The sequence below is a fragment of the Taudactylus pleione genome, unplaced genomic scaffold, assembly GCF_031769625.1.
Source record: "Taudactylus pleione unplaced genomic scaffold, aTauple2 ptg000019l, whole genome shotgun sequence".
Classification (NCBI taxonomy): Eukaryota; Metazoa; Chordata; class Amphibia; order Anura; family Myobatrachidae; genus Taudactylus; species Taudactylus pleione.
The window spans coordinates 2,954,708-3,243,065 of NW_028284421.1; the positions used below are offsets into that span (position 1 = coordinate 2,954,708).

At 43.0% G+C, this 288,358-nt stretch overlaps 7 protein-coding genes and 2 pseudogenes across 16 annotated transcripts in view; 2 read left to right on the forward strand and 7 right to left on the reverse strand.

Annotated features, from left to right (window-relative positions):
- Positions 1–4,190: 4,190 nt before the first annotated feature.
- On the reverse strand, positions 4,191–4,309 carry LOC148540282 (5S ribosomal RNA; annotated as a pseudogene).
- A 5,001-nt stretch (positions 4,310–9,310) lies between these two features.
- Positions 9,311–9,429, reverse strand: LOC148540283 (5S ribosomal RNA; annotated as a pseudogene).
- Positions 9,430–10,117: 688 nt separating this feature from the next.
- On the reverse strand, positions 10,118–18,885 carry PIGBOS1 (PIGB opposite strand 1). Of its 5 annotated transcripts, none has more exons than XM_088445012.1 (3): positions 18,656–18,885; positions 13,928–14,008; positions 10,118–12,764 (listed from the first exon to the last, which is right to left on the reverse strand). In XM_088445012.1, the coding sequence occupies exon 3, from the start codon at positions 12,703–12,705 to the stop codon at positions 12,541–12,543; it is 165 nt and encodes a 54-aa protein (XP_088301138.1). In that variant the 5' UTR covers positions 12,706–12,764; positions 13,928–14,008; positions 18,656–18,885; the 3' UTR covers positions 10,118–12,540. The 5 variants fall into 5 exon arrangements, with proteins under 5 accessions (XP_088301138.1, XP_088301105.1, XP_088301113.1 ...); XM_088444979.1 differs by having other exon boundaries at positions 18,292–18,885; XM_088444987.1 differs by lacking the exon at positions 18,656–18,885 and adding an exon at positions 18,039–18,281.
- On the forward strand, positions 18,255–67,008 carry PIGB (phosphatidylinositol glycan anchor biosynthesis class B). Of its 2 annotated transcripts, none has more exons than XM_088444925.1 (12): positions 18,255–18,853; positions 20,739–20,871; positions 25,481–25,601; positions 26,246–26,350; positions 27,304–27,434; positions 27,511–27,651; positions 29,783–29,834; positions 32,276–32,487; positions 52,579–52,643; positions 53,082–53,283; positions 53,745–53,925; positions 65,379–67,008. In XM_088444925.1, the coding sequence occupies exons 1-12, from the start codon at positions 18,727–18,729 to the stop codon at positions 65,496–65,498; spliced, it is 1,590 nt and encodes a 529-aa protein (XP_088301051.1). In that variant the 5' UTR covers positions 18,255–18,726; the 3' UTR covers positions 65,499–67,008. The 2 variants fall into 2 exon arrangements, with proteins under 2 accessions (XP_088301051.1, XP_088301058.1); XM_088444932.1 differs by lacking the exon at positions 18,255–18,853 and adding an exon at positions 19,586–19,716.
- On the reverse strand, positions 67,009–112,175 carry CCPG1 (cell cycle progression 1). 2 transcript variants are annotated; one of them, XM_088444905.1, is made up of 10 exons: positions 111,992–112,175; positions 104,311–104,375; positions 102,951–103,065; positions 102,789–102,868; positions 95,195–95,456; positions 91,408–91,659; positions 90,996–91,117; positions 90,151–90,276; positions 78,848–80,226; positions 67,009–67,594 (listed from the first exon to the last, which is right to left on the reverse strand). In XM_088444905.1, the coding sequence occupies exons 2-10, from the start codon at positions 104,368–104,370 to the stop codon at positions 67,411–67,413; spliced, it is 2,580 nt and encodes an 859-aa protein (XP_088301031.1). In that variant the 5' UTR covers positions 104,371–104,375; positions 111,992–112,175; the 3' UTR covers positions 67,009–67,410. The 2 variants fall into 2 exon arrangements, with proteins under 2 accessions (XP_088301031.1, XP_088301038.1); XM_088444912.1 differs by lacking the exon at positions 90,151–90,276 and having other exon boundaries at positions 111,992–112,174.
- PIERCE2 (piercer of microtubule wall 2) lies at positions 110,783–114,336 on the forward strand. 2 transcript variants are annotated; one of them, XM_088444970.1, is made up of 2 exons: positions 110,783–110,858; positions 113,783–114,336. In XM_088444970.1, exons 1-2 carry the CDS (start codon positions 110,830–110,832, stop codon positions 114,132–114,134), a joined length of 381 nt encoding a protein of 126 aa, XP_088301096.1. In that variant the 5' UTR covers positions 110,783–110,829; the 3' UTR covers positions 114,135–114,336. The 2 variants fall into 2 exon arrangements, with proteins under 2 accessions (XP_088301096.1, XP_088301099.1); XM_088444973.1 differs by lacking the exon at positions 110,783–110,858 and adding an exon at positions 112,271–112,435.
- Positions 114,337–117,227: 2,891 nt separating this feature from the next.
- Positions 117,228–175,521, reverse strand: DNAAF4 (dynein axonemal assembly factor 4). Of its 3 annotated transcripts, none has more exons than XM_088444946.1 (9): positions 175,210–175,521; positions 153,220–153,367; positions 145,310–145,443; positions 143,956–144,133; positions 141,877–142,004; positions 126,448–126,557; positions 122,610–122,763; positions 121,613–121,718; positions 117,228–117,639 (listed from the first exon to the last, which is right to left on the reverse strand). In XM_088444946.1, exons 1-9 carry the CDS (start codon positions 175,330–175,332, stop codon positions 117,527–117,529), a joined length of 1,194 nt encoding a protein of 397 aa, XP_088301072.1. In that variant the 5' UTR covers positions 175,333–175,521; the 3' UTR covers positions 117,228–117,526. The 3 variants fall into 3 exon arrangements, with proteins under 3 accessions (XP_088301072.1, XP_088301081.1, XP_088301090.1); XM_088444955.1 differs by having other exon boundaries at positions 141,877–142,001; positions 175,210–175,519; XM_088444964.1 differs by having other exon boundaries at positions 153,220–153,305; positions 175,210–175,329.
- A 26,309-nt stretch (positions 175,522–201,830) lies between these two features.
- Positions 201,831–212,715, reverse strand: PYGO1 (pygopus family PHD finger 1). The gene is made up of 3 exons (XM_088443064.1): positions 212,225–212,715; positions 208,230–208,315; positions 201,831–204,632 (listed from the first exon to the last, which is right to left on the reverse strand). The coding sequence occupies exons 1-3, from the start codon at positions 212,250–212,252 to the stop codon at positions 203,559–203,561; spliced, it is 1,188 nt and encodes a 395-aa protein (XP_088299190.1). The 5' UTR covers positions 212,253–212,715; the 3' UTR covers positions 201,831–203,558.
- A 14,874-nt stretch (positions 212,716–227,589) lies between these two features.
- The window catches only part of PRTG (protogenin), a 114,972-nt gene continuing 54,203 nt past the window's right edge, over positions 227,590–288,358 (reverse strand). The window contains exons 12-20 of the mRNA XM_088443075.1: positions 245,128–245,223; positions 243,797–243,983; positions 242,404–242,531; positions 240,543–240,713; positions 232,733–232,915; positions 229,628–229,742; positions 229,021–229,186; positions 227,984–228,085; positions 227,590–227,898 (exon numbers count right to left, since the gene is read on the reverse strand). Of these exons, the coding sequence (XP_088299201.1) occupies positions 227,590–227,898; positions 227,984–228,085; positions 229,021–229,186; positions 229,628–229,742; positions 232,733–232,915; positions 240,543–240,713; positions 242,404–242,531; positions 243,797–243,983; positions 245,128–245,223 (1,457 nt within the window). The remainder of the gene's footprint in view (positions 227,899–227,983; positions 228,086–229,020; positions 229,187–229,627; positions 229,743–232,732; positions 232,916–240,542; positions 240,714–242,403; positions 242,532–243,796; positions 243,984–245,127; positions 245,224–288,358) is intronic.

Sequence of the window (288,358 nt, forward strand, 5' to 3'; positions counted from 1 at the left end):
GTAATCGTGCACTTGTTTTGAGGACTGCTAGTGGATGGGCAGCATTAGGAATCCCCTGAAATGATATGATCAAGAAATGGCACAAAAGGCTTTTCAAAAATACACTTTGAAATATTTCCAAAAAGGTGATGGGCTTGAAAACGGGAGACGGTTAGAATGTATGTCCCTTGAAAAAAATCTAAATATCGTCCATACCATTACAGTATGATAAAAAAATATCCCGAAAAATCTCATTCACATTACCCTGAAAGACTGCTGGGGCGTGGCCAAACGGCATCACTATATACTTGAAGTGGCCATCGCGAGTATTGAACGCAGTCCTCCATTTGTCGCCTTCCTATATCCGAATCAGGTTATAGGCCCCTCGAAGATCTAGTTTTGTAAAGATTTTGGCACCACGCACCTTATCAAAGAGTTCAAAAATGAGAGGAAGAGGATACCGATTCTTCACAGTGATCTTGTTTAATCCATGGTAGTCGATACAAGGCCTAAGGCCCCCATCCTTTTTTTCCACAAAGAAAAAAACCTTCTCCGCGGGAGACATAGATGGCTGAATGAACCCTTTGGCTAAGTTTTCTCTGCTATAATCAGACATGGCCGCAGGTTTGGATAAACATGACCACACGGTGGAACCTTTCCAGGCACCAATTCAATGGCACAATCCCATGGGCAAATTCTTGGTAGGGCTCGGGCAGTTGAGGGCCTTGTTTAGAACCCACAGAAACTGGAGCTGAGTGAGAGGAAGAGATCTCAGGAGTAGTTTGATGAGTCCTTAAAGGAACTATTCGAGGAAGACATTTCTGGTGGCAATTGGGTCCCCATGCCAGAATATGCATAGTAGACCAATCAATAGTAGAACTATGAGTCTGGAGCCAAGGTAATCCAAGAACTAGAACATGAGTACACTTGGGTAGCACTAGAAGCTCAATTTCTTCCTGATGCAAAGCACCAACACTGAGCGAAATGGGTAGTGAAACTGAGGTTATGGTACCTACCAGGATAGTACTGCCATTAACAGTGGAGAGGGCCAACAACCGTGGAAGCGGTTTAACCAGAATCTTACGTTCACGCACCAAAGTTTCTGAGATAAAGTTACCTGGAGTTCCAGAGTCAATTAAAGTATCTTGCCACTGTAGAGATCATTGACATCACTGTTGGCTTAGCTGCCTTAAGCCTATCATTAACAACACTTTTAGGTGCCTTAAGCCCATTGGTAGCTTGTTTTGTGGGGGCCCAAACAAACCAGCCACTTCAGGCACAAAAGCGGCAGTCCCTGTCACTAAAGTGATTGGTTTGTTAAACTGTACATGTCCTTTTTACAACATAGGTGGGGGTGGGAGGGCCCAAGGGTAATTCTATCTTGCACCGCTTTTCCTTTAATTATGAGCTGTTTAGGGCCATTGGTGAGGGTCTATTTTGTAGAGTGAGCTAGAGCCTGAATAGACCCAGTGGAGCACTTAAGAGACAAAATAGTGGATTTGCTCCAATTAATCAAAAGGCCAGAGTACAATCCAGATATATCTACCATGCTCAGCAAATTAAGCAGGGAGTCATCAGCATCAACAAAGAGCAGACACATCATCCACGTACAAAGCTATGGTATCCACCGTAACGCCCAATTGATCTAAAATCTTTAATTATTTGCAACACATAAAATAATGTGAAATAAAATGGTGCCTCACACATCTTTTTTTTTAATTAATCAATCTATCAATTAAATTGATCATTCTAGTATTCTACTTAAATGTGGAGACGTGGCAAAGGGCTGGTGCATAAACCCTGCTGCTGTGCAGGCTTGCCACTTGCAACCTCAGACGGACGCATACTAAAACAGGATTACCTCCACTGGGGTCAGTGGATGGTCATTATTGGTATTCTTGGCCTCTGACTGGTTACACCTATGTGCCAAGCACAGGGTGTAACCTGGACAGAAATGCCAGATGGGAAAGTGGTAGGGACGACAATGCCGACAGTCCCCTTGATGGATGGATATTTTATTTAAAATCAGTCAATCATTCTGGTAGTCTTCATTCAGGTAAGGGTGGCTGTATGGCTGTATTTTTTGGGGAGCATTGGTGAATTTTGGAACATTTGCAGCTCAGTAGTGCAGCTATTAATTTTCTTGGCTTTGTTAGCCTTGTCAGGAATCCTAGGCTTTTAAAGTTGGATTATTTTTTTGGGTGAAAAATTTTGCAAATTAGTAATAGATTAGAGCAATAATAACCAATAGAACTGTTGGTCTATGCAAAACAGACCATCCCCAAAGCCCCAAATGATAACTTTAAATTTTTGGAATCAAACAATTAACTTAAATTAACTTACGAATCAATCCTTTCTTTCCCTGCCTTTCACTACACATACTCCACCTCCCGCGGGCCTGTAGTCTAGTTCTTTATTAATGAAAACATTCTTTTTTCAACTTTCTCTGGGGTCATATAGTTTATTAAACTGCCATCCTGTCACTGCAGTGCCACTGTTTCCAAGATGTGCCATGTTTGAAGTTTATCAGCCAGCTTGGTGCAACCTTATGGCCAAAACTGGATGAAAACCACATTGTGAGCTGTGAGGTGGTAAAAATTTACTGGAAATTACTAGAAATCAATTTATTGAGGTTAATAATACTGTAGGAACAAAAACAGTCCCAAATTATGCGATTTTAGCTGTTTTTATGATTTTAGGAAAAAAATACAGATCCAAAACATGCGAGGGTGGCTTTGGCAAAACCAAAAGACGCTGATGAATTAGAACCAAAACTTGGGTTCGGCGCACATCTCGACTTTTTACTAATTTCTTTGTCATTCCACTAACCTTTCACTCTCCTCTCCTCACCCAATTTATTAACCATATAAAAGTTAGTTTATACTAAAATTACTCATTTAGATATATTTGTGTAATCTTGTAACACAAGTATTCCTTTTTTAGTTATGTACTTACATTCACGGAACTGTATACTTTCATAAAGAAACGAAAATATAAATTGAGTTGCGTCATTCATTAAAATAATAATGTATATTAAACAATAGACTTAGGGGCAGCTTCAATTATCCACAGTACTTACTGCGCGACTGCAGCTACCAGGTGTAACGCTCAGTTATTCAATAATTTGCAAATTTCCATGTGTGGTAAGCCCACTGCTAATACATGTTAACTCATAGCTTCCGGGTTCAGTGCCTGGCGCTATGGAATTGTCTCTGCGCTGTAAACCCCAGAGAGTGCACTTAACGCAGATTTTTTCTTGCAGCTCCTGAAGCTTGGGGTTCATCATGCGGGGTAGCGGGCAGTGATTGAATAGCTCAATACAGAGCTGCAGTTGCTCGGTAAGTCTAGCGGCTGAGTCAGCGGCTAAGTACCCCAAATATTTAATTTAGATGTATTCCATTGTTAGGGTCTCAGGGTCACAACAATTAGATGCAAGAACAAACCAGATCAGTATTATAAGGACAAAGAGAATATGACATATCAATGTCATTGCTGGCACCTTGTAGATTTACATGATGATTCCCATTATGGGCCTGAATGTGAGCCGCACGCAGTGACGATCTTCACGTATATTATTTGCAACTGCGCATACACGGAAAATTCTGAAAACCCCTATGACTTATGTGTTACACCCCGTGTATGCACAAAGGTGTTGTTGCCATCAGGGCAGACGATATCAGAAGTGTAACAGAAAAAGGGGGGGATTCCACACAGAACCAGTGTCAAATAAGTACAGACCAACAATATCGTATCTCTCTGTCTAACAGAACATAGATAAACGCTGGCGGTAATCCCAAAGCCCAAGATATAGTATAACCCAAAACAAGAGAAAGTAGGGCTTGTTGGTGGGGCACTCTTAATTAGATCTTTGGTATGAAATATAGAATTAAAATATAACTTTTAATAAACAAAACTAAAATTACAAAGGGACCTGTGCTTACACAAAGAGTTATTATTTACAACAAAATATATTTAAAATTATTCAACGATAATGATTAATTTATGGTGAAAATATTTGAATGGGGGTACCAAACTCCTGTGACGCATAAGAATTATCTATATGTCATATCAAATAGATGTACCCTTGTAACCCTGTTAGTGTATACACAACGTGATTAACTAATTATCTAAACCAGATAGGTATGTGGGAACAAATTTATTTTAATACTTGCTGTGTTACCACTCTTCCCCAATCCACCTCCTTATATATAAATCTACAGTACCTGGTATTCCCAGGTGGTCTCCCATCCAAGTACTAACCAGGCCCAATACTGTACAGCTTCCAAGATCAGACGAGATTGGGCACATCCAGTATGGTATGGCTGTAGGTATATTATCACTCTGGAAAGTGTGAATGCTCAGGTAAGCACAAGGCAAGGTGGTTTGTAGGACTGTACACCTCATTCAGAGGCGGTCGTTAGTTGCAAGTGGTCGCTCTGAATCAGGGCGGCCGCTTGCATCCTGCACGACTGCCTCCTTGTCGATCGCTAAGCTGTGGGTTAACACCCACAGCTCTAGCGACCGACATGGGTGATGGTCGCAATGGTCAAGACCATCGGGGCTTACGACCAGACCCTAAGGTTGGGTCTGGGCACTCGTAAGCCCCAGGGAGCTTCCTGCTCTGATCAAGCAGGAAGCTCCCCACTGACATCAGCAATGATGTCAGTGGGGCCACCCCCAAACGGCAAGCGTTCCAGCAGGAACGCCTCCGTTTGGGCAGGCACGCCCCCTGCCCGCCTCCCAAACGGGGTGAGCTGTCACTCACCATCGACAGCTCGCCCCATCTGCTGCGAGGCCCCTAGCGACGGAGCGTCCGCCGCTAGCCGGGTCTCGCGCATGCGTACGATGGAGCCGGCTCCATCGTGCGCATGCCCAGTGGGGCAACATCGAGTCGGTTGCGAGCACTCAGCACTTGCGACCGACTCTGAAGGACCCCCTGTCTCTCTGAAAGAGTCCACTTTGCTAAAAATTACACAATACAAAGAAAGTATTACATAAGTATACTTTAATTGTTCCACAGAATATAAATCACATTTTATTACCAAAATAATTGTTACATATACAGTATGTCAACACGGTGTATTATGTATATATAAAAAAACAAATTAATGGTGTGAATAAGCCCCACATAAGGCTGTATATTGGATCAGCCGAGCTCTAGTGGGATTTAGAACAATAGTTGGTATTTATAATAATTGTACCATAATGTCTCTGTAGATCAAATTGTTTATATGAAGAGTATTAAATTACAGGAGAACAATTATTTGCGTCAATTATGTAGAGAAACTATGGATACTATGCTCATAACACACCAAATACTACTGCAAATTAAGCAGTTAATCAAGCAGAGTTGATACAGCAAGAACCTATCTGGTTTTGATAATTAATCACGTTGTGTATACACTAATAGGGTTACAAGGGTACCTAATTCTTGATATAAGTCCTACATCTATTTGATATTACATATAGATAATTCTTATGAGTCACAGGAGTTTGGTACCCCCATTCAAATATTTTCGCCATTCATAAATTAATCGTCATCTTTGAATAATTTTAAATATATTTTGTGTGTAAATATCAAAAGTGTGACGGAAAAGTGATGGGCGTTCTTGGCCGGTGACTGGGAGGCGGCTACTCGTGCATGCAAAAATGGTCCGTTCAGTGGGCGTATTATGGGAGTGTCACGGGAATGCCAATGCAAGTGGCTGTGTTCCCAACAGCTGCATAATCAGACATGGCCGCAGGTTTGGATAAACATGACCACACGGTGGAACCTTTCCAGGCACCAATTCAATGGCACAATCCCATGGGCAAATTCTTGGTAGGGCTCGGGCAGTTGAGGGCCTTGTTTAGAACCCACAGAAACTGGAGCTGAGTGAGAGGAAGAGATCTCAGGAGTAGTTTGATGAGTCCTTAAAGGAACTATTCGAGGAAGACATTTCTGGTGGCAATTGGGTCCCCATGCCAGAATATGCATAGTAGACCAATCAATAGTAGAACTATGAGTCTGGAGCCAAGGTAATCCAAGAACTAGAACATGAGTACACTTGGGTAGCACTAGAAGCTCAATTTCTTCCTGATGCAAAGCACCAACACTGAGCGAAATGGGTAGTGAAACTGAGGTTATGGTACCTACCAGGATAGTACTGCCATTAACAGTGGAGAGGGCCAACAACCGTGGAAGCGGTTTAACCAGAATCTTACGTTCACGCACCAAAGTTTCTGAGATAAAGTTACCTGGAGTTCCAGAGTCAATTAAAGTATCTTGCCACTGTAGAGATCATTGACATCACTGTTGGCTTAGCTGCCTTAAGCCTATCATTAACAACACTTTTAGGTGCCTTAAGCCCATTGGTAGCTTGTTTTGTGGGGGCCCAAACAAACCAGCCACTTCAGGCACAAAAGCGGCAGTCCCTGTCACTAAAGTGATTGGTTTGTTAAACTGTACATGTCCTTTTTACAACATAGGTGGGGGTGGGAGGGCCCAAGGGTAATTCTATCTTGCACCGCTTTTCCTTTAATTATGAGCTGTTTAGGGCCATTGGTGAGGGTCTATTTTGTAGAGTGAGCTAGAGCCTGAATAGACCCAGTGGAGCACTTAAGAGACAAAATAGTGGATTTGCTCCAATTAATCAAAAGGCCAGAGTACAATCCAGATATATCTACCATGCTCAGCAAATTAAGCAGGGAGTCATCAGCATCAACAAAGAGCAGACACATCATCCACGTACAAAGCTATGGTATCCACCGTAACGCCCAATTGATCTAAAATCTTTAATTATTTGCAACACATAAAATAATGTGAAATAAAATGGTGCCTCACACATCTTTTTTTTTAATTAATCAATCTATCAATTAAATTGATCATTCTAGTATTCTACTTAAATGTGGAGACGTGGCAAAGGGCTGGTGCATAAACCCTGCTGCTGTGCAGGCTTGCCACTTGCAACCTCAGACGGACGCATACTAAAACAGGATTACCTCCACTGGGGTCAGTGGATGGTCATTATTGGTATTCTTGGCCTCTGACTGGTTACACCTATGTGCCAAGCACAGGGTGTAACCTGGACAGAAATGCCAGATGGGAAAGTGGTAGGGACGACAATGCCGACAGTCCCCTTGATGGATGGATATTTTATTTAAAATCAGTCAATCATTCTGGTAGTCTTCATTCAGGTAAGGGTGGCTGTATGGCTGTATTTTTTGGGGAGCATTGGTGAATTTTGGAACATTTGCAGCTCAGTAGTGCAGCTATTAATTTTCTTGGCTTTGTTAGCCTTGTCAGGAATCCTAGGCTTTTAAAGTTGGATTATTTTTTTGGGTGAAAAATTTTGCAAATTAGTAATAGATTAGAGCAATAATAACCAATAGAACTGTTGGTCTATGCAAAACAGACCATCCCCAAAGCCCCAAATGATAACTTTAAATTTTTGGAATCAAACAATTAACTTAAATTAACTTACGAATCAATCCTTTCTTTCCCTGCCTTTCACTACACATACTCCACCTCCCGCGGGCCTGTAGTCTAGTTCTTTATTAATGAAAACATTCTTTTTTCAACTTTCTCTGGGGTCATATAGTTTATTAAACTGCCATCCTGTCACTGCAGTGCCACTGTTTCCAAGATGTGCCATGTTTGAAGTTTATCAGCCAGCTTGGTGCAACCTTATGGCCAAAACTGGATGAAAACCACATTGTGAGCTGTGAGGTGGTAAAAATTTACTGGAAATTACTAGAAATCAATTTATTGAGGTTAATAATACTGTAGGAACAAAAACAGTCCCAAATTATGCGATTTTAGCTGTTTTTATGATTTTAGGAAAAAAATACAGATCCAAAACATGCGAGGGTGGCTTTGGCAAAACCAAAAGACGCTGATGAATTAGAACCAAAACTTGGGTTCGGCGCACATCTCGACTTTTTACTAATTTCTTTGTCATTCCACTAACCTTTCACTCTCCTCTCCTCACCCAATTTATTAACCATATAAAAGTTAGTTTATACTAAAATTACTCATTTAGATATATTTGTGTAATCTTGTAACACAAGTATTCCTTTTTTAGTTATGTACTTACATTCACGGAACTGTATACTTTCATAAAGAAACGAAAATATAAATTGAGTTGCGTCATTCATTAAAATAATAATGTATATTAAACAATAGACTTAGGGGCAGCTTCAATTATCCACAGTACTTACTGCGCGACTGCAGCTACCAGGTGTAACGCTCAGTTATTCAATAATTTGCAAATTTCCATGTGTGGTAAGCCCACTGCTAATACATGTTAACTCATAGCTTCCGGGTTCAGTGCCTGGCGCTATGGAATTGTCTCTGCGCTGTAAACCCCAGAGAGTGCACTTAACGCAGATTTTTTCTTGCAGCTCCTGAAGCTTGGGGTTCATCATGCGGGGTAGCGGGCAGTGATTGAATAGCTCAATACAGAGCTGCAGTTGCTCGGTAAGTCTAGCGGCTGAGTCAGCGGCTAAGTACCCCAAATATTTAATTTAGATGTATTCCATTGTTAGGGTCTCAGGGTCACAACAATTAGATGCAAGAACAAACCAGATCAGTATTATAAGGACAAAGAGAATATGACATATCAATGTCATTGCTGGCACCTTGTAGATTTACATGATGATTCCCATTATGGGCCTGAATGTGAGCCGCACGCAGTGACGATCTTCACGTATATTATTTGCAACTGCGCATACACGGAAAATTCTGAAAACCCCTATGACTTATGTGTTACACCCCGTGTATGCACAAAGGTGTTGTTGCCATCAGGGCAGACGATATCAGAAGTGTAACAGAAAAAGGGGGGGATTCCACACAGAACCAGTGTCAAATAAGTACAGACCAACAATATCGTATCTCTCTGTCTAACAGAACATAGATAAACGCTGGCGGTAATCCCAAAGCCCAAGATATAGTATAACCCAAAACAAGAGAAAGTAGGGCTTGTTGGTGGGGCACTCTTAATTAGATCTTTGGTATGAAATATAGAATTAAAATATAACTTTTAATAAACAAAACTAAAATTACAAAGGGACCTGTGCTTACACAAAGAGTTATTATTTACAACAAAATATATTTAAAATTATTCAACGATAATGATTAATTTATGGTGAAAATATTTGAATGGGGGTACCAAACTCCTGTGACGCATAAGAATTATCTATATGTCATATCAAATAGATGTACCCTTGTAACCCTGTTAGTGTATACACAACGTGATTAACTAATTATCTAAACCAGATAGGTATGTGGGAACAAATTTATTTTAATACTTGCTGTGTTACCACTCTTCCCCAATCCACCTCCTTATATATAAATCTACAGTACCTGGTATTCCCAGGTGGTCTCCCATCCAAGTACTAACCAGGCCCAATACTGTACAGCTTCCAAGATCAGACGAGATTGGGCACATCCAGTATGGTATGGCTGTAGGTATATTATCACTCTGGAAAGTGTGAATGCTCAGGTAAGCACAAGGCAAGGTGGTTTGTAGGACTGTACACCTCATTCAGAGGCGGTCGTTAGTTGCAAGTGGTCGCTCTGAATCAGGGCGGCCGCTTGCATCCTGCACGACTGCCTCCTTGTCGATCGCTAAGCTGTGGGTTAACACCCACAGCTCTAGCGACCGACATGGGTGATGGTCGCAATGGTCAAGACCATCGGGGCTTACGACCAGACCCTAAGGTTGGGTCTGGGCACTCGTAAGCCCCAGGGAGCTTCCTGCTCTGATCAAGCAGGAAGCTCCCCACTGACATCAGCAATGATGTCAGTGGGGCCACCCCCAAACGGCAAGCGTTCCAGCAGGAACGCCTCCGTTTGGGCAGGCACGCCCCCTGCCCGCCTCCCAAACGGGGTGAGCTGTCACTCACCATCGACAGCTCGCCCCATCTGCTGCGAGGCCCCTAGCGACGGAGCGTCCGCCGCTAGCCGGGTCTCGCGCATGCGTACGATGGAGCCGGCTCCATCGTGCGCATGCCCAGTGGGGCAACATCGAGTCGGTTGCGAGCACTCAGCACTTGCGACCGACTCTGAAGGACCCCCTGTCTCTCTGAAAGAGTCCACTTTGCTAAAAATTACACAATACAAAGAAAGTATTACATAAGTATACTTTAATTGTTCCACAGAATATAAATCACATTTTATTACCAAAATAATTGTTACATATACAGTATGTCAACACGGTGTATTATGTATATATAAAAAAACAAATTAATGGTGTGAATAAGCCCCACATAAGGCTGTATATTGGATCAGCCGAGCTCTAGTGGGATTTAGAACAATAGTTGGTATTTATAATAATTGTACCATAATGTCTCTGTAGATCAAATTGTTTATATGTAGAGTATTAAATTACAGGAGAACAATTATTTGCGTCAATTATGTAGAGAAACTATGGATACTATGCTCATAACACACCAAATACTACTGCAAATTAAGCAGTTAATCAAGCAGAGTTGATACAGCAAGAACCTATCTGGTTTTGATAATTAATCACGTTGTGTATACACTAATAGGGTTACAAGGGTACCTAATTCTTGATATAAGTCCTACATCTATTTGATATTACATATAGATAATTCTTATGAGTCACAGGAGTTTGGTACCCCCATTCAAATATTTTCGCCATTCATAAATTAATCGTCATCTTTGAATAATTTTAAATATATTTTGTGTGTAAATATCAAAAGTGTGACGGAAAAGTGATGGGCGTTCTTGGCCGGTGACTGGGAGGCGGCTACTCGTGCATGCAAAAATGGTCCGTTCAGTGGGCGTATTATGGGAGTGTCACGGGAATGCCAATGCAAGTGGCTGTGTTCCCAACAGCTGCAAGCATCGGAGGCCATGGTCAGACAGAGAAACTGCACCTTACATTGGGCTTTGCAAGTTTTGATGGTGCGACCGATGGTGGTGTATAAGGATGCGCCAATCCGTATTACAGCATTCACAGGCGCTAAAAGTCTCAGTCCTTGCACATTCGGCCGCACAGATGTACACAAAGGAAGGAGTGTGCATTCCATTTGCATAAACTCAGATAGGCTTGTGCCAATACAGGCTGCTGGGTTCATTTTTGTGTGTGACTCAGAATCATGCCCTTTGTGTAAACTTGTGTAAATTGAGGTCGAACACCACTTTGATGGCACAGGGGCCTTCTGTATGAATTAAATAAATGGAAATATAGTGAGCAAGGTGTTGAACAAGGAACTCAGATTCAATGTATTTATTAATTCTATAGAAGCCATAAAAATACTTTAAATGTATTGGGCAATGTGCCCCAGGGCCTAGTCTGAATCCCTCTCATGAAACCACCAAGTGATTGCAGTAAAATGTGTATAAACTTGTGATCCACTACAGGAATAACTTTTTGCTGCTGTACTTGAACAGATATTATTTTGGGACTGCTAACAATTTAATCTCATGATTACCGCAGGAGCTACGCCTCTGTATAGAAACATTACATTCCCATGGTAAAAGTGCATTGAGGGTCGGACACCTGATCAACTTACTGGTGAGCGACTATTGGTAGCATTTGTTTACTTCCTAGGGAGCTATGCTGTTGGGACTGGCTATTAGTTCCTTATTCTACTGTATAGGCCGTTCAATAATATATTACTCTATTAAACTGAACATTTTCTGTTTCATTGAGATATTGGCTTCTGTTTTTATCCAGGTATTATTATAGCAGCAGTATCTACTTAGCATTTGATATCCCATATTTAGTATCGCTTTTTGCGCTATTTATGTTTGCAATCATCATTTAGTGTTCTCTTGCAGCGTTGTCCTTTTTCCTCCTTTTTAGCTTATTACTTTTCCTTAACTATGTTCGCTGTGTTCTGATGTATCCCGGTGCCCTGTAACTGAGATTAGCACCAAGCTATAGGTTAGGGGTCTCATTGAGAGTTAAGATAATATGTCCAATTTAGCACCTAGCTAAACCATGTGGCAATATAGGGGAATCAAATGCATTTTTTATTTTTGCAGAATATTAATACAGTAAAAATACTGCTAGTTTTGCACACAGAGGGCCTGATTCTGAATTGGATGCAAAGCTACTGCACGTGTGGATGTCTGTGGCAGCCAGATTTCCTATCATCTTATGCTAAAGTGAGTATCTGTCCGTCTTCATGTGTATGATAGCACAAGACTTGCAGATTTTGGTTTGAAGCGAGTCCAGGCTCTGAGGGGCGCAAGTTGCAGTTGAATAGACCCCTATGTGTTTCTTGCTGACAGTCTGTGTATGTTTTGTATTTCAAAACTTGCACTCAAATCATACAGTAATGCATATCTAACTTCCATACATTGTCATTCTAATGTTCGGCTCGCTCTAATCTTTTTTTTTTAAGTTAAAATGATTTAATTCTTTTTATTTTTTTTCGGAACTGTAATAAAATTATTCCTTTGGAAAACATACTGTATATTTTTTTGTGTCATTGATGTGATGAGTGCACTTTATATTGACTGTTTATTGGCATTTATTGTATGACTGTTGTGTAACTTTTTTAATTTCACCGTGACAATTTTAAACACAAAACAGTTACAAAACTGCTTTATTCATTATTTTTTTCAACATCATTAATAGTTTTAACATCACTTTGTGACTTTCTCTGTTCATATAGGTACTTTTCAAAAACTGGCCTATAAATATATATACCACCAGTAAATCCTACTAAAACTGCCAAGAAGAGTTGGCCGAAAGGAAGTCGACGATTCATCTTCAGTATAACAATGTTAACTTCTAAATCAAAAAGAATTACTTTCAAATGCAGGGCACCTGTAATGGATTAAGTAAAAATAATATTCAATGTGTTGCAAAAAAGTCAGAAGTCATATTAGTATAATTTTATACAGTGCATTGGGCTGGTACCCCCCCCCCCCCCCCCCAGTTCAGCATGAACTCTCCTTTAGAGTTTGGCACAAGGCTGTGAGTAACAGCCCAGTACTGCATTCCACTACATTACCAACTTGGAAGAATTGGCTTCACAGGTAAGAATCTGTTCCAATGTGTCACAGCTGGTATATAATGTGGGGTTAATTAAAAGTCTTTGAATGCACTCTAGGCTTTCCTAACAGTAGTACTGGCCCTGATTGCAAGAACACATGTAATACTTTTTTTATACAAGGATCTCACAACTTTTAAGATTTCTTCCTTAATTTATTAGATAAATGTACTGTATTTATTATACCCCTTTCACTTTATATATCTATGTAATAATCTGCTAAGGTCTGTGCAGTCTCCAACATGCATGTGTAGTGAGAGCCGGGGCATGTGCTGCTCATCCAACGCACTGTTAGGGAGATGGGGCAGACCCTAGTCTACCAGGAGGACCCTCTGGGCAAGCGATAAGCATGGAAGCAGTACGGAGGGGCAAGATGGAATGATGGGGGGGAACTGGGACAGGACAGAGTGGGGGGCGGAGCATGACAGCAGACAGAGGGGCAGAAAAGCGGATAGAGGTGGGTGGGACAGAATAGCAGACAGAGGGGGTGGGACAGCACAGCAGCCAGTGAGGGAGCAGACAGAGAGAGGGCAGAGCAGCAGTAAGAGAGGGGTTGGAAAGAGTGATGTGTAGTGGGATATAGCAGCAGACATAGGGGCAGAGCAGCGAATAGAGGAGTGGAACAGAGCGTAGGGGCGTGGGAGTCATTAAGGGCAATTGATATATGCCATGTCCCTTTACTAGTATTATAATATTTCAAAATTGGCCAACTATCTTCTGACTCTTTCATTGTACTATATATGATGTACTCTGCAAAGTATCCCTGGAAATCACATTCAAAGTCAAATCATGATTTTCAGACCACTGGAGGGGTGAGGTGTAAACATAGGAGGCACTACTTCAGCACACTGGTGTTTTGGGAGGTCCAGCCAAGCCATGGCCTACATTATGCAGGCCATGGCTTGGCTGGTCCTTATGAGGTTTACCTAGTACTTACTTTCTCTAGATTATTTATTTTCAAATGCTGAGTGTTAAATACGCGGTGCATCTGCCTGTATAGTGGCGTGCCATCTGTGATCTGTAAGAGAGAAGAAATGGATGACAGACACTGAACATACATACACAGCTATTAGACAATACGTTATTTTACTTATCGTGGGCTGATATTGTTGGCAATGACCAATCTCAGGGATAGACACAGGGACGGTTCTAGGGGTGGGCTAACAGGGCCATCGCCCGGAGCGCCTGCCCCTAGAGGGCGTCACTGAGTCCTCAGAAAAAAAAAAAAAAAGCTAGGCCGATCATTGCTAGCCGCCGCAGGGAGGCTCCATTTCTCGGGCACCCGCTGAGATTTGTTACCAGGGGGCACCCGGCTCCTTCCCCGCAGCTGCAGCCAAAAGCTGGAGCTCGCCCCTAAGCTACAGCTTCCGCAGAGAGCACTATGGAAGAGACGTCACTTCTATAGGGGGCATTACTACTGAGGGCACTACTATAGGGGGCAGTGTGTAAGGGGCACCACTGCTGTGGGCATTTTATAAGGGGCACTACTACTGTGGGCATTGTGTATAAGGGGCACTAATGTGGGCATTGTGTTTAAGGGGCACTACTGTGTCATAACATGAATAAGGGACTACTGTGTGGAGTAATTTGATTTGGGGATAATGTATTATAAAGGGTATTACTGTGTGTGGTGCAATGTATTATAAAGGGCATTACTGCGTGTGGCATAATGTATTATACAGGGCATTTGTCAGGACTGCGACTATTTCAGTACATAAAGATAGACTACTTTTGCCAAAGTTCCATTGTGGTCATTGGAGGAGCTATCCTGCTTGCTGGCATGCTTCTCATTCAGGGGATAGAGTGTTAAAGTGATCATCTGTTTCCCAGGTGTCGTCGGATTGTGGGATTCCTAGATTGCTCGTTATTTCAAACCTGATTCAATTTGGGTCACATGTTCTGAAACTTCCTATGGATCACAGACCTCTAGTATAAAGCCTGTTCTAACTGTGTCTCAGTGTCTGTGCAACGTTGCTTTCAGGTCTTTTCTTGGACTCCTGCCAGATCCCCGCTGTGCTTGTGGATTGCTATGGACTTTGTTGTATTCCAGATGAACTTCTGATGTCAGTCACCCGCTGCACTACAGGTCCCAGCATTCCTATTGCCTAAGTATTGCTTATTGCTCCATGACTGCAGTTTAACAATTTTGCTGCACTATTTACTTTGACTGTTGTTTTTCCGTTCCTGTGGATATTGAAACTCATCCTTGTTACAGTTGTCAATTGCACCGTTACAGTGTTGTCTATGCATCACGGGGCTCAACCCTGCTCCGAACCCTAGACCCACCACAGGGCTCAACCCTGCTACAATCTTCTCCGCATCACGGGGCTCAACCCCACTCCAAACCCTAGCTACATTACAGGACTCAACCCTGCTACAATCTTCTCCGCATCACGTGGCTCAACCCCGCTCCAAACCCTAGCTGCACCACAGGGTTCAACCCTGCTATAATCTTCTCCGCATCACGGGACTCAATCCCGCTCCGTACTCTAGCCACGTTGCAGAGCTCAACCCTGTTCTGGAATTTCATCGCCTTACAGGGTTTAACCCTGCTCCGTCTTCATTATACCATAAGGCTTAAGTTTGCTTCATCTCTCACTGCACCGGAACTACATTATTCTGCAGGGCTCGCTCTGCTTCGGATATCCATTACTACAGGGTTCTACCCTGGCCAAGGTCCTCAATGCCATCCTGAGGTGTTACCCTCATACTGGACTTTGGGTTCTCTACCACGTTAGTTCTTATATGTTAAAGACTGCATATATATTTGGGGATTCTCTCCTATACCTATTATTGCATATATGAATGTCTGTATTGTTTGAGACTTTATATGAGACCTTGCTGATTATAATTCTTTTGTGAATAAATTCTATTTTACATTTATCGTGTGCTACTGAGTTTCATGGAAAAGTAATTCCTAAGACCACCCCAGTTTATTGTGCCTAGTAGGCCTGCCTCCCTCCAGGAGTCTCAAGTGTCGGCAGCCGTGATAGCATTACTGTGTGTGGCATAATGTGTTATACAGGGCATTGCTGCGTGTGGCATGTGTTATACAGGGCATTACTGCATGTGGCATAAAGTATTATACAGGGCATTACTGCATGTGGCACAATGTTATATATAGCATTACTGCATGTGACATAATGAATTTTAAAGGGCATTACTGTGTGTGGCATAATGTGTTACATAGGGCATTACTGCGTGTGGCATAATGTACTATAAAGGGCATTTCTGCGTGTGGCATAATGTGTTATATAGGACATTACTGCGTGTGGCATAATGTATTATTAAGGCCATTACTGCGTGTGGCATAATGTGTTATAAAAGGTATTACTGCGTGTGGCATAAAGTGTAATAAAGGGCATTACTATGTAAGACGGGGGTGGCCAGACTTTTGAACTCGGTGATCAACTTTTAAAACTAAAAACCTTTTGTGATCTACCAAGCACGAAAAAGGAGGAGTGGTATGCAAAAAAGGGGGCGTGACCTCACAGCTAGGGACGTCTGTCCTTCCCCAATTCAAATTATTCCACACAGCAGCACAATCTTATTCACGTTACACCACATAGTAGTGCCCCTTATACAAAGACCACTGTAGTAGTGCCCCTTAGGCAAAATCCACTGTAGTAGTACCCCTTTTATTCAATGCCCCTAGTAATGCCCCTTATTCAATGCCTCCAGTAGTAGTACCCATTACGCAATGCCCCTTGTAGCTGTGCCAGTTATGCAGTTCCCACTGTAGTTATGCCCATTATGCAATGTCCCCTGTATTAGAGCCCCTTATGCAGTTCCCCTGTAGTTGTGCCCCTTATGCAGTTCCCCCTGTAGTTGTGCCCCTTATGCAAAGCCCTCTGTATTAGAGCCTCTTATGCAATGCCCCTGTAGTTGTGCCATTATGCAATGCCCCCTGTATTAGAGCTCCTTATGCAGTGTCCCCAGTAGTGCACCTTATGCAATGCCCTTTATGCAGTGCCCCCAGTAATGCCCTTAATGCTGTGTCCCCAGTAATGCCCCTAATATTGCCACAGTAATGCCCTTAATGCTGTGCCCCTAGTAGTGCCCCCAGTACTAGCGCCCCCTACCCTGAGCAGTACTTACCTCTCTTCATGCTGCTCAGCACTCCCGCGCAGATGCTGCCTGCCGCTGACTGGATCTAAGTAGATCCAAGCACGTTGGCTCTTCTCCTCGCGAGAGACGCGGGTGATGTCATGACGTCACCCGCGCACTGCATCACTGGGAACGCTGGCCTCTGAAGTGATCAGTCTCTGATCACTTCAGAGACCAGCGTCCCCAGTTCCTGCAGCAAGTTGGTCACGATCTATCGGCAGGAGCGCCGCGAGCTAACGGTAGATCGCGATCAACGTATTGGCCGGCCCTGGTGAAAGACATACTGTGTAAGGCGCATTACTGCGCATGGCAATTATTCATTATGAAGGGAGAGCTTGGTGGAAGCCCAGGACCTCCATAAGTGCTGCGCACTCCCTGAAGTATGACGAATTGGGGGTGTTCTGCAAGTATACGCCCATCCCCAATCGGCCACACCCCATTTCCGGAAGTGGGCGCACAGAACGCCGTCTGTAATTTTATTTTATTTTTTGGGGGGTGCGCGCAACTGGGAACTTTCGTCCTGACCTCCACAATATCTAGAACCGGCCCTGGATAGGGGAAGCAGTCGGGAAGCCGACGGACGTAATCCCGACCGTCGGCTTCTCAACTGTCTAATCCCGGCAAGTGTCTAATGATAGGCGTCGAAATCGCGATGCCTGTCAATAGACCTACGCTGGGAGCCTGACACTCTGCTTACCGATTGAAGGTAAACCTGGCGCAGACGGCAGCGGGGGGGGGGGATACGGGGGGGAGGGTTAGGGGCTCGCTGGGGGCACTTAGAGTTAGGCTCCCCCCGGGAGGTTAGGGCTGGGCTAGGCTAGGGGAAGGGGGGGAGTTAGGGTTCGGCACTCCCGGGGGGAGGTTAGGTAAATCATACCGATTCCCTGGATAGACAGCTAGAATGGCGGAGGCTGGCACTTACACAGTATGTCACGTGTTACCTGCTTATATCCATTGAAGTTTTCCTCAGGACCCAGAACAGATCATATTTTCCAAGTCCCCTCCCCTGTGGATCTTTTATAATGTGTCAGTAATGAGTACACCTGTGATTCAGCGAGCTGGGAGATCCGGAAAACATGAGCTGTTAGGGGACCTGAGGAGCGAGCCTGTAAAACACACAGGGTGCTGGGCACAGGTCAGGGGTAGAGAGATCTCCTTCCGTAGATGTACGATAACAGGTCACACGGCTCTTACCGGTCAGACAGGAGGCGCATCTGGTGACGTCACGTTTACGACGTCTCACAGGAGACAAACTATCCTAGTTAGCGAACAGGTTGCCCGCGCGACTGCGACACCAGTTTTGTTTCCAAGCAGCTACAAGCGAGAGGGGTGTGCGGGTGCGGCCTGGTGTCCATACATAGCTGGTGGTGATATATAATTGTTTATTACAAAATGACTCCGTCACTCTATGCTGCGCGCCTGGTCTAAGAATTACACTGCTGGAGACACTTATTGGGTGCTAGTTGCAGCAAGGAGCCGTAGTCTTTCGGTCTCCGGGAAAATGGCTGCTCAGTAACTATGGCAGGCGGAGAGCGGCGTATCTGAAGGGGAAACATGCCTTTCCAGTGAGGCTGTGACAGGAGCTGGAAGACAGTGACAGCGGGGCGGGGAGTCGGTAACAGCAGCACTATGGAGGAGATAAGAAGCCGGGCAATGTTCTCATTCAGAAGGCCGAGCTCATCACCGGGCTCCGTGCAGCTGCGGAAGAGAAAGTCCAAACTGTACAGCAAGGAGAGCGGCGGGGGAGCCGGCGGAGGTAACACAGCGGCGCCCCACGGAGGCTGAGCACGTCCTATTACTCCTGTATAACAAGGCTAACAACCAGCTATATATGTTACTGCTATATACACAGACCCTATAAAGGCCCCCATACATCAGCAAGTGATTGCAGCAATCGTGCAATTTGCAATCGATTGTGTATAAAAAAAAAATTCCCTTTTCCAATCGATTGCAAATTGCACAATTGCTAATGTATGGGGGCCTTTAAGAGATTGATTGCAGCAGTTGTGCAATTTGCAATCGATTGTGTATAAAAATCTTTCCCTTTTTCAGTCGATTGTGGCAATTCTGCAATCGATTGAAAAAGGGAAAGATTTTTATACACAATCGATTGCAAATTGCACAATTGCTGCAATCAATCTCTGATGTATGGGGGCCTTTACATGACCTCTACCATTGGGCACCTGGACTCCCCGCCTAATGTATGATTGCACTCACCTGTGTTGAACTAGGTAGTGGATGAGAAGGGTGTTCAACACAGGTGCCTGTAATCATAAATTAGGTGGGAAGTCCAGGTGCAGATCGTTATGTGAACGCTGTAAGGGGTTATTTTGGAGGGTCTTGTTTACAGCTTGCTGGGAGCGCCCTGGGCTACCAGGCTGCACAGTGATCTTACTATATGACGCAGTGGATTTTGTTTAATCTATGCTGCTCACAGGAAGGTGTTGGTGCTCACCTAATGTATGACGTCGGATATATTATATGTAGTAGCTTCCACACTCTGGATAAGTCTTCAGAGACTACAGCGCCATTCAGTTAGCGCCTTGGCCATGTTGTTCCATCCACATCGCGTTTGGCGTCATCGCTGGGAAATTAGCGATGTTGAGCGTATTATAATAGGTAGATGTGTCCACAGCCACACATAGCTGGCACATTGCCGCTAACTGAATCCTCCCCTTCTTTTATTCATCTCTGAAATTGTTTAATTGATTTCTTCCAGTTTCTGTGTTTTATTTACAATATAAGCAAATTAGGCATATTTAGGCTTTCTGTTAATCTACCTGCTCTGTTTTAATGTTATTATTCCCATAAAAAAGGATGCAGCGTTTCTTATAGAAACGCTGTTGTTATGTCTGTATAGGACATATTAGTTCACAATGCCTAGGTGAACATTAATTCTATATACAGCCTGCCCACAGGTCTTAGAAAAATACAATTTCAGCATTTCCTGGGATGTACTAAAAGGATGATCACAGAAAGTGATGAACAATCACCCCGATCGACCCTTTCTGTGATCATTCTTTTAGTACATCCCGCATTCACTCCATTACAGGTTGAGTCTCCCATATCCAAATATTCTGAAATACGGAACTGTTTTTAGCATTACTGAGATAGTGAAACCTTTGCTTTTTGATAGTTCAATGTACACAAACTTTGTTTAAGGCGCAAAATTATTAAAAATAAAGTATAAAATTGCCTTCAGGCTGTGTGTATAAGGTGTATATGAAACATACATGAATTTCATGTATGTACATACACTTTGTTTGAGCCACAAAATTACTGAAAATATTGTATAAAATTATCTGCAGACTGTGTGTATAAGGTGTATATAAAACATAAATGCATTCTGTGTTTAGATTTGGGTCCCATTCCCAAGATATGCAAATATTCCAAAATATGGAATATTCCGATATCCAAAATACCCATGGTCCCAAGCATTTTGGATATGGGAGACTCAACCTGTATATGTATTTTAGATTGTGCAACATAAACATTTAAACTCTCATTATATTATTTATATATCACTAAGGCAAGATGACTCATAAGTCACTATGTTTAGCAATTTGTAAAAATATATATCTTTTTTTTCAAGTTGTTATATTTATTTTCTGTAAATGATCTCTCTTGTTTTGTTTCCATAGGTCTCCTGGGAGAAAATGTTTACCTTGTTTTGCTAACAATTTCTTTTCGTGTCGTGAACTGCATCTTGGTACAAACCAGCTTTGTTCCAGATGAATACTGGCAGTCACTTGAAGTTGCACATAATATGACTTTTAAATATCCTTTTGTTTAATAATAGTATGACATTTTGAATGTTAATGCACCGTTCATAGATCCATGGTTATGGGAAATACATAAGTTTCACTGATACACTATAACAAATCCTTGTTCTAGTGCCTGCATGTTGGCATACTCTGCAATTGCTCTGCATGACGCCGAGCGAAAAATCAAGAAGATTCTTTGCATGTGCAAAGTTCTTTCTACAGGAGCCATAAAACAACCAAGGCTATTGATTTTAAGGGGTATATTTATCACAATCCTGCCCAGGAATCTGTGCTTGGCTCCTTCTGTCTGTGACTCCAGTCAGCTGATCAGTGCTGTAAACTGAAATGCCGGCTGGGAGTTTCACACCATCAGCTGACTGGGGTCACAGGAGCCGGACACAGATACCTGGCTGGAGCAACGTGCATGTGAGTTTCATTTTATTATTTTCTTTAACTTTTTTTTTTCTTCAGTGATCACCCTGTGGTTTATTTAGACACACACATGGCTGATCACAGGTGCCAGAACTGAGCTCTGCTCTGGCTGTTAGGTCAGAGCTGGAGCAGGGAACCAGAAGGGAAACCGTAATGACGCCATTATCACAGGGCTCCCTCCTCTATTTATTTATTTTTTTACAATTTAATTTTAGTAATTTTGGGCAGATCACATTTCCGGTTAGAAGTATGGGAAATGCTAATTTAAGGGCTTGGAGGATAATTTTGCAAATTCTCCTCCAAAAGCCCTCTCATACATTTAGGTGATACTAACATAATGTGAAATGGGTGTGAAAACACGTTTTTCACATTATTTTAGTAAAACTATTATTGATAAATATGCCCCTAAAGCTCTTAAAGAGCCAATACTCCCCAGACCCTAATATTTGACACGGAATTTACATTACACATGCACCTCATTGTAAGTTACTGTATTATTCACTTTTATCAGACATCTCAAACTATCTGACTAGAGAAGAACAAGTTAGAAGTTATTATTGTGTGTTTAAAAGAAAAATAAATGTTTTTAAAGTTTGAGATGATGCATAAAATTTTAGAACTAATCAATGGCGTCACACGGGGGTGCGGGCCGCACCCGGGTGTCACCCGCTGAGGAGTGACACCAAAGTACTGACTTCTCAGTGACAGGAGCTGGATGCTGCACGGTAGCATAACGTGCAGCACGGCTCCTGACACGGTGAGGGAGCCGGTACTGCACACAGAGTGGTCACTGGGGCAGTCCGCACCTCGAAGGACCCCCCCCCTTCCGGAGTGATTACAACAGAGGTGCGGGCTGTGAGGCCAGGTCCCCTTCCCATGAGACCACACTCCTTTCTTGCATCACGCACACCACAGCCCTCTCCACACTGGGTGTTACCGCGAGGAGGTACGCCACTGGAACTAATTCAGAAGTTGCAAGGCATCTGGTTCAAGCAAATTAACTGGCAATATTGGGCAATTGGCATTAAAACACGGGTTCACTAGTAAGTTGGCAAATCAGACCAGTAGTGACCTCTGTGCATTCATTTTCCAAGTGCGCTAACGGGATCCAGTTGAAGCTGAAGCGATTTGTCCAATGTGACCTCCCAGCTCTGTGTTCCAATACGATAGTGAATCTTGGTGCTCAGGCCGGTTTTATGGAGAATGGCTGAAGTACCCTCTCAATATACTTAAATGAGCACTGTCACTAAAACCATAATACAAATATATCTGTTCGGCGTGCCTAGGACAAAAATTTCTCCTTCACCACCTTGGCACCAGTTTTGATTAATTTCCTGATTTTCACATATATATTTGTGAATATTAATCGTTTTATAAAAGCAATTTATATTTTAGCAGGGGAGGGGGGATGGCCATATGCTTTAGAAAAGCACTTAAACTTAGGGTCCAACCAATGGAAATGACTCACTCATTTGAGTGCATCGCTGCTCGGAGTTCTACAGAATTAGGATTCAGAGTACTTCTCATTTACCGTCCCCCTGGAGATGGAAAGATATTTCTACAAGAATTTGCAGATTTTGTTGCTGGACTAGTTCTGGAGCATCAAAGATGGCTGATCCTTGGAGATTTCAATGCATGGGCTCTCACACCTTGGCCAAGATCTCCTGTGCACAATGAGTGCTCTGGGCCTCACACAAGTCATCCCTTCGGCTACTCATATAAGTGGTCACACTCTTGATCTTGTCTTCCAGACTGGATTAGATGTCTCTGACCTAAATATAAACCCAGTCACGTTGTAAGACCACCATTCAATTCACTTCTCAGTTGCAACCCCTCAAAATAGAACTTTACCCATGGAGTTGACAAGGTATCGTCCAAGGAGGGGCATGACTCCCCAGACTCTTGCAGCAAACCTGGATCTTTCTGCGGTAATGGGGGCCTGTGAAGATCCTTGTTCCCTTGTCCATTACTATAACAGGGATGTGACAGCTGCAATGGATATAATTGCCCCTGTGCGTATACGACCCCTCGTACCACACCGTCAAGCCCCTTGGTTTGACAATAGTGTTAGTGAACTCAAGAAAAGGGCGTAGACTTGAAAGACGATGGAGGAAGACGAACCTCGTAGAGGATAAGTTAACACTAATCAAGCATATAAGAGAATATCAATCAACAATCACCCGTAAGAAAACAGAGTTCCTTTCAAATGAGATCAAGGCAGCAAACAATAGGCCGGCTCAGCTTTTCTGTACAGTAGAGATGCTTTGCAAACCAGCATGCCTGCAGCATGATGAAACCCTCTCCCAGTCAAGATGCAATGAATTTTCAAAATTATTTGCAGATAAAGTATCCTCCATCCGTGCTGGAATCCCCACAGTGCCATCAAAGGAGTGCCAAACTACAAAGCCTGCCAAGGTAAGCCACCTGTCTCCCTGGAACAGCTTTGACATAATGGATGCAAAAGACATTGCTAAAATTATCAGAATGTTGCGACCCACCACCTGTGATCTGGACCCTGCCTCAACCAAGCTTCTCATAGGGTGTATAGACATTATTGGGTCTGTAATTGCAAAAATAGTTCAATGCTCTTTGCAAACAGCCATTTTTCCAGAACCACTAAAGGAAGCAATTGTTAGACCACTTCTTAAAAAACCTAATTTAGACCCCGACTGCATGACCAACTATAGACCAGTATCAAACCTTCCTTTTCTAGGAAAGATCATTGAGAAAGTGGTGGCAATGCAACTGGAAACCCACCTGTCTACCCATAGATATTTATGATCCATTCCAGTCAGGATTCAGGAGAAGACATAGCACTGAAACAGCCCTGGTATGTGTGCTTAATGATCTTCTGATGGCAAGAGACAGAGGTGATTGTTCAATCTTAATCCTTCTGGATCTCTCAGCAGCATTTGATACTGTGGACCATGGGATTCTAATTGAGCACCTGAAAAATTTCTGTGGACTGGATGGCACAGTCCTTAGATGGTTCAAATCATTTCTCACTGGCAGGTCACAGAGAGTTTCTTCTGGAGTAAACTCTTCATCACCAGTGTCACTTCCATGCGGTGTCCCACAGGGTTCTATACTATCTCCCATGCTTTTTGCAGTATACATGCTGCCACTGGGTGAAATAATCAGACGTCATGGCCTGGTTTACCACTGCTATGCAGATGATACACAACTGTACCTGTCCTTTGCTCCAGGTACAAATGACCCAATAACAACCCTAAATGGCTGCCTAGCTGACCTTCAGAAGTGGATGAGTGCCAGTTGGCTGCGACTGAACCCTGATAAAACAGAGGTTCTTATGATAGGTCACAGGACAGGGCTACAGCATAGCCAACCAACAGGACTTACGCTTGGGGGTTCAGAATTACATAACACTAAACATGTGCGTAATCTTGGTGTTGTCCTGGATAGTGGCTTGACACTTAAACATCAGGTATCAGCCACAATCAAATCCTCATTCTTTCATCTGAGGAACATAGCCAGAATCAAGCACTTAATTCCCTCAGAAGATCTGCCTAAAGTCATACATGCATTTATATAATCACACCTAGACTACTCTACCTTGGTCTCCCAGCAAAAGAATTACACCGCTTGCAGATGGTACAAAACGCAGCTGCCAGGCTATTAACCAACCAGCCCCGTTCCAGCCACATAATCTACTCCCTTCACTGGCTGCCTGTCAGATGGCGAATTGCTTTCAAGATAGGATTAATAACTTACAAAGCCCTTCATGACCATGGCCCAGGGTACCTGAAGCAGCTTCTGATTCCCTACTGTCCCACTAGATTACTGCGATCCGTTGACGAAGGACTATTAACAGTACCTAGAATCTCACGGAATTCGTCTGGTGGTCGAGCTTTCAGTTTTGTGGCTCCAACCTTATGGAACTCACTTCCCCGCACAGTTCGAGAGGCCTCCACTCTAGAATCCTTCAAAAATAGACTCAAGACTCACCTATTCACCCAATCATTTCACTAATGTCCCTTGTTTAAGCTTGTTTTGTATTTTGTACTGTAAATGTAAAGCCCTTTGAGTCCTTTAGGAGAAAAGCGCTATATAAATAAAATTATTGTTTAAGTTTAGAAGCCTGGTATTTATGGGATAGTAAAATACTTCTGTGTTTGTCTTTGTACTACTAAAAATAACTGATCATCATGATTTAACTTTAACAATAATAATTATGGCTATTTAACATGGGAGTGGACTGAAGGATTGAGGGGCTTCGCATACCCACTGCTGTTTTCTAGTGTTTACAAAGTTTTATATTGGATAGGAAAGGATGAAGTCTTTTTCTTGGTAAGTATACTCCTATAAGACTCATTGATTTCTTGAACGTAAAGATTATAGAGTGATGCGTTAAACTGTGTTATGTAATCAGAGCTTATATATTTGAAAAACATTTTAGAGGTCTATTATCAAAAATTACGACATAGGACTTTATAGATAAATGGATTTCTGTAATTTGGAGCATTGTCCCTAAAACTAAACCCTAGATATAAGTGTTTAGCGTTTTTCCTCGCAGTTACTGCTGTCTCCCTATACCTTTTTTTCCTGGATTTGAATGCAGAGAATATTTACTTATGCTCATTATTTATGTAATTTAGTATGGGACTCCAGCTTTTGGTTATGACTTGTAAAATAGTTACTACAACCTAGGAAACATTACTTTGAGCCATGAGTACAGTAAATAAATTTTTGTATGCACTTTCTATGTTCTGTCATGTGCTTGGAATACCATAAAGGGAGTAGTGTTTTTTTTTTAATAATTGTGTTCATTTATTAGACAATTTTAAAAGTTCTACACAACACATAAGACTATAAACGAATACAGACCGTTAACATACAGCAGACGATGGGAGTTTTCATAATTTAGTAGGTTGCACTGAAGTGTATTAAGGGCTTACTGGTCACATGATTAACTGAGAATGATCTTCCTGCAGATCTGGATTCCACGACTGATGCAGGCTGTGTTCTCCAGCCTAGCCGACCTAAAACTATACAGCCTGTTGAGGCGCATGGAAAATGGAGATGTGGCAAAGTGGGTAGTAAGTAAACACATTTTAATTTACAATCTATGTGTATGATATTTCAGAGCTTTGACAATTGAACATGGCAGGGACTTTCTTTTTACACTAATGTACAGTTGTGCAAATCGTGGCACAGTCAACTGTACAAAAGATTCCTGTAGCCAAAATGACCAAAGGCAGAACTTGCACGAGGATCCTGTAATTTAGAAGGAATCTCCACTTCAATGTACAAGCGTTTCTTGTAATTAATGATTTGCTTGGGTGCGTTGTCCATTATCATCTTTATACATGCAGGACCTGATTCAGAATTTGGCGCAAATAAGGATCTATTTCCTTCTAGAACAAATCATGTTGCAATGCAAAAGATTTATTTATTATTTTTACATTCAGGGAAATTACTGTGTGCTTCTCTATGTAGCAAACAAATATAGGGCAGCTTTGTGTTTACACTGACATTTAGAATTCAGCTAGGACATACCCCTTCCAACTCTAAATCCCTCTGCACATTTTAAATCTGCCCATCCCGCATTGCCACATGGTTTTGCCAAAGTGCAACTTGCTCCTTTTTTGTGTTGCTCCTAACTCTAAACCAGGCCTACAGTGTATATATCATGCCAGTTAACTTCTACTTCAGTCCTGTATAATGAATCGAAAATGATTTGTTTATAAGTATGTTAATGCTATGACAAATACACTTCCATTCATATAGTTTAACATAGAGGTGTTTGACACATCAAAGGCCCATACACACAGTCAATGTTCATCCTGAACTACAGTGTTTGTGCTGTGAACAAAGTAAAAGCTTATAATAAGAATATTAGAAACACACCTATAGTACATACACAATTCATAATGATGGCAGGTGTGCGTGCACAACCCCTTACTATGGGGAATATATTGTTTTTGTTTGTATGAGATTGCCACTCAAATCAGTTTACACAATATTAAGGCTCCTCGTCTGCTCTTTTCAGTACTTCTGTCAGCTGTGCTCCTGGTTTACCTGGTACTGCTCCACGAGAACTCTCACAAACACAATGGAAACTGTACTTGGTACTCTGGCCTTGTATTATTACCCCCTGGAGGGCTCACACACAAAGAACAGGTATAAAACTTGCCAGACGACTTGAAACATTCTTTGTTACAGTACACATTCTAAAGCTCTCTCTCTATTTTTACAGTGTCAGGTATGTGTTGTTTGTTGCACTGGCATTCCTTGTCCGACCTACCGCGGTTATTCTGTGGATTCCGCTGCTTTTCTATCATTTTTTCAAAGAGCAGAAGAAGTTTGACTTGATTGTACAACAGTGTATCCCTGTTGGGTAAGTATTTACACTGACATAAACAAAGGTTTAATTCCTTATTATATGACCTATACCAATGACAATGTTGACACAAGCATAAAATAGCTTTAGTTATTTATAACTCAGAAGTGTTATTGCTGTAGTTTAGCATATTTTCCTGTCTGTTTAATTGTATTGGTTGCCAATTATGGTTGATTTAAAAAAAAAAAAAAAAAAAAAGCTCTACAATGGAATATATAATAATTCCTACTAACTGAAGTTTAATTTTTTTTTTTCTTTAAATGTAAAATACTTACACAAAATCATATAACTTAAAGCAAAGTCAATGAAGACCGCTCTTATGATTCATGTGAGTTCTCAATCATACCTCTTTTACACTAGCAGCAATAACACAAGTTATTGTACATGAACACGCAGCAACCCAGGTTACTGTTCAGTGTGAAAGAGCCAGGTTGAAATTAGCTGGGTCAAGAGACCCAGCTTTTCAACCCTGGGGATGAGAAGGGTTTGAACATGTGTTCAACCCTATAATCAAAAAGAAAAAAGGAGAGCGCTAACCAATCTTAATTAACACAGTTTAATTATGACAATATTATAAATACATTTCTATATAAAAAAATATATTTTTGATTAATATTAAAAATCTAATGAAATAATCAGCTGATCACAATTCCCATAAAAACATAAATGACATACACATTAAACTGAGCACAGTATGAAGCAATAAAAAAAGAGAAGAAATCATATGATCCTAATCATGTGTGCAATATATATATTTGTATTACGCACTAATCCATTGGTGAAGGTTCTCCCAACCAATTAGAATAAATAAGAAATGGAGTATATTTATATTCTGCTGTATATTAATCAATCCTAAATAGATACACACAACCTCAAAATCCTAGTGTCATAACAAAATCTCTCAAATGTAATAGAGTAGTTGTATGCACACAATGTTGTAATCTCAAGGGTTAATTTATCTCCAAATGTATAAACGCATGCAGTATCACTCTTCTCTGCCATGCGGCAGTTATTTAGTAGCAGAATGAATGTGCGGAAACAAAAAAAAACATATTGTTTCCTATTAGTAGCCGAAAATGTTTGCAAAATGTAAATCCTGAGGCTGGTTGATAATTAGCAGTCTATTAGACAACACTAAATGTGGTGAATAGATCTTGAGATGGGTTATATCACCCCGTTAAACATTCAGAGCACTCAGGCACAATCAGGCGTCACTATCAGCCTGTAATCGACAGGATACTAACGGACAGTCACGTAAAACCTCCCTGTCCGTCTTTGTTCCACTGCTTGTGGGAGAGACCATTGTGTACAATTAAGGCTGGCTAGCGCAAGTGAAATACTACTTACTGCTACCATATACGGAACCTCGAATGGTGTTAGTCTCCCGGTGCTCTCTCCGTGTTTCTGACTGCTAAGTTGCGGTGTACACCGTGCCAGATAGCATGCTAGTTGAGTCCCAGCGGCTTGATATGCGATCTGTGGGAGAAAATTTTTCCAGGTACCGTCTTTGACAAAAAAAGGGGTTGGAGCTTGACGTGTTTCTCAGCCACTTACAAGGGGCTGTTTCCTCACAAGTCTGTGTTCAACCCTGCTCATGATGCAGTGTGAACGGTTAATCTGGGTCGATGTAACCCAGGTACCTTTCTCTGCAAAGGAAGAGCCGATGTTTGGAGATGAGAGCATCTCCAAGCTCCGGCTCATCACGTTATGGAGGTAACGTCATAGACCCGGCATTAATGTCGGGTTGGGCTGTCTTTCTGTAAGGGGTCTCAGTCGGGTCGCACCCAGGATGGGTGCGGGAACATAATCTTGGGTGCGACTCACTATTCAGATGGAAAAGAGGTATAAGTCAATCAGTCGTCCTCAGTGTTATTTGCACCACAATATATAGCTATCCTTGTAGTTTGCATGTATTAGTTATTACACAAACACACACTTCGTGCCCCTTCACCTCCTCCAGACACACTAACAGATGCGTACACTCAGATACATGAGGCTTTTTATGTGGGCATGCTCAGGATCTTACACCCTGCAAACTAGTGTAAATCAAGCGCAGCATCCAAATTCAAGCGGTTTTATCTTGTACGTTGATATATTTATAATTTGAAATTATTTGTTTGTTTTTCAGTCTTTTTACCCTTGGAACCTCATTAATAATTGACCGGGTGTTTTTTGGTAAGGTACGTTTAGGTAAACTGCAAGAAATGTCATACTCGCTTACTGAAAGCTAATATTAGGACTATGTTAATTCAAATTAAATACTTTTTAATGTTTCATAATATTCAGCTTTCAATACATAGTTTCAGGATATAACCAATTACATGGTTTTAGTCTGTAAGTTGATATTTGAGGACATGAGGTGGAAGATCGAACAGTATTTGATATTAATATGCATCAAATGCTATGTATTCCTGAGATGAATAATATACATGCTTCACTAACTGAGCAGGGACCATGTTGGCGACCATTTTGCACTCTGTGGATTGGTGCATTTACACATTTGGTCAATGACCTGAAGATGTGGGAGGGGCTTCCGCTGTCTGTAATTGAGTGGGAAGATACCGTAATACTTGACTTTAGACAATCTGTACACCAATGTCCATTTAATGCTAATCCATAATCTTTTACCTTCACAGTTCATATCTAAAAATCTAAATTTCTGGTTATATAAACATGGAGTAAATCAAGTATTGTAAAATTTATAATGAAATGTGTACAGTGTTTTCAATGTATAATTGTATTGATTCTTATTAAATTAATGTCTACATGGTGATTTCCTTTAAAATGTTACATTAATTGTTTGGCATGTGCAAAAAAAATAATAATAATAATTTGCAAACTGGACTATGCAGGAGTAATGTTTGCCTCCGATAACAAAAGCCACATCATGTCCTTGGAGTTCTGACAGTGACGCACCTTACGTAAACATTTTACAGATGCTATACATATCCTTTTCATGATTGCTTATTAGCTCTGTCTTTTAAACACTTAACCAATGAATGTAATTTTCATGATTGGTTTTTAGCCTTGTCTTTTAACCACTTATGAATACTTTTTCAAAAGTATCCAAACTTTTTCTTAACTAATTAAGTTTAGAACATCTATTTAAAAAACATATTTAGTTATTTTAGTGAAAACTGATACGCCAAGGGGGGTGTCTAGGACCACCCTGGGGTGGTCAGATTAATTTATATTCCTATAATTACATACCCTTTACACACTTTTCCCTATACACAGTTTACACTACAGGTCACAAAAACATCACATAACTGAAGCACACTGATCACTGTAGATCGGTTACACCAATATCACACACCTGTTACACACTGATCACGCTGCTGCACTTGTACCATGTAATGTGGTTTAACACTTCACATTTAAAAGGTTTCTATAACATCTGAGTCTACGATGAAACAGGCAAATGTGCATTGGTGCCAACTGTCAGCCAGTTGCCATGCCCACATGTGACTAGTCATAGGTGACACTAGACAGATGTACCTGAGCAATATCGGCGATTATTACTCGGATGATTGATAAAAGGGCAACAGATGTCTGATATGTGTGATCACTTTAATCGTACACCAATCTCATAATGAGCACACATTAGGGTTTATTCTCCCCTTATGCCACCCTGCACTATACTGTACCAGCCTCCTTCAGAAATAAATTATCCTACGTATATACTAGTGTTAATTTAGCTTCTTGATCGGGCAGGGTGCCAATCATGAAAGAGTGCACAGCTGCTCGTGCCTTCAGTGCGTTCACTTGTGTTGGAACTCTCAATAGCCCTGCTTTCTTTTTACACTCTTGACTCATCTTCAGAGGCCACACCCCACAATAGTAACAGACACCCTCACTCCAGTAACATTAACTCCTCCTCATGTAGAGTGCATCAGAGTGTCTATCAGAGGTTACTGTGATAAGACCTCCTGCTGCAGCTGATCTATGCACTCTGAAGTTCCCCACTTTGCAAGTTTGGTAATTGGCATTTGCGCTCCAAAGTGGTGGTCACACAGCATTCTGGAGTGCAGAATCGGCATGGGATGTCGGCATTCAGAGACTGCTACATCATTGCCAGGGCAAGACGAACAGGTAGAAGTTGGATTTCCTTTTAAAAATCAGACAAGCAGAGGAAGGAAGGCACAGTCACATGGAATGTCACCGTGTCAGAGGAGCAGTCACATCCCATTTGACTGCACAATTTGTGGCTAAGAGACCAGCATGAAAATATTGCCATAGATGGTGAAAGCAGTATGGTCATGGTCCGATAGAGTTGTGTATGAGCACGGAACACATATACAGTACATCTAGCTGTCAATATGGAAATATACTAATATTTCTGAAGTATTTGTGGTAGCTCCTTTATTCGCTATAAGCTCCTGAAAACCATAATCCTATATAAAAGGAGTGTGACTGAAGATAATATGAACATTCATGTTGTAATCTATTAGTTTAGACACACAGAAGCCTTAGCCTCATGCACAATGGATGACTGATGTACTGTGTTGTGCAGTAGAGTTTACTCTGTAGTGGCTCATCCCTAGTGAAGGTAGTCATGGTAAGCTTATAATCTGAAGGGTATAATATTTGTATCATAACATGTCTGCTTTTTTTCTTACAGTGGACGGTGGTTCAGTGGAACTTTTTGAAGTTTAATGTGCTGAAAAATATTGGCTCATTCTATGGGTCTCATCCTTGGCACTGGTACATCACTCAGGGATTTCCAGTCATCATTGGTTCTCACCTGCCATTCTTTATACATGGCTGTACAGTGGCACCAAGAAGATATCGAGTTCTACTAGCAGCTGTGGTTTGGACTTTGCTAATCTATAGGTAAGTAGAATGGTATAGATTTCATGGTAGAATGTATAACCGATAGGAAAACTAAAAGTGCGTAATAACTTCCTGAATGTGAAACGAGAGCACGATTACGACATTGTAATCATACTGTCGTTTCACAGTCTGTGATGTGCCTACACTAAATGTTCAGTTTAGGCTCATCCATCATCCCCCGTACATGCTGAACCTGACGTAATCATGTTAACCAGCATGTACAGGCGATGATCGATGTCTAAAATGACCAGCGGGCATGTGCATCGCTGGTTGTTTTTGACATTTACATGGCCGGTTTGCAGAAGATTAGCAAGCGATTGAACGATAACGACATCGTTCAATTGGCCTGTTTAATCGCCTAGTTGATATGCACCTTAAGCAAACCAGGATCTAACTTATAAACATTTTTTTATTGTATAGCTACTAGATTGTTACAATTAAAAATAGTTTATTAATTCTGTTCAAATGCACCTACAGATGTGTCCTGCATCATTGCTGCAGTCGTGGCCAAACTGCTCCTCTCGTTGCGCCAGGTCCCATGCTAATATGCTGGAGCCAGGTGTCTTTTTTTTTTTTTTTTTTTTTTTTTTTTTTTTCCCTTCCCCAAAATATGCCTTATTCGCAATGTTATGTGAATGTGACGCACAAGAAAACTATGCTGATTAATTTGATATGTGACACTTGTACATCTCAGTGCGGCTGAGTCTCTGAATCTATATAGGAAGTTCCACAATGTAGTGCCCGTGGCTTTTTTCCACGCCAAGTTCTGTTGTGCTACATATACAGACTCAGCTGCACACAAATATACAAATATTGCATGTCAAATTAACCAGCACAATTTCCTGGTGCGTTCTAGTACATTGAATTGCGACCAAAATGCATTTTCGGCAAAAAAAAGATGCCCAGCGCTAGCAGAGTTGCATGGGACCTGGTGGCGCTCTTGATTTTGATAGTTTTCACTATTCTATACAGCATTGGTCGAGGAAGGTTTAGATGTATAAACCATTTATTTGTGACAAAAGGGAGCTGAGCAGTGACTATTTTAGTGAAGCAAAGTCACAGAAAAAAATCTTGCACCAAGCTGCTGTATAGGAGCTGGCCAGGGTGCTGAAAACGGCAAGAGACAGTAAGAGCCAATCAGAGATGGCAATGTGCCCTGTTGCTTATCAGCAGCCTAGAGGGGGAGGGAGTCAGGTACTGAGCAGGGTCACATCTGAGTCAGAGAATAAGAGACAGCCTCCATCGAACCCATGAAGATGCCCTGTTGCAGACAAAGTAGCCAGGAAGGAGCCAGGGGAGGCATAGCTATCAGGAATTAAAACAAACAAACCAAAAAAAAACCACCCCAACCATCGGAACACCATCGAATGATTTCCATTTAATGGTGGAAAACATTGGACCGCCACTGTCAAATGATAAAAACACTACCAGTGTAACAAACCTCGATGGTAAGTAACCATCGAATTCCGATGTCCATCCCTACACTGAACCTGCAGGCAGACTCTGGCCACCACCGTGAAGTGTTTCCTCTCCAGCGTGATGTACCCGCTCAACTACATGCCATCTGTGAAAAGGAGGCACCTCCCATGGATGTCATCGATGTTCTCGGAAGAGGGGCACCCCACGAGATAGCACAATGTACCCTGTATTTCCTGGCACTGATTTTTGCCATGCTCGGCAGCTGGGGAGGGGTGCACATGGAGGCTGCGGAAATATGCACAGGTGCCCCTGCCCAGGGGACATGCTGCTGATAATGCTTACAGTAGCTACAATACAAAGCTCTCATCCATGATCCTCCTGCCATTCCCAGCACATCCCAGTGGCCAGGCTTTGGCGAGATGAAATGGCTCCCATGCAAAGCCAGAACGGGTCAATAGTTTTATATATAAGCTAGTGATATAAATGCAAACCCTTTTCATATGCACAAGAACTGGAAAATCATTAGTCTAGCAAATTAAAAGTATATAATTTGTGTATAAACATTGGAAATTTAAAAGGTGCATTGTGATAAAATTACACTAAGATTTATGTTTTAATCTACAAGTTGTAGCAGTCCTATATAACTGATCCCATAAAGAATGAATAGAAACAAAGTATGTGTGTATGTGCTGTAATATACAGATAACCATCAGATTCTATCTGTCCTCTTTCAAGTGCAGTGTATAAATTAGAGCAAACTTCATTTTGGTTGCTATGTATTACAGAAAATCACTTTCTGACCATTATGCAATAAAGAAAACAAACCGTGCAAGGAGATGGTATGGTGATCTGATTTCAGTGTAAGCCAAGGGCACCGGATTACTGCATACATACTGTATTCATTTAATGAGATGTATCCCAGGGTGGACGCAATACCACTGCATTGGGGTTATGCCAGGCCAGAGGAAGCCTATCCAGGTTCATTCTATTGCACTGCATTAATAAATTCCAATATTTGCACATTGCTGACTGGCATGACAGCTAACATTACATCACTATTTGAAGTGATCTGTTGCTGCAGAGATACAGGGAAGAATTGGATTAGGGTTATTTCTGCACAGATTTTGTCTACCCAAAATATAAAAAGTAAAACAGTGAAAAATAACAAAAAGGGACTTCAAAGCGATCTCTTTGGCTATCAAAATTGTATTTCTCATTCTCTGTTACACTAGTGCATTTTGCATGAATGTCAAGGAGAAAGCATGTAGTCCTAAATGTACAAAAACACACAGGCATCATCACCCTAATTTGTGCACTCACATTTGCCCAAGGACTTGAACACAAGGCCGAATTGGATTTCTGTGCATATTGTGATACATTTTCAAGCAAAAAAAGCTTCTTTTTCTTCATTTGCTCTATAACTGTATAACAATGCCAAGTACTTTAGACCTACAGTCAGGTGCATAAATATTGGGACATTGACAGAATTTTCATATTTTGGCCTCTATTCACCACCACAATGGCTTTGAAATGAAACAAACAAACAAGATGTGCTTTAACTGCAGACTTTCAGATTTAATTTGAGGGTAATTACATCCAAATCAGGTGAAAGGTGTAGGAATCACAACGGTTTCTATATGTGCCTCCCACTTTTTAAGGGGCCAAAAGTAATGGGACAAACTAAACAATCCTAAATCTAACTTTCACTTTTTAATACTTTGTTGCAAATCCTTTGCAGGCAATTACAGCCTGAAGTCTGGAACGCATAGACATCACCAGATGCTGGGTTTCATCCCTGGTGATGCTCTGCCAGGCCTTTACTGCAAATGTCTTCAGTTCCTGCTTGTTCTTGGGGCATTTTCCCTTCAGTTTTGTCTTCATCAAGTGAAATGCATGCTCAATCGGATTCAGGTCAGGGGATTGACTTGGCCATTGCATAACATTCCACTTTTTAGCCTTAAAAAACTCTTTGGTTGCTTTTGCAGTATGCTTCGGGTCATTGTCCATCTGCACTGTGAAGCGCCGTCCAATGAGTTCTGAAGCATTTGACTGAATATGAGCATATAATATTGCCCAAAACACTTCAGAATTCATTCTGCTGCTTTTGTCAGCAGTCACATCATCAATAAATACAAGGGAACCAGTTCCATTGGCAGCCATACATGCCCACGCCATGACACTACCACCACCATGCTTCACTGATGAGGTGGTATGTTTTGATCATGAGCAGTTCCTTTCCTTCTCCATACTCTTCTCTTCCCATCACTCTGGTACAAGTTGATCTTTGTCTCATCTGTCCATAGGATGTTGTTCCAGAACTGTAATGGCTTTATTAGATGATGTTTGGCAAACTCTAATCTGGTCTTCCTGTTTTTGAGGCTCACCAATGGTTTACATCTTGTTGTGAACCCTCTTTATTCACTATTGTGAAGTCTTCTCTTGATTGATGACTTTGACACATATACACCTACCTCCTGGAGAGTATTCTTGATTTGGCCAACTGTTGTGAAGGGGTTTTTCTTCACCAGGGAAATAATTCTTCTGTCATCCACCACAGTTATTTTCCGTGGTCTTCCAGGTCTTTTGGTGTTTCTGAGCTCTCCGGTGTGTTCTTTCTTTTTAAGAATGTTCCAAACAGTTGATTTGGCCACACCTAATGTTTTTGCTATCTCTCTGCTGGGTTTGTTTTGATTTTTCAGCCTAATGACGGCTTGCTTCACTGATAGTGACAGCTCTTTGGATCTCATATTGAGAGTCGACAGCAACTGATTCCAAATGCAAATGTCACACCTAGAATCAACTCCAGACCTTTTACCTGCTTAATTGATAATGAAATAACGAGGGAATAGCCCACACTTGTCCATGAAATAGCTTTTGAGTTTATAGTCCCATTACTTTTGGCCCCTTAAAAAGTGGGAGGCACATATAGAAACCGTTGTAATTCCTACACCGTTCACCTTATTTGGATGTAATTACCCTCAAATTAAATCTGAAAGTCTGCAGTTAAAGCACATCTTGTTTGTTTCATTTCAAAGCCATTGTGGTGGTGAATGGAGGCCAAATTCTGTCAATGTCCCAATATTTATGCACCTGACTGTATTTTGTATCTGAATACCCTGAAAAATTAGATTTGGGGGGAAACTTCTGGGTTGGGCTTAATCTCTAAACGTAGCTTTTGTGTAATTATGGAGAAGTATACAGTATTTTATTTTTTTGGCCTACTGTAGCAGTCACCCCAAAATAGAATATATTTTTAAAATTGCATCTCCAAAATATAAAAATTGATTTGGTGATTTTAATTAATATTGATATAGTCTGTTGGGATGGTGGCAGGGCCGGATTAACGGGGGGCGATGGGCGATCATCCCTGGGCCCCCACACGTTAAGGGCCCCCACACCCATCGGGGTTAAAGTGGACGCCTCCTCCGGCCAACCTAACCCCGGCGCCGCAGGGAGGCTCCATTTACCAGGTGCCTGCTGTATACAGCGGGCGCCCGGCTCTCTCCCCGCAGCGGCAGCTGGAGTCGAAAGGTTGAGCTCACGTGAGCTCCATCTTCTGGCTCACACAGTGCGCTATGGCAGAGATGTCATGACGTCTCTGCCATAGTGCAGAGGAGCAGCCGAGCATACTGCAGCGGACGCGAGGCTTAGCTTACGGTAAGTATGAGCTTTTTTTTTTTAAAATATAGTGTAAGCGGCCTACTGGGGGCATTACTGGCGGGGCATTACTACAGGGGACATTACTCGGGGGGAGTGCATTACACCTGGGGCATTACTGGCGGGGGGGCATTACTCAGGGGGGAGCATTACAACTGGGGCTTTACTGACGGGGGGGCATTACTACTGGGGCATTACTCGGGGAGGGGGGGGGGCATTACTATTGGGGGCTCTACTAGAGAGGGAGCATTAGTATTGGGGGCACTAATAGAGGGGCATTACTACTGGGGGCATTTCTACAGAGGGCTCTACTAAAGGGGGAATGACTACTGGGGCATTACTATTGGGGGCACAACTGCATGGGTATTATTACTGGGGGGTTTATACAGGGGGCATTACTATTCTGCATACGCCCAATTACTACTTGGGGGCATTACTATTTGGGGCACAACTACAGGAGTATTACTACTGGGGGCATTTATACAGAAGGCATTACTACAGGGGTCACTACTAATGGGGGAGAATTGCATAGGGGGCACTACTACTGGGTGCACTGCATACAGGGCACTGACACTACTGGGGGCTCTGCATAAGGTCTCCATTGCGCATACCCCCAGTTTGTCACATTTAATAGGGGCCCCCACTGACCTTAATCCGGCCCTGGATGGTGGTCACAATGGGTGTCAGGCGAAATGGGAAAGTGACTGTTAGGCCACACAGAGATGCCTTAACCAGGATGCTTAGTTCATTTAAAACAGGGTTACAGGTAACTGCAGTAACACAGCGCTATGAGCGGTAGGCAGAGGTTAATAGTGGTATTTAGGTGTCTAACCTCAGGAGCTATGTCCTGTGGATCCGCACAGTACTGTGACATTCTACACAGTAAAGATGGTGCCAGCTGTACATGAGCAGTAGGTCATCGGTGACATCATCCGGTCGGAGATCGCTTCTCCTTTGACCCTGGGTCCTAGCACCCAGCATGTATAGTAGAGAGATGAGACCGTGCCGGAGCCCACTGCTCTCTAACACACCTACCTTGCTCTGGGCTGTCTCCGGTTACATAAAAACCTATATCAATAATCATTTGGCAAAGTTCATCCTGTAACCAGAAATATGTGGGTTATGCATAAAAAAAAACAACAATGAAACATATCAAATGTATTTCAGTCCACACCCTTTCAGGAACACGTTCAGGACTTGTGAAGTCAGTCCCTTTTCATCATATCGGCAACGTTCTCTCACCTCTGTCCTGGTTGTGGCTGTCGATAGCGACAGCTGCAGCGAGCAGAACGGTCAGGTGAACTGACTGTTCATACGTAGCCCAGGCCATTGGCGCTGCTATCTTGTAGATAGCAGCGCCAATAATGACAGGGGCGCAGCCCCCCAATCATACATGGGGAGAAGCGGTATCAGCGCGCATAATGAGCGCTGATGGCGCTTCATACATCTCCACTAACTCTTGAGCGAAGTGATGTATGATAGTTATGTACTTAGACTGTCCATGGTGCTTTGTGCTGTAGGATAACTATATTGTCACACACTGTTGATGGTTTCATCCTGTTCCAGAAGACTCATTTCACATAAAGGGCCATATTCAATTCCAGGCGAAAAGTCCTGTACTTTTCACATGGAGTGCTTTTCGACCACTTCGCTGGTTTTCAATGCGAAAAATAAAGTTTCTACTTCAGGGTCCATAGGGGGTCCACAGGGTTGATCTTGGGGGTATAGGTTGGGAACCAATTCCGGGCACCACGCAGTTAAAGCTTTCAGCTCCCAGGATGCACTTGGGTCCACTCTCCCTATAACCCCACCCCCAGCCAGAGGCACCTCAGTTTAAGTTGGTGCCCGGCCGGAATCGGGTCACCGTTTAGTGCAGTGGGGAGCTGATTAGCAGCCCCTAAGCTTTATTTTTTCTGAAGGACAGAGTTTTTTATTTTTCCTTTGGATTCTTCAGAGCGGCAGCGTCAGACTGTCCATAGGACGTCTAAGCTGCCGCTCCGTCACCCCGCTGGCACTGAGACGCCAGTACAGATCTGGGGATCTCAGCGGGACCCCAGAGTCTGTACTAGCCGGACTCTGCGGGCGCCCAGGACTGCTGCCGGATCCACGGGGAGCAGGTAAGGCGCGGGTCACCGCTTGCGGTGATCCACGCATTTGAAATGCAGTCCTGTGCCTCCGGTCTCTGGGGACAGACCGGAGGCGCCGGCAGTGGCGGCGGGCCCCCCATACCCCGTGTGTCCACTAGACCACCAGGGACTGAGTGTTCGGTGCAGGGAGCCGGCGTCCCGGGGGTTAATAGCCGGCCAGGGGAGACAGCCTTCCCTGTTACAGCGGCTCCTCCCCTCAGCTCAGCGCGCCTTTCAGTATCCATAGTCTGGCGTCGCTGAGCTGCTTCCTCCGCGGGCCACGCTTCTTCTGAGGTCTCCAGCGGCCATTTTCTCTGTGGTGCAGCAGAAATCTCTGGAGATGGCAGTTGGTCCTGTCCCCCTGCGTACCTCACCATCAGGTCAGTGTACACAGCGCTGTAGCCTTCCCAGACACTGAATCTGGGTAAGTTGCATGCAGTATAATAGTGCAGTATATTATATGACATGTTTATGTATATATGTGTATATCTGCATGGTATGTGACTTATGCTAGTGCTGACTGTGCTTTATTCTCTCACCTGTCAGTGTATATCTATCCCTTTCCTTATCTGCCCTAATACAACTGTACTTGGGGTGGTTCTGAGACCTCACATTTATATACTTGTTAATATTTGTGAGGTTTGTCACATACTGTTGCGTGCTGCACGTTGCCATATTTTGAGTGGAACTGTGTGTTGCATACGCTGAAAATGGGTCCCTGCAGCTAATTTTTAGTTTCAGTCAGGACCAGTATAGCGCTGCTTGATCACAAGGCTTGGTCAGATATGTCTGACCAGGAGATAGAGCGTTATACTGCACCCATTTTTACTATCCTGCAAGCCATGTGCTGCAGGTGTTAGTGCGGAGGATTTAACTCTTAAAGGGTTCTGTAGGTGGCGTCATCGGGTGCCGGCCCCTTTCACGACCCCCTTGGGCGGTTTGTTTTCTCGGGATCCTCTTAATTGCGGATCGCCGGGCGGGCCCCATTGTTGTACCTCACTTGGGGTTACTTCACCATACTGCCCTTTTTCATCTCAGGGTATCTCGCAGTTTCTTGCACTCTTCCCCTGTGACACAGACTACCGCTCCCTACAGGGGTTTTTTTTTTTTTTTTTCTTTTCGAGTATATGAATTCCCCCTGGTGCCACAATAGTCTGTCATGCCCCTTGCAGGGATTACCACAACAGCCACCCTGGGTGGAAGTCGTTTTTCTATGAAACGCAAATTGGCGTGGTGGACGCCCTGTGCTTACTTCCCACTTGGCTCTACCGTGAACTGGATGCTGTTTTGGGCTCTTTCCCTCTTACACGGGGGGGAAGCCTATCTCAAGTATTTTTATCCCTGTTTTAGGGCTTGTAGCAGGTCCATTCTGGTTAGAGTGAATGTTGACCTGCACCTGTATCATACACCCTCAGTATTACGTGCCTTCTGGGTCCCTGTTGCTGACTAGCGGGTGGATCGCAGGGCGGGACTCTGGCTGTTGCCAGATATGAGGTATTACAACAGTGTTTGGTCTCCTGTCCCAAATTCCCTGAGGGTCATCATGAGCCCCTCCTGGGGTGGATGGGCGTGTTACTCGTCGGATTACAGACGTTACTACGCATCCCATTCCTGCGTGGTCGGATACTTCTGATCCGTAGGTGGTAACTCTGCCTGAAATCAGTATACTCGCTTTCAGGGGTTGTTACCCATCCTACCATGGCGATAGCATGGTTGGTTAATACTATTGCATACTGAGCTGATGCATTTGTAATGTTTTTCCCCTCCAACACGTCTGGGGTTCAAGTGTATTTGGTCGTTCACGTAATATATGCAGTTGTCATAGGTGGACATGCCTATATTGGATACCAGCTCCAAACTTTCAGAGTTCCGGCTGCGACGGTATCCTCCGTAATACTCTATGGCTGCGCTCTGGGAATGCAGAGGTGCAGATACCATCTATAGGGTATATCTGACCTTGACAGTGGCAGTACAAATTTCCCGCCGTCAGCTATGCTCACTACGGGGCCTCAGACTATTAAGTCTTTTTGTCCTCTGGGTCAGCCTAAAGGTCTGTTTCTTCATAGACTGTCGGCCTTTACAAGGGCCGACATATCCAGTTCCGAGCAGGCCTGGACTGCCAGCCGATCCTGCTTCTGAACCAACGGATATATCGTCAGCCTGACGAGACAGGCCTACCACTGGGAGATGGCGATTTCTCAGTTTGCCCGGTACTAGTGTCTAGTTGCCGCGGCTACGTGGGTAGGAGGGTACGCCCTCTCTTTGCTCAGGCGGCCTATTTCCATGTGATGGTACGCAGGCCCTTATTCGGAACAGGGCCTTACAAATCCAGAAAGCTATACAGTTGTTGCGGTAAGCGGAGCTAATTGGGCCATCCCCACTTTCTCAGCGAGGGACTGGTTGTTCTGCTTTCTTTCTGGTGCAGTGGCTGAATGGTCCTCTTTGGCCTATTCTCTGTCTCAATTCCCCGAACCAGTTCCTAAAGCTACCTGGGTTCAGGAAGCAATCCCTATGCTCCATCATACTATGTTTGGAACCCGGGGACTTTATGGTATCACTGGATATACAGGACGCGTGCCTACGGGTACTTACAGAGACCTTACCTCAGCATGGACTGAGGTTTGCTGTATCACAGCACTTACGATTTTTCGGGCTCTGCCTGTTGGGACTGATCTCAGCCCCACAGGGGTTTACCAGCGTTTTGGATTTTCTGACAGTTCTTCTGTTCAGTATATCCCAATGCTCCTGTACCTGGATGGCCTCCTGCTCTTAGCAGGATCACCGGGGTACTTTACAGCCGGGTCTGGTTGACTGTGGGTTCTTCAGGGTGCAGACGTTTAATCAACGGGGAAAAAGTCCTCCCTGCATCCCTCTCTGGGTATTCTTCACCTAGGAGCCCTGCTGGATTCTCAAAATCTGAGAATTCTTCTGGCTTAAGACGGCATCTCCACTCTTCCATTAGGAGTACATGGATGTCTGCGCAGTCGCCATATGTCTTTACACTCGGGGAAGCATGGTCCACTATTCAGTGTCTGCCTTTGGAAGGGTGGAATGGGCTAAGTTCCATTCCAGGCCTTTCCATAATTGGCTTATCTCCAGATGGAACGAGTTTTTTTCTGTCGGATCACTGTTCAAACGATGATGCTCTCCCCGGAGGCAAGTCGGTCCCTTTTCGGGTGACTATGGCCATCTCGTCCAGGGTATTCTTTGCTAAGGACAGTGTCTGGTTCGCATCCATTTCAGTGCAATTGGATGTCTGTCGATTCCACCCTGTCAATTAACTTGTTGGAACTTTAGCCTGTCTTGGGCTTCACTCTGGCATAGCCCTTGTTTCCAGGTGAACCTGAAAAAGTTCAGTCCGACAGGGTCAGAACAGTGGCTTCCTTTTTAGCAATACTGTTCGTTGGGTGGCAATGTCAGGTATGTCATACATTCGGGCATTGTCTGAGGGTCTCCTCCCGACCATCTCGACAGTGTTCATTTCGGGTGCTCTCCATTGGGAAGCGGGAGTCCTCAGCCGTTACGACGTGCATCCCGGGGGCTAGTCTCTTCCCCAAGAGAGGTTTCATCTCCTGGTGAGCAGGGGGGGGGCGCCCTCCTGAGGTGACACTCATGGCCTTCTGACTCTCACACTATGGTGTTACAGTCCAACTCTGGGGATTCTGAAGCAACCTTCAGTGACTCTTTGTCGGTGAAGGGGTTCTTCCAATTTGCGTACCTGTGTTCTCCAGTCTCCATTCTTCCTCGAGGGAAGTGTTTCAATAGAGACAGAGATGCTTTCCTGCTGGTGGCTCCTGATTGCCTCAGATGTCAGGGGTACTTGGTTTTTCGGAGTCTCTCCATCGATACTCCATTCCTGATGCTTCGCTACCCAGACCTGTTGTCTCAGGGTCCTGGGGTTTGCCTTGGACCTGGGTCGTTTGTCTTTGACTACGTCCCTATAGTGGTCTTACGGCTTCCATGGCTTTGTCATCGTTGGAATGATTGGAGCACATGGATCAGCTTTTGCTGGGACCTACCACAATCTGTGGCAGCCATAATTCTTATGGTATTATACCTATCAATACGATCCTCTGGTGTCCAGGATTTCCAGATATTCTGGCATTCCTTCCGGCTGGCTTGGGTTTCTCCCTCGGCCTGGCCTTCCTGACAGTGCAAATCTCTACACTGTCAGTATGATTAGGTTATGGAATTGCTCCGCTCTGATATCCAGTTCATCCTTTGGAGTGTTTTCTGGATTATGCCTCCATTTGTCCTCCCTAGGGTCTCCTTGGGAGTTAGGAGTGGTTCTTCGTTAACTCCGGGGAAAGTTAATGGAACCGCTGGTTGTAATAGCCATTACATGGTCTATTGCTTTGGCTTTCTCTCTTTCTATCAGGGAGTTTATATCAACCAGGTGAGTGTCGGAATTGGGAGCGTTCTCATGTGGCTCCCTCTTCTGGAGGGCATCTTGTTAGGGTGTGAGTTGCTCTCACCCTGTGTTTCTTCTTAGTGATTTTCAGGTTCCATATTATTCTGGAACTTATGGTGCGGCCATTCAGTCCCCAGTCCTCTCGGCTGGTGTGGCCTCATTGACTGTGGTCCGGCCTCTGTGGATTTATGTGATCCATTCAAGTTCCTGACGGAAATCGGACTCCTTATTGGTGGTCTGAGATTTCTGGTTTTAACAGGAAAGGATGGCCGGCCTATGGCCATATGTTGGCTGGACGGCCTCGTATGTCTTCAGGGGCCTACCCATGGGTAGGCCTTTCTGTTGTTGCTGCTTGGTTTTTTGTTTTTTTTCTCGGGCCATGTAACCCTCGTGGGTGGCTCGCGGTGGCGCCTTGGCTGGTTTGCCTTGCTAGGTGGCCACCTGGTCTTCTGTCTACACCTTTTTAAGGTTCTAGGCATTGTTTTCCTTTGCCTCTCAGGATGCTTCCTTTTTGGCGGCGGATTCTCCTCTCAGCACAGGAGCGTCCCCTCCCTTGGTTGAACTGCTTTGGGACATCCCCAAGGTCAACCCTGTGGACCCCCTATGGACCCTGAAGTAGAAAACAAGAGATATGGTAAGAACTTACCTTTGTTATCTCTGTTTCTACGAAGTCCATAGGGTCCACAGGGCGCCCGCCCTGACGCACCTGGCTTCAAATGGGCTGTGTGACTGGTCACCGGTTTTCCGTCTCCCATTTCTGTGAGTATGGTTATCGAGTGTTCCAGTTTTCTCTCTTTTTTTTCTCCTCCTCCGGCCTTTGGCTACTTACAAACTGAGGTGCCTCTGGCTGGGGGTGGGGTTATAGGGAGAGTGGACCCAAGTGCATCCTGGGAGCTAAAAGCTTTAACTGCGTGGTGCCCGGAATTGGTTCCCAACCTATACCCCCAAGGTCAACCCTGTGGACCCTATGGACTTCGTAGAAACAGAGATAACAAAGGTAAGTTCTTACCATATCTCTTGTTATCGCGCGCGCGCTCGCTTTCCGCCGTATTCAATTAGAATTCGGCGAAAACGGGAACCGGCGAAACTGTAATATGCAAAAAGATAGTCTGACATTGCGGATCACTGTAGATACCCCCGCATAGCCCTTCTGAAGGTATTTGGGGTACTTATATGCTCTCAATAGCTTCTATTTCGCATCTTTGCAGAAGTGGGTGAAGAATAGCATTTACAAGTAGTCCCAGCAAAATTGGGGTACGTGAAAATGGGTGCTAGCATATTTTTAAGTTGCTAAAGTGAACTTTTAAAATTCTTAAAGAATCCACCTCCCGCAAGCACCTGCAAACTTAAAAACATCTGGGGCATACTTGGGGACCCCCTGGAGTCTATTTCGCTAGTTTTTAAGTTTGTCCCCCAACATTGAACTTTTTTACCCCCAAAACAAAAGTACTTTTTGGGGGTGATCTAAATACTTAAACTTTTATTGATGTAGATTACTTTCGGGGGACTGTCCCAAGGGTGCAGGGTGGTTCTCGCAGCTTTGCACCCCAAAAAACCCCAATTCTGCACTTTTTTTCGACACCTATTCATAGGCGAATCTTTTTCGCTGGTCCCATTGCATTGAGTTTTTTTGCACCAGCGAAAATAATTTGGAATTGAATACAGAGGCAACTTTTCGCATGGTGACATGACGTCATTCGCTATACTTTTCCGCAGAAAAGAACTTATCCCAGCTAATTGAATACGGCCCAAAGTCTCCTTTAGGTAAAGGGATTCCTTGACTGACTCTTAAGTGCCATATAGTCCAACTCAGTGGTGGATAGAGCAACAGTGGCTTGCTTCCCAGGACTAATGGCAAACTGACTCTCTCTGCTTATGGCATGTGTAATGTCAGGTCGAATTCCAATAATTGCATACATTAAGCCCCCAACAGCGATCTCATGAGGAATCCTGTTCATATCCTCTATTTTTTCTTCGCTTGTTGGAGGCATGGATTTTGTTAATTTTGTGCCTATGTCAATGGGAGCATTGCATACTTGTTAAGTTCTGCCTCTATATATTATTGGTGACCGTGATCGTGCAGAGTGAAAATAATTCCCAGGGACCCCTCGCTTTAAAAAAATTGGGGTCCTATTCCACGATTTCTGGGTCCCATTACATATTATGGGGGTGAGGGCAAGCAGCAGTTGGGACAGTGCTGGGGGCAGGTAGCAGTTGGGGTAGGTGGGATTAAGGGCAGCAGCAGATTGAGTAGAGTTTGGGGGTAAAGACAGGGAGAAGTTGGAGTAGAGCTGGAGGTATAGGGGAGTAAGGGCAAACAGTGGTGGGGTAGGGATGGAGTAACTCCATACAGAAGTTAAAACACTGCTGGGGAGCAAGGAGGGGCTATCATCTAGTGTGTACTGGCCTTTAAGCTTAAGAATCCTACAAAACTTGCCTAAAGGAATGGTCACAGTTGATCACCCAGTAGCTGTAGCGCGTATTTTACCCTATAATGAGGCAGGCAACCCACTTATGCAGAATGGGTGAGTCCCGGGGACATGCTCCGCTGTGGCCAATCCCTGGCTCCTGATCATATGACTCATGTCACCCTGGCCCGGCCAGGGATGAATATAAAAAGTGGAGGTGGAGCCAGCTCTCTTCAGCGCCTTACCTGATGCTGCAGTACCCGGCGGGAGAACAGCCCCAGTATGATGACAGCCGTGGCACCCGACAGGAAGATGGCTCTGGCACGATGTTGGCCCCGGTGGGAGGACAGTCCCAGCATGATGACAGCCATCGCACCCGGCGGGAAGATGGCTTCAACACGAGGGCGGCCCATGAAAGATGGCTCCGGCATGAGGACAGCCCCAGCATGATGACAGCCGTGGCACCGTGGGAAGATGGCTTCGGCACGATGACTGCACCTTGTGGGAGGGTGGCCCCGGAAACCGGCGGGAGGGCGGCCGCGGCACCCAGCGGGATGTCCGCCCCCGGTGGAAGGATGGCCCTGCCAACTGGCGGGAAGACACTGTGCAAGTAAATTTAATAAGCGGCTGGGGGTTGGTTTGGTGCTGCGGGTTAATGGGTGGCTGTGATGTGGCAGGTGGAGGCGGGCTGAGCATAACTTCCTGCGGTTGCTGGCACTGCTGCTGCTAATGGCAGATGGGCAGCCAAAAATAGGAACATCTAGCAAACAATGTATGGGGTGGGGGTCAGTTGATGCTACTACTACTTTAAGCTACCTTTCTATCTACCCTGACCCCCTCCCTACCCCCGGCAATGTCTGCCCTTACCCCCTCCTTGCCCCCAGTACTGCACCAGCTGCTATCTACCGACCCCCTCCCTGCCGCCAGCACTGTCTGCCCTTAACCTACCCTTGCCCTCTCCCAACCCCCAAAACTTTTACATTTTGACCAGTTTGAGTCTCCACCAGATATTTTAGGTTTGCTGTTATGTTCACTACTTCACTCTTGGCTTTGATGAAGTAAATGTGTGTCATTCTTGTTAAATCATCAATGGACGTGAGGAAATATCGGTATCTACTTATCGATTTTACTTCCATAGGGCCACACATCTGTATGCACCAATGCTTATGGTATCTCATCTCTGGTTGCAGACTTTGGGAATGGACAGTAGGTCTGCTTACCCATCAACCAGCTCTCACACACCAGTCTCTCAGTATCACTCATGGCTTTTCCTGTCACCATTCCATCAAGAAGTATTTGGACGTTATCATACCACCGGTGACCTAGCTGCCTGTTGTCTCAAAGGCTGTCATCGCACAACACTCTTCTGTGTCTAGGACATATAGTTACTGTCACAGTTCCTCTTTTATTTTGCACAACATACTTGCCCTTTGTGAACTTGACGCCTTAATTTTCTAGGACGCTTATGGTAATGAGGTTTGTCTCCAAATCTGGTACAAATAAAACCACTTTGATGTCTGTGACTATAGCTTTACCTAGAGGCACCACGTGATTGTTCCAAAATGTGAGGACTTTGGGCCTGATTCTGATTTGGGAATAGAGTAAGAGATCCAGTAACTGTGTACCTGGACAAACCATGTTTCAATGTAAGGGGTGCAAATATAGACCTTTTTTTGCATACAGGCTGCAAACACATACTGCAATACTGGCTGCTTTTGCACATAGGGCCTGATTCAGAGCCGGACGCTCTGACCAGAGCGCTCGCTCTGAATCAGGGCCCTCCTACCTAAAAATGGAGCAGCCTCCTGGCCGCTCGCATAGCTGTGGGTGACCACCCACAGCTATAGCGAGCGGCCAGAAAGATGGTCTTGACCATCGCGACCATCAGGCTTGCGACGAGACCCTGGGTAGGGTCTCGCTGCCGCAAGCCCAGGAGAGCCAAAAGCACTCCCACTGACATCACTAGTGATGTCAGTGGGGCGGACCCAGACGGTAGGCGTTCCCATGGGAACGCCTCCGTCTGGGCAGCAACGCCACCGGCACGCCCACCAAAGGGGGCGTGCTGTCAGTCACCATCGACAGCACGCCCCCTTTGGTGCGAGACCCATAGCGACACCTTGGCTGTCGCTATGCGGGTCTCGCGCATGCGCACGAAGGAGCTCCCTCCGTCGTGCGCATGCGCATTAGGGCACCATCGACCCGCTTGCGAGCGCTCGGCGCTCGCGAGCGGGTCTGAATTAGGCCCATAGCCCACAAATGCTGGACAGGTTTATTTTTACACTGCAATTTAGATGTCAGTTTGGACACACCCCTCCCAAATCTAAATCTCTCTGCACATTTTAAATCTGCCACACTTGCAGTGCAGCATGGTGTTTCCAAGATGCACAGTTACTTGATCTTTCTTAGTCTATTCCCAAATCTGAATCCAGGCTCTTTTTTTCTCCAATATCTCTGTTATAAAATCACGTGCTCAGTGATGTAAACAATTCTTGTTTGCAACTGAAATGCCTCTTGGCTCCCCAGTCCATGTACCAACAATTTTTCCTGGGACTGTCTGTTACATTTTAAAGCGGACTTGTGTTTTTTTTGTACCACTCCTTTTACTGCGCACCATTTGCATCTTGCAATCTACATTTAGAGGCTTTATGTACCACCTTGAGACAAATGAAACACTTTTAGACTTAGTGGGGAATGCAATTAGCCATGGGATATATCCCCCAGCTAACAGATTTCGCCATGCAAGAAACAGCCTTTTCCCTATGGATAACCCATTGATTCATCGTAAAAGGCAAAATCAATGGATTTCCACGCACGATAAAATGCATTTTTATGTGGATTTTTCCTTGCAGCCTCTGGTAATTAGCACTCATGGTTCCCGCCGCTAATAGAATCGAGCAGCGCAGTCAATTAGCTGTGGGGTAAACCAGATGGCTAATTGACTCCCACCCCTTACTGTCCCTTGTGAGTAATGCAGAACTCTCCGCATTGGCCTCAACTGGTATGCATACTTGGAATTGCAGCAATTTAGACCTCACAATCTCAGTTGACAACTTAGTCACAGTGAATTCTAAAGCCACCACTAAGAAGTCAAATTCAGGCGTAAGCTTCTGCAGCATTACCAATGCAACCTCGTCACCCACAGATGTCAGTTGCTGAGATATTGATAACATCTTGTCAATGTACTCATTCATATGTCTGCATACACTATTTGCTACCATATAATGGTGATAATTCAGATGTGGACTCGTATGCCATTGCTGCTGTGATCTCACAGATTCGCAATTGAGAAAATATGCTAGTAAGCCACTGGCCGTCCAGTGTTAGATACGCCCACTGAAAGCATCTCCCATCCGCCGCTCACATGCAAAACCGGAAACATTGAACGCAGATTAGTTGGCAGTAAGCCTTCTGAATAAGCCTAAACTGTCGCAGACATAGCGGGTCTTCAGACACGCAGAGGGCTTGTCTGCTGTGAGCAAGAATGCAGTGACTTATTTATGGACACACAATCGATCAATCTGCATAGATATCTGCATTGCGTCCACATCGAATCGGACTCGAGGGGAATTTAATTAGCCGCGGTACTTTACCACTGGCTAATTGATTCCCCGCACTAATTCAAGTAGCCCCGACGACTCAGGACTTATCGTGGGCGTGGCATAATTGCAGGAGGCGTGGCTACGCTCCCCTGCAGAAAAAAAAAAGAAAAAAGGGCAGCGCTGAAGGGAGGGGCTCTGAGTCCCTCAGCCCAACGGCAGATCCATGGGGGCTGTGATAAGTTTGATCACGCCCCACCAGAGGACAGGAGACTGCTGCTCAAACAACCCCCGATAGGTATTTTTTTCACGCCCGCAATCGCTGAAACACATGGATCTCGAACTTATCCTGGATTCTCTGTTTTCGCCCAAAACATATGTGGAATAAAAACGGAAGTTAATTGAATTGCCCCGCCCCCCCAAAAAAATTGCTTTTAGGTCCCATTTTTACAGCACAAAAAATAATTGTGGGCAATGGAATGCCTGCCCCCCTAACCCCCCCCCCCTCCCTCAGTGTATACCTCGGATTCTCCTCATGAGAGCCTCAGTTTCATATGCTACCTGCAGGGCTATGCTGACAATTTCCCATGAATTATAGAGGCCCTGTTCTGCTCCAAAGCTAGGTAATATGGATGAAGACTACACTGAACCTGACTGGTCTGTCAGAGATGCTGCCTGCGAGGTTGACAGGGATTCCCCTTCCCTGTATGAAAATCCTTAGAAATTGTGGAACCTCTAGCGCTTCACTCACAGACCATATGTCATTCAAAAACGCAATTCTAATGTATTAATGAGGTATTTATTAAAACACTCCAAAGTGTTTATAACAATGATAGCGAATATCGGTATAGAAACATATAAAAAAAAGATGATAGCGAGGGAAGGGGACACAGTTGATGCTGAATCGCGCCATATACCCCACACTTTTGCCGGCAAACGACTCCTACCCACCCCACCCACGACTGCTGGACCTTTACACCATGCCCATGCAAGGAGAATGGTGAGACCACTTGTTACTGCTTAAAACATTACTCTGCTTACTGGATCTGTATATCGTGAATATATATACTGCAAGCAGGACTATGGCTTCTAATTAGCCACTGCCAAATATGCAGATTGGAGGGTTAGAGTAAAACGTTTAGTTTATATCTCCCTCACACTGGTTTTACTTTTTACTCCAAACTTTTTTTTTTTTTTTTTTTTTAGGGACTGCATTGTTGTGTATGTCTTTGTTTTATATGTTTGTATACCGGTATTAGCTACCATTGTTAATAACATTTCTATTATATATTTGCACTTTGGAATGTTTTAATAAATACCTCATATTTGAATTGCATTTTTGAATGACATAGGGTCTGTGAGTGAAGTGCCAGAGGTACTACAATTTATACTGCTCCAAAGCTAAGCCTATGGTCCCCAAGTTCCTATACACCATCAGGATTTGGATTGTCACCTGGATAATTTGTAATTCGCCACAGTTTCTTCTACTTCAGCTGCATCTCCATAGCGAACCTTCACATGGCATAGTGCTCTGAACCTTTCAGTTTGGTGAAGGTCATGCCTGCAGCTGCACTGTGCATCTTTCTGTATATGCTGACTCAAATACTGGAACTGGCTGTTTACTTCACTTAAGGTGCCTGGGCTTATAACCTATTGATATCGTCTATAGCAGGGGTTCCCAACCACGGTCCTCAAGGCACACTAACAGTCCATGTTTTAGGGATAGCCATACTTGAGCACAAGTGACTTAATTAGTACCTCAGTTATATTGATTTAACCATCTGTGCACAATCATGGATATCACTAAAACCAGGACTGTTAGTGTGCCTTGAGGACCGAGGTTGGGAATCACTGGTGGTTGCAATAGGTGTTAGGTGGAATGTGAAAGTGACTGTTAAGCCACACAGTCACTTTCACAAGCCACACAGAAAGTCCTTATTACCTGGCAGCAGCCTCTCTCCCCAGTCCAGCACATGCTGCTGTGTGCTAGGCTGTGCTGGATCCATTCTCCCCTGCCTGCATGATGTGCGGGGGTAGGCGATCGTACTGATCCCCCTCCTGGATCTGCCACTGGCAGAGAGACGCACGGCGCCCATTGTGCAGCTCACATCATACTGGTTTTTTGTTTTTTTTGTAGGGGGCTTGACCACACCTCCATATTTGGTAAATTATACCCCTTAGAAATAGGCAATGTGAAACCCTGAAAACACGATTAGGCAGTATCTTTTTATTTTTTTTTTGGTGGGGAAAAGAAGTATATTTATTAAAGGCTTGTGTGATTCAGTATTGTTGTAATATGCTGGAAATTCTTGTAGCATTTAGATAGTCCTTGGGAAGATGGTAAAAGGCCATGAGTGCAGGAATTATACTTTAAGTTTCATTGTCCCGCAGAAAATATTCCAGCACATTGTGCGTGTATAACGCCTGTGCATGGTTTTCTGATGGCCACCTTTATCCAGAATACTCTGTAGTTGTCATGGATCTACATGATTTTTTTAACTAATTTTTTATGTTTTGTTTTTTTTTCCTTCTAGCACTCTGAGTCATAAAGAATTTCGCTTTATCTACCCAGTGCTGCCACTCTGCATGGTGTTCTGTGGTAAGAAGAGATTTATCTTGGGTTCTGTTAATAAAGCTTATGGCAATGGGATGACATTCTTATTAAGGAAGAAAGTTTGTACTTTTGTTACCTGTGCTAAAACTCCTACACCCATCTGCTTTGCATGGAATATTTAAATCAGAAGAAACATGTATCTTCTTTGTAATCTAAAAAATGTATTTAATAAAACTCTTAATTTAAACACTCAGGATACATGATCTGGCTCAGATAATTGTGTTGTGCTGTCTCTCATACAGGCAATTATAGTCTACTCTCCTAATGTAGTAACTTTCTGGGACTGAAATGCATAGTAAATCTAAAGAAATGCACAAAAGAGGAAACATTTGGGATGTCTCATTGCCTATGATACATTTGTCCGCTGATTGGTTATTTTTTTTTGAAAATCAATATTGTTTACTATACCATTCTGTTCAATAGGATTCTCATTCTCACATATTAAAAGTTGGAAGAAACCAGCTGTTGGCTTTTTGGTTTTATCAAATCTGGTTCCTGCCCTCTATACCGGGTTAATCCATCAGAGAGGAGCACTTGACATAATGTCCAGCATTCAACATTTATGCAAAATGGAGAAACCCTCCCTATTAGTTCTGATGCCTTGTCACTCCATCCCATACTACAGGTGAGTAGTTTATCAGTAGGTGCAAAGAGTGATATACCTTATGTTTACCTCACAGCATAAAGAGAGGATAGCTTTGTGAAGATAGGCCCGTTTAAAGAGGGGGGAGGGGGACATACCTGGATTCACTGGGGACCCACCAGAACATAAGTAGTTATGCATAACATAGAATTTGATGGCAGATGAGAAGCACTTTGCCCATCTAGTCTGCCCATTTGTAATATTTTGGTAAATTCAAACCTTTATGATCCTTGGCTTTTTGTAAAGATATTTTTATGCCTATCCCAGGCATGTTTAAATTGCTCTACTGTGTGAGGCTATTATTATGCAGTGTAGGATCATATGAACAGTGTCACCTTGACTTGGCTGGCTATATACCAGATGAATAATCAACATTGTTTTAACTTGTTATGCAATTGTTTTATGCAGAATTTTTTGGTTTGGCATAACGTCTTTTTTTCCAGCCATGTTCATTGCCCTATAAAGATGGATTTCCTTGAGTGCCCGCCAGATCTAGAAGACCATGACACGCATGTAGACGAAGCTGATCTGTTTTATGTGAGCCCGTCAGCCTGGCTCAATGCAGAATTTTACAATACATCTTGGCTGCCAACACACTTGGTAATGTTTGACGTTCTAGAAAAGGTGAGTTTAAATGACTTAAAAACACTTTGCTACATGAAGAATGTTTGTGCATTTTCCTACTTTCTAAATGTAAATCATTTATTTAGGGAGATAAATTGTTGAATATCCAACAAAACTGTCCATTCACCACACACACATTCAATATATATAAAATATATTATCTATCTCTACCAAAAAGTTGGTAAATGCAGTTTGGAAAGGACTACTTATTTTCCAGGCAAATGTAGCCTGCCTTGCTAATGCCAGGAGAGATGTAGCTGTATCTCGCCCAATTTAGCCAGCTACATGTGTCGCCAATTTTGAAATTAGTCCCATCACTTGGCCCAAATGATGGGATTGGCTCCAGGCTCATTGTAGTGTGCCAGTGGCTTAACCAATGGGTTCTCCAAAATTATCTGTGGTCTATGCTTCTACAGCTGACTTGTTTCAAACTGACAGTGGTTTCCTCTATCAGATGGAGTACCGCAAGGCTCAGTCTTAGGTCCTCTGCTTTTCTCAATCTATACAATGTCTCTTGGAAAACTTATCAGCTACATTGGATTTCAGTATCATCTGTATGCGGATGATACTCAAATCTGCCTATTCTCCCCAGATTTCTCACCACCTGTATTGGTCCGTATTACTTAATATCTTTCTGCCAGAACATCTAAGATGTTATCTCGCCACCTCAGACTTATTATTAATTCTGTTTTAGAAATATTATTTCCACTAAAAGTACTTACCAACCTGATAACTCTTGCTGCCTATGTGTCATTCTTGACTCTGAACTGTCCTTTGTTTCCCATATTCAACCTGTTTCCAAATCCTGTTACATACATTTAAAAAACATATCCAGAATATGCCCATATCTTACACAAGACTCTGCAAAAACTCTCATTCATGCACTTCTTATCCCTGCACTGATTATTGCAATAGTATATACTGGTCTTCCCCAAAACAGACTTTTCACCACTACAATCCATTTTGACTGCAGCTGCAAGGCTAAATGTTCATCTGCTGCTCCGCTCTGTCAGTCCCTCCATTGATTACCTGTATTCTACCAAATTCAATATATAACACATTTACTTACACATAAGACTATTAACCAAACTACACCAACATACATCTGCAACATACAGCTCTTCACTTATCGCAAAATTTCTCCCAACCCAACTTCTCCGCTGTGCACTAGATCACCTGTTCCCATTCACCGTTACAGGACTTTTTTCGAGCTGCACCCAATTCCTTCCCATACACACGTAGAGATTTTCTGTGCAACCATCCAACTAGTTGATTGGTTGGAATGAAAATCTATAAAGGTATGAAAGCAAATAACAATCAGCAATTTGCTCCCAAACGCTGGAACATGGACAAAAACTTGTTTGAACAAATTGTTTAGCTCAAACATTTAACAAACTTGTCTGACGACCATTTTCATCTGTTTTCTGGCATTTAGGAGAAAATTGTTGATCATCAGTTACTCCCATATATTACTAGATTTTCATTCCAACCAATCAACTAGTTGGATGGTTGGACAAAAAAAATCTTTACGTGTGTATGCGCACCTTATGACTTTCCTCTAGTCCAGCGGTCTTCAACCTTTGGCCCTCCAGCTGCTATGGAACTACACATCCCAGAATACCTTGCCACCGTTTTGATAGAACGGCATGCTAAAACTGTGGCAGGGCATCCTGGGATCTGTAGTTTCACAGCAGCTGTAGGGCCAAAGGTTGAAGACCCCATTGGTTCTCAAACTCGGTCCTCAGGACCCCAAACAGTGCACGTTTTGCAGGTCTCTTCACAGAATCACCAGTGAAATAATTAGCTCCATCTGTGGATCTTTTAAATTCTGTCAGTGAGTAATGAATACACCTGTGCATCTGCTGGGTTTCCTGGAAAATGTGACCTGTGTGGGGGGACCTGAGGACCGAGTTTGAGAACCACTGCTCTAGTCTCTAAACCAGGGGTCTTCAATCTTGGCCCTCCAGCTGCTGTGGAACTACACTTCCCAGCATGCACTGCCATAGTTTTAGCATGCTGTTATATCAAAAAGGTAGCATTGCATGCTGGCATGTGTAGTTACACAGCAGCTGGAGGGCCAAGGTTGAAGACCCCTGCTCTAAACCTTCAAGTGTTCGCTGACAATTCAGCTGTTCAGGCAAGCTTTATCAAATTCCATAACCTCCATAAGCTTTACTACCCAATTACATCCCCACTATACAGTCCATACAGAACCTCACATTTTCTTCATTTTCACATCCCCCTGACCATTGGCCAACATTCCTGTGCGACTGGATCATACAGCCCACCAAGAACCTCTGCAATCTGGCTGTATACGAGTATGTAATAGGTTGCACCTATCCTTATGTATCAATGCCTATTTCCCTATAGATTGCAAGCAGGCGCCCTCTCACCTCTTTGTATGTTATTACCAGTCTTGTTTTAATATTTTGTTCACAATTGCAAAGCGCAATGAAATATGCTGGAGCTATATAAGTAACTGTTAATAAAATAAAGTCCCTCCACTATGAAATTTTTATTCTTATGTACTAAGATTTTAGCAAGGGAGGGATACTGACTTCTTGAGTAAATTTCCTATTTATGTCTCAGATTCATACACAAATGCTAATACAATATGGCTTGGAAGCCATGTGTTGTCTCATCAGGTGGCTATTAACAGTGACCTCAGCAGTCAAGTTAGGAATTGTATATTCTTTGTGTACAACCAAAAGTGAGTGACAGTTTACCGACCAAATTTAAGACTAGCACATTTTTTTTACTCTTTTATATTGAGATTAAATAACTTTAAGCAGGGTCAAAGTAAAATGAGCAGAATATAATGAATTTGTATAGGGTACTGGTTTTAAGCTGCCTTTAATACAGAGTTATTCTCTAGCAATGATGTGTGATCACGAGAATATCGCTGTACTTCAGGAACCACTATGAAATTCAGGGATGAGTGAATATCTGCCCCATCCTGGCTTTAATAAACTCCAGGTAACTCTCATTAGAAAGAGGATAGTCTTTAGTCCCTTAGTGGTTACTGGCATTTACCAGACAATATCAACATGTGCTGCAGAAGTAGTAGTAGATGGTGGTGAATGGGGACTAACAGAGCCAGCGGATCTCTCCCGTCTTGGCACCTACACACCATTGTTTGAAATATGAGAGTTCCCCCTTTCAAACAATATGCACCCGACATAGCAATATATACAATAACACAATGAGCTACAGAAAGTGTTATAAAGTCCAGAGATGGAAAGGTTCTAATGCCCAGATTTCCCCCATCCTGGGATCAATAAATACAGGGGTCCCCTCATTTGATGCAAGAGGATGTCTACTTTATAAAATTGTATGGTCAGTATTCAATTAGCTGCGGCTAGTTACCTCGCCTGGGGCTATCACAATAGCCCGGATGCCAGCACTTTTCTGCGACTTTTCGCAGATCCTATGTGTTTTCATGAGAAAAACAGAACATTTGCGGATGTAAAAAAACAGGTTTTAATTGGATACCACGAAAAAGACCAGAAAATCTGTTTTTTTGCATCCGAAAACTTTTCACTGCTAGTTGGATACCAGTCTATGGGCCATATTCAATTAAGTGCGAAAAGCCCGTTTCTGCGGAAAAGTATCGCTGGTGATGTCATTTCGCCAGGTGAAAACTTATCCCCGTATTTAATTCCAAAGACTTTGTTTTGCCGATGCGGAAAGTAAATGCATTGGAATAGGCAAAAAAGATTTGGATATGAAAGCTATCGGAAAAAGTGCAGAATTGGGGTTTTGGTGTGCAAACTTGCAGGAACCACCCTGCACCCTTGGAACAGGCCCCCCAAAGGTAAAATTTGTTTAAAAAAAAAAAAAAAACTTAACACCCCAAAAAATTACTGTGAAAACGGGGGCGAAAAAGTTAAGTTGGGGAACAAACTTAAAAACCAGCGAAATAGACTCCAGGGGGGTCCACAAGTATGCCCCAGGTGTTTTTAAGTTTGCAGGTGGTTGCGGCAGGTGGATTTTTAAAGTTTTTTTTTTTTGTTTTTTTTTGTTTTTTTAAACTTCACTTCACCAACTTTAAAATATGCTAGCGCCCATTTTCATGTACCCCAAAATTACTGGGACTAGTTTTCTACTTCAGGGTCCATAGGGTATCCACAGGATACCTTGGGGTATAGGTGTGACGTCAGTCGCAGGGCACCAAAGAGTTAAGCTTTCAGCCTCCCAGGATGCACTGGGTCCCCCTCCTATACCCCGCCCCCGAGCCAAGGCACCTCAGTTTAGTTTGGTGCCCGGCCGGAGTCAGGTGCACCTGTTGGAGTGGGGGCTAGAAGAGCCCCTGAAGCTTTTTCTTCATGCAGCTGTGGCTGCACATCTGGATGAACAGCATGGACAGTCAGTCCTGACGTCCATGCTGTCTTCCCTACACCCCGCCGGTACCAGAACGCCGGTACTGATCCGGGGATGCTGGTGGGCATCTGGAGTCACAGCTAGCAGTGCCCCCAGATGTTCCGGACCATGGCCGGATTCAAGGGGGACAGAGGTAAGTAAGCAGCGGGGTCCCGCGGTGGGTCCCCGCTGATCACATGGTCCTAAGTCCCCAGGCAGGGGGCTCCCTGGGGACTGGCTGCAGCGTGGAGCCAGGCGACCAACCTGCGCTTCCACTACCCCCTGGGACAGCGGACCGCAGCAGAGCGGTAGCGCTGCGGCGTCCCAGGGGTTAAATGCATGCCAGGGGAGCGCGCCTTCCCTGTCTCACAGCCGGCGCCTCCCCCGCTGCACACAGCCCTCTCTGCACTGTGCTGACTGGCCCTGTGTCAGCACTCCTCCCCCAGGCCAGCCTCCTCTCTGCTCCTCGGCGGCCATCTTCTCCAACGCATGGTGAACGCTGCTGGAAGCACTGGACGGAAGCATCGTGGTCTGGGTCCCCCCGCATACCTCTCCTCCGCTGTGGTCAGGTCTGTGTATGCAGCGCTGTGTCCTACCAGGCCCTGTGTCTGTGTAGTTGAGTGATCAGCGCTGTTAGTGCAGGAATTGATTTTCTTTGCATTGTATGTGACTGTGCTAGCGCTGCCTGTAACTTTTCTTCTCTAAACTGTCAGCTTTATTACTGTCCCTGTTCTTTCTGCTAAGCCCTTGCGGTGCGGTGCTGCAGGGTGGTCTCTCGCCTATTTAATATATAATTGGTGAGAGGGGTCACATACGTGGTGCCATCATGTCTGAAAGTGATTTTCCCCTCCGGCTACAGTGTACCACGTGTAAAGTACCGTTAGCGGAGGGGGAGGGTAGCGCGGAGAGCCTTTGCCGGCAGTGTTTGTCCATGGCGCGGCCTCTTACAGTTACAGCACCGGTACAGGAGCCGCCCTGGGCTTGTTTCGCTCAGGCGCTAACAGCTTTAGTGGGCCAGTTAGCTCCGCAGCCCGCGTTTACTCCGATGGGTTTGTCCCAGCAGTCTGTGGTGTCGTCACCCATGCAGGGTTTCCCACGACAATTGGTGGTACCCCACAGTCTCCCTATTTCCCCGCTCCCGGTTTCTCAGGAGCCAGCGTGGGTTAACTCCCTGACGAGTTCTGTACAGCACTTGTCGGATGTATTGCAAGGGGAGTCTGTGATGCGGCCACATAAACGGCCGGTGGCGTCTCTGTCCGCTCCTTATGAGGATGACGTCTGATGATGGGGAGATTCTGGATCCTTACGATCAGGAACCTCTCCATACTAAGGACGCTGATGCTAAGTCCAAAGTATATATTCCTGGACTTATTCGGGCGGTCCACACAGCCTTGGTGATTGAAAAAGGCATATTTAGACTTAGCCGCTGGGGGAACTTCGTCCTCAAAGATGTGAAGGGCGATGCCACAGTCTTTCCTCTTTCGGGTCAGTTGGTGGACCATTTAGAGGAGGCGTGGAAACAGCCTGGCAAAAGATACCAGCCGCAGAGACGCCTGGCGGTGGCTTATCCGTTCGCGGATAATTATTTTGCTAAGTGGGAATCCCCTCCACAGGTGGATTCTCACGTGACCCGTCTTGTCCGTAGTGCCACATTGCCGATGCCATCCATGTCCTCCCTTAAGGATGCTACGGACCGCAAGCTGGAAATCTGCCTGAAGTCCGCTTATTCCCTTGCGGGGGGGGGGCAGCACAGCCGGCTATGGCCATTTGCTGGGTTGCCAGAGCGATGGAGCGCTGGGCGGATTCATTAGAGGCTTCTTTTGATTCCGACTGTCCGGCCGAACAGGCGGAGTTGATTGGCAATCTCCGTGATTCGGCCACTTACATCAACGAGGCGGCTCTAGACATTAGTACTCTGGTGTCTAGAATTTCTTCAGCAGCGGTAGCTGCTCGTCGCACCTTGTGGCTGCGATCCTGGAAGGCGGACGCAGATTCCAAGAAGGGTCTGGAAGCCTTGCCATTCACCGGAGAAGTTCTCTTCGGTCCGGATCTGGATAAGATTGTGGCCACGCTGGCGGCAGCCAAATCGGCTTGTCTCCCGTCGGCCGCTGCTCCTTCTGGTTCAGGACCATCGCCCTTTCGGTCATCTAGGGCCCAAGGCAGGCCCAAACCACAGTCGTTTCCTCGTCAGGCTGGCCCTAGGAAACCGGTCAAGCCCCGGAAGCAGGCATGGAGTACCAGACGTCCGGCCCCCAAGCCAGATGACAATCCTGCGGCCTGACGGTCCGGGCCTCCCTTTGGGGGATCCCAGGGTGGGAGGCCGCCTGCTGCAGTTCGCCCAGTGTTGGTCGGTCACTACGACAGACACTTGGGTTCTGGAGGTGGTCTCCCACGGGTACGTCCTCTCCTTCCGGCACAGACCCCCGGCTCGATTCTTCACCACGGGTCTACCATCAGACCGGAACAAGGCTACGGAGCTGCGGAAGGTATTGCACACTATGCTCCAGGCTGGAGTTATAGTGCCTGTTCCATTCTCCCAGAGGGGCCAGGGTTTCTATTCGAATCTTTTTTTGGTACAGAAACCCAATGGGTCGTATCGTCCAATTCTCAACCTCAAAGCACTCAACAAGTCTTTGCGGGTACCAAAGTTTCGGATGGAGACCCTACGGTCCATCATTCTGGCGCTGGAACCGGGGGACTACATGGTGTCATTGGACATACAGGACGCTTACCTGCATGTCCCTATTCTTTTGCGCCATCAACAGTTCCTCAGGTTTGCAATCCGCAGCGACCACTTCCAGTTTCGGGCGTTACCTTTTGGCCTGGCGACAGCACCACGTGTCTTCACCAAGGTGATGGCGGTCATGGCGGCTTCTCTGCGGCTGCAGGGAGTCCGCATGTTGCCGTACTTGGACGACCTGTTATTGGTGGCGGGATCTCCAGAGCTCCTGTTACGCCACTTAGACCTGACCATTGCCCTGCTGCAACGGCACGGCTGGCTAATCAACTGGCAGAAGTCCACTCTAATCGTGTCTCGGAGGATTCTGCATCTTGGAGCCTTATTGGACTCGGGACAGCAAAAGATCTTCGTGACGGAGGAAAAGATCTCTGCTTTGCAGTCAAGGGTGCGCAGTTGTCTGCACAGCCGCCAGGTGTCTCTACACTCGGCGATGAGGTTACTGGGCTCCATGGTGTCGGTGTTCGACATGGTGGAATATGCCCAGTTTCACTCCAGACCTCTGCAGCACCTGATCCTGTCAAAGTGGAACGGGCTGCCTCAGTCTCTGAAGTCCCAGACGATTGTGTTCACCCCGGAGGTTCGCCTGTCCCTTGCTTGGTGGTTACAGACGACCCACCTCAGCGAGGGACGTCCATTCTGGATTCCAAATTGGATCCTGTTGACTACGGACGCCAGTCTTCGGGGCTGGGGAGCAGTTTCAGGTCCACATCTGTTCCAGGGCAGGTGGACTCCGACAGAAGCGGAGCTTCCAATCAATATTTTGGAACTCCGTGCGGTCTTCAATGCTCTCCAGCAGGCACATCGGTTTCTCCAGGGTCACCCGGTACAGGTCCAGTCGGACAACGCTACCACTGTGGCCTACATAAACAGGCAAGGAGGAACCCGAAGCCGGGCGGCTCTCGTGGAGGTGTCTCGGATCCAGCGCAATCTTCCGGCCATATCAGCGGTCTTCATCCCGGGAGTGCTCAATTGGGAGGTTGGCTTTCTAAGTCGCCAGGACGTTCATCCGGGGGAATGGTCCCTGCACCCGGACGTTTTTCAACTACTGGTGGACAGATGGGGTCTTCCAGAGATCGACCTAATGGCGTCCCGGCACAACAACAAGTTGCCGGTGTACGGGTCTCGCACAAGAGACGAAGGGGCGTCTCTGGTGGATGCTCTGTCCGTCCGGTGGACGTTCCGGTTCGCATATCTGTTCCCTCCGGTATCCCTTCTTCCACGGGTAATCCGGAAATTCAAACAGGAAGGAGGGACGCTCCTGTTGATAGCTCCCGCGTGGCCCAGACGGCACTGGTTCTCAGACCTTCAGGGTCTGTCCGTGGACAGTCCTCTGCGGTTGCCGCTACGACCGGACCTCTTGTCTCAGGGTCCTTGTCGTCACCCGGACCTGACTCGGCTGTCTTTGACGGCGTGGCTGTTGAGACGGCCATGCTGAGGTCCCGGGGGTTTTCCAGCTCTGTGGTGCGTACCATGTTGCGAGCTCGGAAACCGTCTTCCGCGAGGATATACCATCGCGTGTGGCATACGTTCTTCCAGTGGTGTCGACCGAGAGGTTATGCACCGCGGGAGTTTCGTCTGTCTCGGATTCTCGCCTTCCTGCAAGCGGAACTAGATCATGGGCTTCGCCTTGCTTCTTTGAAGGTACAGGTTTCGGCCCTGTCTGTCTGGTTTCACCGTAGGATTGCTACAATCCCGGATGTGCGCACCTTTATGCAAGGTGTTGTCCGCATTCAGCCGCCCTTTGTTCCACCTGTGGCGCCTTGGGATTTGGCTGTGGTCCTGAGGGCTCTCCAAGGACCGCCGTTTGAACCACTGGGCTCAGTGGATCTTAAATGGCTAACAGCTAAGACTGTTTTCCTTCTGGCCATTGCTTCGGCCAGACGTGTTTCTGAGTTAGGGGCTCTTTCTTGTAGACCCCCTTTCTTGGTTTTTCATGGGAACAGGGCAGTGCTCCGCACTCGGCCCGAGTTTCTTCCCAAAGTTGTTTCCCAGTTTCATGTTAACGAGGAAATCGTTGTTCCGGCCTTTAACTCACCGGGTCTTTCCGTGGGTGAAGCCTCTTTGGATGTTGTGCGGGCCTTAAGGACTTATGTTGACCGCACTTCTTCGTTTAGGAAGTCGGACGCTTTGTTTGTCCTCTATGGCTTCCGTAAAAAGGGTTGGCCTGCTTCAAAGCAAACTTTGGCAGCCTGGATCCGTATGGCTATTTCTGAAGCTTATCTTCATGAAGGCCTGCCGGTTCCTCCTTCTGTGAAGGCTCATTCCACTAGGTCTGTGGGTCCTTCGTGGGCAGCTCGACGTGGTGCCTCTGCAGTCCAGATCTGCAAGGCTGCTACGTGGTCCTCTGTCCATACCTTCGTGAGGTATTACAGGTTTGACACCTTCGCCTCTCAGGATGCTTCCTTCGGGCGGCGGATTCTCCTTTCAGCACAGGAGCGTCCCCACCCTTAAAGGATACTGCTTTGGGACATCCCCAAGGTATCCTGTGGATACCCTATGGACCCTGAAGTAGAAAATATGAGATATGGTAAGAACTTACCCTTGTTATCTCTATTTCTACGAAGTCCATAGGGTTCCACATGACTCCCGCCCTGTCGCACCTGTGCTGCAGATGGGCTTTGCTCTGGTCACCGGTTTTCCGTCTCCATCTGGTGAGAATGTGATTCTTGTATGTGTCCAGATCTTTGTTCTCTCTCTTCCTTCTCCTCCTCCGGCCTATGGCTTGGTAACTAACTGAGGTGCCTTGGCTCGGGGGCGGGGTATAGGAGGGGGACCCAGTGCATCCTGGGAGGCTGAAAGCTTAACTCTTTGGTGCCCTGCGACTGACGTCACACCTATACCCCAAGGTATCCTGTGGAACCCTATGGACTTCGTAGAAATAGAGATAACAAGGGTAAGTTACCATATCTCATATTATTTTCACACAAACTGCAAAACGCTATTCTTCACCACTTGTGCAAAGACGCTAATTAGCAGCTATTGAGAGCATTTAAGTACCCCAAATACCTTCAGCAGGCCTATTCGGGGGTATCTATAGTGATCCCCAAAGTCAGTGCATCTTTTGGGGGGTGTCAGGCGGATTTCCCCAAATCTGACGACACTTTTCGCCAGGTATGAATTCGCTGGGTCCAGTTTTCGAAGATTTCTAATTGAATACGCGGGGGCGAACACAATAGTTTTCTGCATGGAAAACCAGCGATGTTGGCGAAAAGTCCGGCATGCGAAAACTACGGGACTTTTTGCACCTAATTGAATATTCCCCTATGTCTTGTTGGGCATTTATTTCTTTCATTTAAACACCTAATGTATTTTTTTTTTTTTATTATCAAGGGCAGGTTTGATTCTGGGCAAAAAAAAAACAAAACCTTTTTCTGCTATTTTCGATAGATTGCCTATTTCTCGCCACACAGCAAAGGCAAGCTAATGCTATTGTCTGTAAATTCAAAGTCATCTAAAAAAAAAAAAAAAAAAAAATTATAATTAAAAAAAAAAAAAAAAAATGGGTACAATATATGTGTGTCTACTGCATAAATAATTGGACTGTGATCAGTCAAAGTGCTAAACTAGGCTCTTGTGCAAATGGGTTAAAAAAAGGTTTTGGAGTCTCTCAGAGCAATGTTGGAGATTCAATTCTGCAACTAAAACTACATTTACAATACAGCATAAAAGTAATTCTGCATTAAGGGGTTAATTGTTATCCCAATACAATGTGACTAGACTTTCTTTAGATTTCTATAATTGCAAAGCTGTAAAAAAAAAAAAAAAAACACATTTGCATTAACTTTTTTTTTTGTAAATTTACTGTGATTAGTGGTACAAGAGATTGGTTAGTTAATGGCCATTAATCAATTTAATTAGTACTTCCACTAGCGACCAGCCCCAGCATCGCACATGAGCAATTTTGAATTTACGGCAATTGTCTTCTTTAATCGAGACCTTTTGCCTTGTAGATGACATTATTCGGGTTTAATTAAAGAATCGTTTTTTCACATGAATGAAATAGGAACGGTGAAAAAAAAAAAAAGGAACAACAAATTTTGTATCAGTAAACAGGGCTTACAGATTATCTGGTTTCTCTACATCAAAAGACATCAAAACTACGAAAGAACACATATGGAATTATGTTGTAAACAAAAAAAGTGTTAAACAAATCAAAATATGTTTTATAGTTTAGATTCCTCAAAGTAGTTCATACGTACGGACTATTGCTATAAATATACAGCCCGTGGCAGTTCCTACACTGGCGCCTCTGAAATGTATGAGATGTTATGCAAAGCATGAAAATACTGAAACCACAACTTTAGTTTGAGCTGGACTTGCATACTTACACAACAACATTTTGTCTTGTTTATAGGAAATAAGTTCATTTCTAACAACGAACAGTTATGTAAGGACAGCATCCATATTCCATTCTCATCTGCCAGAAGGTCGGACTGGAAGCCAGATATATATGTATGAACGGAAACCAAAATGAAGGTCTTCATCTTTTGCACTACTAGGTATGACCAATTAATGACTTGATAGTCCTGTGAAGAGCCACACGGAGAAGATGGAACACTCAGTGATTACACTACAAGTGGCAAAGTTGTGAGAATAAAACAAAGCCATTCCTCCAGAGTTATGCAGATCTGTTGCTGTAAATTTTGCTCAATTGAGTCATGCTTGCTTAATTCCCCGCTTAGGGCTGTATATATACAAGCAGAATGCTCTAATGATCAGAGGCACAACTGCTTAGTGCAGCCTAGGTGTACATATGTATGATACAGTCACTGGACCTAGGGGGAGATTTATCAAAGCTTGGAAAGAGATAAAGTACCAACCAATCAACTTCTAACGGTCACTTTACAGGCTGTGTTTGAAAAATAACAGTTATGAGCTGATTGGTTGGTTGGTACTTTATATTTCTCCACGCTTTAGAAAATCTCCCCACCTAGTTCATTAACAGCACTATAAATAATATTTGTTCATTTGGCATATTCTGATGAATGTGCAGTTTATATGCTAAGTCAGTTATATCAAACCACCATATTATGCAAAGCTATACAACTGGCCCATTGGAACTTATGGTGCATACACATGGGACTGTGATCGATATCAATCATCCAGCACACCACCAACCCGCCAGCGACCTGCGATCAACGATCGCGGGTCCCTATGTAACCTGGTCGTTAATGACCAGCTTGGCCTGCATGCATGGGTGATGGACGATATCATTATCATTCATACGTTCCCGCGCATCGCAGGTTGTTGGAGGGTTGGAAGGCACCAAAAAAAAATGCACAATATGAACAATATCGTTAATATCGTGCATCTTTATCGTACCGTGTGTACGCACCATTAGTCTAAATTCTGTAACACAAATCAATACAGTAAATACATGTATTAGGGTAGGTAAACAGGATGCTGACAAAAGGGGACCCTATGTTTTGGACTGAGGGTAATCATAAACACAACAGTACAAACACTTCACAAATGAGGCTCCAGTTGGAACTGAACCCATGACCCCACCACTGTGAGGCACAATGCCAAACACTATACCAATGGTCTTATTTTTTCCATATGTGATGGAAGTTGAAGACCCCCCCTACTCCAATTATGGCCATAGCAGATCCCAAGTCCAAGAATGCTACATGTAAAAAGAAACAGTCGCATTATTGTATGCTGCCTCCTCTGACACCATTATTGCTGCCATCCTGGCAGAGAATGGCACCAACAGCTTTGGATTGGTCCAACACATTAGAATAGAAAGGACCTCTGTCAAATTGTCAGTGTATATGTGTTAAGGAACAGATTTGTCATTATAGCTTGTGTGTTCTAGGTCTAGGAATAACTAGTTCATATTGTAATTGACTCTAGGTATCATTATGGATCGTTTCATTTGTATATGAGCACTTGTTCTGCTTTTTATATGGTCCTGTTAGTTACAGTATGAAGTTAACCCAGTTTCAAAATAGACAATCTTAGAACAATGACCATGATTGAAATCATTGTATCCAGTCTCTTTATTATTATCTTACCAACAATGGTAGAACAACTTTTTAAAATCTCAAGGAAGAACTCAGGTAAGAAAGGGCTTAAAAATGTAATAGCCAGTATTCCAGTCTTAGAAAAAGGAGCTGAGCGATGCATGCCTAATAGGACAGACATGGTTACTTCTTGTGATTCAGAGATCATTGATGACATGGAGTCATGCAAACAAACAAAAGTAATCTGTTCATTACTAAAATAAAACATTAGCAAAGCTTTGACAGATTGCACAACAGAGAACACCAAACATTACTAGCATAAGAAACCAGTGATGAGGATGGTGGGACTGCCATTCAACAACAGTTACGGAGACACAGGATGCTGGCTCTAATCTAATATGTCTACATGTTCCATGCTGGTTAATATTTAGGATCGAAGGGCAGCTGTCCTAATTCTATTTCAAAATTTGCCATATGTCTTCCATTGGCACGCCCATGCTTATGCCACTTACATTCCCTTTTATATCGTGGTTGTTGCTTCTCTTCCTGTTTTCTGTGTTTGTTAGTTTCTGGATCCTCGGGAGTAGATGTGCTTTCAGGTTTTCTAGAAGAAAATATTGATTTTAAAATATGTAGAAAGGCTTTACATTGATGAAAACATGTATTTTAATATGTTTTAAAGCTACAAGTACTTGTGATTTTAAGTTCTTGAAATCAAATTTAAACTAAAGGCTTTCTAAGGTAGAGGGCACAGGAGACACACTTATCAACCAACCTTCAGTTTATACTGCAGCGCAAAGAAATACTACAGGCCTTAAAGTCAATGATGCAAGTATAACTTTTACAAGAGGCAAGGATCAAGGGTGTTGCTGCATATAACCATGAACGTGGGCATGTACCCTTGATGTTTTATTGCAGAATACTTGTTTTAAATGAGGCCTGCTGTGTTCATCAATATAGTTGAGTGAGGAATTTACTAAACAAAACTAATAAAGGTTAGCATTTTGTGCAATAGAGATCCATAGATTCAAACTGCTCATGGAAATGGTTCAAACTACCTGTTTAGAAAGCTACAGGTTGTTACGAACTGGTGAGGAAACAAGGTGTGGTTATGAAGCTAAAGATCCAGCATTTTGAGCCTTTTCTTTAAAACAAGGTGAATAATATAAACTGTGCATTTCTTCCTTTGCTATCACATCTGATAAATAAATCTATTTTTGCATCCAGTTCCAGCCTCTTTGTTAAATTTGACAAATTCTCTGACTTACATTTTTTTACACTAATATATATGTGGTATTCAGGACCTATATTGGCATTATTTTTGGACGGTACTTTAACCATTATGGATGTCCTGATTTTAGAGGTATATTGTACACTACGGACACACATATGGTTATTTTGTGTTTATACTTATATAGGTATGTACGTTCGCTCCATTTTGCTATTTTACCAATATATTTGAACATAGTGTAGAACTTTAGATCCTTTGTACAGTAGAATACTGTCACACTCATGCCCTCATCTTATACTCATACGGAATAATTTCATCTTCTATATATTATTAATAGGCATTCTCTAACATACATTTCTAATTAGTATTCTAGAAGTATATGCCCAAAATTAAAATATATAGTAGCGCTATGATGGATGATGTTCCACAATAATCGATAATAAATATCAAGTCAATTTAATATAAGACAAAAATAATATACGACAAGCTGGGTGACCCAGCCTCTACACAAAAGTGACTTTTATTCACTACCTGACTCCCGCAAAAAGCCTGGACCAACTTACGGGACCCACCATAAGGCCTTACGTTGCTTTGGGACATCAACCATCTACTTTCACACTAGAAGTATACACCGTTTATTTTTGAGGACTCCCAAGTGCTAAATATGGAATTCATACTTATGGGAAGACTGCTCTATTGGTAAAAAGGACTTGGTAATTATATACCCAATGGACATTCCCTTCTTTCTTTTTCAATATAAGAGTGGTGTCTATTGTAATTTGACCACAGTTCATTTTTGCATCCGGAAGTATTTATGGGAACAGGCATAATTTGTTTGATTAATCACGAGGGTGAGGCATATATGCTTGTTCATTTATTGTTTTTATACTATTGCTTGTCATATTTTATTTTTGTCTTTATATTAAATTGACTTGATATTTATTATCAATTATTGTGCAACATCATCATCAACTATATCTGTGTTTATTTTTTTGCATGTGTATGTAAGGGTTTGACTACCCCTTTTATTTGTAGCTGCGTGGAACATCATAACATCCCAGCGCCTGTACGATACTCTGACCAATTATAGTAACATGCCCCATAAATATTTGATGCGATTGGTATGTGGGTTAGTGTGTGTACACACACACACACACACACACTCTACTAAACTATGTACAATCTATATTTCCTTCCTGGTCATACTCCTGACACTTTCCCAGTATCCTTACAGCCAAACATTCAGGTATATATAACTGGATTCACTGATTGGCATCCAGAACGAATCCTCCATCTTCCTTACCTTGCCAATTTTGATTGGCTGAGTTTCCCTATAAGGAAGGGATCTCCCAGCCATACTTCACTCTGTGTGAACAAGCCCCGCCCCAGGCGAAATGTACGTCACAGGGAATTCGCTAACGGCCAGGTACCCTCCTGATAGCAGCACGGAGAAGAGATCCCCACTGTTACAGCCGTGCGCTCCTAGCACCGCCTGCATGCACCTACGCACAGAACCCTCAACACAGCCACGAGTGATCAGAGAACCTCCGGATCCAGTGTAGGAAAGAGCCTACTGCGAATGATCGTAGCAGTATCACGACACACAATCACCGTGGAGAGCGCTAACTGGGTTAAAGCCTGCAAATTGATTGAGCTAAGTCTCGCTGATTATTTAACTTTTGATTGGCATTTTCGATAAAACACTCAGAGTGCTTCCAGTGCTATGATAGCGGCATGTAAAATATAAATGCAGTGGAAGTTTGAAGTCTAATAAGGGTAGGTGTTAATTAACAAAGATTATAATACCCTTCCTATTTCATGCTTAAGTAGCATGTATTTTTTTTTACTTTACTTAATTGTTTCTCTCTGTGACATTTCAGTTAATATACAAGTCTAAAGGACATGATATACAAGTGTTACAGAGGAGAATTAATATTTATAATATCCCAGATATTTTAGGAGCTGATCAGAGCAATTCCCATTACCTTGCTGTCTCCCAGTTATAAAGAAAACATACAAACAGTTTTGTTACAAAAATGCGATTTACCATATCCCTTATTTTGTGTGTGCTACTGTGAGCTAATTATTTGACATTATGACTAATATCTCCTATATGTTACAAACTGACTACTGTGTTTCAGAACGGTTTCTGTTTATACCAAATGGCTCTGGGATGTGCATGAGCGATGGATGTGTGCAACTTTGACAATACTGAATCATTGTGATTTTCAACAACCTGTCATTAAGATAAAAAGTCTCTTCATTATCGCAGCAGGGCATTCTCTCGCACTTAGGAGGATCTTGACAAGATTCCCCTTTATTTGTAATAAATGGTGTATGTTTAATGTTTGTCCAACCTTATTTTAAATACTAAGAATAAATGTTAAGTTTTATCTATATTCAGATTACACAAGTAGCTGTGCCCCCAAACAAGAGTCTTCTTTCTCTTTGTTCTATTTGACGCATGTACCTTTTCGACTCTGGGGAGCACCACCAACAAATATCAACTAGCATTTATGGTTAAGGTGAAATCCTTCAAATATGGTCTCATATGTACTTATTTCACCAAAAATCCTGTACGGCTCTCGCCCACCTTTTTTTTTTTTTATTTACAAATCCTCTGACTTTAAGATATTTTTGTCCAACAGTTACCTACCCCCGACTCAGAACATACCGAACACATATAGCTACCTAGTGCTAGCACCCACCTCATATAGCAAATGTAATTATTCCTTCACCATTGAATTCACCATTCAGAATTGTGATGGTTGTATCATGTTTTTATTCAGTTATAATACTACATACAACCAGGGCTATTTTTCAGAAAACATAGGTTCAAAGACTACGGGTGGAGCTACTGGGGGCGGAGCTATAGAAAAACATTTATACTTACATTAAAATATATATATAGTGTACACACACACACACACAGTGCGCAATGAATGCAGGTGCCCTCCGTTTAGGACCAACAGCACAATCCACACAGGCGGCACTCCATCTCAATAAATACAGCACAGGAAATGTGAAAAGATCACCAACTGCCCCTTCATCAAGGTAAAACATCGTACATTATATATATATATATATATATATATATATATACACACTCTTGGGGGCGTGCCCGGCACTTACAGACACGCCGGGCAGCCCCCAAGGCCTGCAGACAGGGAGAATAGATGCCGGGCGCATGCGCCCGGCGTCTATTCTCCGGCGGTGACCGGGTCACCGCATGTTTCTCCACCCGCGGGACACTGCGTCCCGCGGGTGAGAACGGCTCCCGCAGGCTGTGAGGGCAGGGCGCACCCCACTAAAACAGCCTAGCGGGAACGCTATATATATATATATATATATATATATATATATATAATCAGTTCTTTTATACTCGCATATTCCCATGTGAAGTCCGCGCTGTGCAGCGTTCGGGACCGCTGATGACGTCACCTCACACCGGCGCATGCAAATAGCTGCGTCAGTCCTATACATACAGTCCCGAATAGTGGTCAACATATCAGACTGAGTGAGATATGTTGACCAGGAGTGCCGCACTATTGGGAAGCATATTGATATGCATTTGTGAAGGCACCCGGCATATTGTATATATGGAGGAAGGGAGAGAGAGCGATAATATTTTTTATTTTGTTTTTATAGAAAAGACACTCAAAATGGCTTTTAAAATAAAACTTATCTTATGGAAAATACATTTTGGCCTAGGACATTACATCATAGTTAATGAGAGGTTCAGGAACTGAGCTCCTGCTGAAAAAAATATGAGATATGGTAAGAACTTACCCTTGTTATCTCGATTTCTACGAAGTCCATAGGGTTCCACAGGATACCTTGGGGTATAGGTGATGACGTCAGTCTTCAGGCACCACAGAGTTAAAGTTTTCAGCCTCCCAGGATGCATCTGGGTCCCTCTCCTATACCCCGCCCCCGGGCCAAGGCATCTCAGTTACGTCACAAGCCATAGGCCGGAGGAGGAGAAGAAAGAGAGAGAAGAAAAAAAAAAAAAATCTGGACACTCACAGGAATCACATTCTCACCATAGGGAGACGGAAAAACCGGTGACCACAATAAAGCCCATCTGCAGTACAGGTGCGACAGGGCGGGAGTCCTGTGGAACCCTATGGACTTCGTAGAAATAGAGATAACAAGGGTAAGTTCTTACCACATCTCATATTTTCTACTTCAGGGTCCATAGGGTATCCACAGGATACCTTGGGGATGTCCCAAAGCAGTATCCTTTAAGGGTGGGGACGCTCCTGTGCTGAGAGGAGAATCCGCCGCCCGAAGGAAGCATCCTGAGAGGCTAAGATGTCAAAAGCGTAATACCTCACAAAGGTATTGACAGAAGACTAAGTAGCAGCCTTGCAGATCTGAACTGCAGAGGCACCACGTCTAGTTGCAAATGAAGGACCCACAGACCTAGTGGAATGAGCCCTCACCAAGGAGGGAACTGGAAGACCTTCATGAAGATAAGCTTCTGAAATTGCCATACGAATACAGCCTGCCAAAGTCTACTTTGAAGCAGGCCAACCCTTTTTACGGAAGCCATAGAGGACAAACAAGGCGTCCGACTTCCTAAAAGAAGAAGTGCGGTCAACATAAATTCTCAATGCCCGCACAACATCCCAAGTGGCGTCACCCACTGAAAGTCCAGGTGAATTGAAAGCCGGCACAACAATTTCTTCATTGATGTGAAAACTGGATACCACTTCGGGAAGGAATCCCGGACGAGTGCGAAGCACCGCCCTATTCCTAAGAAAAATCAGTAAAGGGGGTCTACAAGAGAGAACCCCGAAATCCGTGTGGCCGAGGCAATGGCCAGAAGGAATATGGTTTCAGCTGTAAGCCATTTAAAGTCCACTGAGTCCAGTGGTTCAAACGGCGGCCCCTAGAGAACTCTCAGGACCACAGCCCAATTCCAAGGCGCCACCGGTGGAACAAAAGGTGGCTGAATGCGAAGAACACCTCGCATAAAGGTGTGCACATCAGAGAGCGCAGCAATCCTACGATGAAACCAGACTGACAGGGCAGACACCTGCACTTTCAGAGAAGCCAGGCGAAGCCCATGATCCAGTCCAGCCTGTAGGAAAGCCAACACCCTAGACAGGCGGAACTCCCTAAGGGAATACCCTCTAGGTCTACACCACCGGAAGAAAGTATGCCACACACGATGGTAGATTCTTGCCGAGGAAGGTTTACGAGCTCTTAGTATGGTTTGCACCACGGAGCTAGAAAAACCCTCTGGACCTTAGCATGACCGTTTCAACAGCCACACCGAGTCAGGTCCGGGTGAAGACCAGGACCCTATGACAGCAGATTCGGTCGTAATGGTAACCTCAGAGGAACGTCTACTGACAGACTCTGGAGGTCGGAGAACCAGTGCAGTCTGGGCCACTCGGAAGCTATCAACAGTAGCGTACCTCCTTCTTGATTTGAATTTCCGTAATACCCGCGGAAGGGAAAACGGAGGGAAAAGGTAGGCAAACTGGAACGTCTACTAGACGGACAGGGCATACACCAGAGACGCCTTTTCGTCTCATGTTCGAGACCCGTACACCGGCAACTTGTTGTTGTGTCGGGACGCCATGAGGTCTATCTCTGGAAGACCCCACTTGTCCACCAGACTCCGAAAGACGTCCTGGTATAAAGACCACTCTCCCGGTTCCTCCTTGCTGGTTTAAATAGGCCACCGTGGTGGCGTTGTCCGACGGGACCTGCACAGGGTGACCCTGGAGAACCGGCTGTGCCAGCTGGAGAGCTCTTGACACCGCATGGAGCTCCAAAATGTTTATTGGAAGCTCCGCTACCGCCCGAGTCCACCTGCCCTGAAACAAGTGTGGACCCGTGACAGCTCCCCAGCACCGGAGACTGGCGTCCGTTGTTAACAGGACCCAGTTCGCCACCCAGAACGGGCAACCCTTGTTGAGGTGGGTCGTCTGCAAACACCAGGTTAGAGACAGGCGAACATCCGGAGTGAGCCCCATCGTCTGGGACTTGAGACACTGAGGCAATCCATTCCATCTGGACCGGATCAATAGCAGCAGAGGTTTGGAGTGACATTGGGCGTACTCCACCATGTCGAATACCGACACCATTGAGCCCAATAACCTCTTTGCCAAGTGTATCGACACTCGACGACACTGCAGACAACAGCGCACCCTCAACTACAAAGCAAGGATCTTTTCCTCCGTCACAAAGATCCACTGCTGCCTGGAGTCCAATAATTGCCCCGAGGTGCAGGATCCTCTGAGACGGGGTGAGAGTGGACCTCTGCCAGTTTGTCAACCAGCCGTGACATTGCAGTACCGCAATCGTCAGATCCAGATGGTGTAAAAGAAGCTCTGGAGACCCCGCTATCAACAGGAGGTCGTCCAGATAAGGCAACAGTCGGACTCCCTGCGTCCGCAGGAGAGCCGCCATGACCTTGGTGAATACCCGTGGAGCAGTCACCAGGCCAAAAGGCAGTGCCCGGAACTGGAAATGTTCGTTGCAGATTGCCAATCTGAGGAACTGCTGATGGCGCAAAAGAATAGGGACATGCAGGTAAGCGTCCTGGATGTCCAATGACACCATGTAGTCCCCAGGTTCCAGTGCCAGAATAATGGACCGCAGGGTCTCCATCCGAAACAGAGGCACCCTCAAGGACTTGCTGAGGGCCTTTAGGTTTAGTATTGAACAGTAAGACCCATTGGGTTTCTGCACCAAAAATAGAATGGAATAGAAACCCAGGCCCCTCTGGGAAATTGGAACATGCACTGCGACCAGCACCGGGCGAACTGAAGCAGGCGCCCCCCACTTTGGGGTCCCCCAAAAGGAGGCCTGGACCGTCAGGCCGCAGGTTTGTTATCTGACCTAGGAGCCGGACGTCTGGTACTCCAGACCTGTTTCTTGGGCTTGGACAATTTCTTGGCCCCAGCCTGCCGTGGAAAGGACTGTACTTTAGGCCTACCTTGGGCCCTGTGAGGCCAAAAGGACGACCCACCAGCACTAGAAGAAATCGTAGCAGTCAGAAGACATGCAGATTTTGCTGCTGCCAACGTAACTACAATTTTGTCCAGATCTGGACCAAATAGTACCTGTCCAGACCTTCTAATCCCTTTTTGGAATCCGCGTACACTTTCCAAGAACGCAACCATAAGGTGCGACGAGCAGCCACAGCTGCAGAGGAGATCCTAGAGGTGAGCATACAAATATCTAAGGCCGCTTCATTAATGTAAGTGGCCGAGTCTCGGAGATTGCCCACCAACTCGGTCTGTTCAGCCAAACAGTCAGAGTCCAAAGACGCCTCCAAATTATCCGCCCAGCGCTCCATAGCTCTGGCTACCCAACACACGGCCAGAGCCGGTCTGGATGCTTCCCTGCAAGGGAATAAACGGATTTGAGGCAGATCTCCACCTTGCGGTCAGTGACATCCTTCAAGGATGACATCGAAGGCATAGGCAACGTGGCACTTTTGACTAGGCGTGTGACATGTGAATCCACTTGCGTAGGGGATTCCCGCTTAGAAAAATAATTGACCGCAAATGGATAAGCCACGGCTAAGCGTCTCTGGGGCTGAAACCGTTTACCTGGATTTTTCCACGCCTCCTCTAAATGATCCACTAATTGATCAGAAAGAGGGAAAACCGTAGCCTCACCCTTAATATCCTTAAAAAGGCATATATGAATGTGGCCACCAAAGGATCAATATCCTCAATAACTAAAGCCGAGCGGACCGCGCGAATAAGACCAGGGATATACACCTTGGACTTAGCGTCCGGCTCTTTGGTACGGAGAGGTTCTTGGTCAGATAGATCCAGAATCTCCCCATGATCTGACGTCTCATTGTCATCCCCATAAGGAGCAGATAAAGACGCCACCGGCCGTTATGAGGCCGCAACACAGACTCCCCCTGTAAAACATCGGACAATTGCTGAACCGATGTAGTTAAGAGTATTAACCCACGCAGGCTCTGGAGAAACCTGGGAAGGGACAGGGAGACTGTGGGGTACCATCAATTGTCTCGGGAACTCCCGCATGGGTGACGACACCACTGACTGCTGGGACAAACCCGTCTGGGTAAACGCAGGTGGCAGAGCTAGCTGGCCCACAAGGGTTGTAAGCGCCTTAGCGAAACAAGCCCAGGGAGGTTCCTGTACCGGGACCGTGACCATAATCGGCCGTGACAGTGCCAGGCACTGGGGGCATAACCCCTCCGCGTTACCCTCCCCCTCCGCTATTGGTACCTTACATTTAGTACACATGAGCTGGAGAGGAAAATCAGTCTCAGACATGATGGTAAGTATGTGACACTCACACCTATACGTATTGGTATAGTGTGAATAACACCCTGCACACCGCCCACCGCAAGGGCTTTGAGCAGAGCAAGATCAGGGACAGTAATAAAGCTGACAGTAGAAAGTGAAAGTACAGACAGCAGGCTAGCAGTTCAGTCACATACAATGCAGAAGAAACAAATCCCTGCACTATTAGCGCTGATTCTCAACTACTCAGACCCTCAGGCTGGTAGGACTCAGCGCTGCATACACTGACCTGTGACAAACAGAGGAGAGGTATGCTGGGGGACCCAGACCGCAATGCCACCGCTCACAGGCTTCCAGCAGTGTTCACCATGCTTTAAAGATGGCCACCGAGGAGCAGAAGATGAAGGAGGCCGGCCTGGGGAGGACAGCTGACACACTGTGGCCAATCAGGCAGAGCAGAGAGGCTGTGTGCAGCAGGGGAGGCGCCGGCTGTGAGACAGGGAAAGCGCGTTCCCCTGGCATGCATTTAACCCCTGGGACGCCGCAGCGCATGCCACTCAGCAGCGGCCCGCTGTCCCAGGGGGTAGTGGAAGCGCAGGTTGGTCGCCTGGCTCCACGCTGCAGCCAGTCCCCAGGGAGCCCCCTGCCTGGGGACTCAGGACCATGTGACCAGCGGGGACCCACCGCGGGACCCCGCTGCTTACCTGCATCCCCTTGGATCCGGCCATGGTCCAAAACATCTGGGGACACCGCTAGCCGTGACCCCAGATGTCTACCAGCATCCCCGGATCAGTACCGGCGTTCTGGTACCGGCGGGGTGTAGGGGAGACGGCATGGACGTCAGTACTGACTGTCCATGCTGTACTCCCAGATGTGCAGCCAGCGCTGCCTTTAAAAGAAACTTCAGGGGCTCTTCATAGCCCCCCTCTGCACAGTGCCTCCGACTCCGGCCAGGCACCGACGAAACTGAGATGCCTTGGCCCGGGGGCGGGGTATAGGAGAGGGACCCAGATGCATCCTGGGAGGCTGAAAACTTTAACTCTGTGGTGCCTGAAGACTGACGTCATCACCTATACCCCAAGGTATCCTGTGGATACCCTATGGACCCTGAAGTAGAAATAGCACTGACTACAACACACACAAAACATTGCTTATAGAAAAACAAAAGTATTGGTGCACAAAACCTCTGCATTCACCACCAGTGATTTTATAGTAGGTGATACAATATGTCATACATTGTAATAGGCATAATCTACTGGTCTCTCTTTATACTCGAGATGTGAATAGAGTTCAGAAGTCTATAAAATCTAAGAAGTCACAGAAGATGCAAATGACTTACAGCAATAGGATGAGGTAGTATAAAGACTTTACTCTGCCTTACTGCACCGTATATTATGGGGTGAGATGGATCAAACATTCTAGAGAGGGCAAGTGAAGTTGCCCATAGCAACCAATCAGCTTCTAACTCATTTACATAGTACATTCTATAGAACAGGTAGAATCTGATTTGTTGGTATGAGCATTTTTTTCCACCTGTCCAGTTTAGAAGATTTGATACATCTCCCCCATTGTATTTAATAAGCTTTTCCACAGAACACCAATACATTTTACAGAGCATCAATGCCTCTTTGCGCTGCAAAGTGAATGCTTGTCAGTGTGTGCACGGGTCCTTTGCTTACAAGATATTTTCCGACTATCGGTGTCAAATCATATTTTACCGGCTTTAAGAACACAAGCTAAATGCCGTATGTCTGTTTTATTATCATAAACCGTTTACAGATGGGACGACAGTATATGTTAAAAAAAAAAAAAGCGCCTAATTTCATGAAAGGTTGTAAGTATTTTGTAAGATTAATAAATCTGATACAATTTGCATTTTGTATCAATCGCTTGTGTAGGTTTTGAATTAAATACATATTAGAGCAATTTCTATTTATACACTGCATATTGTATTTCCTGCAAAAGAATAGTTCTAGCACACTGAAAACTGCACATGGTCAATGTCCTTGTGTTCCTGCAACTTTTACTAAATACATTTCTTTAACTTTCTTGCTTCCCTTTGTGCTTTTCATTAGGAACTTAAGATCAACTCGATAGAGTAACATATTTTGTTGATAATGGATTTGACATACAACTTCTGTTTGAATACAGTTGTATTCAAAGTACAGAGCAGAACTGTGTTGTATCCAAGAGCAACACAAATAAAGATATGCCTGGTATAAATAAAGGCCTTGGTGAAATGTTCCCAGAAACCAATGATACTGACTGAAGGTGCCAATCCCTTAAATGTTTTCAAAAACTATTATAAACTGTAGTCATATATTTTATGCTACATTATATTCAGTTCATTATGACATTTTAAAAAATATAAACCAACCTTGGTCCATATGGTGCAGAATAGGTACTCCCAAAGAAGTGTCTGTACACAAATTCATCTAGGTCTTCAAAGACTCCACCAGTGTTAGTCTGATACTGCTTCATATCTTCAAGGTAATCCTCTACATCCTTCACAAAATCAGTAAAGAGCATCTGATCATGAATGAAAATACCATTAGGGAAAAATCTATTAATAAACGTCTCTAGTTCCTCCCAGTGTTGGAAATTATCTACTTGTTCCTGTAAATATATGTGCATCAAATCATTAAACTCTTCTACTCTCACGGGGTCCACCACCTTGTTGAAGAGGCTAAAGGACTCTTGGTGAGCACAGTCGAAAACACCAGAACAACCCTTTTGGTTAGCAAATTGGTGAATGCTGCTCTTTTTGGCACCGCTAAATTGCCAGGCAGCTGCATCTTCATAGTCCTCACGGTTCTGGTCACTTTTTGAGTCTTCGTATTCCTGTTGATTGGCTGTTGCCTTGTTAACATAATGCTCCCGAGACTCAGGCTTGTAATCACGACGTACTGTGTGTGCTTCCTTGGTTTCTTCCCTCCTCCTTTCTGCATGTTTTCTATAGCGGGTTTTATCAAACATATTTTTGGTGGAATCTTTAAAGTGCCTGAAAGTGGTTTTCACAGAATCCGAAAACTTCTTCAAATTCTCTTTTACAGCTTCTTTTGCTTGTTTGATCTTTTCCTTGTGATGTCTTACAAACTCCTTTGTTGAATTCTTCATTGCATCAAAAGTGTCTTTTACAGAATTAAATAATGTATCCTTAGAATGCTTTTTGGTTTTACCTTTTGAGTTTCTCTCATCAGATTGACTTTGACGAGCATTTCTATTTTCAGCTTCCCGTTTCTCATTTTGTTCCTTTGCTTCGATGTAAAGTCTTTCCCACAAATCTGAACGTTGTTGCTCAAAAGTTAGTTTTCTTTCTAAGTCAGAAAGTCGGTCCTTCAAATGCTCAATTTCTTGGTCACCATCGTAGATGGCATGTGATGCTCTCCTGCTACTTATTTCCTCAAGCTTCACCTTTAAAGAGTCGGTAATCTGTTGTTCTTTGTCCAGTTTACTCCTTAGTAATTGGGCTTCACTTAGAAGAGTCTCTTTCTGTGTGCGGAAGCTGCGTACCTTCTGCCGTTCCTCTTTCAAATGTTCCTTTAGCTTCTGATTTTCTGTCAGCACAACATCATGCTTTCCCTTTGTGTCCAGGTGTCGGATTTGTTCTCTTAACTTCCGCAGCTCTTCTTTCAGTGAAGATAAAGCTTGCTCTTCCTTCTCTAAAGATTCCCTCAGATGCTGGTTTTCCAGTGCAAGGTTTTTATTTTGTACTTCAGTAGTTTTTAAACTGGTTGCAAGGTCGTCCGTCTCTAACTGCAATATTAAATAGGGAAACGCATTTACTATTTGGCTATTTGTATAACAAGTCACTATAAAACAAATATGTATAATAATATTTGAATTTCATTGCTGTCCTATTTAAAATAAATTTTTATTGGTGCTACTCTCCTGTGTAAATAAATTGAAAGTTCAGGGGCGCTAATAGCAAAGGTATGAAATAAGCAGTAGTGTGAGCGAGGAATTGCCAGACAATGAGACTTTAGAGGGGTCTGCAGATTTAAACTAAAAATTTCATTTTGGGTAGAATGCTGCTTCAATTTTTGTAAACTAGCCAATTTAATTTTTAAACCTATTTTTAGCACCCATGAAGACTTCTCTAATTTTTTACTAGAATAAGGTTTTTATTTTTCAATTTATGATTTCCTTGTTTTACTTTTAAAAATAGCTACTGGCAATAGCAAATTTGTGGTAAATTTATTTTCTACTTAACTGTGTGCTTAAAATAACGGCTTTGATCACCCTATCACAGTTTCCTTTGCAAGTGGAATCTTTTTTTCTCTCGTTTATATAGAGTTTGTTTTTTTTTTTTTTTTTAAAAAAAAAAAACACATTCCAGTAGTTTAAAAATAGTATGTGTATTTTTGGTATATCAACCTACAGTTGATGAACTTTTTATTTTACTGTCTGCATTCTAAATAATATAGAGTGCGCAGTTTAAACGCAGTATATTAACTATGAGTATCAACTTCACATGGGGACGTGGGGCTTATTCAAAAGCACGTGGGGTTTCGCTCAAAAGTGTTTAAAACAGGGCAGGGTTTAGGCTGACTGTGGTGGGGCTTATTTTGGGAAGCATGTATAAACATGAATCAGAGGTGGCAATGTCTTGTGTTTTAACACTTTTCACAGAAGCCTACACCACTTTGCAGCCCTTTCTGAAATGACAAGTTTTCCGCTGACCACATAACCATAAAGTAAGGTACATTCTATAATGACATTGTTTGTCAGAGTACAAGGGATATATTTACTAAAGTGCAGGTTTATAGAAGTGGAGGTGTTGGCCATAGCAATCAATTAGATTCCAGCTATTGTCTTCTAGAAACTGCTAGATAAATAAGTAGAATCTGAACAGTTGCTATGGGCAACCCAGACCAGAGGGACAGCGTGGCTGCCTCTCCAGCGTGTCTTGATCACTGCTGGCCACAGGAAAGGGCACCATCAGCAACCCCCTACAATAGAAGCAGCTGCTGCTGTGACCCGATCACCGTGGCCAGCAGCCGTCTCCACCCCCTTCAGTAAAGAGCAGCAGCGGCGGCTCTGGTAGCCACCGCCGCTGCTATGTATCCGGGCCGCTAGCAGGACACCCTCACGCTGCGGCTCCGGAACTACAGTGATCACTGTTATGTACAGGAAGCCGCGACGCTGGCTACTGTTTCCATGTACGGCGCCCAGCAGGACTCCCGCCGTCGCACCTGTGCTGCAGATGGGCTTTATTCTGGTCACCGGTTTTTCCGTCTCCCTATGGTGAGAATGTGATTCTTGTGAGTGTCCAGATTTTTTTTTCTCTCTCTTTCTTCTCCTCCTCCGGCCTATGGCTTGTGACGTAACTGAGATGCCTTGGCCCGGGGGCGGGGTATAGGAGAGGGACCCAGATGCATCCTGGGAGGCTGAAAACTTTAACTCTGTGGTGCCTGAAGACTGACGTCATCACCTATACCCCTAGGTATCCTGTACCTATACCCCAAGGTACTCTATATAAACGAGAGCCACCGCCGCTGCTATGTATCCGGGCCGCTAGCAGGACACCCTCACGCTGCGGCTCCGGAACTACAGTGATCACTGTTATGTACAGGAAGCCGCGACGCTGGCTACTGTTTCCATGTACGGCGCCCAGCACACTCCCTACGGCCTCAGCTCCTCCCCCATGATGCCCGTTTTTATAAGGGCCATAATGAAAATTATATATATTTGGAACCATCGATGGTCTGACTGAACCCAAGTGGTTTTCCATTGCTGGTGGCCATCAATGTTGCATCATCGATGGCAACCCTCAATTGATGTTTAGGAAACATCGGCAGTTGTGGTCTACACAGATTTCGACCAATCGCTAAACAATTGATGGCTTTTAACAATGGTTGAACCATCGATGGGTACAGCTGTCAATGGCCATCACTACAATATAACATAAAAAGTGCTATTTTTATGGTATACTGTGTTTTAAAAAAATATTTTTTTCAAATAAAATAGTGATGGATAAGTTTAAAATTATGTTCTTGACCTAATTCAATCAGAAAAGAAACCGACAATTTTGGAGCGGTTTTTGGAAAAAATATGAGATATGGTAAGAACTTACCCTTGTTATCTCTATTTCTACGAAGTCCATAGGGTTCCACAGGATACCTTGGGGTATAGGTGATGACGTCAGTCTTCAGGCACCACAGAGTTAAAGTTTTCAGCCTCCCAGGATGCATCTGGGTCCCTCTCCTATACCCCGCCCCCGGGCCAAGGCATCTCAGTTACGTCACAAGCCATAGGCCGGAGGAGGAGAAGAAAGAGAGAGAAAAAAAAATCTGGACACTCACAAGAATCACATTCTCACCATAGGGAGACGGAAAAACCGGTGACCAGAATAAAGCCCATCTGCAGCACAGGTGCGACAGGGCGGGAGTCCTGTGGAACCCTATGGACTTCGTAGAAATAGAGATAACAAGGGTAAGTTCTTACCATATCTCATATTTTCTACTTCAGGGTCCATAGGGTATCCACAGGATACCTTGGGGATGTCCCAAAGCAGTATCCTTTAAGGGTGGGGACGCTCCTGTGCTGAGAGGAGAATCCGCCGCCCGAAGGAAGCATCCTGAGAGGCAAAGGTGTCCAAAGCGTAATACCTCACAAAGGTATGGACAGAAGACTACGTAGCAGCCTTGCAGATCTGAACTGCAGAGGCACCACGTCTAGCTGCCCACAAAGGACCCACAGACCTAGTGGAATGAGCCCTCACCAAGGAGGGAACTGGAAGACCTTCATGAAGATAAGCTTCTGAAATTGCCATACGAATCCAGCCTGCCAAAGTCTACTTTGAAGCAGGCCAACCCTTTTTACGGAAGCCATAGAGGACAAACAAGGCGTCCGACTTCCTAAAAGAAGAAGTTCGGTCAACATAAATTCTCAATGCCCGCAGAACATCCCAAGTGGCGTCACCCACTGAAAGTCCAGGTGAATTGAAAGCCGGCACAACAATTTCTTCATTGATGTGAAAACTGGATACCACTTCGGGAAGGAATCCCGGACGAGTGCGAAGCACCGCCCTATTCCTATGAAAAATTAGAAAAGGGGGTCTACAAGAGAGAACCCCTAAATCCGAAACCCTTCTGGCCGAGGCAATGGCCAGAAGGAATATGGTTTTAGCTGTAAAACATTGAAAGTCCACTGAGTCCAGTGGTTCAAACGGCGGTCCCTGGAGAACTCTCAGGACCACAGCCCAATTCCAAGGCGCCACCGGTGGAACAAAAAGGTGGCTGAATGCGAAGAACACACATAAAGGTGTGCACATCAGAGAGCGCAGCAATCCTACGATGAAACCAGACTGACAGGGCAGACACCTGCACTTTCAGAGAAGCCAGGCGAAGCCCATGATCCAGTCCAGCCTGTAGGAAAGCCAACACCCTAGACAGGCGGAACTCCCTAAGGGAATACCCTCTAGGTCTACACCACCGGAAGAAAGTATGCCACACACGATGGTAGATTCTTGCCGAGGAAGGTTTACGAGCTCTTAGTATGGTTTGCACCACGGAGCCAGATAAACCCTCTGGACCTTAGCATGACCGTTTCAACAGCCACACCGAGTCAGGTCCGGTGAAGACAAGGACCCTGTGACAGCAGATTCGGTCGTAATGGTAACCTCAGAGGAACGTCTACTGACAGACTCTGGAGGTCGGAGAACCAGTGCCGTCTTGGCCACTCGGGAGCTATCAACAGTAGCGTACCTCCTTCTTGATTTGAATTTCCGTAATACCCGCGGAAGGGAAAACGGAGGGAAAAGGTAGGCAAACTGGAACGTCTACTAGACGGACAGGGCATACACCAGAGACGCCTTTTCGTCTCATGTTCGAGACCCGTACACCGGCAACTTGTTGTTGTGTCGGGACGCCATGAGGTCTATCTCTGGAAGACCCCACTTGTCCACCAGACTCCGAAAGACGTCCTGGTATAAAGACCACTCTCCCGGTTCCTCCTTGCTGGTTTAAATAGGCCACCGTGGTGGCGTTGTCCGACGGGACCTGCACAGGGTGACCCTGGAGAACCGGCTGTGCCAGCTGGAGAGCTCTTGACACCGCATGGAGCTCCAAAATGTTTATTGGAAGCTCTGCTACCGCCCGAGTCCACCTGCCCTGAAACAAGTGTGGACCCGTGACAGCTCCCCAACCCCGGAGACTGGCGTCCGTTGTTAACAGGACCCAGTTCGCCACCCAGAACGGGCGACCCTTGTTGAGGTGGGTCGTCTGCAAACACCAGGTTAGAGACAAGCGAACGTCCGGAGTGAGCCCCATCGTCTGGGACTTGAGACACTGAGGCAATCCATTCCATCTGGACCGGATCAATAGCAGCAGAGGTTTGGAGTGAAATTGGGCGTACTCCACCATGTTGAATACCGACACCATTGAGCCCAATAACCTCATTGCCAAGTGTATCAACACTCGACGACACTGCAGACAACTGCGCACCCTCAACTACAAAGCAAGGATCTTTTCCTCCGTCACAAAGATACACTGCTGCCTGGAGTCCAATAATGCCCCGAGGTGCAGGATCCTCTGAGACAGGGTGAGAGTGGACCTCTGCCAGTTGGTCAACCAGCCGTGACGTTGCAGTACCGCAATCGTCAGATCCAGATGGTGTAAAAGAAGCTCTGGAGACCCCGCTATCAACAGGAGGTCGTCCAGATAAGGCAACAGTCGGACTCCCTGCGTCCGCAGGAGAGCCGCCATGACCTTGGTGAATACCCGTGGAGCAGTCACCAGGCCAAAAGGCAGTGCCCGGAACTGGAAATGTTCGTTGCAGATTGCCAATCTGAGGAACTGCTGATGGCGCAAAAGAATAGGGACATGCAGGTAAGCGTCCTGGATGTCCAATGACACCATGTAGTCCCCAGGTTCCAGAATAATGGACCGCAGGGTCTCCATCCGAAACAGAGGCACCCTGAAGGACTTGTTGAGGGCCTTTAGGTTTAGTAATGAACGGTAAGACCCACTGGGTTTCTGCACCAAAAATAGAATGGAAAAGAAACCCAGGCCCCTCTGGGAAATTGGAACATGCACTGAAACTCCGGCCTGGAGCATAATGTGCAAAACCTTCCGCAGTTCGGAGGCTTTGCTCCGGTCTAGCGGAAGGCCTGTCCCGAAAGGAGAGGGCATACCCGTGAGAGACCACCTCCTGAACCCAAGTGTCTGTCGTAGTCCTTGACCAGCACTGGGCGAACTGAAGCAGGCGCCCCCCACTTTGGGGTCCCCCAAAAGGAGGCCTGGACCGTCAGGCCGCAGGTTTGTTATCTGACCCAAGAGCCGGACGTCTGGTACTCCAGACCTGTTTCTTGGGCTTGGACAATTTCTTGGTCCCAGCCTGCCGTGGAAAGGACTGTACTTTAGGCCTACCTTGGGCCCTGTGAGGCCGAAAGGACGACCCACCAGCACTAGAAGAAGGAATCGTAGCAGACGGAAGACATGTAGATTTTGCTGCTGCCAACGTAACTACAATTTTGTCCAGATCTGGACCAAATAGTACCTGTCCAGACCTTCTAATCCCTTTTTGGAATCCGCGTCCACTTTCCAAGAACGCAACCATAAGGTGCGACGAGCAGCCACGGCTGCAGAGGAGATCCTAGGGGTGAGCATACAAATATCTAAGGCCGCTTCATTAATGTAAGTGGCCGAGTCTCGGAGATTGCCCACCAACTCGGTCTGTTCAGCCAAACAGTCAGAGTCCAAAGACGCCTCCAAATTATCCGCCCAGCGCTCCATAGCTCTGGCTACCCAACACACGGCCAGAGCCGGTCTGGATGCTTCCCTGCAAGGGAATAAACGGATTTGAGGCAGATCTCCACCTTGCGGTCAGTGACATCCTTCAAGGATGACATCGAAGGCATAGGCAACGTGGCACTTTTGACTAGGCGTGTGACATGTGAATCCACTTGCGTAGGGGATTCCCGCTTAGAAAAATAATTGACCGCAAACTGATAAGCCACGGCTAAGCGCCTCTGGGGCTGAAACCGTTTACCTGGATTTTTCCACGCCTCCTCTAAATGATCCACTAATTGATCAGAAAGAGGGAACACCGTAGCCTTACCCTTAATATCCTTAAAAAGGCATATATGAATGTGGCCACCAAAGGATCAATATCCTCAATAACTAAAGCCGAGCGGACCGCTCGAATAAGACCAGGGATATACACCTTGGACTTAGCGTCCGGCTCTTTGGTACGGAGAGGTTCTTGGTCAGATAGATCCAGAATCTCCCCATCATCTGACGTCTCATCGTCATCCCCATAAGGAGCAGATAAAGACACCACCGGCCGTATGAGGCCACAACACAGACTCCCCCTGTAAAACATCGGACAAATGCTGAACCGATGTAGTTAAGAGTATTAACCCACGCAGGCGCCGGAGAAACCTGGGAAGGGACAGGGAGACTGTGGGGTACCATCAATTGTCTCGGGAACTCCCGCATGGGTGACGACACCACTGACTGCTGGGACAAACCCATCTGGGTAAACGCAGGTGGTGGAGCTAGCTGGCCCACAAGGGTTGTAAGCGCCTAAGCGAAACAAGCCCAGGGAGGTTCCTGTACTGGGACCGTGACCATAATCGGCCGTGATAGTGCCAGGCACTGGGGACATAACTCCGCGTTACCCTCCCCCTCCGCTGTTGGTACCTTACATTTAGTACACATGAGCTGGAGAGGAAAGTCAGTCTCAGACATGATGGTAAGTATGTGACACTCACACCTATACGTATTGGTATAGTGTGATTAACACCCTGCACACCGCGCACCGCAAGGGCTTTGAGCAGAGCAAGATCAGGGACAGTAATAAAGCTGACAGTAGAAAGTGAAAGTACAGACAGCAGGCTAGCAGTTCAGTCACATACAATGCAGAAGAAACAAATCCCTGCACTATTAGCGCTGGTTCTCAACTACTCAGACCCTCAGGCTGGTAGGACTCAGCGCTGCATACACTGACCTGTGACAAACAGAGGAGAGGTATGCTGGGGGACCCAGACCGCAATGCCACCGCTCACAGGCTTCCAGCAGCGTTCACCATGCTTCAAAGATGGCCAAATAGGAGCAGAGGATGAAGGAGGACGGCCTGGGGGAGGAGCGCTGACACACTATGGCCAATCAGACAGAGCAGAGAGGCTGTGTGCAGCAGGGGAGGCGCCGGCTGTGAGACAGGGAAAGCGCGCTCCCCTGGCATGCATTTAACCCCTGGGACGCCGCAGCGCATGCCGTTCAGCAGCGGCCCGCTGTCCCAGGGGGTAGTGGAAGCGCAGGTTGGTTGCCTGGCTCCACGCTGCAGCCAGTCCCCAGGGAGCCCCCTGCCTGGGGACTCAGGACCATGTGACCAGCGGGGACCCACCGCGGGACCCCGCTGCTTACCTGCTATCCCCTGGGATCCGGCCATGGTCCAAGACATCTGGGGGCACCGCTAGCCGTGACCCCAGATGTCTACCAGCATCCCCGGATCAGTACCGGCGGGGTGTAGGGGAGACGGCATGGACGTCAGTACTGACTGTCCATGCTGTACTCCCAGATGTGCAGCCAACGCTGCCTTTAAAAGAAACTTCAGGGGCTCTTCACAGCCCCCCTCTGCACAGTGCCTCCGACTCCGGCCAGGCACCGACGAAACTGAGACGCCTTGGCCCGGGGGCGGGGTATAGGAGAGGGACCCAGATGCATCCTGGGAGGCTGAATACTTTAACTCTGTGGTGCCTGAAGACTGACGTCATCACCTATACCCCAAGGTATCCTGTGGATACCCTATGGACCCTGAAGTAGAAAGAATTCATCAGTTAAGTGGTTAAATGAGGTGCTGAAAAGGGATACTGAAATAATGGCCTGTATGGGACAGTTACAGAAGTAAGCCTTTTCTACTGTCTCATCACAAAACTTCTATATCCAATCAAGACCACAAACAAACATAAATTTGTTTGGGGGAAAGAAAGTATTATGCTAGCTTAAGGTTTGTGGGTGCCATGGGGCAAATAACTTGGGTCCCTACCAATAAAATTGTGAAAATGTTATGCCTGAGATAAAACACAATTTAGTGCCCCCAGTTCTCATTATGCCACACAGAAACCCCAGTTCACACGTGCCACAGTGCACCATCGCTGGTGATGTAGCTATAGATGTGGAGGAGGGCTGCTGTGTGGTGGCCCTGAGCAACTGCCCCAGCTGTCCTGTTGTTAGTCCAGCACTGATGCTTGTTAAAAGTAGGGATGTGCAGGCTCGGATAGGTTCGAGTTTGCACGTGGAGTTCGGATTTTTCCCTCCAAAAAAACGGAACTCAGAACGAGGCAAAACGTCATCTTACATGGACGAACATCATCATTCCTGGTCTTTTGTCCAGGAATGATGATGTTCGTCCATGTAAGATGACGTTTTGCCTCGTTCTGAGTTCCGTTTTTTTGGAGGGAAAAATCCGAACTCCACGTGCAAACTCGAACCTATCCGAGCCTGCACATCCCTAGTTAAAAGGAAATATGGACTCATATCAACAATTCTCGAATCTGAAAAATGCCCTTCAATTGCCAATTAGTGAAAATCTTAGCTGCACACTGAATGCAAGAAGGAATAGGTTTATTTCAGAGCTAGAAACATGAGAAAAACGGCTGTATCAGTAAACACGTAGAAGCTGTAATTCTGCAACAGGAGTTGTTACTAGGGAAGCCTCCAGATGTTTTTCATAATACCCGGGATTACGATCATTAAATTTCGAGTATTTGGGTTGGGTGGATTGGGTCGGGAGCAGTGGGATAATACTTACGTTCTCCAGTCCTCTCAGGCTCTCCCAGCTACCTGTAGAATAGATGTTCCCTGATGCAGTTACTCTCAGTCACTGACAGAGTGTGAGCGCACTGCGCGGTGATATCATCACTGTCTGGCAATGACTGAGAGCAGCCGCACAACAGGACTCCAGCTTTCCTACTGCAGATGAGCCTGGGTGAGGACTGAACAACGTGCCCGCCAACAAGAGAAGCCCCTTTGACCAGCACTGTGTGACAAAGTTAGGGGAGGGGGGCGAAGAGAGGATATGTTTGTACAATTTAATCTCTGGATTGATATTTTTTTTTCAATCCCAAATCGCAGGATTACAAAAATGGGGTGGGATTGGCTTCTCTAGCTGTTACATACTGGCTGACAGATAAAGTTTTGTATGCACAATATTGACTGTTCTAAGGCTGTAAAACATTGCAAACAAATAGTAATTATGCATTAACATTTGCAGATAGAATCAAGGGACCTAACTTTTTCAGTTTTGAATACATGTCAATATTGTGTATCTTTCTTATTAAGTATATATTTTGTCCAGCTGCCTCATATACCATTTAGTTACAGTGATAAAAGGTTCTAATCGTAAATATCAAAGATTAAGGCTGCATTTATAAACTAAGCATAACCGCTTTCTGCATCCTTTCTGTATTTAACAAACAGCGGTAATCTAAGATTAATGTTGGGTACATACTTGGCGATGTATCGATATATCGCTTGTTCTATTGATTGAAGAAACCAGAGCCACTGTACTAGAGAATAAAATGTGACTTGATAGCAACTGTTGTATAGACATTCAACAATAGTTGGCAGGTCACATTTTCTATTAATTAAATGGACTCATCTTTTTATCCAAACATATTTATATTGTGCGTTTATAATGCAAATTCTAGAAAACATAGAATAGTACACATAGTACCTTTAACTCAGTGTGTTTTTGTTTAAGCATTTGATTTTCTTCTGTAATTTTATCCATTAGGCCCTCAAGAGAAAGTACCATATCTTGTTTCTCTTCTAGATCTTCTGTAAGCTGCTCTACAACTTCCTGCAAAAGCAGTAAGTTTACTGACCTCTGAGAAACTAATAGCAACATTCTTATCAATGTTCCCAAATAGAAAGGTTTTGACGTATCAACCATACTATAGATGTCAAGTATCAAAGAAAACACACTTTTACTATTTAAAAAAAAAAAAAAAAATGTATATGTATGTATGTATATATATATATATATATATATATATATATATATATAAACACACACAGTATATATTAGTTTCACAGGAAGCTATTACTGTGTGTTGCTTTAAGCATTTTACTTCAGAGCTGGGTACATCCCCAGTGGCCCGAGGTTGAAAACTGAATACACTAGTGCAGTGGTTCCCAAACTGTGCGCTGTGGCACCCTGGGGTGCCTCGGGACACTTGCAAGGGAGCCTCAGGATGGTGGTCCAACATCAATTCAAATTCTTTATGGTCAATGTAATGTAAATATGTGGACAAACAGAAGCGCAAACCTGTCCACCACCACATAACTAAACATTAGGATGACAGGTAAGCACAATTTAATTAACTTTACTTTTACTAATTTATTTCTGAATTTCTCTATACCAAACTTTTGCCTTAGGGGTGCCGTGAAAACAATGCTGATACTCTAGGGCACCATGATTCCAAAAAGTTTGGGAACCACTGCACTAGTGTGTTCCGGCACAAGTTAATCACTGTGTAAAGCAATTGTTTAGCTAAAATGCACTCACTCTGGACTCACCTTCTGCTCCATTGTAGCTTCTTGGTCCCTCTGACACTGAAACAGATCATCTTTCATATCATTTAGTTCATTTTCATGGATCTTTTCAACATATTTTTGTCGTTCCATTATCTGAACAGTTCCTTTAAAACAATGAAGGAAATCAGCAACAATCCTATGTCAAAATAGCAATAAAAAATATTCCTGTGCCGATATTCTGGAATTTGCTCTTGTTTAATCTGTCTTCAGATTTACAAAATCAAAATGTATCTTTGTAATGTTAGTGCTTATTACCAATGTGACCATAAAGGGGAGATGAGGGAAGCCCACACTGAAATGGATGGCAATAGCTGAAATCATGTTTGGGAAATATCAGCCTGCTGTTTTTCAAAGTCAGGTTCCATATGATGTACTTCCAACAAAGCAAACTTACCATAAAAATGTCCAAACCCCATACTTATTGCTATGAGCAGAGAGAGAATAATACACTTGTTCAGGCTGCTACCCATCCGCAACAATGGTCTAGGCTCAGGAGGAACAGGATGGTCAGCAGGAGGCCTGTTCTCACACTCTGATCCAGACAGGGTTGACCTCTTAGAACGTCGCCGTCGCAGAAGAGGACCAGAAACATCATCACTTGCTTCATCGTTACTGGAGTCATCTGCACTCTGTTGTGATGGATACACTATGGAAAGAGACCAGTTCGTTACTTTCTCCAAGATAAAAACTATCCAGAAATACTATTTTTTTTTTGCATAGTAATGATGTTAGAAAGTTATGTACATGAAAATAAATGGCACGATTGAGTCTGGCAGAAGAATCAGAATTAAGTGAAAATTTAGGAAAACTGAAAATTCTTAGTAAAACAAAAAGGGAATGGCTCACAGCTTATGGCCTGATTTTGAGAGGGACAGAATTGCAGAGCTGCAAACAAGCGGCTGTGCAATTCCGTCCATCTAAAATGTAAATGCAGCAGGTGGTGTCTGTAGGAAACAGACACCTCCTTGCTGCATCTGTGGTCGCAGCCTGGGATCACCAGCACAACCATTGTGACCGATGGTTGCCTCTTTGGCCAGGCTGTGGTAGCTGAAGCCTACCGCAGCTTGGTCGGGTCCTGGCAGCTGCAAGGCCAAAAAATCTGTCCCATTACCTCCAGATCCTGGACTCGTCCCTCCCAGAAAACATGGGTGACACGCCCCAGTTTCCAGAAAAACACAGGCTGTCCCCTCCTGCGCACCGCCTCCTAACATTCCTGCCTGTCAATCAGGTAGAGGCTTGGGGGGACTCCGTGCGGTATCGCAGAACCCATTCTGTCCATTGCATAACGGGTCCTGCACGCGCAGAGTGGAAAGCATCGGAGATGTGTGCTAATCATAGCGTTAGTGTACAGCTCTGAATCAGGCCCTTAGTCCATTAGGAGGTAAGAATACACACCATGCAGCTCAGAAAAAAGGGAAAGATTAGGTAAGAATGAAGCAGGATGAGGCAGTAACTTGACAAATGTATTTGGCCATTTAAAACAATGGAGAAAAAGACTTAACAGAATAATAGTTTTATTTACATTCAATATGATACTTGGATCAGATAAACATAATTGCAGTCCATCCGCAGGGATTCTATTTTGCCACTCATGGGTACAAGTGACAGAAAAGCATTATAAATTGAATAACAGAAGAGTCTAAACATTAAATATAGAAGTACTATTGTATTGCTCCAAAGACTGCGGCTGCACCACATGTATACCTGCCACTTCTCCATCTGATGCCTGAATACAGCACACTTATGGCATTGAGCTTAGGTACTCCAAGAGGAGCACCCTCTCTATTGTGTTGTGCTGGAAAGCATATTTCCCCTATACAGTAACATGACATCTACTTGCTGTGCCTCCACACTCAGATCTCCAAATCACTTTTTACAAAAATAACTTATTCTTATCATAACAGTACTTACCTTTACATAAACCTTGTATAAACTGTGCAAATAACTACTGTAACAGGCACCGAGGTTATCGCCTTTCCCCATATGTGTCATTTCCCAGAACTGAAGCAGTTATACTTTATGTTTGTCCAATGAGTCCAGGTGAGAACATCGCCCCAGGCACCACCATCCATCAGGAAGTCTCACATCATAACCCCAACATGACATTAGCTCTATTAGGACATATGCTCCTCAGTACTGCATGCCAACATGCCTCTTCCCACTCCACAGGTGCTCCATACACTGGGCACTCTACAACCATGGATCACAGAGAGCGCTGACTGAGAAGTTCCCTACACTCCTTATGAAATCACTGCAGTATGGTGACTGACTGCTCTCTTGCCTCTGCTCCATTCACTAAGCCAGTCACTGTGCTCACTCCTGCAGTGAGTGACAGATGGAGGCGTCATGGTGAAGGGTGGAATACCCCCCTTGTACCCTACCAATGATGTTTCACAGTAGACCTGACTGAAGTAAAATCGGGAGAGACCCAGGCAACACTGAGCGTAACTCTTAGTAATTAGATATATTTGCTCCCATTATTGAAAAATTTTAAATTTATCTGATACTAATATTTTTATTATTAATATCTGTATACAAACAAATAAGTCCTACATTTTATGTAATTGGCATTTAAGAGTCCTTTACATTTGTGAATTGCTAGCATGTGGTGTTAAGGAGGTATCCATTTAGCGATATTTGCAGGCGATTGCCGATAACGACGTCATTATCATGCACTCGCTTGCAAATCTTGCATGTATCTGGCACATTTAGGTTGGATACGACCAGCAATGCGCGCGCCCGCTGGTCGTTTCCGACATCTACCATCGCCTGTACATGCTGGTCAACCTGAAGATCACGTCAGCATGTATGGGGATGATGGATGACCCTACACTGAACTTCAGTGTACGCACATCACAGACATAGAAACGACAGCACGAGTACAATGTTGTAGTCGTGCTATCGTTTCTATGTCTGTTAATGGATAGGCACCTTTAGTCTAATGCTAAATCACTAACATGCAACTCACTCAGCTATCTGTGATGCAGGAACAACGCACACACAATAAAAGCCACTAAAGTGCACATGTTGCCTATGCACACCTACTACTTACTGGCCTGAAGTCAATGTGTGTAATATTGGATACACACCTGAACAATGCATCAGCTGGCCGACCGATGTAACGATTTGGCAAGTGTTTTGCACAAACAAATTATGCATATACACTTACTCGGCTGCCCGACATGCCTGGCCACAGAAAACAGTAGTGACATCATTGTGGGAGGTTCCTAAGGCCAGAATATGGGTTGGTCGCCCGTGTACACAAAGCAGATGTACCAATATATATGCATGATATATCGGCATCTGCCGTGCTGCACAGCTAAAGTGATATGTCCGTGAATTATGTTGTTCACAGACATATCGGCTGTACACACGAGCCGATGCACTTAGCGATATATTGTTTGTGGGCTGTATGAACGATATTTTGCATAGTGTGTACCCTGCTTAAGGGACTGGTGCAAAAAAACAAAAATAGCTGGTCGTCAGTGTGCTATTAACATGCATTAAATGAGGCACAGTTGCCCCAGCAAGGTTATTCGTGTTAGTGAGATATGTGCCTTGAGACTTTATTATTATTATTATTATCATCATTATGTCACACCAGCATGTTCTCAAAAACAGACAGGAGCATGCGCTCTGCTCACTGAGCCATGCCCTTACATGTGTCTTTCTCACTGCTCCACCGAATCCCCTTTGTGCACAGAACAAAAAAACTAAGAACATAAGAGAAAATGAGAACTACCATGGAATCTCAAGGAACAAATGTTCACACAATATACCATAATGCAGCAACATAAATTACAATGTTGTACCTAGTATGTATAATCTAATTGTTATGTACCATAGGGAAGCTAACACATTTATGTATTGCCAAGCTATTGTTCCCAGGAAAAATGTAAAAGGATAGTGACCGTACAGTACACAAATATTACTATGTGCCACCCTCACTCCAATTCCGGCCCTTTTTCAGATTTAGTCTACAAACGCAATCTACGACAAGCGAGCTCAAGAGGAAACCTCTCCATTAATAATAAATTAATAATGAATGTTGGGTACTACCTGTGTGGGTCACAGCGCAGCATTAACAGTGCCGAGTCAGTATTACGTAGGCTTTCAGGCTAGAAGTATTCACCAGTCCGTACATGCTGCGGAATCTCATAAGTGTACATAGAGACTCTTACCAGTTTCTGGTTGACTGAATGTGTACTGGCTGCTAGAAGAAAAGCTCATGTTCATCTCTGTGCTTCCAGCCGCATTTTCTAAAATCTCTTCCTCCTCCAAGGACCCAATATCATCAATCTTGGGAGCTTCCAAAGTTGCAATGTCAGAGTCATCACTGACAGCCTCACAATGACCACCATCACCCAGCATGCGGTCCTCATCACCACATTCTCCATGTGCAAGTGAGCTCTCTGGTTTTGTACAACTAAAGGAAGACAAAAGCTGCAACAAAGACAGTAAAGGAAAACTTTAATACATCAATCAAAAGAACAGGGGTCAAAGAAACCTGTGTGTGCTTAATATAAATAGCATACCATAAATAGTGTAAAGGTGAAATCATTCATGGTGAACCAGAAAAATAGTAATGCAAACATGCAAGGCACTATGGACCTCATTCAGAGTCGGTCGAAGCGGCCATACGGTCGTACGGGAAAAGGGGCCGGATATGCAAATGATTCCCTCGCAAGTTGCGTCCCTAAGTTCGGATCGGTAGTTGGCCGACCAAGGGGAGGAAGCGGCCGGAAGACAAAAAAAATACGCCCCCTTCTCGTACGCATTGTACGCCATCTCCGGGCATATAAGGATTAATCGAGACCATCGAGAACCATCGGAACTGGTTGTAGAGCTTAAGGTTGACCATACCCTCTCTTAAGCTCTACGATCATGTCAGTGTAAAAACCTCCCATATCACATGTGCCATGACGCTACTTTCTTAATTATGCACTCCCATAAACCGTATGCACTCCCATAAAACGCTGTTCGCATAATTAGGCACGCCTGCGTTCTGATCTCCACTCCCCCGTTTTCAAGCACCTTCCCGTTACCACCCACAAACGCCTCAATCTGTCACTCAAACTACCGACCTGGCTGTGTTCAAGGAGAGAGAAATTTCTGATCGTAGCTGCTAGTTTGCGCACGCGCATTGCGAACTTTACGCATGCGCAGTATAGCGAACATCGGTGGCGTACGACCGTGCGGCCGCTTCGACCGACTCTGAATGAGGTCCTATGTTCCAAATATACAGACTAAGCAGCTGATTCAGAGTAGCACACAAGCCCAGTTTGCGGAGAGATCTTGTGATCTTTAGTACTGCGCACGCTCTTCCACAGTGCATACACAACTATAAGCAACTTTGTGCAACTCAGTTGTGCGCACGAACTGGATGAACATAATGGGCGGACACAGGGCATTCTATAGGATGAGTGTTATGAGAATTTGCCTTGCTCGTGTAGGTGTTATGCCTAATTAAGAGAATGCATGTATTAGACAGATATATGGTATTACCAAACTTTTGGTGCTTGCTTTGCACCTGCAGCACGTTTAGCCTGATGGATAACTGGGAGGGGAGGGGGAGAGGGGGTCATGGATAGCAGGGAGAAGTAACATGTAGCACTGGGAAAACAGAATATGACAAACCTCTATCCAAATAAAAACCATTACTATTTATCCTCTATATTTATCTATTGGAAAAAAAAATGTTTAACTCTTTTTCTTTTGCTCACAATCCTGGTAATCCTGAGATCCAGGGATTACAAAATTATTTTGGATTAGGAATCCCTAGTAAATGCATTATGGATCACAAACATAAGCAGTACTTATAATGTGTGAGGTGTTTAGGAAAGTGACAGTGTATTGGCATCATGCTCATTTTAGATTGTAAACTACCACTAAAGTAAAATATCACAGCACCAAGAGATAAAATCATACATAAATACAGAACATATACACAAGGGGATGAAGGTGCAGATGAGAGGCAGAGCGTAGAAAGGACCTGTCTGCGAGAGATACAGTATAGGAGGGAGAAAGCAATGTTGAGAGGTGTGCTACAAATGTTGACATGAACATTGTGACTGTCAACAATCAGCATGTCAACATAGCATTTTCAGGTGCTTGTAGCCTTAACACTAAAATGGACTGTGAACAGTCTGTCAACATTCACAATGTTTACATTTTGATCATGTAGACATTGGGCAAAACGTAATAGGGTGAGAATTTAGAAAATGTGAGAGATAGCAGTAAGCTCCCACACTATTACAGCTGGTGTTTCTATGAGACCCCAGTTAGCCTCGGTTTGGATCAACATGGGAGTGGAAAAGAGGTAAGCTTTGGTCTGAATTGGAGATCGTGGTGGATCACTTCCACAAAGTCAAACTGGGGATAGAATTGTAGATTCAATGGTCTTCGCTAACAAAATAAAATAAAATAAAAATTTGAATTTGCTTTTTTTTCAGATAATGTCTTATTCGGTTGAGATGGCAGTTTTCCTATATGCTGTCCTCCACAAGGAACTGAAACTGTCTTGGCTCACTAAGAAGCTGACAGCCTGCATGGTAGGCATCCTGCCCTCCTGGTGGACACTCAACTAGTGGGATCTGTCTGCTAATGTACCAAGATCATTGGTACAGTTCGACTTCAGATTCCTTGGTGAGGGGAGTTGTGGATCAGGGAAACATCATTGATCTCTTAAGAGAACGACAATATTTTCTCTCTACCAGTCTCCCGGTGGACCAGGTAAAATGCCAGGCCATACGACTAGCCATACACACGTTACAAACTTAATGTGATTATTACAGTGGCACTAAAATATAGGGAAAGAAGTTTATAGTCAAACCAGTTTCTGATTTAAAAACCAAATAGGTCCTTTTGGCCCATTTCGCAAAACACTCATGTGTGGGTAAACAGGTTCAAAGTGGGATTCACAGGTGTACGCAGTTTATGAGCGGCTGCGATTTATCACGGATTCTCAAGTGCATAAATAAGCAAGTGTCAGCTTGAGCATTACTATTGTGTCTTTGCATACGTGAGCAATGCTCAACTGCACTGGTGGATCCGTTCTCTCCATCAGTCACAACACCGACTACCCAAGCAGCCACTGCCTGGTGCACTGTCTCCCTTGTAACTTTTTCTAAATATGGCTCCTATGGCTGCGGTGCTGCGAACGCCCATGCCACTCCCATAACACGCCCATGCCACTCCCATAACACGCCCATGCCACTCCCATAACACGCCCATGCCACTCCCATAACACGCCCATGCCAACTCCTCTTTTTGCAATCACATTTGGTCACCTCCCAGTCACCACTCTGAAACGCCCATGGATTGCAGACATCCATCTCAAGTCATAGCGATCAGACATCCATCTCAAGTCATAGCGATGTTGTACAAATGTATACCCATCGCATAAATTGGTTCGTGCGTGTGCAGTAAGGGTTTAAAGACTTTTGTGCAGTAGCAAAACGTCTCTCAATTGTGCAAACAGAACTGCGTCTTTGAACAAGGCCCAATGCCATTTGGCCTGGTGACATTTCTACCACTGTTGACAAAAAGTACTGCAACCATTTGCTCTCTAGAGGGGTGATACTGTGCCCTACAGTTGTGTCTTCATATACAATTGCAGCACTCGTGCTAAATTGCCATTCTCGGGCGCGCCAGGTCCCATGCGACTGCTTGCACCGGGCATTCCTTTCACTTGAATCTGTGTCTTAGTTACAATGTGAGGTGAGAACACCGCTTAACTGGAATGCACTGATTCATTTGTATGAATCTGTGTATAAAGTGCTACGATGCAATGGCTGCTGCTTTTTTCAAGCCAAGTCCCGTTGTGCTTCATCTGCGTCTTTGTAATTCCTGCGTGGTTCAAGTCACAGCCCAGAGTCTCTGGAACAGAATGAGGGTCTCATTCAGACCTGCTCGCGAGCGCAGGACGCTCGCAAGCGGGTCGATGGTACCCAAATGTGCATACGCACGACGGAGGTTGCTCCGTTGTGCGCATGCGCGAGACCCGGCGAGCGACGGGGAAGCCTCGCACCAAAGGGGGCGTGCTGTCGATGGTGAGTGACAGCAGGCCCCCTTTGGTGAGCGTGCCAGGGCGTGGCTGCCCAGACGGAAGCGTTCCCAAGGTAAAGCTGGAAGGGATCCGTGTGCTGTTAGTAGCTCCAGACTGACAAAGACTGTCACGGTACACAGACATTCACAGGGGGCAATTCAATTGTTTGAGCCTGCAGCTGTCAGTGCCGGGCGCTCAAAGGAGCAATTCAATTCAAATTAAGACCTTTAGAGACCCATCGCCAGAGGTTACCAAACACAGTCCTTGAGGCACCCAAACATTTTAGATTTTGGAGATATCAATGGTTGAGCACAGATGGTTAAATCAATGACTGAAATACTGATTAGTCACCTGTGGTCAAGCATGGATATCCTTAAAACCTGGACTGTTAGGGAGCCTTGAGGACTGAGGGCCTGATTCAGACTTAGGAATAGAGAGAGATAGCACTTAACTGTGAACCTGAACAAACCATATTGCAATGCAAGGGGTGTAAATAAATTTTTTTTTTTGCATGTGAGGTAAATACTGGCGGCTTTTGTAAGAGCCCACAAATACTGCACAGCTGTATTATTACTCTACAATTTAGATGGCAGTTTGGACACACTCCTCCCAAATCTAAATCTCTCTGCACATTTAAATCTGCCCCATCTGCAGTGCAGCATGGTTTCTCCAAGATGATCAGTTGAGAGACATATCGCTCTCTATTCCCAAGTCTGAATCGGGCCCTGAGTTTGGGAACCTCTGTCCTAAGCACTTAAAAGATTTTGGTGTCCCATATATATTTTGTTCCCCAAAAGAAATCCAAAAGAATCTACAAAATTCTCGCCAAGGCCAGTTACCAGATTCTAAATTTGTTGTATTCCCAACATTAATGTATATCATTAACCTCTATTATTACTATTTTATTATTATTTTTATTATTGTATATAGTCCATTTTTGTGGAACCTGGTTCAGCTTCACCAATTGCAGTTTTGCAATGCATGGTCCATGGTAAATCCGTCAATGGAAAATTTCCCTTGAAGCCCTAAGCAAGTGCTTATTTTGCTTACAAGTTAATCCAGCCCTGATAAAATATAGCGCTCTTCACTCACTGGTCAGCCTTATGCTTAACAACGCACCTTCTGGTATTTCAACATAGACTAAATGATATACAAACACAACTATATTAACAAAAATGTGATAATACCAAGGGTTCCCAATTCTGCAAATTACACTTCCTGTACGGATGTGTGCTCATGTGTTGTTGGGGTTGGGTACGGGATCCCAGCAGTCAGAATACTGACAGTGGCATCCCGACAGAATCCCAACGCCTGAAGGCAAGTAGCCTAAACCTAACACCGCCCTCTAACCCACCTTTCCCACAGCCTAACCATAACCCCTCCTCCCCAGCAGCCTAACCCTAAACCTCCCCCTAACTCTAACACTTATCATCAGGATGATGGTGGTCGGGATTCTGGCACCAGTATCCTGAGAGCCGGCAACCCGACCACCGGATAGTAACTACATCCCCATTGTTGCTGCAGTCAAGCCAAATAGCACCTCTCGGCCTGTCAAGTCCCGTATGACTGTGATTGCGCTGCGCTTTTTTTTTTGCCCAAAAAAAGCATCTTCGTTGAATGCGACTAAGACACTGATTAATTTGATGTGCAACACTTGTACATCTGTGTGCGACAGAGTCTGAATCTGTATACGAAGTGATATGATGAAGCAGATGTGGCTTTTTTTACACGCCACTTCCGTTGTGCTTCATTTACGGATTCAGTCGCACATAGATATACAAGTGCCGCTTATAAAATGAATTAATCAACACAATCTCCTGGTGGATTTTAGTCACATCTCCTTGTGACTTAGCGCTGTATTCAATTAGCGTCGAAAACATTAAAAAAAAAAATTAACGCCGTAATTTTAGACAAAAAACATGCGAAAATGGCAACAGGCGAAAAAAAAACTGGAGAAAAGTTTTCCCAACCCAGACCAGGAGAAAAAAAAATGCAAAATACCTATTTTTGGCTAAAAATGTGGGTATTTCTTTCAGAACCCTTTGAAAACTCCCCCTAATGATAAATTACCGGAAAAAAATCGTAAGTTGCGTACTTTGGCGAAAAATGAACATGCAAATTTTGGTCGGAAAAAAAGAAAATCTTCGAAGAAAAGATAGAAAGGTATTTTTTTTGCCAGGAAATTACTGTTCCATGTAAATTGGGGGTACGTTAAAATAGGTGCAAGTATATTTTCGTGTCGTAAAAACGCAGTTTTAAAAATCGTTAAAAAACTGCCTGCTGCGACCGCATACGATGATTAAAACACTTGATGCATCCATACCGCCCCCGTAAAATCAGACCCTATACGTTAAGACCATTTTCAACTTTTTTTTTTTTCCGCCCAAAATTTGCGTGGTCGCTTTTCGCCAAAGTACACAATTTCTGCAAAAAAATAAATCGGTAATTTATCATTAGGGGGGTGTCTAAAGGGTTCTGAAAGAAATCCCAACAATTGTAGCCAAAAATATGGATTTTGCTTTTTTTCTCCTGGTTTGGGATGGAAACTTTTCTCCAGTTTTTTTTCGCCTGTTGCCGTTTTCGCCTGGTTTTTTGTCGAAAAATATCCATATTCGCTTTTGGCAAAAAAAACCTGCAGTTTTCGCCACTTATTGAATACGGCCCATAGATGCATTTTCGGGTGAAAAAGATGATCGCCACTTGGCAGCTCACTCACACCAGGCATCTTGCGCCACATAGCATATTGAGGCTACATGTATAAGGACACATCTGTACCTCACCCGTGTCTTTGATGCACTATAATGGATGCTGAGTAACACTTTTCATTCCTCTACACACAATAGGGACTGAGCTCAACGTTGCGCAGTTTTGCCAGGTGCACACTTTAGCAAAACCCATGGAGGCTTCACGATACACCATATTTTAAGCTTGCGAGCAGGGCCCTCTTACCTTTAGGTCTGTCTCTTACAACCCAGTCTTGTTCTATTAGTGTTGTCTCAAATTGTAAAGCGCAACAGAATATGCTGCGCTATATAAGAACCGTTAATAAATAAATACATTTTGCGTATTCAGACTTTACATATGGACTTTTACAAATTATTTTCAAAAACTCCATATGTACATAAGAAATACTGCTATAAGAGCTCCCATTCCAGTGGACTGCCTACAGCAAACATTAGAACCATATTGGTGAACCAAAGAATCTAAGTATAGCTGAACAGAAGACAATATATTCCAGTATAAAGATTTAAGGTGGTCCCCTTTCCAAAAGCAAGGTTCAGCACTGTCCCTATATTGGGCTGGGGACACTACATACTAGGATTCTGGGGGTTTTTTTTGTATTATTTGCAATTGATTCAAACACTATATTTGCCTGCTGTCATCAATTGCAGTGAGCTCTACTAGAAGTATGCCTCAACTGCATATTTGTGCATTATGAATTACTCTTTCCTTCATGCAAATGCCTATTGATCCTGCTCCATGTAGGAACAGGACCAACGCTGATTGGCAGACAGGCAGCCAACTACCTCAGCATACTGTTGCCAACAGTAAAGAGAAAATATAACATGCATATTACAACACCCAGCTTCAACCCTCTGACACCTCAGATGAAAGCCGCTGCTGTGAAATACATTCATATTTGTAATATTGTGTGGCTTGACACCTCTGTCATGATTGTCATATTCTCTTGATATCCAAATTCTAATAAAAATAAATGCATGCAATACCTCGGTAGATAGTGGATGTTCTTCTAAGGTTGAGTGAATATGTTCTGCACTCAATAGAGTAGCCTCATTCCTGCTGCTATCTACAAGAGACGTAATAATGTCAGTTTTCACATAAATTTGAATTGGCTTTCCAATCTTATGAGTAATTGTTACTTCTATTACCTGAAAGTCCGCCTGGTAAATCTGGCTGACAATTCTCTATAATCGTTGTACTCTGTTCTGAAGTATGGTCAGAACCTGGTTCCATTTCAGAGTGTAGGGTCTCTATATCCGAGCCCTAAGGCACATACAAGCAGAATGGCAATATTAGACAAAGTTTGAACGAACACTTAAGAAGGTTCTCCACCTTCAATATTAGTAGTTGTATTTTGGGTGAGGTCCCTGCCCTTGAATTTCATTGTATACAGCCATGGCCAAAAGTTCTGAGAATGACACTTTGTGAAATCCAATACTTGTGTCATTCTCAAAACTTTTGGCCATGGCTGTATACAGAGAGATTTGTCATATTCAAGGGTAATGAAAATAAACGGCTACACCAAATTAATTCTCTAAAATTGCAGTTCCCATTTAAGACGACCAACCACTTTAAACTGTAAATGATGCATCAATTAGGTACTGGGATTCAAGATGGCAAATTAATTAAATTATTAATCTTCTGGCAGCCAAGTGACAGTTCATATATAACTAAACAGTATTTCACAATGCCGCTTACATTCCAGAAGTTAGCAGGTGTCAAGAACTATCAATATTTTGACCCTGTCAACATGTTGGTCGTCGACCTTATGATTGTTGACATTTTAACTGCCTACATCTTGAACCTGTCAACATATTTATTCATTCAATATTGACATTTTGGGCGGAATTCAATTGATTACGCGGTCTGGATCTCCCGTCTAAAGCGGCAGGAGATCAAGGGCCGCTATTCAATTGATGCCGTTTTTCGCGCTGATCACGCCCATAGAGGTCAGGTTTAGCAGCGTAAAGCAACTAAACCCGACCAAAGTGCTGGGCGCGACCGCAAAAAGTGCTGTTTGGGCGCCCAAACAGGTCACTTTTCGCACATTTCAACTCTCATCCCCCCTGGGGCTGCGAGCTGAAATGTAGCGCTGGCAGCTGATCACGCCCGACAGGAGCAAGAATTGAATAGCTCCGTCGGGCGCGATAGGGGCTGGAATCAATTGAATTCTGCCCTTTGACTGTGTCTAAATTTTAACTGTCAAACTTATGACCCTGTCGGCTTTAAGGTTGTCGACATTTTGATTGTTTAAGTTTTGACTACATTCCCTCTAACGCCGGTATTGGGCAATGTGTGACATTATCAATGCTGCATTACTTTCAATGTGTGACATTATCAATGCTGCATTACTTTCATGGTATATATTTATATGCATCACATGTAAGGCACGTGGATTGGTACGGAATATTATACATAATCCATAGTATTTATTTTCTTTCAGAAAATTGTAATATACAGCTTGCCATGGTGGTTGATGTAGAATAGCAGTAGAGGGTAGCTATATACCTCATGGTTGATGATTGTCCATCCACAGGATGACTCACTGTCACTAGAGTTTTCAGACATCGTTGCTATAATACAACAGAAAGGGCTATTAATAATTCATATATAGGCTCCTAGACAACATTGTGAAGGGAAAGAGATGAAAGTGCTCTATTGTTATTGCTTTAACTCCAAGACAGAGGTTATTTTAATAATATTCTGGTCATTATAGATAATCATTTATCAGAGCGTTACATGTATTAACAAATGACTGAGCAGTGAATAGAACATTTTTAAATACAATTAACACAAGACTAAAGAATATATACCATCACGTCAACCTGGTTCCGTGAAGGTCAGAATGCCTCTACCATATAAATATAAAGTTGTCCCACTGCCTCACATTGATAGACTTATCTTTTAGTTATAAGCTGCCATCAAGTTTCTGTGGCGCCAAGCAGGAAAATGACAATTCAGATACAAACAAACAATACAATATTATCAAACAGAACACATTGCGATATCTGAGTGCATATTTATTATCAGGTCCTAGATACGATAATTATAATTTCTTAGTGCCCCATTTCGCGGGAATAAGAAATTATTGATGGCCGGAATGTATTAAACTACATCTGCAGGAACAGGGGCTCCATCTCTGCGTTGTGTTAGAAGTAAAGTGATGGCTAATGCGATCACTTCACTTCTTCAGCACTACGGCGCCCTACTAACCGCGGAAGCACAAATAGAGAGTATCGGGGAAGAATCCTACGAATCCCTCTTCCAGCAACTTCTGCAATATGTAGCTAATAGGCTTCAACAACTAATGGCACCTAAAGATGGCATTAGCTACCAGAGCCAAGCTTCAGGATGCATCGAATTCCGGAGTTTAGTAAATTTGGCAAAAAAAAACAGCCCCCATAGAAACTATGGGAGCTGCTTTTACAACCGGGGACAGCTGTATATATCTGATATCTGCTGCAGCCCCTGTAATACATTTGGGGGCTCTTATTCGCGGGTACCCCTTGAAGATGGGCGTTATCCCACAATTAATAAATAGGCCCCTTAGACAATATTTGATTGACAGTTAATAACATTAGCATTTAATGACCCAGTACTCACGGCGGAAGACAAGAAGACATCCCACTGCCTTCCCTCTTTTTATACATTCTGCAAACTCTGCTGCAATTCACAGTAAGTAGAACCGCATTCCAGCACAAAATATGCCCATTGTTACCACCACTTGGTAGAGAAATTAAAGTATAAAATTGTTTCACCTGTTCAGTTTTGTAAATTATTAGAGCTCGCAATTTCCCATCACTGCTAAAAGGAAACACATTCATTTCTGCACTTGTTGTTACTGAGAACCAAACAAAACAGAAGGGTGTATGTAATGATAAGATGGGAAGTGCACATTCTGTGGTTAAACTTTCTGTGCTTGTGTAACCTGCATAACAGCCTACACAACCCAGCAACAAAACAAAGGGTCCGATTCTGAGGTAGGAGTATAGCAAAAAAAGTAAATTTGCACCTGGACCAACAATGCTGCACTACAAGGGGCGCAAATACATATATATTTGTTTATGCAGGGTAAATACTGGCTGCTTTTGCATGTAGCCCACAAATGCTGGACAGCTTTATTATTACACTGCAATTTAGATTTCAGTTTGGACACACTCCTCTAAATTCAATATCTCTCTGCACATTTTACAACTGCCCCACCTGCAATGCAGAATGGTTTGTCCAGGTGCACAGTTACTTGCTCTGTTTACCTTTACTCCCACCTCAGAATCAGGCCCAAAGTGAGGTTCACAAGTACTATTTGGCTCAATTGTGAATTTTGAAAACAAATTGAATAAAGCTTTTCTCAACCTCTACGAATACAAAAAAAATGAAAATGGTAACATCTATTGACTAGAACAGCTCTCGTGCCCACAGAAAACTGCAATTAATAATCATGACCAGGGCCGTAAGGATGGCGGTGCAGCCAGTGCTGTCGCATAGGGCAGAGCACCCTGGGGGGTGGCACAGTCACGGCCCCTTCACCTGGCTAGCAGGGTGCCGGGAATGGCATCCTGCAGCCAGTATGGGTGTTGCAGTGCCAGCTGGAGCATCCTTCAGAAAAGGGGTGGGTAATAAGGGGCCCTCCAGCTGCAGTTGAACACATCCCAGCAGCTCCTGCCTCAGTTTTAGCATGTCCTGATAGCAAAACTGTGGCAAGGCATGCTGGGATGTGTAATGCCCATCCCTGCTTCAGTAGCTCCAGCCATGCTCTCTACAGCTACTCGGAGCATCCTTAGGATGGCCAGTGTGTACTGCTCTGGTCATGATGTACACTCCCATCCACCCCCCGGGGCACAGCCTTATGACAGCATGCGTTCAGGGGCTGGATCCAGCAGCGACACAGGGCGCACGGAAGCCGTTACGGTGCTGCTTATAACCTGTACAGCAGTTATAGTTACTCACAGTCACACTGCTAATTAATAAATGTTTTTGTAAATGTAAAAAAAATCAAATAAGACAACAGTTGACTCTGGTCACAAGCTAACATAATTTAGCAAAGGCATAATTGATAAAGTAATTTGCATCCTCTAGTAACTACACTTATTAGCTGTACATATTGAATTCTAGGTATATGTCACAATTCATCAGTTTAATTAATTTTTAAATATACTGTACATTAAAACAATGTTTGTCGTGGTGAAAAAATAAATATTTGCATTTTCCCCCTTTTTCAAGCAAACCTCTGATGCTTATTGTCAGAACATAATTGTCAGATAATTATTTGACTAATGCAACGCTGAATAACAATAACCTGTCACGTGCTTGTGATATCCCCCTTAAACTCAGAGCAGGTACCATAAATCCTCTTTAAAAAAAAAAAAAAACACACACACATACATACACTCATGCTGAATATACATTCATTCTGTTTTGCTGTAGCAAATTGTGTGGAGTTTGGCTGACAGTGTGCATATAAAGTCCGTTCTACTTTGGCTTAAGTAACTATGAAATATTTTATATAGTTATTATATTAGTTGCATAAACGTGTGGTTGTAAGGTGCTAAAAGCAGTTAACTGTTAAGATAAGTGAAGATTAGATCTCTGCGGTCTCCAAAATCATGCACATTAAGCCTTTTTTTTTCTCCTATCCTGCCAACCAGTACAATTGCAGGGCTCTGATGTCTTGGAACCCAATGTTTAGGTATATATTATATTAATTTTAATACATATAAATAATATTGTAGCTTTGTTATAATTGTAAACTTTTTAGGCGATTTCAACCTAGACATATAGATTATAGGGGTTGGGTATGAGATGCCGGCGGTCGGGATGCCGCTGGTCAGAATACCGACAGCGGCATCCCGACAGTGGTAGGCAAGTATAGTACAACTAACCCTAACCCCTACCCTAACCCTCCCTGATGCCTAAACCCAACCTCCCTCCTAGTGCCTAAACTTAACCTCCCCCTCCCCGCACCCTAACACTCTCCGTTGCCTAAACCTAACCTCCCCGCACCCTAACCCCCGATACTTCCCTTCAGGATGCCGGCGGTCAGGATACTCCTGTCGGGATTCCAGCGCCGGCATTTAGACCGTCGGCATCCCGCACGCCGGGATGCAGACTACATCCCATTATAGTATACCAAGAACAAACAAGCCAATTTTAATACATTTTGTTGGTCTGTTTTTTACCAAGTTGACTCCAAAAACTCCAGAACCGATTTTAATGAAACCTTCACTATTCATTTTGGTATATATCAAGCAATAGGATAGGTTGTATATCATTGCGACTGTACTCAAGGGTGTTAGGTAATAAACATAATTTTGCATAGGGCCGCATGGCCTCAGTGCAAGCATGGCTGGCGGCAATCTGTGTGCTCCGGGCCACCTGACTCCAAGTGGTGGGTAAAGGAGCAGCCACTGCCAATCTGGTCAAATGAAAAACATAAGAGACTACGTAGGAATAGGCAACAGCTGGCAGCAAATTCAAATGAAAGGGACTAAATAATGCACCACCCAAATTAAAAATCCCTCTTATTACACATTTCTTACTTCCACCATAATGAAAATATAATTTCTTAATTTATACTTAACCCATGCAACAATTCCAGCACCCAGGGTATATATACACAGTGTTTCACTCAACTCCCTGACCCAACACCGGTTTTTTGTTTGCCACCAAGTCCCACTAAACTGCTATATTGTTTATAGCGTGTTATCATGCTAGGTTCTCCTATGATGTGACATCACATAGAGCACATTACAGTGCAACAGAGAAGCAGGGAACTTGCATGGAAACATAGTTCAGCATATACTTTCCATGAAGTCTGGTAGTGATGTGGTGTGCAGTGTCTGCACTATGCTCATTCTACAATGGTATAGCCAGGTATTTGCTGGACAGGTATAAATAAATCCGAACCAGATCTCAGTGTCTATTTTTCACGTTTGGTTATTGGTTATTTTAATCATGTAAGCTAGTAATTAAAAAATTTTTGCTTTGCTTATATAGCAACAAAATAGAGCAGGGTCTTTTTTAAGGGTTGGGTAGGATATCCCATACCGACGCCGGAAGCCCAACTGTTGAAAATCCTGGTAAGTGCCCTAGCCCTAAACGACCTGAGGGGGTGCCTAACCCCAACTTCCCCACAGTGGTACCTAAAAGCCCCCCCTTCCCGCACCCTAAACCTAACCCTCCCAGGGTGGTGCCTAACCCTAACCTTCCCCCAGGGGTGCCTAACCCTAACACCCCCATCCCCGGGTTAACACTAAAGGAAAGTCAGACACTTACCTTCGGGATGCCGGCGGTCAGGATGCCGACGCTGGTATCTTCATCCTCTTCGGGATGCTGGCGTCGGGATCTTCATCCTGTTTGGGATTCCGGTGTTGGGAAATCGGCAGCCTGCATCCTGACTACATACCCTTTTTTAAGTATTCTTGACAAGGGATAAGAGCATACTTACCTACTTTCCCAGAAGTTGTCGGGAGGCTCCCAAATTTTCGGGTAGCTCCCAACACTCCCAGTAGAGTGTCCATATCTCCAGCATCCCACCCACTTCCAAGTAAAGTGGGCAGGATAGGGAGATAATTGCCGAGAATTGTGGGTCAGTATGGAGGCGGGACTAAATGAAAACCCACATCATTTAGCCTCACCCCCTTCTCACAGCAGTTTATCATGGCAGGGGTGAGGCATAATGACATAGGAGTCTGGCCCCATCCCCCAAAGTGGCCTGCTACGTCTACTCTCCGGGCTTCTCCCAGAGAGGAGATATAAAAAGTCAGCAAGTATGGATAAGAGTGTAGACTGTAAGCTCTCATGAGCAGGGCCCTCTTCCCTCATCTGCTTCTCCTTCCCTTACTTATACTGTCATTTACTCCTAACTACCCACAACGATACCAAACTTTAGGTTGCTGAATTATTTAAGTGTTATGATCGCTAATGCAGCAAAGTTTATAAACCGTGTCCTTGTCCTGCATTGTTTGACACCATTAATAACGGTTTTCTTGTGTGCTCATTTGTGTATGTACATTGTAAGGCGCTGCAGAACCCTTGTGGTGCCATATAAATAAAGGATAATAATAACAGAATCCTTTAAAATTGTGTTACATGCGGCAATGCAGTTTATGAATAACCCATCAGAGGAGATGTAGTGAAAAGGTCAACAATCAATGTTGACTCCACCATAATGACAGGTATGATGTAGAAATTCAATGTCAATATGTCAACAGGCAACACGTCGACATGTGAAAAGTCGACATTGTCAAAATGTTGACATTAGGGTTAGGCTGCGGGGTTAGGGGAAAAATACTTACCCAAATGTTGGAGGATCGGAGGTCTGACCCAGAAATAACGGTCACATGACAACCATGACAAGGAAGCCGATGCAGCCGCATGGAGTAGGTAAGTCTGCGCTGGGCCATCAGAAACGATATGTTCTGATTCTAACTTGTTGACATTTCACCACTGTCTACATGATTGTTGACATAGCCAATGTCGACATTATAACCATGTCGACATGGTCAATGTCAACATGGTCAATGTCAAAAATATCACACCCCATCAGAGCTACAGAATGTTAACCACTGCACAGAGTTTTTCTGCTCAATTTCTGCTTGTTCTTTTGTAGGTAAGATAGTAGTGTGCAAGAGTTAGGCCAACATGTAGTTATTTAGAGCATCTAACCATCAATGCTTTGATAATTGGGCAGGCCAACATTTGCTTTTCTTAGTACAGAGAATATTTATTAGATAGTTTATATTTATGGAGGTATTTTTCAAAAAGTGCAAAGGTTTTACAGGTTATTTTAAGTGGGCAGTTCACCTACACACAGTGCAGTCATCAATATGGTTTGCTAAACTAGTATCTACTGTAGGAGAATGCAAGAATCAGCACTTCATGAATATACACCAGTCCTCATCTCATGAATATTAGATAGGCCCTGCCTCAGTGATGTCACTGGCTCCTTGTAAATTAATACTACTTGAGCATATAACATAGTATGTGCACTACAGATCCGCTGAAAGCCTTGCACCTCTCAAATGTGAAATGTTTACTCAGCTCCCTACTGATGTGATGTAAGTATACTTTTCCATGATTTACTAAGCTATAATGCAGACTGTAACTAGGACTGCCACACATATTTAATACACAGAATGTACTGCATTTTGTACAGATACATGTTAATTACAATTACAAGCATGTGTTTGAACTAGTAACCGCAAGCAAGTTTATTCTGTCTGTGTCCAGTCAGAAACGGCTGCATTTTCAAGTTCCCTATATATTATACAGATGGCTTGCCACACCTCTGTAATTTCTGGGCTGTGCCTGAAAGTCACAAGACTACAGTAACAAGCATCTGGGAGGAATCGGTAACATTTTTGTTTCCAACAGTAGACCACTGCCAAACTTCTATAATTATCTTACTAGAGGGCAAAAAAAACATGCAATTGTGCACCTAAAGAGATCGGTCTCCGTAAAGAGGAACAAACTGACAATCTACACATATTTGAATCAGTCTAAATACAATAATCAGATTTTTTTTTAATGTAGATTCATTTAATAAAGCTTATATCACACTATTATATTTCATATTTGCTATATATTAGCACATTAGTCACTGTTTTTCACTTTTTCTTAAAAATAATAAATCTGCATTGAAAACAGACTCATAAATGATGTTGCAAAACTTGTAGACCATAGCAAGATTAGCAGGCACCATTTATTATGGCTCACTTTAGAGGAACAGAAGAGTTGTATATATCTGTTGATTGCAACTACTAAAATAAAAATAAAATATAGGACCTTAAGTTGCATTTTCTATTGCTGTGTATGACAAAATAGCATTATGACAGAACCCTAGGCATGCTGACCCAATTCCAAGTAACTTTCTAAGTGATGCAATACACTGCAATAAGTAGATGGAGAGTCAGCCCGTTGTAGACTGATCACTTGCAGCATTTACTCTGACTACTGTAGGGATCAGTTCCACAAATGACAGAGCTGTGTATTTCTCTGGTGCCCTGCTGTAGCATATGGATAATGACAGCCCCAGCATCACACTCACACACACACTCACTAGACCACTGTCAGATCTATACAACCATCACGTTGCAGTACAGCATGAGGCCAGTGCCGGACATCACCCGCACACATCACCAATGTCATACACCCGCATCTGTATAACAGAAATATCCCACGAGTGATTTACCAGGGTCACGCAGGTAGGCCCTGTGGACCCCCACGCCTCGTGTTTACATATGCCGAGAGCGCAGCTTCCAGCAATCCGCCACCCGCTGGCCGGTTATAACTGTCACCTCCAGTCCCGTCTCCCCAGTGACGTCTCTCGACAAAAACAACTGCGCTGAGCACAGAGCAGAAACAGCTGGTGCAGGAGGTGGGCGGGCGGGGTGAAACAGCGGGGGACGCGGGAGTTGTAGTTGGCATCGGCGCCTCAGCACAGCGTCTGAAGAGGCTACCGCACTACATTTCCCATGAGGCCTAGCGAGCGGGAGGTTTCCGCTGTCAACAGAGGGGCGCGGGTGGTAGGTGGTGACGCCGGTCCCGCACGGTTACTATAGCAACTTATCGCAAACAGGACACCTCTAGGGCTGAGCGGAGCTGAAACGGTGCACGCCAGTACATATCCGTCCAGGTAATAACTACATGTACAAGTATAGGTACAGTATATGGATGATGGTTGTGGGCTCCTTTCTGGTTTCATAGCTGTCCTCTTTTATATGGTTCCTAAAATTGTTTCAATCACAATATAAAATATTGCCACGTTTTGGAGCTTTGCTTTTTTTGTTATTACAATCCTGTATAGTGTGCAGAGTTGCATGAGGGTGCTCATGAATGACTGAGAAGCATTTCTTTCTTGACGTCTATAGCAAATATTAGGGCTCATACCCACAGATAGGTACAGTATGTATAACACTTTTAAAACCTAGGCGAATGCAGGGGAAGGAGGGGGGGTGTTCCGGTTGCCTGGAAACCCCCCCTCCCCAACCAACAATAGAAATAGTAATATAATAGAATTTTACTAGTGCTGCATGTTCTGCTCAGTATCTCAAATGAAGTAATTAGCATCAACTGTGGATATTTTAACATGTGTGAGCCAGTAATAAATACACGTGCACCAACTAGGAGATATGGAAAACTTGCACTGTTAGGGATGCACTGCTATAGCATATCAATAGGTTTAATTTGTAATATTGTATAATAATTCTCTATCCAGTGCATGAGACCATTATGTACATATATGTCGGCTTCTGACACGTTCTAACAGTGTGGCCGCACAGGGGTCGGATATAAATCCCGCCCTCCACCAATATGTTGCAGGTATTAATATAAGGTGAGGATGACGAAACATGGAGCGGGCGGAGGGAAAACATGGAATGGTGCTGGGCGCAAAGACCCCTAGCGCCGGCACTGCTATGATAGATATTTCAGTGAAGCTATCTTTATACAGGCAAATCTTTACAAAATCATGCAAGTTGGCCTGTATGCATGAAAGACAATAGATATCGTTATCATCCATACGGGAACGCATCGTTGGATAAAAATGAACGATATGAACTGCTCCCCCAGATTCCTGGACTTGCTCCAATGCTCTGGTATGGTGCCCACATCTGAAATACAAACATTCAGCTCATGCAGGATGGCCCTACTTCCGCATATAATGGCATACTGTGATTGCTGGTCCTGTATATGCTGGAATTATGACCCACTTTGTATGATGCATATTAAAGCTGGTTAAGTGCTAATTATGTCCTCTTCATGGACTGGCCACACTCACTCTAAAATCCAGCATTTGGTAACCCCCTCTAGAAATCCTGCATATGCCACTGCTATATTAGCCCATTTAATATGCATGTAATTAGGACAGAGAATAGTCTCTACAGGAACTTTTACTTCTGGTGCTTGTTTTTTGCAAACATTTCTACCAAATTATTTTAGTGTTCCCAAGTTTATATTTTAATAGTAATGGTTTGTTTCTCAGGGAAAGAATGTCCGCGTCTAATAGATCATCTCCAGATTTAGGAACAGAGAAAAAACCGACAACACCTACCTGTACAAATCTGGGTAACCCTGTATTTTCCTGTACAATGAATCCGAGACCTGAAACCAGCAGTATATTCCAGGCCAAACAAGAAAGTATCCTGTTTAGAACTACAGCTAGTGAATATGGTGCGCTGCGCCCCTCCTATGAGACGGCACCTTGTTATCACTACCCAATGTCTCAGATGTTTTCGGAACACTTGGCTACTTGTGGGATGTACCGGAATCACTCTTTAAATACTGTGGTTGATAAGAGCAGGGTATGTGACTGTATAGACCTGCACAACACATAATTAACTGGATGTTATTAACGATTTATGGTCGTGGTTTTGCACTGTGTATACTTTATTACACAAGATCCAATGTAAATGTACTAATTGTTACCCTGCAGTGTAAAATCAAATTACTAAGTCATTTGAATCTAATAAATAACCTAATTTAACTGTAATACATTTTTTGTTTTGTCTGAGTTTTTTAATCTTTATATTTATAACAACAGGCAACAAACATAGACAACTTTCAGGTAACAATACATAGTATGCAGATTATATACATAATGAAAATATAAGCTTTAACAGATACATAGTTGAATGTATACGACCCAAGACTGGCCTGCTGTGCTCAAACATGGCTTATAGAATGTCCCATAGAATTAATTATTTGCGTGATGTTGTACAAGAAAGTTCAAAAATAGCTGGATATCTTTTTGTTTATATATAGTACTAGCTGTTGCCTGCGGCTTCGCCCACAATGAAATCGCCTCTGCTAAAAAAAAATTTATTTGGTGTTCTAGTTATATTGCTTTGCATAGGTGCCCCGACGCGCGAGTGGCCCACATGGCCGTCAGCACTATACAGAATGGTGGCAGCTGCGCAGGGGCATATCTATAATGGGTGCAGGGTGTGCGGTGCACATGGGCTCCCGGCATCCAGGAGGGGCCCACATCGCACACCCTGCACCCATATCATCTAAAACTTACCTCTCCGAGGTCCCGCGTCTGGTCTCTCAGCGCTGCTCAAAATGCTGGAAAATAGCCGCTGCTGCCATTTTTTCAGCGTTGTGCACATGCACTGAGAAGAAATCGCTGGGAAAATGGCGGCCGCGCCATTTCCCCAGCGATCTGCACATGCGCAGTAGACCCTGGGCACACTCTAGTGCCCAGGGTTTACTGAGTCTGCGATGGCCGGCCGTGTCAGTAGGCTGCCAGGGGTGAGAGGATGGGGCCTGTGACGGGGGATGCACCCTCCTCTCTAAAGACTCCCCTGCAGCAACGCCTTCACCCACCACTCACAACAATGTCACTGTGTGCACAGACTGCCATGTAGCCTATCCTATGCAAGTGAACGTGAGCCTTAAGCACCTCACCGGCCACACACATGGTACCACACCTAGCTCTTGCATTGATGATAGCAATCATTTTTTTATTTTTATTACTCAGCTGTAACTTGATGGATCGAGATGAAACAAAGTGCAGGTTATTTCTATGAGTCTCCACTGCAAAATTATGGCGTTTTCATGAAAATTGCTTCAGTAGTCATTGCGCTAATTTGGAACTAACAGACACAACATTCTTATTATATTAATATATAATTAATGGGGGGGGGGGGGGGGTGGTACAGTCCACTCCAGGCTGAAAAGCAACCCTCACAGTGGGGAGAACAGAGATAGTAGAGGGGTAAATAAATGCTAGCAGCTACTGGAGTCAACCGGATCATTTAACCCAATAATATACATCTTAGGTTAGTTAAGAGCTTAAGGAAAGATATAAGCCTCTCAAATATACTAAGGTGCAGAGACTGTTACTATTAAAAAGATACTGCTTTACCAAGTACCTGCCTGTCTGGAGTCCTCATTTTAATACCTGGTTTTACAGTAGCTAAGGAGAACCAAATCAAACAAATGAGACAAAACAAATAAGAAATGCTCATTAATTATTTTTTTTTAGAAAAATGATCCGATTGTTTGACTTGGTTCTCTTTATCTACTTTTAGGACTTGTGTGACAATCTGAGGTACTGTAGTTTAAGGCCAAATTTCAGCAGAAATATAGAAAATTCTGAAGGGTTCATAAACTTTCAAGCACCACTGTATATGGAGACATCTGTAATCTACCCTCATACTCACTTTTATCTCTTTCTTTACCTTGGCACTCAGCTACAATGAGGCTGATGCAGAGTGAGCTTATCAGGGTAAATTGGCTGTGTGTGGCCAGAACAGTATGTGTATGTCCATGTTTGTCTGCTCTGCCTGGATGGACAAGACTACAGGTTTCTAACAAAGGCCAAGTACAGAAGTGTGTGTTTGCACAATTTATTTAAAAATAAAACCTATTTACTAAAAGTTTAGACCACCAGTCAACAATAGTAAAACATACACATTTGGAACAAAAGACATGTCAACAGTAGTAGAAAGCCAAAGGCTTAGCGAGCCTACGTCAAAAGCCGCATAGTAGTGGATTGAGTTATGAGTAAGCAGCCACCTTTGCTATGTGCAACACAGGATTCTCAAGTTTTCATAAAGAATTTGTTGGAATGGTTAATGATGGTGGTCATATATTCCATGCAGGACATGTACAAAGTCCTCTGAAGTAAAGTCGCAGGTGACATCAGAAATTAAGTGGTGAATAAGTTTAGCTTGGTGTTTTTGTAGCTCTAGGGGTATTAAAGGAAATAAGTCGTATTGAGGAAGATGAGGGAAAAAGAAATGTAAGGCATCGCATACTAAAATACCCATTGCATGCCAGTGTCCTGATCATTTTAGCAAGACTACCAGATATGTAGAAATGTACATGGAGCTGCACCATCTATCCAAGGCGTCAAGAATGATTTTACACAACTGATTGGAACCTAGTACCAGCGGGACAGAAGTTTATATGCATTTTCCTATATCTTCACACAAATGGAGCTGGAGAACATGCACTCCCAGATTTCAGCCCAGTCCTAACCATCCAAGGACTTCCATACATGTCTGTGTAGGTCAGTAGACGATGGGTCCTGGGACAGAGAGCTCAGCATACAATGTAGAGATTAAACCTTATGGCAGAGCGTTAGCGTAAACAGAGCATTTTAAAAGTAGTAGGTGATCTAGCTGTTAAACAAGGGCCCTGTATCGCATGAAAGCTTCTGATTTGAAGGAATTAGTACTGTAATTGTGTTTTACACCATTTTTTTGAAGACTATTTTATGCCCATTTTGTAAACAACTCTGTATCAGCCCCAAAATATCCCAAATCGTCTCAACAGAATTAGAGTCTCTAATGGAGCTGGGAACACAACTCATTTGTTCCACTCTGAACTATACTCCTCTCTGCAATCTATCCAAGTTGATCATCCCACATGAGAGGCCACGCACTCTTACGCGTCACTTCTGTAATAAAGAAATCTGTATGTATATTCTTTGCTGGATTTAATGTTTTTCACATTATGACCAAGTTGCATTTTACAGATATTGTGAATGTGTCTATAGCGTTATCATTTAAAGGACTTTTCCAGCCTACAAACATGAACGACAGTCACTAAATTTTTCAAATTTATAATAAAAACAATGGAGCAGTAACTGAACATGTATAGACAGGGTTATTCACATAAATGTACATACATTAATAGATACCTGGTAAACATTTACAGACCAAGAAAACAGTTGAGAACCCCTAATGGTACCCTATAGCTTTAGCTAAGGCAATACACATTATTCTGGGACTGAACAGGAGCCTTGGAGGATCTGTCGAATCTTTTCAGCATCAGTTCTCACATTCAGATTGGCAGGGTCAATCCTAAGGGCAGCTTCATAATCTTGTAGACCTATTTGTTAAATACAAAATAATCGGAATTAAGAAAGTGATGAAAGATTCTCAAAGATGGTGCACAGCAGCCTTGTCCGATGTCAAAACCCTAAAATGTCACCACATTTCTTGAAACAAGACAACAGAAATTGGGAATGCCTCAGATACAGGGCGCTACTTCTAACAGCAACAAACAAATATATAGATATGTCATAAAAACATATAAAATCATGTTCTCACACAACACATCCCTTGTTTTGAGATGTAGATTCTAAGTTGTCCTTTTCCCTTTGCACTATTTGCTATTTGGAAAAAGAGACTCATACAGATCTTTGAAACCAGGAGTGGGATACACCCATTGTTGTATGCCTTGCGTCTTATGTGTAGGAGACCGTGCACAATAATGAGTGGGGTACGCCCATATATGGATAGTCTTTTGATACATTGGGGATAAAGAAACAATTTTTAGGATACATAAAGAAACCTTTATAGACCAAATTCACCAATTCCAAGTGCGAGTGGGGTACACTTTCCTGTATACCACGTGTGATTCACAGCTTCCATCCTTTATCACTGTTCCTGCATGACTCACCTTGAGGTGGACTTCTTGTTGTAAGTTAACAAAGAACCTACTAAACATTGGAGTTTTTCTCATCTCCTTTTATTTACACGCGAGAAACAGAGAAAATAAGCGAGAAGTACAAGGAGAAAAGGACAACCAGAATCTATATCCCAAATCGAGGGATGTGTGGTGCGAGATCATGATGATTTTACATGTTTTTAAATGATATATCTATATATTTGTTTGCTTATGTTAGAATTAGCACCCTGTATTTGAGTAATTCCCAATGTTTGTATTGTCTTGTTTCCAAATAATCACCATTATCTACAAAGTAGCAGAGCATGTTATGTGTGGCTAAATGATACAGGTTTCACCATTGAGTAACAAGACCGAGCTCAACTTGACTATGTGGGTAGGTATTTTTTGTTTGCGTTTTTTTCTTTCCTCTTTTCAAATACATATAGCTGATCTTATGGATCATTTACCAAATTTTTATCATGCTTTATTAATGATTTGCAAAGGTTGAAAATTACATGTTTAGTTTGGTGTAGTTGGATGTTCACCTATTTTCCACAAAATAACTTTATATTTAAATGTTCTCCGGACTACTGGGAGATTAGGCACAACAGCTAGTGACCCAGCAAATGATGGGTCTGTAATACTAGCAATAGCTATTAAGCTGTGGTGTGATATTCTTCCAGCCGTATTACCACATCTCAGTGATGACGGAAATGGTTATGCAGCCCTATACAAGCATTGAATCTGATCTATTCAACTAGAACACACTTTGAGAGGAAAAGCTCAATGTTCTTTCACAAAACAACTTGTTCAATAAACAATGTTACATCTACTAATAAAAAAAGCTAAGGCTCATTAATGTGTAAGCGCTAAGTGCTTTAAATTACTATTGATCTACGATTTTATTTCACATAGTTCTGATTCTCCTATGTACATTCCTAAGCAGATCAAATGGTAATTGAAGAGCTCATGTGTAAGTTTTAGAGATTTTTTAACTCCCATTGTGCGACTGACTTCCTGTAACTTTCTCTGTTAATTTTTATTGTAGTGAGAATGGTCCAATGTATAAAGTCATCTCAAACAATACAGAGAAAATTGCTTTATTCAGGAAAACCTTGAATTGTCTTATTATTCTCCTCAATGTCAAAAGCTCAAGAGAAAGCTGTCTGGAGTCTGCACTTTTATAACGAGTAATTGCAGAAGTCAAAGATTAATAAATATGACCTTTGCAAAAGAATGTTGTAGAGTGTGTACAATAAATCTTTCTAGCCCACTCTAAAGGCTTGCCATGCACTCCTAGATTCTCAAGGATTTCCAATTTCAAATTGAACAATTCAAAGATCAAAATATTACGTAATAGGAAAAAATTTAATAAAATTGATCTGGTTTTAAAGAGTAAAATCATTTGCTCATCAGTCCAAAACATCTGTCATTTTACATAGGTAATATGGATAAACTCATAAGAGAAGAACAGGGGTACACTTAATTCTAGAATAAAAACAAGCAGTAGAGATAGATAATATGACTTTACGTAGACTGTAGAAGATGCCTGAAGTACACTCCCAGCAGATGCAGAACTAAACACCAGTAAAAGGACATGAAATGCAGTTGGAACCTGAGACTATTATTATTATCCTTTATTTATATGGTGCCACAAATGTTTTGCAGTGCCTTACATAGTACATAAATAAGTGAACAAGAAACCAGTGACTTACAGTACAGTACAATGCAGGACAAGGTTTATATACATTGCTGCATTAGCGATTAGAACACTCAAATAAGCAGCAGGGTGTTAGCAACCAAGTGATAGGTGCCCAAGTGAAGAGTGGGTAGATGAAGGTATAAGTAAGAAGAAGCACAAGAGGGTAGAGAGCCTTGCTTGTGAGAGCTTAAAATCTAAAGGGATGGGGCAGACAAACAGGCGTGACACAGATGGGGTAGACCGAGAGAAAAGAGCTGGAAGTCTTTGATGGAGTAGTGGGTCTTGAGAGCCCGTTTAAAGATTTGTAGAGAGGTGGAGGAGTCTGATGGGGAGAGGGAGAGCGTTCCAGAGGTAGGGAGCAGCATGGGCAAAATCTTGGAGGCGGGAGTGGGAGGAAGTAATCAGTTGGCAGGAGAGGCAGCGTGTATTTGTTGAGCGAAGAGGGCAGACGGGAGTGTGAAGAGATAGGAGGTCAGAGATGTAAATGGGAGAGGATTGGGTGATGGCTTTGTTGGTGAGTTTAAGAACTGTGAATTGGGTTCTGAAGGGGAAGGGGAGCCAGTGGAGGGCTTGTATGAGAGGGTAGACAGATGTAGAATATGTTTGGAAAGGAAGATGAGCCGAGCAGCAGCATTGAAGACAGATTGGAGTGGAGAGAGGTTGGAGTCAGGGAGGCCAGATAGGAGGAGGTTACAGTAGTCCAATCTTGAGATGACCAGTGAGTGGATGAGGATTTTAGTAGCATCCTGGGTGAGAAAGGGTCTGATCTAGGAAACATTTTTGAGATGGAAACGGCAGGACTGTGAGAGGTGCTGAATGTGTGGTTTATAGGAGAAGAAAGAGTCCAAGATAACTTCAAGACAGTGCACTTTGGGGCTAGAGGAGATAGTTGTGCCATCAATTGATAAAGAAAATGTGGGAAGTGATGTTATTTGGGAGGGTGGGAAGATGATCAGCTCAGTCTTATACACATTAAATTTAAGAAATCGCTGGGACATCCAGGAAGAGGTAGCAGAGAGGCAGTTGGAGATACAAGTGAGGAGAGAGGGTAAGAGGCCAGGGGATGAAGGGGAAAGAGTACCATCCACATAGAGAAGATATTGGAGGTCAAAAGAGCTGATGAGCTCACCTAGAGAGGAAGTATAAAGGGAGAATAGGAGAGGTCCAAGAACAGAACCTTGGGGAACACCTACTTTTTGTTGTTGGGGGGGGGGGGGTTGGGAGTCATGAGAGGATGCAGAGAAAGAACGTCCAGAGAGGTAGGAGGACAGCCAGGAGAGGGCAGTGTCACGTAGACAGAATGAATGAAAGTTTTGCAGGAGAAGAGAGTGGTCTACAGTGCCAAAAACAGCAGAGAGGTCGAGGAGAATGAGCATTTTGCAACAAGCAGGTCATTGCTGACATTCGTGAGGGCAGTTTCAGTGGAGTGGAGAGAACGGAAGCCAGACTGAAATGTAGGGAATGGAAGAAAAGAAAGGCAGTAAGGTGACAATACGCTCAAGGAGTGTGGAGAGAGAAGGGCATGTTTGAATGCAGAAAAATAAACCATTAATAGACAAAGCCGGCAGACTACATGGGTCAACGAGTTTTTACCATAAATAAAAAGCACAACAGTATATGATGGCTTTACATGAATAAAGGTTACTAAATACATTAATGCAACATTTACTACACTGTCCTATTCCCTTAAAAGTAATCAAGAAATGGTACCTTCTATATATAGCTCCAGCTCACAGAAGGCAGAACCTCGTCTTACAAAGGCCTTGAGCCTGGCAGCAGCGTTGCCTGGAACTGGCGGAGTAAGCAGCTCCAGTGCCTACATTGTTTTACACAAATAAGAACGCTCATTAAGAAATGAAGAATGAGAAAGCAGTTCATGCAAGATTTATCTACCATCAATCTAAGAGGACGTGCACGCATAGGTGTACAGGTGTAGGCTGGGCTGCAAACATAGCTGTACATTAAAACAGGTAAAATAACCCAGCTTATCTCCCACTCATTGAATTGCAGTTTAACAGTTTCAAACTAGTAATCAATGAATTGTGGACCTGTGAAGAGATCAGGAAGACAGATCCCAGTCTAGGGATAGCACACAATCAATGACATGTAGCATAAACATCTAATACAATGTTTTTTGCACCCTTATAAGTGAAGGACTTTACAAATGCTTACAATTTAATGTTCCAAAAAGACACTGACACAGGTATATTAAAGTGATTACTTTCCAATGCCTACAGTCTAGAGTCCTTACATCAGTTTGATGCCAGTATAAATCAGCTCTCTGCAATGCCATAAGAATCTGTATCATAAAATATGTTCTTAGACAACTTGTAAACTATGTTGTCCATGTCTTAGGACGTCACAGTATACTGACCTGGAACTCAAACTTACCATAGCTAATTACTACAGGTAATGTATCTAAGCATCTATTACTAATGAATAAGGACTATTTTATAGCTAGTCGTGGTACTCCATGCAGCTATATGTAATGATAAAATCATTAGCAAATAAAACAAGCAAACAGAACACTATTCAGAGATTAAGCTGCAATCTGTAAAGTTGCCCAATTAAATAGATTTTTAGAAGGTCATGAAAACTGAATGTTCTATACACCAATGGATTCTGCGCTGAATCCAGTTTACACATCCTTACCACTGCATGCAATACATTTTAACTGAGAGCTATGCAGTATGGCTTCAATGTATACCTTGGAGGCATCTTCAATGGTTTTATGGAGGTTTCTTAATTTAAGATGGCAGGCTGATCGATTGAGATATAGTGCTGGAATCTTGTCACTCAAACGTATCGCCAGGTTTAAGGCATTCACAGCTGCGAGGTAGTCACCAGCAGCAAACAGTTTACTGTGGCCAAAAAAAACATATAATTAGAGGTAGAATTCTTTAATGGTTTAATTTCATAGGCAGGTCAGAGGTCAGCAAGAAATTAGCTTAGAAAATTATCTAATGCAGAATGCATAGAATTATTCAAGATGAGATATTCAAAGCAAAATGTACATGCAACAATATAACCAGCAGAATAAAAAGAAAATACATTTAAAATCACATCTGTAATTGTGGTCTTTTGTCACCTTTCGTAATACTCTGCATCATCTTACAAAAGATACCAAAAGACAATACAAGGAAGAAAGGAGAGAGCAAAAAGGGGGGCAAACAAAAGGGGTCCGGGGTACAGTGAGTGGTGGTATGTGTCCTCATTCTAATAAGTCCACAAAGCTGCTAAGAGGAGGATCTGACTGAAGTAGTACATGAAAACAAAGGCTCTCAAATTTGATTAGATTTATCATATAAATAGTGGGTAATTTTTTCCATGGCAGCTTTAAATTATATTTTAGATTTAATTCGGTTTGTGGATAAGAGTTCTAATGGGTTTCCAGAATTTAGAGACCATATATTTTGCAGATTTCTAAATAAAAATGCTAATTAACCTAAGCTCTTCTTATGACTGGAAATTGAGAACACAGAAGGGCTGATGAATATTTGCAATATATCCTGCAACAGGGTTTGATTTTCAGTCCAGAACCTCCTCTTTGTCTGCATCCTCATCAACATAGATCAGAGGTTCACAAACTCTGTCCTCAGGACCCCACACAGGTCACGTTTTCCAGGTCACCCAGTAGGTGCAGAGGTGTATTCATTACTCACTGACACATTTTAAAAGATCCACATGTGGTTATAATAATTTCACTTTTGATTCTGTGAAGAGACCTGGAAAACATGCACTGTGTGGGGTCCCGGGACCGAGTTTGAGAACCTGTGGCATCGATTAAAACATTTCATTAAGTATAGCAGGGCCCAAGTGCCATTTGTATATTTTTTAATTAACGGGGATATCAAATGTCTAGCAACTCGCTATACATGTCCCATCTACAAAAGTTATGTCTTGATCTCAACTTTCTCCAAGGAGAATGGGTGCTAGTTAACCCTCGAGGACAATGTGGACCATGCCAGATAGGTGTGAAACTGCACACAAGTCAAAAACATAGGGGTATATTTACTAAAGTGTGGGTTTTTAGAAGTGGAGATGTTGCCAGTAGCAACCAATTACATTATAGCTATTATCTTCTAGAGGGCTAGATAAAGGTTAAGAAGAATCTGAATGGTTGTTATGGGCAACATTTCCACTTCTAAAAACCCACACTTTAGTTTATATACCCCATAGCGTCAAAGCATTAATTTAAATTGTTTATACACCTGTTCCAGAGCAGACAGAAGGATATGGTGTTCAGTATCAGCTAATGTTCTACTCAGTCTCCATCATGAGAAACCCAAAATGGATACATTGTTATTACCTCCTGCACACTAGGGGGTAATTTTACTAAAGGTGCCTATCCACTAGACGATTAGAATGAGCGATTGAACGATAACGATAATGTTCGATAATCGTCCGAAAATTTGGTCTTTTAGACATCTATCATCGTGCAAACATGCTAGTCAACCTGATATCATCGTCAGGTTCAGCATGTTTGCAGATGATTGATTGTGCCTGCACTGAATGACATATCGTTCAGTGTGGGCACCCTGCAGTGTAGTTAACGACTGAACGATAACTATATTGTTATCGTTCAGTCTTTTCACTGTCGGGTAGTGGATACCCGCCTTAAGATTCGTGTTTGGTTGAGATTGCAATCTCGGGTGAGTTTAGACATTTTTTTCAACTCGCAAATTTACTAAAGACAAACTCGGAAGAGATTTCTATATTTACACTGAAAAACTCGGGTGTGAATGCAAACTCGACTGAATACACCATCGACCAAACTCGAAAGTACTTTCAGTGAAAAAGATACAACTCAGGAAATTACCAAGAATCGTGATTACAATCACAGGTGTAATTGTAGCCAACTCTGACCTAAATAGAAGTTTCAAATAGACCACCTCCTGAGCTGCGAGTTTGGCAGAAACATAAACAGATCAGTGTGATTTGTGTATGTTTCTGCCTCTAAACACTACCTAAAGGGTTAATATATATATATATTTTTTTTAAGTGACGTAGGGTCCGCTCCCCCCAAAAGCATAACTAGCCCCGGGCTGCTCAGCCAGTTCTGGTTATTAAAAATATGGGGGGAAAAACAAGTAGAGCTCCCCCCGTATTTTAGGAACCATTAGAGTTCCCCCTATTTTTAAAACCAGCACTGGGCTTAAATCCGGCCGGGGTGTAATGCCACAGCAAGGGGACCCTTTTACCGGGTCACCCTGGCCAAAGCATTATCACCCCAAGTCGGTTAGCCTAAGCCGAGGATCTCAGGGGAGGTGGGGACCCCCAATAAAGGGGTCCCCCCTCTCCCGAGAACCCCAGGCTTAAGCTGAAGCCTGGGGCTCTTCCCTGCACCCCTGGAGCGGTGGGTGCTGAGGTAAGTGTTTACATTATTATTTCAACAATTGTTTTTTTTACAGTGGAACTACAGGTGCCAGCAGGTGGTCGGAACCCATACCCCCGCTGTAAAAAAAAAAAGTTAAAAATCCACAAGACACATACACACACCATAGATTGTATAATTTTATTGCACACACCTACCACACTCACACATACTTACCCACTGCTAGCTCTTCTGTCCCCTTCCCCATATAGAATTCCAATGTGTAACCTGTATTATAAAAAAAAAAAAAAAAGAATCCTATACTCACCTACATCCTGGCATAGATTCGGTCATCTTATCAATGTAGAAATCAAAAGAGTCTTGGCAAAACAAAACAAAAAAAGAAGAGTGTCCCGTACCACCACGGACAAGTATAGGTATATGTGTTATCACATATACCTATACCGAGCGGAAAGACAGAAGACGCTACTCTTCTGAAATTCTCACAGGCCCGCCAGCCAATCAGAGGCAGATCTACATTTAGCGGCCGCTGATTGACTGTGACCCACGTGCTGCAGAGTGACAGGTCGGATTTGAGCCCAGTGCTTGTTTTAAAAATAGGGTGAACCCCACGCAATTTTTTCCCCCTATTTTTAAAACCAGGACAGGCTCAGCAGCCCAGTGCTGGTTACTAAAATATGGGGGAACCCTACTCGTTATCGCCCCTGTATTTTTAGGAACAAGAACTGGCTAAGCAGCTGGGGCTGGTTATGCTTTTTTTTTGTTTTGGGGGGTTGTGGGGGGACGGACTAATTTTTTTTTGTTATATTAACCCTTTTTTCAGAGGTATAACACACAAGCAGCCTTCACATATTTCATTGATATGTGCAGGGTGCTTGTTCGGGAGTGTTTGGTTGCGGTCAGACACGGCAAACTCGGATGAGTAATCTTGATCTGATACACCATTGGAAAACAATCTCAGCAAAACACGAGTTTTGGTAAATTTGAGTGTTTTGAAACTCGGGTGATTTTAAACTTTTTAATCAGCAAAACTCGACCAGACACGATTCTTAGTAACTTTACCCCTAGGTGTCTCAATGTGTGCCCAGTACCTAGTTACTTTTATTATGTTCTATTATCAGAAATACTTATTTATTACCATGTAAAAAGCAACCAATAGAGAATACACAATGTTATTAATTCTTTAGAATGGTGCAAATTAAAAACTCACTTTCCCTTGTCCTTCAGCCATTCTGGGTTTCTTTCTTCTTCCTTTAAATCTTGAAGCTCAAGGTTATCAGTATTAATGGCTCTTCGGGCTGCTGCCTGTTTCTGTAACCACTATAATATAAATCAGAAAACTAGAATGAACATTCTGATACATACAGAACATTCTTATTGATTTTCCCAGTATCATCTTATTTTAATATGTGTCTCTTAACACCAAGCAACTCTTTGGGGGAATCCAATTAGCTGTGATGAAGTAGCGGCGCGAGTAAGTGCAGATGTATGCTGCACTTATGGTACCGTCGGACTTGCAGCCCCAATAAGGCTGCGGAAAAAAATGTGCAAGTCTGGCACAAGAAGGGGACCTGAGTTTGGTTGCTGGCGTTTGTATGGCCTTGCAACAGCATCTCACACCCTTCACAGGTAATTGGATTCCGCCCTTGTAATGTCAATTCTATTGGCTGAGAACAACTGGCTGGTTACCCTTACCTCTCTAGCACACTACAAGTAGCCAAAGGGACACACACATACCTGTCTTTTTAGACATAAGGTACCATATATATTTACGGGAAGGTAACCCCCTCAAAGGGCACACCTACCACCCGGACATTATTGACCCATTTGGGAACATTCCTATTGGCTAACTTTTTTTGCTGCAAGTCGGTGTGGACAAACACTGAGCTGACCCAAAGCATAAGGGTACCGTATATATTTAAGGAAAGGTAACCCCCTCAAAGGGCACACCTGCCACCCAGACAAACCTTGACCCTTTCATACAGGACTTAGTTATCATATATAATTTTATTAGATTATTTACTATCACACTCGTATTACCAGAAAGGAGGTATATAAGTTTCTATAATAGCTATTCATACCACTAGACGCATTGGTACATTGTGTCTATATAAATAAAATATTGTTTTATAACATTCATTAGATCTGTCGTTATCTCCACATTTTTATATTTGTTACATCCTCTATATTATGATATTCAGACAAGGTGAGCGCATGGTACAATATCTATTTTTATCTATATAATTCTGTTGGAGACAGGACATCCCCAGTACTAAGCTGCTCCCTAAAACAATAAATATCTTGTTGAGCGCTGTTCACATTTTCCACTTCTGAACAACTGGCTGTTGCTAAAATTAAAACAAAAACTACACTTGCTGTGCAAACAGTTGTGCCTATAGTAACAATGTAAGCAGAAGTAAAAATGTTCTACTTCTAACCCGATAAATCAAAACTTTGTTGCAGGCCATCGTTCCGCTATGGGACAATTAGTCTAAAAAGGTGCCAACAATCATTTTCATTTGCAATGCCATCATATTCAGGTAAATGTTACAATTATCACCAAGAAACCCTGAATAAAAGATCTAAAACCTTGAGATCTAATGAAAAATATTTAATGGAAGAAGAAAAAGGATGCTATTTTAAGGGCGCAACAAACAGCTGCCAGTAGTCTAATATCTTATTCTTAACAAGAATACAGGTTGAGTCTCCCATATCCAAATATTCCGAAATACGGAATATTCCGAAATACGGAATATTTGTGGCTTGACTGAGAAAATTAAACCTTTGATTTTTGATGGTTCAATGTACACAAACTTTGTCTAAGGCACAAATTATAACAAATATTGTATAAAATTACCTTCAGGCTGTGTGTATAGGATGTATATGAAACATAACTGAATTTCATGTATGTACACAAACTTTGTTTGAGCCACAAAAGTATTGAAAATATTGCATAAAATGACCTGCAGGCTGTGTGTATAAGGTGTATATAACACATAAATGCATTCTGTGTGTATATTTGGGTCCCATTCCCAAGATATTTCATTATGATATGCAAATATTCCAAAATATGGAATATTCCGTTATCCAAAATACCCCTGGCCCCAAGCATTTTGGATATCGGAGACTCAACCTGTATCACCACAATTGTAAAAAACAATCGATGTCAAAAGAACAGAATATGACATGAGCTGTGGCGCTTTATATGATGTTACACAAATTTAACTGTGCAAATGAAATATCTGTATACATAAATATGTCTAAATAACGTCCTAAATGGTAACTTTCATGTTGAAATTTTTCTTTGATGAATTGGCGTACTCCAACTCACTTCTTCTCAAAGGTTGTGTAAACATATAAAGGTATCTTTCCTTATGAACAGCCTTTCAATGTAAACACTTTTTGAAAAGTCGCATACCAAAACTCACACTGTATGGTATGAGTATAATCATATAACGGTTTCTTTCAAATGCCCATCTGGAATTTTCTTATGAAATGTGGGGGTACGTACCCCAACTTACATGGAGTGGTGAAATAATAATCCTATAAAGGTTTCTTTATTCTCCCCGACACTTTAAATCCTCCAAAGATATAAACCCATAAATTCCATAAAAAAAGGGGTTTATTTAAATCAAAGTTCCAAAACAAGTTTCCACAAAAAAGGGTAATAAATAACAATAAAAAACTAAAAGGTGCACATGAGGCACCATAGAAAATACATACAGTCCAAAAAAGTAAAAAAAAAAATAAAAAACATAAAAAGAAAATAAAAATGAAAAAAAATCCTTCTGGTAGGGTTACTCACACCTTCAGTAATATGTCAACGCGTTTCAGTCCTTTGGGACCTTTTTCAAGACATACTGCTGGTGTGGGAAGCCAGATATTTATACAGAGACAGACCAATCAATCAGTTATGCACAGGAAGTGGTCATTTACATAATTGTTCATCGTTAACAGGTGGAAGTAGAAGAAGAAAAAAAAAAACAGAAATAAACAACATTATGTCAATGTTCTAACATCACTAACAATCGTTATCACTTTTTATAGCGATTTTGACAAATATATAATGCACAACTGCCCAGACATACAATTAATGCATCATGGGAAATGTAGTTCTAACACAATTAAAAGTATTTAGGTAATGTGTCTTAATTATACAGTCTTTTTAACCTAAACCGTTACTTAGTTCTTATTCTATATTCTTTATTGTCCAACATCTCATTAAGTAATTGTAATCCAAATATGTTTCGATAATAATATTAGATCTCAAACCGGAAATGACATAACGCTATTGAACTCAGATACTGTGACATTTGGAATTATGGGAAATGTAGTCCGGAAGTGACGCGCCGCCGTTCAACTCCAATGCTATAACATTGAGAATTGTGGGATATGTAGTCCGCTTTTGTAGTTTTTAAGTTATACAAATTGGATTCTTGAATAGCGATTATGTATCCACATAACACCCTTAGTTGTCGCTGATATAAGATCCTCACAAATCCATTGCAAATAAGATTACACACTGGTGATTCACAGTCCTAGTGCGCTTCACTGCCGTTACTCCATCCGACACCGGGAATGACTTGACGCCGTCTCGGACACAGGGGCACCATATTAGGACTCATGGGATATGTAGTTCCCGCTGATAATTCTTTGATGATATGAATAAATTCTCTGAACAGCGTATTAGCGTCACCATAGCAACCGCAGTCACCACCAATGTATAATCCTCATAGATACATCAGAGAACAAATGCATGTAAAAAAATAAACAAATAATTAATAATCAATATCCTATTAGCAACAAATGATGACATATACTCATAAAAAATACAATGAAGTATCTATATATAAAACAAATGCCACTAAAAACAACAGAATGTATATGCACAGAAGTGTTTATACTCAAGGATGCTCCACAATGGAGTCAAACAGATTAACATACCGATTATATTTGCGGATAAAAGATGCAGCAGAAGGGCTATTTATAGATATAACTAGAAGGTGAAGACACAGAAATATCAGTATAAGAAAATGTCCCACAACAAAGTCAGACTAATTGACACACTGTATGTAAAAAGTCAAAACAAAAATCATAAATTGCTATATAAACATATATAGATAGAAACTATTAAATATAGTCAAAGCAGGACGTCTGAAGGGTATATATTGTATAAAGATCGAGCTCAACATCACACTCCCTGTCAGCACATTTTAATAACACTCATAAATGTTCAGTTTGAGAGATCTCAGCGTTTTATGGAATTAGACACATTAAGGGAGATTTAAGATGTAAAAACACGGCTACAAAATTAGCCAGAGCAGAGATGAGTGCAATCTATGAGTACAAGACCCTTTCGCCTCATGGCCTTAATGAGGATTTTGAGCTCAAATGGTTTTTGTAATTTTAAAGTATGTTGAGCTCGATCTTTATACAATATATACCCTTCAGACGTCCTGCTTTGACTATATTTAATAGTTTCTATCTATATGTGTTTATATAGCAATTTATGAATTTTGTTTTGACTTTTTACATAGTGTGTCAATTAGTCTGACTTTGTTGTGGGACATTTTCTTATACTGATATTTCTGTGTCTTCACCTTCTAGTTATATCTATAAATAGCCCTTCTGCTGCATCTTTTATGCGCAAATATAATCGGTATGTTAATCTGTTTGACTCCATTGTGGAGCATCCTTGAGTATAAACACTTCTGTGCATATACATTGTTGTTTTTAGTGGCATTTGTTTTATATATAGATACTTCATTGTATTTTTTATGAGTATATGTCATCATTTGTTGCTAATAGGATATTGATTATTAATTATTTGGTTTTTTTTTACATGCATTTGTTCTCTGATGTGTCTATGAGGAATATACACCGGTGGTGACTGCGGTTGCTATGGTGACGCTAATACGCTGTTCAGAGAATTTATTCATATCATCAAAGAATTATCAGCGGGAACTACATATCCCATGAGTCCTAATATGGTGCCCCTGTGTCCGAGACGGCGTCACGTCATTTCCGGTGTCGGATGGAGTAACGGCAGTGAAGCGCACTAGGACTGTGAATCACCAGTGTGTAATCTTATTTGCAATGGATTTGTGAGGATCTTATATCAGCGACAACTAAGGGTGTTATGTGGATACATAATCGCTATTCAAGAATCCAATTTGTATAACTTAAAAACTACAAAAGCGGACTACATATCCCACAATTCTCAATGTTATAGCATTGGAGTTGAACGGCGGCGCGTCACTTCCGGACTACATTTCCCATAATTCCAAATGTCACAGTATCTGAGTTCAATAGCGTTATGTCATTTCCGGTTTGAGATCTAATATTATTATCGAAACATATTTGGATTACAATTACTTAATGAGATGTTGGACAATAAAGAATATAGAATAAGAACTAAGTAACGGTTTAGGTTAAAAAGACTGTATAATTAAGACACATTACCTAAATACTTTTAATTGTGTTAGAACTACATTTCCCATGATGCATTAATTGTATGTCTGGGCAGTTGTGCATTATATATTTGTCAAAATCGCTATAAAAAGTGATAACGATTGTTAGTGATGTTAGAACATTGACATAATGTTGTTTATTTCTGTTTTTTTTTTTCTTCTTCTACTTCCACCTGTTAACGATGAACAATTATGTAAATGACCACTTCCTGTGCATAACTGATTGATTGGTCTGTCTCTGTATAAATATCTGGCTTCCCACACCAGCAGTATGTCTTGAAAAAGGTCCCAAAGGACTGAAACGCGTTGACATATTACTGAAGGTGTGAGTAACCCTACCAGAAGGATTTTTTTTCATTTTTATTTTCTTATGTTTTTTTTTTTTTTTTTTACTTTTTTGGACTGTATGTATTTTCTATGGTGCCTCATGTGCACCTTTTAGTTTTTTATTGTTATTTATTACCCTTTTTTGTGGAAACTTGTTTTGGAACTTTGATTTAAATAAACCCCTTTTTTTATGGGATTTATGGGTTTATATCTTTGGAGGATTTAAAGTGTCGGGGAGAATAAAGAAACCTTTATAGGATTATTATTTCACCACTCCACGTAAGTTGGGGTATGTACCCCCACATTTCATAAGAAAATTCCAGATGGGCATTTGAAAGAAACCGTTATATGATTATACTCATACCATACAGTGTGAGTTTTGGTACGCGACTTTTCAAAAAGTGTTTACATTGAAAGGCTGTTCATAAGGAAAGATACCTTTATATGTTTACACAACCTTTGAGAAGAAGTGAGTTGGGGTATGCCAATTCATCAAAGAAAAATTTCAACATGAAAGTTACCATTTAGGACGTTATTTAGACATATTTATGTATACAGATATTTCATTTGCACAGTTAAATTTGTGTAACATCATATAAAGCGCCACAGCTCTTGTGTCATATTCTGTTCTTTTGACATCTAATGAAAAATATTGTTCAGAAACATGATCCCCGATATTGGACCATTTCCATTGGAGAGGTAGTTAGCATCCCAGAGTGCAGGATGCCGTCAATCAAAATACCGGCGCCGGAATCCCAGCTTCAGTATCCTGACCACTGGCATCACGAAGTGAAGTATCTTGGGTTAGGGGGAGGGTTAGGTTTAATGTTAAGCACTAGGGGGAGAGAGTTAGGTTTAGGGAGCGTGGAGGGGGAGGTTAGGTTTAGGCAGGGTAGGGGCAAGGGTTAGCGTTGGGGTGCTTACCTGATGATGTCAGGATTCTGACCGGCAGTATCCTAACCACCGGGATCCCATACCCAACCCTTTTGATCAACCAGTACTTGAAACCAATAAAATCACTGCGACTGGGAGCATATTGACCAATCATAATTAATCCATAATTTTTATTGTGCAAGCTGGAAATCTCAATACACAGGTATGAGATCACTTACAATATCTCGTATGTCTGGTAATTAAGGTTTGTCATAAGAAGGTTTTTTTGTGTAATCTTGAGCACTGTGCCTAAAATTCACAACATTTAAAAATGACCTCGGTTTCTGCACACTGCTCCAGCTATTCCCCGTCTAATTAAATGGTTTATGGGCGCCCCTGACATGGATATAAAATGAAATGCGTAGTGAACATGTTGCGCACATGGTATTAGCAAATAGCAACACAATCTTTTTCTTTTCTTTTTTTTTTTTTTGGCTATAAGCCGTGATAGAAAAATTTATTGTATTAATATTTTTATGTATGATAATTGTTACAAATATGATTGGTAATGATGATGTGACAAATTTTATGTATGGTGCTTTTGCTTCCACAAATAAAATAAAATTATAAAAAAAATTTAAAAAAATCAGTTTCTTTCAAACTTTTTGGATAGTGGGTTTTCAAATATGGACTTTACTATCTGTGCATTATATTTACCTGGCCCAATGTGTACAAATTATTTAATGACGAAGAAATAAATTGTACAATTAAAAGACGTAATAATGATTCAGGTCATGTGTAAATGTAGGTACTCAAAATATGGTGGAGGTATCAGGGAAGAGGCATTCATCAAAGTAATGTAATGGGGATAGAGAGATTTTTTTTTATATACTGTGCATCTATCTATCTATCACACATACTCGGAAAACATCCTAATAAATTCTATAAGGGCACAGTGTATGGTACACCTACATAAACAAATGTTATTTTGCATGTATCCCTTTGCTTAACAAACCAAGGATACAGGAGAGGTAGATTTATGGGAAAAAAAATATTGATAATAAAGATTATTGATAATTTTTCTACAATTATAAAATTATAGTCCAACAATAGTTCTTATTGAATCTATAGACTGTATTTATATAATGACACCGCCCATCCATATCTGTGTATGCTAATCCCTCTCCCCTTTAGCTATCACAATGAAAATAATATTATATACTATTTCCCAACAATACTCTTATTATTTGTAATTGGTCTTCTAATCGCAATGCCTGCCATTGCACAAGGTTGCTTATTTCTTAATTTGATGGGGTTAGTATACTTTATTATATAGTACCAATAAATGGCAGTGTTTTACATTGAGACTTCTTATGTAGACATGCCCTTCCATGCCTCAGCGAAGTTTACAATCTAATCTACAGTATCCTATTGAAAAGCACACCTGCAAACACAAGGGTCAATTTATCTACGAGTACATATTAAATCATGAGAGTTTTTTTAGTCTAAAAACATGTGAGTTTGCATGTTCTCCGACTCTATTACATTGGCCGAGTTTAAAAAGTTTAAGAGTTTACTGCTAAACTCACATTTTCTAATCTCTCACCTTATTACATTTAACCCATTAAGTGAAAAAAGGAAACTTATGTTGCTTACCTGTTAAGTCTCTTTCTTCAACTCCATAGGGAGCATAGGGATAGCACTGGGGTATAGCATGGAGAGGAGAGTCTGGGCACCAAATAGTTAATTGAAAATACCCACAAGCCCAGGCTCCCTTTGCTATATATACCCCACCCCCAGCCACTGGCCAGCAGTTTAGTTTGCAAGCCCACGGCAGGAGCGAGGCAGAGGAGAAGGATAAAGAGGTTTGGCACATATACAGAACCATACATACAGGTAAGACTACAGCCGGACAGGTCACCAAGGAAACACAGGTGTGTGCCCTGTGCCCCCTATGGAGTAGAAGACTTAACAGTTAAGCAACACAAGTCTCCTTTTCTTCTTCTTCCTCCACTAAGAGGCACAGAGATAAGACTGGGCTGTCCCAAAGCTGTCCCCCTATGGTCAGGGACACGGCCGCAGTGAGCACAGAACGCCCGAAGGCGGCCTCTGAAGACGCAAAAGTATCAAAGGCATAAAAGCAGCCCCTCTTATGAACATCATATAACAGACGAACAGAGAATCTGACCTGCGAATATCTCTGGTCCTTTTGACAAAGTCTCAAGCTGGCCACACACTAGACCAACTTACATCCAACCAGTCAACTAGTTGATTGGTTGGAATGAAAATCTGGTAAGGTATGGCCAATGACAATCAGCAATTTGCTCCCAAAAAACGGAAAATGGTCAAAAACTTGTTTGAACAAATTGTTTAGATCAAACATTTAACAAACTTGTCTGACGACCATTTTCATCTGTTTTCTGGCATTTAGGAGCAAATTGCCGATCATCATTTACTCCCATACATTACCAGATTTTCATTCCAACCAATCAACTAGTTGGCTGGTTGGACAGATAATCTTTAGATGTGTGGCCAGCTATAGAGCTTCCACACCCAAGGAAGCTGTCCTGCTGAGAGGAATCAGAAATGTGGAAAAGCAGGTACTATTTCTTGATTATTTTTTTTTATTGTTATTTTACATTGAGTATAAACAAGTGTGAAGCAAGGAGAGCAACATATAGCAACTGTAGCATATCCAGCTGGTGTATATAGGAAAATATAGTGCTTTAGAATACAGACTTAATTACAAACTATACTACATGAGAGTTTATATCTGAATAATAACATGACAGAAAACTTCACAAGATTTCTTTGAGTAAACCAGACTGTAAAATTGGTGGCACAAGAACCAGCCTGCTGTACAATACGTTGACTCCCGTTCATCAATTTAAGGAGAAAAAGTAGAGATGTTACATTAGAAAGAACATTTTATTGTAAAATATATTATCGGAATACATACGATTGACCAGCGGTTGGGATGCCGGCGGTCAGAAGACCGACAGCGGCATGACGATGTTCAGGACCCCTCCCGCGGTGGTGCCTAACCCTAGCCTCCCCCCGGTGGTGCCTAACCCTAATCTCCTTTTCCGCACCCTAAACCTAATCCTCCCCGGGTAGTGTCTAACCCTAACCTCCCCCTGGTGGTGCCTAACCCTCCCCTCCCCGCAGCCTAACCCCAACCCTCCCCGATCGGTGCCTAACCTTAACCTATCCTGGAAGGTCCCTAAACCTAACCCCCTAACCCGCATACTTGCCATTGGAATGCCGGCAGTAGGAATGCCTACGTTGGGGATGGCGGCGTCGGCATTCTGACGGGCGGTGGGATTCCGGCGTCAGTATATTGACGTCTAGCATCCCGTCCGCCAGCATCCTGACTGCCTCCCATATTACCAGTGGAAGAGAATGATACTACTAAATCTAACCAGATATAAGGTCTGGGATATTACTGTAGACACCTAAGTAAGTACCAATCAGTTGACTTGAACAAATTGAAGATTTTCTTTTATAAAATGAATAAAAGATCAATACGGCGCTGTCACTAAGCAGCTGGCTCAAATGGAGGGTGTCAGCCTCCTGGTATAAACACATAAGAATGGCTCTGAGCAGCTTGGCTGACTGAAAATGAAAAGTTTATTACTGCAATTTCATATAAATAAAAGATAAATAATAACATGCAATAAAACACAAATAAAAAAGCGACATCTGCATGTTTATCGGGAGGTGAACAACCTACACAAGTCTGGTACAGAACCATAAGCTGGATAATACTCTGGATTGTTCTATTGAGACTAATGACTGAACTTTTACTCCCTGCCGATTGCACATTTGGAACTGAGATTTATTAACAGTTAAAGTTCATTTTAGCTTTTTTATTCGCAATTATTTCATCTGTTTCTACACTGATTCATTGTCTCATTTATGCTTTTTTATTTGTGTTTTATTGCATGTTATTATTTATCTTTTATTTATATAAAATTGCAGTAATAAACATTTAATTTTCATTCATCCAAGCTGCGCAGAGTCATTCTTATGTGTTTTACACCCATCTTTATACCATGTACTAGGAGAAGGGTTTTATTATTTGTATGTTTTATTTAATTTATCTATCATTGTGATTATAATCATTAGTTTTTCAGTGCTGTTCACCTTCCTTTTTCTTTGTGTGTACAATTTGAAGATTTTCACCCACAATTTCTTGATTTATGTGGAAGCGTTTCACCACCTTGGGAAGGTAGCCCAGGTGAGTCCGCAGCACAGCCCTGTCTGAATGGTAAATAAGTAATGGGGAGCGACATGATAGGGCGCTCAAATTCGACAGCCTCCGGGCCGACGCGATGTCCAGAAGAAAAATTGTTTTCCAGGTAAGCAAGCGCAACTGAACCGTCTGTAACGGTTCAAAGTGAGCCGACTGGAGAGCTCAGAGAACCAGGGGCAGATCCCATGGAGCCACGGGAGACACAAATGGTGGCTGAATGTGGAGAACTCCATGGAAAAAGGTTTGCACATCTGCAAACAGTGCTATCTGTCATTGGAAAAGAACAGACAAAGCCAAAACCAGACCTTCAAAGGAAGAGAGCCGGAGGCCCAAATCTAGACCTGTCTGCAGAAAGGAAAGGATACGGGATAGGCGAAAAGACCTGGAGTTACAACCCTTAGTCGCACACCAAGAAAAATAGGTACGCCAAACCCAGTGATAGACACGTGCCGCAGAAGGTTTTCTAGCTTGCAGCATGGTATGAATGACCCTTCTCGAGAATCCCTTCACTCTCAGGACGGATGTCTCAAGAGCCACCCCGTCAAAGTGAGACGGGCCAGATCCGGATGGAAACATGGACCCTGAGACAGAAGATCCGGCTGCAGTCGAAGACGCAGTGGAAGGTCTATGGAGAGACCCAGCAGGTCTGCATACCACACCCTGCGAGGCCAATCCGACGCCACCAGGATCATCGTGCCTCCCTCCAGCTTGAACTTACGGAGAACCCGAGGAATCATCGATGCCATAAGGTCCCCCGGCTCCAAGGCTAGAATGATGCTCCGCAGGGACTCCATGCGGAATCTGGAGGAACTTGTTCAGGTGCTTTAAATTGAGAATGGGTCGAAATGAGCTGTCTGGCTTCTGTACCAGAAACAGATTGGCATAAAAGTCTAACCCTCTCTGAGACGGGGGAACAGGGATAACAACCGCTGAGGCCAGGAGAGAGTGAATAGACTACTCGAGAGCTTCTGCTTTTCCTGGCTGTGTGGGAAGGCCAGTGGAAAAGAACCTGGAAGGCGGACGCTGACGAAAAGTGGGAGCATAACCCTGGGACACGTTGTCTCTAACCCAAGTGTCTGTCATGGTCTGCATCCAAAGTGCCGAAAAGCCAGCCACCACCACCGAGGTCCCCCGGTAGGAGGACCGCCCCATCATGCAGCAGGCTTTTCTGCTGGCTTGGCAGCCGGACATCTAGTGGACCAGTATTGCTTACCTTGGGGTTTGGAGCTTTTGGGGACCGAACCCTGGCTTCTGGGAAATGGCTGACCTCTGGCTTTGCCCTGCAAACAAAAGGAACGAGAGACTGAAGTCCTAGGTCAGAGAGTGGCAACTGACAGTAAGAAAACGGACTTAGACAATGCCAGAGTGGCCACTATCTAGACCAATTCCGGACCGAACAGAACATCTCCTGAATAGGGAAGGGCTTCCAGAACCTTCTTGAATTCTGTGTCGGCCCCCCCAGGTGCGCAACCAGAGCGCTCTTCTGGCTGCAATTGCAGAAGCAGATACCTTAGATGTCAAAATCCCTGAATCTATGGCCGCTTTGGAGAGATAGGAAGCTGCCGCTCTAACATGCCCAACCAAAGACACCAGGTCTCCTCTGTGAGTGCCTAAGGTAAGCATCCGCCCAGCAGCCAATGGCTTTAGCCACCCAAGCCGATGCAAGGGCTGAATAAGCCAGCGCACCCGCATTAGCATAAATGGACTTCAGGAGCCAAATTTTCTAGCTTCCTATCCGTAGGATCTTTAAAATATGCAGTGTTAGGGATAGGAAGGAGGGACGACCTAATAAAACAAGTAATATGGGCATCCACAGGGGGAGGAGATTCCCACTTAGCCCTATCCAGCTGCTGGGAGAGGGTAAAAAGGTAGCAATATGCTTAGAAACTTGAAAGTACTACTAGGGTGAGTCCACGTCTCCGCAAGGAGGTCTTCTAGCTGTGCTGAAGACGGAAATTCTGTTAATGTCTTCTTCTGCCTCTTAAATACAGGTGCCTTGGATCTGGGAGGCTGCTGAGTCCTTAACGTGGAGAATGGATTTTACTGCTCTGATAAGAGCCTCTAACATCTACTGGGGACATAGGCCCTGATTGAGAGCCGCTCGTAAGCGGCCGCTCGTTCGTTCTGACCGATGTTCGCACATCTGCGCATGCATACGGATTTTAATACGCATGCGCGAACCAGTCAGTGCGGCCTTAAATCGTTTGTTCGCTATATAGCGAATGCCTGCTATTTTGAGTGACAGAGGAAGGCGTATGTGGGTGGTAACAGGGGAAGGTGCTTGAAAACGGGGGTGTGGAATTAGATCGCAGGCGTGCTTAAAGGTCAAAACGGACGTTTTAAGGGAGTGCATAATTAATACAGCAGCGTAATTGACCACGTCACTTGGTTTTTTTTTACTCCGAACTGCTCGCAAAATAGCGGTTGAAAAAACCAGCCACAAGAATAGCGAGCAGTTCATACGCTGTTCGATGTACTCGATTAATCTAATAAATAGCGGACATGACGTAGGATGCGAGCGGCCAGGGGGCGTAGTTTTCAAAATTACAACCGCAAGTTTTGCTCGCTCGTTCAGACTTAGAGGCGTGAACAGACCGCAATTAGCGAACGGTTCATTTGAACAGCCACCCCTTGTTTTAGAACGAACGACCGCAAATAGCGAGCGGCTCTGAATCGGGCCCATAGCCTCCTCTGGGACTGAAGACATCGTAACGTCAGAGGTAATGGAAGCACACGCTTCGCCATATAAGTATACTTCTTAGTTTGAACCTTCCCCAGATAAAGGTGTAGAGCTCTCACGTGCAGCAGGCCTGCGTCTGGGAACCCTGTCTTTATCTAGCATCTGCTGAAAAGATGCGGACACCTGAGCTAACCCATGGACTGACTGAGCAAATTATTGCATCCAAGGTGGCTCCGCCATGGGAAGCTGAGGAGTAGGGGCAGGGGGTACTGGGGCTGCCATCTGGTCTACAAACTGTGACATTACCTGTGTTAACCTGGATGCCCTAGCCGGTTACTGACTGGATTCAATGGGCGAAGTCGTCTGTTGCAGGGGGCATAAAGCAACTGACACAAAGGCCATCCTGCTCCAAGTCCTAAGGAGAAATGACATTAATACATTTCTTACAGGTGCGCATTACTGTAGCACCCACCTCCTATTTCTGGACATCCTGAGAGTCGCAGAAATTGACACACACCAAAATAAACAATTGAGGATATGTGTTGGCAAAAAGGGTCTGAAAGTGCTAGTATATATCAGAATAAAGTACTCACCCCTGCAAGGAATGTTCCCTAGGTGACCAGTAACCACAGCAGGTACAAAGACACAGAAAAAAGTACAACTACTTACATGCACACAGACCACTCAGTGCAAGAAATGTGGGCTATTTGTGCTCAACAAGCCAGCCAATATAGCAGGAAGGAGCCATATGTATAACACAGTTGCTGGGAGCATGCTATGAGAGGAGACCAGATCCCAGCTTCTCTCCCCGATGCTGAGGCAGGCTATGAGAGAAAATGGCCGCTCAGCTTTCAGGAGGAGGAGAGAGGGAAGGATCCTGCCTGGGTCTTGCTGGCCGAGGAGGAAAAAGCACACCCCAGGGTTGGGGGAGGGGCTAACAGGGAGCTCCCACCTGGATGGAGCCCAGGGATAATGGCCGCTGATGCGAATAAGCAGCACCCGGCTGCATAAAATTACCCTGGTGGTCTAGTGGGAAGTGCAGGAGACCGGGAGCCCCCAACTGCCAGTACCGCCGGTGGTCACCTACCCCGGCGGTAAAAGCCGCAAACACGCGGCTCCCTGCATGCAGGGAGCCACCTTACCTGATCCCACCGAGTGCCGGCCGTGGCTCCGGATGGTCTGGAGTCAGCGGCCGAAGTCTCAAACACAGACGCTAGTACTGCGGCCATTGGCGCTGGAGCGGAAGTGGGGTCCTCCTATAGAACACCTCACACAGCTCACCCAATGTTAAAAGCACAGCTCCTGCCGGCACCAAACTCAAACTGCTGGCCAGTGGCTGGGGGCGTGGTATAGAGCAGAGGGAGCCTGGGCTTAAGGGTATTTTCAATTAACTATTTGGTGTCCAGACTCTCCTCTCCAGGCTATATCCCAGTGTTATCCATGTGCCTCTTAGTGGAGCAAGACGATACTTTCAGTAGTTTGAAAAAAATCCATCATCAATGCAGTTGGTAAATATTTCTTTAAGAAAAAATATTACACCATACACAAAGATAGTTTCTGCAAATAGCACAAATGACAAAACTGAAGCACTCACTTCATAATAAGATGAAGAAAAACTTGTTTCAGATACTATCTTTGTCAGGGCCGTAACTGGGATGGAGCGACCAGTGCCATGGCACAGGGCACCGCAGGGCAGGGGGCACTGTTTGGGCCTGTCAATTTTCCTGTTTATTATCATTCTCACTTGTAGCTTCCTCTTCTCTTATCCCCAGCATCTCCTGGCTTCCCCTCTCTTCCCTGGCCCTTCCCCATGAGGTCATGGCCCTTTCTCAGGTGCACCATCTTCTGTCCCTAGTTAAAAAATGGGGGGCGCCAATGCTCTCTCTGGCACAGGGCACCAAAAAGTCTAGTTACGGCTCTGATCTTTGTGTATGGTCTAATATTTTTTCCTATATACAGTTGGGTCTCCAATTGTATATTCTTATAGCAAATTTGTACACCACCACCGTACAGTCTCGCCCCAATTTGTCTTACCTCCTCCTCTTCTGCCACCAGAGATTCCCTGATAGCTGTAGGGAAGGCACGAGGAGTAAACTGAATTTGAATACAGCCAGTTTTCCTAGTAGGGGGCACAGTCTTTTCATTGCCATGTTTTTGAGCTGCTGACATACAAAATAATTTGTGAGTGCAAGTTATGTTAAACATTTAGCTAATTCACCATATTTCCAGATTTCTAAAACTGACAAGAGGATGTGAGATGAGGGATAATAGTAGTTAATGGTGTTCTAAAGCAACATTGTACATACTAGCCTGATTATTTTCCAGTCAGTAAACTCGTAGCTCTGTTTTGGAAAGGAAATGCTAATCATTGTATGCAAATGAGGGAGTTATCCAAGATGAACCAAATGTTGCGTGTCTCATGCTGGAATCGGATTCACTCTACTTTGTTATTATCATCATGAATATTCCTGTGCCTGACACTCATGTCACCACCAAAGAAATGGCCAGAGAAGGGAGAACCTATAATTACTTGAAGTGGTTGGTGAGCTGACTGAATGACCGTATCTGCTTGCTGTTATTGTAGACAAGTCACATTATCCCCTTGTTCAACAGGCACTAAAATTAGAGTAGAAATTCAAATTTGGCCAGGCATGTGCGCACCAGTGCAGCGGTTTTGTGTGTGTACTCTTCACACTTCATTAACGTGGTCATGCCCACATCTGACCACAAGAGGGCAAACACAGAACAAAACATAACTATACATGAAAAAAAGACACACTACATTGGTAAATTATCCAATTATACTAGTCAATCTGTCAAACTATTATTCTGAAATTATGCAAGGTTCTAAAAGAGAAGATAAGTAGGTTATAACAGAGATTTGCAATATTAATAATTTCTTATTATTATTATACTATTCACATTTAGGAAAAGACTAAAAGTATTCAATTGACAGAGCTAAAATAAATTTGAGTGCATTCAAAAAAAAAAGTTAATTAATGTTTGATTTTACATCAGATGTTACTGAAATAAAACTCTGAAAGCCCCAGCTCTACTTCAAGTTCTATGGCAGAGGATACCCTATAAGGGCTAATACAGTATTTTCAATTGCTTAAAGCCAGAGACTTGTTTAATAAAGACAAAAGAATGAATACAATGTAGTACAAATGCCAGGATTACCTGTCAATAAACGGGATGTTGTTAAAACTTAGTTACCAAAGAAAAAGTAACTTACACAAATGTTGGTGAATTCAATGTTAGAACAACACTAAAACCACATGAGTTACCGCATAGTGTAACAATGTGCATCACATATATGTCACACTGTATACGCACAGCTCACGCTATAATGTTAGATAAACGCATCTACTAATTGCAGCTTCTTTCAACTGGGGAGGTAGATGCAAGACATTCATGGTACAATCATCAAATTGGTGTGGTTATCTTGCACCTGCATACCTTTACTTTACTATTACTCCAGGTACACTTAGATACATTGCCTGGCAGGTGTATCTTTTCCGTATCCATAAGTCATGTGAAGAAGATGCCACGTTTATACAACAGACTTTAGTCTGCACATATATTAGAATATGTATGATTCAAAATGTAGCCATGGAAACAAAGTATGCATAAATAAACCAGGACTTTATGTTCAACTTTAAGAGAACTGAAAGCTCCAAGTAAACAAAGCTTAATCCCTAGACACATTCATGTAGGTCTCCTTAGTTGAGTCACTGGGGTTGGTGACACCCAGTGTGCTGTACTCAACCTGTTACCCCTCCTATGGTCCTCGCTCGCATTTGCGAAAGGAGCGTGACCTTGTGCCAACAAAGCCATGACCCATGATGTATGATGTTTTGGTGGCATGACCACATGTCACACTCTCGTTTTCATCATGCTGGGGGCTTGCCTAGTGCTCTGGGAATCACTGGGCAGACCCCCTGTCTCTCTCCCGGCACAGTGGATGATGTGCGCTGCTTTCTGCTCGGTAACACCATCCGAGGCGGTGACACCAAAAGAACAGACCAGCTCTACACCGCACCCTTCACTACTGGGTCTCTCTCCTTGCTTAGGTTATACCCAGTATAATCTGGCACCACTTTTAGAACATACCTTTGTTTAAAACATTCTTCTGCTTTTCTTTTTCTATCCTCCTTTGCTTGGTTTTCTCTCTGTTCCTTTGTTCCTCTTCTCTTCTCTGCTGTTCCTTAAACTTCTCTAATTCTTCGCTTGCTTTCCGTCTTTCTTCTTCTTTCACATTTTCTATTTGCTTCCTCTCTTCTTCATTGATCTAAGAAAATAGTTTTAAAATCTGTGTTATTTCACAAAAATCTCCTGTGACAGGTGCCCAAATGGGCTACTTGGCTAAAAGAAGCAGGCTCCATCTGTACACTCCATATTGTCATAGTCCACTTTCTAAGTCCTAACTAGAAGGGAATGCATGTGCAGCAGACTGTAGCTGTCTTCATGATTTTACTGATAAACCATTTATACAAATGGTTACCAACGGCTACAACTACCTTACAGTCTGCTAAATTAATTGGTTTTCAGAATGTAATTTGTGTGCTACAATGTAGGGAACATTCATTATAATTTATAGATCATTGTTAATGAGTTAAGGACCTTAGGGGGAATAATTAGGTCACGGATACCTCTTTCAGATCCCAATTGACAGGTTGCACCCGGGATTTGTGCACGCGTCCATCCTGGGTGTGACCCGCCTGAGACCCCTTTCAGACTGGCGGCCCGACCCAGCAATAATGCCAGGTCGATGACACCACCGCCATTGCTGCTGAGCCGGCGCTTGGAGACAAGATCATCTCCAAGCGCCGGCTCTCCCTATGCAGTGAACAGGCGTCTCGACCCGGGTTACCCGTGCACACCGCACAGCGAGCCGGGTTGCTAGTCTCAGGTTGAAATGCCGGGTCGCTCGACCCGATTATTTCAACTGGGCCCTTTCACACTGCGCAGTAACCTGGGTTATTTGATGGCCGTGTGAAAGGGAATCGGTATGTTATAACGCCGGACGTCAGCCCGGCAGATGAAATACGGACGCCGGAAGGCCGGCATATGGAGATCCCGACAGGGTAAGAATAAAGGCTATCCCTAACCCTCTCCGCCCCCCTAACCCTCCTTTAGGGATGCCTAACCCTAACCTCCCCCCCTAGTGCCTAACCCTAACCTCCCCCCAGGGGTTCCTAAGCCTAAATACCCTTTGTCACAACAATATAAATATATCTTTTCAAACTAAAAAAAGTCACAGGTGATGGGCAATTTTCACTCCTTCCCATCCTCTACACCAGATCTGCTGAAATCTGAATGTAAAACTGAATAAGACACTTCCAATACTGCATTAAGTTCCTCTTTGCGGAGCCGTGTTACTAATACACTTTCTCAGGCTGGATATGTACATACATACTACTTGTGTGCATAAATGTCAGATTTGTAAAGTATAGAAGTGATTTACCTTCATCATGACCTCTAGGGAGTATTTCTCATTTTCTCTTTTTCTGACAGCTCTGGCCTGTATATCCTCCTTTATTTTCTCCTGCACTCTAATAACAGCACTCTCTCTGATCATTTGCATTGCCGCTTTCTCTACTGCAAAACATGACCACCACAGGTGTTTAACTTCTGCTTTAACTGGATGACATATATATTCAGCATCAGATTTGCTTAAATGTGATGCATTATCCAGTAGATATGATGAAAAATATCAGGTCCGATGGAAATGCCAAGACACAATTGCTAGCAAATTGTATAGACCTGACCGCAATAAGGGATGTCTCTCACTGACCTGAACACAGTCGGATCATGACTACTGTTACATTACATATTCTGCCAGCCAACCTCTCATTGACTCCAGTCACATTTATCGGGACTGCTGACCACATGTAGCGATTTGTGGTTAATATGGTGTAAAATGATCAATTAGCTAGGCATAGTGATAACTTCACAGTTTTAGTCATCAACGTAAAGAATTTTTAAACCCTTCATTGGCTGGCACGATCTCTTACAAAAGCCATACTAATGACCTATGAAATGCTAATGAATGGTATGTGGAAGGTACTCTTGCACATTAGGATTATTATATTTTATTTATAATGGCAACACAAGAGTTCCATAGTTATGTAAATAATTACATAGAAAATACAGAGGTTAGAGAGCCCTGCATTCTAGGGTATTGGAGGAAACAGATGGAAAGTGGAGTAGAAAAGGGGATAGAAGTTGGAAGGTTAGGAGAAGTTGTGGAAAGCATGTATGAATGGGCATTCCAGAGGTTGGGAGTGGCACAGAAAAAATACTGAAGGCCTAAGGGGGAGGAGGTCATCAGGGAGGAGAAAGTCATTGGCAGAGTTAAGTGGGCGGGAGAGTGTGTGAATGGAAATAAGGATGGAAATGTAGGGGGAAAAAGTAGTTGAGGGCTGTGTAGGGGACAGAGAGGAGTTTGATTCTGTAGGGACAGGGAGACATTTGAGAAACATTTGAGAAACTGGCACAGGAGAAGATCAAAGGCAGAGCTTAAAAATAGATGAAAGTGTTAAGTGTAGACAGAAGGGCCAAGACAGGAGTTTGGAAAGCTACAGAAGGGTAAATTAGAGCAACGTAGGCAACCCCTTGCCAAGGCAAAAAGGTATAGAGGCAGGAAAGAAGGTAGCCAAGGACAGAAGTTAAAGGGACACCAATGGGAAGGGAGGTGGGGGGAGTGGAGGTACATGTAGAGACAGCGAAGGAGCCATTGGACAAGGAGATGAACAACGAGAGTGCTGTGTCATCGAGGTGGATGGAGTGGTGGATTTGAAGGAGGAAGGGGTGGTATGGTGTCAAATGCACCCGTGAGATTGAGTTGAACAAGAACAGAGAAATGACACTTGGATTTGGCTGTGAGGAGGTTTAACGTACATCCCTTTAAATTCTTAATTAAAACTGCAATCTTAAAGTTAACATTTTTCAGCATGAGTTACAAATACAGCATGCAGGGGTATTACATTATTACAGCTATACATGAGCTATTGGCAGCTAATTAAATGAAGATCCTGGGTTCCAAAAGTATTTCAAATAATCGGATTATATTTCTTTTTAAAGCATGCTGATTACTTTTATATATTGACTGCATTTAGGCTCCCATTAACTATTACACTATTGGAGCCCTCTTGTTGTGTGTTTGTATTGTGTTTACTTTAAGATTTCTAGTAGTGTTCTAACAAGATGAGCAGCGAAGTTGATACACTGCTGATTACTATACACATACACTAAGTAGTCAAATTATTATGGCCACCGGGTAGTACTTTGCTGGGCCACCTTTTGCCCTTAATGAGGCTTCAATTCTTCCAGGCATGTATTCTACTAACTCTCCACACTAATCAAAGGGCCCAGACACTCCCATTAAAACATGCCCCATACCATACTGTTGCCTCCAGAAAAAGTCATGACGCTTCAACAAGGATCCATGATTTTGTGCTATTGTCTCCATATCGTCACCCTACCACCAGCATGGTGATATTTGGAGACTTGCAGGGGGATTCAATATGGGTGCGATAACATCGTTTTTGCGTTAATATCGGAGGTATGACGTCATTATCGCAGGTTTTACTTTTACACCGTATTCAATTTCAAAGACTTATCGCAGTTTTGAAAAGTCTTTGATAAAAAACGGTGATAACTTTTCACCATTGAATAGGTGTCGAAAAAAAGTGCAGAATTGGGGTTTAGGGGTGCAGGCTTAAAAAAAAAAATAGCCTGCACCCCTGGGAATGACATTTAAAAAAAGAACTGTGTCAAAAAAAAAAAATGAATTTAAAAATTGGGGTGAAAAAAAAAAAAATGGGAAAAAAATGATCAACAATAGGGAAATAGGTTCAGGGCTATTCTGCAAGTATGCGGCAGGTGTTTTCTAGAATAGAATTATAGCGGCAGGTGCACAAATGCAGAATTTTTAAAAACTTACTTTAGGGACATCAAAATATGCTAGTACCCATTTTCATGTACCCCAAATTTGATGGGACCACTTAAAAAAATGAAAAAAAACACCTAAGTGCTCTACTGCATCACTTCTTCAATGTCGGGAAAAAACACCTGCTGCGGCTATTTAAATCCCCGACTTTCAATTAAAGGCTAAAATGGGGGTGTTCCCCCATGTTTTTACAACTTTAGGGGGGTCTTACAATTATTTTAAGGAAAAATTCGTAACTTTACGCAAATCCAACTTCGGAGTTTCCCGTTTTCGTTAATTTTATATTGAATATGTGGATAAGCGGGAGCGCGCACCAGACCTTAACGCAGAAAAAAACTCCGATATGAAACGTTAACTTCGACAGTGAAGTTAACGTTTCATATTGAATACCCCTGTTGGTTTGTCAGCTCACATGACCAGTTTCCAATCATTTACCGTTTAGTTCCTGTGTTGCTGAGCAAACTGGAGGCGTTTCACCCTGTTTGAAGCAGATAGCAATGGCGCATGGACAGGTCTTGTGCTTATGTAGCCCATACGATGTAATGTACAGAGGGCTGTTCATTGGGAGGCCATCTGAATTGGACCCGGATTCAGATTATCTGGAATTTGATGTACATCTGTGGGACTGTTGCTCGTCTGTGAGACTGAACAAGTATGCCCACTCTACGTTCCACTCCAGCCAGTAGCCTATTACGACCACAGGGCTTGTGCTAAGACCCAGTTGTCATGTACTGGTCCACTCTGAGTACACTTTAACAACTGCTGCCCTCGAACAATTCACCAGTGTAGCCATCTTGCCAACGCTTGCGCCACTGCTGCAAGTGCCAACAAACATTCCACATTCAGAGTCCATCAGAAAGCATTATTTACCCATTGCATTAGTCTCTGCACACTGTACCTTCATCTTTCCGTTCTCATACAGATTAATACATCAGCGTCATCTGCGGAGTAGCTACTTTGTATAAAATCGCCTGGTGGCCACTCAGTGTATACACACATACACAGGTCATGCATAATCAAGCAGCACATATGCAAAGTAACTCTGTGGTTTGTATACCAGCGGTAGCGCATTATCCATATGGGTATTTTTGCGCTGAGATATTGACACAATTACTATAGTTGTTGAAACTGCATTATTTTCTTTATTTGTATAACATTATTGTATTTATTATTCCATCATTTTCAACTGCCCGACATCCACTGCGCTGGCATCTGTGATTTTGGCATTTTAAATCACCCATTTGTAATCCGCACACCAGGGTGATTCCTGAGGTTTCTGTTGGTTCTCACAGACCTTTCATGCCCCTGATGAAAATCACATAACAGTTGACCTTGACTTTTATCACAACAGTGAGTTTGGGTTCCTCACTTCTTTATGGAAGGGTGAGTGTCAGTTTATATACTGTATATATTATTTGTACACTCACCCATCTGTTTTGGAGACAGGGAGGATCAGCACAACACTTGTATAACTCTAAACAGGTTTGTTTATTGAGAAGTGTAAAGATATCACTTGTTAGGGCCCTACAAACATTTAGCAGCTCACACTAACAGGGTCATGGCAAACTGGAAGCGTGGTTAGGTGACACTTGGAGGCTTGCCTAGTGCATCTCACTGCCTCTATATCCCCTTCCACACATCTATCGACTGTAGTGGAGCGGGGACACAAGTGCCAGCTGTGGAATGGCAGCGGGTGCCACTGTCCCACCTAAATTAGCACAGTTGGGATGTATGAAAAATGGCAACTTCTGAGGTGGAAATGTATCTTGAAGCCACTATTCCAGGTGACTGAGGTTGGCAGACATTGCAGCAAAGCAATGGGGAGGAGAGACAAATGCTTGGTTACATAGAGGATGAATCAGTAGCAGAAAGAGGTGATGTCACTATATAGGTCATTGACTAGACCACACCTAGAATACTGTGTACAGGACATATATAAATAACATTCTGCAAAGAAAGGCTTCTAAAATAATGCATGGTTCAGTTCATATATCACACCAGGCAAGGTCTAATAACTAATATGTATAGAATGGTTTAAAGAAAGTATTGATATGATAATAGAAGGGTAGGAACCTTTATTCTTGCTGGACTGTATGCTAACTGATATCTGACTTAATAGTTTACATTGGTTTGGCATTGTGGATATTCCAGTGACTCCTTGAAACAGACAGTTTTCACTTCCTCCCCTGATGTGTGGCGTTTTTACTCTATTGTATGGATTAATAAATGTTATTTGTTCCTGCACCTGATGTCTCTACTGGTCCATGAGACTGGAGTACAGACCAACCAGATGCAGTGTTTGCAGGGAAATAGCGATACATATATGCCTATTCCTACCCTATAAAGGGTGAGTGCAATATAGAGATTCACTATTTTTTATGCTATACAGTATTATGCTATGTAGGTTTTATTATTTTTATAGTCAGGGGTTAAAGTGGGCCGGAACTGCGTTCCGTCACCTCTATTTGGAAACAAAACCAGTTCTGCCTCCTCCAACCCACCTAACCCCGGCGCCGCATGAAGGCTCCATTTGCTGGGTGCTTGCTGAGATTTTGTTACCAGCAGGCGCCCGGCTCCCTCCCCAAAGCGCCTGCGGCAGCCGGAGGCTTGAGCTCACTCATGAGCTGAAGATTCCAGGTCCCGCTGTGTGCAGTGCACTATGGGAGAGACGTCATGACGTCTCTCCCATAGTTCAGACAGAGAAGCAGCCAGGGGGACCAGATGACAGCGGACGCGGGAGCGGGGCTTAAGTTAAGTATTCATTTTTGGGGGTTTTTTTTTATGTAAGCACTACTACTGGGGGCACTACTATTGGGGGCATTGCATAGAGGGCACTGCCTAAGGGGCACTACCACTTCTGTGGGCACTTCCTAAGGGGCACAACCACTACTGTGGGCACTGCCTAAGGGGCACAACCACTACTGTGGGCACTGCCTAAGGGGCACCACTACAGTGGGCATTATGTGTAAGGGGCACTACTACAGTTGGCAATGTGTGTAAGGGGCAGCACTACTGTGGGAATTGTGTATAAGGGGCACTACTGTCGGCATTGTGCAAAAGGGGCACTACTGTGTGTCATACACGAGAGACACTATTATGTGGTGTAATGTGAATCAAGAATGCGCTACTGTGTGGCGTAATTTGTATCAGGAATACTATTATGTGACCACACCCCTTTTTTCGGCACACGCTGTCCCTTTATTGACATTGCACCAAGGGGGAGCGGTGAGTTCCACCACTTCTCTAGGACCACTTTAAGCACTGTTTATAGTTATCCATTTATTACTTCCATGTAAGTAAAATATATTGATTTATGGTGTTAAACATATGTACCTGGGTTGTCCACCCACAGAAGTATTGTTCACATTGGTGCATAGTGCATGCAGTCACATAAGGTGATAATTGACATTCTGGCAACATGGTTGTAGCCATAATGATGATGATTCTAATCATATTTTGTTTCTCTCTTTTCATTTTACACGCCATAACTGTATGAGAATTAACTGAGTAAGTGAGCACTACGAAGGGATTTATCTTCCCTTTTTGTTATATGATAATAGCGTTAAAATATACAGTAAAAAGGGTAATAACATATTGCAAGAGGAAGCATGCACTAAACGTATACTCCAAATGGGAATTGCAGGGAGTGGGGCTAAGCAATTTGCCAGCGCCTGAGCAGGGGACTAATACGCCCTGGGATAGCCTCGCCACCGTCACCCACGCGACATTATGACGTCACTATGAGGGCGATGGGATCAGAAAGCTAAAGCAGCTCTTTGGCCGCTCTCCAGCCTGCCATTCCAGACACTCCGCAAGCAAACAGGTGCTATTGGGGTAGAGAGGGTGCCACCCCCTCGGTCTTGCGCTTGTGTGACCGCACCATTCGCCCATCCTTAGTTAAGGCACTGCAATGCGTACCCATGGGTCTGCATTTTTATAGTAATGGGAAGACTACATGGGTTATGTGAATCTTATCAGCCAGGAAATTCTAGCAAAAAAAAAAACACACATTAGTAAAACAAAAACTGAAAAGTCCATTCTAGAATCAATAGCTTCTATTCAGGGTATATATTAATAGCATCTTTTAATTAAAATAATATTTCACTTATACTGTAACAGAAAATATATATTTTTTTTAAACTCATCATCTATTCACCTCTAGGCACTATTGGATTTCGCTTTACTCTAGAGCATTATTTTGCTTTAGGGTTAGTAATTTTCTTGCTACTCTTCATGTAAAATGGATCTATATGCTGAACTGGACCCACATTAAAGAGACAGTAGCCTTAAAAATATATATTTATTTACCTACAAACAAAACTGTATATACTAGACACCGGTTAATTACGGTATCCTACTGTACAGTTTATGAACAGATTTAGAGGATTTGTGTACTACACCTTTGCTAATTTTCTGCCATATTTTTGGACAATTATAGCATACCAAGTATATTGTACAGTGAGAGGATTAGCTATTAGATTGACAGAAGTTATCTGGGAGGAGATAATGGTATTTAGAGGAAATGAAAACAAACAATGGAACTGTACTGAATGGTGTGAACTCTGCAAGCATACTTTCTAGCCCTGTATCTATAAAATCATATCACAAGAATGTGTTTATACATTAATATGTTATTAACAATTCACATATTATAAAGTGAAAAAATACAAATCTAGGGTGAGAGCCTTTAAATGTGAATGCAATTCTTATTTTTGTGTATATTGTAACATATGTATGAATAAAAAGTAAACAAACGTATTAACATTACCCAAGCAACAAGCCGCGCCATCTTGAGCATATAAACATAATTGGTATACAAATGGGATGTACTTTAAATCCCAGCTGTCGGGATGGCAATGCTCAGAATGCTGGAGCCGGAATCCCAACGGTAAGTAGTGAGATCAGGTGGAGGGTTAGGGTTTGGCACTAGGGTTAGGCATTGGGGTATGGGGGGCAGCTGAGCATATTACTTGTTAGAATAGAATAGATAGACTTTATCTTCATGTTGTGCTCCTACTGAATGACATAGTAAAACTGTGTTATTTTGATAATTTATTGGGAATATGGAGCATTTGCCACTTTGGGAATGGGGTTAACGGTGCCCTTTAGAGGAGAACTAATTTGTTATGTTCGGTTCTAACATTAAACTCCCGTCCTTGGCATTACACCTGCTTCTGTGTAAATGGGCTACTGAAAGCTGCTCTACATGCCATCCATGGCCTCAGCTGCACAGCTCAGACACAGCCACTAATGCCATCACATGCAGACACTCCACAAGGTTAGGAAGAATCAAATGACACAAAAACATAAACTTAAGTTAAAACTGAATAACAGTGATCATTTATTCATCTTTACATCGCAAAAGCATCAGCGTGACATTTAATCAATGACTCATTTTTAGCATAGTGTAATAACATACTTACTATTAGCCACAGAGAGTGCATCCCAGAGAGAGGGTTCTTGCTTATACAGGGTAAATAGGATGATCCCATTGCCAATCTTCGCACTGCTTTTGTCCACATCAATAGGAGCAAAGAGAAATATTTCAAACAGGAAAGGTGAAAAACTGACCTGCATTTCAGAAGAAAAAACAAAACGGTGTAACCTGCATGCTACGTTCTTGGGTTTTATTGTAGAGGAATCTTACAGAAAGGTGGGGGATATTCTTAGGTCAATTATTTGTCCCAACCATCACCCCTCAAGCAGTGCATTTTTGTAATTGGCATCCACTTACAATGCTGAATTCACAAACCATATGTAATATTTTAGAGCTTCTCCCATTAATTTTCAATGGTAGTTTATCCCTATTGAAATGAATAGGAAAAGCATGATCCTTGGAGTTCTCTGGGCCTGATTCAGATTTGTATGCACATGCTGATGTTCCCGCAGACTGAGCCATTGTTAGCCATTGTGCATGCGTGTACAGTAAGTCGTATTGCGCACGCTCAGCAATTTTATTGCGATTATCCTCGCACAGATGATTTATTTGCAAAGTGAGTGACAGGTAGTCAGCGTTTGGGGGTGGTAAAGGGGGTGACTATAGAAAAGCAGGCGCGTCAGACCGCTTAAACACGGTTTTCTGAGTGTGCATAAATTAGCCGCTGCGTTCTTGCTCGCAGCAGGAGAGCCCTCTGCGTGTCTGAGACCTGCTGTGTCCACGGCAGGTTAGACTTAGAAGGCTGGTGGACGCCTGATCTGTGTTCAATGTTTACGGTTTTGTGCGTGTGCGGTGGATAAGAGATGCTTTCAGTGGGAGTCTCTATGTAGTGGACCGCAGGGGAGTCATTAGCATATTTTCGCAATTGCGCTCCATGAGAGATCGCAACTGCGATTGCATTAGCCTCCACATCTGCATCAGGCCTTTATTCCCAGCCAAATGGGCCAGTTATAGGATAATCTGACATTAGGAAGACTTCTGTGATCGGTATGTAAATTTCAATTTATCTTACTCTCCAAAATCCACCCCCGTGTCCTCAAAGGAAACTTTAATTAAGTGATTCATTTGTAAACACTTTATTATGCAGAATATTGAAAGCTTCATGATTAAAGAAACAGTAGTAAGCTTTCAATAGTGAACACTATCAAAGTGTTAACAGATTAATAGTGTTCACTCTAGCTCCGGCGGCAGGCTGGGCGCCGGAGCTAGAGAGGGCACTTCCGTGCGCGGGCTGAAGGCGCGCGCGCCCGAAAAGAGGGAGTGGACATTGAAAAGGGGACGTGTCTATAAGACTCGTCCCCTTTTCGTCACTCTTGGGGGCGTGCCCGGCACTTACGGACACGCCGGGCAGCCCCCAAGCGCTGCCAACAGTGAGAATAGATGCCGGGCGCATGCACCCGGTGTCTATTCTCCGGCGGTGACCCGCGGGTGAAGACGACACCCACAGACTGTGAAGGCAGGGCGCTTTTTGCCCCGCTAAAACAGCCTAGCGGGAACGCTAGATTAAGAAAGACATCCAATTTGGGAAACTAAACAAAAAAAGTGGAAAAAAAAAAAAAACCTACGGAACACACCTAGCAACTCCAGACAGGTTTCCAAATGTCAGACCATTCTATAACTAGCCCAAATTTATAGTAATGGAAAACTTTCTATATATAGCTTTTCCATTCATTTCAATTGAGTTAATTCCTTTAGAAACATTGAAATTAATAGGCACCAGGTGCAGATTTTTTTGTTTTTCTTTTTTAACAACTTTATTTGAAGCATTGGCTAAAAATACATAAACAATACATATTTATTAATTTGTTAGCATCTGAGCAATAGCGAGGATCTGATACAGATAGCACGTAAACAAACCCTACGGAAATGATTATGCTAGACAAATAATGAAAAATATTTGATATGTTAAAAAAAACAAAATGAGCAGGTCAAGTCGATCAGGTAGGCATGTGCGGGAATGCCTATAGATACAGTGGGAAAGGCTCAATCAGGAGAGCACTATCGGATCATCCAGTACTGTAGAAGAATCCGGGTTTCAAACCATTGTGTTGAATGAAAAATGTTTTCCCTCTATTAGGTCACATTTATTCCAAATATAGATACTGAATCTTTAATTTTCCCCTCTCTCTTTTTATTATTATTTTTTTACACAATGCCGCTCTTTCTGACAGCACTGCCAATTTTGACTTCCGGTTTTTAACTAATTGACTAATAAAGTTATCCTATTTAAGAAGAACCATGGGAACACTCCCATTATCCTTGACAAAGCACCGGCAGTGGCGCAAAATGCGTTGGTACAGTGAGGAGTGCAGAGAAGGAAGATATCTGGAGGAGCCATCCGTTCCCACCACACGAGGTCCGGGCGTCTGACGTCATCAAGCAGCGCCTCAGCAACACACTACTGGGCTGGTGACGATCCCCTGTCTGCAAGGACGGCAGACTCAGAGGTAGGGAAAGTTAGGGCTTCACTCACCAGGCCCAGATCGGGACTTATTGTGTGGATATATGCAAACGGATAACACCGCCCCCCATCTCCTTCAACCTGCTCTGACCACAAACCCCTCAAAAGGGCTGTAAATATTGATGTTTTATTTTATTTATGCATAATTTCTCTTACCTTTCTTAGCGCTTGTATTTATTTACTCCACCCATTCCATTTGGAAAATATAAAACAATTACGCCCTAAATAAAGACATCGTTGGGGGAGAGGCATGTATTCACGTGTGCAACACACTTTTAAGTGCTGCTAAAGATGCAGCGTATACGGATTTTTTAGGGTCTTTTTGGATGCGGTAAGATTCCAAATACAGCCCATTCCAGAGAGAGGGGGAAAGGACTGACTAGATAACGGACAGTAAATTGCCAGACATCAGACCAGAATTTTTTATAGGAGGGCATTGCCAAAGGCAATTAAATAAATCAGCCATAGGAGCCTTACACTTAAGGCAACTATGATCCTCAGACAGACCAATATGAAAAAGTATTTTGGGAGATAAATAGGTTTTGTGAAATAGATTATAAACCATATCCGTTTAAGTTATTGCAGGAATAATACGAGAAGAGTCAGCCAAAGAATGTAAAAATATATCAATTGTTAAATGAGGGAAATGGTCTGACCATTTCATAATGCCCATAGATGTTTTGGAATAATCTAGTGCGGAATGTAACAAGTTGCAATGTATGGAAATAGCCTTCCGAGAGGGGAGTGTTACAAGGCGCGGTCACGACTTATCTCCTGCTAGCATTTTACCTCCTACTGACGCTGTTGTTCCAGAGCCGTTGGTTGCTAGGCGATCCAGATGCCGCAGTATGTCACGTGTTCCCCACAACATGGCGCGATTGGTCCCTTCGCCTATTTGTGCACACTGACCTTTAGTCGCCTCGCCGACTATAGCGTTAATGTAGGTTCTCGGTTCAGCTGCATGGTCACCATTCTGTATTGCCTCGTGGTTTTATATTCTGGTTCTCTAGCCGAATTGCCTTGCCACCGTCTCCCAAGCCTTTCCGTCGGCTCCCTAGCCACACCAGCAGCTTCCGAGTTGCCGCCGGCTCACCAGCCGCTGCATCGGCTTCCTTGCTGCCACCGGCTCACCAGCCTCTGCATCGGCTTTCCAGCAGCACCAACAGCTTCCATGCTGTCACAGGCTCACCTGCTACTGCATCGGCTTCCCAGCCGCACCAGTAGCTTCCGTGCTACCATCAGCACTCAAATCCGCATCTCAAATACATCAACCTGTGTACCGGCTCCCAACCCGCACCATCGGCCCTCAAAGCTGCATCGCAAGCATACCAACTAGTGCACCAGCTCCCAAGCAGCACCATCTGCTCACAAAGTACACCAACTTGTGTACCGGATCCCAAGCCACACAATCAACTTAGAAAGCCACATCTCAAATACACCAACTCCTACTACCGGCTCAAAGCCATACCATTGGCACCTTAGCCTTATCTGCTATCAAAGCCACACCATCAACTCACTTCTGCTACCGGCTTCTGCAGCACCATCATCTCTCAAAGCCACACCACTAGTACACAATTCCTGCTTCTGGCTCTTGCAGCATCATCGGCTCTCAATGCCGCATCACTTGCACACAACTTCTGCTCCCAGCTCTCAGCCGCATCATCGACTCCCAAGTCGCTTCATCGGCTCATAAGCCGCATCATCGGCTCCCAAACTGAAACACTGACTGTACCTACTCCTGCTGTTCCTCTCACCATTGTACATTCGTGTCAAATGCTACTACTCCGAGTATTAAGACCAGATGGCCACTTAAGTACCAGTGATCATTTATAGCTCTTAGGGAACAAAGGGTGGCTGTTAGTGGCGGAAGACCTCGCTGGCCTGTGTTCTAGGAGGTTCACACAGAGCGGACTTTGGGATTCATAACAGGGAGCAGCTGCTGCAGAAATTGGTCCAGAGGACTGGACAGGTCCACCGGTGTTAACAGACAGCAATGAAACTAGCATAATGTTGAGCCTGTAAAAATGCCAGGTCGTGTGAAGTGAGAACTCTGTACAGAGAACTAGCCTGTGCAAAGGAAAGCAGCCTGCCAGTGGATCTGTCTAGAAGATGACCAACACTTTGAATCCCCTCCGAGCACCACAGGGTGATAGGGTAAGCCACCACACCACTCTGGAAATCCAGATTTTGGAATAGGGGATTCACATTAAACCTTTTTTTAGGTAATATTAACCATTACTTTCTGGTGGATAGGAGTATGGGATCATTAAGAATTACAGGGTCAAGTTCTGCATCATGTAAATGTAAAAATGCAACAAGATTAATGTCCACCAAGAATCCCTGTTCTAAAGTTGTGTCCGTATAAACATGTGGAATGTTGAATCCAATCTCTAAGATATCGGAGAAGAACTACCTGGTTATACCACACCACAATGGGGAAATTCATTCCACTATGGGCCTCTCGCTGTTGTAATTTAATCAAGCTGATTCTGAGTTTTTTAGTTTGCCAAATGAAAGTGCTAAAAAGCCTATAAATTTCTTAAATGTCCTCATTAGATAACAACAAAGGAATAGTTTGGAGGGGATAGAGCTTCCAACCCTGCAGTTCAGTTCTGAGGCGACAAATAGCTGCAGAGATATTAAGTGTATAAAAAGGTAAGAGATATCTTTTAGAAGTTGGATACCCAAGTAAGATATTGAATGCTTGGCCGAGCGCAGGTCCATATCATGGGCCCACGAGGGTCGTGTGCAGCCTTTTTTTAAGTAGTAGGGCAGCTGACTTTTCAAAATTTGCTCAAAAACCTGAGGTTAAACCAAATGGCTTAATTTTATGCGTAAGAGGGCCTAAAGAGTCTTTGGGATTAGAGAGATACAATAAAATACCATCGGCGAATGCAGAGATCTAAATGGTCCAATTTCCAATCCGAATCCCTTCAACAGCTATCCATTGGTGAATAACACGCAGCATAGGGTCTAGTACGAAGTTAAAAAGAAGCGGAGGGACAGTCCTGTCTTGTTCCACTAAACATTTCAACCGTTTCTCCACATAACCCGTTAAGGTAACAGGATAAGTAGAAAAGAAGGTAACCAAGGCTCTGAAATCTGCACCAAAACTACGACGAGACAGGACTCCTGGCGGGTAGTGCCAAAAGCCTTTTGAGCATCCAGGCTGAGAAGCAAATTTGAGTTAGTCGAAGGGGAAGTTAGCCGTCACTGCTGCAACTGTGGACCATATACCCTTCATAGAGTGGTTGCCATAATCTTCGCCAATATGTTAAAATCCACATTAAGAAGCGTAGTTGGACGATAAAATGATAACAAGGGGTCTTTCCTCGGTTTCGGGATTAGAGTGGTATAAGTCGCATTAAATGACGGGTACACGTGACGCTGTCTGTGAATCAAATGGTAAAGTTCAAGGAGGGGGGGGGGGGGTGTCATCTCAGCCTGGAGTATTTTATAGTATTCTATTGAAAGGCCATCAGGGCCAGGAGATTTATGAAGAGGCATCTTTAAGATAGCTCGAAAAATCTCCTCATCCATAATGTAAGCCTCCAACAATTCACACTGTGGAAGAGAAAGTTCTGGAAGTCTTGCCTCGTCCAGTAGAGCAGAGACCAAATCAGGGCTACACAGCTGAGCCTTATATATGTCAGTGAAATATGATTGAAATTTTTATTAAAATGTCAGATGAATTTGTCAAAAGGGAGTCAGGGCTGTTACTGCTCATAGCAAGAATATGTTTTTTGCGCCTCACCGGCTTGAACATATTTGTCAGGAGTGGATCTGTACGATTTCCCCATCTAAAGAATTTGTTTCTGCCAATATCCAGGCTTAATTTGGCTTGTGATAGTAAATAGCTTTCTAAGAGTTGACGAGTTTGCTGATATTTTTCTAGTAAATCAGCACAAGGTTGAGCCACATATTCAAGGTAACTGGAAGAAACAGCCCTGTTAAGGGAATTCTATTTCTCCTGGTGGGATTTACGTTGTCTGGCCATATAGGCAATAATCTCTCCACGCATGATCGCCTTGGAAGCTTCCCAAAACAGTACAGGATTATCCCAGTGCGCAATATTTTATCAACATATTTCATTCACTTGGTCCGGAGAAATTGTTGAAAATGGTCAGACCGAGACAAATAGGCCGGAAAACGCCAAAATGTATTATTATCATCATCAATCATTATTTATTTATATGGCGCCACAAGTTTCCGCAGCGCCTTATAAAGTACATAAACAAATTGTTGACAAGCGACTTACAGAACAATACAATACAATACAGGACATGGATAATATATATTGCTACATTAGCGTCCATAACACCCAGATAAGCAACAGAGAATAAGCAACCAAGTGTTAGGTGCCCAAGTGGTGAGTAAGAAGTAGATGAAACTAAAGTAGGGAGAAGCACAAGAGGGTAAAGGGCCCTGCTCGTAAGAGTATACATTCTAAAAAGGGAGAAGAAGACAAACAGGTTTGACACAGATTGGGTAGATGGGGAGGAAGGAACATGTAGCAGGGAGATAGAATAATAGATAGAAGGCTTTCATGAAGTAGTGGGTCTTGAGAGCCCGTTTGAAAGATTGCAAAGAGGTGGAGAGTCTGATGGGGAGTCGGAGAGAGTTCCAGAGGTGAGGAGCAGTGCGTGCAAAATCTTGGAGGCGTGAGTGGGAGGAAGTAATCAGTTGGCATGAAAGGCGGCGTGCATTAGTTGAACGAAGAGAGCGGAGAGGAGAGTGAAGGGAGATGAGATCAGAGATGTATATGGGAGAAGATTGGGTGAGGACTTTGTAAGTGAGCATGAGAAAATGTAGCCCTATTTCCTGAGTGAGGGGGGCGGATGGACATCGAAACCACTGCATGATCAGATATTAAATGTCAGAGATATTACTAGACAAAACATGAGGGACTAAATGATCAGCCAATAAAATCTAATCGATCGTGAAAAGGAGTGGTGAACTCCCGGATGAAATGTGTAAGTCCTTTCCATTATATGAAAGTCTCCAGGGATCCACAACCCCTAATTCCATTGTTAATCGAAGAATAGGGTTCCTGGAGGGTAAACTAGGTGACATCACCAGGTGCAGATTTAAGATTATTATTATATGGGAAGCCAGGGCACATTGGGGCCGACACCAACATAGATACGCTCTCTGTGATGTCATTGAGTTTGCAAATCTTTAGTAAAAAATGTTCTTGTCCAGGTCTGCAAAAGTGGTTATTAAATTGCCTTTAATAGATTTGGCGATTGGGAAATTTGGCTGTACATTACCAAAATACAGATTTGTATCACAATGGGCCCAGATCATCAAAGGACAAAAGCCCTACTGCCAGTGAAAACCAGATTACGTATTCACAGATCTGTGGCTGGAGGGTATGTTGATCCTTGCAGTACCATTTTGGAGGCTCTTGGGGTGTCTCCAGGTAAGTTAACTCTCAATTTAGAAATACATGAATATATGACCTAATGATGGTGCTATTATCAAGTAGCGTAGGGACCACCAGAACAGAGACGCCTTACCGTGGCTGGTGGCTTACCATATATTTGCTAATGTACAGTCAGGTGCATAAATATTGGAACATTGACAGAATTTTCATATTTTGGCCTCTATTCACCACCACAATGGCTTTGAAATGAAACAAACAAGATGTTCTTTAACTGCAGTCTTTCAGATTTAATTTGAGGGTAATTACATCCAAATCAGGTGAACGGTGTAGGAATTAGAACGGTTTCTATATGTGCCTCCCACTTTTTAAGGGGCCAAAAGTAATGGGACTATCAACTCAAAAGCTATTTCATGGACAGGTGTGGGCTATTCCCTCGTTATTGCATTATCAATTAAGCAGGTAAAAGGTCTGGAGTTGATTCTAGGTGTGACATTTGCATTTGGAATCAGCTGCTGTCGACTCTCAATATGAGATCCAAAGAGCTGTCACTATCAGTGAAGCAAGCCATCCTTAGGCTGAAAAATCAAAACAAACCCATCAGAGAGATAGCAAAAACATTAGGTGTGGCGAAATCAACTGTTTGGAACATTCTTAAAAAGAAAGAACGCACCGGAGAGCTCAGCAACACCAAAAGACCCGGAAGACCACGGAAAACAACTGTGGTGGATGACAGAAGAATTATTTCACTGGTGAAGAAAAACCCCTTCACAACAGTTGGCCAAATCAAGAACACTCACCAGGAGGTAGGTGTATATATGTCAAAGTCAATAATCAAGAGAAGATTTCACAAGAGTGAATATAGAGGGTTCACCACAAGATATAAACCATTGGTGAGCCTCAAAAACAGGAAGACCAGATTAGAGTTTAGCAAACAACATCTAAAAAAGCCATTACAGTTCTGGAACAACATCCTATGGACAGATGAGACAAAGAGCAACTTGTACCAGAGTAATGGGAAGAGAAGAGTATGGAGAAGGAAAGGAACTGCTCATGATCCAAAACATACCACCTCATCAGTGAAGCATGGTGGTGGTAGTGTCATGGCGTAGGCATGTATGGCTGCCAATGGAACTGGTTCCCTTGTATTTATTGATGATGTGACTGCTGACAAAAGCAGCAGAATGAATTCTGAAGTGTTTCGGGCAATACTATATGCTCATATTCAGTCAAATGCTTCAGAACTCATTGGACGGCGCTCACAGTGCAGATGGACAGTGACCCGACGCATACTGCAAAAGCAACCAAAGAGTTTTTTAAGGCTAAAAAGTGGAATGTTATGCAATGGTCAAGTCAATCCCCTGACCTGAATCCGATGAGCATGCATTTCACTTGAAGACAAAACTGAAGGGAAAATGCCCCAAGAACAAGCAGGAACTGAAGACATTTGCAGTAGAGGCCTGACAGAGCATCACCAGGGATGAAACCCAGCATCTGGTGATGTCTATGCATTCCAGACTTCAGGCTGTAATTGCCTGCAAAGGATTTGCAACAAAGTATTAGAAAGTGAAGTTAGATTTAGGATTGTTTAGTTTGTCCCATTACTTTTGGCCCCTTAAAAAGTGGGAGGCACATAGAGAACCTGTTGTAATTCCTACACCGTTCACCTGATTTGGATATAATTACCCTCAAATTAAATCTGAAAGTCTGCAGTTAAAGCACAGCTTGTTTGTTTCATTTCAAAGCCATTGTGGTGGTGAATAGAGGCCAAAGTATGAAAATTCTGTCAATGTCCCAATATTTATGCACCTGACTGTATGTAACGGAGATCTCTGCATCACTTTTGCTGGCCTATTTGCAGTGTGCTGGCAGAATCAGTTTATTTTATTTTTTGACTAGTTTTGACCCTCTATTTCATGCACCTTTGATGTGCTTATAAATTGATTTGAGCAACTTCCATTCTGTATATGCACAGATCTGCAAATGGTGGTTTTCCAAAGCAGTAGGTTCACTCTTACCGATTTGGGCAGTATTGTGGGACCAGCTACCCCAGCAATATATTTTTAATAAAAAAACAAAACAGAAGCCACTGGAATGGGTCCCGACAGCTACCGCATGTTAGTTGCAGAAGACAGATACTACTCACAGCCTATGGAGGTGTAATTAGAATCTGCCTACCATAATGCGTCGAATAATGCCGCCAACCGCAGCTCACATCTACTTTAATCTGCCCCCTTGGCTCTTAGATCTTCGTAGATTAGTCCCTACTGAATCTAGGAAGCATTATTCAACAAAGATTCAGCAGATTTAAGCATATGATTTTCAGTAAACAACTATACGGTGAAAGAAATGTAGAAGATGATCTATGAAAAATGATGGTGGTGAAATAAAGAGAGATTAAGGGATCTATTTATTAATTCTCGGGATGTCCCCACACAAAGCAACATTTCATATCACCATATATCGTGCCAATAATACCCCTTTCAGACAGAAAAACATTTCAACCAGGTAATTTGCTGATCAACACTGGTCCTTTTTCTGTCTGAAAGGCTAAACCCAGGTCGACCCAGGAATTTACAAGGGTTGGAGACCCGGAAAGTTCGACCCGGGTTGACCCTTTCAGATAGAAGAAATACCCGTGTAAATCAGTAAATTACTGGGTTGAAATGTTTGAACCATTAATTTGCTCTTCTATCTGAAGGGGGGTACAGGCAGGGACTGGCAAAACAACCTGGCACGCAAATGGCGGGTAAAAGCCAGGACTTTGGCTTTTTCCTGTCTGAAAGTGGTATAAGGAACTTTTTTGGTGGCAAGTTACTGTGTTGCAAGGAGTTAGAGCAATATGCGCGTACATAGTTGGACATGACCCAGAGAGGTTTTTTGAAGTTTCTCCGGCTTTGCAGTGGAGATGGGCATCGATCTCCGATCTTTTAGAAAGATTCTCAGGTCTAATACATCGCAATTTAATTATTATTTTATTTAATAAATTCTGGAGGCAGACACTGATTCACACGATGAGGTTATGTTAGCATCTTTTGCCGTAGTCGTGGCTGTGACTATATGCCAATGCTAGTATCAGCCCTTCCCTTGGTGTACAAGCGTGTGTCTGAATGTGCAGAGACCGAGACGCCCATTTGTTACCACTTTAAAACACCTTCTTCGGTTGCACCATGGAAACTTACACCAGCCCTCTGGTAAGTGCAGATTTTCTTTGAGAGAATGGCCTCCAATGTGAGCGACCGGGCCTCCGAGTTCGTAACCACTTCAGCAAAGTGCCCATTACATTCCCATAAGACATACCATCTCCTTGCATCTGAATAGCCACCTCCCAGTCACCGCCCAGCACATTTCTGATTTTGTGCTTCTGTGTATACACAGACTAATGCATGCACCCTAAGAGGGGTATTCAATATGAAACGTAAACTTTGCGGTCGAAGTTTACGTTTCATATCTGAGTTTTTACCTGCGTTAAAGTAACGGGCGCGCGCCCGCTTATCCCCATATTCAATATGAAATTAACGAAAACGGGAGTCTGCGAAGTTGGATTTGCGTAAAGTTACGAATTTTTCCTTAAAAAAAATTGTGGGACCCCCTAAAGTTGTAAAAACATGGGGGATCACTATGGGTACCCCCGTTTTAGCCTTTAAATGAAAGTCGGGGATTTAAATAGCCGCAGCAGGTGTTTTTTCCCGACATTGAAGAAGTGATGCAGAAGAGCACTTAGGTTATTTTTTTCGTTTTTTTAAGTGGTCCCATCAAATTTGGGGTACATGAAAATGGGTACTAGCATATTAAGTCCCTAAAGTAAGTTTTTAAAAATTCTGCAATTGTGCACCTGCAGCTATAAATCTATTCTAGAAAACACCTGCCGCATACTTGCAGAATAGCCCTGAACCTATTTCCCTATTTTGAAATCATTTTTTCCCTTTTTTTTTTTTGTCACCCCAATTTTAAAATTAATTTTTTGGGGTGTCCCTATTTTTTTTTTTACTTTTTTTGACACAGTTCCTTTTTAAATGTCATTCCCAAGGGTGCAGGCTATTTTTTTTAAGCCTGCACCCCTAAACCCCAATTCTGCACTTTTTTTCGACACCTATTCAATGGTGAAAAGTTATCCCCGTTTTTTATCAAAGACTTTTCGAACCTGCGATAAGTCTTTGAAATTGAATACGGTGTAAAAGTAAAACCTGCAATAATGACGTCATAGGTGTAATATTAACGCAAAAACGATGTTTTCGCTCCCATATTGAATACCCCTATAAGACTTTTAAGTGTCTTTCGTGCACATGGAGTAGCAGAAAATCGCTTAACTCCATGAAAATGAGCATTCGCGTGCAAATCAAACCCATGATGTATTGATAGCATCAATCCCAAAATCACAATGTGGATGCAGCTGTATAATTAGCTGGTCCCTGGCATCTCCCTCTCTACTGCACATGCGTCAGCTTTAATTATTATTATTATTATTTTTTTTAAATGCACATGTATGCTTTTACTGGACCACCTAACCGCACATGTGAATAATTATATAAATCTTGGGAAATATCAATTTTCTCCGAATTAAATACAGACACAGAGATCACGTATAGATCTGAAAAATGGATACAGGACTGCCGATTGGCCATCCCTACTTCGCAGAGCCCTCAGTGAAGGGGACAGGGTAACTTAATCTCAAGATGCAGTTACCTAGAGACGGAAAACAAAACTTTCTCCCGCTTGTTATATTGTGCAGACACCACAGCCCCAATAGCAGGATGACCTGAGAACATACTGTAGATGCTGATTCAGAGTTGGGAGCAATCCAAACAAATAACTTTGCACAAAATTCAAATCTAAATTGCAATGTAAAAATAAATCTGACCAGCATTTGTGGTCTACATGCAAAAGCAGCCAGTATTTACCCTGCATGTGAAGATGAGAAATGTATTTGTACCCCTTGCACTGCTACATGTTTTGTCTGATTCAGAGATGCATGCAATGTCCTTCGCTGCTGCGATCAACTATGTAGTAGACTTGCAAAAATGCGCCGTCTTATGCACAGAGACTGCGTCGTCTTATGTACAGAGACTGCCTGCGTCTCACATCTGCTGCTTATGTACAAAAGTGAACACATCGAACCTCTGAACAAGCCTATGCAGTCTCAAAATGTTTGTCTCATCTAATGCTGGCCATACACCTACGCGATTTCTGCCCGATTCCACGATTTTTGACGCGTTGTATGATCAATCCTGTAGAAATCGTGCATTCTTTAATTCGGATACGATCCGATGCGCGCTCCCGCAGCTCTTAAATTGGATCGTATGATCAAATGTGCAGCACATATTATCCATCGTAATCGTATGCTGATCGTGCCATGTTTTGCAGCATGCCATGCATCGTGCATCCGAACGTCCGTGCCCCGTCACTTGAGTGACAAGTTCCTGTTTACGCCAACTGCAGACAGCGCCCGAGCGGAGAGGATCAGCATCGTGAACAGCAGACACGATTGTGCAGGTATTGTATAATATTTGCAGGCCACTTGTTTCCCATACAAAGGCCACTGGCCACCAATGTTTAGCATATGCATAGTGGGCATTGGTTTGAGCCCTGCACACACTGACCAACTCTGTTTACCCAGCAATGCCCACCCGTTTGCCAAGCAATGCCCATTGACCACCTATTCCCCAACAATGCCCACCGTCTACATATTGTTTACCCAGCAATGCCCACCCGTTTGCCCAGCAATGCCCATTGACCACCGTCCACCTATGTTTTTGAACCAATGCCCATCAGCCACCCCACCCTCCTCCGGTCATGTTTTATCAATGTAATCATGGAAAGCACATTGTGATAATGAATTGGATTTATCCCCCACCCCATAAACAATTATATGCATCTCAAAGAAATTACACTCCAACATTATTAATAACAAAACAACAATTCCAACAAAAGTGTTTAATACAGCATTTTGGGGGCCCCACTTACATAGTTCAATGGTCATACCCACTGTTGGGGTTGGACAGAATATGTCCACTTGGGGGCCCCATTTATACAGGTCAATGGCCACCCCCACTTTTGGTGGTGGGCATATTAAAAACCATCAAATGAATATGTCCTTTTTACTTATGTTTTTTTCCCACATAGGAATGTCTCTGGATCGTGAACCAGAATTCATAACTGGCTTTATCGAGCTATACAGGCACAATGAGTGCTTTGGCGTCTCAAGTCCAAACTGTACAGCAACAGACAGAAGCGTAACCAGGCCTTAAAGGAGTTGTCAGAGTATAGTATGCCATATCACGAAGATGCATCGTCCCTAGTGTGGGTGCGCAATAAGATACAGAATCTGTGTACAACCTTAGTCAAACAGCACAAGAAGGTGGAGGATTCAAAACTTTCGGTAGCATATTCAAACCCAAGCTATGGTATTATGCCCTGATGATGTTCCTGGTGCAGCAGGATCCCGTGAGATCTTCTGTACAGGTGATGGCTGAGTCAGAGGAGTGAAGCCTGCAAGAGGATTTCCTGGAATCTGCAGAGACATCAGCGGTAAGTTCCAACATTTTCAGATCAAATCCTCCTGCCACGGCACTGCACCGTCCCCATTAAAATAGGCCATATATTCCTCTCTGACCTTTTTGGCCAGAGAAGTCCCGGTTTCCCTAACCGCGGGTGGCGCCACTGAGGGGAACGGAGCAACCTCTTCCGGATTTTCGGGGTCTTCAACTGCAGGTGTGCCCAATAACCGTTGCTGGGTGGCTTTCTTGCGCAGGAAGCTGTGCAGGATACAGCAAGTCGTGACCACCCAGTCAATCTTCTCGACCTTTATATTTATAGGGGTATGCAAAATCCGGAATCGGTTGTTCAAGATCCCAAAGGCGTTCTCCACAATACGCCTTGCACAAGATAGGAGGAAATTAAACACCCGCTTTTCATGAGTCAAGGCCCTCTGAGGGAATGGCTTCATTACATTTTCATGAAGGGCGAAAGCCTCGTCAGCCATGAAACAAAATTCAGCCCATGTTTCGTAGACTCTCTGGACGGCAAATGAAGGGTGTTAGTGGTGAGCCTCTTGTAGAATGCAGTCTTCTGAAAGGAGCCACCGTCTGATGCCCCACATCTACAAATAGGTACTCGTAGTTTGCGTTAACCACAGCCATCAGAACAACAAATGAAGTACCCCTTATAGTTATAGTAGTAGGACCCAGTGTTGGCAGGTGGGTTAATCCTAATATGCTTGCCATCGATAGCTCCTCCACAGTTCAGGAACTGCCAACGGCTCTCAAACTCATCCCCAATGGCTATCCACTCTTCCGTGCTTGTAGGGAACAGTGAAATAAAATTAAAACTAAATTAAAAAATATTACATTTTTCATCTATTTACAGACTTCAGATATCCCCAGCAACCCGGACCTACACAGTGGAGAAGATAGTGTTGCGACTAAAAACCCCACGCCACCAATTTAAAAAAAAAACAAAAAGTGGAAAAACAAAAAAAGAAAATGAAGAAGACCCACTTCTTCGCCAGGCCAGAGAGGCCTTATTGAAACCACCGGATGAATGACAACTTTGCAGCCTATGTCAGTGCAGCGATGCGAGGAATGGTCTAGGACCAAAGAATACAATTTTAAAGACTGACGTCTGACCTCATATTTAAAGCAAGGCAATGTCTACTGACATCGGACACTACCATTATTACCCCGCCAGTAGTTCCACCCCCCCCCTACACTTAATACCCACCTACTATTCATCCCAAACATACCATCCACCAACTAGAAACTACCCACACTACCCTCCTGATACCCCACCCACCTCCATATTCCAAACTCAGCTCCCACCCACCACCTCCTACCAACCTCATCCCCCACCCAGCACCACCTACCTTCCTGCTTCCCCAAACACCTCCTCTTTCCAAACAACTCAGCCCCCACCCACCTCCTCCCAACCTCATCACCCACCCACCTATAAATACATAAGTATTTATGTTTTAAAAATTTTATAGGTCATGTTGGCTGCAGAAACTGCACAAAAAAAAACAAAATTAAAAGGGTTTTTTTTACATTTAATATTTCATATAACTATAACAAACTATAGAAAGTTTAAATAAAAATTTCTCTGGTTTGACAATAAAAAAAAAAAAAAAAAAGTGTGGTGTGTGTTATCTTATCTTACCTTACAATAACGGAACTGCGGCACCTTCACTATAGCCTTGCAGGTTTCCGGGATGATGCGTCCCAAAGCTTGAGCAGAGATGCGGGTCCCAAACTTTAGGTCCTCAAAGGAGCGTCCTGTAGCCAGGTACCTCAGCGTAACCAGCAAACAGGAGTGCACAGAGCTGAAAAGGCTGGCATTTTTTATACCCCCAGTGAAGCCCAGCCCTCTATTTAAATTTAAATTTAGGGCCAATCTATCGCATAATTTTGGGTGATGCACATCAACCCTATCACGATCCGTCTTATAGTGACGCGTCATCAAAAGACAGATCGCATGTAAATTGTGTGTGAAAAAAGCACAAAATTGTGTGGCCGGGAGTGCCAGGGAGTTCAAGGGAAATCGTAAGATGAATCTGATCTTATGCTGGTCGTACTAGTGTATGGCCAGCATTAGACACCTGGACCTCTCCAGATGGGAACGAATTCCTACAGGCTGACTAAAGCTGGGTACACACTGAGCGATGTGTACCAGTACGATATGTCCATTAGAACGATGTAATGAACCTGCAATCGAGCCGCATGCGATACCGTCCAGTTGGATATGCAGCACGGCCGACCGGAAGATTACCGCATGCAACCGCGGGAGCGCGCATATTAGCCGTACACACTGGGCGATATCGGAACGACATATCGTGCGGACATCGTCTCAGTGTGTAGCTAGCTTAAGGCATGCCAAGAAAACGGTCCTAACATGCCTGCATTTTTCTAGTCACCCCTGTTACCTCCCCTAAACGCTAACTACCTGCTGCACATGCGTGTTGCAGCTTTGGTGCATGCACAGTACAAAATGCCACTCCTCTGCATTCAGCATAGACATTGCCTGAATCTGGCCCAAAGTTACTTGCTTTTTTTTTTTGGCTTACTCCTAACGCTGTATCAACCCCAGAGTGACCATACAATATACCATCATTTACATGTTACCATCTGGTTTCCATTTGGAGGAATTTTTGATTGGAAAAACATGTTTATCTATTTATAGTAAGCAATTCATTTTCAAAAAATAGCATTACCATGACAAAAGAACAAGTTTCCATTTAATTACATCCTACAATGCAACATTCATCATTTTATTTTCCTTCAACATTTAGGAAATACATTTCTATACTGTTCACTGAAATTCATTAATCATTTATGCAGCTGCCAAATGTTTAAAGGAAAATAATCTAAAGAAAGTTTTGTGCTCTGTGCTAGATAGTGTCAAACTGAACAGAATGTTTTTTTGTTCTGCATGTTGCATGAATTTACTGTCATCTAGTGACAGTCCTATTAACATGATGCATAAATTAGGAATTAACAAGGATAATATTTAAAGTGGATTTTTCACCATCTGCATGACCAAGAATAAAAGTCAGTCCCAATTCATTACTATTTCACCCTTGAAAAATCAAACAGAAATAACAGTGTCTGCATGACCGTAGTATTACTCGTCTTTAGCAACAGCTGAATGCAGAAAATATCAGAAAATGGGACCTGCTATCTTCTCCAAGCATTGTACAGAGCTTGGCCCCTGATGGGAAATGCCATCTTCACAAGGTTTTAGCCATTATGGCCTATAGGATACTTTTCCTTTGCCTATTTTTCATCAGCTCCCTCCCTGGTATCCTAAACATGCACAGCATTGCCACAAACGCGTGTAGGTAAGCCAAGTGCGAACCCAGTAGTAATATGATAGATTACGCCATCACTTTACATTTTACTCTTTGTTTGGCTACATTCTTATCAAAGCTGCTGTCCCGGCAGTTGATAATAAAATACCGAATCTGAAAATCAGTGGTCCCCGGTTACTACCACTGCTGATTCTGCTGCTAATTAGTAGCTGCAGAAATTTACCCGGCAGTGTAAAGCTGGGTACACACCTTAAAGATATATCTGCAAATCGACTGATAATGGTTGTTCATACATACTAAACAACCTTCACTGCCATCTGGCTGAGGGTCGCGCGGTTGTCTCACCACCCATACAGACAGGATGATGTGCAGATATATCTGCCATCAGCCATGCTGCACAGCCGATGCGATATGTCCGTGAACAACATCGTTCACAGATATATTGTCTGCACACACTATATATCGGCCATTCAATTGAACAGCCGATATGTCGGCCAGTGTGTACCCAGTATTAGTTCACATGAGTGAACACTTCCAGCTTTCAGAGTTTACTGAATACAGAGCGGCCACATCAGGACCCTAATAAAGAAAAAGCCCGTTATGTATAACAAACAAAAACTAATGATTCCACACTCATGGGCAGGGCTGTAATTAGGGTGGTGTGGCATGTGCTATGGCACAGGGCAATGCGGAACAGGGGGTGCAGTTCGGGCCCGTCAATTTTCTGTTTATAATCATTCTCACTTGTACTTTTATTCCCTGCGTCTCCTGGACGCCCCTATCTCCTCCCTGGACAACTCCCCCTCCATCTGGCCACCTCCCCGAGCACTTTCAATTACATCCTCTTACTTTACACACACATTTGAAAATACTGTCATACCCAAGACTCAAAGCTAGCACATGGCAGTCAGACACCTTACACATCTATCTGCCCCACAATTTCTGCTGATGAGTTTAGCTGCCGGCACAGGGTACATACATAGATCTCCCTGCCGCTGATATTTGCTGCATATACACTATAAGTAGCACTCTTTCTATACCATCAGCCGGTGATCTACAGTGCGAACTACAGGCTTGTGCATGGCTGTTCTGATGGACAAATTCTGCTGCAGGTGCAGCTTCACCAGTGTTCATCTAGAGCTGATGCGTTACACTGCATAATTATTGTGCATCACTGAAGCCATTGGATTCACACTGTATTTAGCAGTGACACCAGGATAACAGTGGCACAAGGGGGTTGGTACTCCTTTATCATCGTACGGGTCATATTAGATATGCCAATCCCCTTTCCCATGAGGTCACGCCCCTTTTTTTAGTGCGCATCTTATGTCCCTATTTGAAGAGTAGGGGTGGGGGGGTGCCAATGCTCTTTCTGGCACAGGGCACCAAAAAGCCTAGTTACGGCTCTGCTCATGGGCCCCTAAGTGATCATATATAGGTCCCTTAGTGTGCCACTAAAATAACAGCTTATATAGGAAGGGATATATCATAGCAATGATAGACATTTTTTTATAGCAGCTTATTGCAGCAAGATAAAAGTGCCAAATTGAACACGCCAGGACAGGGCTGATAAAAGTGGCTGCCTCTTGATATAACTTTCAACTATCCTTATCACCGTGGCAAAAGTTATCAATTAAATTAACTGCGAATGCTCAGTGACAATTCCTACCATCTACCCCATATGCATGCAAGTCTAACATACTACTAATAATAAATGCTGATTTTTGGGTCTTACATCTGCGTCAGTGTTCGTTTACAGCAGTGATGGACAACAGGTGGCCCTGGTGCTGCATGCGGCCTTCCGAGATGTCACTTGCAGCCCCATGCTCCAACATGCTCATATATGCTGATTGTTCAGCTGCACCTCCAGGAGCACCACAGTGGTCGGTGTGGGGGAGTGGTACAGCCCAATGGGTGGTGAATGGATGGGGCATGGCACAGTGAATGCGCTATTGTGACCTCTCCCCATTATATGTGACTCCCATGAAATGTACAGAAGGGGTGGGGCCACAATAACATGATTCAGAGTGAATCACATCATCATGCCAGGCACCCGGACCCCTGGGTCGAGCGAGGCACTGATTCAGAGAGACTGGTCCAGGACACACGCCGGATAATCAGGAGTATCCCAGACATTACAGGAAAGTAGGCAACTGATTCTGCGCTGTTATATTTATTTGTTATAACCTGTAATGCTAATATAAGAGGCCTGCTGATATGTTATTTTATTTTATTAAATGTCTTCATTTAACTTACTTCTGAGATTTAGGGGCATATTTATAAATTGCTGTTTCCCCCAATAGTAAGGATTCCTTATCACCGCAATTTGCGAAGATGCGCCATTTCTAAGTCGCTGCTGAGGACAGTCCTAGTGATCAGTGAGAGGTGATGAGATGGCAATGCGATCACATTACTTCCTGCTTTGCCCCCTCAGCTCTGCTACTGCACATATGCCATCGTCCACGATCACATTACTTCCTGCTTTGCCCCTTCAGCTCCATCACTGCGCATATGCCATCGTCCACGATCACATTACTTCCTGCTTTGCCCCCTCAGCTCTGCTACTGCACATATGCCATCGTCCACGATCACATTACTTCCTGCTTTGCCCCCTCAGCTCTGCTACTGCACATATGCCATCGTCCACGATCACATTACTTCCTGCTTTGCCCCTTCAGCTCCATCACTGCGCATATGCCATCGTCCACGATCACATTACTTCCTGCTTTGCCCCCTCAGCTCTGCTACTGCACATATGCCATCGTCCACGATCACATTACTTCCTGCTTTGCCCCCTCAGCTCTGCTACTGCACATATGCCATCGTCCACGATCACATTACTTCCTGCTTTGCCCCCTCAGCTCTGCTACTGCACATATGCCATCGTCCACGGTCACATTACTTCCTGCTTTGCCCCTTCAGCTCCATCACTGCGCATATGCCATCGTCCACGATCACATTACTTCCTGCTTTGCCCCTTCAGCTCCATCATTGCGCATGCTCCAAAATACTGGCTACTACAGGCTGACGCTATCTGAAGATGCATTACGGAGCTTGGTAAATCCGGCAGCACAGCAGCCCCCATAGAAACCTGAGGGCTGCGGGTGCTATCTGAAATGGAGGGACAGCAGCAGATATCGCATGTGAAGAATGGGCAGGCCCAAGAGCCGCGGCGGGCCCAGGTAACAGGGGTCGTGGCCTAATCGCGGGAGGTGTGACCACGCCCCCTTCCCGAAGGAAAAAAAGTAAAACTTTGCAGCGCCGCGCGCTGGGGAGGGGGGCGCTCTGAGCCCCCTCAGCCCTGCTTAAAGCTAGGGGGGGGCGCGATCAGTGTGATCGCTCCCCCCCATAGGCATAGGAGACTGGAAGCCCAGGCGCGGGTAATCTGTACCCGCTCCCACCCCCACTCGGCTCCCCTGAGAATGGGTCCTGCATCATCGCACACAGTGCCACCGCTGTTTGATAGAGGGGAAGGGGAGGCCACAAGGTCAGTTTCACAAAACTTTGTTTGTAGGAGTGCTGAGGCCAGGGTCTGCGTCTTGCAACGTAGATTTCCCAGCCCTGACAGAAGACATCAGGTGACCAGTCTGAGTAAGCTTAGGCTTAATCAGATGGCCGATGGTCACAATGATCCAATCCTGCGTCCTTGTATGCAGCACTTAAGCCGCATATTCATTAGGCAATTTTAATGAGCGATTGAACGATTACGACATCGTAATCGCTTATTAATCGTGCACTATAATGTTGGAAACGACAAGCGATGCGCACTACCGCTGGTCGTTTCCGACATCAATCATCGCCTGAACATGCCGGTCAATCTGCTGATAACGACAGATTGACCATGTTCAGGTATGAGGTAGGATGCCTGCACTGACTACAGGGATCAGGAACGACTGTACGATGTCGTAATCGTACTGTCTTTCCATAGTCAGGTAGTGGATATGCACCTTTAGATCTGCGATACCAACAGGAGGCGTATTTTTTCTTCAGACGCCTCCTGCGGCATTACCAAATTTTCACATCGCTGCTGCGTCCAAAGACACAGCAGCAATGCAATCAGCGTACAACTCTGAATTAGGCCCTATGGACTTTAAATAAATGTATCACCCCCACCAAAACCGGTTATAGCATTGTTTTTTTTTTTTTACTAGTTTCATTTGAGAATAGATGATCTGCACAAATCTCAGCTAAACTATAAAAAACACTAATTTATAATAATTTTAAGCAATACTTGGTTAGACACATTTGCAGCTGTGCCTTGTAATAATATCCAGAGGTTGCTATATTATAGCTACAGTGTACAGCTACAGGCGGGGCCGCTCTGGCCAAGTACCTTGATGTATTGCTCCGTGCACAGCACATTGCTCTGTCCGGCTTTCCTGCCCTTTAGCGGGACTGAAACATAAACCTCTGCCTCCGTCTGCTGCCACGTGTGGTCCGTCACTGCGATCGGCATCGTACCGCCGGTTACCGGGCAGGGGAGCGGGTACGCCGGCTGTGGTTGCCACGGACAACAGACAACATCCTGTGTAGACGCGCAGAGGCCCACACGCTTCCTGTGTTATTACTGCTCACTGTGCCCCAGCCGGGGAGATATAGAATAGCCTGAGAGTGGGGATTTATCACCTTGTAGCAAGTGATGTCAGTGCCTGCTGAGCCTTATAGTCCCACAGGCTGCATAAGCCCTCCTATACCTGGAAACAGCAAACTTTACACGCTTATGTACAGCGGACATATTATTTCAGAAGATAATTACATTTTTGTTAATGTTTTCCTGAATTAATGGTAACTTAGTTCGGTGTCCGTCTATGAATGCAGATATACATGTATCCTGCATGTTGTGCTCTTTACAGTGGATGAGCCAGATGAGTTCCTCTCAGGGTTGCCAACTCTGAAATGAAAAACAAGCCTAAAACAATCATCTCGGTTGCCAATCAATCCTAAAAAGACCCAAAAAGCTTAATTTAGGAGGGGTGCCTTTGCTCTCTTCCTGCCTAACTTCCTTTACTCCCCGCTTTCCACTAACCAAAATATTTTAACTCCCCATTCTTGTTACCCATCTCATTTCCCCTCAACACTCTTATTATCTGACTATGGGGCCCATTTATTAATGATCGCATTTTGCAATGCGATCCTATCTGCTGGATGTATTATACGGGACATGCAGGGAGACGGGCTCCGAAAGAGCCCGTCCCTGCAATGTCTCCGGAGGGCGGTCGGGGCTTCTGCGCAGTCCCGTGGACTGCACATGGCTTCTGGCAGATCCCTCCGCCGGCTGATATGCGGTGAGTCCACATAGACTACAGCGGCTAACGCTAACTTTAGATAGCGTTAGCTGCTGGGGCCAATATCGGGAATGCGGATTCATTTTGCAGCATCGCATCCCCCATAGAAACCTATGGGGGATGCGGCTGCCGGCGGCAATGGAGGGATCGTAGCAGGTATCGGAGATAGCTGCTGCGGTCCCTCCTTCATACATCCGGGGGATACTAAGTATTTGAGGTAAACCCCCGAAAACATTTGTTTTCGGGAAATTTACCTCAAATTCACTTTGATAAATGGGCCCCTATATTCCTTTCCTCTTGCCTCTACACCAGCCTCCATATTTTTAACTCCTCCCTCTTTTCATAGCTCATTCCCTTACCTGACTCCTCTCCTCTATTCCTCTCACCCCTCTTTACCTCCCTCATTCATTTCACCTGTCTTATCCCATTATCCCCTCTCTTTGACAGCCTCAGTAGTTTTAACTTCCTCCCCATGTACCTGCCTCATTTCCTTCATCAGTTTTACCTGTCCCTCTTGTCTGCCCCCTCCAACTTTACCCCATCATCTGGCTAATGACCTCTTATTTCCCAGACACAGCCTTCCCCCCTCCCCCAATCACTACCAGTATAATCACACACACTCTCTCTTTCTCTCATACTGCATTTCCATCTAAGTCCTGGGTCTGACCTGAGATTTGGAACACCGTTCCAAAACGGGTTAGACCCAGGACAGACCCCTTTACTACTGCGACACCGATCCGTGTTCACACTGCACATGGGTACAATGGAACATTTCTTCTGGCGCTTGGAGATGACATCACAGACCCTCCAACATGACCAGTTCCATTAGGTACAAAATGCTCTGCTCCTGGACTTTCTTCTTAATTTATGATTGCAGACACCTGTGCTGAAACACCTGTCTCATCAATTACCTAGTTCAGTACAGGTGATGGCAATCATACATTAGGTGGGAAGTCCAGGAGCAGAGTGTTTTGTACCTAATGGAACGGGTCCTGTTGGAGGGTAGGTCATCATCTCCAAGCACCGAGAAACCTAGAAGTCCCCATGCTGTAAGCAGGGGCGCCGGCTCCGTCGTGCGCATGCGCGAGACTCGGCTAATGACGGGTGATCCGTCTCTTAGCAGACGGGGCGAGCTGTCGATGATGAGTGACAGCTCGCTCCGTTTGCTGGGCGGGCCGGGGGCGTCCCCACTGACATAATCAGTGATGTCAGTGGGGAGCTTCCTGCTCTGTTCGTAAGCCCTGATGGTCGCGATGGTCTTGACCATCGCGACCATCACCCTTAGCGGTCGTTAGAGCTGTGGGTGTTAACCCACAGCCTAACGACCGACATAGAGGCGGCCGTTCAGAATGCAAGCGGCCGCCCTGTTTCAGAACGACCGCTTGCATCCTACGACTGCCCTAAATGCTTCCACTTATACAATTCCAATATAGCATATTAGTATAAGTAAGAAATTAGAGCAGATAAGTAAGCATTTGTCTATGAAAGACAAGGGTATGACGTATGTGTATTTCATACTTGCCTACTCTCTCAAGACTGCCGGGAGCCTCCCGAAAATCGGGTGCAGCTCCTGGCACCCCGTAAGAGTAGGTAAGTCCCCCAGAATGGCGGCCGGACCCTCACGATCGCAGCAAAAGTGTGTGTGATGATGCAATTCGCGCAGAATTGAATCATCGTAGTCCCGCCCCCTGCTTTATATCGGCATTATAAAGAGGGGGTCATGGCCGTGATGACGCGATCGCATCAACATGCCCCTGCTCCGCCTGCCTAAACCACCCCCACCCACCCTGTTACACCGACCTGGCCAAATGTCGGTAAGTATGGTGTATATCTTTATTTGTGTCCTTCTGAATATTCATTGTGAGATCCTAAGAACTTGAAATCCATGTGAGGGGATCACAAAGGTGGATAGATTTAAAGCAAATTCTTATTATCATTAAAACAAATAAGAGTTACCTTTTTCTTCGAGGTCCATAGGGTCCACACGATCTACCTTGGGGTATGTAGTTGGAGTGATCCATTGCACCAAACAGTTTACAGCTTTGAAGCTCCCAGCATGCATAGGTCCTCCTCCCTATATACCCCACCCCCAGCCACAGGCATTCAGTCTGTAAACAAGCCTAACGGCAAGAGACGGACAGTGGAGAAGGAAGAACAATGTACACAAGAAACACTCTCAAAACACGAAGAGGGAGTCAGTGATACAAAAAGAAAGGAACAGATCCCAACTGAGGCCAGGTGCGTCAGGGTGGGTGCCCTGTGGACGCTATGGACTTCGAAGAAAAAGAGTTAACTATGGTATGTTATACCATAACTCTTATTTTCTTCTTCAGGGTCCATAGGGTCCACAGGATCTACCTTGGGGACGTCCTAAAGCAGTTCTCTTAAGGGTGGGGAAGCTCCTGAGCAGAGAGGAGAATCCGCCACCCAAAGGAAGCATCCTGGGAGGCAAAAGTATCAAATGCATAGAATTTGATAAAGGTATGGACGGAAGACCAAGTAGCCGCCTTGCACAGCTGTTCAGCCAAGGCCCAATGTCTAACTATCCACGATGGTCCCACAGACTGAGTAGAATGTGCTGTCACCTTGTCCGGGACAGGGAGATCAGCCTGTGTATAGACCTGAGAAATAGTCATACGCAGCCATCGAGCCAAAGTCTGTTAGCTGGCCAGCCTCGTTTGTGAAAACCATATAACACAAACAGTGCATCTGATTTCCTGATGGAGTTTGTATGATCCACGTAGATTTGCAGAGCTCGGATCACATCCAGTGAAGCTTCACCTCTAGAAAGGTCTGAAGACTGAAAGGCAGGTACTACAATCTCCTCGTTCATATGAAAACAGGACACCACCTTTGGAAGATAACCCGCTCTAGTACGGAGGACAGCTCTATTTTGAAGAAAAATCAAATATGGAGAGCGACATGACAGTGATGCCAAATCAGAAACTCTGCAAGCTGAGGAAATAGCGAGAAGAAAAAACGTCTTCGCTGTCTACCATATAAGGTCCACCTTATCCAAGGGTTCTAAAGGAGCAACTTGCAATGCCCTGAGAACCAAAGATAAATCCCACAGTGCCACCATAGGTACAAACAGAGGTTGCAGATGGAGAACCCCCTGCAAATATGTTCTAACATCTGGCAGGGGAGGAATTCTGCGCTGGAACCAAACTGACAATACAGAAACCTGAACTCTCAAGGTAGCTAGGCGAAGATCCAAGTCTAACCCAGCCTGAAGAAAAGCAAGCACTCACGAGACCTTGAAGACCCTAGGGTCATAATTTCTGTGGGAACACCAAAGAAAAAATGAATGCCAAATCCTGTGATAGATGCTGGCAGAAGCAGGCTTCCTTGCCCTTAGCATCATCTGGATCACAGAAGTAGAGAAACCCTTCGTCTTTAAGATGGAAGACTCAAGAGCCATGCCGTTAAAGCCAGCCAGGGTAAATCCAGATATAGGCAGTGACCCTGCACTAACAAATCCAGCCGTAAAGGCAGTGGAAGTGGACTGTCTATGGATAGACATGTCAGATCTGCGAACCAATGTCTCCTGGGCCAGGCAGTAGCTATTAGTATTTTCCTGCCGCCTTACTGCTTGAACTATCTGACCACCCTTGGGAGGAGGGAGATTGGAGGAAACAGGCATGCCAACCTGAAGTCCCACCTCATCGCCATAGCGTCCATGAAGGCGGCTGTGGGGTCCCTTGTTCTGGACCCGTACCTGCGGACCTTGTGGTTGTGAGGTGATGCCATAAGGTCTATGTCCGGTAATCCCCACCTGTCCACCAGGATTTGAAAGACGTCTGGATGAAGAGCCCATTCTCTGGCATGTATGTCCTGGTAACTTAGAAAGTCCGTTTCCCAGTTGAGGACTCTTGGGATGAATATTGCCAAGATTGCTGGAAGATGGCATTCTGCCCACAGCAGAATGTTCACCACTTCCCTCATGGCTGCCGGACTTTGTGTGCCTCCTTGATGGTTGATATAGGCTACTGCTGTCGTGTTGTCAGACTGAATCTGGACAGGCCTGCCGTGAAGGAGGTCCTGTGCCAGAATGTCTGAGCACTGCACGAAGCTCCAAAACATTTATCTGTAGGTGACTTTTTTGAGCCGTCCACCTTCCCAGAAAGGAGTGATGACCTGTCACCACTGCCCATCCTCGCAGACTTGCATCCGTGGTGAGCAGTACCCAATCTGGGACCCATAACAGGCGACCCTTGTCTTGATGATTGTTCTGCAGCCACCAGGCGAGGGAGAGCCGAACCTCTGGTGAAATGCGGATCATCTGAGACTTTATACGATGATACTGACGATCCCAATGAGACAGAATCCATTGCTGCAGGGACCTGTAGTGGAACTGGGCATTAGCCAGCATTTAGAATGTGCATACCATGGTTCCCAGCACCTGCATTGCCAAGTGAACTGACACTTCTTGCTTGCAAAGTAGACTGTGCACACGGAATTGTAGTGCCGCAATCTCGTCCTCTGGTAGAAGAATCCTCTGACCCAGAGAGTCTAGCAACACCCCTAAGTGCACCATTTGCTGAGCTGGAGAAAGAGAAGACTTTTTCCAATTGATTATCCAGCCGTGCTCTTGTTGGCAGACAATAGTCATCTGAAGATGACATTGTAATATCTCCTGAGATGGTGCTAATATCAGGAGGTCGTCCAAATATGGCAGTATCCTGACTCCTTGTCATCTGAGATGAGCTGTCAAGACTGCCATTATCTTGGTAAATACCCAAAGGGCTGTGGCCAGCTCGATGGGTAGAGCCTGAAATTGGTAATGTTGCTGATCTACCACCAGTCTCAGAAATCCTTGGTGAAATTGTGCAATAGGAAATGCAGATATGCATCCTGTATGTCTACGTGGACCATGAAATCTCCAGGCTCCATTGCCAGCATAATCGACCAAGGGAGTTTTTTTGTACGGAATTTGGGCACATGGGTGAATTTGTTGAGAGACTTCAGATTCAAGATAGGGTGATGTGACCCATTTGGTTTTCTGAATCAAAAACCCCTTCCCTGTTGCGTCACAGGAACGAGGATTATGTCTCCTGACCTCAGGAGAGACCCTGTGGGAATTATCCCATTTAGAGAAAGACTGCCCCTTTGCCCTACTTTGTAGGTGAAAGGACCTGTTATGATTCCTGGAAGGAATCAATTATATAAATGTAGAGCCAACTGATGACAGCCTTGAGGGCTGAAATGTATTGTACTAGTTGTGCCGAGGGCAAGAGGTGTGATGCAGCATGTGGGCTGTAGGAGCAGCCTTGGGGGCTGGTTGTGGCCTTTAAAGTCGTGGCCAAGGGACTAATGGTGTGAAGCAGCCTTTGGGCTGTTGCAGCACCCTTGAGGGCTGATTGTGACCGGGGCCCCAGGACCGTTGCAGCCTTTGGGCTGATGACACTCAGGTGAGGTATGCAACAGAACGTGGGCTGCTACCAGTGCTGCCGGCATGACACTGGTGATGGTGTGCTTAATAGTGCACCTGGAATGCAGAGTTGCTACCAGTGCCACCGGGATGACACTGGCGATGGTGTGCTAATTTGTGCACCTGGAATGCAGAGTGGCTACCAGTGTCACCGGGATGACACTGGCGACGGTGTGCTAAGTTGCACACCTGGAACGCAGAGCTGCTACCAGTGTCATAGACACGAAACAAAAAAGACCAGTCGGCGCTAGTTAGCCCAGAGATAAATTGCAGAATGAGGTGTTGCGGTTGATTACTCTGTGGTTCCTCAAAGCATAGACAACAGTAAACAATAAAAAAGGAACTGCGCTATATCAATCACAGCAAATAAAAAATATAAGAAAAAATATATATTTATTATTAATAAAACTGTAAAGCATATATTAATTAATATGCATGAATGCAAATAATAATAAACGTAAATAAAACTGAATGATTGCTATAAAATGTACACAGATCCTTCCTAATAGGAAAGATAATGGATCCTATTAATATGAAGTGATCCAAAAAGAATCAATCCTCCAAGAATAAATATGAATGTTCCATGTGTATTGCAGGGAAGAAAAAAATATTCAATTGATACAATTGTATCTGCTCAGGAATATAGTTTTATACAAATGAAACAATGTCTCCATCAAAATGCAGTTTAGTGGTGATCACAAATGTTCCATAAAAGAGCCACTCTTAAGCTGGCCACACACTAGACCAACTTACATCCAACTATCCAACTAGTTGATTGGTTGGAATGAAAACCTGGTAACGTATGGGAGTAAATGATGATCAGCAATTTGCTCCTAAATGCCAGAAAACAGATGAAAATGGTCGTCAGGCAAGTTTGTTAAATGTTTGATATAAACAATTTGTTCAAACAAGTTTTTGTCCATTTTCCGGCGTTTGGTAGCAAATTGATGATTGTCATTTGCTTTCATACCTTACCAGGTTTTCATTCCAACCAACCAGTTGGCTGGTTGGACAGATAATCTTTAGATGTGTGGCCAGCGTTAAGCTGGCCACACATTAGACCAACTTACATCCAACCAGCCAACTTGTTGATTGGTTGGAATGAAAATCTGGTAATGTATGGGAGTAAATGATGATCAGCAATTTGCTCCTAAATGTCAGAAAAACAGATGAAAATGGTCGTTCAGACAAGTTTGTTAAATGTTTGATCTAAACTAGTTGTTCAAACAACAGTTTTGGTCCATTTTCCAGCGGATGTATGAGCGCAATAGCCGGGTGATGTATCCACAGGCTTCCTGAGCAAGTCCCTGCAATCCTTAGGATATTCAATAAATAATAAGGATGATCAAGCATTCTTCTAACGCGTTTCTTTACTCCAGGTAATTTCATAAGAGCCTGTGAACGTAGCTTCCAGCACGTAGCACAGACCAGCGATCCTCACACTGAATATTTCTGGACAACCCCAGTGCTATTACTACACCGATCTTAAGTGGTAAGCAATCCACTGTCAACACCATTCGTGACAATCAATTATAGTCTATAGCACGGATCAGAAGCTGACGGTTGTTAAGTTCTTCACAGCCCATATTCATATAATCTATACACTGCAGTGTCAACAGCTTGTCTATTCTGTGAGTAAGAGTGGCTCTTTTTATGGAACATTTGTGATCACCACTAAACTGCATTTTTGATGGAGACAGTGTTTAATTTCTATAAACCTATATTCCTGAGCAGATACAATTGTATCAATTGAATATTTTCTCTTCCCTGCAATACACATGGAACATTCATATTTACTCTTGGAGAACTGATTCTTTTTGGATCACTTCATATTAATAGGATCCATTATCTTTCCTCTCAGGAAGGATATGTTTGTACATTTTATTGCAATCATTCAGTTTTATTTACGTTTATTATTATTTGTATTCATGCATATTAATTAATATATGCTTTACAGTTTTATTAATAATAAATATATATTTCTTCTTATATTTTTTTATTTGCTGTGATTGATATAGCGCAGTTCCTTTTTTATTGTTTACTGCTACCAGTGCCGCCAGGATGACACTGGTGACGGTGTGCGAGGTTGCGCACCTGAAATGCAGAGCTGCTACCAGTGCCGCCGGAATGACACTGGCCACAGGAAGCGCTCCATGCTGCCCAGATGGTACAAGCAGCACGTGTGGATGGGATGCAGGTGGAGCCACCTGGATGGAGTAAACGGCACACACGAAACACAACTAGACTGACTCAGGAACTCGACTGACAAGCAGGAGACAGGAACCGGAAGTACAAAAAAACTTCTATCACTGGCATGGAGTGATGGACTGGCTGGAATTTAACAGGAACAAGGCCCAAACAGAGCAAGTCTCCCTTAATGATAGACCAGTGTGCAGCTGTGCACAGACAGGGTAATTAATTAGCATGCACCTGACACTGCACACAGACAGGCAGTAATTAATGCAGTGCTTTAGGCTGGAAGCTGCAGATCCTGAAAGGACCGAGCTGATGACTGCCTATACTTAGGGGTAGTCGTAGATGGCAACCCTGCAGATTTAGATGTCACCAGAGAATACACTATGTCCTCCAGCTCTGGTCCAAACAGGACCTTCCCAACAAAAGGCAAAGACTCCAAGGCCTTCTTGGACCATATATCCACCTTCCAGGTTTTTAGCCAAAGGGTTCTTCGAACTGCAACCGAAGTTGCCGATTCCCAAGAAGCCAAGATACCTGCATCAATGACCGCTTCCCCCATATACATAGCTGCTTCTTGCATCTGACTGAGATAAGACAGCTGTAGCATTCAGCATGCTATCCTCCAGAGATTTCGTCCATTCTTCCATAGCTTTGGCTACCCAAGCTACAGCCATAGCTGGTCTGGTAATAGCTCCAGGTAATGAAAACACTGATTTTAAATAGTTATCAAGTTTTCTATCTGTAACCTCTTTTAATGAGGATGCTGCAGAAATGGGTAATGTAGGAACTTCCCATTTGTTACATTCACCAAGTGCAAATAGGTATAGAGAGGTTAAATTCCTTGTAGCATGAAAATAATAATAATAATAATAATAATATTTATATAGCACTTTCTCCCGCAGGACTCAAAGTTGAAATGCTTATTTGGAGTACACCATGCTTCAGACATGAGATTCGTTAGTTGTTCCTACTGAGGAAAATAATCTCTAGCCACCTTCTGACACCTAAAGACCGGAGTCTTAGATTTCAGAGGAACCTCCTCTTCCTCTATACTGAGGACAGATCTAACTGCTCTTACCAGAGAGGGAACATCCACAGAGGATTGATGGTCTTCTTCCACTGAGTAGGTCCCGATCTCTAGGTATCAGAGTGTGATGAGGAGGTTGAGTCAGAATCCTGAAGCTACGTCTGAAGAGAACCTCTCTTATGCCCCTGTTTTACTGCCACTGGGCTATTCGCCTACACTTGGTGAGGGGCTATAGACGACAGCATACTCTGACTAGAGTGAGCAGAGGAATCAAACCAACAGGGATTCATGGGAGACAAACATAGGATACAAATGCTGTGAGGCAGTATCGCGGCAGGAGCATGCGACGCTGTGCCCTGTCCACCAATCGTGACAAAACCTGAGACCAAGAGGCCACCCAGGGTGGTTCTTGTGCTGGTGCAGGTGTACAAGATAAAAAAGGTGGCTGTTTACAACAGACCCCACACAACCCATCTTGTATAAAATCCTGCTCAGACAGGCCTGCCAAACAGGATTTACATGACTTCAGCACAGGAGGCTCACCCTTCTCACCTTTACCTTTAGACATGGCAATGTGTAACAGGTATAAGGTATAAATGCAATGTGATTTAACCCAAATGAAAATCCCCACACACCTTCAGAGGGATGAGAAGAAACACAGTGATAGCTATATCTGACAGTTTTGAAAACAAAAAAGCAGTATGAATACAGCAGCTAGCATTACAGTCACATACAATAAATATAATCATATGCTAATGAAAATGGACTCTGAATCAACTGACCAGCCCCTCAGGGGTATTGATAGGATATAGAGTGCTATATACCTGACCCAGGGGAGAGGTATACAGGGAGACAGACCTAATCTCTGAGACCAACAGCTTTCAGCAGCGCACCCAAGGTGGACTGTGAGCGTGTCACACACGAGGTGGTCAGAAGTAGCAAACCAGACATGAGAATCTGCAACCGGAAGTTGCATCTGGATTGGGGGAGGAGAGGCCGGCGGAGCCTCTAGCTCCCCTAAGCTGTGATTTTGACGGCACAGGTACTCTGGCCTCACAGTAGTAGATGCTACCTGGTGCGTCTACTACCCATCCCCGGCAACAGACGATATGGTCCCGTCTGCCTTAGTGAGGACACGTTAAACGAGACTTTCACCCGCAGCTGCCTCTGATGTGTCTCCTACACTGGAGGCCTGGACTGCTTCACGCACGATTCAACATGAGGAATCATCTTACCTGCCATCTCCGTGAATCCGATCGCAGTCACGCTGAGGCCCACCGAAATCCCCAGGGCATATAGCGGTACTGGCATTTTGTCATCAGCGGAGGTAGGAGTCGCCGCATATGCATCGTATTCAGCGCCTAATACAGCTAAACTCAGAAGTTCAAAAAACTAAGGTAAATTAAAAAATAATAATAATTGCATGGGACTGCATGGGACTAGGCAGTCCCGCTGTTAAAACAGTGCATCAGGATACTTGCTGCACACCAAACAAAAAAACTGAATGCCTGTGGCGAGGGGCGGGGTATATAAGGAGGAGGACCAGTGCATGCTGGGAGCTTCAAAGCTGTAAGCTGTTTGGTGCAATGGATCACTCCAACTACATACCCCAAGGTAGATCCTGTGGACCCTATGGACCCTGAAGAAGAAAAAGCAGATTACCATAGGAACCCTTATTTCTCTGATCTATTTTCTGCTGCTTACTGTTGTCCCCACAGGCTTCTATGGGGACAATGGCCTGAGTCTATTTAACAAGCTTGCGCTATTCTTTTGCCGCTAGCTAACACCATCTCTGGATGACATTGCCATTCCCAGTAATAGAGAACAGTGATCAAGCTTCGCTTGATCCCAACATGGTAAACTACTATGATCACCTACCACGTTAGGGAGCTTGGTACTGGTGACTCCAGATCAAAATGATCTCCCATTAAAGTACAGTTATAAGATTATTTGACTCCAAAGTCTGTGCCCACAATTAAAGCATATACACACTGCACTGGGAAGGCAGCAATCAGTCACATGGTGTGTGCTGCAGCGGTTAGAGCTATAGGCTACTTCTCTTATGCATTCCCTACAAGGCTAGGCCAGTGATAGGCAACCTTAAGGCCCCCATACACGGGGCGATATAGCAGGCGATCCAACTGATTGGTGCGATTTGTCTGCTATATCGCACCGTGTATGGCCCTGATATCGGGCCGAGCGCGCTCCCGCGGGGTCGTACATCGCAGCCCCTGATCTGTCTGCAGGACCATGAGATCACGGGATGCGATGTGCGATCCCATGGATTGCTATGCGGGTGAGACAGGGGGGAGCCAGCATATCGGGCGGTCGAATCGGGAGGGTAGGCAAGTATGCATAATGCCCTTGGTAAAACATTCAAACAGCCTTTCTTAATCCTGGTTTTCATGGAACCCCAACAGTGCATGTTTTCACGATCATGTAGCCGGAGCACAGGTGTATTTACTAACACAACAGATCTACAGGTGGTACCAATTATTCCTGATGATGCCTTGAAAACACGCATTGGTAGGATTCCATGATGACCGAGTTTGGGAAGCACTGAGTTAAAACAATACATTCAAACAAAGAGACACCTATCTGTAATAACATCAGTAGGAATTTAAATAAGTGTTACCAGCTATGTAAAAAAAAAGCAGAAGAGAGCTGGGGACAGAAGGTGAGCGTTTGGAGGGCTGCAAGGACCAGTCCAAGGTTACCAAAAATGAATATAATTCTAAAGTTTTCAGGTTGTTTTCAGCACAACCTAGCTGCTGAGCTATTCCTGTAATGTAATGGTTTTCTATTATTGATACTGTCAACAGCACCTATATATTCCACAATAGGCTGTATGGTGTTGGGTATGGGAGCCGGTTTTCGGGATGTCGGTTGTCAAAAGACAGACAGTGGCATCCTGATGCTGAGAATCCTGACAGGGCATAGGTAAGTATGCTAACCCTCCACCCTCTAACCCATAGGTTCACAATCACCATCCTCAAGGCTCCTCAACAGTTCAAGTTTTAGAGATATCCAGATATCCATGGTTGAGCACAGGTGATTTAATTAGTACCTCAGTCAATTTGATTTAACCACCTGTGCTTAACCATGGAGATCTCTAAAGCCTGAACTGTTGGGGAACCTTGAGGACCGCGTTTGGGAACCTCTGCACTAACCCTAACCCTCCTTTTCTGCACCCTAACCCTCCCCCTAATCCTCCCGGTTAGTGCCTAAACATAACCCTCCCCCCTTAGTGTCTAACCCTAACCGCCCTCAGATGGTGCCTAACCCATACCCCCTCCCTCAGCCTAACCTTAACCCCCACCCCGGGATGCCTAAACCTATCCTTTCCCCTTTCCACGGCTAAAGGTGCCCATCCTCTAGACGACAGGCAAAAGACTGGACGATTACGACATTGTAATCATGCGGTCATTTGTCAGACTGTGATGTGCCTACACTGAACGAGCCGTCGTTCAGTGCAGGCTCATCAATCGTCTGCAAACATGCTGAACCTGACGTTATCGTCAGGTTGTCCAGCATGTTTGCCCGATGATGGCTGTCTAAACGACCAGCGGGAACGCACATCGCTGGTCGTTTTAGACATTTTTGCAAATGATTTGCAAACAATTTATGATATCGTTATCGTTCAATCGCTCAATTAAATTGTTTAGTGGATGGGAACCTTAACAGCTAAGGGCACCCGCTATACTTACAAATGGGATGCCGGCTTTTCGGAATCCCAGCATTGGCATCTTCACTCATGTCGGGATTTTGGCGCCGGTCTTCTGTCCGTGGTTCGAGATTCCGGCGCCGGGATTTCGTCAGCCGGCATCCAGATGGTAGGTAATGTAACTACATCCCGCTGTAAGGATAGATAGTGCTAAAATAAATTGTTACAACTGTTATTTTGTTTAAATTACAATGTAAAATGAATGACAATACTTTCTATTGATCAAAAAACACACAACACATTAGCAGAAAAAATACCCAGAGAATATATTTATTCAGCCATGGTTTACTCAAGTGAAAGCTAATAACAGTTATCTTATCACCAGGATATCAGTCTCAGGATTCCTAGGCTGCGAAGAGCTTATGTGACTGAGAATGTTATGTTTTTCTATTGCCAACAATAGATAAAAGACAGATGATATGAGTGACAATAATAGATGGACGAGCAGGCAAACTGAATACATACAAATATATTTTTATACATTTCTGTACATGTTTGAGTTTGTGTGTACAGAACTGTTGCATGATCCAACAGAGTACACATACAATATTCTGGTCATAAATGTACTTGTACAGCACTGGACCCTTCTGCAATACTGGATGCCTTAGGCAGTAGTAGACCTTGGTGATGCAGTATAACTACCTTGTGTGTTGTTGCTGTGCTCAGTCTTGCCATGGTGTATGACCTGTGACATAAAACTGGTCTTCCGCAACCTCACTTTTGCAGCTGAGTTTGGCTGTTCCTCACCCAGTTTTAAGCCTCCTACACAGCTGTTTCTGTTTCAAATGATGACTGTGTTTCAACCTACATATGAAAATGATGATCATTATCACCTGTTTGGTATTATTGGTTAATCATACACCTGACTATAATCCTACAAAACCCCTGACTTTGTCAAAGTGTACCTAGAAAATTGATGTTGTTTTGAAGGCAAAGGGTGGTCACACCAAATATTGATTTGATTTAGATTTCTCTTCTGTTCATTCACACCTGCCTAAAACTATTGCACAGTACTGTATATGAAAGAGTACAAGTTACCTAAAGAGGCTAGGAAACTGCCAAAGTGTCCAATGTCTGCATGATTTAGCACAATGTAAGTGCATATATTTTATAGATCTGCTTTCTCCTAGAGCCTTGTTCCCCATTTTAATATGACAGCAAATTCGGCTGTGGGGTATTGATCCTTGATTTCTATTTGGGACAGAACACATGGTTGAATTAAGGTTCTAATACTTGGTTAAGGAAACTTATTTTATTCAACAGAAGTCAGATACTATTACCAAGAGACATAGGGGCCTATTCATCATCACATAATTTTCACAAAAGAAGGTGAAAATGCACATTTTCACCTGAAAATGTGAAAATTAAGTGTTTGGGCCATTCATCAAGAAGGTAAAGCAGGAGATATCACAGATATCTCTTACTTACCTTCCTCTCGCGGAATGGCCCGCTGTCCCCATACACTAGTATGGGGACAGTATTCATCAACCTCCGAAAATATAATATTTTCGGAGCTTGAATCCTCCTGCTCCGGCATCGCAAACCCGCTCCTTCCCTATGGGAAGAAGGTCTGGGTTCCGATGTGGGATCCTTTCGGATCCGTCCGCCCCTGTCCGACTCCTTCCGCCGGACGTCGCGGCTCTTGTGCGCGTGTGACCTGTAGGTCGCACATGCGCACTCCCGCCACTGCTCCGATAGGAGCAGTGAAAGGATTCACTGCTCCGAAAAGGAGAAGTGAAGCCACTCGTGGGGGCAGCTGATATCGCTGAAGCAATGATGAAATTGCTCCTGAAGCCGCAGCGAGTCAGGGTGTTAATTATCGGGGTCCGATTTAACATGATGAATAGGCCCCATAGAATTAATGGCAAACAATATTTTGGACAATACAATTCTTTATTGTGGTTAGCACTGTCTTATTAACACCTTTGGAGGGAATACCCAGGAGACACTAGTCATTTTCAAGTGAGCCCCGTATATTCCATGCAGAATTTAAGTTGAGACATCATTTAATATACTGTAAGGAATGAAATAAATTCGGATGCACCCCATTGCTATCTCAGTTTGTAGTAAGGAAAAAAGATGACAATGTAATGACAAGTAAATAAAAGCATGAAAACATCAATATGAAACAGTCAAATATTTAGGTGTATAGCATAATAGTGTCAAGTGGAGATAAAAAGAAAACAATGGAGATATAAGAGAAATCAGAAGAAAACAGAGGCACCTAAGTAACAATGAGGAATCAGTAATGTTATGGAAACCTGAAGTTAAGAGTTTTGTTCCATCTCAGTCGGCTGTACTAAGCCTCCTCCTTGCAAAGATATTCCCAGGGACATTAGCTGCAGTAGTAAAGTATTTAGGGGTCAATTTACTAAGCAGTGTTAGGAGACAGAGTGAAAAGTGATAAGAAAGTGATAAGGTGCCAGCCAATCAGCTCCCAGCTGCCATCTCACAGGCTGTGTTTGAAAAATGACAGTTGGGAGCTGATTGGCTGGCACCTTATCACTTTTCACTCTGTCTCCTAACACTGCATAGTAAACAGACCCCTTAGTGCCTTGTGGTGTGAAGAGCAGAAGCCTGGCAGGGTACTATACAGGAAGGCAAAACTTTTACCCGCTTGAATTGACTGAGAACAAATAGGTGACATTTCCTTTCGGGCTCACAAGACCTCCACTGTGCAATCCTGGAAAAGATAAATACATTGACCTTACCAATAAAAAGGACCCGTTTCCGGGTGGTTGTCCGTATAGAAAAAGTTTAAGCACTTGAAAATTACGGCATATGGTCAAGAATCATCAGCATCCTGTAAAGGGCCCAGTTGATGCTCCCGTTCTGATTTCCAAGTTACATAGCTCCTCCGATATCCCAAGAAGCGCTAGGTCAGTCAATCAGAATTTTGTAGTATCAGGGTCTTCGACGGATTATTTCATACCCAGGAGTCGTAAATTGTTATACTTGATCTGTTTTCCAAGGTCGGCCACTTTTGATAATAAGTATAGTTGGGTGGATGTAAGTGAGGAAACCTGCCGCTTCAGCTCAGCAACATTGCGGTAATTAGTTCCAATCCTCTATTCATACTCCGAGACTTGATGAGACATAGAAGCTAGTTGTGATTTAAATTCATGGGTGCTGCAGCTGACTTTATCTGCTTGTTTTTGTAGTAGGAATAGTCAAACGTTGGACTGCGCTGTCAGGTATATATATATATATATATATATATATAAAAGGATATAATCATAAATGTAGAATCACTTGACTGAAATAAATTTGTTCAAGGCTTCTCTCCATAACAGTAACTTTATTATAAAACATGTATCACAATTAGACTACACAACAATAAAATGTACACCTAAAAGAATAATTGCACTTAATACAAATGTCACTTATACTTGTAACGCTAGTGATTAAACAGTTTCTTTTTTCTAGGATGTAGTAAATATCCAGAGAATTTTTGTATTTAAGATCAATAGATAGCAGCGATCTTAAATGTTCAAAATGTTTTTTTTTCTCACACTCAGAACTGCTCACCAGCACTTTATAGTAAACGGTTACTTGCTCTTACCCATCCATAAATTTGTATATATTCACAGGAATGCCCTTAGCGCGTAGCTTAATGGCTTTCCTAGCCTGTGGTTTGCACACCGCATTAGTGTCCCAAACCGGCTGGTAAGTATTGCAGTGCACTGCTGTTGAATATTATTACCTCCAGCAAATATGTGACAAGTGTGTCCCCTCCTTATATATATACCTGACAGCGCAGTCCAACATTTAAATATTTTTAGGAGGGTGTATTAATTGGGCCAGCTGGTACTGACTATTTGAATTACCAGCTTTTAGGGTAAAATTAACAATCCAAATCAAGCGCAAGGATACTAGGTGTTGGCAAACTTAAACACTCTATATATTTGTTCTTGTAGTATGTGCTCCACAGTTTCTCTAATGGCCCGGACCACCTCTGTGAAAAACAGGATACAGGTGGTACCATCGGGGTTGAACCAGAGTATGCAGCAATAGTGGTGGTAGAAGAAAAGAGGAGGCGGTCATTTATAGAAGCCACCTCAGATTCTGCACGTCTGTCTCCACATTTTATTCTCTGGGATTTGGGGGCAAATTTATCATTCATATATTTAAATTAGAAAAGGTCCCAATGAAAAACTGTGGTGATGGCGGTCAAAGGCTATTGTAATGAAAGGGCTATGACCACTATGTAGACAAAAAAGAAAGTCGTATTAGGGCAAATAGCATGCCTCCATCAAAATAAAAAAATAAAAAGGGCAGTCTAGAGAGAAGGTGTAAAGGTGCCCATCCACTAGACGATTAAGTTGAGCGATTGAATGATAACAATAATAAAATGTCTAAAACAACCAGTGATGCGCGCTCCCGCTGGTCATTTAGACATCTATCATCGGGCAAACATGCTGGACAACCTGACGATAATGTCAGGTTGAGCATGGTTGCAGATGATTGATGAGCCTGCACTGAACGACTGCACGATTACAATGTCGTAATCGTGCAGTCTTTTGCCTGTCTTCTAGTAGATGGGTACCTTTAGGCAGAGTCCTGTGATGTCAGAAAAGTCAAAGTCTTATGGGATAGATAGCAAGAAAGTAGTAGTTTTAGAAGAGTCCCTGCTGGTAATGGAGGAAAATCACAGCAAGAGCAGGACAGCAGGTGCCCAAAACAGCCCATCCAGCAGTGCTGTCAATGGTGCATAGTAGAAATTACCCCAAATCGAACAGCTGTCCAGTGGGATTCCGCATGGCTGGGAGGGTTAAAGTTGGGGTTACCTGTGGCACAGGCGTGTCCAAGGAACCAGGTACACAACTACAGCACCAGGAGTCTCATGGTACCTCCAGGATATGAAGCGGTAGGCAACCACAGGCACTTGGTGTAGTAATGGGTAAGCTGTATACGGTCACCAGCGGGTAGCTTCCTGACTTCCCGTTAAGATTGTGCCTGCAGCGTCCAAGTTACAGATGGAATTCCTCTCTCGGGGATAGGAGCAAACTGTAGCTTGCAAGATGGGCTCAGCGGGGTCACTTGGCATTGGGGAGGCAAGCGCTGGTATCGGGATCGCCAGCAGGGCTGAGGGTGGTAGTGGGTGGCAAAACAATTGCGGAAAATGGCGATGCTACAGTTGAAACCGTCCACCATATTGGCCTTGGAAGCCACTTTCCAATTTGAACTTTACTTAATATACAATAATTAAAATAGGTTTAAATTCCTGTTTATGTTAGGCTCTTCACTAATTCATTAATACAGTGAGCTAATTCTGAATATGCTAATTAACCCACAAGTGATGCATTATTGTGTCTGATCAGCTCCCTTGTTTCCAGCAGTTGGCTAAGGCCATTATATTAGAAACTATTAAATTCTGTCTCAAATTGTTCACAAATATCATAGGCATAGGCCTGGAATGAACTGTAGGTTACCAGTTATTATGATACAAGGACTTATTTTTGAACCTGAAGGAAAGGTTGGTCTATATTTTCAGCACCCTAGACAGGAGGTAGGTATTGAGGCCCCATAGAAAAAAATAAGCAATGTTTATTGTATTAGTGGCCCAATTCACATTTTTGGCTAGTGCTATTGCCTGATAATGTGACCAGCTGTGGGACTACCCACTGCCCGCCCCTATCCCCCCACCTTTCTAGTGGGTCTGGAAACCAAGAATATGCTCTTTTTTGCCCATATGAATATAGTGAAAGAGGACTTTCACATGGTCGCTTAATTATATTTACTTTACCATTCCAAGTGAAGAGAGGAGATTCCGTCTCCCAAGATCAGTCTCAGATACTTTTACAATTGGGTAAATTGGAGGTGGATAGACTGTCTGGATCACTTGTACTGACATTCTTAAATAGCTAATGTAATATGAAAGCGAATTCTAATGGTATCCACTCTGCACTGTGGGATGTTGACATTAAGTGCCACTGTTTTAGTTGAATTGATTTTGAAATTATCCAGGCAACTGAACCGTTGTCAGCAAATTAGGGAGAGAAACACTAACAAGTCATCTGTCATTTTTGTGATTTAAATCTCCAGCCCATGCATAGTCCTTCATAATTAAACCAGGTTTTCCCGAAAGGAAAAATAGCCAAGCACATCAATATCAAAATATGGATGACTAGGAAAAGGGAACAACCTTATCTGTCCTGGTAGAGGTTCTGAGTGCTTCGAAGGGAGTGCCATTTATATAATCATTCCACATGTTAACAGATCTCCTAGATCAGTGATTCCCAACCTCGGTCCTCAAGGCACACTAACAGTCCTGGTTTTAGTGATATCCATGATTGTGCACAGATGGTTTAATCAAAATAACTGAGGTACTAATTAAGTCACCTGTGCTCAAGTATGGCTATTCCTAAAACCTGGACTGTTAGTGTGCCTTAAGGACCGTGGTTGGGAACCTCTGTCCTAGATCGTTCCCTTGCAAAGTGTACTAAGTGAAAGACCAATCTACCCTCTTGAATGCTAATTCAGGATCACTGGATAAAAAGTCAGCATATTGCCCCAGACATTTTGATGGTCCCCAGGTTCCCTAAACTGGACAAAACATATGTGGTCAGTAAATATTAAAGCTAGGAGAAAACTCTTCAATCTATTCACCAAAATCTGTGTATATAATGTTATGTCTACATTTACCAGGAGAACCAGGCTGTAGTTATCACAATGTAGTGAGTCTTTGGAAGCTTAAATACACCGAAAGGTGCCAAAGTTTAATTTTGGAGCATTTTGTCTCTAACTTAGAATTATTGCAGAATAGGAGTGCTTCCCACAGTGCTTTGCAAGTTTAAATAGAATTGTTTTCATGTCTGGGACTTCTGATCGATCAAGTGGGCTTGATAGCTTAAATGACCTATGTCAGAGAATTGTTCAGCCTTATCAGCTACACCTCTTATACCACTTTTACACCAAAGTGCCTGGTCTGATCCGGGAGTTTGAACACTGTTACAACCCGGATCAGACCCGGCACAGAACCCTTTCATATTCATTACTCCAGTGTAGACTTGGGAATATTCTGGGCTAGTGCTGTTCACACTGGAGCCAGGTCTGCAGGGATCAGGCTCTTCCGGCGTTGCAGAGGACGCTTGGACATGATGTAATCTTTAAGCGCCACTGATACTGGCCAATCGGGCAACATGCAGCATGATCTGGGTCATCGTGACCCTGATCGCGCCATTTACACTGCAGGGTGCCACGAGAACCCATAACCAACCCTGCAAACTACCCCATTTGGATCCCCAGATCCCTGGACCCGGGTGAATCTATTTACATTGAAAAAAATCCCGGGTTGACGCACGTTCACGTGCATCAACCCGGGATTTTTATGTCAGTGTAAAAGGAGTATTACTCTCTTATAAGATGTGAATTGCTCAATATAATGTTTAATATCCTGGTAGAGCATGTATACAGGGAACTTTATTTGCAGGGCTGTTGCTACAAAGCAAAGAGCAATAGGAAATTATAACTGCAGCTGTATTTTGAGTTTTGTATTATTTAGTACATGATTTTTACCATTTTATTACCTGTTTGTATGAAATGAGTTTTGTCATCACTGTGTTGTTGTTGAAACGTTGTGGAGAAGGAGACTTTGTAATATCCTAAATACGGTAAGTACTTTATTAGGAGGGTTCCTACTTTTTTAACTCTGGAACCCAGTAAGGACACAAGTCAGTGCCTCAGTGTCAGCAGGAACATTCCTAGACATGAACTCACCTAATGCTTACTCAATTTGAAATCTACATTCAAGATCAGACAAAAGATTTACTATAGTTCCAAAACCATAATATGTATGCATGACACTCAAAGCTAGTGTTGTATGCATAAGAGTGGTCAGCCCAAAGCAGCTGTCCAAATAGTTTTTATTTAGAGAAATAAAAAAAAAAAAAAATAAATATATATTATTTATATATATATATATATATATATATATATATATATATATATATATATATATATATATATATATTTTGACAGATTCTGGTATACCGGCACACTTTGAGCACTGTATATATACACATGCTAGCTTGTTACACATTTATATGTAATATAAATGTCCCCCATTCCTTCACATATACATCTTTAATGATTGTATACTCCCGTCACTTAAATTATCTTGTGCCCCACCCCTACATACATTTAATGATTTGGTGCCCTCTATACCGATGGCCGTGATGGTGATCTAACGCCGAGTCTCCAGACGCAGCACTCAGATCTGCGATGCATTCAGGAGGCATCTTTTCTCCTCAGAAGCCGAATGCTGCATGAGCATACTTTCACATCGCTGCTGCGCCCAAAGACTGCGTCCATCTCTGAATCAGGCCCTATGTGTTGTCATGCATACACACTACAAAAGTGCAACACATCCTACATCGCATTGTCCCGTCTGACGTGCAGCACATCAAATGGGATGATGTGATTAACTACGCGTGTAAACAATAGATTTGGTGTACACACTTTACGATGGTCGAGCAGAATGGTCGAAACTACCAAGATTGCACGATATATCGTATAGTGCAAAGGTTCCCAAACTTGGTCCTCAAGGTACCCTAACAGTTCAGGTTTTAGAGATATCCATGGTTGAGCACAGATATTTATATCAAATGGACTGAGGTACTAATTAAGTTACCTGTAGTCAAGCATGGATATCCTTAAAACCTGGACTGTCAGGGTGCCTTGAGGACTGAGTCTGAGAACCTTTGGTATAGTGTAAACCCACCTTTAAGATAATATATTAGGTATGTACAATACTACAGGGTACAAACATCTACGTTTATTTATCTTCTGAGGGCACACAGTGACAGATATTATTCTGAAGAGTGAATTAAAAGATTTAATCCAAACACTTGATCACATGCTAATTCATATTTATGTGATCAATACAGTATCCACTGTTTTCTTCCTGCACGGTTGGAATATCATTTTATCTATTTTGAGCATGGGCACCTATTACAAACTGACCATGTAATAAAGCATATGGTAAAATATTGATGCGAGGACCCATTTTCACCCTTACCATGTGATTAAATATACTTTTAGTTAGTGATCACTTAATCACACATCACTAGGGCAGTGTAAAGGTCTTATTCTCTATGACTACAAACAATACAAGGAAAACACTATAATTGCTACCCTCAGTTGCCATCTGCGTTGGAGAATATCAGTACATTGTATTAGCGGCAGTATCTCTCCAGTTAAATATAAGCCACAGGCTGGTGGGATTTTACTATTAATTTCATAATTGTATGCAGAGTTCTGCACAAGACTTTAGGGGCACATAGTCCCTGCCCAATTACCATCCTATTTTGGATACTTAAGATAGATGATGAGGTGAAAAAAACAATCCAGCAGAATTTGAACCATAGTCTCCAATAATTGTCCCTGTTCACAGAAGAATTCATTGACGCAATTGTTACTACTCTGCCAATTACTTGATTATTTTTGCATCAGATAAACAAAAAGTATTCCTTAGAGTGCAACAGGCTCTAAAGAGAATACTCTTAATATCCTATCCCATTATGTTGCATAGCAACAAGCTGTTGTTGGTAAGGAGTTCAGTGTCAAGGGTGGCTGCTGAATGAATTCTATGCAAATGTCTGGCAAGAAAGCTTACATTCAACTGAAGGGGAAAAAAAAAAATCAAACAATGTGGTAATTAGATTGTCAGACATTGCAATATTCAATAAATCATTACGTAGCCTAAAGTTGAGCCATCAGATTCTGAACTGTTCAAGACTTTCTTAGAAAATCTCATATAGGTTAGAAGTAATTCACACTCATTAAATTCAAATTAAATGTTTTATATTTAACTCTGCAACAATTTAGGTTGTCTATGTTTATTATGTTGAGATTTACTATTGTTGCCTGTGTGGCACTGGGCATTAGTAATGCTGTGTACACACAGGCCAACATATCAGCCGTTCACTTGAACCGCCAATATATCGTATGCACATTGGCCAGTGTGTAAAGACGACATGTCTGAACGACATCGTTCAGGCATATTGCATCAGCAGTGCAGCACAGCTGATGGCAGATGGTCAGACGAGCGCCCATACACTTGCTGCACAGGGCGCGGCGCCACCCCAGGCCAGATGGCAGTAATGGTTGCTCAGTGTGTATGAACAACCATGAACTGCAGGAGCTGCAGATATATGTTTCAGGTGTGTACCTAGCTGAAGAAAGATGGGCCTTAGGGCATAGTATAACCCCTAATCATCAAAGATGTGGATAATTATTTAAAAACAAACAAAAAACATTTAAATTAGTCTTTGTAAAATAGTCTTGCCTTGACTAGAAACGCATCAGCCGCTTTGGTTTACTGGATGGTAATACAATTTTTGCAGATTCCTTGCTCAACAAGGTAAAGGGGGGTTCCAAAGCCCACTGGACTTGGTCTGTCACCACCTAAGTGCCCCCCCCCCTCCCCCACCCCCTTTTGCTATGCCTAAAGATGTGTCCTAATACATCTTTGTTGCAGTGGTGCTAAAAAGCCCCTCTCAGCGTTCCAGGTCCAATGAGACTCTGCTAGCACCGGGCGTCTTTTTTTGCCGATGACGCTTATAAACTCGTAGTGTGATGCATCAAGGACACACCAGCAGACTGTGCTGATTAAAGTTATATGTTACATTTGTATATCTGTGTGCTTCTGAGTCTCTGAATCTGTATAAGAAGTGCTCCAATGTACCAGCCTCGGCTTTTTTTCATTCCAGGTTCCGTTGTGGTTCAAGTACAGACTTCGGTACACACAGATATACAAGTGTTGCATAGCAAATTAATCAGCGCAGCCAGTCAGTGCCTCCTAGTCACATCACATCTTATACGTGTTCTCACCACAAAAAGGACACCCGGCACTAGCAGAGTAGCACTGGACCTGGCGGCTCACTCACTCCAGACAAGTCGCGCTGCGTGGCGTCTTGAGGCTAGATGTATGAGGACATCTGTATTTAAGTGTATTTGATGTAAGCTCAGTAACAAAAGTTAATAATCCCTCCTCTTTTTTTTGCTAAAGTGTCTTATTCATTTACTCGCTCTTGTCACAGGCATGTGTGTTAATACACTGTGTTGCGTCTGTGGTTAAAACTATTTTCTTCCCTTTCCGGTTTCTGATGTCAAGGATTGCAGCCCCTAATTTTACAGACTACAGTTTTGTAATTACGAAAGTTAGTTATATTTTACGGTTATTTGGTTTTGCATCTTGTTATTCAGCAGAGTACCCAGTCTTGTGAGTCTACCATATACTACCACTCAGATTCACATGGGAGAATCATGGTCCTCTATAGGCTTCTGTTTTGTTGATCGCCCTTTAGTTTAAAGCACCAGTCGGTGTCCTCATATGGATAATGCCCCTCTGAGAAATCATCCCTTTTGCCAAATGAGGTATATGACTGCCATCTCTTTCAGGGATACGGGTGTGGTATAAAAGTTAGACAGGCAATAGGTCAACAGGGACAAAAGGTCACCTGAAATAAATGGAAGACAAAATATTTTTATTTTTTCTAATCTTCACCCTAACCCTCCCCCGTCGGTGTAGGTGCCTGACCCTAACTGTCCCTCCTAGGGATTAACCCTCCCGTAAGTGCCTAACCCTAAAAACAAACAAATAATGTTATCGAGCATTTGCGTCAACCATTTTCCTGTCGACCTTTTGACCACAACGACCATTGTCCACGTTGATCTTCTAACATGTCGCCCTTTAGTGTGTCGACCTATTGCCTGTCTAACATCTGCTCTATTCATAGAGCAGTGCAAAGTCCTGTTTAGCTGAAAACAGGACTCATCCCTGCTTTCATCAATTCATACAGAGGGTTACTGTGGAGTGGCACCCCGCTTCATGTATGAATCGCATCACCATACTTTCGCGGAGGGGCCGGGTACCGCAGGAAACCGTCGGACAGTAAGTCTACATGAATGGCTACTAAACAGCACATCGATGTGATGCAATATATAGTGATATTTTTCAGTAGCCACTTCATGTTCTACATAAAGAGACCCCCTGGTGCCTATCTAGACATTGTCGACCTTTTAACTGTCTATCTATAGTCCGAATACACAGGCATACTAGCCCTTTAGACTGTACTCGACGTTGTGCTTGACATTTTCAAACATAAAAAATTCAGCACTGAATGTGGAGGAGCTAAACACCAGATAAACCACTATATTGTTTGCTCACAACAACCATTTTAAACATGAATATAAAATTTCCATCATGATGTAGTACATAGTCACTGCTAATGACTTGTCGGCAAGTGCTCCAGCTTACATAGTCGCAATCAATCTCCCTGTGAGTCCTTACCGATAACAATGGCTACATGAGAGAGTTGTTGCTTGGGAAACCCTGCAAATAACCATTAATGGAACATTACATCACATGTGCATGGCTGCTATTACAAATAAAATTAATCCCTGATGAATTTCCAGGGAGTTCATATAGTCCCAAACTCCTCTTCCAGTACTGGATTTGTAAAGAGCTGTAGGTTAAACGTCTTTCAGTAAAGCTCAAGAGTCTATTCTATGCTTTTAAAACATTCCTTAGGGACTCCAAGCTTCCCTTTACAGTACTTTAAGGAGACTGTGGCTCATAGGTACTTGTGCTTTAGCATTGTCAACCTATCTGCATGTTTACTTTCAGGGTTCCTCTGGTTGCTGTGAAATTTCTCCCATTAAGGCAAATTAGGACACACAGGGTCTTGCAGTATCAACCAATCAGCTCCCAACTGTCATTTTTCAAACACAGCCTGTAAAGTGACAGTTAGCAGTTGATTTTTTTGGTACTTTGGGGTCTATTTGCTATGTTAGGCAATAAAGTGAATGGGCATAAGGTACCAGCCAATCAGCTCCTAACTGCGATGTCACATGCTGTGTTTGAAAAATGGCAGTTAAGGTACCAAACAGCCTGTGACATGGCAGTTAGGAGCTGATTGGCTGGTACCTCATCACCGTTCACTTTATCGCCTAACACAGCTTAGTAAATAGATCCCACCATCTCCATCCACTTAATCTCTCTCTAATGGGGGGCATCCACTACAAGATGTGAAAACGACTGCACAATTACGACATTGTAATCGTGCAGTCGTTTGTCAGTCGTGTGATGTGCCTGCACTGAACGAGCAGACGTTCAGTGCAGGGTCATCCATCATCTGGAAACATGCTGAGCCTGACGATATCGTCAGGTTGACCAGCATGTTTGCACCAAATTTTCAAACGGTGTTTGAACGATTATCGAACAATTTTATCGTTATCGTTCAACTTTATCGTCTAGTGGATACCCCCCATTAGGCTTAGTATCCCCAAATGAGAAGACAGATCACCGCCTTCCACAAGACCAGCACTCATCTTCTGCTGCGAACATTCCAATGAGCTTATTGGTTAATATAACAGGTTATTTCCAAACAAGCAAGTGATGAAGACCGACTACAGTAAGGCAGGCAAACAGAACCTTAATATAACTACAGTAGATATGTTGTGGCTAGGGGAAAAGCTACCGACAAATACTAACAAAACTCACCTCCTTGTTCAACAGATTTATATTAAGATTAGTGATCTTTAGTACTACAATAAATTTGGCATGTAAATCAGTTACATAATAGAAACAAAATTCACATAAATTTAGTTATTTTCTTTTATTACGCCAATTATTGGAAAAGCAAAATATTCTTCTGATCTTTGGGTACAGAGTACCTAATTTCTTCTTCAATTGTTATAACAATTAGGACCATTACTTACCTATGCAGCATCAGGGAAAAGCTTCAGAATTACAAATCTATATATTAATCCCTCCTAACATCATGACATCACAATATATAACATTTCTAAATGAAAACATTGATCATTCTAATAGTAATTCAACAAACATAATAAGACAAAACTGATAACACACTGGACTTGCTTTAACGATGGTCTGTATTTCAATAATTAACTTTTTGAATTGATCACCAACATGAATAGCCCCAAAATGCAGGCATAACAACAGCACCTGAGAAGCAAGTCAGATGTGCTGAATATTTTTTATTTTACTTTAATGCCTTCAGGGCAGTGAATAGGTGTGTTGGCTATTTGTCTGACATCAATTCTGCAGACACTCTATTTAATAAAGCATATTGCCCCTCAGGGTCAATCCTTCAATAGTTCTTATGCTGTCAATTGTATCATGAAGCACACAATTTTTTTTTTCTTATTTTTTTTTTTTATATTTGTGGCCTCAAAAAAATAAAAAGAATCCATAATTCATAGCAAAAATAAACAGCCATTAATCCAAAGACCTGTACTTAAAAGTGCTAATTTTATAAATATTCAAGCCATTTTATGGTTAAATCTAGAACTCACATTTACAAAGGGATTGTGTGCCAAGTGCAGAGATTAAAATATACCCACTTTCTAATGATAACCTCCCACTCAAACATAGCACATACCCATAAATGCAAGTTAGTCTTAATATAAAATCCCACTGTGCAATTCATAAGAACTGTAGAGGTTGAATTTTTTGCTCCCCTTTACCTTAAACATCCTTGGTGAATTAAAAAAAAAAAAAAAAAATTAGAATTCTATATAGTGCAAGATACTTTAGAGCAGCATATAGTGATCAGGGCATCTGGCAAAATGGACAAATGGGAGATATTCCATGGTCTCCACACTTATATCAACAGTGATCCAAAAAGGTGACGTATCAGTAAAATTAAAAAAACCAAAACAAGAAAAAACAAACAAATCGATGCACTTGATAAATTAAAATAACGTGCTTAGCCATAAAAGTAGTTGAATAATGGTCACCGGAATTTTCATCCATAGTAATGAGACAAAAATTCAACTAACTTCTTAATCATTTGCTGCAATGTTGCGTAAAAAAAAAAAAAAAAAGAAGCAATTTAGCTGTTGGGGTTAATCTTGGGCGGTTTGCAGCAGCACATACATAGCGTTCATAATCATACATGAATCGAGGCAACTAGACATGAAAAAGGCACTTTTCTATAGAAACACCATTGCCATGAATGAAAAATAGGCTGATGGCTTATTATTTCATCTATTTTCGAGTATGCACCAACTGAACATCCTTCTTTGCCATACAAGAATCACAACCCCAAATTGCAGAGGCTTCAGCAGTCAGTAGCGTATAGGCAACCTCAGTCAGCCCAGTGCATGTTCGATGGAACCATTTCTGACAAGCAACTTCACACATGATGGCATCCTCAAAATTATTAACTTCAATACAACAAATACCACATGGGTACAAAGTGTCCGTGGATAAATTGTTGCAAAAGCTAGATTGGAGAAGCCATCTATTGCATTTTTCCCTCGGCGTTACATCGCTTTTTGTCAGCCTAGAAGGTTTACAACGAGTTTCGTTAGTACCGCAATTGGTCAGGTCTACAGTATCAGATGGTGAAATTTTTTGACCAACCAACTGTTTTTTACAACTTTTTGTATTTGCAGAAGAATAGGTGAGATTATCCGAAATTATTTGGTCTTCAGATGTAGTAGAGTTCAGGTTAAAATTTTTAATATGTACAGAAATAAATTCTTGTTTGGGGTTCGACATTGATGGATGCATAAGGGGAGGTGGAGTCAGTGGAAACGGATGGTTGCTCTCCAGCTGATGACTAAAATTCACTTTGCAGACCTGGGGCCTATACGAGGAAACCTGAAAGTCATTTCTTTGAGCAGAATTCAGACTTGTCATGTGATAGACTTCTTGATTGTGGCTAGGTCTAAAGTGTTGTCCTGGCATGACGATCGTGTGACCTAGTCCACTGCTAAAGAATGATTCGTTTTCCAAATTGAATTTGTCCTGCATAGCAACATCAAAGGAGAATGTTTTTCCAAACTGCATTCCCTTTATGTCTTTTGAAAAAGATAGTGGCTGATCTATGAAGCTTTGAGGGCCACCATTTCGGGAAGACCTTTTTGGTGATGTATTAGGCGGCATCTTAAAGTTATTAAAGCTTTCAATGTTGGCATATCCAGGTTTACCAAAATAGGTGTACCCTGAAAGGGAGGACACACTATAGTCATCATCAAAAGGATTAGAGGCTATAAGGTGGTTGGAGCTCGTGTTCGTTGGTGGAGCATATTCAGAGAGGAGAGGAAGTGCAGAGCCCTGCAAGAAAACAAAAATAAACCCCAAAAATGTCACCAAAGACTTATGGAGAGACCTAGAGCACCAATACATTCTGAAATCAAGACTCACAAAATATTTAGTTGTTTACAAGCGGTAAATTAAGGGGTGGATTCAATTACATATGAGCTTCTGACGGCAGCTCGCGTTGCACTTTTTTTGGCCAGCCATGGAAAACAGATTCTGTTCACGCCTTCATAAGGTGCAAGCAGAATCAGCCTTCTGCACTCAATGCGTGGAAGCTGCAGAGACCCATTCTGGCGTCTTCTGCATCTAAATGAGTCAGCTTCTAAGTAATCTTTAAAAATATGTATGTAAAAGACATCAGCAATAAAACATCAATACTGCTGACCAGCAAAATAGGACACTAAAGGTGCCCATACACGGTGCGATAAAGCAGCCGATCCGATGGATTGGTACGATTTGGCTGCTCTATCGTACCGTATATAGTCATGATATCGAACAGAGCGGGCTCCCATGGGTCGTACATCGCACCCCGAGATCATACTGCAGGTTCAGTCAGTCTGGCGATGCGATGTGCGATCCCATGCAGCGCTATGCGGGTGGGGGAGCCGGCATATCGGCGTATGTGTCAGAAATCGGATCCCCCATCGTATCGCACCGTGTATGGCCAGCTTAAGTCAGTGATGTCAGGCTTGCTGGGCTGCAATTTGCACTAATCGTCTGCCGAGGAAAGCGGTCTTGTTTATATTATGGACTTATGGCGTATCTTCAAAGTAGAACTAATGTACGGTATAAACTTGGCCAATAGATCAGCCGTTGATAAGTATGTGCCTATGCCTACACACTTACCAATCGGCCGACCGATATGTCTGGCCAGAGGAACCAGTGTTGATGTCATTGTCGGCGGTTCCTGCGGACCGCATATGGGTCGTTGTGCGTGCACACAGGCATATACGCACAATATATGTGGAAAAAATTGTGGCGCCCACCTCCCTGCAATGTATCTTGACTGGCAGCTGTCCTAAGGGTCCTCCACTCCCCTATTCCAATAAAGGATTAAAAATGTAGTAGAAAATTAGGACGGCGCATATGGGTCTAGCCGGACCCAGAAGACACACCAGGTGTAGATAGAAATGTAATTTGTTTATTTAAACATAAATAATCAATACCATATAAAATTGATAATAAATAATGACAATAGATTCACTGCAGTGAACTTAATAAAATAATAAAGAAGTTGCACATATAAAACGATTTGGAACAGAGCACCAGCTGTATGCTCTAATCACATATATTAATGAGACCAATGAGTCTCTAAATATATACACCTCTATTCTGTGGAAATGAAGATAAAATCCTCCTCAGGAATAAATAAGTGGCCTTATTAATGCTTTCGAATAACAGTTCCGTTAATAGGAATCCATGTTGACATCAATAATATCTAATATCCATTTGTTAGCTGCAATTACAATATTGAAACAAATGATGTAGCCAATGTTAGCAACAATACGTCTTTCTTATAAGAGAAAGGGTGAGTATGTATTCTTGTAGATCATCCTCCAGCCCACCTAGGATATAGGCTGGGAGTTAATTTACAGCCTCCACTCCCTTATCGTGTGGAATATTGGTGTAAAGTGCTGTGACATCACATGTCAAAAATTGATAACTTTCTTTCCAAACAATATTATAAATTTTACTAAGAAATTGAGTAGTAGCTCTAAGGTGGGATCTCAGAGAGGCCGCACATGGTTGTAAAAAGTGATCAACAAAGGCTGATAAATTAGAGGTTAAAGACCCTATCCCTGAAATAATAGGTCGCCCAGGTGGATTAGTGAGTGACTTGTGAATTTTGGGCAAATAATAAAAAACTGGTGTAACAGGGTGCATAGTGAATAAAAAAAATCAAACTCCCCTCTGGATATCACACTGTCATCCAAGGCTTTCTCCAAAAGACACCTCAATACACTCTGAAATACCTGGGAAGGATCTCTGGGGAGAGGGGTGTAAAAGGCTGTATCGCCCAATTGTCTCAATGCTTCAGCAATATAATCAGAAGTGTTCTGTATCACCACCACTCCCCCCTTGTCCACCGGTTTTATAGTAATTGTTGTATCCTTTGAGAGGTTCTTTGAGGCTCGTCTTTCTTGAGAGGTCTAATTATAATGCATAGGTTTAGTAGCTTTATTACATACATTTTTAAATTGAGTCAAACTGTTTTTAGAAAATGTATCTATACATCCATTTTTGAATTTTAAGGGAAAAAATTGAGATTTCTTAGTAAATAATTTTGTTTTAGATTTAGTGTCTGTTCCACTTTGGGAGAAATTAATATCGAAGAGGGGCACTAAATTAAGATCCTCCTTCTCCGATTCTAAATAATTTTCTCCCAAAAGTTCTGTGAGCTGAATCAAACTCTCTATCTCCTTAGTCTAGAATGATGGGTGAGCCTTCTAATTCTCTCTGATTCATCTTTTTATGTGCAAAATAACGTTTGCGGCTGAGGGCTCTCACATACCAGTTAAGTTCAATGAACAGCTCAAAAATGTTTTATTATACTCTAGCCGGTACAGCCAATTGTCTTCCCGCTGTGGTCATAGACAGTGTTACGCTCCGGAGTTGAAATACTCTATGTGAGTGCCTCCGTAGAGCTTCAGCCTGACACTATGGCTCAGGATTCATCTCCTCACAGCCACGGCCAGTCTTCAGCCGGTGCAAGATCGTGAAGCAGCGCTGACATGGGATATACATTCTCCCTCCTACTACTTACTTAATTGCTCTGCTCTCCACGGCTTGAATCTAGTGTACAGCAGCACTTTTCTAAGAACACTAGGTGAGAGACGTACTTATACTTTATCTCCCAGCCTATATCCTAGGTGGGCTGGAGGATGATCTACAAGAATACATACTCACCCTTTCTCTTATAAGAAAGACGTATTGTTGCTAACATTGGCTACATCATTTGTTTCAATATTGTAATTGCAGCTAACAAATGGATATTAGATATTATTGATGTCAACATGGATTCCTATTAACGGAACCGTTATTCTAATGCATTAATAAGGTCACTTATTTATTCCTGAGGAGGATTTTATCTTCATTTCCACAGAATAGAGGTGTATATATTAATAGACTCATTGGTCTCATTAATATATGTGATTAGAGCATACAGCTGGTGCTCTGTTCCAAATCGTTTTATATGTGCAACTTCTTTATTATTTTATTAAGTTCACTGCAGTGAATCTATTGTCATTATTTATTATCAATTTTATATGGTATTGATTATTTATGTTTAAATAAACAAATTACATTTCTATCTACACCTGGTGTGTCTTCTGGGTCCGGCTAGACCCATATGCGCCGTCCTAATTTTCTACTAGATACGCACAATATATCGCATCTGCCATGCTGCACGGCCAACACGATCTATCTGACGTCGTCGTTCGCAGATATATATCGTTCGTCGGCTGTACAAACACTATATCCCAAGCATATAAGACCCATGCTAAGTAATACCTTAATTCCAGTAATGCTATAATGCTAAGGTATTGTCACTGTTCTTAATCACTAACATAAAAAAAAAAAACGACTAGTCATGTGACTTTATGCGTTTGTTACCTGTACACTTGATTTGCGCTTCTTCTTTTCAGGACCTCTCAGTTGGGAACTTGGCCTGGATAATCCATCCAATCCCCCTAAATCACCTATTAAACAAAAATCAGGATCAATGATGATATCTAAATGAAAACATTGCAATCATTCATCTAAGTGAAAATGTTACTGGCGGGAAACAAGAGGCCAACAGTGCCATTGTAGGATCAGATCCTTAAACTAATTACATTGATTTGTATAGATCAACTTTTTTTAATGATATACACAATGTGCTTTTGGGCTTAAGCTGCACAAATCCATCCTTTACAGTCTTTATGACTATGTTTTCAATGGGAAGATTATGTTTGACAAGATATTCCTACTTTTACAGGTATTCCATGGACTTGTAGTGATGGCACGGGTCCACTGAGGTACACGTAGAACAATCTCCCTATAGGTACTGCCTGCATGCACCTTTGCAAGATAACAGATTATTTAGACACTTAAACAACCTAGGGTGTTAGGTTAGTTTATACTTACCTTAGCGACGATCGGGATTTCCAGCGCTGTTGAGCTTCCGCTGCCGGGAACTCTGCTTTTGTCGGCCAGGCGCTGCCGGGAATCGAACCATTTCATACCGATTCCAACACTCTTGCTGGGCAGAAGCTGTGAAACCTAAGTGCCTAAAATATTGCAGTACTGCTGGAGTCTTAAGGTGCGTACACCGTTGTTATCGTTCAGTCGTTCACTATGTCGGCCAGTGTGTAAGCTAAAATGATGAACGATAACGACAAACGGTGCGCGCTCCCGCAGGTTGTTGGTCATTGTCGTTCATTGCCCGAACATGCAGGCCAACCTGACGATATTGTCAGGTTGTTGCATGTTCGGGAGGGAGGGTGCCCGGCACTGAACGATATCGTTCATGATATCGTTCAGTGTGTATGCTAAATGTCGTTAACGACATTGAGCACACCCCTGCCGGGGACACACTAGACGATATCGCTCATGGAGCGAATAGACTAGTGTGTACGCACCTTAAGTTTGAGTGTCATTTCTATTAACAGTGAATGCACATCCTCCCAGACAAATCCTAAAGGTGCATACACAAGGAACGATATATATTGTTCCAATAGGAACGATAACGTTCAACGATTTATCGTTCATATATTTCCGCTTGTATGCAATGAACGACCAACGATGCGCACTCCCGCTGAACGATATCGTCCATCGGGCATGCATGCAGGCCAACCTGGACGATACCGTTAATTTTCAATATGGGAGTTGGTCGTTCATCGTTGGTAAAATTGTTGGTGTGTGGATGAACAATATCGTTCATCAGCACACCAGGCATTTCAAGGGAGATCGTTCAGCGATATCGTTTGCTGAACAGATCGTCCCATGTGTACCCAGCATTAGATCCAGTGCTGACAGAAACCTTTAGCAGCAAAGGTCAGGAATGCATTATAAATATTATTAAACACTCAAGAGTCCTCTGAGGTATTTTAGTACAACAGAAAACCTTGCTTTATTCCTTGTCACTTGATTTTAATATCAGGACTACCACTAGCCCACATCAGAGCAGAAACTATCCAAATTCTAAGGGGCCTATTTATCAAGTCCATTTTTTAATTAAATTATGCAGACATGAAATAATGCAAATGCAGCAGGTGTATGACACCGCCTTCTGCATTTGCGGTCGCAGTGCTGGGAATCACCATCCCGACCGTCAATGGTCGCGATGGTGGACGGACGGCCGGTTAAGCCTCAGCTTACTTAGCCTGGCTGGCTTGCGAGCCCAAGATACTGCGTTGATAAATGCAGGTCCTGGGCTTGTCGCTCAAGGTAAACGGGACGGGTATGCCCCCATTTCTGGGAACGGCGCCCTGACTCCACCCCGCCCCTTAAATGCCTCTACCTGTCAATCATTCAAGGGCTAGCATGCGTGTTAGCAGGACCCATTCTGCATAGTCGCAGAATGGGTCCTGTGCATGTGCAGATTCCCAATAATCGGGAATCTGCGTTCAGTAGTGCACTGAATTAGCCCCACAGTAGCTTCTGCATAATTTATGTATTCCTACTATGGGGCATATGTATCAAGCTGATTTTTACATAAAATTATGTAGAAACTGCATAAAATTGGGTCTCTCGGTGCAGGCGAGAGATCTTTCGATCTCTCCCCACAGCCCCCGGCCAGTTCCGGAAGCGGACGCTGTGCGCATGTGCAGTGTCAGTTTCCCCCGGAGAAGTCTTTCACTCCTGTGAAAAACTTCTCCTAAATGCTGGGGATATGACTGGCGAGGCACAACCGCTGTCTCTGCAAGTTCCCCATAGTACATACGTACATAGCCAGGATATTTTTATTAAAAATTAAAATATCCCTGGCGAGTTATGTACATAATCGCGGCAGTACCATGATTATTAGTACATAGACCCCCTAAGTACCAACAATCTAATGCAGGAGATTTCACAGAAATCTCTTGCAGGCGGCTTATTAGTGCTGCAGATCACAGTCCCCATTATTATTATTATTATTATTACTAGTTATTTATATAGCGCAAACATATTCCGCAGCGCTGTACAGAGAATATTCTTCCATTCACATCCGTCCCTGCCCCAGTGGAGCTTACACTCTATATTCCCTACCACATGCTCATACACATACACACTAGGGGTATTTTTGTTAGGAGCCAATTAACCTACCAGTATATTTTTGGAGTGTGGGAGGAAACCGGAGCACCCGGAGGAAACCCACGCAAGCACAGGGAGAATATACAAACTCCACACAGTTAGGGCCGTAGTGGGTATCGAACCAACGACCTCAGTGCTGAGAGGCAGTAATGCTCACCATTACACCGTCTGTGCTGTCCATATTATCCATAGGGACTACAATATCCTATTTACCAAAAAAAGTTTAGCTTTTTGGAGTTTAGCCCCCTTGGTTTACGCCATCCCCTGTCCCCTGAATCATCATTTGTTAAACCAGATATCCGGTATAAACAGTTGCAAAGATTTAAGCATACATACTCGTGATTTTAACTGTAACCTGCTCACAAAAGCTCCAAAAAACGTTTTTGTGAGGACTCACGGTTACATACTCTGCCACACAATTGCATACATTTTCTGGGTATGGTTTGCAAGCACGCATATGTTCATTTTAGACTTTTATCAATTTAATAAATGCACTAAGATTTAATAAAAATATGTATATCTGGTATGGAATGGTAGGAGCTGACTTAACCAAAGCTAAGAAAGCAGGGAACACTTCCTGTTTGCCTAATTCACACCTGTACATTTCATGTGTTTCAATGCATGAAAAACGCAAAAAAATAAACTATAAAATGGAAGAGATTCATGAGAACTGCTCCTACTACAAGTTACAAAACTAAAGCACCCATGATAGATTCCTGCACCTTTTCTTCACAACTATCTGGGGACCTATTTTCATATATAGGTTTCCCTACTAAATTCTATTGTGCCATTCCCACCTGCACATTAATATACAGATGCAAGGCAGACGGCTTTATTAACAAGTTACTTATTTGTATTTAGTTATGTTCTATATATCAACATGAAATAAATGGTGTCTACTACAATATACTGGAATACTGACCTGTGCCTCCGCTGAAGAAATCGCATGCATATCAGGTACATTGATATATATATATATCATACATACATACATACATACATATACACACACACACACACACACACACACAATGTGGTCTCAGGAATATTACTAGTCAGTAACAAACTGCAAACAAATTACATAGAGAGAATAAGCAAGTTGAGTTACTACAAACACGTACATTTATAATATAGCGAATCAAAGAAGCAGATTCTCCATTTTACAAAAGTTATGTACTGCAGCTACTGTCTATATAGAGAGACGTCTCCTGACTAGGTGACCAGATAGACTGTAGAACGCTGCCCCTGTAACACACATCAGCTGGCCACAGTTACACAACACTTATTACTACACACTACTTACTATACACTACAGAGGACGGCGGTGTACAAACCTGTTCTGTCCCACAGTGATCTCTCCATGTGATCTGCCGGGGTTCTCCTAGGCCCCAGCCCTGCCCGCCCTGCACATGAAGAGAGTCCGGCCCGGAGGACAGCGGTGCCTCTTATAAGGTTCCCGTCCAGCCGCGGACATTACTAACACATGGAGCCGGAAGAGCAGCAAAGCTCCGGCCGCTGTCCCTCCTCCTCCCCCTCCCCTGCAGCACAACTAACAGCGACGAGAACTTTGCAAACTTTGGGGGGAGTGTGGCTGTTCCTGCTGCTGGCAGAGAGAGCGCTACTGGGAGAGCTGGGTCACACGGCGGCTACCAGGGAACCGCTGCTGCTACTGCAAGAAGGGATCATGGAGCCCAGAATCTGTCTCTTTCCCTCCGGGAAGTATCGGCACAGACGGCTCCCATAGGGGAGAGTGGAGGAGCTGCTGTCACCCGGGCTTCATGCACCGAGAGTAGGAGGAGAGAGCGCCATCTACCGGTGACTGATCGGTCTGCCCAGGGGTCATAGGTTAATACAGTACACACTATTTCTGTACTCAATTATACACAAGACAAGATGCAAAGAGCATATAGAGAATAAAACACAAAATAATGACATTAATGCGCATTTTCTATATTTTGTTCAAGCTCAGGAGATCAATGAAGGGCCAAAATATAGGCTCTATTCTGTGTAGTGTATAACCAGCACTATTAATGTGTACTTATGCAGATAGTTACACCTGTGCAAATTAATGCGTATTTATGCAGATACACCTGTGCAAATACATATGCTTTTATACTCGTAGGCTGTTATATTCGATCTTTGGAGCCCTAAGTACAATTAAGCAATTCCCTCAAGTAGCAGAATTACAAAATATAGGGGCCTATTTATCAAGGCAGTGTTTCATAAAATGATGCAGAAACATAATTTGATGTATCAGTGCTATGGGTTTGCAGTCAGGAAGCCGGCGGTCGAAATGCCGATCGCCGGCTTCCCGACTGTGAAATCCTGGCATGGGACTAATGATAGGTGTCTAAATACCGACGTCTGTCATCAGCCTCATGCCAAAATCCCGACGCCCGGCATACCGAACATAAGCCGGGAGTCGGGACCTGTTAGCGGCAGGGGGCTGTTAGGTTTAGGGACTCCCGGGGGGGACTTAGGGTTAGGCACCCCCCCGGGATGGATAGGATTAGGCTAGGGGAAGAGGGGGTTAGGGTCAGGACCCCCCCCCCCCCGGGAGGGTTAGGTTTAGGCACCCCTGGGGGAAGGTTAGGGACTCCTAAGGGAGGGTTAGGATACCTACCAGGCGCTGTCGGGATCTTCATCCGCCAGCCTTAGGTACGGCGGTATGTCATACCGATTCCGCGCCATGTACTAACAACCTAATTCAGGAGATTTCACATAAATCTGCACAAGGCCCATTAGCGCTGCAGATTGCAGTCCCCATTATTACTGGGCACTAGGATCTGGCCCTGTAGGTTTATGTCATCTTCTGATGGCGTAAACTGCTTTATGCATATGGAGACATGTAAGACATACTGTATATTAACAGAAGGATCTCCTGATACTTCCCCTTCAGCCTTCTTTCGGCACCAGAAATAGGCACTGTCAGATTTCCCCAGAGGAGTCTTTCACAAATGGGAAAATACTACTCCAATATGCCAGGGATGTAACTCGCAGGGACAGTGGTTATCACTCCTGCTGTCAATGCAAGATGCATTTAGTACATAGCAGGGATATTTTCAATAACCGTTGCAACTTGGATTATTAATAATCGCAACAGTGCCACAGTTATTAATACATTGCATAGGCCCCATAATGTGTAGTTTAAGCATTGAGGGGGAGATGCATCAAACTTTCGAGAGATAAAGATGCCCATACCAAAAAATCAGCTTCTAGCTATGGGCAACTTCTAGACTTTCTCTCAAATGTTTGATACATCTATCCCTGAGGTGGCATAATTACAGAATGCTGCAACATTGTTAGACTGTCTGAAAATTGCATAACATGTAAAAATTGCTTTTGTACCAGTGGTCGAAGTGGAAATTTTGAAGTGGGGGTATGGAAATTTTAATTGAACCCCACTCCCCAAGCTTTAGGGATTTTGATAATAAGATTCAGTCTCTGCTTTTATTTAAACCCCTGCATCTCACACTGCCTACTTCCCTCACTCACACCCTGCATCTAACATTGCCTACTTCCAGCTCCCACATCCTGCAGCCCACACTATCTGCTTGCCACTCCCAGACCACCTGCTTTCCTCTCCCATACCCTGCACCCCACACTACCTGCTTCCCACACACTGCACCTAACATTGCCTACTCCCCACTCCCACACCCTGCATTCCACACTACCTGCTTCCCACTGCTACACCTAACATTGCCTACTCCCACACCCTGCACTCCACACTACCTGCTTCCCACTGCTATACCCTGCACCTAACATTGCCTACTACCCACTCCCACACCCTGCACTCCACACTACCTGCTTCCCACTTCTACACCAAACATTGCTTACTCCCACACCCTGCACTCCACACTACCTGCTTCCCACTGCTATACCCTGCACCTAACATTGCCTACTCCCCACTCGCACACCCTGCACTCCACACTACTTGCTTCCCACTACTACACCCTGCACCTAACATTGCCTACTCCCACACCCTGCACTCCACACTACCTGCTTCCCACTGCTATACCCTGCACCTAACATTGCCTACTCCCCACTCCCACACCCTGCACTCCACACTACCTGCTTCCCACTGCTACACCTAACATTGCTTACTCCCACACCCTGCACTCCACACTACCTGCTTCCCACTGCTATACCCTGCACCTAACATTGCCTACTCCCCACTCACACACCCTGCACTCCACACTACCTGCTTCCCACTGCTACACCCTGCACCTAACATTGCCTACTCCCACACCCGGCACTCCACACTACCTGCTTCCAACTGCTATACCCTGCACCTAACATTGCCTACTCCCCACTCCCACACCCTGCACTCCACACTACCTGTTTCCCACTGCTACACCCTGCACCTAACATTGCCTACTCCCACACCCGGCACTCCATACTACCTGCTTCCCACTGCTATACCCTGCACCTAACATTGCCTACTCCCCACTCCCACACCCTGCACTCCACACTACCTGCTTCCCACTGCTACAACTAACATTGCCTACTCCCACACCCTGCACTCCACACTACCTGCTTCCCACTGCTATACCCTGCACCTAACATTGCCTACTCCCCCCTCCCACACCCTGTACTCCACACTACCTGCTTCCCACTGCTATACCCTGCACCTAACATTGCCTACTCCCCACTCCCACACCCTGCACTCCACACTACCTGCTTCCCTCTCCCTCACTACTTGCTTCCCTCTCCCACACGCTGCACCTAACACTGCTTTATTCTTTCTCCTCCCCCCCCCTGTACCTTTATTTCCATGTCCGGAGTTGGCAGAGTCCGGCTTCTTGTCCCAGTCCACCAGCTGGCAGTGGGCTCTGGCAGGCGTTGCATCATCAGGCAGGGACACTTTTGATTAGCACTGGGATGCAGCGCCGGGGAAGTTGCGAGGGCGATTTGTACCTAGTGCCGGCTGTGAACCAATCACAGCACGGACCGGCAGCCAATCAGAAACAGCCACATGGCTGATTCTGATTGGCTGCTGGTCCGCAAGCCGTGATTGGCTAATGGCCACCACCAATTAACCTCTTTATTTGGCCGCCGGTCTGTGATTGGTTCACGACCGGGGCCGGGGATTGTGTACTGTCGCCGGGCGCCGCGTCTTTTCTGCTGTCGGCCCGCCGGAACCTGTCACTCGATGCCTGCCCAGCGCTGCTTAATGATGTGTCCCCAGAGGGACACATCTCCACATAATACGTAGGAAGCTTCTCTTGTTTCCATCGCTGCAGCAGGGGTTGCTGGCTGAAGTGGCGGTATGGCCCTGTTTTGTACTGTAAACTTCCGCACACAGGAGCTCATTCAGACCCACTCGCTACCAAGCGGTCGTCCTTTGCCGTCGATGTTCGCTAATGTGCGCATGCGTGTAGCTCGCAATGCGCGTGCGCAAACTAGTACGAACTATCGGCTTTTGCTCGCTTGCCCTGCAAAGACAGCCCAGTGGAATGAGTGACAGGAGTGGCTGTTTATGGGTGGTAACAGGGGCAGGGCAGTAGTAACGGGGGAGTGGAGTTGCGGATGCAGGCGTGCCAGAGTGTTTCCATGCCTTTTCTGGGGTGTGCATAATTAACTGATAGTGTCATAGCACTCGTCACCTGTTTGAAAAATACACTGAAGTGCTTGCAGTGCTTGTGGTAGGGTACAGTCAAGCGCAAGCACTGCGGTCAGATTCGATGTAACCCAATGTACCGATGGTTGAATATATTTCCTGGAGATGACATATGCTAGTGGGCAGATAAAGACAGACTGGTGGGCATCTGTAAACAAAAAGTGATCGCTCGCCAAGACATAATGGGCGTGCTTATGCCTTGCCGAGCGAGCGGCTGCCTTGACGTCACTTTGCAAAATTTCCATAAGCTGAGAGCGAGTGGCCGCATCTAGCGAGCGGGTCTGAATGAGCTCCACAGTCTGACCCAATTTGGCTGATCATCATGGTCTAGTATATGTAATCACATCACTTCCAGTTTCACTGGGTCCTGTTGGAAAATGGCAACACATGTAGCACTTATAATGAATAGCATGCATTGTAATGCTTATTCAGGCCTAAGATGTGAATTAATTGAATATTATTAATGAATGAAAGTTTGAAAGCATTGTATTTAGCTTATTTATAATTTGAAACCTCAATTTTTTTTATTATGCATGGACACACCTATAACATGTGCCCAATGTTCTATGTGTTTTATGATTGGTGCTTAGAAGAATTTAATCCCAGCTGCAGATTTACCAGAATCTTGTTGCTATAAAACTGTCTTTGATGTTTATGTCCAATTACTAACAGAGGATCCTGTATTGTGCATTAAGGAGCAGATGTGGATAAACTTACTGTTCCATCTGCACAAATGGACTTCTGGGTGGAACGTACTAGAACATCAGTTTAATATATATATATAAATATAACATTAGTTCACTAGTTGCAACCAGTTACATATCTTTGTGAAGAGATTCATTCTAAGGCATTGTGTACCTGATGGAAGGAGTCGTGTTGAAGGGAAGCCGTTGATATCCTGAAGGCGGAGAAACGCGTAGAGAGGACGGGACGTGAGACCGCAAGCCGGGCAAGTGGGTCACTGGCCGCTCTATACTGAGGACGGAAAAACCACGCTACATGCTGCTCACCGACATGTGTTTGTATTGGTGCTAACTCCTGCCTTTCCTGGATCGGTGTGAGGACACTGTGTGTCTATGAGAGCCAAGTAAAGATCACAGTGTGATACATGGTTACAACAGGATCGTGAGTGACCCTACATTAAGCATGCATGCATAAATGTGCACATTTTCTTTTTTCTCTGATACAATTTGACAGAGACTATTAACGGCTATGCGGTCTATACGTAACTAGGAGTGGCTGAAATATTAGAACAGCCCTATGCTCCAGGATGAACAAATACTAAGCCCCGCTAGAAGGGGATTAACATATCCTTATCTGAATAGTATTGGACACAAGTAGTCCCTACTTATAATTAAGATTGTGCTAAATACAGGATGAAAGACTCGGTCAGCGCTACACAGCACAAACACACAGCCGCCGAAGCCGGCAGCTGTGTGTGCTTTAGCAGCTGATGAGAGTCAGACAGACTCTCATTGGCTGCTGCTCCCACTGCCAGAGCCGGACATCTTCTGGCTCCCGCAGTGGGTAATGGGAGTGACGTCACATGACGCGTCACTCCCATAATGCAAAGCTGCGGACGGAGGAGCTGATCTCGGCGGCGGGACCAGGAGCAGGAGCGGGTGTCAGGTAAGTGTTGTTTTTTTTTTTTTATATTATGTGTGTCTACTGTGGGGGGTCTGGCACTATAAGGAGGAGACCACTACTGGGGGCACTACAAAGGGGGGGACTACTACTACTGGGGGCGCTACAAGGGGGGGACTACTACTACTGGGGGCGCTACAAGGGGGGGGACTACTACTACTGGGGGCGCTACAAGGGGGGGGACTACTACTACTGGGGGCACTACTACTACTGGGGGCACTACAAGGGGGGAGACTACTACTACTGGGGGCACTACAAGGGGGGGACTACTACTGGGGGCACTACAAGGGGGGTACTACTACTGGGGGACTACTAGGGGCACTACAAGGGGACTACTACTAGGGGCACTACATAGGGGGGAGGGGACTACCAATGGGGGCACTGCATCGAGGGAACACTCCTGGGGGCTCTATATAAAGGGCAATAGTGGGGGTACTGCATAGGGGGAAGACTACAACTGGGGCCACTATTTAAGGGGCACTGCATAAGGGTTACCACTACTGGGGGAACTATATAAGGGGCTTACTACTGGGGGCACAAGGGGCACTGCATAGGGGGGACCACTATTGGGGGCACTACTCGATGCCTGCATAAGGGTGTCCTCTCCTGAGGGGAGGGGCGCCGTAGCACGCACGTTCTTTCGGGCACCCTGGCTGCACGCTACTCCTCTGCCAGGGCTGCCTGCATGCATTTGACCCCCAGGCTAAAAGTTGCCAGCCAGCCCCTGCTGCTAAGTACTGATGTACTGAGAACCACTTATTTCATTCTAGGTCCTTTTTACTATGTTTAGAAGGGATCTTATGTATATCAATTAAGATTTTATTGCATGTCGTTATATGTACATTAATTTATATTCAATCATAATTTTTAGTCTCATTGTTTTATATCAATTCTATCCTTTTTCTTTTAAGTTTTATTTATATATCATGTTTTCATAGTATCCTCTGCTCCTCATCCCTATTTCATTTTTGTATTTAATTTTTTATTACTATTTTATGTTGTGGTCTTTATTTTTAATATTAAATATCATTATATTAGCGCCTGTCAGTGTGTATATTCGATTTTTTGGCTAATTTTGGGAGGGTCCAGTTTCCTCCATTTTTTGACGGCTGCTTTATAATATCCAATATTCTATTGATCCATTCCTTGCTTTGTAGTATACTCCCCACCACTTTCCACTGCCAGTTGGTTGGATATACGGCCTGATTCAGACCCGCTCGCGAATGGGAAATGGGAACGCCTACCGTCTGGGGCCAGCCCCACTGACATCACTAGTGATGTCAGTGGGAGTGCTTTTGGCTGATAGAGCCAAAAGCACTCCAGGGCTTGCGGCAGCGAGACCCTACCGCAGGGTCTTGTCGCAAGCCCGATGGTCGCGATGGTCTTCACCATCGCGACCATCATTTTGGCCGCTCGCTATAGCTGTGGGTGGTCACCCACAGCTATGCGAGCGGCCAGGAGGCCGCTCCAAAAAGGAGAAGGAACTGCCCTGATTCAGAGTGAGCACTCTGTCAGAGCGTCTGCCTCTGAATCAGGGCCATAGTCCAGCGCCTATTTTTCTGTGTGTTTTTTACAAAGAAAATATTACTGTTCATTAATGAAGTGATTCCCAAACTGTGCACCGTGCAATTCAAGTCCGGTTCCAAATCAAAGGATTTGGGCTAGCATGTTTGATGGCTATGTGCCACATGCTGCCTGTTAGCATTAGAAAGGCAGGACGGGGCCTCCTACACACCTAAGCATCAGCGCCCCCTCCAGCACTTCTCCTGTATCCTCCTCTTCCTTCTCCACTTGGTGTCCTCCATAGAGTCCCTAGCTCCCAACAGAAGAAGGTAAGTAGTGTCCCTTTTCCTTCACCGCCCACCATTGACTCCACCCCTTCCTCTCAAGTTTCCATCTTGTGTGTCTCCAGTTTTGTATGTACCTGTTTTTCTGTCCCCACCTACATATTCCATTTCTTCAAAATTTTGGATTGTGATCCATTTTAAAGAGAATCCGTAACCACGGCAACAAGTGTAACAGTGATATGCAGGGAAGATGGTGGCGCTGGAAAGGCAGAGCACAGACTAAAACAACATACAGGGTGTGCTTACTTTTGGGTAATCAGCTTGACTATGTAGGTTGCAATGTGAAATAAATATAATATGGTTTATGCAATTCATTTTAAAGCTCAATAATGCTGTAAAATTATTATAATAGCCACTAAATAGGACTTTGACCAGAGCAGAACTATACAAGAGTTTTTTTTGTTAAATGTCCTGACTTTTTTTCTCTTTTACCATACATTTCATCCAATTATCCAATCAAGGGGTATACATTATAAGGTTTTCCAGTGTAGTATAAAATGAAATGGTTCACAGTTAGTTAATGGCATATTTATTCGCTGTGCCTTGGGCTACAGACTCTGCAAATATAGCACTAAATAAGAATGCATCAATATATACAACCTACAAGGCCACACTGCAAAAGACACATTCCAGTAACAGATGTACAAATGTGTTAAAAATATATTCTGCCAACACTGTATAAGCTACTGTATTTAAAAAGTGCGATCCTACATAAGTCACAAGACATTAAGACAACTTTAATTAGGAAAATCTTTATTTGAACTGTGCAACACACTGATATTTTGACTGTTACCACAGCAGGAACATAAACATTTGGCATTTTAACAACTATCATTTTTGGCAAGACTTAGAGTACTTTATTACTCCTATAAACAAATAGTAAAACAATAAAGCAAAATGAAATAAAAAGTTTAATTAACAAACTAGAATCATTCTATAAAAGAACAGAAAAAAATAATTGAACACAATATTTAAGAAATAGTACATTAAAGTAGGAAATCTGAGTTACATTCACAATTCAAGGAGAACAACAGGTACACAAGAATAGAGTGACAAAACTGATCACCTGAGATCCGTACAAAACTAAATCAGCTCTGTCCTCTACAATACAGCAATACCATTGCCACCTTTACGTAAAAAGTGGATAGAAAAGACAAAAAGACACTCACTGTTACTGTGAATGAGAATAGTAACTGCGGTGTAAAAGCAAGAAACACACACACTATATATATATATATATATATATATATATATATAAAATCTTTTAGTGGTGTTATATAGACATTCATATGTTTCTATGTATAAAATGTTTTTATATATATATACATATATATATACACGCACACATTTTAATGTAGATGTCTTAATATAACATTTTAAGCTAGTATATAGTGTGTATGTGTGTATATATATATGTCACATTATTTCCACAATTTCAATGAGCTAGTTCACCAGGTGGCACAACTGTTTTTAGAACATGGGACATCTGGGGGAGAGTTTAGACCATTCCTCTGGCAACCTGTGGCCACAAACACTGCAGATTTTTATTTGCAGCCCACGTACAGCAGGTCAATTGACTTGTCCTGCATGACCTAATTTTGGTGGCCCCATCTGAATATATTAATACTGATCTATGGATGTCAAATTAGATTTCCCAAAATGTGGTATGTATATTTCCAGGGAAAAAACCTACAATTAGAATTGGGTATTAGAAAATAATAAAAATAATAAAAAAAACCAAAAACATTTATACACATTCTGGGGTCTTTGGAATAAGTTTACATTCTTTAGGGGCCACTTTTAATAAGAAGATACACATTACAATTACTCAGTAAACATTTACTACCCTGCCATGGCTTAGATGGCACAAAAAGGTTGATCTAAATGGCATAGTGACATTGGACTTTTTAAGGAAGTCAGTTACTAAAAGCCATATACAGATGGAGAAATATAGCCAAAAATAAGTAATCTGTTTGTTGTACACAAGTTATAGAGGCAACATCTGCAACATAATGTATTTACACATTAGTGCCGTAAAACGGTGGGCTATAAATATTCTGAAAATTGTATTGATAATTTAATAACCCTTGCGACTGATTACTTGAACACTCAGGCCTACAAAATTACAGTTAGGTAGATATAAATCCTTTTTTTTTTTTTAACAAGTGGTTACATGACACTTTACATGAATTCACGCACAAGACAATACAGCTATAAAAATACTGTGTTTGTATCAGAAATCTACAAATGAAAGAGTATGTTATGTTTTGTTGTTTAACCATAGATTCAGCCTTACTGGTATTTAGCGTTCCATATATAACTAATCAAACGCAAAGTCCCATCTAATATTATATGAAATTGCTACAATTTTAAGAGTCACTCTAATCACATGGAATTACCCACGGGTGCACTTGACGGCAGCCAGAATTCGCATAAAAGCGCTCGCAGCCCCATTATGTGAATTCGGGCTTGGAGCGGGCCGCGAAAGGTGCCAGGCGCGGTGCCGTTGCTGGTGTTTTAATGCCGTTGCAACGGCAGCTCGCACCCTTTGCACGTAATTGGATTGACCCCTTAAATTAACAAAGAATGTTTTTGACACCCAACAGCTTCTCTACCTAGATATGTTAAGCCTCTCATAGCATTTCACAAAACAAACAGATTGAAAAAAATCTTGCTGAGTGAGGTGGTTTGTATACACAAAAATGAAAACACTTGGCTTTGTCAAGATCTACATGTGGTCAAACAGGTATTTTGCTTAAATCTAGATTGCTGCAAATTTTTGAAGACTATAATTGAGTTAGAAGACTTTCAACTTACACTTAATGTACACTTCTCTATTACTGTAACAGAAGCAGACACTGGTTCTCTGTTCCCCAATGAGATATGATGGTTTGGACACTTTGGGGCTAACTTGAGAGTAAAGCAAAAATAAAAGCAAGTAATTGTGCACCAGAGCAAACAATGTTGCAATACAAGGGGTGCAAATACATGTATTCTATTTGCATGCAGGGCAAATACTGGCTGTTTTTCCATGTAGCTCACAAATGCTGGACAGCTTTATTATTACACTGTAATTTAGATTTGAGTTTGGACTCGCTCCTCCCAAATCTAACTCTATCTGCACATTTTACATCTGCCCCATCTTTAGTGCAGCATGGTTTTATCAAGGTACAAATATACTTATTCTTTTTTGCTTTTGCTTCCAATTCAGAATAAGCCCTATTCATTTTATTGAATAATGTATTATAAATACTGGAGTAGGTAATTATCACACTGGTGACCTGCTGGACAGTCTAATATAAGTTATGGGGAGCCATGCCTCCAGTCTGTATACTGTACAATGATATAATGTAAAAATGTAACTGCCAACAACATGCCATTTAGATGACTTTGGCAAAGTTATGAGCTGACCACGAAACACATAGCAAGAGATTAAAATACACACTTTAATGCAAGCCATAGCCTTTTTCACCTTTATATTTCTCGCAAACAAGATCACCTAAATAGATAAATGGCTGACGTCCATTTTTAGATGCCTGTCATATTTTACAGTGCAGAAATTTCTGACAGTGAGAGATGGAATTTCTGGAAACTATTAACAATGAAGTGAACATTTGTTTGAGTCCTTTCTTCTTTTCATGGCCAGTTGTTTGTTCCCAGGTATAATGAAATCTTCAATCACAATAGGTGCATTCTCTATGGATTTTGAGGGCAGTAAGACAATGCAGGGCAGATAGGGAAATAGGCATAATTACACTACAGTGTATTGTGCTTAGCAATGCAAACCAGCCATGCAATCATTACCTTGCAGTCAGACATTCTGCAGTATTTCCTGCCCATTCTAATACTTTACTTAGAGTAAAACCTGCTGATGCCATAGGCAAGGACTCTCCCAGCTCTTATATACTATGGGAAGAGCATTAGAAATAACATGTAGCCTACATTAAATATATACATATATAAACATCTTCACATATAAATTCATTGAAAAAAAGAAAAACATCACAGCGGTAAATACAATAGACAGATTTCATTACTCAAGGTCACAATACAAATACAAAAATGATGTAAAGTAAAATATACTAAAAGCAAACTGTACCTTGCTGTACAAACTGAAGCTACAATGCACACTACAATTTTTTTTAATTGTAATGTCAACTCATTACTTTGTAGTTTTGGCTATTGTAACTCAGTACTGTCAGACGAACCACTGTGACATAACAATTTACTCTGAATAAAAAAAAAATCCATTCCACTGGAAACGGTCCTGGTGGAAATAAAGTTTACAATTGGCAAATACACCATCAAGCAAAACGTCATTTGTAAGCCTTATCAGCTGCATAATATGCCGGAGTAGTCATAAATATCTTTGGTATTAAGTGTTAGCCAAGAAAGGAAAGTTAATGGGAATTTAGTAGCACAACATAAAACATTACTGGACTATTTATATGGATGTACGATGGAAGTTAACCTGACCTTGATGGAACAGCTGCCACCCTATACAACAAAGCTGGTGTTATCTCTATGGTTGTGTAAAGAACAGTTTGGTATTATTTTATGTAACAATGACCCAGGGTGAGGTGCGATGATGACCCACATCTCTCCTCAATAGCTTGTATCTCTGGTAAGGCCTTCCAGTTCCATTAAGCAATTTTAATATAGCTGTAAATATATATATATATATATATATATATATATATATATATATATATATATATATAGACACACGCACACACAACTAATTTCTTTAAATGGACATTAAGATGTCAAATGTTTAGGGCGACAATTGCCAAACCTTTGCTGCATTTAGTGATACTTTATCATATATATGGATTTTATTGTTTGCCTGTTACCTGAGATATTGCATGGCTGTAAATACCAATGGCCCTTTGAAACATTGCTGGACAACCCTGACTGATTAGCACTCTCTATAATTCAGGGTAATAGCACACACAGACTAGGTGATATAGCTTCATTCAGCGCTCTTTCAAAACTATTTTCAAACTATGGCTTGTTTGTTATTTTAATAAAAAAGAGAGAAGTATATAATGATATGCTGGAACTGATATATACAATAGTCCTATGTGTTTCCTATACACCTGACCTATTTTACTGATAACTCAAAGCACATGACATAAAGACATCTGCACATATTTCCCATTAACATGCCTATCTCACAGGATAACTAATTAAAAGTGTAAGGTTTTGGCTACCCCGGCATATTACATGTTTAGCATGTTACTGAACTACAGTATATCAAGAGGTGAACAGTAAAACGCAAGATTAAAACAACTCACTATAAAGTAAACTTTTATACTAAGAGGTGTTTTTGGTAAACTAAACAATTAGCAAGACAAGACTCAAAAATAAATCTTTGGTTAGAGTTTTCTTCCTTAGCATATAAAGCAATTTGTTCAAAAATAGGTAATCTAATACTGTTATAATAAAGAGCTAGTAATACTAAAATCGTAACTTGGAAGTTTTTGGACATGACTATTTAAAGTCTAAGGTAGTCTGGAAAGCAGATTGTATTTATCGTCACTGCACTAATACAATCACTACTTCTACTTGGCAAATCTGCCAACAACACAACAGTACACTAGTTTTTGGAAAAATAATATTGTATACCTTACAAAGTAAAGCACAATCTTTGGTACAACATGATTTGCATTTTTGAAGACTATAAAATTACAGTTTGCCCGTCACCTACTCACATGCCATAATGTCGGCTAAACCAATGTTTACGAGACTGAAGCCTTTCAGCATTGAAGCATGAAGTTCCCAGTGGGCTGATACTGATTCAGTACACAAAATGGCTGTTCCACTGTGTGTAGGTGACAGATACACTTTAATAATGTAAACAACTGATTAATTAATTAACCTACAGTACTTCAACTACTTTCAAAAACAAAAATAAGTGTGATACCCTGTCACATTTGCCCCATTTGGGGTACAAACACAAAAAACACACACAATTCCCTGAGTCCAGGAAATTAACACATACATCAACTTTAAAAGAGGTAGTATAAATCAGGAATTGTAAAGGCACCAGGCAATAAACGTCATTGGTAAACAGTTTTACAAGGACTCTGCTTGACATTCAATCAAAATGGAACATTTGAGCTGTGGGCCTTCATACCATGAGTAGCAGTACAAGGGTCCCTGAGGGTTGGTAGAAATACTTTACAAAATCACAGACTTCAGTATCTAATATGCAATAATAAAATAAAATGTACTTGTAGCTATATGCAATTTACAATCAATATCCTATATTGTCATTGGATGATTGTTGTTTGATAGCCAACCCTCTTAATACAGACCCCAGCAGCAAAATAGCATAGTGCCATAGTCAGGCTGTCAGACATACTTGGTCACTTCCCCAGAACATCCAAAAGACTACTTAATTTTGCGGAGAGCAGGTCACCTCCCCACATTCCAGTCATTCCTAATGACGATTGGGTGTGATGATTCTCTGCGAATCGCAACATTGTGGCCCAACCCCCTCTGAGTAATGCTGACATTTGTGGAACAGTGGGGAGTAATAAAAAGGCAGTAAGTATGGTGTCAGTACTGTTTTGTAGCATAGTCTGACATATAACATGCTGTAAGGTTACAGTCATATATTTGATAAATATGACTTGTTAGTAACATTAACAACATGTTGAGTGTAGTGGATGTGTACTACTAAATAGATCAGCATAGACCATTGTCTATATATAAACATGACATTATAGAAGTTGAACATTATTAAACAGAAGCATGTGTCTGTTTAGCATTTTCCAATACAGTCCTGGGGTTTAAGGCATTTTGTCATACTCCTGAGTAATGTCCTGAATTCTATGAGATAAGGCAGTTCTGTGTTACTGAGATACTGGAAGGCACAGTTATTATAAATTAGTGTTATTGGACAGGAAGATGATAAATACTAAACCCTGTAAACTGCTTTGATACTTGTATATAGAGGTAGTAGCTCCTTTATGTAGGATACTTGTTTACAGAGGTAGTAGGGGTTCCTGGCATGATCGGGCATTTGACATTTGGAAAAAGCAGAGCTTTAGAAAAGACCGTTTATCTTTGTTGCCTTTACAACTCCTTCAGTAACACATTCATCACATGGCAAAACACATTAAAAATAATATTTAAAAAAAAAAAAAAATTTAGGAAGTATTCCTGATGAAGGCTGGGGAGACATACAAACACAAATATAGGTAAAGCAGCGAAATGGAGTTCATCATGAGACCAGCTGAGGTAGACATAAATCAAAGGGTACGCTTGACGTCCCTTTAGAACAAAGACAAATGGTATAAAACCGGGAGAGTTTCTAATCCATTCACTATCCAGCAAGCCAACCTTCAGTCAATAGATTTACTCAACGGAGCGTTCTGCAGGAAAAGTGTGATAGATTTGATGAAAGAGACCAGATTCCACAATCATTTATTTATTTTGGCTCCATTCATTGTCCTTCGAACAGACACTAATGGCTGGTGTATCTGGCTTAAGGGAATCACCTCTTGAAACGCTGTGGGAATATGGAACAAGCTGAGGAACATTAGAAGTATTCTCCTCTGTGATAGATGCTGGGCAGATTTCAATGTTTGCTTAAGGCTGGGTCCTGTCCACATTCGTGACTGTTGAATGAGTCAGGTGTGGGTGGAGTGGTACTGATAACAGAGTACAGGTTAATTTCGTCATTAGACTCATGGGAAAACCGCCCAGAATCACTGGTCTCATGGCTTTCCTCACTGTTCCCAGAATGCTCTGTGTCTGCTGCTATGCTATGTCGCATCTGGAAAGTGCCAGGATGACCCGGAGAAGTGGAAGACACATCTTCTCCCATCAGTACAGTTGTGCCAGGCTGATAAATGGAAGAAGACTTATTAACAATTCTTCTTTTCGACTGTAGAAAAAGAAACACAGTATGTTTTTATGCTCTTGTAGCACACAAGGAAGAGTTATTGTTAGGCTGCAGGCCAATTGTTTACCTGTTCTGCGTGGTCTTTTTTGTGTTTGAAAAACACCCATCTGTTCCCAGTTTTGTGCTTCGCTATGCATTCATAACCATTGATAATAAGATCTGAACCACCCTGAAATAACAAAGGACTAGATTCACATATCGTCCATTAATATTACTTCTAGTAACCCCAAAACACTTGTGATTGCTATATAGCACATTATAGCTCTTGTTCATTGTGTCAGCAGGACAGTTCATCCCTAATAGTACAGCTGATGCACCATAGCAGGCCTGCAGTACTCACGTTAAAAAGCAATATCAAATGCAAGATGCACTACTTAAAATATCTACTAGTAACATTCACAAACATATATGCAAATATTTGAAATCATGAGAGCATAGAGAGTCTTAAATAGCAGTTTGCACTCAACTGCTAACTAAATAGTACATAGAATAGTGTACATTCCGCTAGGGAAGGCTCAGCATACTGCAAACATTAAAACCTTAATGCCACTGAAGCTGTGAAGTTCCCCAATACATTCTTGATATGTAGTATAGCGTGTGTGTAATACACACAAATATGCATATGCAAAATGCACATAACAATTTAAATGTATCTTTGTAACCTGCAAGCTATGCTGTACAATATACAAGGCTTTGCATTATACTGTCTTTCATGCCTAAAGGCCATTTATAACGGATATCAGAAATACTATTATACCATGCCTATAATCTACAGGGGTGTGGTATGTCGATATTCATCGTGTCAACCTGGTCAACATAGATGTCATGTAGTTTTGTTCTTATACTATATTTCACCTTAACCCTAATCCTAGCCCTATGCCACCTGGAAATGTCGACATTCTGTCAGCATTGACATTTTGCAGGTGTATGTAAATATTTAACCATGTCGACACCCTCAATGTCAAACTTCTGCTGTCTTCATTGTGAATATCGACATTGTGACCGCCGACACAGTGACTGCATACCATACACAGAATGTCTATACTGCTCATGCAGTGGTAACATGCATATACCTAACCCTATCATATTTTTTTTGGATGATACCTTTGTATCAATGTAGTGATTTGCCACAACAGCAGATATTAGGGGATCTGTATTTTCTTCCATTTGGTTCGTTATCTTCCTTTCTTGGCTCTCATGAGGAATTAGACCAGCAGAGTGATGTATTCTGTCTGTTCCTTGTTGAACAATCTTTGCTATTGATGCTTTCCTGCACAAAATACACAATATTTATAACAGTGCTTTATCACCATGTATTCATCATGAACAGTACTTGTGCAGTGGGGAGTGGTGATATTCTAATGCGGTCATCTCCAGTCCTATCCAGGTTGCCGAACGTGGTTTGATTGAAAGTTTTTCACATGTTTCAAATTCTGCTTACACACATAAAAGACCTCATATATAGCTGTCTGCAAACATAAAGGCTGAACGCATGCATAAAAATATTGTTGCAAAATTGCCACTGTAGTCTATCTTGATGTCTATGGAAAGCTTATATGCTCAGGCAGTAAAGGAAACTGTGGCACATACAGCCTATATACAAATAAATACATCATTTTATAAGTTTGTACATAACATTTAATGAAGCAATAGTTGTAATAAGCGTGTTTTAACCTGCAGTACAATCACTTTAACTATTTCTAGTACAAACCTGGCTTTGCTGCGGTATATCAGAATAAGCACACAGATGAGGATGCAGGTCAGTGCAATACATACTCCCACCACAATGCCTGTCATTGATTTTTGGTCCAGGTGGTAGAAATAATCTGTAATTAAGAAAAAAAATGAATTAAAAAGTTGCAAAAGTGTTTGCTTCCATTTACTAATACCGCTTTTACACCGAAATTAAGAGTCTGACCCGGAGTTGGAACAGAGGCCCTGACTCAGAGCCGGACGCTCTGACAGAGCGCTCGCTCTGAATCAGGGCATCTTTTTTTTTGTTAAGGAGTGGCCTCCTGCCGCTCGCATTGCTGTGGGTTGCCACCCACAGCTAATGCGAGCGGCCAGGATGATGGTCGCGAAAGCTCTCCCACTGACATCACTTGTGGGAGAGCATGGGAATGCCTCCGTCTGGGCAGCCACCCCCCCCCCCGGTCCGCCCACCAAAGGGGGAGTGCTGTCACTCAACATTGATGCAAGACTCGGAGCGACGGATTGCCCGTCACTATCCGGCTCTGTCGTGCGCATGCGCTCTGGGCCACCATCGACCCAGTTGCGAGCACTCAGCGCTTGCGACCGGGTCTGAATCAGGCCCAGAGTTCCAACCTGGATCAGACCCGGAATTTCTCCGGCGCTGACCCAGGATATTCCCGAGTTGGCGCCTTTCACACCGGAGCCGGCTTTTCCGGCGTTGAAGTAGACGCTTGGAGATGAGGTCATAAAGTAGCACCCCTGAAGCCGGACCAATCGGCCGGCATGCGGTACGCTCCAGGTCATCGTGACCCGGAGCACGCCGTCCACACTGCAGGGTTTCACGGGTTACTCCCATGTTAGACCCTGCAAATTACCTGGGTTGGATTGATGGGTCACTCAACCAAGGAGCTACCCGGGTTAACCCTGCAATAACCCGGGTTTTAGCTCTGGTGTGAAAGGGGTATAATACTCTTTTGGTGGGGTTTTCATTGATCTCTCTTAACTGTGTTATCAGTTTTCCTATGGAACTTTATTGTAATTGGGTAATACTTGTGCAAACAAATTATATATTCAGTTCATTGTAGTCTGACAGGTGGATAAGATATACAAGGGAATAAACGGTAACAATCAAACAACAGAAACCTAACACAACGAATGTTGTTGCTAGATGCTCATGTGCATACACACAAGGCAGGAAACAACATGTAGACAGATCGGGTTTCGCAAGCTACAATGATAGCGCCCTATGACCTCCATGTAGAAAAATTTTATTTTGCAACCACTGGCAACTGAATCTCAGCTGTACCTGTAGGAGCAGTTGGCACCTTCCAATCCTTATGATTATATATACACTTGTTATAGGGGAGAGTACTATTATTAGTGCAAACCCAGTCAGTACTATAATACGTTGTAAAATACATAAAGTCATGACAGCGCGCAGGAGAAAGATGTGCTTATCGAAGACCTCCATGCATGATCAATACAAGCAAAACAATTAGTACAATAAATGGGCACTTATATGTTTGTATGCGCCTTGTTCCAATTTTCAGGTCAGTAATGTGTGTGGGCCATATTGATGAAGTTCAAAATGGCTCAGGCGCTGGAAACATCCCACTGTTCTTATTGGAACATAGTTGTCATCTGTTCAACTGCTTAGTTTCCAAATATAATCAGTGTAGTTCAAACCCACAAATATGTACCCTCACATTGTAAATTAATGCACCTAACGCCTAGCAAGGTGCACTCCAGGGGCATATCAACGGCCGATGGAGCCCCCTCCTTTGAGCAATGCCCTCCCTCCTCTGCCGCACATCTTACCATGTGCCAGCAAGCAGGACCCTCCTCCTCTTCCCAGTATATTTGGGAAGATGGCGCATGCGCACAAGAGAGCATAGGCTCTGGCACAGTGCCTGAGCCTTTACTTTCACAGCACGGCGCCATCTTCCCAAAGATGTCACTGGTAATATGGCGCTACGAAGAAGAAGGGACCCATCTGCCAGGACAAGGTAAGTATACTATGGGTGCAGGGTGTGCTGTACAAGGCCCTCCTGGACCCAGGGGCTCGTGTGCACCGCATACCTTGCACCCATTATAAATACGACTACAGTGCACTCCCATATTACATTATTTTCCTTCTGTTATAGGCCTATGGATCAGACTGAAACTGTGCATGGCGTAATTAGTAACAATGTCTTTTCAAAGTCCAGACTGTTATCACTTCCGTTTACATTCATATTGCTCGTTACAGGCTCATATATTTGTTACATTAATCATCGGGAATGTATTTTCTACATGTGTCGCAGTCATTTCGTGTAAGGTTTTTATTGCAATGTTCAAAGTACACCTAGGATAACTGTCCTATATAAAGTGCACATGGGGTGTGTTATAAGTATAGGCTGAGGGCTAATCTCTCCAACCTGAGGATGTGCAAAAGAGTCCTTTTGCCTTTACAAAAATGATCTGTGATTCCCCTCTCACCGTGAACCAGGGAGCTAACTAACATTCGGGAATCTCATTTAAATATCTCTTCCCACAAAATATATTTTTTTGTAAGTGGGCTTGACACAAGGGGTCACTACAAAGTAGGGCCACACGACATTGTCGCACTTGAAGCTTCTCTGAGACAGCGGAGTAAATGATAATGTCTAATAATATGTTTTACATTAGCCAAGATAACAAGGTTTACCCCTGTCCTTACACACTTGAAAACAAATATAAAAAATACAAAACAAAACAATTAATACAAAGAATATTTTAAAATGAATAAAGTGTGGAATGAAATACAGCGCTTTTCATTTGATATTGCTGAATAGGACCTTTTCCCTGAGAAATGCAGCGGATTGCATATTCTGTGATGTATGATTTAGACTTGCACTTTCACCCACGAATAAATCACTGTCATTAATTTGTTTATTTAAAGTTTATTACAATGACAGTGTATCACCTCCATATACAGTTATTCATACGCTTTTATCATTTTCTCAGTCCAGTGTCATTTGTCTCTGCTGTACAAAGTATTGCAGGGCAGACGCCAAGGCAAGGATGGATGTCTAGAAGAATTTCTGCTTTCGAGTAAATAATGAAACTTCTTTCATATTGTTACTGTAAGTATTTCCACACTGACCTTGACTATTGGCAGAATTAAACTGCCTTGACTTTATGCTGTTGTGCACAGTCTCCTTGGGGTGAACTGCAATTTCCACTGCATTAGAGAAAGGGCCTTCTCCTACTTCATTGGACGCTGAGATCTTGATCAGGTAGAGGGTTCCAGGCAGCAGATTTTCCAGCAAAGCCATGGTAATTGCCCCTGCAATTTAGAATCCAGTGTAAGTCATACAGGCAATAAACATATTGTGCTATAAATATACAAATGAATAAAACTGTGCCTCAGTGAGATTACTGCTTCCTAATAAATGGAAAGTCTGCATTTACATGAGTATTCTTTCAGCCCAAAAAGTGGCTACATCAATGTAGTCACGGTTTGCTGATAATACCATAGACCAGATTCTTTTCACCATGTGTATTTAATAGGTACAATTTAATGTAGCCACTAGGGGCAATATTCCACTGAAGAATTGAAGAATCTGGAAGTCTTTTCCCTTAAACAATTGAGGAGCTGTACAATTACAGCATTGTCCCACCACAGGTCACATTTTGTGCAGGTGTGCTTAGATTTTTGCCAAAGCAGACTAGCAACATCCTGATTTCTGTCTAGCAGTCCCGATTTAAGTGGACTGTCGAGCCGTCCAGCGAACGGTACATCCCAATTTAAGGTTAGGAGATATTTCCACTGCCGCACACAGCATAGGCAGGTGCCTCCAGTTTGTTTGGTAATAAAATGGGCCCACATGTGGCATGGTCACATTCCTAGTGTGCCTTAGCTAATGTATCTAATTAAGGTTTCCAAAAGTTGTGAGTTTTGTGAAGTGAATATTTTCTGGTGCAGTGCAAAAAGAGTTTTTATTTTGAGGAATAAGATAATGATAATGTTATAAGAGGGTTAAAAGCATTCCTGGCTGTGCGGAGGAGCTTATGGCCATTTTCACTCAACAGAACAACTAGAATTCTGCACTTTGATGTTCAGCTTTGGTGAAGACAAAACATAAATAAAAAATTACACACACAAAAAAGTGCCACATGTAAGAGTGCAGTTAGGATGTCTCCTCACTCTCATGATTAATAGTAAGCCATAAATGAGGCTAACACAAGCTATATTTTGGCAGAAAAAATATAAAAAAGTTAAATTAATGTAAATGTGTGTATCCACTACACGAGAGTGGAACGACTGTACGATTACAACATCGTAATCGCGCAATCGTTCATCACTCTCCTCACTCTCATGATTAATAGTAAGCCATAAATGAGGCTAACACAAGCTATATTTTGGCAGAAAAAATATAAAAAAGTTAAATTAATGTAAATGTGTGTATCCACTACACGAGAGTGGAACGACTGTACGATTACAACATCGTAATCGCGCAATCGTTCATCATCGTGTGCAGTGGATAATGTGCCCACACTGAAGGATATGTCGTTCAGTGCAGGTACCCTCTCTCTTCCCCGAACATGCACAACCTGTCGATATCAACAGGTTGGCCTGCATGTTCAGGCGATGACAAATGCCGGCAACGACCAGCGGGAGCGCACATTGATGGTCATTGTTGGGATTTTACTGCATGATTAATGAGCGAATGAACGATTACGATGTCGTAATCGTTCAATCACTCATTTTTCTCGTCTAGTGGATACGCACCATAAGAGGTGGTTATGAAGGGGCTGGTGGTTGGGCCTCTTTGGTCTCCGCCACCTTGCCATGGTTCTGCTCTGCAAAAAGTAGTGGTGCATTGAGCCAACCTTCTAGGTGCAAATATGTTGAATGCACTTTGTAAATGATCTACTATACCTAATATATTAATTTACGTACATCAAGGATATATTCTAACAGCCCTCACTGAATACAAATGCTGAAAAATATTTGTCTATCATTAAAATAATTAATTCTGTTTTACTGACTTTTTATAAAAATAAACTACATTGGTATTTCGGCAGTATACTATTGAAATTGAAAGTCTTCAAATCTTCAAACATTTGTGGCTACAGCAACTTAAAAGAACACAGACAATGCAATGATTCCCTCCTCTATATGCTAAACTATAAACACAAGATAAAGAATGATAAAATGTATGATGCAATTCTAAATTCTACTACTAGTTTTATAATAAAACATATTGCAATCAAATTTAATGTTCTCGTTCTCTGCGGCCAAAAAAATGAGTTGCTTGTATATCAGTTTACATTGTGATAGTTTGTTCAAGCTATTATGTGCGTCCCCTTCTACACCATTACCAGGGCTGTATTTAGAGCTGATGCAGCACAAAACACAGTGGGCCTTTTTAAGAGTTGATTGTAAACTTAAGCGCAAAATGAGTCATCGGCTGATGCTTAATTAGAAAGATGTTACAGTAGGGAGTTATACATGTGTTATTTATTAATAAGCAGCTTATAAACTTCAGCAGTGAAAAGCAGATGACCTCTGATACTAGTCAATAATTAGCTTGTTCTCAACCCTTTTTTTATTCTAGATTTTTTGTTTGTCTAACAATAAAGATAACTCACAAACAACTGTGTGATTTTATTATTATACAGAGCAAAAATGTCAAACATTCTCAGACGTACTTTTACAATCCAACTGCGTTCATGTCAATATTTGAAAAAGCACACAAGTTATCGGCAATCACAGGAGGTGTATGCTGCTCCTTGCAGACCACAGAGGTCAAGTTCCAGTGATGCACGGCCCAACTGGAGACCTGAGCATATTTGACTACAATGGAGCTGCTTATTGGTGTTCATTTGCTGGAGTCAATGAATAATGAATTGCCAAGCCAGAAAATGACACTCGAAAATATAAACTTTGTGAAGTCGTATAAAATGCATCAATCTCCATCTGTCATCAATAACTTTAGGCTGAGTACACACCTAAAGATTTTCTGTCCAACTTGTTGATTGGTTGGAATGAAAATCTGGTAACATATGGGAGTAACTGATGATCAGCAATTTGCTCCTAAATGACAGAAAACAGATGAAAATGGTCATCAGACAAGTTTGTTAAATGTTTGATCTAAACAATTTGTTCAAACAACAGTTTTTGTCCATTTTCCGGCGTTTGGGAGCAAATTGCTGATTGTCATTTGCTGTCATACCTTACCAGATTTTCATCCCAAACAATCAACTAGTTGGATGGTTGGACAGAAAATCTTTAGGTGTGTACCCAGCCTAATAAGAAAAACGTGATATCTAACAGGGAACAGCAATGTAAGATTAAATGACAGGTGAACCCAAAATGTTAAATAACTATATGACACGTTATAAGTTGAACATTTAGTCTTACAATGACTTTTCATGACAGCTTTGTTAAAAAATAAGAATTAAGCATTTCCCCCTTATAAAGAACAAATGCTGAAATAGTAAAGCATAGCATGTCAGTGATGTTTGTCGTGACAGGTATCAGTCAACCTTACTGTGTTGAGAGGACATATCTATTATATATGAGGTTTACTAGCCAATCACAGAAGCCATAGCTTTGACTATCCTGAGTGATGCAGGACAGTAGCGTACATTGTAATTGGTATTGAAAATGTAAACACATCTCTTAGTTCACGGAAATTATTTAGCTCAGTTAAAATTAGGCTTTGATACACTTTCTATGAGCGCTCAAAATGGTCTTTAATTGCTTACAGTGTGCACAAAAAATCCTACACAGAACATTAAACAATGTACATTTGGAAATTAAGGGATATATTACATGCAAATAACTCCCATTAACTGAAAATATCAAAGAGAGAAATTCATGAAATATAATTGGTGTGTAATGCACTTCATTAATCATAATGAAATGGGAGATGTGATATTAATCAGAGTGTTTACAGCAATTATGAAGAAAAATACACATTGCACTGCCTCTTGGCACACCCTAGTGAGAGAGGGACAGATTCCGAGAAGTACGCAATGCCGATATTTAAGCAGATAGTGCAATTTCTAGCCATTGCCCACTCGTGAGACCCGTGCTGCACACACACAGCGATTGGTTTGCGATTACGCTCGCACAGAGGATTAACTCACAATGTGAGTGACAGGTAGTAATCGTTTGGGGAAGGTAACGGGGGGGGTTGGGTGGCTAAGGAAAACGCAGGCGTGTCTGACAGTTCAAACGCCGTTTCATGGGTGAGCATAAATTAGCCATTACGATCTCATTCCCAGCATGAGAGCTCTAAGCGTGTCAGGAGAGCCGCAGTATTTGAGACAGATCAGACTTCACTCAGAAACTAGAAAAAAGAAAATTGCCCTCCAGCACACTGCAGATAAATCAAAAATACTTGAATCCTACATGATAATAGAAATTCAGAGGTATTGGATTACATACATTTGCAAATATATGAATAAGCGCTGGGCCGTCGTCAAGGCTCCTCTATACCAGCATCCCTAAAATTAAGGGGTCCACGTCCGAGAAGCAAGGCACCCCAAAAAATTCCAGCCAAGGACCACTCCCAGGGCATCACACGAAAAGGGGAAAAAAGGTGATAGTGAAGTGTTAAAGGATATGTGTGTAAAGATAAATCAATAAGTGTTAATGAGATGTAAAAGAATTAAAATGACATAAATAATACACAAACACATAGAAAAGTGAAAAAATATTCTATGTGAATTAAGTGGTGATGCCATGAGCAAGGTCCAGCCAGAACAATCCCGGGGGCCCCACTCCCAAACGCTCACCCCAAAATAATTATTGCTACATTGCTACACTCTGGGTCATATAATAACAAATTGATGTACTGCATGATAACAGTACATGTATGAGCTGAGAGCTAACTTACCTTGGAGTGGTCCTTGGCTGGAATTTTTTGGGGTGCCTTGCTTCTCGGACGTGAACCCCTTAATTTTAGGGACGCTGGTATAGAGGAGCCTTGACGACGGCCCAGCGCTTATTCATATATTTGCAAATGTATGTAAACCAATACCTCTGAATTTCTATTATCATGTAGGATTCAAGTATTTTTGATTTATCTGCAGTGTGCTGGAGGGCAATTTTCTTTTTTCTGTGTTGTGTAAACCCCGCCCTTTACAAGCACCTGCAGTATATTAAGCTGATTGAGCAACTACCATATTTTTTGCTTGCAGTTTGGAGGCATGAAAGGAGTCAGCATTAGGAGGAGGTGCTGATCCTTATAGTGCCATGTGGAGGTTTTTTGGGGTACCTCCAAGGTAAGTTAGCTCTCAGCTCATACATGTACTGTTATCATGCAGTACATCAATTTGTTATTATATGACCCAGAGTGGGTGCTACTATTATGTAGCAATAATTATTTTGGGGTGAGCATTTGGGAGTGGGGCCCCCGGGATTGTTCTGGCTGGACCTTGCTCATGGCATCACCACTTAATTCACATAGAATATTTTTTCACTTTTCTATGTGTTTGTGTATTATTTATGTAATTTTAATTCTTTTACATCTCATTAACACTTATTGATTTATCTTTACACACCTATCCTTTAACACTTCACTATCACCTTTTTTCCCCTTTTCGTGTGATGCCCCGGGAGTGGTCCTTGGCTGGAATTTTTTGGGGTGCCTTGCTTCTCGGACGTGAACCCCTTAATTTTAGGGATGCTGGTATAGAGGAGCCTTGACGACGGCCCAGCGCTTATTCATATATTTGCAAATGTATGTAAACCAATACCTCTGAATTTCTATTATCATGTAGGATTCAAGTATTTTTGATTTATCTGCAGTGTGCTGGAGGGCAATTTTCTTTTTTCTGTGTTCAGTGTAAACCCCGCCCTTTACAAGCACCTGCAGTATATTAAGCTGATTGAGCAACTACCATATTTTTTGCTTGCAGTTTGGAGGCATGAAAGGAGTCAGCATTAGGAGGAGGAGCTGATCCTTATAGTGCCATGTGGAGGTTTTTTGGGGTACCTCCAAGGTAAGTTAGCTCTCAGCTCATACATGTACTGTTATCATGCAGTACATCAATTTGTTATTATATGACCCAGAGTGGGTGCTACTATTATGTAGCAATAATTATTTTGGGGTGAGCGTTTGGGAGTGGGGCCCCCGGGATTGTTCTGGCTGGACCTTGCTCATGGCATCACCACTTAATTCACATAGAATATTTTTTCACTTTTCTATGTGTTTGTGTATTATTTATGTAATTTTAATTCTTTTACATCTCATTAACACTTATTGATTTATCTTTACACACCTATCCTTTAACACTTCACTATCACCTTTTTTCCCCTTTTCGTGTGATGCCCCGGGAGTGGTCCTTGGCTGGAATTTTTTGGGGTGCCTTGCTTCTCGGACGTGAACCCCTTAATTTTAGGGATGCTGGTATAGAGGAGCCTTGACAACGGCCCAGCGCTTATTCATATATTTGCAAATGTATGTAAACCAATACCTCTGAATTTCTATTATCATGTAGGATTCAAGTATTTTTGATTTATCTGTAGTGTGCTGGAGGGCAATTTTCTTTTTTCTGTGTTCAGTGTAAACCCCGCCCTTTACAAGCACCTGCAGTATATTAAGCTGATTGAGCAACTACCATATTTTTTGTTCACTCAGAAACTGCATGGCTGCCCGATGTTTACGCTGATGCACGTCGTCGGATGGACATGATGGATATGAGAAGGCAGCAGTGGGCGTCCCTATACTCACTAAGCTTTGGATGACATTAGCTTATTTTCGCAATTGCGATTTGTAAGACAATCGCAGTTGCGAATGCATTAACGTAAATCCCGGTATGAGGCCGAGAATCTTTCACTGCTACCTAATAACAGCATTGTCACATTTCCGGGATTAAGAATAAGATTTAAAACAGTGTTAGTGTAAAAATGTCTCTGTGAGAGAATGCAGTTGTGAATGCATTAGCGTACATATCTGATTTAGGCCCTCTGTCCCTAAAGCTAGCCCTAACCCTCATGTTTATGTCGACTTTATGACGCAGTAGACATTTTAACTATGTCGACATCATCAATGTCGACCTTCAGCCTTCAAAAACAATAATAATACTATTGACTGTATACCCCGGGCTATCTGCAATATGTGCATGACTCGTAGAGAATGTATTCTGCTATCAGGCCTTTGTGCAGCTTTTCTGGATCAAAGAAATAAACAACCGCTCCACAGAATGGGAAGTGTCTACAGCGCCATTCCAGTTATTAAGTGTTAGGTGAGCAGAGTTCTCTCTGCAGCAGCTGTGTCTTGTCCTCTGTGACATAACTTCTGGCATCATGTTATAAAGCTGTCATGGGTCAGGATACTTCACAGACTTTCAGACTATAAAACACTGATCAAAATACAAGTATAGAGACTGTAAGTCTAATTGACTTTCAGTGAAGCCAGATCTAAGGCTATCCAGGCATAACGTCTAAATTAAAAGAGAAACATCTGTGGAAACCTCCAGAGTGTTTCAATCAACGAGAGTCCATTTATTCATTAATGAATTCACCACTCCAACATTAAGGCCTCTTAACTTCAATATATCTTAATGATTTAAAGCAAGGCTGTATGCAAGCAAATCCAAGGAAAGTAATAAAGTAATAACTATTTATTAATTGGCGTCATAAAACCTCTAACTAATTTTTGCATATGTACTTTATTGTCTACACATAAATGTTTTACAAACCAATAGAAGTAACTGTAGAGAAAGATGGTGCACATTGATCTATGATGTTTATATAAGGGTAACGCAGTGATGCTGTTACTGGCACCGCACTCCCCCATCCCCCACCTGGACCGTCCGTCTCCTGATCTCCCAGAGGGGGCCAGAGATAAGTTGGCACCTGTGCTTATACTGACACACATGGTCTGTTGTACACATATCAGTAAAACCAACCAGGACCAAACACATGAACATGATTGAAGTATCAAGATAATTACCATCTCTCTGCATGATCTGCCACTCGCCAGCCACCCAGTCTTTTCTTGATGCATAGAGTATTGTGTAACGGGTGACAGCGGAATCCAAGTTCCCAGGTGGTTTCCAGGAGACCAAAGCAGTATTTTCCTCAATCAGTGTCACCTTCACATCCATGGGTGGACTCGTAGGGGCTGCATGAAAACAATAATATTTAAAGTACAATACAGGTAGAGTAAAGTCTTAAATGTCTGTGAGTTTAGATGAACATTGGCTGTGGACATTGGATAATTTTTCTGCTCACTTGTGGCTATTTATGTTTTTTTTTATTTTTTATTTTCTGCAATTTGAATGCAGCAAAAGTGACATCAAAGCAAAGGAGCAAAAAATAGAAATATAACAGTTATACAGTTGGGTTATACAGGTGAAATAAAAACAGAGACAACATCAGTAACTGCATGTAGACAGGGGAAACAGGGGAGTAGGGAAAGCAGGGGAGGGGGGAGTGGTAGCAGAGAAGCCTTGCTGGGAGAGCGCTCAGAAGATAGTGGGGAGCACCACATACAGTGTCCGGCTGGGCATGAAGGGCCCACCAGGGAATGCAGTGGTAGGGGCCCAAGCTTAATGAGTGTGGCCAGCCACTACAGAGGGACCTGGACAACTATTAGAGAGGCCACAGACTGCAAAGAACAGGGACAAAGGACACTTTATAATGGAGGGAATAGAGGTGTGCCAGGACTGCCCATTTTAATTGTCAGGAGGGTTAATATTGGTGTAGTTTCCATAGAAACAAACCAAGCACCCAGGTTCATCCTTTGCCCTGCTCCACCATATTAGTGAACCTCTAGTAGAGTAAAGCTGGATACACACTAGGATCCGTCTATCTGAATGATTGGTAAGTGCATACACACTTACTAATCGTTGGCAAAATCTTTACATGTGCCCGCCCAGTTGTGATGTCAGTCACTGGCGGCCTCATTCCGCCCGTACAAACAGCACGATGTGCCGATATATCTGCCATGGGCTGTGCTGCACATCCGATGCAATAGGTCTGTAAACTACGTAATTCACAGACATATCGCTGGTACACACCTGCAGACGCCCCCATGATTTATCGGCCGTTCAATTGAACGCCCGATATGTCGGCCAGCGTGCACCCAGCATTACGATGCATAATTTGAGTTAACATTCTGGGACCAGACCATATGAGAAGGGGGCCACAGGCAGTGGGGTTAGATAAGAACCGCAGACGTGTCGGACAGTCTAAACGCCGTTTCATGTAGCCATTGCATTCTTCTGCGCAGTATGAGAACTCTCGGAGTGTCAGAGAGCTGCGGTGTTTGCAGAAGGTTGTCTATGCATCGTCGTCAGACGGATAGGAGAAGCTAGCAGTGGACGCCCCTATGCTCGGCTGTGCTTTGGAAGACATTAGCATATTTTAGCAACTGCGATCCATGAGCGAATGTAGTTGTGTTTACATTACCATCCATCTCTTTTATTAACACAGAGTTTTAACTGCAGCTTCTGATTTGAGCAAAAGTGTGTATTAGCCATTAGGAAAACAATTCACTAAGCCGAAATAAGAGGACTACTACTACCATTTTTACCTGAATTTGCCCCTTATGTTATGCCAAAAAAAAAAGGCAAAAAAGCATTTTCTACTTTTAGCATCATAAATAATTTAAATGCATCTAATTTTAAATACATCATATTTACATGAACCACTTTCAGTTTTATGTACTGTACAAATACGTGTTCTACACTAGCGCTCACAGTAACTGTCCTCATTCTATTCAGCAGTCAGTGTAGACACCGTTTTACAAGGCCTGTGGGACTACTAGCATTCAATACGCTATAAAAGTAAATGGCTTTCATAACTCCTACCTTCTCGGAGGGTGGAATAGTAAACCACAGGACTCCAGGGACTCGACAACTGGTCCACATGCAGCCTTACTGCAAACTCATACTTGGTATTTGCTTCAAGATCCTGAACTAAAATGTGAGGCTCTGACCTGCAGGACACACAGGAAAGTATATGTCCTTATAAGTGGATATCGCTCAGGAAATCAAATTTCCAGCCTGTCTGGATGTATACAGATACAGGGAATCATACTAAAAGAAATGTTAAAATGTCAGTAAATGGTTACATACATACACGTGCGAGCAATAAAATATTCTTTAGACTTGTCATTCAAACTATATATTCCACTTTACTGTTACACACGTTTCACTCATATCTAATGCAAATAGAATTTATGAAATGTTGAACTTGTTGGATCTGTAAATGTTTTGACCTTACCATGCAACATGTTTTAAAGGGCCCCTAACCTAAAGCCGAGCACACATGCAGCTAGATGGCATAATTGCAGAATAACCAGATCAGTGTGCAATTTGGTTGCACATATGTGGTCAAATTACACTGATTTGTTTGTACAAGTGCCTCAAGAACTCCAAGATGGTGTCTCCGCTCACGCCTACATTTCTCAGTGAAGCAAAGCCGACAAACATGCCAAAATTGGGGTTGTCCCGATTAAACCCGATTTTCACAACACAGAATCAGTTATGATGAGCCCACACACTACGCTACACTACAATACAATACACTACAATACAATACAATACAATACACTACAATACATGTTTGGTCAATTTGTTCCAAATAACCAAAGTGACCAACAAAGACTGTACCTTGTCTGGGCAGTTTAAGCCAAGAAAATCTTTACAAATATATCTGTAAAAGTATTATGCCTTTTACATGCATTTTTAAAATATGTTAAATGGAAGTGAATCCAAAAATCACTGTACCAAGCGTGACCATAACTTGTGCACTTTTACAAGTGTTTTAAGTTGCATTTTTTTAACTTTACTTGTCCCAATTCAGCGTGTTTGATGTATTTTAATGCTTATACAAAACTATCCAATCATCTATAATGTGCATGTTACAACACAATTTGCGATCATGTTTTGCTACATAATGAAAATGCATCTCAATATATGTAGTGTTATAATCAGGAAGAGTAGCAGGTCTTCAAAAGTTATTCCCACATTCGCTAACATAGAAATGTTACACCTGGGAGTCAAAAAATACTACAAAATATATATTTAATAAGTTCTGCAAGTTTGCCAACCTTTACCCTTTAAATATTTGGCAATTTTGTTGTGGAATCTGTCTCATGACAATAGAAAGGTTACAAAAAAAAGCAAATATATGAAGCATTTTATCTCCAAAACAGTAGCAGCTGCTGTGCAACAAGTGACCAGTGCAGAAGTTACTTACGTTTGGAGATAGATCACTAAGGAAGCATTCTGCAGGCCCACAGGATTGCAGCGCACAGTATAGTTTATCGCCTGTCCAGAGGAGAATGCAGGTCGCCCCCAGTGTAGGTAGATAGCAGAGGAGCTGCTTGCGTTGGCATACAGATGATGAGGCGGAGGAGGAGGGGGTATCATGTGATCAGGGACCGCTATTTGAAAGCAGAAATGAAGAATTTTTTTTTACATTTAGTGGAAGCTTCTAGAATGTTATGGTAGTTTTACTATTTCGAAGTTTAAAAATAAATACCTGTTAAATTCACCTTGTGACAGGTTCTGAGTTTTAAAGTTTAAAATATATGTTATGTTATACTTAGACACAAATTATATTACTATTGAAGGTGTCTTACTGTAAAACACTGTGGGGTCAGCTTATTGTATTAAGGAAACAGAAAAAATAGCTATTGTAAAGTATGGGCCAAATGGCTGTATGTTAATGCATCTTTGTCACCAGAGCAGGATCCTATAGGAATATGTAATACATTACATACTGTATGTCCCCTTCTCAGGAATCCCCACTCATATCCTCTCTCAGATTCTGCCTATCAGTGACCTCATAAGTGTGCCGACACACCATAGGCCCGCTTATTGAGGTAGCGGAGTTGCCAGTCATCCTGTGACTCAGCAGTACATGCTCACAGCACAGGCAGCAGGCAGTGCTTCCCTGTATATTCCCTACATCAGAGGAAGTCCCTACACTAGCCACTATTAAACTCTCTCCCTCCTAAGCGCACCACATGAGTATTAGGTTTAGGAAGGAGTGAGCAGGCTTCCCTATGGTTCACAGCATTTCAATAAATACAGGCAGCGCTTGAAATAGGACTTGCACATATATTCCTGAAAAGGGAAGAAAATACAGTACATACTATATATTAAGTGATATACATTATATAAATTCAATAGTCCATGGTGTTGGGAAGGCAAATTGCAATCATTTCAGCAACCAACAACAATTTTTATTTTGGTAGGATGCAGTCTTTGTGAAAATGTTCAGAAGTAATTATTACAATGATAAGTGTGGCCTCTTTATGTTTAGTATGGTCTTGCTTTGCTGCCTATATTTATTGTATGAGCCTCTACCAATTCAGTTAATGTGTACCTGTCACCCACACCCAATGCTGTCAGCCATTTTCTGTGCTGAGCTAATGTGCCTCATGCCTTAATAGGAAGGCACTCTCATTCAAATTGGTACACCCTACAAAATGGCAGCCTCCATTGCGTGGTGATGACGATGATGATTAAACTTTTAATTATTTTTCACATATGACCTTTTTTGAGATGTTCTGAGTCACTTACAAACACAAATTGGTGTGCTGACTGTTTGGTCCGCTTGATAACCTTCATCCATATTATTATAAGCAAGTAACCTTACATGGTACTTTCTTCTGGGCTCTACAATAAAGAAAAAATGCAGTGATTTGTACATAAAAACACCCAATATACGTGTGGTTACATAAGCATCCATTATAGATTACTGCTCTGCACAGGGTACTTTTAGTTACACTCCAGTTATTTATTTATGTAGACAATATGGAGTAAACTACTATTATTAATGCACTTACATATTTATATGTAATTATGACTGTTGAAAGACATGCTTAAGGCAATACAGGATGAAGGAGACAGACATTTCCTTATTCCCGTATACTGATGTTAGGTAACAGAAAAAAAACCTCTTCCCAAACAGCAGTTACCTAAGGAAGAGTACAGAATTACTAAGCCTGCTCTCCAAATTCCTATGGAGTGTCCATAATCCACACCTCTGGCACCATTGTAAAGAGAGGAGAAAACACACACTCATAACCTTTAGCTTCACATGAATCAAAGTCACCTCTGTACATCAAAACTGCCTGACAAATAGCCTTCAATTTTAATCACCCTCTGGTTTATGTCCACCTTCCCCATATTTTTACCTTACTGAGGGTTCTCTGCATTCTCTGACATCTATGCATCCTACTCCAACACTTTTATTTATTAACATTTTTTTCTATGGGGCCTGAATATTCTGCAGTGATTTACTGATGGAAACAGACACAGTAATAAAACAAGACTGGGCATTAACAGACAAAGAGATAAGAAGGCCCTGCTCAGCAGCTCACAATCTTAAATATATTGGCATAAAATAATGGTATTTTAATTCTAAGGCACCACAAGGGAAATATGTAAGACTCTCATATTGGCGAATATGCATTTAGTTCAGGACGCAATAGCGTTCGACTTGTGCTCAACTCTGCTGCAGCCCTTTATGTACAGTATCTGGAATATGTTGGTTTTGCACTTCATGTAAGTGCATTAGAAATGCAGCAAGTAGCCCTGCACACTGATTTATGAAGGAGAAAAATAATATATTAGCTGCTGCTAGATTGTAGAATGTTGTTTCATTCGCAGGTATTTACGTCAGTGTATCTTGGCGCTCTTTGTCAGGTAAAATCAATCCTTATTTATGAGTTCCAGTTGAGTGGGTCATCATTACCAGAGATTTAGTCATGCTATCTCTGAAATACAGAGATAGCGAGGGTCCTACTTATCTGAAGCCCACTGCGTGTATACCAGTGATAGAAAGCTGTAAACGGTTCACTGCTTGGTTTTCTGAACTGTGTTCTCAACAAGCAGCTCTCTTCAAATTGAGGAGGACAGCTAAAGGCAATTGAACAGAATAGCAAATACCACATGTTTTAAGCTATTCCCATGGTTGAGTAACAGTTACTCCGATCAGGATAGAGAAGAACAGCTATGATTAATATTACCAACTATACTGTTCAAAATGCCTTATTATCCACTGAGGCATCGCTTGGATAAAACACATCCTTAGAACCCTGTATTACAGGTTTGCCAAAATATAATCTGCAAAATAAAATAAAAAATCTGCAACTGAACTATTAATCTTTTTCTGCTGCATTTTATATAACCGTCATGTGCAGAAGGTACAAGTTATTTAAGGAATAGGTGCTGGAGAACATTACTTATGCTTGCTACTTATTTCTGCTAGCTTAACCTTTTACAGCCCTACAGAAAGATTATTACAGAGATGCCCCGCTCTTTCTCCACAGTAAGGATTCTTTGTTATATGTCAGCTCTCCCCCATGGTGATAATAGATGTGAGCTGAAACCTAAGCCTGCCATCTGCAGAACAATGATCTGAGGATTGGTTATCAAGTGGTATTTCTAGCTAGAGACAAGGACAAGCAACAGGACAGCAGTTACTAGTGCTGAAACCCCTCAGGCAACTTTCTACCACTAGATGTCACTGCACACCCATAGCTCAAAATAGAGTTTCGGAGTCCAAAGAGAGAATCTCAATCACTCCCTAATGATAAAGATTTTTATGATAACAAATGGAGTGTAGATAGTGTCAGTAATTATTAATAACACTATAAAAGCACTTAACCTTGCTGAAATAGGCATTTAATCACACCTCTGTGTGTCAATGAATATATAATGTTATGTTGACATAAATGCTGTTTAAGGAACCCATTAACTAATGCTGTAAAGCCAATAAATCTTGCACAAGCTATATAAACTGGAGTGTAAAGCTGCGTACACACGGTACGATAAAACTGATTGATGTGAATGATAGCGATATCGTACATATCGTTATCGTTCAAATCAATCAGTTTTTGGTCCCTTCCAACCCACCAATGACTTGCGATGCGCGGGCACATATGGACGATATCGATATCGTGCATCGCCCGTGCATGCAGGTCAACTTGCTCAATATCGAGCAAGTTACTAAAGGGACCCGCGATAGTTCATTTCGGGTCATTATAGTCGTTGGTAAGTTGCTGGTGTGCTGGATGTTCGATATCGCAAGACGATCAGACAACGATATTGTTATCGTTGTCTGATCGCTCAGCTTATATACACCACAAAAGCTTCAATTTGTTGTTCTGTGGATCACTGTTGCTCCTATAGCTAGATGAAACTTCATAAGTTGACTGTACACAGAAAAAAATTCTACATTCATAAAGCACAGAGCTTTTAAGTAGGATGTAAAAGTACACATTTCATATTGCTTCAGCACTATAAAAACCTACAGTGCCTAGGGCTAAATTAGTGCAACTTCATAAATAATTATACGCCTAATCCATAATTCATATTTTTTGCTTTACAGCTCTCCCTGCTTCTTGGGAAAAGAAAGTAGATGGTTTCCTCTTAACAATCTAAAACGGACTACATTTCCAAGCAGTCTAATCTTACTGCAGAGAGAGTCTTCTATGTATACCTTTATGGGCTAGGATATATAGAGAACAAACAAGAGTGCCTGCTATGAAATGGATTGTTAATTTTTCATCCTTCAATAAAGCTTCTTCACCTTGTAATGTAAACCAAGTATTGATATGAGCTTCCCAAGCTCTTATTTTGCCTGGAGCTTAAAAAGCAATGGGTATGTCATGTAGCATTCCTTACAGCTGTTAGCACAAATGGAAATAGGGTCACTGATCTCACTTATGATATTCTGTGACTATGTGGATGGAATGCACAATATAATGCTATACTTGCTGTTGTTTCTTTGCAGAATTACCGCGTCATTGGATTAAAATAATGGCAGTCATAAAATGCACCTACAGAGAATTGCTACCCTTTCTTGTACAGAAATACTGTGATCACTTCATTGGTCAAAGAAGTCAATTTTACCAATAGAGTTTGTACACAAAGACTTATCTTGCGTTGCTAAAACAAAATTAAACCCTGGATTCACAATGGAATGAGTTTTAGAATAATACATAATTGCATGAGGAACTTAAAAAGAAAGTGACGCACACATTCTATGTAATTGTTCAACTGAAAGAGAAGTTGAAGAGTTGAATTGGGGTGTGAAGGTTCAACGTATGGTGTGGCTAAATGTACACTTTTTACAAGCTCCTTTGTATTGTAAGGTTTTGTATACCCGGCTGACCCATTGTTCTCCGAGAGTCCGACTGGAAAGCTCATTGGTCCTGATTTCTAGGGTGAGTGCACTGCCCTCAAGACCAACCTCTCAACACAATAGAGTCTACATCATCATTCAGCCAAAGGGGCAGCAGTATGGACCAGTGTGACATTTAGGTCAAGACCTTTGCCATAAAATCTGGGGCTGACCAAAGTGTGCTTGGAGCAATAGATGTGCAGGGGAATTGATATAGGGGGAAGGGTGGGAAAACTAAAAACACAGAAGAGAAGTGCCAGCCCCAAAATGTAAATGATAACAAAACAGCTGTAACAGGGTTGAATCTAGGATATTAGGTTACACAGAGATCCAGAGCGAGAACAGACTTCATATTGGAAGTATGCATATTATTATCTTCCTGTTCTGTACTGATCTGCTTGATAGATTCCAATGTAGTCATTTGTGCTCATATTGTTTTGTGGGTTTTTGGCATTCAAAATATATAAAAATTATTTAGACATAATGCAGTTATTTTACTAAACATCATTTTTTTAACTACAAAAAGAATCTCAATTTTGGCAAAGTGTTATTAAAAATGAAGGTTAGTTTTCTTCTACAAGGAATCACTAGGCAATATATTTCTGGTAGCTATGCTTTGTGTGTCCAAAGTACCTGTGTGACCCCACAAGAGCTCCATTTAAACATTTTACCCCACATAATAACTTCACTACGTTTAAGCATTTCATCAAATTACAGGGAGGAAGAGAGAAAATCTGCAGGATTAGATGATGTTCTGTGGCAATGGACAATTATCACACCTCTCGTGAACCCGGTTAACCTCTCCTATGCCAGAGGGGAAGCCACACATGACAGATCAATGTATCCCCAGGTCCACTCTTGTAATAAGAGAGTGTTTTTTTTTTCTACAGTGCTTGATCTAATATATTGTGGATGCCTCAAGTGTTCCAAAAGACAAAAACAAGGAAAGATAATGTGATTTAGAGACATAATCCAACTCCCAGTGCACAATCAATTCAATACCTTTATATTTCAGGTCAAATTCAGGATAAGATCTCAATTATTTGTTGGGAGCAGTTGTATATAGTTTTGTTAACTCTATGACACCAGGATAAAGCACCTAAATAAATTAATAGCTGTTGTTTCACATTTTAATACTCAGCTTTTAAAATAGATCTATATATATCTAACATCAAAATATTATTTTTTGTTGCCAAAACATTTTTTTCTGCTAAGATGCCAGGGGGCTACCCATACTATTGTGACCCCTTTGTGTAAGAAAATAAAAGCACCATTTATTACTTGCCTCATAAGGTCTGAGCCATTCGCACAGACACTACATGGTCATACAATTCTGTGCTTTTGTCAAATTATTTTCTTGAGTTAACCCCTTCCTTGCCACAGGAGTCTCTGGCTACAAAAAATGCAGTGTTACATATGGAACAGGGCACACTATAGAGAGTGTATAAGAAGAAAAACATTGTCAAAAAAACCCCCAAAAAAACAAAGATGCAAAAGGGGCACCAGCAAACTGCCTTTATTTATTATCTATAGTAGTAATACTGTTAGGTTATTCCTACTAGTGTACAGTTGTCCCTAGGGAATATATCCCTAAGCATCATTTATAAAGAGCTAGACAAGCTTTGGCCCACATTCCACACAGACGGGTGATTCACGGTGGACGCAGATGCAGTAGCGGCTGCAACTTTTGTCACAACTGTAACTCTTGTGTTTTAGATGGATCTCCATGCAACTTCGATCTGCGTCTCCCGGCGGTAAATTTGGGGACACATGTGCAGTGCATCTCGGATGTCTGCACAGCAGCACAGAGGTAAAAGATTAGGTGCTAGGGTATTTTTATATTTGTATTAATAAGCAATGCAGCTGGGCGAAAGAGTGCCCTGTGCCATCCTGCCCCCCTAAGTGCATGACATCATGATGCCATGCAGAAGGGGTGGGGCCGCAGGCCCTGGGAAGTGCAGCACTGCCTGTAGAGTCCTGAGGACGCTCCGAGAGGCTGCACAGACTGCAGGGTGCCTACTTGGTGTGTCCAAAGGACATTCTGGGTGGCACTGCAGCAACGATACTGGCTGCAGGGTGCCGTTTCCAGCACCATGCTAGCCAGAAGAAAGGGTGGGGGGGCATAAGTATACACACTTCTTACAGGCCTGTGATGTGGCAACATATGCACGTAAAAATGCTTCTATCTACGTATTTTCCCTATGTATGTTCTGGGCGCACAAGTGTTCAATTTAAATACATTACTGAGGACAATAACAATACCTCATAAGGCATGTGACCATGTTTGGCTAGTCCATTAAACATTTGATCAAGTTTATTATTCATCCAATAATCAATATATTCTTGTTGTAATAATCTATGAACAAATGCTTAAAACAAGGAGCAAAAACAGCACTTTCAGCCCAATTTTATTGTGCTGAGAAGACGATTACAATTTCATAAATTGACCATTCATAAAGATGGTAAATTAAATCTGATAGTTAAAATAATCCTGCAAATGTATACCAGCCATTAAAGTGAGTGGTGTATATTCAGTAAACTCATTGCATAACTGTCCAACTTAATCATCCATACCCAACGACCTGCAAGAGTTGTGAATAGTGTAACTAGCAGCTTAACTCTTCATTATATATAAAACTAACACATGTTATTTGATGTGTATTGAGCTGAGTACCAGGCCTGTGGGTAGCTCTTTGAAGTCTTTATCTGTAATACAGACCTAGACTCCCAAACTTCTCCTTGCAGGACACCAATAAAAGTGCCTGCTATATACAATTAGTACACAGAACATTGTTTCACCTCTGTGGAATTTCCAACCCACACATTGTCATCAAATGGCAAAAACAAACAAATCTACAAGTGTATGTTGTGAGCAAAATAAAACTTATTTTTCTGATTAATAAAGAAATAATAACATAAAGACATTGGTGGGAAGGTAATGCTTCTCTGTTGACTAATGCAATTTTCATAATGTTCAATGGCAAGTGAATGCTCAGTGCTTCACTTATCCTCTCTAGTATCTATGCTACCCTATAGTGACTCTGTATAAAGTGTGTAATTATGTTACTAGAAAGCAGGACTTCACAGAATAACACATGAGCTGACAGATTTCGCTGTAATTTTGAAATGATCAGGCTCTTGACAACATGATTCACATGTGGCACCTCCGGCAGAAAGCCCAAACACTATAATTTACGTGTAAAGCAAACAAAACATTCACTCCCTATATTAAATGTTGTCAACCTAGTTTTACACTTTCAGTATACTATTCTAAAATCATTCAGCACATAAAACTAAGTAGAAGTATTACAGATTTTAATTTCAATTCCAGTACTTGCCCTGCTCATTGGGGTTTGTAAATTGTATTGATCCTCCAGCATTAGCAATGTTGCTTATGGAATATACATATGGGTAAGTTATTATGTAAGATTCAGCTCATTAAAAAAAAAATGACAGGAGAAACAACTTAAATTGTTCTGTTTGAATAGGAAAAGTTACAGGCGGTTATGTAATGTTGTTACAGAAGCGGCTGGATTTTAGCAAGTTTGCTGCCACATTTAAAGCGGCAATTACGTTATGCAAAACCCATATTACAACTGATACCCCTTTCACATCTGACTGCCGGGTTGCACCTGGTATTTTGATCACAGGTCCGTCCCAGATGCGACCCGGCTGAGGCCCCTTTCAGACTGGCGGCTCAACCCGGCACTAATGCCGGGTTGATTACATCACTGCCATCACATGTTGAGTCGGCGCTTGGATGATGAGATCATCTCCAAGCAGCAGCTCTTCCTATGCAGTGAACAGAACCCAGGTCGCATCAACCCGGGTTAACCGATTACACTGCTCCGCAAGCCAGGTTGAAAACGTGTTCAACCTTTCTCGTGACCAGAGTAGAAATCCGGGTCACTCAACCCGGCTTATTTCAACCTGGCCCTTTCACACTGCACAGTAACCAGGGTTGCTACCGCGTTCACGTGCAATAATTAGGATAATTGCTGAAATCCTACCGGTTCTATAATCTTTGAACCGATTACATAATTCCCATAGTCTTTCATTTTTATAAATGTAGAAATTTTATCTGAAAATAGGCATGCATCCAACATATACACCCAGTGGGATTATTGTGGGTTGAAGCAATATTCGTAATAATGAAATGAAAGAAAATATAGGTACTTTGCTCAGTTATACTATATGATATGTTGAATATTAGTACTGCCTGTAAAATGGCATTCTCCACTAGTAATTTACGAGTTCACTTTAAGAATTGGTTAAATGGGATAACCATGTGATCACTGAGGAAGTTACAATGAATGCTCAGCAACAGTTACCAGCTGGAAAAAGACTCAACTGAGTCCAGCTATGGCATCTTAGAAAACCTCAGATAAAATGACATTGTAATGTCTGATCCAACGTGTGTTCTAGACAAGATAATCGGGTATTCTCCTTATGCAGAATTTATATGAGGACCTGTGAATCATATTTTTAGTAAACATGAAAGTGACTCAGATGACTGTTATCAGCGTCCTACATGCTGTATCATTATTTATGCTTCTTTATAGCATAATCCCTTTTCTGCGGTGTCAGAGAGGATAAGTAATGCCGATGAATTTCACATACAAAAAACACACAGTGTTATTTTATTTCCATTTTATTTGCCAGGCACTGAAAATCAAAAAGGTTAAAAAAATTTTTTTTAATTTCCATTCCAGTTAATTCTGGTTGCTTTCCTTTTCTATGTTGTATAATGCTAGTGATAAAACAATATTTTCCTGAATATATATAAATGATTGACAGATTAGCCCCACAGGAGAAGGTGCTGGACTGCTGCAAAACCGGTGAATATTTATGATAATTCTCTGATTTCCTGCAGTTTCTTAAAACAAGAGCCTTTTCCTTAGGGGGAGGGGGACAGTTGTGACATCAGGAAGACAAATACCACAGCAATTAGTTAATATTATAATTCTACAGCAGCCAAAGTAAATTCTCATCATCATTATGCTAATCTCCAGTTTGTTCTGGATGGTTCCCATGTAATTCAAAGAACCGGGTCTTCTAAGACTCTTTATCAGAAAATGTTTTGCTTTCCAGGACCTCAATGGAAAGGCAGATGCTGCCATAACCGCAGCTTACTCAGGTACAATCAGCAGCTGCCGCTGCATTATTAATGAACTGACCTTCCTCTGAGTACGTGGGACAGTAATTCATCCCTCATTTCCAAGTTGTACTCATTGCTGTGCTGAAGCAATCACCCTTTTTTGGGGGGGCTATTTCAAATACATAAATGTATTTGTGTAAATATAAAGCTGTATGTGGACACACCAGGTTAAGGTTCGGATGGTAGGCAGCTAAAGCCGGGCAATCCCATCTATCTTTTACGTTATCATGAATGGCTGAGTTACATGTATATATCTTTTTGTCCACAAAGATAATGTAAACGGATTCATTTAAAAAAAATAAGATATGCTTATTCCTAGGTAGCATGCCATGCTGCACACATTTGCAGCTATCAACTCTCAATATGTAGTTTTCACTTTTATTTTGTTGCTGGTGCACAGAGAACATAAGAGGCTGTGATGGTCCAGATACTGGAATTTGCCCAAGTCCATTTCCCAATCAAATGTTTCCTTTGCACTCTCTCATTCTGTGGCTAATCATTTATAATAATAATAATAATGCTAAACACGGTCATACTACCATATTGAAAATGACAATTATGATAATGTAATGACAACTTTTTAAAACATGATGACTGCTAACAAAGAAACTATATATCAATGAAGTAACTTACACGGTATCTTTTGTTGTGGATTTTTGACCAAAATAGAAAAATTAGATGCAAATAATATGTAAATTAATGCAAATCCTCTTTACTTTTCTCCAGACAGTTTTAGGCTTGTTCACATGGGTACGGTGCACCTGTGTGATTACAGTTCCACTGTCACAGTAAATGTAAGTCCTAAAATCCCTGGAAAAGATATCTGAGAAAATAGGAGACTGTGGGCCTGATTTAGAGGTGCACGCTCTAACAGCCGCGACTGCGTCTTTATGCTAATGCTGCAGCCGATGGGATTCGTACAGAAACACCCACCAGTTGCAGCGCCATTCTGCCACTATGCGCATTAAAATATACCATGGAACACTGCACCATCCCTATGGAGGGGCAGAATCTCTGTCTGAACATGGGGCCTGATTCAGAGCCACTCGTAAGCGGCAGCTCGTTCGCTCCGAGCGATGTTTGCCCAACTGCGCATGCGTACGGATCGTTATACGCATGCGCGAACCAGTCAGTGCGGCCGAAATTCATGTGTTCGCAAAATAGCGAATGCCTGCTATTTTGAGTGACAGAATGAGGCGTATGTGGGTGGTAACAGGGGAAGGTGCTTGAAAACGGGGAGTGGAAATCCGTTCGCAGGCGTGCTTAAAGGTCAAAACGGGCGTTTTAAGGGAGTGCATAATTAATCCAGCAGTGTCATTGACCACGTCACTAGGTTTTTTTAACTCAGAACTGCTCGCAAAATAGTGGTTGAAAAAACCAACCACAAGAATAGCGAGCAGTTCAGACGCTGTTCGATGTACTCGATTAATCAAATAAATAGCGGACATGACGTATGGTGCGAGCGGCTAGGGGGCGTATTTTTCAAATTTACGTTCGCATGTTTTGCTCGTTCGTTCAGACTTAGAGGCGTGAACAGACCGCAAAGTACGAACGGTTCATTTGAATAGCCACCCCTTTTTAGAAAACGAACGACCGCAAATAGCGAGCGGCTCTGAATGAGGGCCATGGTCTCCTGAATCAGTGCAACTGCGGCAAAAAACGCAGTCACTGACCACGACACGCCCGCATGGGCAAAATATTTCGTAACAGGTGATCATCTAAACAGGACAAAGAGTTGGAGAAGGCGCATCCACAGGATGTTTCTGGTTTATGAAAGAGTGGGCTGCCTTATTTTCCCTCAAAACTCATGACATTACTCTGCAACCTTAGGGACTGCAAGGATCAGATCCCACTGCTATACCTACAATGGCATGCACTTTGAATTTCTACTGGAAAGCACAATTTGGGTGGGATGTACCACTCATCGCACCATTTACCGCATGTACAGCGGCGTTATTAGCGCTGGTATGCATGTGTATAGCTGGTATGCATGAACAATTGAGACTAAAATCGCATTGGACAGCTCTTCTGATAAGATCTGCCCTTTGCAGCATGAGGACTTCCAGGTTTACGACCTGGGAGTCCTTCTGCACATGCGCGGCCTTTGGCCAGCACATGTGCAAGCTGCGAGGGGACACTGGGAGGGATCCTATTGGATCCCTATTGGGGAAGTCTGCGGTAAGAAGCCCATAGGCTTCTATTAGGCAACATCATCTATAGTGTTGGTAAAGCAAGCTCTCCGAAGCTTTGTACATATGGGTAATGCAGTCAGACCTTAGCGTTAGTACATCCCGCTCTTTAACAGTTATGATTTTCCTTCACTTTCATGAATAATAATTTAGGTCATGATTCATTTAAGCTATAAAGCTAAATTAAACAGTATTTTAGGAGAAAAGAATAACAGAAGACTGCCATAAGCCTGGAGTGGCATAAACCAATAGGCTGGCAGCTGCCTCGAGTGGAATTTACCCGTTATGCTCTTACGGTACCAAAATGGGACTTAGTCATGCTTACCCAGTCCGGCGGTGCATTATCAAGGTTAGTAACTCTGTCCCAGAGCACTGTAACTTCATTCCTGAGGGTCATGGGTTCAGTCATGTTAGCTCTAATAAGGTGAGCACTAGTATCCAGTCTCTACCTGTCTCCTGCGCTCACGTGACCGCCTCCTCCTATCCCTGACAAGAGCGGTCCCATTCCGGTTCAAGCCTGAAGTTCCATTCCGACTAAGCTGCTGTTACCTTCAGTCTCATTCAAGTCTCCAATTCCAATCCGGTTCTACATCTGCTACCTCTGGTCCCAATCCGGTTCAAGAAAGGTCCAGTCTGCATAGTAGTCTGAAGTCTCCTGGGCATCATCTAAACTTTCCTAGTGCTATCAAGGGCCAAGTCTACTGCCTACAGTGATCCTGACTACACGCAAGTCCTCTGAGTACAAATCTTCTGCTCATTCCGGGTTCTAGTGGACTATACTTTCACTGTACTTCAGATTACCTTCTGCTCTGCAATTACATTGCATACTCTCAGCATCGCAGCTCCTGACCTTCTCTGAGTCCCTGCAATCACTATACCATCGGTACCACCATAAATGGTGTTTGTAGCCCTGAGGGTCCTCTCTTAAGAGTGTTTGGATTCGTGCTGGGTCTCTGCCCCAGCATTCACTTCGGTTGCTGGGGACTGGGTGCTGGATCTACATTCCTCTATGAGGGTCTAGGCTCCAGTGGCCCAGATCTGGTAATCGGTTTGCAGCATCTGTTAGCAGCTTCCAGACAGGCTACCAATTACCTGTAATTGGGTTGAGTTCCACTCAGTTGGTTCCAGGGATAGACTGGAAGTCTTCCAGGTGTCTCTGACCTCTCTATAGGCACCAGGCATTTACCACATGGGTCTCACCAATGAGTAGACCTCTGATTCAACCACCACTATTCCATTATTACTCGTCAGCCCAGTCCACGGGTCCTGACTCGGATCTTAAAACCCCAAACATGATACTTACTAATAGCTAGTGTTCGGGATGTGGTCTGTTATGTTGTTTAAGACTTTGGGCCTGATTCAGAGATGGATAGTATTGCAAAGTCGGAAGGGGCTATGCAATACCGTCTAACTAAATGCAAATGCAGCAGGAAGTTTCTTTAGGAAATAGACACCTCCTGTATGCAGTGCTTATAGATTCTGCCTCAGATCACCATTGCAACCATCGGTCAGAATGACTGCTGCTTTGGCCAGGCTGCGTAAGCAGAGACTTACTCAGCATGGCTGAAGGAATTGGAATGCCGGGTCCAGAAAGTCTTGGGCTAACAACACAGACCCTGGGCTCAGCAAAGATTACTTCTTTAACTTTAGCATCATTTAGAAGTGAAAATTTTGCTCTCAGATACTCAAAAGCTTCTTCATCTTTGTTCATCCCCTTTGCAAAGTTCTTCACGAGTCCGAGTTTGATGTGTAAAGGGGGAAGTATAATTTTGCTTTGATCAACCAGAAGACTGTGATGGATATTTTTTTTCCATAGCCTACAATGACTACATAGCCTTCAATTACTTTTCCAACCTATATATTCCCTAGTATTTAACAAAATACCCCTACATCATCATTTCTTTAAAGATTATTCAGCTGATGCACTATTGAAATTGAATCAAGTATTGGATATCTGGAATTTGAAACCCTTGAAGTTGAGTGGTCTGGTAAAGATTTCAGATAAGTTATCTATTTTGTTATTCAAAGTATGTTTGAATGTGGCTATTAGGTGTTATGTATTACATGTGGATATAATGCAATATGGGTGTTACTTTGTTCTCTGTATCACAATTTTCTGGACACTTTTGGTACTTTTTAATTGTTGTATATTAAGGTATAAACCAGGGGTCAGGGAACTTTTTACCTTTTACCCCAAAATATACTTATATACGCCGCCATTACCCCCTTGATTTGAAAGGAAGGAAATCTTATAGTAGTGCCCCCATATAATGCCCCTGTAGTAGTGCCCCCATAGTTATGCCCCTGTAGTAGCGCCCCCATACGATGCCCCTGTAGTAGTGCCCCCATAGTTATGCCCCTGTAGTGGTGCCCCCATAGTTATGCCCCTGTAGTGCCGCTTGTACAAAAACACCCCACTTACCTTAATCCCTGCTCCTGCATCCGCCGCCGTCCTGTACGCCCGGCTGCTCCTCGGAACTATGGGAGAGACGTCATGACGTCTCTCCCATAGAGCACATGGAGAGAGGCGGAAGCTGGAGTTCAGAACAGAACTCCAGCCTCCGGCTAACGCGGAGCTGCAGGGAAGGAGACAGGCGCCCGCTGGTAATTACATCTCAGCGGGCGTCCGGCTTAGAGCCTCCCTGCGGCACAGCCGGGCATGCATATGAATCATTCTATTATAGAATGATTCATATGCATGCCCGGCTGTCCGTCCATTACCCCCCAGGAATTTCATTTTACCCCATGTGGGGTAATTTATCCCTGTTCCCGACCACTGGTATAAACAAATGTAGGATATTTTTTGAAAATGTTAAGTCTTCTAAAAAAAAAAAAAAACAACAGATAATTATTCTGGATATTGCTGAAAAAAACTTTGATATAGGTGTTGAGGTGTGACCTGCGTAAAAGGTGCAACAATGTGGTGAAAAAAGACACTGTAACAAAGGGGTTAAATACAAAAACCAATGAATGTCATGGAATGCCCCAGTTAAAGCCCAGACCTCAATCCTATCATGAATTAAGATGAATGATTAGAAAATTGTAGTTTACCACCAATCCCAAGACAACTTGATGGAACTCAAGACAAGAAAATGGTTGTATAATTGCAGTGTACAGATGTGAAAAAGCTGATAGAAACTCAGCCAGATAGATTCACAGTTGCAACTTCTTCGATCACAGTTGCAACTTCTTCGAAAGATGCTTCTACCAAGTATTGCAAAAGTATGTAATCACTTTAAATATAACCTAAAAATGGAACCCGGAGGGGTGCGCTGCAGGATATAAACCTCTAACAACAGCACCCTTCAACAGGTCCCTGGGTGTCACCCAACACCCGAAAACACAGTAAATATAACTTAAAAAAGGAACCCGGAGGGGTGCGCTGCAGGATATAATAATAATATCTTACTGTCTGCTTTGTATTTGTAATTAATTAAAAAAGAAAAAAAAAATTTTTTTTGTGCATTTCACATTATCAGTGTTGTGAATTCACAGATACATATATTACATTCTGTGATACAAGAACAGAACATGTAAAAAATGCCAATGGGATGGCATAAACGTCATTTTTGTTTTACATTTTTCAAAGCTGTACTAAAACGTAGAAATTTCTATATGCATATACTTTCATGTTAGCAAATAATCCTTGTTGTGTTGGTAGCTATAATAATATCAGGGAAGTATATATTAAACTGTGGGTGTATTCTACAGTCTACGAATCAAAATATTGTGATGTGCACAGTAATCTGCGCTGTCAGTTCTCAATGCATATTAGTTACCAACATAGCTAAACTGGAATCATGCAACAAGAACTCAGCATGTACTTCTGCTGTCCACTCTCCCTTCTTTCATGTGGTAATAGTAATGTTTTTTCAAGTCTTCCCCTTTGACATTTCAAGACCTTAGAAGGATCCCACACATCTAAATGGTGACTTCCATTCATGTAGAACAATTGATAAAGGCCTAAGGTCTGGCATGCAGTATGATTAATGGACAATACAGATTTTCTATTCTGGAGAGCAGTTGTGTTTAAAGTCCTTTGCAGAGAGGTTTCAAGTTGCTATGCATTATTTTCTTAGTTGTTTTATTACCCATTTTTTTTCAAGTTCATATATTTTCCCTATACAAATGAACATATTCAAAAAGTGCTTTCAATTTTGTTAATGATGTACATATTTTTATTTGAAAAGTGTATAGTCCTCTTCGGGCGCAATTCAATTGTTTTCACCGACAGCTGTCCCCCCCTCGCGCCCGTAATTATTCAATTGTGACGGCGCCCAAATGGCACTTTTCGTGACAACACCCTGCACTTTGGTCAGGTTTAGCCATTTTGCGTGGCTAAACCCAATGTCTTTGGGCGCAATCAGTGCAAAATTCTGAAACAATTGAATATCACCCCGCAATCTCTCGTCACTTTAGACGGGAGATCGGGGGCGATAAAACAATTGAATTGCACCTTAAGGGGTCTATTCATGATGTTAATTATCGTAGTCCAATGTGTAATTCTACCTTTAGCTTATTCATTTATTTTTTAATTTATTTTTATTTCTACGCACACCAAGTTGTTGATTTGGGTCCGGTATCAATGACTGTCGGCTGTCAGGCTGGCGGTTGAAATCCCGACACCGGCAGCCCGAACAGCGCAGATCTCGACAGGGCAGGTAAGTACGCTATCCCTACCCCTCTCCTCTCCCTAACCCTCCGTTAGGGGTGCCTAACGCTAACCTCCTCCCTAGTGCCTAACCCTAACCTCCCCCCAGGGGTACCTAAACCTAACCCCCCTCCCCGCCCGCTATGACCTAACCCTCCCAGGGAGGTGCCTAACCCTAACCTCCCCCTGGGAGTCCCTAACCCTCCCCCTTCCCCTAGCATAACGCTCCCGGGGGTGTGCCTAGCAGTAACTCCCCCCGAGAGCCCTTAAACCTAACCTTCCCCCCCTTGGCTGTCTGCTCGCGACGCCCGGCTTACCTTAGTTCGGTATGCCGGGCGTCGGGATTTCGATGCTTATCATTACTCCCATGCCAGTATTGCGCATTCGGGAAGCCGGCGGTCGGCATTTCGACCGCAGACTGCTTGACTACATACCACTGATTTGTCCATTTCCCTGAATGCGCATATATTTTGGTACTGTTGCCACTTGTCATGTAGCCCCCGTGTGCAGTGGCACCAGAACGCTCACACTTCTTCTGTGCTCCTAAATAAATTGAATCCATATGAGACAAGTCTCAAACCATCCTATTAGCCACTAGAAATAACTCCACAGTTAAAGTCACTTAGATCCCAATTTCTCAACCATTCTGGTGTTTGGCCTGAACAAGTGCCATCTCCCAGCTGATTACTTCCTCCCACTCCCGCCTCCAAGATTATTCCCGTGCTGCGCCCTACCACTGTTACTCTCTCCCTCTCATACTCTCCACAAAACTTCAAACATGTTCTAAAGACTCCCCTCTTTATCAAAGCCTTCTATTGCCCATATTAACCCACTGCCACATGCTCCTCTCTCGCTGTCTCTCCACTGTTTGTCACCCCTGTCTGTCTGCCACTCCCCTTTAGACTGTAAGCTCTCACGAGCAGGGCCCTTGTCACAATTCCCTCATTTATACCTTCATCTCCTTCCCACTGCCTACAACGGCACCAAACCTTTGAGTTCTGCTACCCTACTGCTTCCTTATTTGGGTATTATGACTGCTATTGCAGCAATGTTTATAAACCTTGTACATGTCCTACAATGTTTTGTACTGTAAATCACTTTTTTCTTGTTATGTTTATATTGCACCTGTTTATGTACTTTGCAAGGCGCTGTGGATCCCTTCTGGTGATATAAATAAAAGATGATAATGATAAATGAACCTCTTGAGCATGTCATATATATACACTATGTAGACAAAAGTGATTGGACACCCCCACGCAAGTGAAATACATACTGTTGCACACAAGTTCCAAATGGTGGTTTCAACAAGAACGCTTCATAGGGAGGCCCATGCACTTGCAGTTCTACGGAAACAGCAAATGTTTTTATCAGGACGACAATGTCACCTGTCGTGTCTCAAGGGCGATTCTGGACCGGTATACAGAAAATTTGATAACCCGGATGGACTGGCCAGCTCAGAGTCCAGATCTTAACCCCATTAAGAACTCTGGGATGAAATGGAGCAACGGGTGCGTTCTAGGACGACTCTACACCTCTTCAGTGTCACAGCTGGTTACTGTACTTAAGGCCGAACTGCAAAACATACCGCCTGCTGTTGTTCAAGAACTTGTGGACAGTTTGCCAAGAAGGGTGTCTGCAGTAATCACTGCACGTGGTGAACCTACAAAGTACTGATGTCAATAAAATCTTGTTTATCTATTTGCTGTCAGTGTCCAATTACTCTCTTATAAAGATTGCCAAAGTGCCACCCTCTAGGGGATACATTTACTAAAGTGAGTTTTGAGAAGTGGAGATGTTGCCCATAGCAACCAATCAGATTCTACTTAACATTTAACTAGAACATTCTAGATAATAGCTCGAATCTGATTGGTTGCTATGGGCAACATCTCCACTTCTAAAAACTCTCACGTTAGTAAATTTACCCCTAGGACGAGACAACAACAACAGCAATGTCAGTATCAGCAATCTTTTTCTGTGGTGGAGTGGTGCCTAATATGTGTGTGTATGCCTATGTGTATGTGTGTTACAGAGCAGTGTATACCAAGAAATGTAATTAAATAGAAATTGTGGGCTTTCTCTAGTAAATTAAGGGCCTGATTCAGCATGGATCGCAACTGCGTAATCGCAAGCAATGAATCTGCGTAAATATGCTAATATCTGCGACTGCTCAGCCAGGATAGAGAAGCCCACTACTGCATTCTCACAACCGTAATACCTGCCAGTCCTGCGTATACATCGGTAACATCGGCCTCTCACGCACGATTACAGTAGCTCTGACCGTTCTCAGAATTTGCAAGTTTTGTTGCACACAGTGAGTACGTAGGCAATCGCAGAGGCTAATTCATGAACGTCCACGCAATGGCGTACCAACGAACAGGCACGCCTGCATTTCTGCAACCACTCCCCCTTCACCGCCTTCAAACGCTCACGACGTGTCATTCATTCTGCGATGGATTCCACAGTGCGTCCGTAATCACAGAGCGATCGCCGCAAATGGCAGTGCGGTTCATGCACAACCGGCTGATCTGCGTACGCTGTTGCAATTGCGATCCATGCTGAATCAGGCCCTAAGTAATGAACATGTTTATGACACTGAGCTGCAGTGAATAAGTTCACCCTGCTAAAACCACAGTCATGAATTGAAACATCTAGTAAGGGCCAATATCAGAGAGGCCACTGCTCTCCCCATTTAATCTAAATAGGTGATGGAGGATGCCAACATTTTTATTACTAAGACTATAAGCTTTTATACAAGTCATTTCTAAAGTATACTTGTTGCAAATACACATCGTTTTATGGCTGAACCAATATCCATGAAATGCAGCCTCAGTTATGTCCCTAATTCCTAGTGAAATTATTCGTTGTATTCTCATGAATACTGATTTAGTTAGTGTGAACTGGCTCCCTGTTCCAGAAAAATACATTTAAAATCAAGAGCAAGACAATGAATTACTGAGTGTATCCCTCCAATATAAAAGCTTGCATTACATGTATACTCTGATAAAGATTTTTAACTCTTTATTGCGTGTGTACATCTAAAGTGCACCTGACACACACAGTGGAGGCAATCATTTTGTGGCCTAAACCGACATTCAGTTATCCAGGTGCCTGAAGCACTCGATCTTACTGAACCAATAACTTATATTCATGAGAAAGTAGACTAAGGCCTGATTTAGAGATGTATATAACTCGATGGTTAGCGCACATCTCAGTAGTTTTGGGGTCTGTGTATACACAGTACCCGTTATGTGCGTGTGCAGAATGGGACCTGCGATCTCACTAGCAGACCCCCCCCCCCCCCCCCCAAGCCGCAGCATGATTGACATTCTGCAGCGTTTGGGTACAGAGCAGGGGTGGATGCAGATTTCTTGGCCTCGCAAGTGACCAGTACCTGGTCAGGTTGCGGTAAGCTTCAGCTTCCGCAGCCTGGCCATAGGAGCAACCACTGCAACCGGTGATACCAGGGTTCGACCTCAGTTGCAGCGCTGGGATCGCAGATGCAGCAAAGAGGTATTTTTTTTCTACAGACACCTTCTGCTGTATGATCATTGTAGATGGACGGAATTGTACAGCTGCCTGTGTGCAGGTCTGCAATTCCGTCCATCTCTAAATCAGGCCTAAAGTCCACAAAATAGTTGCCTCTGTCTTAAGTAGACAACAGGTTACCTTTAAATCACATCCACATCATTAAGCCAGGCTTCATGGAATAAATGAAATATGTATATGTGAAATCTGAGATTAGGATACTAAAACCTATTCTCTACCAGTGAATAAAACTGTGCTTAATTACATGAAAAACTATATGCCTAGTAATAAAGGGAAACACTATCATCAACTGTTATAGCAATTAAATGTTCCATCAAACCAATATGGAATCACAACGATGTGAAGAAAATAAACAAGATGAAATGATAAGCTATTTTCACTGCAATACGCATGGCTGGCCCGAATCTAATTGTTTTGGTAAGCGAATATGTGCCCCTCAGTGGAATAAACAATATTATACACATAATGTGAAAGCACTATGGGACCTATTTATTAAGGTGGTTTTTCATAAAACTATGCAGAATTTTATGTATCACTTCTATGTACTAAGCCTAATGCAGGAAATTTCACAGAAATCTCCTGCAAAAGGCTAACTATCGTTGCAGATCGCAGTCCCCATTATTATCAATGGAGACTGTGATTTGACCGTTCCATTGCCATCTCATTGCCCTTACATAGCTTTCTGATTGGCATCCCCATAGCTGTCTCACTGCCCTCTAACTTCATATATCACTGACTGCCCCTTCTATAGCTCTCACTAAGAGTACATTCCATATAACACTGATGCCCGCACTGCCCTCTCACAGCACTTACTGACCCCCTCCCAGCACACTGACCACTCATTGCCCCTCCCCCACCAGCACACTGAGCCCCTGAAAGCACACACACTGACCCAGTTACTGCCCCCTTCACAGCACAACATACTGCTTCCTTCACTGCCCACCTCACAGTACCACATACTGCCCCCCTCACAGCACCAGATACAGCCCCGTCACTGCCCACCTCAGAACACAGCAACCCTCCCTCCTCTTAGCACAGCACCCCTTCATCTCTCACACCACCGCTCTCCACTCTCAGCACAGCAACCCTCACAGCACAACTCCCCTCTCCCCTCACAGCACCCCTCTCAGCAAAGCACCGCTCTCCCCTCCCTGCCAGCAAACATACCTCCCTGGGACATGGGTGTTTCAACGACCCCTTGTACAGCTCCGCCTCACAGTCAGTATGATTGCGACGTGGTGTTATGACGTTACTTCACCCTTACATTTCCAGGAGGTGAAGCAGTGGCACTGTGACCGAGTGAGTGACACTGTGACAGTGAATCACTGACTGTGGGTGGCGTCACATGCCGGACTGCAGCATGGTGGAGCCCTTCTCAGTAGATGGCGCTCTACGCAGCCTCGTACTGAAAACATGTGCAGTAGGAGTTCATTAATTCTCTCTCTCTGAGGGATGATTCTCGGGTGAAGTATACATAATAATAGTTACATATTCAAGCCTCTGCTAGGCAAGATGGTCTATAATCTGCTACTGAAGTCATGACCTTGCATTTAATTCAAGTAAGCCTAAAGCTTTGCTCAATTTTTTTTATTAAGAGAGTTTGTCATGGTTTGTCACATGCAACCTGAAGATCAATAGAAACATGGATATGTTGCCCGTGGAGATGCCGGCGCTCTTAGATTTTAAAGCCCACGAAACCTGATTACTATCTAAGACAGTAAATGATTGGAAAGCCAACGTGCTGTAATTTAAAAATTGACCTAGCCGATAAAATGTAATTAATACTATCCATTATATAAGTATAAAAAAAAAAATAAAGCAAACTTTGAAGCTGAACTATTATTAACTATCATTATATTAAAACACTAGCTATTGTCCCCAGCGCTGTGTGTGTTTTATTTTCTCTATCTTTAGCACCCCCTCTTTTTCTGTTCTTTCCTCTTAAGGTGCACATCCACTAGGAGATGAGGTAAGGCCAGTACGATTACTATATCGTAATCATACCATCGTTTCCCATCCCTTGCAGTGCCTACACTGAACAATTAGTTGTTCAGTGTAGGCACCCCCATCATCCCTGAACATGGCCAATCTGTCGTTATCGGCAGATTGACCGGCATGTTCAGCCGATGCTTGATGTTCCGACATTATAGTGCACAATGTGTGCGCGATTAATGAGCGATTGCACGATTACGATGTCGTAATTGTGCAATCGCACATTAATATCTGCTAGTGGATAGACGGCATTACATCTCGTTTTTCACTATCTCTCCTCCCTCTGACACACTTTCCTCTATTTTAGTCCCCTTTTTTGTCTCTCTCTTTCGCTACTGTCTCTCTTCACCCCTCTTTTTTTCTTGCCTCCCCCCTCCCTCTGACTCTCCTGTCCCTTTGTGTCTGCATCTGTTTCTCCCTGTCCTTCTGTTTCATGCTTCACTCACCCGTCTTTCTCTCAAGTTTTTTTTTAAGTCTTCAATACCTCCTCCTCCGCAGGCCCATCTTCAGCTCTTCCAGATATTATTGTGCTGACCAGACACTGCTGCGGTGTGTACTGTTGGGGGGCATGTGTGTGCATGGTGGACCTAATGCGCAGGCTCGCATGCCTGGCATGTGTTTTTAAACTTTAGAGAGGGCTAGTGCAATTATATTGTATTTGTTAAGTGGGGAGCAGGGGCAGGGTGCTCAGAGTGTTTTTTGGTAAGACTGTATGGTAGGCGCGCACCATACATATTAACTCTGACATGCACCTGTGCCCACCAACGTGATGACAATTTTTATTAGCACTTGATTTTATTATATACATTATCCTTAGCATGACCTTTCTTCTTTATCTTTACTATTATACTTTTTGGGATTTCCTTGCTTTTTCTTCTCTACACAGTATTTTTTTCATGCATGTATGTATGTATGTATGTATGTTTGTATGTGGCCTTTTCCTTTCCCTTTTGGTTGTGAATAAAGTTAGGATGTTGTTAAAGACTGTGGATGTATGTTGTGCTGGATCTCTGGATGTAACATCCCAAACTGGTGGGAGAGGTCAGGAGTTGATTGTATTTTATAGATAATATTTATACACAAAATGTTTTTCAATTCAACTTTTTTATGAAAGCATTATATTTACATTTATGCAATAATGAATATGAAGATATTAACATTATGGAGATATCTGATCAGCAAGTGGAATTATTGTCTCTGTTCACAGACTATTATTAGTTAGACCATATAGGTGATATGGGAAACCTGGGTATGTTGAATTATATTTTAAATCTTTTTACATATTTAAATGAATAACAACAAATATAGGAGCAAGAAGAATACACATATATATATAAAAAAAAAGCAAATCAGAGAATTACAGTTAATACATGTACAATTAATAATATGTTCTACTCCATTAAGTCTGTGAGAGATGTATTGCAACAAATATGAGACACTGCTTTATTAGGATTAGAACAAGACATTTAAAATTACAAAGTGTAGCATGCTATGAAAGACCTGACAGGTAAATTTAACCATTTGTCTCTTTTACATGCACTAAATGTCAAACAGACACACATCACTTGTATCCAGGATATACACTAAATTGTACGCTTTTACTGTCCAAGTTGTTCTGTATCTTGGGGAAACTGGAAGATTAATTTATGTGTCTTTTGTCACCTATTCTTTATTTTCCTACTCACAAGCAAAGCTGAATATATCAGAATATACAGCTCTCAGATAAGACCTTATAATAAGTAAGCTCTTAGGGGATTTTAATGTCAAGACATGTCTGCACAGAGCTATCTCCCCATGGAATCTCGGTTATCAATCCGGTTGGTGCTTTTCTCAGCAACACAGAATTTCTCTCCTTCCTGAAAGATCAGGAGGTCACAGAGCATATAAAAAGCGCACTTTTAAATATGTCAATTTACATCTAGGTCTTTGTGGGTATAGTATATACACCAAGCAGGACTAATACAGTATCTTAATTCTTCTGTTACAATGAACTTTCCCGTTAGATCACATGTATGCATAATAAGCAATAGTGATTTCATACTACACAACCCCTAACATCAGGAAGCCAACTACCTCTAATGTAGCAGCACCTCTTCTGCTACATATAGGGGTCAATTCAATTAGGAGCGAGTTTGCATCATGAAAATCATTACAGCATGTGAATGCGCGCCCCTAGAAATTCGAGATTCAATTAGAAAAGCCAATTTAGATCCTATCTACAAGTTCGAAAACCTCTTTCCCATCAACACACAACCTCCACCTACCTGTCTGACATCATTTAAACCATTATTGATCTTTTTAGAGAAATTCACCTAAAAACTGATGTTTTATGCCACATTATGCTATTTAAACCCCTCCAAGTGCATGTTTATTCATTGAGAGGGATGTACCAGAGGTTCTGCACTGTTACCTCAAAATAAAGATTATCCCTACCTTGTCACCTGCTCAGGGGCCTGCACACCAAAAATATGAATTTCCTAAGTGCAGTACAGTGCAAGTTTGCAATTAAATTACAAATGCAGTTCACGGTGTGGGTTTGCCATGAGAATGGCTTGCAGGACCCAACTCTATCTTAATTGAATTGGCCCCATAAAATTAATTTACCACCTCCAGAGAAATAAATACTGGTTTGCACACGCTTTCCTGTCCCCTTTACTGAGAACATTGCCTTATATCTCTTCCTTCCTTGTCTGTTTCACCAAAGGTTTTATATCATACATTGCATATGAGTAGTGTTATTGTTATATCCCAAGGGAGTAAACATAGACAAGATAATATAAATGTTTTGGAAAAAAATAAAATTAATTAAATAAAAATTACCAAGTGAAAAAAAAGCAAATATAAAAGCTGCTTAAAAATGTAGTAATACTTTTCCGAATTAAACCTACATGAAGATTTAGCCTTAGAGGAATTGTCACCTCCACACAGAGGGCCAGACCCACATACATCTTATTAGTTTCCTAGGAATCAGTGATATCACTGGGTATCTTATTGCTGCATACACACAGGATGACTTGCTCGATCATCGATATCGCTGAACAATTTTTCCTATTTTAAAATTGAACGATTTAGTTGAACAATTTCATCATTGAACATGAAAGATTTTATGAACGATGAACGATTTCTGACAGTATATAAATGATGAAGAATTCATAGATATCGAGCAAGTTGGCCAGTCTGTACAGTCAACCTCAGATATCGTTATCATCCATACGGCCACGTGCATCGTTAGTCGTTCAGTGCAAAAAAAAGTAAACAATATGAACGATCTAACTATCATTGTCATTCATATCGCTGACAAAAGTCGTCCCGTGTGTACGCACCTTTACGGTCTAATATTCATGTGGCCTGACTTATATTTAAGAGATATCAGTTCCAAGTGACTTGGTTAAAAAAAAGGCTGTATGTAGCTGACTTCAACGTGGTCTTTTCATATTACTTACCAATCTTGCCGCAACTATACTCAAAAAAGTAAGAGCTTTAAGTAGAAAACTATTTGGTGACCTAAAACACTTAACTTTATCAAATATAAAATCTGAATTGTGCTTTGACAGACTAACTAGTTTCCTGGAGGAAATAAAAATGTGATTTATTATAATTAGTTTATTTTACATTTGTGGCAAAGCAAAACCACAGATTTGCTGTTTACTTTTCTCTAGGATGCCCAGATGTTCACTCTCTTTTATCCAGACTCCCTTCTGCTGTGTTGGAAAGATTGGTTTTCACACTATCAGTGGGGGTTGGAAGACAAGCTATATAGTTAACAGGTAACTAGGAGGATAATATGTAAACCCCATAGTGCCCTAAGGAGGTTGGAATGCCTGTGCATAATGGCAACAGTTTTGAAGGAATCACAACTGTTTAAAGAATTGCCGTAACACGAGAAGTCTCAGTTGCTATAATGTGACTATTGTGTGTTATCACATTATTTTCTTCAACAATCACACTGACCTATCTGGTATTGACAAATACGTTCAAATTTGGCACATACACGTAGACTTTTCTCACAGCTCCAGAGTCATCTCAGAAAGAGAAAGGCCTTGAGGCTCAGAGTTTTCTAAGCAGAGATCTGCTGCCATTATCTAAGGGTCAATGAGTTTTAGCTTTTGAATTCCAGCTGCCTACCTATAAATCATGATCTTGGGATGTGTTCTGTCTGTTGGGTCTTTCCCTTTTTCTACAGTGACAGAATCTGCTTTTATCTTACTGAGTTCTTGCTTAGTCAATAAGAAATTCCGATAGTATGGCATATTTATACATAATAAATACCGAGACAGAAAACACTTTTGGGCACATGAATTAACATATATCCTACTTAAAACTTACTTTAATAAAGATGTGTTTGTAAAAATTATTTAGCTGTCCTTTATCCCCAATGTATTATTTACTATTTTTTTAAACTGCAATCTGTTCCTGAAAATGCCTTAAATAATCTCTCTTTGGGAGTGATTCCATATTCACCAGAAAGAAGTGCCACAGGCTAAAACTTCTATTTAAGTTAATGAAAGTATCAGAGTATATTGGATTACCAACCTCTCTGTGGTGCAAATTAAACTTCAACTTAAATTTCCATTATTGGCTAACTGACAGTAAACCTTATTAATAAATGTCAATGGTTATTGATTTTGTAAAACACACATTTAACCGTGCCAGTATTAGATGCAGAAATATTAGTTTTAAAAGTATGAAGGCTCATGCATACTGGTATTAAACAAACAAACAGACCAATGAGTTTTATATATGAGTGTTGGTTTGATTGTCTGTCCGGTTATACATTCAGACACCCCTGCACGGACTGGGATGAAACCAATGCGAAGTGGTCCAGTTGGATCCTGGCCACATTTTAGGGGGGGGGGGTAGAGTCCCTCCAGTTGGTGTACGCTGGGCAGACCTTTGATCTGGGTAGTCTGTTCTAGACCTTCCACTGTATGGATTTGGATGAAAACTTCAGAGAGGGGTGGCAACTGGTCTGGGATGCCTAATGGAGTGGATGGGGTCCCAGTCAGGCCTCACAGTGGAGTACGCGAGTTGGAACGTTGACTCAGTGAGCCTGTTCTGGGCCTTCCACTGGATGGATTTGGACGTCACATAATTTGAACGAAAACTTCAGAGTGGTAATATTGGATACCAAAAGACATACAAGGGGGTTGAGGTCCCGGTCGGACCTCCCATTGGTGTATGTTGGGCAGAACTTTGGCCTGGGGAGCCTGTTCTGGGCCTTCCACTGGATGGATATGGAAGAAAACTTCACAGAGGGGTGGCATTTGGTCTGGGATGCCTAAGGGAGTAGTTGGGGTCTTGGTCAGATCTCACAGCAGAGTGTGCCGGGCAGAACTTTGGCCCAGGAAACCTGTTCTGGGCCTTCCAGTGGGTGGATTTGGACGACATAATAAAACTTAATAACTTGAAGATTTAAATCTGGACAACGCCAGGTACTTCAGCTAGTAAACAATACTAGTTAAAAGCACGAATAAAAGCTTGCACTTAATGTTAGAAGTGTGTTCTCAAAGCACCTCCTCAGCTTAATGTACTATGTACTTAATGAGCACCCCTATAGAGATAAAATATAGCCATGATTATTACCAGTTATATATGATCATATATGTAACACCATGGTCAGGGCCGGTACAAGGTTTCAGGGCGCCCTAGGCAAAGGTTCACAATGCCGCCCGTTTTGAACAAACTCTCCGCCCAGATCACAGACACATTCACAGCACCCTAATAATATTCACATGACCCAAATTAAAGGGATGATTCCCCTTGCAGTGCCCCCAGTAGTAAGAGCCCCTGTATTGCCCCCAGTTGTAATGCCTTTGTAGTGCCCCCAGTAGTAATGCTCCCTGCAGTGCCCCCAGTAGTAATGCTCCCTGCAGTGCCCCCAGTAGTAATGCTCTTGTAGTGCCCCCAATAGTGATGCTCCATGCAGTGCCCCCAGTAGTAATGCTCCCTGCAGTGCCCCCAGTAGTAATGCTCTTGTAGTGCCCCCAATAGTGATGCTCCATGCAGTGCCCCCAGTAGTAATGCTCCCTGCAGTGCCCCCAGTAGTAATGCTCCTTGCAGTATCCCCAGTAGTAATGCCCTTGTAGTGCCCCCAATAGTAATGCTCCCTGCAGTGCCACAGTAGTAATGCCCCTTGAAGTGCCCCCAGTAGTAAGGGCCCCTCTAGTGCCCCCAGTTGTAGTGCTCCCAATAGTGCCCCCAGTAGTAAGGCCCCTGTAGTGCCCCCTGTAGTAAGCCCCCCCCGTGTACACACATACATACACACCAAAAATAAATAAATACTTACCTTAAACCCCACTCCAGTGCCTGCTGCCGTCTGTCCCCGGCGACAATTCCTCGGAACTATGAGAGTGACGTCATGAAGTTACTCCCATAGTGCACTGTGGAACCCGGAAGCTGGAGCTCAAGAGTGAGCTCCATCCTCCAGCTACCGCCGGGGGGGGGGAGGGGGGGAAAGAGAAGGAGCCGGGCGCCCCCTGGTAACACAATCTCAGCGGGCGCCCGGCAAATGGAGGGTGCAGGGGGTGCGATCGCTGGGCCGGCAGGCCCCTTAAGCCGCCGGGCCCCATAGGAACTTATTGCGGCCCCATAGGAACCCTGCACCGCCCGTAGTTAGGCGGACTTAGAAGCGCCCTCTAGTGGCCAGCGCCCTTAGGTAGCTGCCTAAACTTGCCTAGTGGTAGCGCCGGCCCTGACTATAAAGGCCGGCGCTTCCATTAGGCAGTTTTAGGCAGCTGCATATGGGCGCTGGGACCTGAGAGGCAGCAACTGAGGCTGGGAGAAAAACTAATACATCCCTGGTGATGGCTTTAGATGAAGCCGCTGCTATACCCGCACTGGTCTCCAGGCCCACCAAGAGCCACGGCGGGCCCAGGTAACAGGGGGTGTGGCCTAATCGCGAGAGGCGTGGCCACGCCTACTTTGGTTTAAAAAAAAAAAAAAAATCAATTTTCAGGGCCGCGCGCTGGCGAGGGGGGCGCTCTGAGCCCCCTCAGCCCGGCGCAAAGCCAGGGGGGGCATGATCAGTGTGATCGCTCCCCCTCACAGGCATGAGACTGCTGTGGCTGACGAGCAGTCTCCTACTGCAGCTCAGCACACGCTGTGTGCTGGGCTGCTGTGAGGGAAGGGGGGGGGGCGGCGTCACTGGACCCGGGCCACTGCCAGGCCCCCCCTGGAAGATCGGGCCTTGGTAATTTGTACCCGCTCCCCCCCCTCTCGGCGCCCCTGCTGGTCTCTCTGGCTGGCTGCTGGTCACACAATCACAACAGCGCTGACAGTGATAAATCTGTCGCGTGTTGATGCAGCCTCCCCCACTCACCAACTGTGTGAAGATGCCGGCGCCCGGCGCAGCCCGCCCCGTTGTGTAGTGATAGCCGATTACTAGACAAGTGTTGAGCTCAGAGCCGGATTAAGGGAGGAAGGGGAGGTATTAGTCCGGTCTTCACTCCCAAGGTGAGGGGACAAGCTGATAGCAGCGTTTTGCTGACAGTGACACTAATGAGGGAGCCGAGGGGCAGAAGGCTGGACTCTGGAGCTGCCTCTCAAAACTAATGAAAATTAATATTAATGTATGGTGTGAGGAGCTGTGGGAATAGAAAAAAGGGGATGACAAAACTGGCCTCTCTGATCAGTACTGCGTAATTGAGATGACGGTTTAGGAGAGAGAGACCTAAAACTTAATTTCTATAAAATCACATCTATGATGTAATATTTTATGACCTTGACATAAGTGATGTTAACATATAAGGAAGTGATTTGTGGTGGAACCGGCTTTCCTCATTTAACAAAGGTAATCTTGGCTTAATGCAGAGTTAGACGTGTGGCTGATATTCCCTTACTTCCCACCGGGTGGATAACTAAATACTCTCTGGAGTAAAAATATTGGACCTCTAGACAAAGTCCTTTCAAATCCAGTTACCTTAAGATACAGGAATTGTATGTAACATAAAGTCTCCCCCTTTTGTGGGCAGGGTCCCACTTTACTGACTTTGTAGTTAGAGCAATTACAAGTGGGATCATTACCGCAAATCAGGCAGCAGCCATTTTGAGCCTGTGCAACAAATACAAGGAGGAGGAGGGGGCAATCATTAAATATATAAGGGCTGGTGCATGGTGAGGGGGATAAATAGATATACAAGGGCTGGGGATGAGGGGGATAATTAGATATACAAGGGGTGAGGGGGATAATTAGATATACAAGGGCTGGGGGTGAGGGGGATAATTAGATATACAAGGGCTGCGTTACACAGAGTATACACATAAAGGTGATGTTATGATCAGACAGACGGCATCAGAAATGTTGGAAAAAGGTGGTTCCTGGGTGGTGACTGGGAAGTGGCTAGCAGTGCATGCAAAAATGGGCTGTTCAGTTGGCGTATTATGGGAGTGACATGGAAATGTCAAAGCAAGCGGGTATGTTCCCAGATGCACAGCCACTGGCATAGGAGGCCGTGGTCAGACGGAGAAACTGCACCTGCCATAGGGCTGGTGCAATTTTCGATGGTGCGACTAATGGTGGAGTATATAAAGATGCAGCAATCTGTATTACAGTGTGTACAGGTACTAATTGTGGGCGTCTCAGTACTTGCACAATCATATGCACGGATGTACACAAGGGAAGGAGTTTGCAGTCCATTTGCATAAACTCAGAGATGGGCGACCGGCAATATGCCCCGCTGCGTTCGCTTTATGTGCGACTCAGAATCAGGTCCTTCATGTGGATTACAATGCAGCTATTCACACAAGTATTATTCACTTTTGTGATTCACTTGCTAATAATTACAGTATTATTACTGTGCTATTCCTGAATCATTTATGCTCTGATCAATGCTGGCACATTAGGATTGACTATATTAAGCAATGCCAAGTTTTAGGTTTCATTTAAGGAACATTGGGGGGGATGTATGAATATGCGATATGCACTGTGGGCTTAGGTGGGGATCGCTGGAGGGGGTAGTTTTCACTCCCCCACTCCTGCAGACGAGATGCTTATACATCTCATCGGAGGTGCTTCCTGTTTCGGCTCGGTAGTTACAGCAGCACAATCCGTGCCGCTATAATACATGTCCCCCTTTTTTATAACAGAGTGTACCATGGGACTGCTTATTTCACAAAGTAATTCACTGGTGTCATGATACTACCGCTTACAAATCAAGCGGACAGCTAAATATATTATAATATATTCTGACCAGTGTACTTATCAGCCTGAGATTTGTGTGTTTTCTTTACACCATGGCAGGATTTATTATACCAAATTAATTGAAATGAGAGAATGTAAGGTAGAATTTTTTCGGAAATTGTGTTGATTTGATGCGCAATGACCCAATAGGTCTCGTTGGGTGATTCTAACGCTAAATCTGTTAGCAACCCTGTAATTTTGCCATTCATATGCAGTGATATCAGACATAAGAATAAGACAGCTCTCAGACGTGTATATAAGTAGATCAACGATACAAACAATGCATCAGTGCTGACGTTAATTATATTCATAAAATAAGTATATCATAATATATTATGTAAGGTGAATCCATTAACTCCGACAAGTCGAATGTGCACCCTTTCTGAAATGGAAATACTTTAAAATAAATGAAACCTTCAGCCAGTTTCAACCCATCAAGTAGTACCATTATCTATCCAGAGCAACAGCACCAAATGCTAATGATTTGTAGTAAGCTTTCTTAAAATACAGGTTGAGTCTCCCATATCTAAAATGCTTGGGACCAGGGGCATTTTGGATATCTGAATATTCCGTATTTTGGAATATTTGCACATCATAATGAGATATCTTGCGAATGGGACCAAAATATAAACACAGGATGCATTTATGTTTCATATACACATTATACAAACAGCCTCCAGATAAGTTTATACAATAGTTTCAATAATTTTGTGACTGAAACTACTTACATGGGTAAATTTACTTAAGTGAGAGTTTTAGAATGTTTCTAATTAACATTTACCTAGCACCTTCTAGAAGATAATAGCTAGAATCTGATTGGTTGCTATGGGCAACATCTCCACTTCTAAAAACTCTCACTTTAATAAATTTACCCCATGAAATTAAATTAATTTAATCAAAGGTTTCATTATCTCAGTCATGCTAAAAAAAAATTCTGTATTTCAGAATATTCCGTATTTTGGAATATTTGGATATGGGAGTCTCAATCTGTATGTGAAAGACATAAAATGAACATAAAAGTTTTAAATATTTTAGTATCAACATACTTTTTCATTGTACATAATATACATCAGAGGGATTGTTTAAGGAAATAAATTAAAAGTAAAGAACAGGCCTAAATAGTTCTCATTTTCATTATTTTAAGAAACAGTCCAAAGTAAAAACCTCATATAGCTGATGATCTCATCATGATTCCAAAATAAAACTTTGGGGATTTATTAACAGTGGGCCTGATTTAGCATGGATCGCCATTGCAACTAAGTGAGCTTTATAAATATCTAAGCACAGCAACATGCGATCTGCTCCTGCAACTGCATTACGTAGTGAGGTATTTTGCCTAACCCACCAGCTGTTACTAGGTGGCAATCCTATTTCCATAGAACAAAGTAAATTTGCAGGTCAGAGACTGCTGAAATGTTTAATTTTTTAACCGCTAAGCCAGGTTTAGAGACATATTAGTATTCTTTGTGGAGAAAGCAATATATGTATTTATGAGGTCAACCATCTTCTGGGTCATATCACTTTCATCTGTGGAGGGATATTTCATACTGTGTGTTTATGTAATAAACTGAGTTTGGGGAAACTCAATTTTTTTGTGTAACAAGAATGAATACTGTGTATTTAAAATGTAAGTTACATCTATAAATGGTTTATAATTTTGCTCTGTAGCAGTGGCGGGACTAGAGAGTGGTGGGCCCAGGTGCAAGAATATTCTTTGGGCCCCCCTATTCAGTGCCCCCAGTATTGGTATCCCTATGGAGTGCCCCAAATACAGTGCCCCCAGTAGTGGTCCCCCTATGCAGTGCCCCTTATAAGTGCCCCCAGAAGTGGTCCCCCATATGCATTGCCCTCAGTAATGCACCTTATAAGTGCCCCCAGAAGTGTTCCCCCCTACGCAGTGCCCCCAGAAGTGGTCCCCTCTATGCAATTTCCTCAGTAGTGCCCCATATACAGTGCCCCCAGTAGTGGTCCCCCTTTGCAGTGCCCCCAGAAGTGGTCCCCTCTACGCAGTGTCCCCAGAAGTGGTCCCCCCTATGCAGTGCCCCCAGTAGTAGTCCCCTCTATGCAGTGCCTGCAGTAGTAGTCCCCCTATGCCTTGCCCCCAGTAGTAGTCCCCCCTATGCATTGCCTCCAGTTGTAGTCCCCACTATACAGTGCCCCAGTAGCGGCCACCCCCTCTATACAGTGCCCCCAGTAGCGGCTCCCCCCATACAGTGCCCCAGTAGCGCCCACCCCCTCTATACAATGCCCCCAGTAGTGCCCCCCCATGCAGTGCCAGTGTCAGTGCCCCTTACACACAAAAAAACCCCAAATACACAACTTACCTGAATCCCCGCTCCTGCCGCGATCATCGCTGTCCACTCCTCTCGGCCAGCTCAGCACTATGGGATAGACGTCACAACGTCACCCATCACCCGCTGCGGGGGGGAGCCGGAAGGCAGAGCTCATGGACCGTGGACTCAGCAGCCAATGAGAGTCTGTCTGACTCTCATTGGCTGCTATAACAAACACACTACTGTTTGTTGCTGTGTAGTTCAGACTGCTCTCACTGCGGTCTGCACTACACTGAAATACTGTGGGGCCCGGGGGACACTGGCGGTAGGTGCAGCGACTATGGGCCCCTGCACCACAGCGGTCCCCCCTGTGGAGTTTGCATGTTCTCTGCAAGTTTGCATGGGTTTCTTCTGGGTGCTACAGATTCCGCCCACACTCTAAAAACATAGAGCTAGGTTAATTAGTTGCTGACAAAAAATGAATCTTAGTGTGTATGTTTGTTAATGTGGCAGTAATATATTGTTAGCTCTACTGGGGTAGGGACTGATATGAATGGCTAAGTATTCTCTGCAAGCACTTCTCAATATGCGTGTGTTATTTTAATAACTGTTAGAAAATAAGTATTGTTTAAATATTTATGAGTTAATCCAGGTACCAGGTTTGAAAAATATAGAAGTTTGGTCTGTGGTAGAGGTACCAGCATTGTGTGTTTATGAGGGAAACCAGGATTGAGCTTTCTATGTGTTGTTCCTCAAGATTATTTTCTGCACCAGGAGAAAGGTTGAGCTAATCCTGATCGCTTCCAGCCAGGAAGAAAAATGACACTTTTTCTGTGCTGCCTCCCTATCACCTTTCACCTACTGGCCTCTTCAATCCCAAGAGATTTTACCCTTCTTTTAACAAAAATGTCGTTAAACTATGTGCTGAATATCCGTCCTTGCCCTGAAGCAATGAGGGGGAGACTTCCTATAACCCTCTGTAATGAAGCAGCATCAAAACAGCCTGAAAATAATCATACTTCTACTAAATGGACAATGCAAGAAAGGATTATGATCAAACTAGGAACACTCCCATGTTGAGAAGTGTTTAGCAACAATAAAATGAATGGAGGAAAAAATAATGCAAAAGTATTTATTTGAAACTGTTTACAGGACATTAACAAATAACATTGTTTGGTGTTATGAGATATTAAAACAGAGACTGTCCAAGATACATGCTTTTTGTAACACCATTAAGTAACAGCTCTAACTAGAATTCATACCCCTTTCACATCGCAAACCCGGCTCTGACCCAGGATTTTGAACACTGGTCCAACCCAGCTGCGACCCAGGTCAGACCCCTTTCACACTGCACCTTCGACCCAGATTATTCCCGGGGGGATCCTAAACTGTCAATCCCTGCAAAGTGGCGGAGAAGGGAGATGGCCGTAACTGCCCCCAAACAGAGGGAGGGAGGTGGAGCAGGGAGAGGACCGCTTTTGCCCCTGAAAAGAGGGAAGGAGGGGGAGCAGGGAGATGACCGCTTTGCCCCCTGACGGAGGGGAACAGGGAGATGGCCGCTTCTGCCTCCAAATAGAGGGAGGGTGAGCAGGAAGATGGCCGCCCCTGCCCCCGGACAGAGGGAGCAGAGCTGTAACTAGACTTTTGGTGCCCTGTGCTAGAGAAAGCATTGGCACCCCCCCTCCCATTTTTTAAATCGGGACATAAGATAGTGCACCTGAAAAATGGCCATGGCCTCATAGGGAAGGGCCAGGGAAGAGATAGGAGAGGCCAGGAGATGCTGGGGATAAAAGAAGAGGAAGCTACAAGTGCGAATGATAATTAACAGGAAAGTTGACAGCCCCGAACAGCGCCCCCTGCCCTGTGGTACCCTGTGCCATGGCACTGGATGCACTACTCTAGTTACGGCCCTGAAAGGGAGGGAGGGGGAGCAGGGAGATGGCCCTTATGCCCCCCCTCCGCCCCGCCCCCCCCCCGGAAGAGGGAGGAAGGGGGAGCAGGGAGATGGCCTTCTGCCCCCGGACACAGGGAGGGGGGAGGGGACACCAGAGAGATGTCTGCTGGTGCTAAAACTTTGTGTACTCACTATTCACACATAGTGAATACATAAACATGTATAAATTCTAATAATCAAAAATGTAATAGCCCCCTTAAAAGAACAGTCTAGATCCGCCCCTGCACTGAACCCAGGTCAGCCCTGTAAAACCCTATGGATGTCAAGAAAAATTAACTTTTTCAGGCTCACAAAGATAAGATCACAAAAGGGAACACAAGGGAGGGGTGGAGACTGCTCACAGCATTGCAGGAATCATGGTTGATGGATTACCACTGTGCAGCCCTGAGTTCATGACTGCTTGTGCTTTACTGCTATTTGATTCAGCCAGTGAGAGCATGATGCAGCTTCTGGTAGCATAGTGTAGAGTTCACTTTTTCATCGCTCCACTTAGCCATCACTGTAATGACAGTAGTGGTATTAACCCTTTTCAGGCTGCCAGAATGCTGCCTCTGTTGTTGTCTGCAGCGTGCTACTGTACCTGTGTGTCTGGCTGCTGACATCAAATGAGACCCAGGAACATCCAATCAGCTGTGTTTGCTGAGTCCTGGGTTGGATAAGGTAGGATCTGTACACACTGCACTTTAACCCAACTTGTTCCAGTGTTCAACCCTGCTCGATTTCAGGGATGAAATGCCAGGTTGCTCGACCCGGGAATTTGTTTGGTGGCACGTTCACACTGAACCTCGACCCTGGTTGACTCGGCAATATCCTGGGTTATTTTTGCGATGTGAAGGTGTCGTTGACTATGGTCTATGTGCAAAACGTTGGCACAGTGATTAGCACTGAGGCCTCATAACATTGAGGTAATGGGTTGATTCCAAAATTAGTGTGTGTGTGTCCATGTACGGAATAGAGATTGTATGCTTCACTAGTGCATGGACTGATGTGAAAGACTAAGGGCCTCAGTCAGACCCGCTTGCAAGCGGGTTGATGTTGAGGCCCTGCGCACGCGCAGCGGCCGCACTGCGCGTGCGCAAGCCCCGGAGCGAGAGAGAAATTCTCTCGCTCCAGGGCTCACTACAAAAGGGGCGGCTGTCAATGGTGATCGACAGCTCGCACCGTTTTGTAGGCGGGGTGGCTGGTCAAATGGAGGCGTTCCCAAAGGAACTCGTGATGTCAGTGGTGAGCTTCCGGCTCTATTAGAGCCGAAAGCTCACTGGGGCTTGCGGCAGACCAGACCCTACCACAAGGGTCTCGTCGCAAGCCTCAAAGGTCGCGATGGTCTTGACCATTGCGACCATCAACCTGTCCGCTCGCTAAAGCTGTGGGTGGTCACCCACAGCTTAGCGAGCGGCCAGGAGGCCGACGCTTTACAGAGAAGCGGCCACCCTCATTCAGAGCGAGCGCTTGCATTTTGCGAGCGGCTCTGAATGAGGTCCTAAATTCTATGTAAAGCGCTGCATATTATATAAGTGTAATATAAAATGAAATGTTCATAATAATGATGAGAGACATTGCTAGTGATTTGATAGACCGCATTCTCATAAACACTGGTTAAGCTTGCTGTGTTGCTTCCACTGTGTAGTAGGCACACTTAAAGTTACAATGCAGCATTTAAACACAAGTGCCCTAAATCACAGGAGTAACATGCATTCACTAAAAGCATGCAAATGTGTGCATGTGCAAAGTGGCAACTTTTGTAAATTGCATCCAGTGGCCTGATTCAGCAAAGATCGCAATTGCAAAGCTGCACACAGGCATTTTTGCAATTGCGATCCTTGCAATAATGCAAATGCAGCAAGAGGTGTATGACACCCCCTGCTGCATTTGCGATTCCAGCACTGAGGTCACCATCGCGACCATCGGTGGTCGATGGTCGCGATGGTGGACGGCGCTGGGCGAGCCCAGCAGACTGCATACGTCCACGCAGTCCCTGGTCTGGTCACTCCCTTTAGCTGGCGCTACTTCTGTGGGTATTATGACTGCATATGCAACAATGTATATATCCCATGTTCTGCAATGTTTTGTACTGCAAGTCTTTTGCATTATTTTTTTCTTGTTTTGTTTGGACTGTTTCTGCTTATCTACTTTGTAAGGCACTGTGAAAGGGATGCGGTCAATATCCTGACCGTCAGGATGCTGGCGGTTGTAGTGCCATTGCTGGAATCCTAACACTTGTCAGAATCTTGGGACCTGCATCCTTACCACCGAAATCCCAAAGGCCAGTAGGGGGGTTGGGAGGAGGGCTAGGGGTTAGCCACTAGGGAGAAGGTTAGGCACTAAGGGGGGAGGGTTAGGTTTAGGGTGCGGGGAGGGGAGGTTAGGTTTAGGCACTATGGGGGGGAGGTTAGAGTTAGGCACCGGGGAGGGAGGGTTAGGGTAGGATGAGGGGGAGGGTTAGGATATAGACCAACAAAGTGTCGGTATGCTAACCCTGTCGAATGCCGTTGTCTGGATTCTAACTGCCGGAATCCTGTACCCAACCCATGTGAAACCCTTGTGGCAATATATAAATAGAGGATAATAATAATAATAATAATAATAATAACAACAACAGAGTGTTTGCCCCAGGACTCTGCATCTGCAAATAGTACAGCTTGGGCAAGCGTACAGTATATGGCTCTCCGTGACAGTCTGCATCTGTTTGCAGTGCCCTTACTTTACTCAGTAAAGTTAGTCCACCGCTCCTTACCCCATCCTGTTTCTCTGGGTGCAAACAAGCGTGCATGTCAGGTTCACACAAGTCTGAACGGTAGCATATATGTGCAGCTTGTTTTCTAGGCATACGCAGAGCAATTTTACAATTCAAACTTGTGTTGCTCTCATTCTCCATCAGCCTCCATAAGAGCATAAGAGCATTTCTACTTCTCAGCGCCTTTATAAAATATTACAAAAGAGAATAAGACAGATTAAAAAAAAAGCCCATGTCAGTCATTGCTAAAGGGTAGCCTTTTTCCTCCTAATCCTACTGAAGTAGCACTTCAAATGCAATGTATTTTTTAATAGGCAATCCCGAAGTTTTATTATTAGTGAAGACCTTTTCCGCTGGTCATCATCCCAACCTTTTCTCTCTCCCTCCCCCTAATTGTGCCACACGACCTCTGTGTCCAGAATCCCACCTGACACAGAGAGGTTTGCATAAATTCTCCTGACAACAAAAGCTTTCTTGAACCTCATGAAAATGGCCATATAATTCATTTTCCTTTAAACCACTTAATGAAATCCGGACAACTCGATTTTTAAAGTGCCTGCCACAAAGAAACCCATTAAAACACTGACACATTCAAATTGAAATGGAGGAATAAAAAAACACAACTTCCAGAACCTGTAATACTGGTTTCTGCTACATCAACTAGAGTCTTCAGGTGACACCTTCTTCCAGGATCTAGAACTTATGCTGCTGTATATTATGGCTGACATATTCCATCTGCTTTATATTTTCCTAAAAATAAACTCCTTTTGACAAAATACTTTTGGTATATATTTTATTTGTAGGAAAGCAAGAAACATCCAATTTTTTTTAAACTACTAAAGTTAGTACCATTAAGAATTTGAACTCTACTGGTTGTTTAAAATAAAATGAATGGCAGCAAAAGTTTGGTGATGTCAGTAAAATAAAAATGAAAATTCAAGTTTTATTAAAACCTCTTTTGTCACTGGGAGACTATTTAGTAAGCTTGTTTATCTACATATGTACTCTAGACTTTATTTACAATTCTAACATAGGAATGCTAGGCATTTAGGGTCAGTTCACAGACCATAGAATTCATTTGGAAGAGGCAGGCACTAGCAAACTGTAAGGGCAATATTATTAGTGATAATGCACTAAATTAAAGCTGAGTACACACTGAGAGATATATCGTCCATTCCACTGAATGTCAGACATATCTATAGTACATCGGCGGGTATATACACCCGATATGTCTGTGAACACAGACTTATCGGATAGGCCCTGCAGCACAGAAGATGACTAATATATCTGAAAGATATATCGTCATCTGAAGGTGTGTACGGGTGACCCGACGATCAACCATACACATTCTGCAGGGACCCGCAGATGAGCGACAACTCAAATGGGCGGCAAATTTAAATGCCTGTCCAGTTGTGACGTCAAGCCCAACAAATCGGGCAGCCGAGTGGTAAGTGTGTATGCGCTTACCAATCGTCAGATAGGCTGACCCTTCGATCTAATGTGTATCCAGCTTATGGGCTGTCTTTCACAAGATCATTTTAGAAAGGATAGAAATAGTGCTGACATGAGCCTAGTATTCCCAATAGCAAAAACAGCATAGTACAAACCAAAGCTATGAAACTTACTTCATTTTTCCACACGTGAATGACATCTCAGAACACACTCAGAACTGAATACATTCAGTATTTATAGGTACTTGTTTTTGTTCATCTCTAACATATGTTAAGGAACTACCTGAGCTCACATCCTAGCAATACAAAGTGTGCAAAACATAAACATGCAAATTAGGTTTTTCATTATTAATATGTTCAAGACATTAAAAGACAAAATGCTTTGATGTTAATGTCAGCTGCTTGTGCAGATATGGTCAATAAAACATGTTTATCCTTCTTTGAACTAGGGCAATTATGGAGAAGTGTCAGAATAGTCTGCATGTCTGTATAATTTATACATATGCTAAACACTTCAAGAGTGAATCAATGCATCAAGAAATAAATATATTTTCATTTTAACTGAAAGAAATAGGAAAACATATGAAACAAGATCAGTGAATCAGTTACTTTAATATAGAGAGCAGCCTGGACCAGTAATATAAATTATATATATATATAATGTATATATATGGAAATAGAGGGGGAATATGCGATAAGAAAGTCATAGTTGTTACCTATTTTATCATGATATTTGCACCAATAAATTAAAATGTTAACTGTTGTATTACTGGGATAATATCTGTCCCTACATTGTGAAGCTGCAACTGTTATCACTGTAGCTTTTCCTCAATTTTAATGGTTTATCATTTTTCACTGTGATACCACGCAATAGCTACTGGATATCATCACTAACTGGCTAATAGTAATGCTGGCCATACACTAGTTCGACCAGCAATATAAGATTCATCTTACAATTTCCCTTGAACTCCCCGGCAGCTACCTGGCAGTCCCATCTGCACGATTTGGTGCTTATGTTCATACGATCTCACGTACGATCATTCGCCCCGATGCATCGTGTGTGTCCGACCATCCGAGCGTCGTCATTTGTTAAAAAAAAAAAAAAAACTGATGCACTCACGGATGAGGGAGATCCATGATGCATGCATCTGTCTTTAATAAAATAAACACATATGCAGGGATGGTTCAGTGAGAAACATCCGTACATCTGTGAAAAAATAAAAGTGTTTAAAAAATAAAAAAAACGGCGTGCCCCCCCACACCCAATAGAACAAACAGCCCCGGGCTTTTAGCGACCCAGTGCTGGTTGAGGACAAACGACGTAGGGGGTCCCCCGTATGTAAGCACAACCAGCACCGGGCTAGTCAGAACCAGCCCTGGTTGTCAAAATACGGGGGACAAACGACGTAGAGGTCCCCCGTATTTTGCGCAACCAGCAATGGACTCTGATTCGGTCCTGGTTCTGGAAATGCAGGTGGAAAAAATGCGGAAGGTCCCCCTGTATTTTTCAGAACCAGCACCAGACTATTTCTAGCGGGGGACTGATTCCACAGCCCGGGGAGCCCTTTCACCGAGTCGCCAAGCTGAAGCATCAACTCTGACCGCTAGTCAGTACAGGCCGGGGATCCCTGGTGGTCTGGGGACCCCCCCCCCAATAAAGGGCACCCCAGGACCAAGGATGCCTACAGGGACAAGAGGACCAGTCCAGGTAATGTCGGTGAGTATGTGTGAGTGTGTATGTATGTATTAAAACTATACTGTCACAGTGTGTGTGTATTGTGTTTATTTAAACATTTCTATACAGGTGAACTACAGGTACCTGCGGGCCCTTAATGCCCCGCATGCTGGTACTTGTGGTTCTCCAAGTACCAGCATGCAGGGGAGGCTTGCTGGTACCTGCAGTTCTACTCGTAAAGACAATGTTTTCACTTATTTTTTTACAATACACCGCCCCAGGGGAGCCGGGGATAGCCCCGGGCTATCAGCCTAAGCCAGGGGTGCCCTGGAGGGGGGGTCCCCAGCTCCCCAGGGATCCTCGGCCTGGACTGATCACCGGTCAGGGTTGATGCTTCGGCTTGGGGACCCGGTGAAACGGCTCCCTGGGCTGTGGCACCAGCCCCCAGGTGGAAAAAGTCCGGTTCTGGAAAACAGGGAGACCCTACGTATTTTTTTCCCCCTGTATTTCCAGAACCAGGACTGGATCAGAGGTCAGTGCTGGTTGTGCAGAATACGGGGGACCTCTACTTCGTTTGACCCCCGTATTTTGCACAACCAGTACTGGGTCACTAAAAGCATTGGGCTGGTTGCTCTTTGGGGGGGGAAGGGGGGGGGGGGCATGGCGTTCTCACTGAACCATCCCTGCATCTGTGTTTATTTAATTAAAGACCGATGCATGCTTCACAGATCTCGCTCACCCGTGCATGCATCAGTCTATATTTTCTTTAACAAATGACGCCGTTCTGATGGTCGGACGCACGATGCATTGCATGCGCAAATGCACGGCACGATCTGCATATTATCACGAAAGATATGATGGGCTGCACATCTGATCATATGATACGTTTTAAGAGGTGTGGGAGCACGCATCGGATCGTATTCCTTCCTAAATACTACACGATTTTCACACGATTTTCACACGATTCATCGTACGGCGCGTCGACAATCGGGCAATCAACCAGAAATTGCGCTAGTGTATGGCCAGCATTAAGGTAGGGTAGGGCAAACTATACAGTAGCTGCCCAGCCTAAAATAATTCTGTCATTATATTTAAATTACGTTAAAACAACTTTCTTGTAATAGTGTCGCACTAGGCAATGCTATGCAACCCACATAATGTAGGATTTTACATTAAGAAGAAAATAAAATACAAAATAGACATAGGCCCTGATTCAGAGCCGCTCGCTATTTGCGGTCGTTCGTTTTAAAACAAGGGGTGGCTATTCAAATGAACCGTTCGCTAATTGCGGTCTGTTCACGCCTCTAAGTCTGAACGAGTGAGCAAAACTTGCGGTTGTAAGTTTGAAAAATACGCCCCCTTGCCGCTCGCACCATACGTCATGTCCGCTATTTATTAGATTAATCGAGTACATCGAACAGCGTATGAACTGCTCGCTATTCTTGTAGCTGGTTTTTTCAACCGCTATTTTGCGAGCAGTTCTGAGTAAAAAAAACCAAGTGACGTGGTCAATGACGCTGCTGTAGTAATTATGCACTCCCTTAAAACGCCCGTTTTGACCTTTAAGCACGCCTGCGTTCGAATTCCACACCCCCGTTTTCAAGCACCTTTCCCTGTTACCACCCACATACGCCTCCTTCTGTCACTCAAAATAGCAGGCATTCGCTATATAGCGAACAAACGATTTTCGGCTGCACTGACTGGTTCGCGCATGCGTATTAAAATCCGTACGCATGCGCAGATGTGCGAACATCGGTCAGAACGAACGAGCGGCTCTGAATCAGGGCCATAATGCATAGTTGAGAGCATGTGATTATGATTGTAATTATGACATAAAATATTATCTTGCAGTAGTCAAATGTCAATATTATATGTTGAGGGTGTATTATTTTGCAATTAAGGAATGGAGGTTGCTGGTTGAAACATTTAATAAAGTTCAGAAACTCACAGCCTGCTGTTGGAAAGCCTTGCTGATTAATCACACTCACTGATTTTCTGTGATAGTAATTCATCAAGTTCAGTTCTGTGCTAGCTCAGCCATTTCCCCCTTAATGTCCATTGACTAGAGTGGCAACAGCCCCATTAGCCTTAAATTTGTGATTTCACCCCCTGTATTATTGCTTGGGAGAATATTCCTTCACAGCTCTTGTTCAGTACAGTTTTTAAAATATTTAAAGGAAAAACATGCAGACTCTTTTGCCCCAACTAAGCTCAATGTAGTATGTCAGGTGGCTGGGCATGCATAAACCATCTACCTTAATCAAATTCCATCACTGAAAAAGTAAGGTTACTGTATGTTTAGATCTAGACAAAACTATGCATGTACATTTACAACTCTAGGCACACATTTGGCATCACCCAGTGCACCCACGAAACATACATCCTCTGCTGTGTTTGGTTTTCACTAAAGACAAAGATAAAAGCAGCGCCAGCAATATAATACATAAACGGTAACAGATTTCTTAAATGAGTATACGTTTATATGAAGATATAGACGTCCTTGGATGAGATGAATGACTAATTTCTGTTCATTTTTATCTGATTTCAAAGGTTGATTAAAACTTGCAATATTAAAACAACTTCAATAGTGACGTGAAAGGACCATACTGACTGACTGGATTATACATACAGGGCAGCTTTAATCAGTTGGAAAAGGGGGTAATTGGCAAAGTGGTACAAGAATCTGGGAATCACCCACATTTAAGACAATTGGTGAAAACCACAAGGGTACCAGAGAATATTAAGAACAACAAAAAATAAAATTCTACTGACATGTCCTGTGAGCCTCTTATTTGAATGTTTACTTCCACAGCAATAAAA

What these genes read in the sequence shown, in the direction of transcription:
- PIGBOS1 (XM_088445012.1), bottom strand. Translation starts at nt 12,705, where the DNA reads ATGAATCGTCGACTTCCTTTCGGCCAACTCTTCTTGGCAGTTTTAGTA.
- PIGB (XM_088444925.1), top strand. Translation starts at nt 18,727, where the DNA reads ATGGAGGAGATAAGAAGCCGGGCAATGTTCTCATTCAGAAGGCCGAGC. An exon ending in AGGATGAAGTCTTTTTCTTG is followed by an intron (nt 25,602 to 26,245) that starts GTAAGTATACTC and finishes ATCTTCCTGCAG; the next exon opens with ATCTGGATTCCACGACTGAT. An exon ending in TGGACTTTGCTAATCTATAG is followed by an intron (nt 32,488 to 52,578) that starts GTAAGTAGAATG and finishes TTTTCCTTCTAG; the next exon opens with CACTCTGAGTCATAAAGAAT.
- CCPG1 (XM_088444905.1), bottom strand. Translation starts at nt 104,370, where the DNA reads ATGTCTGAAAACTCTAGTGACAGTGAGTCATCCTGTGGATGGACAATC. An exon ending in AACATCCACTATCTACCGAG is followed by an intron (nt 95,457 to 102,788) that starts GTATTGCATGCA and finishes TCTTTGTTGCAG; the next exon opens with CTTTTGTCTTCCTTTAGTTG. An exon ending in AAGCTACAATGGAGCAGAAG is followed by an intron (nt 90,277 to 90,995) that starts GTGAGTCCAGAG and finishes CTGCTTTTGCAG; the next exon opens with GAAGTTGTAGAGCAGCTTAC.
- PIERCE2 (XM_088444970.1), top strand. Translation starts at nt 110,830, where the DNA reads ATGTTTACTCAGCTCCCTACTGATGTGAT. An exon ending in CAGCTCCCTACTGATGTGAT is followed by an intron (nt 110,859 to 113,782) that starts GTAAGTATACTT and finishes TTTGTTTCTCAG; the next exon opens with GGAAAGAATGTCCGCGTCTA.
- DNAAF4 (XM_088444946.1), bottom strand. Translation starts at nt 175,332, where the DNA reads ATGCCGATCGCAGTGACGGACCACACGTGGCAGCAGACGGAGGCAGAG. An exon ending in TGCACTCTCTGTGGCTAATA is followed by an intron (nt 145,444 to 153,219) that starts GTAAGTATGTTA and finishes CATGTTTTGCAG; the next exon opens with TAGAGAAAGCGGCAATGCAA. An exon ending in CCATTGAAGATGCCTCCAAG is followed by an intron (nt 121,719 to 122,609) that starts GTATACATTGAA and finishes AAAACAATGTAG; the next exon opens with GCACTGGAGCTGCTTACTCC.
- PYGO1 (XM_088443064.1), bottom strand. Translation starts at nt 212,252, where the DNA reads ATGGAGAGATCACTGTGGGACAGAACAG. An exon ending in ATCACTGTGGGACAGAACAG is followed by an intron (nt 208,316 to 212,224) that starts GTTTGTACACCG and finishes TTTGTTTAATAG; the next exon opens with GTGATTTAGGGGGATTGGAT. An exon ending in AGCGCAAATCAAGTGTACAG is followed by an intron (nt 204,633 to 208,229) that starts GTAACAAACGCA and finishes GTTTTCTTGCAG; the next exon opens with GGCTCTGCACTTCCTCTCCT.